At 35.3% G+C, this 286,264-nt stretch overlaps 5 protein-coding genes across 8 annotated transcripts; 3 read left to right on the top strand and 2 right to left on the bottom strand.

Moving 5' to 3' along the window:
* The first annotated feature begins 2,095 nt into the window (after nucleotides 1-2,095).
* LOC149785809 (FGFR1 oncogene partner 2 homolog) lies at nucleotides 2,096-10,729 on the top strand. Of its 3 annotated transcripts, none has more exons than XM_089979749.1 (4): nucleotides 2,096-2,130; nucleotides 4,805-4,940; nucleotides 5,589-5,840; nucleotides 8,107-10,729. In XM_089979749.1, exons 2-4 carry the CDS (start codon nucleotides 4,806-4,808, stop codon nucleotides 8,410-8,412), a joined length of 693 nt encoding a protein of 230 aa, XP_089835875.1. In that variant the 5' UTR covers nucleotides 2,096-2,130; nucleotide 4,805; the 3' UTR covers nucleotides 8,413-10,729. The 3 variants fall into 3 exon arrangements, with proteins under 3 accessions (XP_089835875.1, XP_089835874.1, XP_089835876.1); XM_089979748.1 differs by having other exon boundaries at nucleotides 2,108-2,158; XM_089979750.1 differs by lacking the exon at nucleotides 2,096-2,130 and adding an exon at nucleotides 2,236-2,365.
* Nucleotides 10,730-20,497: 9,768 nt separating this feature from the next.
* Nucleotides 20,498-82,102, bottom strand: LOC149785808 (transmembrane 7 superfamily member 3-like). Of its 2 annotated transcripts, XM_089979746.1 has the most exons (10): nucleotides 81,909-82,102; nucleotides 73,823-74,152; nucleotides 71,351-71,637; nucleotides 66,283-66,481; nucleotides 56,919-57,002; nucleotides 51,641-51,721; nucleotides 44,306-44,458; nucleotides 42,346-42,443; nucleotides 36,276-36,438; nucleotides 20,498-26,726 (listed from the first exon to the last, which is right to left on the bottom strand). In XM_089979746.1, the coding sequence occupies exons 1-10, from the start codon at nucleotides 81,991-81,993 to the stop codon at nucleotides 26,434-26,436; spliced, it is 1,773 nt and encodes a 590-aa protein (XP_089835872.1). In that variant the 5' UTR covers nucleotides 81,994-82,102; the 3' UTR covers nucleotides 20,498-26,433. The 2 variants fall into 2 exon arrangements, with proteins under 2 accessions (XP_089835872.1, XP_089835873.1); XM_089979747.1 differs by lacking the exon at nucleotides 36,276-36,438 and having other exon boundaries at nucleotides 26,528-26,726.
* A 26,624-nt stretch (nucleotides 82,103-108,726) lies between these two features.
* On the top strand, nucleotides 108,727-162,567 carry LOC149785807 (apoptosis inhibitor 5-like). Its single transcript, XM_089979743.1, has 13 exons — nucleotides 108,727-108,888; nucleotides 120,580-120,741; nucleotides 125,895-126,060; nucleotides 129,019-129,170; nucleotides 133,488-133,628; nucleotides 134,366-134,431; nucleotides 135,950-136,144; nucleotides 144,127-144,305; nucleotides 144,674-144,767; nucleotides 145,436-145,555; nucleotides 150,180-150,220; nucleotides 155,774-155,907; nucleotides 160,788-162,567. Exons 1-13 carry the CDS (start codon nucleotides 108,820-108,822, stop codon nucleotides 160,871-160,873), a joined length of 1,605 nt encoding a protein of 534 aa, XP_089835869.1. The 5' UTR covers nucleotides 108,727-108,819; the 3' UTR covers nucleotides 160,874-162,567.
* A 649-nt stretch (nucleotides 162,568-163,216) lies between these two features.
* On the bottom strand, nucleotides 163,217-231,785 carry LOC149785806 (tectonic-3-like). Its single transcript, XM_089979742.1, has 14 exons — nucleotides 231,516-231,785; nucleotides 218,574-218,691; nucleotides 217,213-217,319; nucleotides 215,492-215,637; nucleotides 210,514-210,616; nucleotides 207,713-207,828; nucleotides 206,610-206,844; nucleotides 202,489-202,664; nucleotides 198,586-198,714; nucleotides 183,489-183,600; nucleotides 181,626-181,767; nucleotides 177,655-177,838; nucleotides 176,046-176,177; nucleotides 163,217-168,042 (listed from the first exon to the last, which is right to left on the bottom strand). The coding sequence occupies exons 1-14, from the start codon at nucleotides 231,775-231,777 to the stop codon at nucleotides 167,779-167,781; spliced, it is 2,226 nt and encodes a 741-aa protein (XP_089835868.1). The 5' UTR covers nucleotides 231,778-231,785; the 3' UTR covers nucleotides 163,217-167,778.
* A 6,881-nt stretch (nucleotides 231,786-238,666) lies between these two features.
* LOC149785805 (uncharacterized) lies at nucleotides 238,667-275,446 on the top strand. Its single transcript, XM_089979741.1, has 6 exons — nucleotides 238,667-239,060; nucleotides 239,305-239,442; nucleotides 243,619-243,717; nucleotides 246,229-246,408; nucleotides 254,245-254,402; nucleotides 265,208-275,446. The coding sequence occupies exons 2-6, from the start codon at nucleotides 239,329-239,331 to the stop codon at nucleotides 265,308-265,310; spliced, it is 654 nt and encodes a 217-aa protein (XP_089835867.1). The 5' UTR covers nucleotides 238,667-239,060; nucleotides 239,305-239,328; the 3' UTR covers nucleotides 265,311-275,446.
* Nucleotides 275,447-286,264: the final 10,818 nt, after the last annotated feature.

Raw genomic sequence — 286,264 nt, 5'->3', positions numbered from 1 at the left:
TCAGCAAATATGAACATTACATTTCTCCAAACAGCTCTAAAAATTTGCAACAAGAAACCGGTTTATAGCTACCCCCGAGTTAACATAGGGTTTTCCATCTAGCTCTCAATCGCCATCCACGTTTTAAAACCTATGAACAATTTTAGCATAAAAATTCCCGTTCGTCTCTTAATCACCATATTTTGAGGTCGACTCGAAAAGTGTAACCATGTAAACCCGTCCTATGGACAATTTTAACATTTCACGTTTGGATCTCAAGTGTCATCTTAATGTAAACCTATGGCGTAATGTTAATCCCCGTTTGGCTTTAAATCATCACATTCAACTACTTATATATGCTTCCAGTGCCACCCACCCCCAATAATCACCCGAAAAACAACAAACAAAAATAGACAACACCACCACCCAAAAAAAAACACAAAAAACAAACAAACATAAACACTAATCATGTGTGTGTGTGTGTGTGTGTGTAATCTGTACGTGTGCGCATAGTTTTGTCTCGATCTTTGTCTTTCTTGATGCATGTACACCAGTATTATACGTGTGTATTTGTTAGCCACTACATATGTATATTTTTAAGCTGCATTACATTTTAGGGGTAATCTATAAGCTTAAAATTACTTTTTTTATGTATTGAATCGGTAAGTATAACTGGGGATAGGGATTTTTAGCATATAAGCGAGACTTTTTAAATAACAAGATACACAGTTTAAATATGTATGTATGTATGCATGTATGTATGTATGTATGTATGTATGTATGTATGTATGTATGTATGTATGCATGTATGCATGCATGTATGTATGTATGTATGTATGTATGTATGTATGTATGTATGTATGTATGTATGTACGTACCTACGTACGTGCGTAAGTAGGCAGGCAGGCTGGCAGGTAAGTAGGTAGGTAGGTTGGTAATTCATACTGTATTGTTTATAGTGGGTTAAATAGCACTAATAAGTGTTTCTTATTTTTGTAATTGTAATCCGACGCTTTCAAAAACTGTATATGCAAGGAAACTGCTTAAGCTCAGTATAGCGTGGGACTTGTAACCCAAGGGTCACGAGTTCGATACACGCACTGACCACCCGGATTCGACTCCTTCGGCGTGTCATTGTGAAAGGCACTGATGCATGATCTAGCCAGTTATGTGATGAAAGTGCAATTAAAACCAACAAAATAAACTAAGTCTCTGTCTTTTGACGAATGTAAAAGTTGTATAGGTCATTAAAGCTTTCAGAAGCGACTATTTCAGTTTTGGGTGTCACAATTTAGAATTTGATTATAATATCTTTAACTGGCAACTGTTTACTTCATTTGCAACCTCATACATCCATATTCTTTTTGGAAGGTCATTATTTACACACCCCGAGAAATACATATGGAAAAATGAATGTTAAATTATGTGGACATTTTTGGACTAGAGTCAACATAAAGGTGTCATCCATCGCGAACCGGACTGAATGTCGCGCGCTGTGTTGTCACGATGAAAGCAGAGCGTGTTGAAAACAAATTCGTTCTTCCCTGTTATTTATTGCGATAGACCCGATATCCTCTTTTCTTGGCACAATTTAGTACCTGACCACCATTGTGAATGTCCAGAGCAATCAATAATTTTCTTCTGGAAGTTGTTGATCTCATTTTCAATTAAGGTCCAACTAGAAGAACTAATGATTGAATCGGTTTTGGTTAAAATATTTTATTTTTCGTTCCACACAGAATCGCGAATTTTATCCCATCTGTAACTCAGTAAATTTTCACGTCAGGGTCAATAAATGTAGCTAAAAGTGTCCAATTCGTTTTAAATATTTAATGTGAAAATAATTAGATACGTTTAGCAACATTTAAGGACGCTGTCCTAAAATGTACAGAATTACAGACAGGATAAAATTCGCGATGCTGTGTATGATGAACTATACTATAAGATTTTAGGACAATCAACATTCAATTTAATTTGAGTCAATGCACCTGCATGAACATATTCATATGCACTTTAGCAGTCATTATTAAGTTTTCAGTGTGTGATTCCCATAACCGTATCGTCCGAATTTACAGCCGTGATTAGCATCGGGTGTACAATTGTTCTCGAGAATTTAGTTTTGTAATGACGACGAAGCTCTTCACAAAAGAGGTACGTAGCGGAGATATCTTTCGCAAAGGTATACATTGTTATTAATAAATGTAATAGTTCATTAATTATAAGGACATAAAGAATATTTTATAAAAATTATTTATTAATCCCATTTGCAGAAAATATTACAGCATTTGATTTAAATCCAGCTGAATATCAGAAACTTCTATTAGTAATCATCACTTGCTTCCTGTTTTTCATAACTTGGGTGAAGTAATAGCCATACTGAGTACGGGTAAGCGCATTTACTGATATAAATGTACAAATTAATTTTAGTTTTAAAATTTAATTCAGACATATTTCTACCTGGACTGTTTTATTTTTATTTTTAAGTGATCTGCACAATAAATATCAGTGGTCAAAGAAAGAAAAAAAAATTCACAGCTGGTGACTTAAACAAAATCACGAGACCCGACAAAAAATTCCACAAGCCCGGGCTCCAATTTCCATGTACCCAAAATTTCCCCTTTTTCAATATTATTTGTCACACAACGTTGCAATTGTAATAATTCAAATATAAATTCAATAGTGGGTTTGAAGGAATTATTCATTACACTCACTAGAGACTGGATTGTCCTGTGTTCAAACTTCTCTGCTGGATCCTTCGAGCCAATCATGGTCAGAACCAAGTTGACCTAAGTAGTCAATATGTTGTTTGCAGTATGTGCAAAGTATTCACTGCCTCTACCCCACCTTATTTATTTTTTTTTTTGGGGGGGAAGAAGCAGGTTTGTTCGCTGGCATGTTTCACGAAGTAAAACTCCGTTGACCAGTTCTGAAATATATTTATGTTGGGCTTCGATGATATTATTGATAGCTAATTGCTTCCAAAATCAGATTCAGATTAAAAAATGATCACTCTTGAAAGTGAATTGCATCTCATTGATTTTCATTTTTGGTATACAAGTTATATAACACTATTATAAATTAGTACAATACACAGTGTAATGATAGATTATACATAAATCTAATAAAGGCACTGATATATCCAAACTGGTATATGTAGAAAAAAAAATGTAAGAAAAGCATTATTAAATTAACAGAATTAACAGACACCAAGGATCGGCTAGCGTGGGTACGTGGGAAAGCCTGTCATTAGCTTCTCGTGGGTCGGTGGTTCTTCCCTGGGTTTTCCAGGGTTCTTCCTCCACCAGTTATACTGGCTGCCATGTGTAGCCTATCTTGTGCTGAAAAATGGCGTTAAACCCTAGAACAACAACAACAACAACAACATCCCAGTTTAGTTACAGTATTTAGATGACAACTTATACAACAATTAACATGCATTTAGCAGATTCATCTACTGTAGGGTACTGACAATTTAATTTGTGGAGGAGGGGACTGTGATTTTCTTTTAAGCCAAGGTATTTTATCTTTTATCTCAAGATAATTATTTAAAAAAAAAAAGAATAATGGATATAGTGTGTAGCAAAATTTGCTGTAAATTAGAGCAAGATCTTTTTTCCAGCTTGTTTAGAGCCAGAAATGTAAAAAAAAAAATCCCAGACCCCTGCCACAGAAAATGAAATTGTGGGTCCCCAATATAATTTCATAGTACTGTGGTATATATCATAGTATGTAAACAAATACCATGGTATACCACAATATTTGGCTCAACAATATACTGTTTAAAACAACCTCACAAATTTTAAACAAGAATTAGAGCTCATCTGTACAAGGCAGTATTGGTAATGGCCAGAAAGTTACAACTTTTGCCCAAAGACACACTACTGTATGTAACCCAGGCTGATTGTTGTGCTGAGGCAGTTAGAAGAAAGGGCCTTACCCAAAGACACACTACTGTAGGTAACCCAGGCTGATTGTTGTGCTGAGACAGTTAGAGGAAAGGGCCTTGCCCAAGGACACAATATGGTAAGTAACCCAGGCTGATTGTTGTACTGAGACTGTTAGAGGAAAGGGCCTTGCCCAAGGACACACTACTGTAGGTAACCCAGGCTAATTGTTGTGCTGAGACAGTTAGAAACTTAGAGGAAAGGGCCTTGCCCAAGGACACACTACTGTAGGTTTAACCCAGGCTGATTGTCGTTCTGAGACAGTTAGAGGAAAGGGCCTTGCCCAAGGACACACTACTGTAGGTAACCCAGGCTGATTGTTGTGCTGAGGCCGTTAGAGGAAAGGGCCTTGCCCAAGGACACACTACCGTAGGTAATCCAGGCTGATTGTTGTGTTGAGACAGTCAGAGGAAAGGGCCTTGCCCAAGGACACACTACTGTATGTAACCCAGGCTGATTGTTGTGCTGAGGCAGTTAGAGGAAAGGGCCTTGCCCAAGGACACACTACTGTAGGTAACCCAGACTGATTGTTGTGCTGAGGCAGTTAGAGGAAAGGGCCTTGCCCAAGGACACACTATGTAGGTAACCCAGGCTGATTGTTGTGCTGAGACAGTTAGAGGAAAGGACCTTGCCCAGGGACACACTACTGTATGTAACCCAGGCTGATTCTAGGATTCGATCCTGCAACATTTACTCTTAAGTCAGCGATGGCCTAACTGTTACACAGCTCCTACCCATGGGAGACGACCTGTCTTGAAAGTCCATATTAATGCAGGGATTAATTTGCAATATAGTTTGATAACCTCTGAATTTTAAAACTAAAGCAATATTCAACATATAGATTCAGTCATGTTTAAAACTCTAAGCATTTTACTTTTCAGTATGGCTTGTAATTTGAAGAAGATATTGGAGGATGCTTACATTTTAGTTGCACACCTAAAGGAACATGAGAAAACGGCCGATATGGTGATATCTCATTCCCAATCTCTTTATAAGAGAATTGAAGGGATGAAACAGGTAGTTTAGTACACTATGTATACAGCATATAGACTTGTTTTTAAATCAGTTTGCTTGTAAAATGACAACATCTTATTCAAGTCTCCAAAAGATGGCAATTTCACTGTGAGCCTTTTGGCTTAATTAAATATACCTGGAAAATGTACTGCATGTTATTGTGGTCAACTATCATCAGCCAGATGCAATTTTAAACACTTATGCATATACTGACATTCTTTTCCATATTGTGTTTAGGTAAAAAAATCATGTGGCTAACTGCAACATACTACTCACAAATATCTATGTTCAGACAGCAAAAGCCTAGTTTCCTTCGTTGCTTTTATATATATATATATATATATATATATATATATATATATATATATATATATATACATAGAGAGAGAGAGAGAGAGAGAGAGATTTACACATACTTGTATAATGTGCATTTTTTATGGTGAAAGCAAGAAATATCTTGAAGTTTTACCTCTCCCAGTTGTGGAGCATAAATAAATAAACTATTTCCTATAGCCAGAATAGGAGTGAGTAGACTGATTTACCTATCAAAGTTCTAGTCAAATCTGTAAGTAAACTGTGTTATAATTACTGGTACGTAAAGTACTTTCTCTTTGTGCATGCTTAATTCCTTTATTGTTTGGCCCACTTTAGTACCAAGAATCCATAACAGAATTAAATGAGATTGCCAAACATCGTCCACGGTCAACCCTGGTCATTGGTATTGCACAGGAGAATCGACAGATCCGTGAGCTTCAGCAGGAAAATCGGGAACTGCGGCTTGCATTGGAAGAGCATCAGTCAGCTTTGGAATTGATCATGCAGAAATATCGGGAACAAATAAACAAATTGATAGAGAGTAATGTATGGGAAAAAGCTATTGCAGGAAACAGTGACCACTCTAAGGTAAGAATATTAGCATGAAATGGCAAATATATATTTAGCTTAGCTGTGAAGATAATTCATTTGAAAGTATAAATTCATTAGTAGTTGATACCTCAATATAAAAAGCAACTGTACATAAAAGTCAAAATATACTATGGGCTTTTTTCTCATCTTTCCATGCAGCTTAATATTGAGACACCTGTTAACAAAAGATAAATGTTTATGGTGCATTGATATTTACTTTTTACTGATGGGTTCCATGATACATGCTGATTATATTAAGTTCATGACATTATAATGTCAGTAATAGCTTACCTGTCACTATTATGATTAAGCTTGATGCACCAACCCTCTGTTATAGAACACGTGCATGGACCCAGTCATGCTCTATACATGCATACCAACCATTATGTTTTTGGCTTAATCACTGCACTTTTTAACCAAATTACGTTTTACACTTGCCTGTATATGGATTATGCTTTTTTTTGGTTAATTAAAAATGAAATTAAAAAAAGCAATAAGTTTTTTTTGGTCATTTTTTTATCATCTCTTTAATTCCATTCAAATAAATTTCAGAAAATTCTTTAAAAGATGACTGCTGCTTAAGAATAGCATAAGAGTACTTTCCTTAGTTGATATATTTATAGCAACTGTATATGACCCATTTACAAAAAAAAAACAGACGGGTTTCTTCGAGTATGAACATTTCCTCACAGATTCATTATATTGATAAGCTAATTAGTTAGTGGACTAGTATGTACTTTTAAACAAAATGGCACCAGATATTAAGCAAAACACTTTATAGTGTGGGTTGTGGATATAATATTATGGAAAATGTTAGAACAGATGGATCTTTTCAAACTTCAAAACCTGTCAGATAATAAAAATGGAAAAATCAACACTGCTTTACAAACTATAAAAGAAGAATAAAAGAGTAATATAATTTAGCACTTTGAGCACATGATCATGTTCGTGGCAGAATTCCAGTTAACAATCATTCAGTGAAGGTTACACATGTAGAAACACATGTAGACTAGTTAAAGTGAGTGTTGAATGTAAATAATTTTTCAATATATTTTGTGTTTGTACTTTATCTTTTCACATACCAAAGACTTAACAAAAATGATACTAACAGGAAGGTAGAGGTGCAAAGTGAGTACATCAATAGGGTGCCATCCAGGTCCCAAACAGTGTATTTGTTACAAGCTAAATTGTCATATAAATACACTGTCCTCCCTAAGGTAAACCTATGTGTTTTGTTCTTGTGATTGAAAGGCATCTTCTAGAAATCTTAAATGCACAGCAAGATACATTTTGAAAGTGAGTTAGACTACCTCATGCTGGACTAACATTTTAGGATGAAGTGACCTCTCTTCTCCACCCCAAACCACCTCCTCCCTTCCACACCAGAATAGGGCCAAACGATGTGAAAATGGGAAGAAGTGAGCTTAGATATGTTAACATTTATAATGTAAAAAACGGTCTTTTAAAATGGTGCCATGTTTATTAACCTTTGAATTAGTAAAAAATGAAAACAAAAGAAATTCTTGTTGAACTGTATGAAAATATTAAGATTTTACTTAGTTTCAGTCAGTAAAATTGTTGTATGACTTTGATAAATTAATAACATAAAATCAGTTTCTATTGAAATGGGCAAAATCTCAAAAGGTAAAGCCATTCTTACTACTTTTACATAATATAATATGAAATAAACTTGTTTGCCTTTACTTGCAACCTAGACAGTAATAATTTGCTTGATTTGGGTAGAAATGCATGAAATTTCACTCACTTCATCACAAGTTTCATGTATGAATTTTGAGTGGAAATGTAGATTGAAATGTCCATTAAATTGACACAAAAGTTGGTCAGGAAGCCTGAAAACATTATGTTTAAACTGTTTTACATTGCTTTTTAAACAAAAAAAATTAATATTCACATGGGATACTTTATCTTTTCACATACCAAAGACTTAACAAAAATGATACTAATAGCTGCCTCACTTAGTGCTCAGCATTAAGAAGTTAGTGTTAGGACTGGTCGGCTTGGTGTCAGGATAATGTAACTGGGTGGGACTTCATGCTACATGTCTGTGGTATGATGCCCCAGTGCTAGACATCACCATAAACTCACACTGCAGACATCTTGGCGTTATGACTGAAAAATTGTTAAAGCTACATTAAAAATCAAAATCACACACACACACACACATGCACATATCTTTTCACATTCTTTGTACAAACTTCAAATCAGTAAAATTAGGAAGTAGTAATATATTTTTGTTTTGTAGGAACTGGAGACATTAATGGATAAGATCTGTGAGATGGGCGCTGTTATGCACAAGTCCATTACAGCAGATGAGACAGAAAGTTTCAAAGAAAAAGAAAGATTACAACAACTTGAAGTTGAAAACAAAGGTTTACGAGAGCTACTAGAGATTTGTTCTACATCCAAGTTTAGAATTCTTGAAGATATTGTAAGGGAAGACAGGAGCTGTCAAACAGACTCAAATGAAAGTGTTGAGAAACAGGAAGTTGAATCTCGAGAAAAAGACCAGGAACAAAGTGCTAAAACAGCAGCATCAGCACAAAAATAGTCTTCATGGCAACTTGGAACAAAATGCTAAAATAGCAGAGAAGCAGGAATAACTTGCAACCAGGCCACATTGCTTGTAACTTCTCACAGGTTTGATTCTAGAATTGGACAAAACTGGACCCTTGAAAAGAAAGTCTTGTTGCCTTGCACAGACATTTGGTTTTGTCCACTATTTATTATTCTGTACATATTCTTAGTGTATTAATCATATAGGTCATTTTGAAATCCTAACAGAAATATGTCTTATTAATGGCCAGTTTATCACAGGGCTTTTAAAAGTTTTAAATTAGTACTTGTCCTGCTGGACACAAAACCATAATGTGACTGTAATTTTTGGCTGACCTGGCCATAAGGCCAAGTGAGTTTATGGCATGGTCCTTCATCCATTGTGCATTGTGCATCATCTATTACAATTGCAATTTACAACATTAAAAGAAAAAAACACTCAAAAGAATTTTATCAATCTGACAAAACATCCTGGCTAAAGCAATTTAACATTTATTCTGATGATGCTGATCCTCCTTGACATGTGGCCACTGTGCTTACAACTCTAAAACCTTTCAGCTACATCTTCTCAAAAACACTCAGCAGATCTTGACCAACTTTGACAAAAAATATTCTGGCATGAATGGCTTTCAGCTTTGTATATCACCAATCTGCCATCAAATATGGCTACCGTGACTAAATTAGAAGGACAAAAATACTAAAGACAAGTTTTTCTCAAAAATCACTCAAAACAATTGGCCTAATTTGACAAAAAGCATCCTAGCAAGAAAGTCTTTCAGGTTTTTACAAATTATGCCAATCTGCTCTTAAATATGTCACCAGTCACGCTAAGAATAAAATGAAGAAGAAAAAAAAAAACATAAAATAACTTCTCAGAAACTGCTCTTCAAAATCTGACAAAAACATTCTGCCATGAAGGATTATTTAATTATGCAAATCATGCTGATTAAATATGATAACCCAATTTTATTAAAACCAGAAAATTCTTTTATTGACTTCAATTTAACAGAAAGTATCTTAGTGTGAATGGCTTTTAAGTTCATACAAATGATGCCATCTGCTATCAAATTTGGCTGCTGCTACAAAAAAAAAAAGAAAAACTTGTAACACTTTATTTAAAAAAGTTGCTTAACAGAATTTAACGAAATTCACAGGAAGTATACTAAATTGAAGCTCATTCACATTTATAGAAATGATGCAAACCCAGATTTGAAGGCTATTACTAAAAACAGAAAATATTTATACAACTTAATATAAAAATACTTAAAAACAGAAACTAACTCTGACAAAAAGCATCTGGCATAGAGGCTTTTCAATATGTGGCAATTGAAGTTGATGTGCCATCAAACAAATTGGAGAAAAAAAACCATTGAAACAATTGTTTCCATAACATGCAACCAGAGCATTGGGAGAAATATCTACAGGAAGCATCCAGTTTCAGACTTTTTGGCAGACTGCTCTTGAATTAGGCTATTAGGCAGATATCAGCCAGGTGAACTATCTTATATGGGAACAATATATTATTGTACATTTCAACAACATGTGTGATAAATAACTTTAAGTGAGTTGTTTGTCTTCCTTATTGGGAGAATGATATAATGTTGTCATTTGCAGTAGAACTGCATGAGACATTACCATTGTATACCGAAAACAGCATGTCCAGTTGTACAACTTTGCCTAGTGGAGTTGGTAAAATGCTTTTATTAATTACTTTTGCTAGATAATCATAGTCAGATTGCTGAGTTGCACAAAGTCATTTAGTAATTGCTTGGCTATTGCAGCCAATCTAGAAGTCAGGTACTTGCATGATCAGATTGAGTTTTGTTAATATTAATGAATGTTGCAAGTTTCATTATGCTCACAGCAATTCAACTGCACAATTTTCACATGCTTGCTCATGTATAAGGAAGAATTCATTTAGCTGTGCCTGCTGGAGAAAACATAGGGCTATACAAGTTCTAGCAGATTCCACTTTATTAGTTCAATCTTTTCAAAGCTAGGAATTTCCATGCTATGCATCATCCATATTCCTTCTACCGGATTTAGTTATATTAAATATTTTTATGTTATAAAGGATGACAAAGCATAAATGCCATACCATATATGTTTGCATATAAGTAGAGTCTGACTGCAGATTGCATCGACCCATATCTGCCATTGCATAATGCACCAGCAGAATTGGGTCAATGCTATTTGTTAGGAGTAAATCAATAGACCCTGGTCTGCTAGAGCATTATGGGATCAGATCTATGTTGTTTGTATATATGATACATATTATTATTAACCTTCCTTATAAAGAACTGGAATTTACACTTCGTTTTCATTTGTGTTTAAGCCCAATGTAAAATTGGCATAAATTGCACATGCTAAGAATTGTTAACAAAATAGTCATCTTCTCTTTCTGCAATTTTGTAACATTATGGGAATATACTGATGTAGTAAACAAATATTTACTATTACTAAAACCAGCATGTCCATTTCTTGTATTTTGAAACAATTGGTTACTAAGTAGAACATTGGTTAAAAGTGGAATGATGACTAAGTGAGTACAGTAAGAAGGATCTTAGGGCTGTTCTATCTAAACATACATGGTACCCAGGGAAGGCAGTTTTTAAAAAATATATGCCAGGATATTTTGATTTTACATAGTTCATATTAAAATGATAAAAAAAATTGAATTGCATCTATTGTAGAGTGCCCCACTTTAAAAGTACATTCCCTGGGTTCCATGTATTTTTTAATAGATCAGCCCTTACTGGGTATCTTAATTAATGGAACAGCCCTTACTGGGTATGCTAATTAATAGTTGTCAGAATGTCTGTAGTTACCAGATAATATAATGATCATCGTTCTCATTAATAAGACATCACAAAATTAATCTACAAAGCTAAAACTTGGCTGGAACAGTAAGATGATATACTTGTACAAACACACATACAAAAATTACATATTTATGCCTATAAATAGAGGATCGCAAATGGGTAAATTGGCTCGCAAAAGCTGGACATTATTCAATGAGTTTCAAAAATTTAATATTAAATCATTACCCATTCGAGATTCTTTTTATCACATAGTTTTTATTTCAGTGGAAATTATTTTAGATAGAAAGAACAATGAATAATTTTGTTCATTCTGACAGATGGTGCACCTTTCATTTGTTGTGCATAAAATATAGTCCCAAAAAAGGTTGAACTAGTAAAAGTAGATTATACTTTTTTACAAGCTATAAATGAAAGAAAAAGCTTCCAAATTAATTTTATAATGACAAAATCATTTTTCAAAACCTAATGATCACTGCGATGTGATGCCACATTGCTTGATATGGTAAACAGTAGGCCTAGAGTACATGTTTACCCTAAAATGTCACTTTCAGAACTAAACATTACATTGTTGCAATTTTTATGTGAAAAAGGATTACTGGATGCAGAAATTCCCACATTTACTGCAATGTTTTTATGACCAGATATATGCTAGGCTGGTTAGTGTCTTATATAATAACAATAATAATGAGGACTTTGTATAGTGCCTAATCTTTAGAAGCTCTAAGCGCTTTACAAAATTAGACAACACGTATAACATAAAAAAACATATAATGATACGATTAAAAAAACACCATGAAATTAGAAAAACATAAAATACATGCTGAAAATATTTAAGGTAGGAAACATTATTAGGTCTTTAAGTTTGTTCTTGCAGTCAAAATAAGTGAGTTTTAAGAGCACTCTTGAATGGGATCACCGTGTCTTTGTGTCTAAGTTCAATAGGCAATTCATTCATAGCTGGACAGATGTAAAGGTAAGGGAGGTGGCATGGAATGATCAAGGTATATGAGCCTCTTATTAACCAGCCTAGCTGGTCCAGACCTATTAGTGTGCCTGACTGAGGTAGATGAACCAGGTTCCATTCCAAAATAATAACAATAAAATTTAACATACAGACCAGTTATACTGATGGACCTTGAATGAATTTAAATTCAAGCACTCACAATACAATTTAACATACAGACCAGCTATACTAATTATACCTTGAATGAATTTAAATTCAAGCATTCACAATAAAATTTAACATACAGACCAGCTATACTGATTAGACCTTGAATGAATTTAAATTAAAGCACTCACAATAAAATTTAACATACAGACCAGCTATACTGATTAGACCTTGAATGAGTTTGATTTCCAGCATTCCACAGCATCATTGATGAAGTTATGGCTGTTTGATTACCTATTCTTTTGTTTCCACAGCATATTTTTTTAAAAATTGGGATTTCAATCATATTTGTTAGGCTGCTTGTACTCATTAGACCTTGAGTGAGTTTGATTTCTAGTGTCCCATGACATCACTTTCAGAGTTACAGCTCTTGAGGGCCATTCTCCAGACTTTGGTTTAGTTTTCTTTTCGAAATGTTTGTAGTTAAGTTTTATTTTTTATTGTTTTAAAAGCATTATTAGATTTAAACCAAATCTGACATGCAGCTTTTATACTGAAGTGACTTTCAATGAGTTGAATTTTCTGCTTTCCATATTGTTTACAATAACTAAGATCCTCAACTACCCAACCTCCTAACTTCATGACTTTCTAAGTTTGCTTTTCAGCATGGCTTATGTTAGAAATTTTGAATTTCATCCAAATTTGGTGTGCATCTTTTTACTGATGAGAGAGTTGGATTTCCAGCATTATCACTTAAAAGAGTTATGTCTTCCTCTATGTCCATCCAAATACTGTAATTTTACAAGAAGTTTTTTTTTCTGTTTAAAGCCCTGTCATGCAAATTGTAAGGAGCAGGGCACTTTGTGATGTCGCTATCATTTCATTTGGCCTTTTTATTTATGGTTTAAGTGTACCCTCATGAATAGAAGTTAATGAGGATTGGGAAAGAGGACCTACCAGGGTAGTTATTTCCACAGACATATTCCTGTTTACAGGAATTAATTTTCTGGAATGATAAAACAGGGCAGTGGAACAGTGTGGTAGTGTAATGTTCAATGGACTATAAACAGTCTCAGACAGAATAAATGTCCAACAACAGTACACACACAAACACACACTGTATATTTATATGCAATTATGTATGTATATGATTTAAAGGTATATCAGTACATTGCAGGCTATACAGTAATGATGTGCTTGCTTATTTGCATAGTGCCATAAAGCCACATTTAATCATCTAACCATGAAATATCAATTCTACCATTACTGCAGAAATTTAAAAAATCCAGAGAGTTAAAATATGTGATGAAGCTATCTAAAATCAGTGAAATGGCAAACGTGATCAGATCATCCCACTATGCAAATAAGCATTGATTCCATAGCAAACTTGTGATCAGATCATACCAGTATGCAAATAAGCATTCATTCCATAGCAAAATTGTGATCAGATCATCCCAGTATGCAAATAAGCATTCATTCCATGGTAGACATGTGATCAGATCATCCCAGTATGCAAATAAGCATTCATTCCATGGCAAACATGTGATCAGATCATCCCAGTATGCAAATAAGCATTCATTCCATGACAAACATGTGATAAGATCATCCCAGTATGCAAATAAGCATTCATTCCAGAAGTTTAGTAACTGCCATTATTCTGAAAAGAAAAACAACAGATTTTTAAAAATGTCAAAAGTCAAAGAAACGTTTAAATAACAAAAAATAACATCATCCAAACAGCTTTAAAATCGAATGTCATGATGTACTACCCAAGAAACTCTTCAATATTTTTTAAAGAAATGTGTTTAACAGACCACATTTGGATCCAGTATTTAATGGATTTGATTTGTTACTTTATACCTTCACCTTTTCTCTCTGTATACATTGTACAGAATTGTAACGTCTTTGCCTATTCTTTTTTAAAGTACTTTGTGTTTGCATTTATTTGGAAAGGTTATCTTCCTGTAGTTATTTTGTCCAGTTCTTTTTTTTTACATTTTGTAAGCTTTAATTTTTATTAAGCATCAGAGTAATAATTGTGTTTACATGCCATTGAATACACACACATGCACAAGTACCGTATATACTCGCGTATAAGCCCATTCACATATAAGCCGATCCCCAAACTGAACAGGTATAAACACTAAAAAGTGCATGACCCACATGTAAGCCGACATACAACTCCGAGGAATCTCAAGATGCATGAGGTAAGTTCTAAATGCATTTATTTAGGCAAACTTGTATTTAAACAAATTACATATATACTTATATTGAGGTTGGCATGCATGATTATTAAAAAGAAATGATGTAAACTTGTTTGAAAAGTAATTAATTTAATTTTCTGTTTTCTTATTGTTTCTGCCTAATTTAGATTTGTGTATAATTTGATCGAACAATGACAAGAATTTAGCAATTGCGAGTTCCTGTAACACTACCTCTGCCATTTGACTTGATTATTGTTTTTTGTTTATGCATATGCATTATTGCATTGGACATGTTATATCATTGCACTGGTAATTACGTTTTTACTTTACTTTGAAAATTGTAAATACCTAACCTCATTAAAATGTAATCCCAGTATGACAACACAATGAACAAAAAATACAGTTCGATTCAATGCTCAAAATTAGGCTACCAAACATATTTACATAATGGCGCCACCGCATGTACATTATAGGTTTGATTATATGCTGAATTAAGTACATCCCTTGAAGTCGAATCATGGGCACCATTGTGTTCAACTTTTATATCTCCAAAATACAATAATAAAGTTTCAGAAATAATACTTTGAAAATTATGTTAATACCGTAAAATCTGAGTTGTAGTTTGCTTTTGATGTAAGTGACCTTACACTATACTTGTCAACTTTCATGCAGGAAGGGAGAAAAAAACCTACCAATTTTTGGGGTCGCTTCATTCCTACCTCCCGATTTCATAATATCTTCCAATTTTTGCAGAGAACTCCTGATTATTACATTATGTCTTTGATTTTCATTTCTGCTAAACAAAAAAAGTCCCACCTGTGAATTACTGTTGTGACGAAATAATTATTTTAGTATAAAGAATTTGCTTCTTCACTAAATAGAATGTTAAGTTTAAACATTATTCATGTAAATTAATGTTTTTTTTTACCTCTACAATAATACAAAAATAAAAAAAATAAACCACAACAAAAAAATAAACCACAACAATAAAATCGTTCACAATTAATTTCAATCCCAAGAATGATCACTATGAATGCTGTAACTCCATATGCTATAGCTCCATTCCCACGAAAGAAACTTCCATGAGTGAACACCTGGCATTTTTATATCGTGCATACCAGTGTTAAACTGGTATAGTTACCGGTCAGAATTCCCTTTTACCACAAGCCAGTTTCAAGGTTTTAATGATTAACTGGCCTGTATTGCTGTCGCAAAACGAAAGAAAAATTCGCCGACTATCAATGTAGGAGACACCGAAATAGCAAGCTTTCTGTTGTGTGGAAAGTTATGTTTGTTCAGCTAAAACACAAAACTAAAATTAATTTATGTTGATCTTAGTTGATCTCTATGAGAATTTTAGCCTTTATTATTACGACTCTTTGTGAACATGTAAATTATGATGGTTATGTGCCTTGTACAAATAAACATGCGTACCTTTTTTAATTTGTATGATCGCTTATATCATTGAAAATGAGTAACTTGTGAGTGTGTGATTCAACATAAATGAAACAGCTATTAAGGACTAGCTGAAATGTTATCTGGAAGAATGCAATTTGGTCGAAACAATGAATACAGCAAAATCTGCATCTATGTTTGGGAATAAGTAAGGATTTAAGTGACACTATGCACTCTTTGCACTGTGTAAGTACTGTACATTATAGTTCAGCATGGTCTCCCTGGTAAACTCAACTGGCCCACAAATTATAAAGTCTGTATTTACCTTTATTTAACTTCATGTTGGAGAAATCAGAAAATATGCACATGCAAAATAATAACAAAAATCAATCATAGTACTTTATAACAGTTTAATAATTGTCAGGTCACCGAAAGTTACTTTTTTTTACATGCCAATGTCTTAGGACACTGAAAAAATTATTTTTTCATGTCCCAATATTTACAGCCATTCCAGTAGTCAACAAAAAGACCTAAAAACTGTCAAGTTTACACAATGACCTGCAGATAAGCCGACCCCCACCTTTCTTACAGGCCTTTTTTTTCCCCTAAATTATTCGGCTTATATGTGAGTATATATGGTAGATAAAAACATGACTACTGAATTTAATTTGTTTTGGTCAAGTGCTTTTGTTTGGCATAATTATACTATGAAAGCTTTGCACTGAAAAGAACGAGTAAAATCAATATAACACTATATGCTGTCAGGCCCCATGTTTTAATATGCACTATGTATGCACTAATAAGGCCTGGCTGATGTCATGGAGGTTATTCACCAAAGGATCTCAATGACCTGGACCTTTTTTCAAGGTATAAAGTCATGAACTAAAAATCAAGTGCAGAAACCAATTTTTTTTTTATTAGACTTACTATCACCATGACCTCTGGCCTTTTGACCACAGAATCTAAATGTTTCTTGATTAAACAAAGTTTGGTTTGCTTTTGTGGGGTTTAATCTAATTTTTCAGCACATGATGGCCTTGACATGGTGGCCAGTATATTTTGGCAGAGGAAAACCAATGAAGACTCCAGGGAGAACCACTGATCCACAGGAAGCTACTGGAAAACCTTCTCACATGTTCCAGCATAAACTCAAACTCACACAGATTGAAGTGAGATGTTAGAATGATTAGTAAAGGGGAGTGCCTTAGACTACTCTGCCACCCACCTTAAACTAAAAGATACACAAAACTTGATCAGGGAACTTTTAATAAAGTTATCTTGCACAACAATTCTTTGAGGCACAATGACTTCTTCCATACCTTCAGTACAAGCCAACCACAAACTTTGGTCATGAAATAAAGTTAATTTTCTTCTTAAAGGAGACCAGAAACCAATGGAAATATAGAATAATAATAAAAGTACTATAGCAGAAAACCTTATTCTGAAGTATCATCTGCGACCGTAATGCCAATATTTAAATATTGGTCTATCTTCTAGGAGCTGAATTTCCGTGACCTCGTATGCAAAATTTCCGTGCCTATTCGGTTACTTTCGGGATCTGACGTCATAGTAGCGACTCCAGCAGCCCAAGTGGGAGTTGCCAGAGTAAAAGACAATACCGTTTTGCGTTGCTTACGGGTGTAATAGAACATTAAGAAAAGCCTGTGGACATAATATTTTTTTCTTTTCCGAAAGATAAAGGCATCATGAAAGAATGGGTACATTATTACAAACGAGTTGATTTCAAAGCAACACCATAGAGCACTATGTGCTCGTTACATTTCTCAAAGGAATGTTACAAGAGGGATCATGAAAAAATAGCAGCTCAAAGATACGCAAATGCTAGGCCTAGACTAAAAGTTGGCGCTGTTCCAGACATACCTTTGGACATTTTAAATCCTGGGAAAAGAGTTAAACGTGTGAGTTACGAAAATAGGCAGAAGGACGAGTAAGTGACCACAAAATGCAACAATCAATCCACATATCTTTTATCTAAAACAGCAGTGCTAAAAACAAATCTGATAGCCCGACACCCTGGGCCCCTTCTGGTTTTAGTTCCGGCCCATCCTGTATTCAAAGTGAGGTGCCCGTCAGGCTTGTCGAAACAAAAATTGTTTGCCTGAGGAAACTTTGATTGCGCTGGTGAAATGAGTAAATGTATTTTCAAGATGTTGACATACATGCCTTAACACGGCACAATCTAAATCAAATCACCACTGTCCTAGGTGAAATTTAGATTCGATTTTAATCAAATGGAAGCTTTGCTAAAAATAAGATTCTAAACCTGTCGTGTTTCAAGAAAACACAATTTTCAGTAATCTTATAAAAATTAATTTTTAAAAAAAAAATGCATTGTATACATGTATTATGCATAAACGGTAATCTGTATTAATTGGAACTGATATAAAACTATTCCTTGGGCAGTTTAAAAAGCAGCTATTAAAAGAAAGGTCAAAGTTTCACATTAACTGTCTGACAATAGAACGGGGGGGGGTGCTATTGACCCCCCCCACCTTGCCCCAATGTGCAACCGCCCATTTGACGTGCCTTTTCTCCCTGTGATACGCCTTAGTATTCCCCCATGACAAGCCTCTTTTGCATATTCTGGTCAGTTCTGCCTAAATTGCAAAATAGCTAAAGTTTTGATTTAAGTACGCAAATGATAAAGCCGGTGTGACTAATGAACATAATCCTTATCCTTGCATTGATCTTGTGAAAAGGACTGCCCTTCGGACATACTTCAAAGAAACCATGTTCGACAGTGTGTGTATGTGTAAGCACCAGCAATTGATTACCAAATAAACGATGCCTATTTTGTTGTTACTTACGATGCCATGGACTTCATTTTAACAGTTCAAATCTGCAGTCACAAGTTACCGTACATGTGGCAACTGTTTTTCTCAAGTTTTATGCCCCACCTTATTTCCTTGGGTTTAAGTCTTAATGCATGTAACACTGTTTGCTGATTAAAATATTTATTCAGAATTAGTTCTTTAGGGCCACATATATTGCATGGTATATTTTGTTTTATTCCTTGTAATTTAATCATGGTAATTAAACTTTTCATATATGGTAGAGGATTGTCAGGTGTTAACTGGCCGAATTTCTTTGGCGGAAATGGAGATGCGATTTTGTTTGCAGAGAAAATTTCAACGTGATCATTCATTTCAGCTAATTGGTGACAATTTTATTCTTTTAATTATTTTTTTTTTTTACTATAGTACTGTTGTAGTTGTTTAAAAAATCTGAAATTTACTTGAATAATGTTTAATCTTCACGTTCTATTTACTGAAGAAGAAAAAAAGAAGAAAAAAACTGTTGTATGATATTAATTATTTCGTCCAGTGCCGGGTTTAGACGTGTGTGCGTGTGATTTGAATTTTTAACTTAGCTTTAACAATTTTTCAGTCATATAGCTACGATGTCAGTAGTGTGGCAGTTTAGACTGTGGATTGCATACGTTATATTTAAAAATGGTTTGGGGTTGGGGTTTTTTCTTCTGACAAATGAAAATTGACAGACATATGTAATAATCGGGACTTCGCTGCGCAAAATTGAGAGATATTACCAAAATGTGGTCTCCTGTCTGCCTCGCTCGCCAATGTTTATGTTTGTATTCGGGGACTGGCTAGTATTGCGTCACGGTACCACGTGATCTGTCGTCTCATTAAAGCTCGGAAAAACTCGGCAATTTACGGAATCGTGGTATCTTCCACACAATATAATCACTACCCGCTTACGATATTTAATTTATAAACATTGCAGTCGAATTACAATCTGTAGAGAATTACATACGTAAAAGGAAAATTTTGATTTCTAGTCTCCTTTAAGTTAAAATGACCTTGACCTTTGACCTTAATCAACTGGCTTACATAATGAGCAGGTCATCCACAAACTTTGGTGAAAGTGTAATATTGTGCACAAATCATTTTTCTTCTTTCAGTTATAGTGACCTCCAATTTATATGTTTCTTCCTTGCCCCAACTGTAAACCATCCACTAAATTTGGTGTATTTATTTTTAATGACACACTGTCATAATTGTAGCTATGCAAACTAGAGCAAGTTTAGGTATCTTCAAAACATGTACAAAACAAAGATGGTAAAATCATCAAAATACATTACAATATTTATGTAAATCATACTCTAAAAAAATCCAAGATCTGCTCAGTTGGAACATTATAAAGAGACACATCCAAGAACAAAATGACTGCCTCCATTAACTGCCTCTTGTGAGTTGTAGGCAGGAGCATTGGGCCTAATTTACATCCCCGAGTCAACAGGGACCCAAAAGACTGGTCCAGGTCTTTGTTGCAAAACTAATGATATTGTGCATAAACCAATTTCTTCTTTTGGTCAGTCAGTGACCTTGAGATTTGATATTTTGACCCCTAAATCAGTAGCCTTTTGCCTTACAATTAAAAATCTACCACAAAGATTAGTCCAGGTATGTGATGTGAAACTAATGGTCCTATGCAGAAACCACATTTCTTTAGTCATTTACCTTGACCTTCTGACCCCAAAATTAATAATAATAATAACAATAATAATAATAATAATAATAATTCTTTATTTAATGAGGGTAGTTCAGTTATAATACAGATGTATCTAGTTCCTCCCTTGAGGCCCTCTACTACTTTCTAACAGTCTACATGCATGAATCTTACTAGCAATATGTGTAGGATAAGTAAAGAGTCACAACATTTTAAAACAGAAGAAATGATCAGATGATACAACTTAACATTACTTTGGACAGTTTGTTATGGTTCTTCATTACCCCAAGTGCAATCCATCAACAAAGCATGGAAATTGTAGACGGTGAAGAACAAAACTGGTTACAGATGAACACATGGATGGCTGGACAACATTATAACACTATGCTCAGAATCACGTTAAAAATTTTTTTTTAAACAAAAGCACATAAATCCAACCATGTATCTATATATGGAAGGACATAAGCATACCAAATTTCATTTCTTTATTTCATGTTTTGTGTAAATGAGGGGCACAAGGACCAAAATAACTGCATTTTCAATAGAAGAGCAGTATTTTTTTCCAATTCTACCATGTTACGTAAAGCCTTGACAGTCAAATGAATTTTGATTGTAAATGTCTTGTTATTATGAAAGAAAAACACAGTTGTAAAAATATATGTAATTTATTGGCTAGAATACAAAACTGATGTCAAAAGTTGTGCAGCATTAAGCTCATTATTTTATAATGCAATGTCAACAGATTTTATACATAAATTTTACACATAAAAAAAAATGCATGGATTTAACATAACATTATAAGAACATTCAATATAAACAAAATGCACATTAACTTTTATAACTTCCTTGACCATATCTGACAGTTACATTTTAACAATGGTATTAATCTCAATTTCTATACACAATGCGAACAGTTAAGGCATCCCCTACAAACAGGGATCAGACCCAGTTTTCACTATGGGCATCAACCTGGTACACTTTACTGCATTTCTGAGAATTTTCAGAATTTAACAAAACTCTTCAATAAATTGCAACTGTTAAACTCTAATAATACATAGATTATTCATTATGAATATTCTATTTAGAAAATGAGTTTTAGTGCACACTCAAATTATATTTAAGAAATTAAAATATGGTCTAAATTTTTGAGCTGACAAAAATATTATATTTTATAAAATAGGAAGCAGGTAGTAAACTCTTAACAAAGATGTGAATAATTTGATTTTTAAACAAAAATTTGCAGTGAACATGGCATCTGTCCATCAAATTACTATTAGAGGGAGCCGAGTACATTATGAAAATTTACTACCATGCCAATCATAGGCAGTAACACATTAAAATGTCACAATCTTCCTTGCAATTGGTATCATCCAAGACCTTGCTAATATGAAGAGTGATATATATGAAAAATAAATGTGAAGTTTTCATGATCCATTTTAAGTTCATCATGGGATAGAACTACTTCAAATTAATGTTTACAAGTCCAACTCCAAACTGCACAGACCCAGATCTGCTTTATCATAATATACCAACTGATCTGCATCAATGTAGTCTGTTAGGAATAATCAGAAGAACAAACAACACAGACCCAGATGTTCCTGTGTTTATGTGATAGCAAATCAGGGTGTAATGTTATTTGCAGTTGGACTTGTAAGTATACATGGTATGTAAAATAAGGTAAAAATCTGCTGATCATCCAACTCATCTCAATTCTTCAAGATAAAGCTTTTCAGGAAATTTGGTTGAAAAAATTTGAAAATGTGTGTTCACAAGCCAGTCAATGTCTATTCTAAATCAAGGGCTATAACTATATAAAATGTCATTAAGTTTAATCATCATTGTGCTAATCTAAGACTTTGTTAAGTTGAATCTCCATGGTGAATTTGGTTTAAATCAGGGGAAAAAATTGAGGCTTGAATTTTCAAATGCCACTGGGATGCCTATTCCAAGTTTACAAGGGCCATAACTCTGCAAAATATGGTCAAAATCAGATCATCATCAAACTCATCAAAGAGTTAAAGCCTGACACCCAACTTGATTGGAATGGGACTCCTAGAGTGTGCACATGCCATATCAATGCCTTGATCAAGAGCCATAACTCTGTAAGTAACAATAAAAATCTACTTGTCAATTAAATCATCTGAGAACTTTAAGTGAAGCATAACATTAAATATGTATTCTGAAGTCAATCGTGATGCCTATTCTAAGTGGATCAATGACCATACATTTGTAAAATGTGGATAAAATCTAGTCATCACCGAACTTGTGGGCTTTTGTTATGATGAAGCTTAACACTGAATTTCAATCAAATCAAATAAATGTGAATACTGAACTAGTGTTCAAAAGCTGTTGGGATGCCATTTTCAGTTGATCAAGGCCATAAACACTCAGTAATTCAGCCCAGATGTGCCAGTCATCAATCTTAAAAGGGCTCTTGTTTAAAAATTTCACAGCAAATCATGCTGAAATCCAGTTGAAATTGGCCTAATGAATCTTGGTCCCATTAGAAACAAAAAAAGTTTGATCAGCAATTTTCACTTAATTTGTGGTACCATATTAATGTGATTTGAACATCAGACAAAAATGACTAAAATTAAAAATATAAAAAATGAACATTTCCTTTGAGTGTAATAACATTAAACGTTTTTTAGAGTGCATCAGCAACAATAGAAAAAATAACATATTTTGATAAATCGATATATTTGGCACATGTAAGTTAGTAAGTATGATGTGTCAACTTCTAAGACCACAATGGCTAAAGTATCTTCTCTCCAAATCTCCTTTTAGGTACTTTCCAGTTCTCCAATCATTGATGTAATCCAATCAATACAAAAAAACAAGAAGAATCACTCAGACTCTGAAAACTAAACATAGCTTGTGGTTATGTCATATTCATAACAAAAATAATACAGTACAATATTGTGGAGCACTGCAGAGTCAAGTGGAACAGAACCTACAAGGTATCTTGTGTGTAAAATGTTACAAATAAATGATGTAAATCTGGTTTTTTGAAATGAATTGTTTACTGCATATACCTAAATCAAAAGTATATTTATAAATAGAGGGTGGACATTTATTGAGGCAAGTGTAATTCTTAGGCAGAATACAATATTAATATTAATAAACAATTTTACAAGCAATAATTAAGTGCAAAAAGTATGAAATAAAATTGTTATATGAATAAACATATTCAAATACTGGAGGTTCCAGACCCAGTAATTATATGGTGTAATACCTTTGAGTTTATATTTAATTTAACTGTAATTATATGGTGTAATACATGTGAGTACATTTAACATTATAGATGTGGTGTAATACCTCTGAGTTTACATTTAACTGTAATTATATGGTGTAATACATGTGAGTACATTTAACATTATAGATGTGGTGTAATACATGTGAGTACATTTAACTGTACACATATGGTTTAATACCTTTTTTATTTTGTTTGCCTTCCGGTTCAAAATTTGAAATCTTTGTACCAAACATGATCATCCATCATGAATCTGTGTTGATGGAGTTCATCTTATGAGAAAGATTAAACATACCCCTTATTCCCCTGGGCTGTATCCAGATTCTGAAACCTTTTGCTGTCACCTACTCAAAAACTGGTCATTCTCTCTAAATCGGTCTAAATGAAGTTCAGGTTACAGATAGACAAACAAAACAGATATAATTATTCACAATACAAATAACTATTTTAATAATAAAAGCAGTACTATTGCACATATTATGTCCTGTAATTGAAACACAACATACAACACTGACCCCTTTACATGATAATAACTCTGTATTTCATGAACACTGACCCCTATACCTGATAATAACTCTGCATTTCATGAAAATATGGCTGTAATCCAATCTTCGAAAAGCTACATGTAAAGACTCCAATATTTCACCAATAAGCATCCACTGTCTGCCAATGCACATTTATTTTGAATAATTTAGTTTTAAAAAGGAGAACTCTGCTGCAAACTTAGTGACTTTCAACAGAACAATATAGTGTCCTCTTTATACTGACTTTAATGGGAACAGTGACCTTTGTTATCGGTGACAACACCTTGCACCCTTATATGCAGTTTTTAAAAAAACAAAGTTGTGTCATAATGATGAATAAAATATATGGCATATAATGATGTCAAATTATATTATAAATAGCTATCATTAGCAAAGGATTAAAGTGAAAAATTATCCTGAAGTCAGCACTTTCTGTGGGTATCAATTTCTCTGGATATTCTTTCCTGCGGCTATCAGTTTCTATGGATTCTGTGGCTGTGAAAAAAATCACAAACTTGAAAACCTACGCTTTAAACTTGTTTTTCAAGTTGAGTCAAACTGCAAACAACATAGTCCCTAATCTGCCTTTGTTTAATGTACCAGCAGACCTGGGTCTTTGCATTTTTGTTTGGGAGAAATCAGCAGAACAAGCAACACAAACCTTGATATACTGCCACATTATGCAACAGCAGACCTGGAACTATTTTATTTACAGTTGGACTTACAAGGGAGAATAAATGGTAATAAAACATCATCCTTCTGTGAAAACAATTTTCCCCCAATCCCAAATTTAAATACCAACAAAACTAAATTTTCAGAAAAACACAAAAAGTGACACCTACAAATAATTTAAAAAAAAAAAAATAAGTAGAAAAGATAAAATGTTACCAGATTCATGGGATCCATGAAGAAAGCTAAAACTACTGGCATTATGATAATGTGCTATTACAGAAGAAAGGGGAAGAACTTTCCAAGCATTCCAGGATGTAAATAATTAAAAATTTGTGTGCAATCAGATTTTAGTTGGGACATTTTTCTGGTCAAGATAATGTTATGACTTTGCCTTAATTCAAAAAGACTACACCAGTTACACAACCAGAAGTGAAATTTCATTAGGACAACTCTGTCTTAAGCTTTCTGCTGCATCTTATCACAGATAGGTATGAAAATGAGAGTAAGATAGTTGCAAGATCTAACAAGATTTTTTTACACCTAGATGCCAACTCCACCTGGGCAGAATCTTTGAGAGGATTGCCAAACTTTCTAAGAAAGAAATGAAAAAACCCACTTTGGCCAGAAGCCTGCTTAGTGGTCTGGTCAAATGTAGGTTAGTGAAATCAGGCCAAGGTAAGTGATATCAGGTGCACTAGGGCCTCTTGTTTTCAATGTATCTATGAGTTGTTAGTGAATCATTTTTTAATTTTGTCAAGACTAAGAAAAGAATTTATTTTACATTATCTTCTTGCATCATGCTGAGCTTTAAATGTGCTTGTTCTCCCTTAAAAAATTGGAAATTAAACATGTTCTTGTCTGGGCAAAGTCAGCAACTACATGCTAAAATATCTTGATGGATCTTGTTATGACACATTACTTTTCACCTGTCTGTGATTACAATTTCTTGATTGGTCCTATTGTGACATACTTAATTTTTCATCGGTTTGTCATTAAAATGTCTTGATGGGTTGTACTGTGACATATTTAATTTTTCACCTGTCTGATTAAAAGGTCTTCATGGGTCTCATTATGACATACTAAATTTTTCACCTATCTGCAATTAAATGCAACTAAACATTAATAAGACTATCCTAACTAGACAATTTTTATTCCCATGTGTCCTTAAATTTAGTGATAAACATTGAAAATTTCATGAAAATATTTGATAAATATGATTACTGGCTAATGACTGCTCCTGAATTAAAGATATCTGGGATGAAGATGGGTGTATAAAAGGTGTTTCAAAGTCTCCATTATCCATCACATTTTAATTATACTTGTAAACATAAAAAAAATCACAGCAGTCCCAGTAACCCCCATCTACCCAGATTATATTCAGTGCCTCCCTTCTCCCATTTTAATTCAAAATGGACATCTTTAATTTTTTGGTAACAATTTGATCCATCCAAGGTCTTGTAAATACAATATTACAGTTGAATTAGTATAAATTTCAGTCACAATAACAGGACTGAATTCCATGTAAAAATCTACAATAGTGATCCCTATTACACAGGAGCTGGTCTCTCTGGGTCACTTAATTGATTAATCGTTTCATCCTCTTCTGGATCATCCGCAGTGTAAGGAATCTGATGACTTGTTCCATACTGCCTGGAGTTACTTGTTTTTAATAATGGCTCCCTCTCCCCTGAACTCTGATACCTCTGAAGTCGGGGAAATGTAAACCTTTGGTGGCTTTGTCTTGGGGAGGGGGGGAAGGGTGCCCTCTTTCTTTCTCGTACTAATTGGAATACAGTGCCACATATAAACAGGGCAAACCAAACAACCACCAGAATAATCTCTGAAATTAGAAATGATAGAACACTGAACATTTGAAAATGACTTCCATGCATAAACATTTTACTGTAAAAGCAATATACAAATTTAAATGAGAAGAATTTCTATCATTTTATACATCTCCCTCCATATCTTGTGCACAAATGGGTCCAAAAACACAGACCACAGTAAAAGCAAGGGTGTGAGTTGCTGAAGAACTGGTTCCAGAAACAGACTGCAATATAAGCAAGTGCATGAGTTACTGAACAAATGGGTTCAAAGTCACAGACTGCAGCATAAGGAAGGTTGTGAGTTACTGAAATGGATGGTATAAGCAAGGGCATGAGTTACTGAACAAATAGGTCCAACAAACTGACCGTAGTAAGAGCAAGAGCATGAGTTACTGAACAAGTGGGTCCAAAAAGTTGGACAGATTTAAAAGCAAGAGTGTGAGTTACTGAACAAATGGGTCCAAAAACAGACTGCAGTATAAGCAAGGGCATGAGTTACTGAACAGATGGGTCCAAAATCATAGACAGCAGCATAAAAAGAGTGTGAGCTACTGAACAAACAAGTCCAAAGACATAGAAGCATAAACATGGGTGTGCATTACTAAACAAATAGGTCCAAAACCACAGACTGAAGCACAATGGGTGTGAGTTATGGAATAACTGGGTCCAAAAACATAGAGTACAGTATAAGCAAGGGTGTGAGTTGCTGAACAACTGAGTCAGAAACAGACTGCAGTATAAGCAAGTTCATGAGTTATTGAATAATCTTAGAAAAATTATGAAACAAATGGACAATGATAGTAAGAGAGGGTGGGGTGGGTGGGGCATTGTAAATGGTTGAATACTCATTTCATAATTTCATTGGGAATAAACGTCAATAATAATGTTTTTTCTTCTAATGAAGTTGTTCACTTTTCTGTATAAATTACTGTTATATATAATTATTTTGTATTACTTGTTAGCTTTACTTAATGATTATATGTTATATACATCAGTATTTTGTATATGACCTTGTCCAAAATTAAGTTCATAATGTACCTGACCTGTAACATTTATTTTGTTGTTGTTGTTGTTCTAGGGTTTAACACCATTTTTCAGCACAAGATAGGCTATACATGGCGGCCTATATAACTGGTGGAGGAAGAACCATGGAAAACCCAAGAAAGAACCACCGACCCACAAGAAGCTACTGGCAGGCTTTCCCATGTCCCCACGCTAGCTGAACCTTGGACTCACGCAGAAAGAGGTGAGATGGCAGTTATCCGGAATGGTGAGCACTTTAAATTTTCAATTTTGTATTCTTGGGAATTTATTTGTTGAATTTTACAAAACTTGTTGGTTTTTGCTTGTTTCTGTACTTAGTTAAAGACCATAAAGTCATAATAATTACCATTACTTTAAGCCACACAAAGATTGCTAAAAACATTACTCAAAGAGGATTCAACACACATCTCATGTATAGCAGAAGAAACACTGTATTATGCCACTGCTTTTGCATGTGAATATCAATACATGCTAGTGTAATTCTTGATTTCGTTTTTGAAATGATGGACATTTATTTTTAGAAAAAACTGACAAAACTAAATTTTTCTTTTGTTCTATTTTAGTAAAATAATGATGATGTGATTTTCACTGCAAATAATGATGAAGGCAAATTTTTGAGTATATTATGTTTCTCCAAAAATAATTACTTAATCACATTACATTAGGAATATTAGCCTGTTTACCTCACCAAATCCAGCCCTACTAAAAGATTAAAATCTTCTTTCCCGGTCTATAGACAAAGAGCAATAACTCTTGCCCATTACCTCCCTTGGCACTGCCAGTTTTTAGCTGAGTGAGATACTAACAACGATGCCCACATGATGGGGTGGTTGGGAGAGTTTTAAAGTAATCCAATTGTTTAAGTATTCTTGGAGAAACGTAACTGACTTAAAAATTTGCTTTCTCCTTCAAAAATGTTACCAAATCACATTACGTTAGGAGAATAATAGGAGATGGGGATGCGGAGCATACGACCTCTACCTCGGGTATTCTTCAAGAGAAGAACAGGCAAAGTCCTCCATGTGAACGATAACCTGTTCACCTAATTATGTAAGCAACACAGCCTGGGGTCACTTGACCTGGGATCCTAACAATCATATGGGTTAAGAAGATGAATAATGAAATCTTATTATTTACACAGTTTAACAGACAAATCCAACGATGATAACAGTCTGTGTTGATTGATCTAGTTAGGTCTGGTAGCCAGTGTGCTGCCGCCACTGGACCTACCAGATTCAAGGTTTGCCTCTGCAATGCTAAATCTCTGAGATGAAGTCTCCAGAAGGTTGACTCTGCTTGCCAGCCAACAGCTTCCATTATATCTAGGACTGAAATGTTGTGTTTGAATGCGAGGCTTGCAGAGATGACTCAAGCAGTAATCTTTGTAAGGCAACTCTGATCTGTTGTGACATCAGAGTAAACCAAGTGTACAACCCACTTTGGCCATGAAGAAAGAGCTTGAAGAGTGATTTCCTGTGTTTCAGCTCACACCGGAAGAAAAAAAAGAGGCATTTGCACGTGCCACAAATTGTCTTGGTGTGCTTCACATAATGATTGAGAGTACAAACAGGATCTTGCATAGCTGCTGTTCTCCACCTGTCTATGAAAATTAGTAAGTGAGTGACAACTCTTTGGCTACCAACAGACAGTGGCCTATTTTGGGCTACAAAGCTTGGTTGTGTAAAGAGAACCATCAAACCTTCTGATCGGAACTGAAGAGTATTTGGGTCGACATAAAGGATTTACCCTGCATGCAGAAGCTACAGCTATTAGGAAACATATTGTAAGATAGTGACTGGATGAAGTGTAGGCTAGAGGTTCAAATGGATTTGAATCAAGTCATTTTAAAACCCAGGATTGGTTCCATTTGGAGACAGAATGAGGGATTCTGATCAATTGAGCCAAAATTATCTAAAAGATTTGATAGGGCTATATCCTGCACAAAATCATGTCTGCCATGATGCTGGAATGTGTCCAGTATCATGGGTAGTAGTTTGTGACACAGGATGGATAGGGATCTGAAAATATACACTGGTCAGATCAAGACTGAAGCATATTCATCCCATCAATCAGAGAGGATGATAGAACTTGCCATCACCATTTTGAATTGGTTGAGGCAATTCCTGTCGATGATGGGTCTCAACTTGTTGTTTGCTTTCCAAAAAAGAAACAGCCTTGAATACAACTCTGGGAATTGTGGTCTTTGCACAAGTTCCACAACCTGTTTTGTTTATTGTTGATGGGTGACTGTATTTCCTGTTGTAGAAAGGGATACTTCTCCGAATCTGATTGTGCATCCATGAAGAGGAAAAGGGAGGGCGTTGGATGAATAAAACTCAAACTCCCGTTGAAATAAACTGGATCCCCCCCTCTCTCAGTCTGAGGGAAGGGGAGATCCATTGAGCCCAAAAATGCAGGAGTTGGCTGCCCACAGGTAAACTGCCTGCAAGCAGTGGGGAGGGTATGTCAAAACTTATGGTTTGGGGTCTTGAAAGCAGAGCAATTCTATTTCTACCTGCCTCTGTACAATCACTGTCCTATGTTGGTTAGGCTGTGGTCTCCTGGCATTGGGCTATTAGGATCAGTACTGGTGAATATCTGACTGAGGAAATTGAGTCTCAGAGCTGCAGAGCATCCCTTCGCACTGGCATGGGCTGAGAGTCTCCAAACACTTGTGCAGAAGGAGTGACGAGTTGGAGGGGCAGTTCCTAAGCTGCCTGCTACTGAACCGCTTTGATTCGTCCTCCAAAAAGTGGTGGAGACCCAAATGTGGCCATCAGTAAAGCGACATTGGCTGCAGCCATGAGTCCTGTCAGATTGGGTATAAATTAGCAGAAGCTGTCAAGGCATTGGCCAGTGCGAGCCAGAAAATTGTTTATGAGGCCAAATGTAACATAAGATGATGTCACCATGATGTTCTGAAGCAGCTTACACATTGCATGGAACATGTTCTTATCCTATTTGTAGTACTATGGAACTGATGTGGATGGCTGCCAAATTTCTGTCAAGAGCTGGAAGATCCATCGTACTGAAGGCATTGAAGTGCATCTGACACCAGCAAGAGGAGGAAGTTGCTGAAACCTGGCTTTCTGAGAAAAACGCACATGTCGTCAATCTGACCTGAAAGCCAGTCATTAAGCTCTTTAGCCAATTAGGGAAGGAGCCAGAAAGACAGTCTCTGCTTCCTTCCTCAAAATCAAATGACGCCTTGACTTTATACCCCTGGGTAGTGGTAGGGGTCATTCCAAAATGACCAATACCAGATAGATTTCCTCAGTGACAGCACGAAAGCTGATCAAATCTGAATAAGATGGGTTTTAGTGGTATCTCATCGCACTCATTGTGTGCAGGATCCTTGTTGGGTTGGCTTGTAACTGAGCACAAGTCCTGCCAGGTGGCACTGACGACTCCGACCAGTCCTATTTGGAAATGTCATTAGATCTCCCTTGAGGGTAGGTAGTGAGTGATCAAAACTCCAACATAGCTGGCACTGCCAGCTGGTGTGAACAGTGTGTGGTTGGCCCAGGTGCTGGTGGTATATAAGATGGTCCGGCAATCATCGGTACCAGCTGCTCTGACAAGTTAGGATGGCTAAGATCCTCATGTAATCTCTCTGGCTGGACCATTCAATGAAAAGGTCCTCATTTTGGGAAGAATGGACTACTGGTGTCAGCTAGAAGGCTTGTGATGACTGGACAGTATGGCAGTATTAAAAGTTGGATCCAATGGATCTGGCTAAGCCCCATGCACCCTGACTAAAGGCCATGCTGGGCTGCCTTAAACTGGGGAATACTCCCCCAATGAATCAGGATCACCAACAATGAACTGTAGGTTGTCTTCCTTGATTTATTCAGTCTTTCCTTCTCTTCAGTGCTGAACGGACTATTGCTTTGAACATGCACTTTATGCATTAGAAAACGATTCTGATGAAACAACACAAGAAGAGAAAACAAAGCATAGATTAGCAAATGAGTATGTGACTAACTAGCTAATAGCAAATGAGTATAATAATAATAATACTAATAGTGAGAGATATTGTGGTTCAGTTCATTATACCCATACTTTGGTGGGGAATATTGGGTTTAAGTTCATTATACTCATGCTTTAGTGGGGAATATTGTGGTTCAGTTCATTATACCCATACTTTGGTGGGGAATATTGCGATAAGTTCATTATACCCATGCTTTAGTGGGGAATATTGTGGTTCAGTTCATTATACCCATGCTTTAGTGGGGAATATTGGGATAAGTTCATTATACCCATGCTTTAGTGGGGAATATTGTGGTTCAGTTCATTATACCCATGCTTTAGTGGGGAATACTGTGGTTCGGTTCATTATGCCTGTGTTTTAGTGGGAGATATTGTGGTTCAGTTCATTATACCCATGTTTTAGTGGGGAATATTGTGGTTCAGTTCATTATACTCATGTTTTAGTGGGGAATATTGTGGTTCAGTTCATTATACCCATGCTTTAGTGGGGAATATTGGGATACAGTTCTTTATAATAATAATAATAATAATGAGGACTTTGTATAGCACCTAATCTTTAGAAGCTCTAAGTGCTTTACAACATTTGACAACACTTATAACAAGAAAAACATATATAATGGTATGATTACAAAAAACAAACACCATGAAATTAGAAAACAGAAAAACATGCTGAAAATATTTAAGATAGGAAACATTATTAGGTCTTTAAGTTTGTTTTTGCAGTCGAAATAAATTTGTTTTAAAAGCACTCTTGAATGGGATCAATGTGTCGATGTGTCTAAGTTCAGTAGGCAATTCATTCCATGTTGCTGGGCAGCCAGTGTAGGGTACAGAGCAGTGGAGTGGTGTGCTCTGATCGTGGTACTCTAAGTATGATCCGAGCAGCTGTGTTTTGAACTTTTTGAAGTTTCTGGAGTACATATTGATATGAACCAGATATAATTGAATTACAATAGTCCAGTCTTGAAAGTACTAATGAACACAAGTGTTTAAGTGGCATCAACTGAAAGATATTTGCAAATGGAGCTGATGCGTCTCAGCTCAAGATATGCAGCCTTGCATATGTTCATGACATGTTGGTGCAATGTGAGAGTACTGTCCAGAGTAACACCTAGGTTTCGTACCAACTGTGTGAATTTAATGTTGGTATTGCTGATATTTATTGTTTGAGGTAAAGGATGTGAATGAGAAAGTCGTTGTGTTGTGATCAGAATGGCCTCAGTTTCACCATCATTCATCTGCAGCTTGTTACATGTCATCCATGATTTCACATCAGAAATGCACCTCTCTACACTCTGGATGGTAGCATCAACTTCAGCTGGGTGGCTAGATTTGTATATTTGGGTGTCATCAGCGTACAGTTGGTGAGACACTGGATGATGATCTATGACACTTGAGAGTGGCTGAGTGTATAGAATGAAGAGAACAGGTCCAAGAACAGACCCCTGTGCAACACCACAACATAGATCAACTGGAATGGAGTGTATTCCATTTGCAGACAAAATTTGTGTCCTGTTGACCAAGTAGGACTTGAACCACAGTAAGGCTGTATCATGAATGCCAAATACATGTTGGAAACAGTGAAATAATATATCATTATATCATGGTCTACTGTGTCAAATGCTGCAGACAAATCAAGGAGGGTGAGGACTGTAATCTTTCCACTATCCAAAGCAGACAGAATGTCATTAACTACTTTTAGAAGAGTAGTTTCAGTACTGTGGCAAGGGCGATATGCAGATTGTACATTGCTAAAAAGACTGGTTGAATTCAGATGAGATACAAGCTGGGATAGAACAACCTTTTCTAAGATTTTTTATATGAAGATTACAAACTGGGTGGTAGTTCTTTAAATTGTTATGGTCTAGTGTTGGTTTCTTCAGCAGAGGCTTTACAATGGCAGTTCTGAAAAGTGATGGAAATTTCCCGGATGAGAGGGAGGTATTAATAACATCAGTCAGTGAAGGCAATACTGGATCTAAGCACTCAAGCAGCAGTGATGTTGGAATATGATCAAGTTCACATGACTTTGGTGCACTCTTCATCAGGATTGTATGTACGAAATCCATAGAGACAGGTTCAAATGCTGCTAATGGTTACCGCTCAAATTCTGTATCTCAACTGTATGGCGATGTAGAGTCAATTGAAATTGTGGTGTCAAGCTATCTCTAATGGTTTGTACTTTGTCACGGAAGAAATTTGCAAACATGTACAGAAGGTCGACTGGAGAGAAGTTAGTTGGAGGTGGTGTGCATTTGTTCCTTGACCATTATCTTGTTAGTAATCTTGAAGAGCTCTTTGCAGCTGGAACTTTCCATGATCTTAGTAGTGTAGTGGGCTGATTTCGCTGCATGGACTATATTGTGACATTCTTCTTAGCGGCTTCATAGATTTGCTTATGAATAGTGAGTCTGGTGGAAAGCCAAAGCCTCTCAGCTTTACGGCGGTCTCTTTTAGGAGTGCAGAACTGGTCCCTAACACTGCTATACCATGGAAAACACTTTTGAATTTATACTCTGCACTTGGTAGCTGGGGCATGTTTGTTGAGCAATGAACGCAGGCAGTTATTGAGTTGTTCTGCTGTAGGAGGTAAGCAAGTTGTTAGGTTTGCTTGGATGGCATGCATTAGTTTGGTTCTATTTATCATATGGAGGTTTCTCTTAGTAGCAGATAAAGGTGGAGGGTTAGGCACTGATATGTCAAGATGGCATATAATGCAGAGGTGATCTGATGCAAGTTTGTGGGATACCATGGAGGACTGTAGAATGTTATTATCAGCTTATGAAGAATCCAGTCTAAAATGTGACCATGTTTATGGGTGGGTTGGTTAACTGACTGTTTGAGGTTGAAAACATTAATGGAATCTAGGAGTTTTGATGTGTTTGGGTTTCTGGGACAGTCATAGTGAAAGTCGAAATCTCCAAGAATAATCAGGTTGCCACCTATCGAATTTCCATACTCCAGGAGATTCGGAAACTGCTCCAAAAAGTGAGATTCAGTCAGCTTGTTTTTTCTACCAGGAGGAGGGCAGTATAGGCAGAAAAAATGGACTGACCTTTGCTCCAGTGTGAGTGTGGTTTGGACTAGTTCAAATGATGTGTGGTCGAAACTGAATGTTGTGGTGTGGTTAAGATATTTGATCATGGAGTTCTTTGTGATGATAGCGATTCCACCTCTGCGAGGGTGGCGGGGGACCGACTTGATGGAGTAACCAGTGGGTGTTAGATCTGTGCACTTGGGCTCAGTGCCTGATGTTTTAGCCTTTTTTCTGTCAGGAAGAAAAACGTCGATATTTTGGTCACTGATAAAATGAACTAATTCTGTTCGCTTTTCCGGTGGCCCTACTGATTGGGCATTGAATAATGCAGCACACTGAGGTATCTCTTGGATAGTTGACACAAAGGTAGATGATTTAATGTGGATTTGAATTAGGTTATCTAAATTAATGGTCAAATTTTTAAATTGTTGAGCCAGAAATGGCATAAGGGAGATAACTGGAATTCTTCTTCTGTTCTATGCCGTCCAGCTTTGAAACGTTTCTTTTTTCACTTCCGTTTACATTTAGGTAATGATGAATGTATTCCCAGTTCGTTTAGTCTAGAGCACAATGTAGTGTGGAGAGCCAAGGAGTGGTCATTTAAAACACTTAATGAGGGTCCATCATAGCATAAATGGGTTTTCTGGTGAGTATCACGTTATGGCGGTTTGTTAAAAAACAAAGGAAGTTGTAGCAGTGGAGCAAGACAGCTGATGAAAAGTATAATTGTTCTCGTTTCCAAAACAAAGAGATGAAGAAACACATATGAACTGAACAGCCAATACATGATGAACACAATAACGTAGACAAAGACAGGCAACAAGCACATATATCAGGAAAACAGTACAAAAAACGGAACAGCTGCTTCAAGTCGGTTAAGCGATAGTGGCCATCTTGAAAATCCAAGTATGGGACTAACTAGCTAATAGCAAATCAGTATTTGACTAAGTAGCTAATAGCAAATCAGTATGTGACTAACTAGCAAAAATGGGATTCATGCCTGACTCCATGTTATAAGCAGGTTTGTGAGTTATCAAGGGAGTGGTATGTTGACATTGCTCTTTCATTAAGAAGCTTGCTGTGTGCTATTCCCATTAGGTGGAAAATTGCAATTAATGACACAGGCATCCACCTCACCTATACCTTATAAATAATTTTCAAATAAACTTAGTGTGTTGGTACATGCCCATCTTTATCATCACTGCAAAAGAATTATGCAAAACATCAAGTGATTTTCTGTCAGTAAAAATCAAATTATTTGGCAATGAGTGTTCTTTTCAAATTCCTGGTAGCACAAATTTTCAACAGAATTTTTCACCAGTTAGCAAAATAATGAAACAATGACAATCTGCTAGCTGCTACTGTATTTCTATTCTGAGTTCTGGACAGTATGATAAAGCTGAAAACCAGAATGACCATGGATAAATTATTCCCAATTTGGAGACAGAGTAAATTGATTCACTCATATTTTCTAAGACTAACCAAAACTCACCATTTGTTGAGAATGGGCCAGTGATGACAACTTTGAGGTAGTATTGATGGATAGCATGGCGGAGAGAATTGACGATGATAAACTTTATACCACCATTAATGTAAACATCTACTGCAAGAATGACTCCATAAGATCCCACAAATGTACAGCTTAAAATGTTGAGCTGTAGAAGAAGTACAGAAAATGAAAATACATCATCAGAATAAAGCCTATTATAATATTATGGTAAGAATATATATATTTATATTAACTCAGAAGCAGATTTATATTCAAGTACAAATTCACTACAATATAAACGTTACCATAAATACTTGTTATAAAGCAAATCCAACTGCAAACTGCAGGCACATTATGCGAGGCAGATCTCGATCTTTGTTGTTTGCAGTCTGACTTATAAACAAGTACATATGGTAGACACAATAAATGGTAAATGTTAGTGATAAAGTGCAGGATTAGACTCATTGATTTGTTCTGCAAGACCTTATCTTTATCAGATTATTGAATATTATCTGTGTAAATTAAAATTTTGTAGAAACGTATGCAGATTAAGTTATAAAGAGAAACATGATGATATATGACTGAATCTTTATTGGTTTTCTCAGGGTTCACTGATTTCATCAACCTCTAAGATCACATCACTAGGACAGTAACAGATCCAAAATATAGGACTCTAGTGCTTGAACTGGCAGACTTGACTTTTTATAAGGCAAGTCAAACTGCAAACTGCACAGACCCAGATCTGCTTCTGCATTATGCACCAGCAGCTATGGGTCTGTACAGTTTTTGTTAGGAGTAATCAGTAGAACAAACAATACAGACCTTGATCTGCTGGCACAATATGTGAGGCAGATCACTATCTTTGTTGTTTGAAGTTTGACTTATAAATAAGTACATACAGTAGATACATAAAAATAAACAGTAAATATTAGTGATGAAATGCATTATCATTGATTTGTTCTGCAAGAACTTATCTTTATCAGATTATTGAATATTACCTTTGCAAAAATGATCTTGTACAAACATATGTAGATGTAGGTTATAAAGAAAAACAAGATGATATATGACTGAATCATTATTGGTTTTCTCAGGGTTCACTGATTTCATCAACCTCTAAGACCACATGTAACTGACTAGAACAATAACAATACCACAATACAGAACTCTAGTACTTAAACTGGCAGTCTTGACTCAGCCTTGAATACTCTATATTGTGCTTGCCAAAAGTACTATTTTTGTTGTGGATGCTAACAACCCCACCCTGGAAAACTTAAATATAAAATAAGAAATGCAAATTTTGCTCATATATTTAGTATATGCACATAATAAAAACCAATTTTTTCTAGTAAAATATATTTCTTTAATAAAACTTAACTGATTATAACACACATAATACCTTAAAAGAATTGTGTATTATGATCGAAAAAGTATTATTGAAAAAACATATTTTACTTGAAAAATTGCTTTCTTCTTCACATATGTTACCTGATCATAATACCTTAGGAGAATAGGTAAAAGCTAGAGGGATATGCATCCCTTTACCCCAGACTGGCCATGTGACCTCCAGTCTCCAAATGTGTATAAGGGAGTTTCAAGATAGATAACCCAGTTTGAGGATAGACTCCATAAGCTGGAGACATGACTTCTGCAAGGGAAAATTTCCATCATGCAAATATTGCAGAAGTAGGCTCCATTATATCTAGCCGAGTCTTTTGGGGATGAAAGATTTTGTAGGCAAAATCTGGAAAACATTAATTCTGACCAAATTTTGTTGTCGAGACGTGTAACAAGTTCATTTGATTTGGGGTTAATTCCTGATATGCAAGGGTGATAACTCATTTTATCCATGATGAGAGTGCCTGTGCTGAAATATCATCTTTGCCATCCTAGAGAGATAAAAAGAGGTGGGATCTCCCGTAACACAATGACTCAAATCTTTTCAGGTAACACTTCTGAGCTCTCACTGGGTAGTGTATATCACCTTGAGATGAAGTGTCCTGACTAGACTGGGGTTGCACCACAAATGGGAGCCTGTTCTTGGCAATGAATGCAGGGACCATCAGGAATAACACTGACCCATCCTGCTGTGATTGCTTGCAAGTAATTGAGGTAATTTGATAAGGCATGTATCTGGCTGATTCTGCCTGCCATCACTAGTGCAAGTAGCAAGCCGCTCTTATATGAGGTGTGAGCCAATGAAACTTTGCTGAGAGAACTGTTTGTTCTTAAGGGGTTGTTTAATATGATCCAGATGTGCAGGTTCAACAACTCTGGGCTGGGATGGAATGCCTGCTGTCATGGTTGCTAAAGTAGATGAGAAAGCCCACTATTTTCCTGGCAATTTCCACTGCTAGAATGATGAGGTCGTTTATCCATGATTTTCCCCACTTGAGCAGAAAAATAAGGATGAGGCATCACTCTAATTATCTTGTCTTCTGTATCAACTGCAGGATCAGAGGTGTTGGGGGCTAAGAGTATGCATCCAGACCATTCCAATCCATGGAAAGAGCATTGACTGTCTGGGCCTTTGGATCCAGGACTGACGAGACAAAGGTCTGGACTTTGTTGCAAATAGATCCACCACTGGTCAGTCCCAGAGGGCACACATCAGAGTAAAAACCCAGGGATGAAACAACCATTCTTTTGTATTATTTGGTTCTTCCAGGACAGTGAGTCTTATCATACAGATGGAATGGAATATGACAAACTTTTATGTGTATTTGTCATGGAAGACACCACCATAGAAAATCCCAAACAAAATCGCAAAGGTCTGGTTGACTTGGTTCTCCTTGCTGTCTGATATAATTCACGATAGTGGAGGTGTTGGACAGAATGAGGATGCCCTGCCCATGTAGCTCCTGCTGCCACCAATGAAATGCTTTCAGTATGGCTTTCATCTCAAGATGTTGACAGCCAAATGACGATCCTGAGTGGACCACACTCTAACGGCTTCCTGGAATGATGGGAGATTTGCATCCCAACCCTCTGTACTCATATCCACACAAAAAATTATATCTGGAGGGAATGACTAATCAGCTGATGTAAGCCAGCTGAGTTTGTCCCATCTCCCGAGATGGAATCTCATATCCATGGAGACAGTATAGGTATGTCTATGGTGCAAAGTCTCAGCCTCCATTGGACAAGAGAATCATCTGTAATGGTCTCATTCAAAGGCAATCTTGGATGACGAAGTCTTCTGCCATATTGAGCATACCCAGCAGTAGGCAATGGAATTTTTGGGCTGAGAGAGTGTCCTGTGTAAGCAATAAAGCCACCATTGAGTTGATTTTCAATGGCAGTTCTTGAGAGATATATACTCTGTTTATCTGTGTTGTGAACACCATGCAAAGGTGCTAAGGTGTATAAAATGTTGAGATGGTACAAGGTCAGATTTGTCCTTGTTCAGAAGGAATCCAAGGCTGAGAAGGAGGGTAACAAGAGATCTCATGCCTTGCTCCAAGATGTAACTAACCTAATGGTTTTCAAGAATGTAGTCTAGGTAGTTGATGTTACTGCCTAAGGAGTGATGTTCAGTACTCACAGGAATGCACTGAACTGGTAAACAATGCCTTGATAGGCAAAGTGTAGGAACTTCCTGGATGCTTTGTAAATGGGGATGAAGTCCACACTGATTGTGAAGTCTCCCTCTTTAACAGTTTTTTTGAACCTTAGTGTTTCCATCTGAAATCATGGGGTGATTGAGGGCACTCAAGTCTATAACAGGTCAGAGAGTGATGTTAATCTTTGGAACCTGTCTAAAATAAAACCATGGGGAATTTACATTGTGAGCTATATCAACCACCCTTTTCTGGTGAAGACTGTTGATTTCCTGCTGCACAGTAGTTGCTTTTAATGGGCCACTGGGGACTTTAGTAGCTAAAGGACCCTTGGACAATGGAGGGTGTGTGCTGAAGGTGATACAGAGTCCCTTGGAAACCACTTGCTGGGTCCATTGTCTTTGTGGAATATAGTTTCACTGGCAGTAAAGAAAAGAAGCCTTCCCCCTACGGGGATGTCTGACATGGGCAGCATGAAGGTATTGGTTGTTATAGGGAGGTTGGTGTGGAGAGAAACATGAGTGGAAATGACTGCCTTTACCGTGCCTCTTGTCCACTTTTGTTTTCAAGAACTGTGGTCATCTCCAATTAAATAAAGATTAGATGACAATGGCTACTTGTGTAATTTGGCTTTATAACAATCTTTAAGAAAGATGGAGGTAGAGAGTTGTGCATCTCATTCCACCAGCTGTAAGTAGGTAGCAGCTGTTACAGCAATGACCACCAAGTTTTTTATAGTTATGTTCAAGACGTGGGCAATTCAAAAAAACTGACTCCCATGCATGTGCTGTGGGATTTGGGGTGGGAGATGTTAAATTGGAATAAAGCCATTAATACCAAATCCAGCACAGAAACCACTGCCACAACATTCAACTCCAGCTGTTATGTATTGCTGAATGCCTTCCAGGCCTTGCGTAAAGGTTATGGTTTCGACATCCTCAATGCTTCAATGTCTTGGTCAACTCCATGTGAAAAACTGGAGTGCTGGTCATACGGAACAAGTTCATAATTTGAAGGAAGACATCACTATGAGAGGAAGAGTCAATTGATACTCGAGTCCTGTAATTGTCAATGCAGGCATCCCAAAAAGCCAGCAACTCTATCAGACTGTAATTGCAATCTAAATGCTGGTGAGTCATAATTTTTAACAGTAAGTCAGCAGTTACCAGAACTTTAGACCAGGCTGTTCATGGAATTGGTGGCAGATACAACTCTTGTGGTACCATTTGGAAGACCTCTTTGAGTGAAGCCCAAAAGGCATAGTCTTCTCTCGATAGAGTGAGATTTAACGAAGACGATGGAACTTTAGAGCAGGTTTTATTATCTCTGTGTGAAGGTGGAAATGCCAATACCTCCTATGATATCTGCAAAGAAACTGGTGAAAATTTCAAGTGGGCATCTCACCATGCTCGCAGAACATCCTGTTTAGAAGTAACAGCATCTCAAAGCAATTGCTCCCTTTGAATGGCAAAGGCTTGAAGAATGATGTGATCTGACGTCCTGTGTACAGTGAGGCATGAAGCTGGGCATCAGGTGCATTGAGGGACTAGTGGCACTATGCAGGTTAGGCTGATCAATGAGTGTTTGGTGTGATGTGGATGCAGCAAACATGGATAGTGTCTTTTCTCTTACAATGGAGAACTGACCATGGTGGTGACCAATTGCTATCAGTGCCATACAGCAGAGTCCAGCCTTGATGGAACAGGGCCATCTTAGTTGACAGTGTCCAGTTCATTAAGATGGGATGGGGTATGGGATATTTTATCTATGCAACAGGTCCATATATCTGAAGTATGAGACACGCTGGCAATAAAGGTGACTGGGTGTTGAATTTGAGTGGTAACCTGCCTACTGGTTCTGCCAAGAAAAGGGTTATCAAGATGGGGCAGACCTTGATAACACAATTCTGATGTATAAAAGAAAGCAGACTATGTTGTGTAGGAAATACAATTCAATATTTAAATTAAACATCAAAAAAGCCTTAATTAGGCAACACATACTATAGCTTCCAAAAGCAGTTCAATCAAAATGTTGTGTTTCAAAAACCACATTCTATACATATCTCACATTTACATTATATATACCTTAAGGCAACCACATGAGCACATATAAATTCTTGTATATAATGTATATGTGCTCATATGGTTGCTTAAAGGTTAATTTAACATTAATAACAAGATAACGGTAAGTGACACACCTTTCAAATTGTCAGTAGGAGTTTTCTCCTCTTTTCTGTTGAGTACTGAAAACAAACTTTTGTTTCATGCATAAATATGTTTCACTTGCCATCGGATCAGACAGGTCTTTGGCACTTGCTTTATTTGCAAGTAAACACTAGAGAATCTACAATCACTGAAAGCTCAGTAGCTGTAGTACAAGTATTCAGAAAGAGAAAGATTATGACATGGTTGCAGAGTTAAAATCCTCTATGACAATTCCACTGAAAAAAGTAATATCTACAACTTGATTTATGTCATTGAGGAAGTGAGAAAATAAGACAAAGAAAAATATGTTACCACTCTTGTGAAGCAAAGAATTATCACAGGAACTATCAGTAAACCACAGGTGAATGTCATACCATAATTAAAAGGTGTGTCCCAGTAGGATAAATTGCCTGAAATGAAAAAGTATCAAGTGCAGAAAATGATATTTATCCTTTATGTCCTATAAAATATAGAAATAAAATAACGGCTGGCTTCCCTTGATGGAATTTAGCTATTACAAATGGAAAATTAACATAATTTTATCTCAAATGACCTTGACCTTTAATGTCTGATCTCATCTTTTTACACATAAACTGTGGTCTGAATGTGTGTGTGTGTGTGTGTGTGTGTGTGTGTGTGTGTTAATTTTGTGTTTTGTGAGAACATGATGCAGTTTCATTCACAAGTTAATATATGGAAATTAAAAGGGAAACTCACAAATTAATAAAGGTACAACTTCTTGTTTAATGAATAATTTTGTCTGAGACATAACATCAAAGTTACAACTTATGCCTAACAGTATGTAAATTTCTGCTTGTTATATGCTAACAGGTACATGTACATGAGATGTACAATGTAACATGGCAATTTTTATTATTATGTAGGCTCTGTTATGAACAGGAGTGGGAAGGTATTCAAGAAATGTAATACCTGTTATTTTTTCAATATTATTCATATTCATCTGCATATACCCCTACCTAGGTCACCACAGGTAATATTAATACTGTACAGTTTGTGTTTGTTAAGGTATGAAATTGATATCTGTCATGGTCAGGTGTATGGTGTCAGGGTCTCTCTCGTCCATTTGTTTAGTGTGTTGACAAGCAAGGTGCATGCAAGAGAATGAGTGTGGATGCCATAAAACCCACTATACACTGAAATCAGTGGCAGAATTCCACTAGATTGAAACAATGTCCAATAGGCTTAGTGGACATCCACCATCCATAGTGGACACTTAATCCATTGCCTTGTATCCACGTCTACCATAATGAAGGAGCAATTGGTAATACATGACTGTATATGACTCTGTTTATGTGAATTAGTGACAAGATTTTCAAGATGGCAGCCATGGTGGCCATACTGGATGTCATATCAGCATAACTTTCATTTAGGACCAAATAGATATCATAAACTGTGTACAAGTGATAACCCCATGTTGAAATCACCATTTATTCAAGGGGAATGATAACATGATTGTCACTGATGGCCACTGTGGTGGCCATATTGGATGTCCAAACCGCACCATTTTCATTTAGGTACAGCTAGATATCACAATAAGTCTTATGGTCTCCAAGTCAATATGAATTCCATTCAGAAAGAGCAGTGAAAACAAGATTTTCAAGATGTCTGCTTTGGCAGTTGTTTTAGATATCCAAGCAGCACCATTTTGATACAAGGCCAACAAGAAATCACATGAAATCTTGCAGTGAAAAAACCAAGCCAATATAATTATCCAGTCAGGACTAGTTGTGATAATCTGAGCATTATTTTCATGTAGGACCATGATTTAGACCACCATAAAAGTGTATGTAAAGTTTCATGTCAATCCAAAAATTAGATTAGGATTAGTTATAACAAATTTGTGCTTACAGCTGGATTATGGTCAACAGAAGAACATCTGGTCTATGACTACAGTCAGAATATATTCATAGAGGAAATGTAAATTATGGTCAACAGAAGAACATCTGGTCTATGACTACAGTCAGAATATATTCATAGAGGAAATGTAAATTATGGTAGAAAATTAGTTGTTGTTTTTTTAAAACAGAACTGGAGCTTATTATGATAAAATTTAAATTGAGGTAAGGTTTAATAGCCAGCTTGAATGGATATCTTGTAACTATCAGTCATAATGGTGGCAGGAGCTTTGATAAATTAGAGAAAGACTCTGCAAAACAATTCCACAAATTCTCTAAACTTGTATTTTACTTCCTTACACATGACGGCTACATGTTCAGAGGTTAGGCTGAGAGGGATGGATAAGTGAGCTTACCAAATGGAGTATAAAAGATGATGCTGGAGATAAGATAGCCGGCAACAAGTCCAATCATAAGAACAGACAACACAGGAAATCCCAGGTACCACCAACACAGCAAGAATAAACATCCTCCGATTATTCCAAACAATGCCGCCACACTCAAATTACCTGAAATATGTAATAGTTCAAACAAGGGTTCAAAATAAAACTGTCTAGCCTGTGATCTACACAGTAACAGTGAGTGATGCTTGTACCTGCTGAACTACACTATAACAGTGAGTGTTGCTTGTACTTGCTGAACTACACTATAACAGTGAGTGATGCTTGTACCTGCTGAACTACACTATACCAGTGAGTGATGCTTGTAACTATACCAGTGAGTGATCTTGTAACTGCTGCACTACACTATACCAGTGAGAGATGCTTGTACCTGCTGAACTACACTATAACAATGAGTGATGCTTGTACCTGCTGAACTACACTATAACAATGAGTGATGCTTGTACCTGCTGAACTACACTATAACAATGAATGATGCTTATACCTGCTGCTAAAATACACTATAACAGTGAGTGATGCTTGTACTTGCTGAACTACACTATAACAGTGAGTGTTGCTTGTACTTGCTGAACTACACTATAACAGTGAGTGATGCTTGTACCTGCTGAACTACACTATACCAGTGAGTGATGCTTGTAACTATACCAGTGAGTGATCTTGTAACTGCTGCACTACACTACGAGTGATGCTTGTACCTTCTGAACTGCACTATAACAGTGAGTGATGCTTGTACCTGCTGAACTACACTATAACAGTGAGTGATGCTTGTACCTGCTGAACTACACTATAACAGTGAGTGATGCTTGTACCTGCTGAACTACACTACAACAATGAGTGATGCTTGTACCTTCTGAACTGCACTCTAACAGTGAGTGATGCTTGTACCTGCTGAACTACACTATAACAATGAGTGATGCTTGTACCTGCTGAACTACACTATAACAGTGAGTGATGCTTGTACCTGCTGAACTACACTATAACAGAGAGTGATGCTTGCACTTGCTGAACTACACTATAACAATGAGTGATGCTTGTACCTGCTGAACTACACTATAACAATGAATGATGCTTATACCTGCTGCTAAAATACACTATAACAGTGAGTGATGCTTGTACTTGGCTGAACTACACTATAACAATGAGTGATGCTTGTACCTGCTGAACTACACTATAACAGTGAGTGATGCTTGTACCTGCTGAACTACACTATAACAGAGAGTGATGCTTGTACCTGCTGAACTACACTATAACAGTGAGTGATGCTTGTACCTGCTGAACTACACTATAACAGTGAGTGATGCTTGTACCTGCTGAACTACACTACGAGTGATGCTTGTACCTTCTGAACTGCACTATAACAGTGAGTGATGCTTGTACCTGCTGAACTACACTATAACAGTGAGTGATGCTTGTACCTGCTGAACTACACTATAACAGTGAGTGATGCTTGTACCTGCTGAACTACACTACAACAATGAGTGATGCTTGTACCTTCTGAACTGCACTCTAACAGTGAGTGATGCTTGTACCTGCTGAACTACACTATAACAATGAGTGATGCTTGTACCTGCTGAACTACACTATAATAGTGAGTGATGCTTGTACCTGCTCATATGATAATGCATATCTTCTGGATTATGGTCCAAATGAAAAACCTTTGCTTGCAGCTTTATATTTCCCATTTCTCTCACAATTACTCCATACAAGTATTTCAGTACAGTACTCAAAGAAATTGTTTTTACACAGCCCTAGAGCTAGTGACTTTTAAAAAAATCTGAAAACCCTGACTCAAATTCCACAAGCCCAGACTCTAATTTCCATATGCCCAAAATTGACCCATTTTTATTACTACTATTTGTCACACAAAGCTGCAACTGCTGCATTTCAAGAATGAAAAGATAACTTGTGTGTTTATCTGAATCTCAAAATATTTGACATAAAGAAACATTTTCAACCATGTCTTGAGGTCCGACACTGTCTAATTGTTCTATCTACATCCTCCTAACTCGGAGGATCGACAGTGTTTATGTTACCATCTGAAGCATGTTTTGACTTATGTAGCTTCTCCTTACACCTTCGATGTTGATGACAGGTACCATTTAATATGTTTAACCAGTGTTGTATTTGAACTGTACAGAGGATACTAATGACCAATACAGATATGTATAAAATGTCAGATCAGTAACTATATGGCAAGTATTAACAGGCAACTATTGCCATAATCCATATCCTTGGTCCAGTGCCAAGATTTTTCAATGAAATACAAGGTAGGCAGCAGTGCCAACTTAAATATCAAAAGAGTCAGATCAGGAAAGAGTGAATTCGTCATCTCAGAACTGAACCAAAAAAAAAGACAACAATACTTCCCTGAATTAGAAAGCTCTTCAGAATCGCTACAAACATGAGAAGGCATATATATATATATATATATGTTACTGCATTTGTATGGGAAAATATGAAAGAGTTTTTCGGATGTAAATACTGCATGGCCTTGGGAGTGCAGTATATCCATCCAACGAGTTAATTTTTTCCCATACAAATGCAGTAACCTTTTGATTATATGCTCATTTTCTTATTCTACCCAACGCTTCATTATATTAACAAAATACATTACAAGAAACAAAGTAAATGAATGTATGCCGTATTCCAAACTAAATACACAAACGCAAATTCATCACTACACAACATTATTACTGTGCACATAACTCCGCCCAGTTAAATTTGAACTTAGTTGCACTCGACATAACTTTCAAAAGAAAATGGCATGTCTAGTTAAATTGAAATTTGGAGTCATATTGTGAATGAATGCGCATTGCAACAACTTTTCCATTTGATCTGGAATTAATAGATTTTTGTATTTTTGTCGATTCTACGAAATTTCGTGATTATGGACTGGATTTATGTGACGATTCCACATGAAATACATCAGATTTAAGAAGCGAGGGAGAAGCATGTTGACATCTGCAAATGTGTTTCTGTTTCTGTCACTGAATGTTTGAAATCATAATGTGGGAAAAATATGAAGTCTTTCAATTGCAATTATCAAAAACACGCTATGGAATTTAATGCTTATTTCATTTTGAGTGCAGTAAAGAGGAAATAATTGCACTTTTATTCGAAATTACAGTACAATTTCGAAATGTGTAATCAAAACTGCGAACCTATGACATGGCTCATGTCATTCAGATTTGCAGAACTAAGAACGTACATTTTGAGGAAATTCAGGATGTAAAACTGTAAGTATATTTTTTTGCCATTTTTATTGCCAGCTAAAGAATACAGTGTATGCCTTATCACTTGTATGTTATTTGTAAGGACCCTTTCTGGCATCTACTGTATAGCTAGACTAAATCCGAAACATTGTATCAAAAAAGTTAACACGGAAAATGCCAAAGCAGCTGGTATGTAGCAGTCCACGAAACATCTGCTTTACTTCATTCAGAAACAAATTTAATCAATCAAAATGTAACGCGCCTACTATGCGAGTATACATGATTTGCTTACAAATCAAAAGTACTGGCATCTGTGTCCATTGTTTGTTTACAATAGAAAGTAATTCCTTTATGCATGTCAATGCAATATGAAGTTGTGCAATATTGTAAGACACTGAACGATTTTGACAAGGTAAAGTTAATGGAGAAATAAATGAGCATATATATATATATATATATATATATATATATATATATATATATATATATATATATATATATATATATTGTTATGTGTATAGGCTCATGAACAGTAACAAGAAGAAAGTGAAGACAACAAGCTTTGTATAATTTAACAAACAATTTATTTCCCTAGAAAAACAAGGTAAAAATGAGGAAAAAACTTATGGTTTTAAGAATCAAATCCAAAAATAATCCAAGAATTAAAAATCAGAAGTCCTAGAAATAAAAATGTTCTAATGCATTTGAGTTCAAGTCCCAGTGAAAATCCAAAATGGAAGGCAATGTAGTCAATATAGTACTGAAGTGTCAACAGTTCTTTGTTGAACCACAGCAAATAATATTCCGGTGTTTGAATTCCAAATAAAATTTCAATAAATGTCTTTGCCCAAGAATTCTGTATGAGCGCTTCAATATTTCAGGATAAAGAATTAATAATTCCAAAAAACAGACTTTCAACTCAAACTGGTCTCAACAAAAAAAACAACAACACATTGACAGTGAAGTGTTTAAAAGCCAGACTCATTAAATTCTATTTAGAAAAAGGTTATACCCTAATTTAAGATGCAAAACAGATTCCCGTATGAGGGTCACATGATCAATTTCTAGAACAAAATAGAAGCTTTACATTCTTAACATCACATGCTCCCATTACAGCCTTGATTTCACTCTATAAATCCCACACTAAGAATGAATGTAAAAATTTTTTTAAATAGTTGTTTACTGATTCTGAATCAAGGTCAGAAACTAGGTCAGCATTTGATCAAAGTTCTAATATTAGGTTTTCGAAAAACTGAACTGAATTTCTGGTAAATATCAAATCCAGTAAATAAAATTACATTGCAATAGCATGTAATGGAATTAAAATTTTTTAAAACTAACAAACAATTAAATTAAATCAAATATACACAAATATATATATATTTTACCATGCATGCATGCATGTATGTTTGTATAAAAATCCGGTACTGATATTCCGATGGCTCAATAGTCTTTGCCATAAATTAACATAGTGGCTAGATATTTGTGAAAATGTTAAAATTATTATAAAGACTTAGGATTCTATTGAATCTGTATTTGAAAATTAAAAAGCACTATGAGGAGGTAAAAAAATATAAGTTGCAACAAAACAGAAAATGTAGATACAGTAAAACCTGTCATGAGCGACCTCTGCTATGAGCGACCACCTGTCATTTCCGACCACAATCGTAATGCACGGATCGATTTTACTATATAAACGCTCTGTTATGAACGACCACCTGCTGAACGCGACCAGCGACCGCGATTTCTTGGCAAAATATGCATTTTGACACTGCTATGAACGACCGCATCGCCAAAAAATCAAAACAGATTGACACCACTGACCTTAACTTAATCCTTTGTAAACACTAGAGCTCGGGATAAATGTAGTATGCAAACAAAGTGCACATTAAATAACACTATAGTTGAACAACCATATATCGGGATAAACACCTCTAACCATCATTTAATCCTTTGTAACAAAGACTGCATAAATAGCAAAGATTGCTCTAATAAAGTATTTAAAAATAATTTGTCTTGCTACAGTACCAGTTTTGTGAAATTTACAACTCCAGCGTACGGTGTCATTTGTAAACTGCAGTAAACCAGACTAAAGTACATGTCACTAACCGCCATTGTAGTGCCGAAGTCATGTGAATAGCCAGTAAGAGTAACATCAAAGGGAGTAATGATGGATATACGCAGTCAATTTAGAGGTTTGTATTTTTTCTTTATCAGTATGAAAACTAACAAAACGCCGGTAGTCCTTATGTCCAAGTGAGAAATCGTTTGAAAGGGCTTCGGTGTTGGTTTGAGTAAGTCGTTTGCTTTCCAGTTAATCCATAATGCCTAGAGGGTGAATGAGCTCATTGTCTTTAATACTAGTAAGTGAGAATCATTTCCGGATTTTTTTAAAATTATTTTTTATTTCTTTTGTTAGTGTTTCACCAAGCCACAATCTGTTTACGTGGGTGCAGATGGTCGGAACATTTGTTTATCGAGCTATAACGCTGTTGATTTAAACTTCGTCTCAGAATAAATGTACAGTATTGTTTCCTGATGAGTTAATTATGTCTTTTGGTTTCATTCATTGGTACATAATATATATTTATTCCACAATTCCCCAAAACCTGATCAAAACCGATAGTCTTTATAACGTCAACACTAATAACAACGGCAGAATCTCTGCTGAAAAAAAGAAAAATTTTAACACTGGAAGAAAGGATTAATGTCATTGAAAGAAATGAAAAAGGCGAGACCACTCGCAAAATAGCAGTCAGCTTAAGCGTCGGTAAAACGCAAGTTCAAAATGTAATCAAAGACAAGAAGTCCATTAGAAACGAATGGCGGAAAGGTGCACAAGCACAGAGGAAATATGCCACGGCACGACGGACAGTTTACGGAGATCTGAACGAGCGAGTATGGGAGTGGTTTTGTGTCGCAAGGAGTAAAAACATACCAGTAAGTGGGAAGTTGATTCATGAAAGGGCAATAATTGAGATACGTGTTCAGACCAAATAGCTGAGTAAAACATGTCAACAAAGAAGTATAATGGATTTCTTTAAAAAAAACAAGTGAATAAGTGTATAAAATAAGATATATACATCATATCTAACTGTTAATTTTTTGTATATATTAATTTGATGTTGAAATATAAATTTTATTCTCGTTTGATAGATGTATATCTTTATTATATAAAGATATTTTGAGAGGAATGCATGCATAATTTAACAAGATTCATGAATAAAGGATATGATACATGTACAGTGAGTATGGGTATTATTTATTTTTCAACAATGCTAACTATTGACCCTGAAAACCAGTCCATTTTCACACACCTCTTATGAGAGACCACCTGTCTTGAGAGACCGCTTTTGGTTGGCAGAAGGGGCGGTCTCTCATAACAGGTTTTACTGTATACTTAATTATTATTGTCAAATGTACCAGAAAATGTGCCAATATCAGTTCCATATTTTCTGCTGCTTTAGTACTATTACCCTTCCATGACCATTGGTTTCCTCCAAAAGTAAATATTTATAGAACAAAAATAATTTAAATATTATTTGACATTAATCAGATTTCCAGTCTCAAAATTTCAAAAATATATATATATATATATATATATATATATATATATATATATATATATATATATATATCTATCTATCTATCTATGTATGTATGTATGGCCTGGAATATTGATTAGTTGCAGTTTCCAATGTCATTAGTGAATCTCATGGTTGAAAGCTTTCCCTAAAGGTTAAACTGCACATACTGAATGAAGGATTTGACATACTAGGTAAGGAGCATGAAGGTAAGTTCAAATTGTGTAATTTAACAAATGTATGACTTTGCGTCTTTTGAAAACTGCATACAAGTATATGTAGAATAAGGGAATTGGACCATGAAGATGCGGCTAATGAAAAGCCTATGCTGGTCAACAAATATCATCAAGAGGAAATACATATTTATTTAAAGCATATTCCTTGTTTGTACTTGTGATATGTTTACTGAAATCTACTTACAGCTTATTCTATGTATGTACTTGTTTATATATTTATTGAAAACATGCTCTTGTAAACATATGAAATGATCTTACCTATTTCTGGCATAGAAGTGGAAATGGCCATCACTTGGTAGAAAATGAGACCAAACCCCAGAAACCCAAATAGAAAATTTTCTGGAAACAAAACAATAACATAAAAGATATGTGTAGGCTCCGAGTAGTTTCATAAATCCTGAAACACAAATGTCACTTTAAGTTATGACTTAGAAATGCTATGTCTTATAAGAAGACAACTACTTCTTACTGCTGAATGTATTAAATGCTCTCATCATATTACAGTCTTTTGTCCATTAAAACAAGCGGCCATGGTGGTCCTGATATCACACACCCGACATTCATTGGCCTAAAAGGCAAATGTGCAATAAGGCAGGTACTTCAGGTTGGAAGACACGTGTCAGGATCATTTACACCTATTGGATAGAAATTGGTGGAATTTGACATGTTATTTAACTGAGTTTATTTTCTGAGTAACTTTAGCTGGATTAGATGGTTCACTGACTTCTTCTTAATGAATGTGAAAGGTGTCCTCCATGCTAGGACTCAACCTATCATACTTGGTCGGATAAGATTAGACAATATTTAAGAGAAAGTCATCTTTTTAACATTTTTATATACCTGCCACATGCCAGAGCATATTATCATGTTACCCATTCATCCATCTGTTACCAATCACATTTGCAAGCCATAACCAAAATGTACACCATATAAAGTTAAAAGGTTTGTGCACATGGGAGTAAGGACATAACCTATTGATTTCAAACTTAAATGACTAAAGGTCTGGGTCGGTGTAACCTGCAAAATGACTCCACTATGTATGTGGTGGCTTGCACACTTGTGGTAAGGAAGAAGCCTTTGATTTGAGGGTCAAAAGGTCAAATGTCAAACATCAAGGTCACTGCTACCAAACGAAGAAAAATAGTTTCTGCATAAGAACAGGAGTTCAATACCATCAAGAGTTACCAGAATTGGTGCATGGCTTTCACCTGGAGCAATAAAGAACCCTTATGATTTCAGGGTCAAAAGTCAAATTCACTATGCCTGAAATACGAAAAATAGTTTCTCCATAGTAACTTGAGCGCACCATCTACTGTTCACAAATTCTGTGACTCATCCGCACTTAGGGTAAGGAAGAACCATATTGTTTTTGAGGTCAAAAGAACATAGGTTGAGGTCACTGACTGAAACAATAAAAATGGTTTAGAACATTTACATTAACTCACATACCTGGACCAAACTTTATGGTGAATTGCACATAGGGCAAGAAAAAAGCCTGTTGATTTTGGGGTCAAAAGGCCAAAGGTGAAGGCTACTGCTACTGAAATACAAAAAATAGTTTCTGCATACAATTTTTGTTCTTGACCAGGTCCCTTGACAAAAGTTTGTGGAGAGCTTACACTTAATGTATGAAAAAGGTTTATGACTCTGTGGTCAAAAGGACCAACAGTCAAGTTTATTGTTCAAAGAAAAACTGATTTTGCAGAATGTCTGTTCCAGAGCAAGTTCACTGACTAAACTTTGTGAATGGCTTGCACTTAAGAATACTAAAGAAACATGGATTCTGAGTCTAATGGTCCAAGGCCATTGTCAAGGTAAGCCTAATAAGAAAATAATGGTTTCTGCACATTAAGTTACATCCAAAACTTAACACCTTGACTAAAGGTTGCAGTCACTAAAACCCACCGGTTAATACTTTTCAGTCAACCATACCTTATACAGCCAACAAAGATGACTATTAAACTGTGTGGGTATATAATGTCATTCATAATACTCTTGTTATGTATTAGTAACAATAGCCATATTTGATAGGACAAGAAAATAATGCATAGGCTTTATACCTGGTTGCCATGGAAACCATACCCTTGCCAGGTAAGTCACCTAAAATACAACATCTTGCACAACATATCCTATGGTACATTCCAACCAAACTTGATCAAATTTGACTCTGCTGCATTGGAGACAGTTTACTTGAGAAGTTGAAAACAGGTTTTCTACCGGTTTGCTATGGATGTTACAACCATTGCTTGGAGTGCCAACTGGCAAAATAAATTCTAAAATAGCAATTTTCCTAAGAATTGTATCTACCAAGTTTAATAAAATTGGCTCAGTTGTTCTGGAGATGATGTGGAAAATAGGTTTTCCATCACTCTGCAAAGGAAACCACACTGTTGTTAAGAGAACTTATACACAAAGTTTAGTATAACAAGTCCAAAGAAACACAAAGTCTAGTGTAAAAAGTCCAAAGAAACACAAAGACTAGTGTAAAAAGTCCAAACAAACACATAGTCAAGTGTAAAAAGTAAAAAGAAACAATCTTACCAAGGTTGATCAAAATTGATTTTCCATGTGCTTGCCATGTCATACACAATACTTTTAAGAATATAAATGCAAACACAATTCTGCCATAGCATGTACTGTACTAATTTCCAATCATCAATGCAAACACAATTCTGCCATAGCATGTCCTGTACTAATTTCCAATCATCAATGCAAACACAATTCTGCCATAGCATGTACTGTACTAATTTCCAATCATCAATGCAAACACAATTCTGCCATAGCATGTACTGTACTAATTTCCAATCATCAATGCAAACACAATTCTGCCATAGCATGTACTGTACTAATTTCCAATCATCAATGCAAACACAATTCTGCCATAGCATGTACTGTACTAATTTCCAATCATCAATGCAAACACAATTCTGCCATAGCATGTCCTGTACTAATTTCCAATCATCAATGCAAACACAATTCTGCCATAGCATGTCCTGTACTAATTTCCAATCATCAATGCAAACACAATTCTGCCATAGCATGTACTGTACTAATTTCCAATCATCAATGCAAACACAATTCTGCCATAGCATGTCCTGTACTAATTTCCAACCATCAATGCAAACACAATTCTGCCATAGCATGTCCTGTACTAATTTCCAATCATCAATGCAAACACAATTCTGCCATAGCATGTACTGTACTAATTTCCAATCATCAATGCAAACACAATTCTGCCATAGCATGTACTGTACTAATTTCCAATCATCAATGCAAACACAATTCTGCCATAGCATGTACTGTACTAATTTCCAATCATCAATGCAAACACAATTCTGCCATAGCATGTCCTGTACTAATTTCCAACCATCAATGCAAACACAATTCTGCCATAGCATGTCCTGTACTAATTTCCAATCATCAATGCAAACACAATTATGCCATAGCATGTACTGTACTAATTTCCAATCATCAATGCAAACACAATTCTGCCATAGCATGTCCTGTACTAATTTCCAATCATCAATGCAAACACAATTCTGCCATAGCATGTACTGTACTAATTTCCAATCATCAATGCAAACACAATTCTGCCATAGCATGTCCTGTACTAATTTCCAATCATCAATGCAAACACAATTCTGCCATAGCATGTACTGTACTAATTTCCAATCATCAATGCAAACACAATTTTGCCATAGCATGTCCTGTACTAATTTCCAATCATCAATGCAAACACAATTCTGCCATAGCATGTCCTGTACTAATTTCCAATCATCAATGCAAACACAATTCTGCCATAGCATGTCCTGTACTAATTTCCAACCATCAATGCAAACACAATTCTGCCATAGCATGTACTGTACTAATTTCCAATCATCAATGCAAACACAATTCTGCCATAGCATGTCCTGTACTAATTTCCAACCATCAATGCAAACACAATTCTGCCATAGCATGTCCTGTACTAATTTCCAATCATCAATGCAAACACAATTCTGCCATAGCATGTCCTGTACTAATTTCCAACCATCAATGCAAACACAATTCTGCCATAGCATGTCCTGTACTAATTTCCAATCATCAATGCAAACACAATTCTGCCATAGCATGTCCTGTACTAATTTCCAATCATCAATGCAAACACAATTCTGCCATAGCATGTCCTGTATTAATTTCCAATCATCAATGCAAACACAATTCTGCCATAGCATGTCCTGTATTAATTTCCAATCATCAATGCAAACACAATTCTGCCATAGCATGTCCTGTACTAATTTCCAATCATCAATGCAAACACAATTCTGCCATAGCATGTCCTATACTAATTTCCAATCATCAATGCAAACACAATTCTGCCATAGCATGTCCTGTACTAATTTCCAATCATCAATGCAAACACAATTCTGCCATAGCATGTCCTGTACTAATTTCCAATCATCAATGCAAACACAATTCTGCCATAGCATGTCCTGTACTAATTTCCAAACATCAATGCAAACACATTTCTGCCATAGCATGTCCTGTACTAATTTCCAACCATCAATGCAAACACAATTCTGCCATAGCATGTCCTGTACTAATTTCCAATCATTAATGCAAACACATTTCTGCCATAGCATGTCCTGTACTAATTTCCAACCAAGTTTCATCAATACTGACTCAGCTGTTATGGAGCAGCTGAAAAAATATTTTCTTCCTAGTTCCTAAGGAAGATACAACACAGTGAAGGAAGTCATTGTCCACTAAATTCATGTACAGTATGTCCTGCAAATCTTTTGAACCAAATTTAAGCAAAATTGGCTCATGAGCCATGGAAACAATGTCAACTTGGTTTTCCATATGATTACAATGACAACCACAATGTTTCTAGGTTAACTAACATTTCTACCAAGACTGATCAAAACTGGCTCAGCTGTTATGGAGAAGAAGCTTCAAATAGGTTTTCGCTTGGTTGTTATGAAAGCCACATCATTACTAGGAGAACCAATCCAAATAAAACATGTCCTAACATGTCTGATTGAAATTAGCAGTCGTTCTAGAGACGAAGTCAACAACAGTTTTATCCACTTACTGCTAAGAAAACCACTAAACACAATTTTGATAGGCCATATCCAAAGAAACATTTTTATCAGGACTGATCAATAGTGACTCAGCAAATTTGGAGAATATTACCATAGCTTTTCCATTTTTCTTCATACAGAATCCACACTTGTTAGAAAAGCCTGTCAGAACATAATTTTGGTAGACCATGTCATACAAAAAATATTCCTATCAAGTCTATCTGGATTAAACCTGCAATTTTTATAAGAGGTTTAAAACAAACATTTTGATGCATGACAAATATAATACGATGCAAATGTATGCAGGGTAATGCCATAAGTTCACATGGCCTAAAAGACAGGTGAATTAATCAGGCAGTATTTACATTTTAAAAGCATTTCTAAAAACAGATATGACTAAAACAATCTTTTTTTTAAAAATCAATGAATGAACATTATTCAGACTGCATTTCTGTCATATGAAAACAAGTTACCAATTTTAAAGAAGCGGTGACCCATGAAGCACAAGAAAACACCAATAATTCCTCCTAATGTGGCAAGAATCACAGCTGCAACACCTGCATAAAAATCAAAAAGTTAAGAATTAAATACAAACATTAACACTTCAAGAAGTCTCCAAATCCATGTTTAAAAAATGTAGATTTTTCACATACATTTAATTCATAACAGAAATCATGATTATACTTGGGATATTTTTGGTATGGAAACATTTTGATGAAATTCAATCACAGACAGTGTGAATTTATTTTAACACAGTTGCCTTGTACAAAATGCACTGTGCCTTCCAAACAGTGAAACCCTACTGCACCTATAATGAAACTGCCCCTTTACATCATGACATTTTGCTTTAAAAAATTCATACTTTTGTAAACTGTTAAATAGCAGAAAAACAAGAAATACTAACAACAGTTTGTTGCCCTTTAAAAGTGAGTTTATCCTGCTTCAAAATGTCCTTGTAGGGAAACTGCATATTTGATGGTCAGGGGATAACAATCTGTTTTGACTTTATATTTTGATACAAGACTGCTAAGAAGCATGTCCCAAAGCTTTATTGTTAAAGGGAAGAAACATTTTGAAACTCCAAGGCTGTCCCTGATCAACCTGCTTGAAAAACTGGTTGCCCAGCAGATTTTTCTGGTTGCCTGGTAACTCAGTGCATCTGCCTCCAAGATTGCAAAACACCATCAATCTTGCCAGTGGAAAGTGTGATATATGATATATGTTAACACTTATTTAATCTGTTTTAATCAAACATTTTTTATTTTGTTATGGTGTTTTGTAATTTGATAAATCAAACCTATCATGGTATTGATGTGTTACTACATCTGGTGGCTTGTTGTCTGTCAGCTTTCTAGTACATGTATTTGGCCACCCTTGACCACAAACTTAACCATGTTTAACAGACTTCACATCATTATGGTTTACATTATTGTTAATCCAATACTAGTACTATTTTGTCTAAACTGTCTGAGAAATTAAACTTTCTACATGAGATTTTTGCTTAATAATTACCCTACAAATCAATATACATGTAGTATGCAACAAGAATAGCAACTGGTTTGATTCTTTACACTTGCCATATTTTTTTTATTGTTAGCCAACAGAAACAACTGCCAAATGTACTACAACAAACCCATTTCTTCCTCAGACCAATGGGAAACTAGATCACAGGCATTCAGAGTGTCAAGTGTCACATGCTCTACAACAAGCCCATTTCTTTCAATGACCAATGGGAATGCATAAAACAAGATCACAATCACAGGGATTCATTTTGTCAAGTGAAAGATGAATGAAAGATGCTGCTACCATATGTTGGTGTGTTGACAAAAGATGAGCAACATTATATGAATTATGGTTGTGAAATTGATCTTATTACAAATTTATTTAGTACAACTGTTACCATATGCTGCTAATTTGGAAAACCACAATTTACTGTCAATGAACAAATCTTAAATCGTGCACACTGTCCAGGAAAATGAAAGAAAGTAATCACTGACATGTTACAAGCACTAGTGGATGATAGTGCTTTAGAAATATGCATCTCTTTTCTCAATTTTGCTCTGAGAGAATACTCTCACTTTTCCAAATTCTCCACACCAGGAAAATTTAAAATATTTAAAATATCTCTTAATTACAGGGATCTTTGTATTTCTTACTGTTTCTACCCACTTATGCCCTATCTGACTCATTATTAAATGTTCAACCACACAAACATTAAATAGTGTTGAACATATTCATTTTATTTTCCTGACTGGTTTGTGTAATTTCTCTCAATCTCCAATATGCCTTCATTATAAAGTAATTCCAGATATAATGCAGTATCACTATGGAGTCCATGGCCAACATCATAACTAATGTGTATAAAATATGGGTTGTAAGAAAGCAAGGTGAAATTTTGTGTTATTTCTTTTTACCTTTTCAAAACAGCATTTTTTATATATATATATAAAAAAAACCTTTTTTTATTGTTCCCACTCCAATGTGATTCATTACATTGGGCTATTCTTGCTGTATTGCTATTCCATACACACTGCATGTCTCCCAGTAATGTGGTTTGGTACTTAACATGGTTGACAGTTACAATCCTGAACTAGAGATTTTTAATGAGGGACTGCTCAAGACCTAGTGTTGGTTTGCCAGCAACTTTTTCTGCCATGTGCTTTCAAGTCCATGTTTTTGTTAATAACTTTTATCAACTGCACTATTTTGTTTCAGTAATAACATCCATTAATAATGTTAGTTATACCATTAATAATGTTAGTTATATCACAGGCCTTAGAAACTTTATCAATGGTGTAAGAAAAAATTAGAATATTTGAGAAAAACACAGAAAATTAAAAAGCCCAAGTGGAGGTAGAAAATCCATTGGTGAAGAATCTAACAAAAACTAAGAGAAGTACACAGATAGTGAGCCTGTCATTGCTCATTTTGGTAGCTGATATTCAGATTGTGAATGCAATTTGCATACATATTGAATCTGTAATGGGAAAGAAAATCTTGTAACACATCAATTATGCAACCAGCATTGTCCCCTTGCTTTCCCCAACCCCTGGGGAGAATGGCCCTAATTCATAACTCAGAATCTTTTCTCAGAAATGTTTGAATACACATACTTATATGACATTAGAAGGAGTGGAGTAAACAAAGATTTCTGAGCCTGTCCTTACTACCTCTCCTGGGTCATAACTTCAATGCCATTGAGACCTTCACCTAAGGAAGCTGTAGTGAACAATTGCTAAGGCAGTTGGTGGTTTGAATCCCACCATTTGAATATCCTGGATTATTACCAATTATTTTAAGGTCATGGATTTCTTTGCTGTTTGTAATTAAATATGGATATGTTTCAAAGGGAAAGCACATTGGATTATTATATTTTAAATTATATTCCTGGTACTTTAATATGGTAATACTAACAGTTGTCAAACTCTATGCTGAAATAAAAATTATGACACTGCCTTTAAAATTTTCAAAAATTACAAATGTGGTCAAGTTTTTATCAATAATTCTCGGCAAATAACTTTATAAATTTGGACATGGCTTTAAAAAGAAATATTTTCTTCTTAAATCAAAATATTTTTCTTGAATATAATTAACTCTGTAAAGAAACTCTGATGCACATTTATTGTTGCATTATTGCTGTGTTTATTATTATTTTTATTTCTTTAGCCGAGAGACTTCATTGCATTATGAGTAAATTCTCACACGGCTTTTTTCCTTAGTATGGTGTGCATTGGTTTAATCAGGCTCGGCTCACTAGTAGCCTTAGTTTTTGTTGGGCAATGAGATAGAAAATGTCATGCTCAAGGACAATAAAATGCATAGGAGTCCAGCATGCTAACCAATTTATCTGCATAGGAGTCCAGCATGCTGACCACTTAATTTGTGTAGGAGTCCAGCATACTGACCATTTATCTGTGTAGGAGTCCAGCATGCTGACCATTTATCTGTGTAGGAGTCCACCATGCTAACTATTTTATCTGCACAGAAGTCCAGCATGCTAACCACTTAATTTGTGTAGGAGTACAGCATGCTGACCATTTATCTGTGTAGGAGTCCAGCATGCTAACCATTAGTACTTTAAACTTAAGCCGTATAGAGATAATTAAATTTTCAAATAATAATCAGCTTTGAGTGTTACTTTTATAGCTTTTTTTAAATATTTAATTCATTAATCATTTATTATAATCCGCAATGTGTATTTTTAGCTTATTTATTGTATGCATCCTCCATTCTGAAAATAATTTGGTTTTAAACTTTTAAACGTTTACTGCAAAAAGAAGAACTCTGTATAGCCCCAAACCTGTGATTCTAAATAATCATCTTGGATAACTTAACTTACTTTACTCTAAGAAGAAATCTGAGATTGGAAGATGCTTTAGAATAAAAAAATTCCAGTGCTGTTGATTGCATATGATATGAAAACAAATATTTCAAGGTTTCTCAAGTCTGTGTGCCTACATTCATATTCAATGGCACATCAGCATCATTTACCCAATAATGAAAGGCCCATATGTAGGATACTTTGTGTCAAAGTTGGTCTATTCTGTTTTGGGTGTTAAATGTTAGGTAAATATTTTTCTACCTTTACTACTGGCAGCCATGTTTGATATTGGAACAGTCGCATTTGTATAAATCTGAAAAGCATTCAAGATAGGACACTTCTGATCAAAGTATGTTAAGTTGTGTTTTATAAAAGATGTTAAATATTTTTCCATGTTTAGTAACAGCAGTCATATTTGGCATCATTTGTAAAACTTAAAAACCCTTCATGCCACAATGCTTTCAATAAAATTTCATCAACTTTTCTTTAGTTTTGGAAAATAAGTCAAACAATTTTGTTAACAGTGCTAGCCATATATGATGATGAATTGGCAAGTGACAAGTGCTAAAATGTCATCTGCCTACCTAAGTGGAATTCAGACATGAGTGAACACCTTAGGACTGAAAAGGGATTGGCACCAAATCTCATCCATACCTCAGTTGCTAGTGGAATGGCTGTACATGCTCTATATGGTTTGAATAATTTACTCCAAAATTTGGTTTCTTCTTCAAAAACATTACCCACTGATAATATGTTAAGTGAATAGGAAAGTGGAGTGAGTACATCCCCTTACCCTAGAGAAGTCACAATCTCTGGTTCCCTAATGTACATTAGCTACGAATAAGACGAGAGATAAGGTTTTGGTAAGCATACTGATATGGACTATTTGGAAAATTTCTCTTCTATAAATCCTGCAGAAGTAGAGTTACTGCATCTATGCGAAGCTGTTGAATGATCCAGGAAGGCAGCCAAGTGTATCTTATAGGTCAAACAAAAACCTTTGGGATGAAAGGTCTCCGAGGTAACATCTAGAGAAAATTGTCTCCGTTGATTGTACCAAGCCCAGATAAAGTCAGTTAAAGGCAATTATGCTCAAATGTTATATTAGTGCTAAGGCCAGATAAAGTTAGAAGGCAATTATGTTCAAATGCTGCCTCAGTGCCCAAGGCCAGATAAAGTCAGTTAGAAAGCAATTATGCTCAAATGCTATGCTAATGTCTACTATCCTAACCTCCAAAGCTGATACATGCAAGAATGCATTGGTTCTGGGCTGTTCCTCATAAGCAGACAGGTAACTCATTATATCCAGGACAGCAGAAAATCTTCTCTGCCTGAGTGGTAAGAACAAAATCTCCCACTTCTGATCAGCTCAGTTAACTTGAGTCACACTTCAGAATCCTTATAAGGACCTAAATATGACCTTGGGATAAAGGGTCAGACGAAGATAGATTACAATACAAAGGCTGATTAAGCATGAAGAGACACCTGTTCTTGTTGGTGAAAGCAAAAGACATTTTGAATGAATATGAACTGCTGTGGTAAAACTGTTGAGAGTTCAGATCAATTGACAAGGTGTTTATTTCCCGCAGACTCCCTGTCATAACTAAAATGACTAGTAAGCAAGATTGTACTATAGGTGAATAAGGCCAAAGCCTCTGGTCAAGAATATAGATCTCCCTCACTTCCCAAAAAAAAGGGCTGTAGCTGGGCACCCCAGCATGTTAGTTATGCTGGCATCAGAGTAGATTGTAATTTACAGCAAGATAACCACCATAAACAATGTACAGTCCTCCCTTTTAATGAGATGGGATTGCATATAGGCATTGATTACATCATCAGATGAGAAAGCAATGATCTGTTATTACTAGATGAAACAGCTGCAGAGTTCTCACTAAACAGAGGCCAAAACAAGGAACCCAGTGTCATACTGAGGAGACAAAAGAGGCACAGAAATTCCCAGCATGAAATCTGATACCGGTACTCTGAGTGAAAGGAGGACACCATAAAGATGATTCCAAGACTGTTTACCAAGAGTGGCAGACTCAGTTCAGGAGGAATGAGAACTCCCAAATGACTTAAATGCTTTGACGGAATGAGCAGATCTGTCCTTGTTGTCAAGGAATCCATGACAATAGCAATGAAATAAACAACTACATGTCTTGGTACAACATTTACTGACATGGTGCTTGCAATCAGTCAGCTTGATGTCATGAATGCAGAGCAACACAACTCCCATAAAGCTCAAGAGAATGATACTCAGTCTGAAAGAGAGTGTCCTAAATTAGTAGCTGTTGTCCCGTACATGAAATTTAAGAACAAGGAAAACCTGTGAATGGGTATGTCTTCATGAACTGCATTAAGATCCACTCTTAGTATCCCCATTCATAATGTGGTTCCAAGTATCAATAATGCTAATATCTAAATAAGGTTTTTCCTTTCTCTACATGCTCTTTTAATACTTGGGTGGTGTCCTTGGGCAGCGAGCTTTTAGAAAAGCTGGTAGCCCAACAGATTATTCTTGTTGCCCAGTAAATTAAAGTACTTGTTCCCAAGGTTGCTGCACTTAAAATTATTCATCAGCTTCAAAAGTGTGTGTGTTCTGTAAAAAACTGTCCTATACAATGTGTGTGTGTGTGTGTGTGTGTGAAAAAGCAACTGTTTCTGTAAGATGTCAACAAGTTAATCAAAAGACAAAGAACAGATCTGATGGAATTGATTTTTTTTTTACTGAATAAGAAAAAAGCTGATGTAGTTAAAATTATAAAATTAATCAATATCTAGGCTTTTTTTTCAAACACTATAACTGAGAGTGAACTCATTATACTTGATTCACTCTTTCTCAATGGATTTTTTTTAAAACTGCATGGGTACAGCTAACCTGCAGTCAGGCTGTGCATCTTGCTTTTCTAAACTTAATTGAATACTTTTGTTTTGGTTTAAATAATATGCATCCTTTATTCAAATCTTTGGAAAGAAATCATCTCTGTGTCAAACCGAAAATCCCCACTATAATGCAAATTCAGATATAACGCAGTCATGGCGTTGCTCCCGAAATTCTGTATACTCATTCACACATGAAAAAATATTTTTTGTTCAAAGTACATAAAATAGTGTATAAAAAATGTATTATCATTATGGGGAAGACATCGTGTATGAATTCAAATTTAATATGATCGTGGCGTGGTTCCTGAAATTTTAAATACATGTAGGTGCATTTTTCTCGTACCGGGAAAGAATATTATTTTTATGTACGAGAAAAAGTGTGTAAAACGTTTGTTATCATTTTGGGGAAGCATTCGCGTATGAATTTTAATATAATACGATCGTGGCGAAGCTTCTGAAATTTAACAATTTCACCAGGTTCTTGAAGTGTTATGCCAAAATAAACATTATCGGATATGTTACTTATTACTGGTCCATGAGTAAAGTCAGTAAGTTGTCTTTGTGATTGTCTTCAATTAATTCTGAATACAATCGTTGCTCAAACAATAGTCAACATGTGTTTCTTCTTTAACTGCATACACAACCAAGCAGCATGCAATGCAGTGGTTGATAAAAGATTCTCACAGTTTAATAAACATCAAAATACAAAAGCCGCCAACATGTTTGCTGGGCTTGGCGGTGTTATTAGATGCAATCAGTCGACCAGTAAATAATGTCCACTTTAGTAGCTGGAAATTGAAAGGGTATGAAATTGTACATGCATTCAACTTTTAAAAAATTATAAAAATGACTCGTGACCATTGTAGGCATACTGCACTTAGTTCTCAGGTTTTACATGTGTATGGGATTTGCTTATGAACTCATTATTAATTTCCTATTTTTTTTAATATAAAATATTAAATATTTTACCACTATGGAAAAGCAAGTTCACAAACGCAATTCGTTCTCTGCACTTTGCGCAAAAAAAAATGTATTATCATTCTGGGGAAGAGATCATGTATGAACTCGAATATAATACTATGTATAATACAATCGTGGCATGGTTCTTGAAATTTTCAACACATGTATGTGTATTTTTCTTGTACCAGGAAAAATACTTTTTTTAAAATTATGAGAAATAGTGTGTAAAATGTTTACTATCATTTTGGGGAAGAGTTTGCATATAAATTCGATTCTAATATGATCATGGCATGGCTCTTGAAATTTAACAATATCACCAGGTTCTTGAAGTGTTATGCCAAAATAAACGTTATCACAAACTTATTACTGATCCATGAGTAAAGCCAGTAAGTTGTCTTTGTGATTGTCTTCAATTAATTCTGTATAAAATCGTTGCTCAAATAATAGCCGACATATGTTTCTACTTTAAATGCATACACAACCAAGCAGCAGACAATGCGGTGGTTGATAAAAGATTCTCACAATTTAATAAACATTAAAAAACGAAAGCCACCAACATGTTTGCTGGGCTTGTCAGTGTTATTAGATGCAATCAATTGACCAGTAAATAATGTCCTCTTTATTAGCTGGAAACTGAAAGGGTATGAAATTGTACATGCGTTCAGCTTAAATTTTTTGATAAAAGTGACTCATGACCATTGCAGGCCTACTGCACTTAGTTCTCTGGTTTTACATGGGTATGGTGTTTTTTATGAACTCGTTATTAATTTCCTATTTTTTTATAAAAATATTTTACCATTATGGAAAAGCAAGTTCACAAACGCAAGTTGTTCTCTGCACTTTTTGCAATGATTAGTATAGTAGTTTTCACATTTCTTTCGATATTCACAAAATCTGAAGTAAAAGTTATATGACGATGAAAGCATGTGTTGATTGTTAATTATTCTTGCTGTAGTTGTTCAAACAAATAGGCATTGAAGCGTTAATTATTGGAAATTTGCAATGGATAAATGTACACGGAAATGCATATGAGAAAATTTTAGCAGTATGAAATTTGTACAGACAGCATTCATAGACCCTGGAACGTAATGAACCGTACACCTGCTTCATCTTTCTGAACCTAATTTTGCTGTTATATTTTCCCATTGAATTCAGACACATAATGATGTGTGACAAAATTATTCAATAGTTTAAATTTGTATGCAATTTTTGCAATGGAATTACATATATTATGGATTAATTACAAGCCCTGATGGTACGATATCAGACGGCAAGTAAATGGTGTTGATACTCAGTTCATGCTGTATATATATTAGACACTGAATTCAGATACAATGATCTGGAGAAAAAATTATTGAATATTGTAAATCTGTGTGCAATTTTTCAATGGAATCACATGCATTATAGATGAACTGCATGCCACAACGGCAAGATAATAAACGGTGTTGATACCCTATTCATCATATATATTAGAAATGAATACATGTATATGTGCCAATGAGTTTTTCTCTGAAAAAAGTAAAATACTGTAAAACCCCACATTAACGCGACCCCAATATTAACGCAATCCAATTTTTTGGACCCCAATTATCACATTATAGTGGGGTTCCACAGTATCAAAGTATAAGAATAAGCATAGACATTTTACAGTCATTCGCACTTGAACATAATACCTGTTTTGCCACATTTATCATTCCCAGTGCTCTGTAAATCACAGGTGTAAAAGACACGAGGAATGTATGCAGCAGCTGTTTTTCTTCCTGTTGTCTTATTGGTCTGTATCACTATCACATTGTAAATCGCTCCCTGATTATCATACGATGCTGTTGTAAGAAGAGACTTAGAAGCGATGTTAAAGTCCACTGTCTGTAACTAAAATAAATGTTACAGTAAAAATTAACATCGTGTCTGACCAAAATGGATAAGTAAGGCAATAAAAATTATGCTGAAATATTTATCAGTAAAACCCATCTGTGCGAAATCAATTTGGACTTTTAACTTTTTGCTGTCAAAGAAAGTACTGAACAAGCACAATACAAGTTTTAAGAATTTACTGGGATTTCCAGGGTTCTTCCTCAAACACTTATACTGGCAACCATGTATAACCTATCTAGTACTGAAAAATGGCATCCCAAAACCCCAAAACAATAACAATACTGGCCTCTTTAATACAGCAAAAGCTGTCAGTCTCTTCAGTGTCCAGTTCTGGGAGGCTTACTATATCCTGACAACACCTCACTGTTGCCCCATCATGATACAATACACCTTGCTACTGCCAAACACTTCCTTTCTATCTCACCATGATACAATACACCTAGTTTCCACCCAAAACTAGACCACTCCAGTTGCCTAATAGAGTATCTGCCTCAGATGTAGGAGGTTGTGGGTTCAATCCCCAGCCGAGCCATACCAAAGACTTATAAAAATGGTACTAACTGCTGCCTCGCTTGGTATTCAGCATTAAGAGGTTAGTGTTAGGACTAGTCTGCCTGGTGTCAGGACAATATGACTGGGTGGGATATCATGCTACATGTCTGTGGCTTGATGCCCCAGTGCTAGATATCACTATAAACTGCCACAATGAAGACATCATAGCAATGTGACTGAAAAACTGTTAAAGCTACATTAAAAATCCAAATCACACACACATACACATACTGCCCAACACGTCATTTCTATCTCATCATGATACAATATGCATAATTACTTAACACTTCATTGCTGCCTCATAATGATACAATACACATATTTACTTTACACTGCTTCATCTGTGTCTCAGCATGCTACAATAGACCTATTTACTTTACACTGCTTCATTTGTGTCTCAGCATACTTCAATAGACCTATTTACTTTACACTGCTTCATTTGTGTCTCAGCATACTTCAATAGACGCATTTACTTTACACTACTTCATTTGTGTCTCAGCATACTTCAACAGACCTATTTACTTTACACTGCTTCATTTGTGTCTCAGCATACTTCAATAGACCTTTTTACTTTACACTGCTTCATTTGTGTCTCAGCATGCTACAACAGACCTATCTACTTTACACTGCTTCATTTGTGTCTCAGCATGCTGCAATAGACCTATTTACTTTACACTGCTTCATTTGTGTCTCAGCATGCTGCAATAGACCTATTTACTTTACACTGCTTCATTTGTGTCTCAGCATGCTGCAATAGACCTATTTACTTTACACTGCTTCATTTGTGTCTCAGCATGCTACAATAGACCTATTTACTTAACACATGTCTGACTCAGCATGATACAATACACCCAGTTATTTCACAAGACTTCATTTCTATCGCATCATGATACAATACACCTAGTTATGTATATTTTAAGGTATCTCAATTTTATTAATAAATATATTATAATAATTTAAACTGTTATGAATCAACCAAATTTTCTGCAATCTGATTAATTATAGATGATTATGTGATCAAAATCTTTTTATACATTGACACATTCTGCAGATTACTTTTGGTTCACAGTTTTCAGGTTATTTTATGCGAAGCTTTATCTATACCATCACCTTACACCATAATAACAAGCCCCATCCACCCTCCATGATTTCTGACCAAAACTGGCAGCCCCCTGATTAAAATTGACCATGAGAAGTTAAACAATGTAAATGCAATGTCACTCCTGCACTCCAGCACTCACCCGTTTTGCCAAAGAAAGCAAACAGATGTTTTAAAAGCCAGTCTTTAAAAAGTATTGTATTTTGCTTCAACAATATGTTCCATCAGCTGTTATTAAAGGTCAGGGTCATAACAGCAAGGGATCTCACTAAAAATGGACACAATATTGCTTTTGAAAGATTGAAATGCATAGAAAGCAAAAACAATGAATGCTTTAACACAGGCTGTATGTAAGCATAATGTTAAAAAAAGGAATAGCCTAGTTTAAAAAGCATCAACTACTTTTTTATTATAAACAAGTTATTAGCTCACTGGCATGACACACTCTGACAATGGAATTACAAGGATATAAAATATAAACGACAATAATCCTCATGTTTATTATTCAATATTTTCTCAAGTAAATGTGATCATGGTTTAATATTTATCAATGTGTAAATTGTTACCAAATCACTCACAATGTTAACATAAAGTCCCTGGACTTTATTTACTTTTTCAGTGATTCATTTTAAGCACTGATAAATTACCCAACCATGATCATTTTATCTTATATGTTTTTACTTAGTGTACCTACCACTGCATCTGACTTGCAAAAACATAACCACAGAATCTTATTGACATGGATACTACTGTTACAACTCTAGGTCTTAAACAATGTAACAGAAAGAAGCAAAACCAACAAGTTACGTAAAATCAACAATTTATTTCCCTAGAACACAATGTGAAAATTCAAAAGCCACAGTATGTAAATTAAATCCTAAATGGTCTGTCTTAAGTCCAAAAGTATAAAATGTTCCAAATGAATTCCAACAATCTTAAATATCCTGATGTACCAAGAGTCTTGAATGTCCTGATGTACCACAATAATATAATACAGAATGTCTCTGAATGAGTTTTATATAATCCCAAAGCTGTGTTTTAGTCCAAAAGGTCAATGAACACTTTGTAATTCCAATTAATAATTTAGATAAATAATTCCTCTCATATTATATCAAAATACAGCTACAAATGATTCCAGAGACTGATCATAAAACAGGAATTAAAAATTTGTTTACCAAATCCTTTATATACATATTTCAATTGACCAATGTCACAACAGAGTTTCTGAAACACTAATGGAAAATTCCACTAAATTGTAAACAAGTTCTTGTCCATAACATTTCAAGTTCATAAAGATGGTTAGGCCTTGAGCTAATATTTTAGTAAATATTTTAAAATACATGACAAAAGTTCAGTTGGCAAAAATTCTACCCTCAATCACGGACAAAAGTCAAGCACATGATGTATATTAAACATGCGTAACTACCACCACCCCGGGAAAAATAATACTTATGTCTTGCCAGCGTTAGTGAACTGGGCTGTTTACTGACTGAATCCTCATTTTACAATCATGCCGATAATAATTTTTAATAATGTGCTTTTTCTAATGAAGTTGTTCGTTATTCTGTTTGTGTGTGTGACTTGGATTTTTAACGTAGCTTTAACAATTTTTCAGTCATATCGCTACGATGTCTGCAGTGTGGCAGTTTATAGTGATGTCTAGCACTGGGGCATCATGCCACAGACATGAAGCATTATGTCCCACCCAGTCACATTATCCCGACACCAGGCCGACCAGTCCTAACACTAACCTCTTAATGCTGAGTGCCAAGCAAGGCAGCTGTAAGTACCATTTTTGTATGTCTTTGGTATGACTTGGCGGGAGATCGAACCCATGACCTCCTGCATCCGAGGCAGATGTTAGTCTGTTTAAAAAATATTTATTTTCAAACTGTCCAATGTATGAAAGATCGTTCCAACTGGTTTCAATATCCATCACGTGCATGTGTAAAAAATCTGAGTATTAGGTCACTGCTTTTTGTTTTCTTGATGAGTCTGGTTCCCGTAGTGGTGTTTAATATTATCCTGCCAAATCGGGAGTCCATAGAGCACGGAATCAGACTAACTGTTGACACACCACCAAACAACAACATTCCTTTTTTTTCTCAAAAACACGCAACATTTATTTTGTGAGACAATCGTCTACGTTGAAGCTCAATTTTTGTATTGCTCAATTAGTGCAATACTGATGTCGTGAATTAATTAACTGGAATTAATAATTAAATTTCTTATCATCCTTGATGATATCTCTAAGTGCCAGTTCAAGAATTCTCTGAAACTCGCTTGCCAACAATGGTCCGTATTTGTGAAATCAAACTCTTTATTTTATGAAGTATTAATTTCGCTTGGCTGCCTTGTTATCTTTTTCATAACTGTGATCAGAGTCAGTTAATTTAAGGTAGTTTATGTTACAGATACAATAACATTTATAAGTGTTCGATTGATCAAATGAAGTGAGTTCACCCAACATATGACCAGACCGCTAGATTTTAAGTTTGTAGAACATAAATAACGTGATAATACAAAGGAGGCCAGCATTTAATTCAGTGCAACAATGCAACAAATACTTCTGAAAGTCAATTATCAAAACACGGTCAGCACTTAATTAGGTTCTCAGAGAAGCACTCATGGACATAGCTGTTACAGTAGATTGACGCATTTTACGTTTAATTACAAAAGGACACTTTGCATTTATGATAACTACACTTAAAAGAACTAAAAGTTAGAACTAGAACACAAATTTCAATTGATAAAAAAATTATTTAATTTGTATTAATTTATTAAAGTACTGCCTCCACTCGGTGTGAGTTCCATTTTCATTGATCAAAATTTCCTTACATATCGTTAATTGCAGTGTACTAGGAATGTCATTTGGAAAGAAAATGTAAAAAATTGTATGACCTAGTTTTAAATTATATATTTCATAGTGGTGATTAAAATTTCGGGGTCCTATCTACCGACGATAAAATGAGTGAACATCAAATTTCCGTTACCAATTTTGATCACGATTTTCATCAAGTTCAAGAAATAGGGATCAATTTTGGGGTATTTTCTGGTTAAAAAATGGGATCACGCCTGACCCCACATTATAAGCAGGTTCGTGAGTTATCAGAGTGTGAGTTATCAAGGGAGTGGTGTACAGGACATATTCACTCTTAATAATAACATAATGACAGTTTCTAAATCATGTGCCCAAGAACATGGAGAATACTTACATAAAATCCATGGTCATTCAAGTCCCCAACTGTTATCATAGACTGTACTGCATCAAAATAAGCATCTTCACTGAAATCATTTCCACTGTTGTATCTCACATAGACACTATACTCAAGTGTAATCTGTGGCACACTATACTCACAGTTCGGAGGTGAATCTGACCTAGAGAACCCCACATTAGCCCACTGGAAGAGGACAGTTGAAGTCAAGGGCATAATACTCTGAACATGAAGTTCTGGATCATTCTCAAGGTTATATTCAACATTACATCCTCCTGGAAGGGGATCTAAAACAAGATTGTCACCATTATCAAACACAATTAAACATTCCTTAGTAAATGCCTCAATATACCAGATATCTGCCCATAAAAGACAGCAATTAAGAGACCTTTTCTTAAATCCACTTACATATTTTAATTTTGAAAAAAGGACATTAAAGGAGGGTGTTTTCTTGGCAAATGGACCCTTGAGTGTCCATTTTAGAACAGTATTATAATACATTCTGCCTTATGTTGTACATATAAAGAACATATACTTCTTTATTAATGGCTCAGACAGCACATATAGGACAGTGAGGCATAGTGTAGCCAAGTGGTCCAAGGCACTCACCTTAACAGATCACTCACGTATCTCAACTTTGTCCATGTCGGTATGTGGTAAGGTTTGCCAGTAGCTTCCCTTGGGTTAGTGGTTCTTACTGGGCTTTACATACATGTAGTTTGTTGTAGTTGTAGTTGTTGTAGGGTTTAACGCCATTTTTCAGCACATGATAGGCTATACATGGCAACCAGTATTAATGGTGGAGGAAGAACCCGGGAAAATCCCTGAAAGAACCACCAACCCACAAGAAGCTACTGGCAAGCTTTCTCACATACCCACATTGGCTGAATCTGAGACTCAAACCCACGCAGACAGAGGTGAGATGGCAGTGATCCTTAACGGACAGCGGGGCCCCTCCTTTACATAGGTTATTCCTCTACCAAATATACTGGCTGCCATTTACAGCCTATCATTAAACCCATAAAAACCAAACCCAACCACAGATAGGTCAGCACCTACACTTGCATGTATTGGCTGAACCCAAAATCTGACAAAAAGACTTTAAGTGCAGCCTTTAGCTGATATTATCATTCTGCTGTAAGTCTTTAGTGTGCTACACGATGAACATGTTTCTATGATAAATTTACTAATTTCCAATATTATCTTTCTACTGTAAGTCTTTAGTGTGCTACATGATGAACATGCTTCTGTGATAAGTTTACTAATTTCCAATGATACTATCTTTCTACTGTAAGTCTTCAGTGTGCTACACGATGAACATGCTTCTGTTATAATTCTATTAATTTCCAATGATATTATCTTTCTACTGTAAGTCTTTAGTGTGCTACATGATGAACATGCTTCTGTGATAAATTTACTAATCTCCAATGATATTATCTTTCTACTGTAAGTCTTTAGTGTGCTACATGATGAACATGCTTCTGTGATAAATTTACTAATTTCCAATGATATTATCATTCTACTGTAAGTCTTTAGTGTGCTACACGATGAACATGCTTCTATGATAAATTTACTAATTTCCAATGATATTATCATTCTGCTGTAAGTCTTTAGTGTGCTACACGATGAACATGCTTCTATGATAAATTTACTAATTTCCAATGATATTATCATTCTGCTGTAAGTCTTTAGTGTGCTACACGATGAACATGCTTCTATGATAAATTTACTAATTTCCAATGATATTATCATTCTGCTGTAAGTCTTTAGTGTGCTACACGATGAACATGCTTCTATGATAAATTTACTAATTTCCAATGATATTATCATTCTGCTGTAAGTCTTTAGTGTGCTACATGATGAACATGCTTCTGTGATAAATTTACTAATTTCCAATGATATTATCTTTCTACTGTAAGTCTTCAGTGTGCTACACGATGAACATACTTCTGTTATAATTCTATTAATTTCCAATGATATTATCTTTCTACTGTAAGTCTTTAGTGTGCTACACGATGAACATGCTTCTGTTATAAATTTACTAATTTCCAATGATATTATCTTTCTACTTTAAGTCTTCAGTGTGCTACATGACGAACATGCTTCTGTGATAAATTTACTAATTTCCAATGATATTATCTTTCTACTGTAAGCCTTTAGTGTGCTACATGATGAACATACTTCTGTTATAAATTTACTAATTTCCAATATTTGATGATTTGCATGTTAAAATATAAACGACATTAATCCTCGCATTTATTATTCAATATTTTCTCAAGTAAATGTGTCATGTTTACATGACATTAAATGCGTTTATTTAATTTATCCATAATTTAATTATTTATAAATTAACACAGACATAGGTTGAATAGACAAGAGCCTCACAGAAATGCTGAAGACATGCTGAAATGCAATTCCAGAGAGTAAGAAGGAAGGGAAGGATAAGTAAGAGTACTGAAAAACTGAATTTACCATCAGCAGTTAGAGGGGTGACATAAACTAAAGCTCGGACACTGTTGCTCTGGTTGGAGAAAAGATGCCAGGTCACTTCCATCTGGCCTGGTGTAAGCAATGTAACCACACCAATACCTCCATAACCTGTGACATATTGTGACTGATTGTGGTAAGGGGTCAAGGACAGGGTCAGGTTCTGGAACTGTGTATGAATCTGGCAAATGAGGTAAGCAGTGGAGCTGCTAACATTTCTCAGTAACAGAAAAATGTGGCTTTTGGCTGATATGTTAATAATAGTGGCTTTACTTGGCTGAAGTGACACCGTCACATTTGTTTCTGTAACTGCTTCTGAAATCAAAACGATAACATTAGCAATAAAAAAATGTTTAGATTTTCAACCTCCAGAGAAACACAAACACTATGAAATGAAATTACTGCAAAATTAAAAACATGTTTAATTTAAAGGCTCTTTACCTTGTATACAGTTTAAAATATGTGTTATTTAAAATAATAGGTCTGAAAATGGATAAGAATAAAGCTTGTCTTCATTAAACATAACTGATTTAATATAATAATTATTGTTTCAAAGAACAAATTAGCTCATTCTTTGTATTAGAAATCAGTCAACATGTTATTCTTGATCAGAGGCAATATCAAACCTAGGTTTTAAAATGGTAAACCATTGCTACCACCATTACATGTACTAATACAACAAGCAAAATAAGATCAATACTGCTGATATCATAGCCACTGCCACAACCTCCATCACATTCAATCATTAATACCACCACTGTTATTAAAGTCACCAACTCCACTATAATCATCATCATTACTACCACTATCATCATTACTACTACTGCCACCACCAGCACCATCAGGGCTAAAAACTTAAACTCATCTGCTTGTATTTCTTTAGTGGTGTCTAAGGAAGGGTAAGTAACATTTGCAAGATGCTCAATCGATGGGACAAGTAACATTGTAAGTTGATTCAGTAACATATACAGTGTACGACTCATAAAACTGATGAAGAACAAATAAAATTCCAAGACATCTACCCTGCAGAACAAGTAGCTACAACCACTGCCACCAGAAACATCAGCACTACCACCATCATTATAACCACTGCCACCAGAAGCAACAGCACTACCACCACCATTATCACAACAACTACCACCACCACAACCACCAGTAACATCATTGTTACCAATCTACCACTAACGAGCACCACCATCACCATCATTACTACCACCATGATTAATACAAAAACTGCCACCACCAACACCATCACCTGTAAAATTGAGCTATCAACAATAAATAAGCAGCTGGGACAATCTAATTATGGTTGTATTCTTGTAATTAAAAGCTGCCATTTTTTTTTATATAAAAGCCCTGCAACAATTATGCTGAGGACTAATGAGGACTAATGCATTTATAGCAAATACAAAGGAAAAAAGGGCAAAAAATTTAAGTACTGCAACCAGACACTTGTACTTAACTAGAGAATAATTCATTACATAGCCGTACATTACCAGTTCAAGAACAGAAATACTTCCTGAATAATTTAGTGTTGTAACAATTCTAAGCAGACCAAGATTACTGACATTTAGAGTCCAGCTGGGCGAAAGCAAATATTTTGGAATACACTAAACAAATGACAGAGTGAGATCCTGTATACAGCCAATGCAAAATCCGACAGAAAAGTTGCTGTCATTGTGGACCCCAAACTCTCAACAGGGTTTCTGGATAAGTAGTCCTGGACCCATGGAACTCATGAGTCCCCATCCTATTTCTAAGAGTTCCTGGCATAAAATTGGGAGTTAAAAAGAACACAAAGGAAATACTACTACATATCTGGATTAGCCTCCTCATAAATATGACATTAAAGAAAAAACTACTTATAGTATTGTAAAAGAGAACTTTTGATCATACTCAACTCTGCCATCTGAAAACTAGTTTTTTCAAATGAGTTAGTCTTTTTTACTTAGCACTAATTTCAAGATCAATCTCAAAATCATATTGGATTGCCTGTTAGTGTTTTGTTTTCGTTCATAGCGTGGCAACATACAACAACACTTAAATTATCTGGTTTAAATTCTTTAAAGCTAAAGCCTGATAGCTCAAGTTAATATTTCCATTTCCTCTGAAACGATATCATGTTCCAGCAGTCTTACAACCACTCACAATTTGCATTTAATGTACCATCTAATTTCAGATTTTTGTAAACCATGAGAACTGTTTTTCCCACTCAGGTCACTAACTTCTCACATTTTTATAGTCCTGCCAACATTTTCATCAGCATTATTCAACATAGTCAAGACAGAATTAGATATTGTTATGACTATATGGTCTTAAACTATGTAACAACAAAGTAAAACCAACAAGTTTAGTAATAACAACAAATAATTTATTTTCCTAAAATAAAAAGTGAAAATTCAAAAGACACATTATTGTGAATTAAATCTAAATAATCCTAAATGATCTATCTCAGGTCCAAAAGAATAGAAAGTTCTGAAAGAATTCCAATAGTCTTGAATGTCATGATGTAGCACAAAGATGTAATCAAGAATATCTTTGAATGAATTCTCAATAATTCCAAAGTAGTGTTTTGATCTAAAAAGTCAATGAACACTCTTAATACCAATCAATAATTTAAATAATTCCTCTCAAATTATATTGAATTCCAGTGGTATTCCAAATATATTCCAATACTGAATGCATTGATGTGATTTGATGTGTTGATATGTTAATGTACCAATACCCTAGAGTGGATGATGCATTAACAGTCTTTTGATATATCATAATAAAATAGTCCCAAAATGTCCTTGTCTGAATTCACTATTATTCCAAATTAATGTTTCTGTACAAGAATATTACTGAGCACTTTGTAATTCCAGTAAATAATCTGAATAAATAAATACACCCAGATGAAACATGGAACACAACAATAAGACTGATTCTGCTTCAGGATGTTAAGGGAAGAATAAGTAATCCTTAGTAAACAAGATTATATAGCCTCTCCAATCAACCTAGGTCGAAAATACCATTTTCTGAAAATACTTTGTCACTTAATGGAAACTTCCATTCAAGAAGTTTCTAGTGTCAGAATCAAGACTACAAATATGTCTAACATTAATAATGATTTGAATATTTAATCCACAATCATAGGAAAATATCAAGTTAGGTATTTTGTTGTTTGTTTGTAAAATAAACATCATTGGTCTGGAAGAACATGAACTTGATTTTGGACAAGATCAAGTAAAAAATACAGATATACATAACATAGATTCATCAAGAAAAACCAATAAATAATAAAAAGCAAATATACATAACAATAAACATTCCAAGTTCAAGGTAGAAAGGTGTGATTTCTTTCATGGTTTACATGTACTTCAATACCAATTTAAACACTATTAAAACAACAAATGGCATTTATCTGCTAAACCATTGCAGGTGTATACACATTCAATAGAGAAGGATTACTGTTAATTAGTCACAGTGGTTTCATGTCTGTTTACCGAAGTCTAAATATTATGTAATCAGCAGGTCAAATAGAAAAGAGCAGAACCCAACAAGTTTTGAAAAATTCAATAAATAATGTATCTGCCTAGAATACAAAGTGACAAATTTAATAAGAAAAATTACAGTACATGTGTAATGCAAAATAAATCCCAAAATAGTCCAAGATGTCTATCGCCTATATTAATGAATAAAGTTAAAATTAAATTGACCTTATGCCAGAAGAGAGATCGCTCCACCTACCAAATCATATGACATGACAATCAGTTAACCTCTGACAAACACAGCTTTTGGCAAAGAAATTTGCTTCAATTTCATTCATAAGTTTACTAAAAATGACTGCTGTTATTCTTAAAAATGTACAATTACCAAGTTGCATAAAATATATCACAGCAGACAATATTTATATTTGCATTTCAAGTTTGTATTATAATTAATACGTGTTTTATTTCAGTAAATCACAAAAATCAATTTTAAAGTTGCTTAGGAAATAATTGCTGTAAAGGAAATTCACTCCAAATATGTTAATGTATTTAGTATTCAGTCATATCCTCACTAAGTTTAGCTGCTTCCTTTGAGGTAAATGAATTAAAAATATATAACAAACCCATAAATAGTTAGTGTTTAGACGTAAATTGTTGTAGGTAATAATTATAAAGTTCTGTTCTGATCGTGAGATGGAATTTTGATCAATGATGAATGTAAATACATGCTTAATATATTAGAATAAAAAATACCTGAAGCCATTGTATTTGTATATTATATTAATTACACTTTTCATCCCACCTCTCCATGGCTGAAGGTAAAGAACCACTAAAGTACCTGAATAACTGAGATGATGAAACATTACTCTTGGGACAAACCAACATTGAAGACTAAATTTTAAAACCATAAAATATTGCAAGCTGAAGTTAGGTGTTTCCAAATGATGAAAAAGTACACACATTAAAGTCTTAAATTTTCTAATTTATCATTTTTTTTGTCTTCAAATTATAGATGGGACTTGTTTTTCTAATACTTTTTTGCAAAAGAATGTGATAAATGCCATTGTTTTCTTGTTCAGCTGATCATGTGTTCAAGCATAAGTTTTTATCCTTCCAAGTTTCATCCAAGACTAAATCTAATAATTCCTCCATTTAAACAATCTAGATATCAACTATTACAATTACAAACCCCCTGTGACTCCTTTTTACCATTATCGATCAGAAAATTGACTAATCATTGCAAGAAATTTAAATATATACAATATCCAATTTATTATCATGACAGTCAACTTGTTGGAGGAAAATGGTGTATGTAAGTGATGTATGGAGGTGTGTCAAATTTATGATTGCTGATTGGTTAATAGAATAGCGTGATTGACAAGTGGCGATAGCTCAATTCCAGTGGTGTTCAAAATAAGATTCAGCACTGACGGTGTTGATGTGCCTGTAGTGGCAACAGTCTTTTAATGCATCACAGGAGTATAATCCAAAATGCCATTGGCTGAATTCACTATAATTCCAAGTTAATTGTCTTTCCAAAATATTATTGAGCATTTAGTAATTTCAGAGAATAAAAATTTGAATAAATAATTCTAGCCCAATTCAAATAATGAACACAACAATAAGACTGATTCTTCCTAAAGACATTAAAGCAAGAATGAATACTTTTTAGATAAACAAGATTATCAAGCCCTGTACTTGAAATAGACCACAATTAGCATTTTCTGGAAATATTACGACTTAATGGAATTTTCCATATAGAACAATCTATTACTAAAATTATAATACAGAATGTGGTAAACATCAGGTAGACAAAATAAAAACATCATCAGTGTCTCCAGTCAGGAACACAGTGAACAAGGTCAAGTACAAAATACAATTATCCAAAGAATAAAACAAATTTAAAAAACAACAAACTAACAAATTAATTACACAAAACACTAAGATTTAATCAGGGTCTATTTTAGATCTGAAAATTCATGGGGTAAATTTTCTACTATTTTGTTTTATTTGAAGAATAAGGGAACTTTCTTAGTGCAGAGTGAATTTTATGAATAAGCAAGGTAGGGCTTGAAATATAATGCATATTTTTTGCAATTACAGATGAGTTACTGGGGCAATGCTGTAGAAATAAGTGTAATTCCCACAATCAAGTGACCTAAAACTGACTGTTGAGAATATAAAAAAAAATGAATAATATAATCTGAAATCATGTTATGTCCATAAATTATTTTAAAACAGGTACTTATCCTTGCTGTTTGATCAACCAAATTACACATTATATGGTTGAAAATTTTGATTGTCATAATTTGATGGATGCAAAAAATTCTTCACAGACAGACAGACAGACAGACAGAGACAGACAGACAGACAGATAGATAGATAGATAGATAGATAGATAACCAGATAGATAGATAGATAGAAAGGAAAACGATAGAAGAATTTTAAAAAATTACAGTTACTGTCAGACACAATATGGGATAGGATCAGTATCACAAGATACTTTATGCTAAACACCAACACTATGAAATAATAAATATCAGTTAAATTGAATTTAGTCTCACAACAAAAGACTTTGATAAAATTCATACTGCCACAATCACACACAGTTACAGAGGTTCCATTGTGCCATTATATGCTGTTATTTTTACTGATAAATTTTGCCACTGTACTGGAAAAAGACGAGGCTGTCTGTATCATGTACTGACAAACTTTATAACATGTTTTAAGTCTTGAAAGTTAACTGTCTCAACAGCAAGTCTGTAACAAGCCAACTTATTCTTTTCATACATTTGCAGTCCTTAACCCCTGCCAACTTCAATCGGTGATTGTCTGCAACAACATAGCACCAGAAAGAGAGTCGGCTCATCTCTTCAATGGATTGCAAGGGTTTGATATTTCATTCAAGATGAAATTATACAAATTAAATCACTCCTCCTTTTGTTCCATAGATATTAATCCAAGCAATCACTTTTTGCTTCATTCCATTTAGGTTGAAGAATCTTTAAGTATGGCACGGTGATCTATAAGGTCATTTTTTTAAAGTAATAACGATAAATCTATGCCAGTTACCAGTACAGTGATAAATCTATGCCAGTTCCCAGTACAATGATAAATCTATGCCAGTTCCCAGTACAATGATAAATCTATGCCAGTTCTCAGTACAATGATAAATCTATGCCAGTTCCCAGTACAAGTGCCTCAGATGAAGATGAACATACCATTCCAATTTCAAAGGATTAATTGTCAAAGGCTCTTTTTAAACCTTCAATGGAACACATTTCAAATTCAAGAATGGAAGAATCAAGAACTACTGCAAAGAAATTAAGAAACAAGGAGTTTTCCTTTCAACAGGCAATAACATATTTCAATTTCAAACAACATCATTGTCACTGCACTGGCACTTCAAAACCATCACCGATATTCCCTAAGTTGTGAAATAAATGCTACCATATTAAGATTTTTCTTTGTTATATAATTTGTATTATACCACTAGTGCTTTGATTTACTATGTTCAAAACAAATTAATAACCACATGTTTGTTTGCTGTGGGACCAGCTCGGTTTAGATTTTTTCGGTTCCTATTTATAGATGACTGTAGGTCATGTGATTTAGCCATGCTGAATTTAAAGGCTTTCACTCGCAGCAAGCTAAAAAAAAAAAAACAGTTTATGCAGTGCATAGAAGCATTTTAACTATGTTCAGGTCCGAGTCATTAAATGTAGCAAAAAGCCCCTAATTCGTTTTACAAGGTAGGTACTTTTAGCTATATTTAGTGATGCTGATTTACAGATAGGATGAAATTCATGATGCTGAGTGGAATGAACTATAGTGTCATGGTGTTGACATGTAATGCTGTCCATTACATATGCATCTCCTGTAAAGATCAGAAACTCTTTCACTTCATTTTCTTACTCTAAAGTGTTGTTTTTCTTGACTCTATGCAAATTATAAACCATGTATTGACATAACTGGTTGTCAAGCATTTGTACTGGAAAAATTCAGTCTAGTACAGACATTTTTCATCTTTGCCAGTGTGAGATAATGGAACATTACAATTGTGGGGGTTGATTTTTCAGGTTGACAGCTACTGTACAAAATATGCAAGGGGCCGACTGTTTAATATTTTTGGGGCAAGTCCTCTTTGTTTTGCTAATCAGAACAATACTATTTGTTTTTTCTTCAAGATATTTGCAAGCCAGATATGTTTTAAACAAAGTTCCAGCCCAAGTTGATTAATCAACTGATATAAGCCAAACTACACTCAACAAATGCATTGGACTTAGTTCGTTTATAATTTAAAAAAAAAAGAAAGAAAAAAGATGCATCTATACTCAGTATAGCCTTGCGATTATCGCGAACAGAGCAATAACTTTCGTTCGTTTACGAACTGACATCGCTACCATTATTTAAAAAAAACAAAAACACGATGTATATGATGCGAAACACAGAGGCTTGTATTGCTTACAATTTACCTAAAATTAATACATGCACTATATATAGTAAATACAGTACACGACTTAAAGGAAATTGAAAGATGCGATAAGAGTCCCGCTTAATGCCAAAATGGATGATGCTGTTCTCATTGGCAATTAATGAATTACCTGCTGCATCCAGGTGATAATGGTGTTGTATACTGGAAAGACAAAATAACACAAAGATAATTACTACACTTGTTTTACGAGGCATCTCAGTTTCATCTTTTGAGAGTGTATTGGGCACTGCTCGTTTAACGAGCAAAAATATGATTATAATGATGTTAGTATAATTACGATGCAGAACATAAAAGCAAAAACACAACACGGAAGTTTGTAGATACATGTACACTATACCGGTAATATCGATGGCGCGGACTCGAAGTGTAACCCGTACAAACTATCCCGGTACCTAAAATAAGTTGTCTCTGATAAGACTTGCAATTAATCATAAAAATATATTATATTTTTTAGAGTTACCGTTAAATATCAAATATTTAAGAAAAGGTATACCTTTTAATTTAAATTTTCGTTTTAATATTTGCCTGGAACCCAAACAAGTCAAATTTAGAACTAGTGTCCTAATCAAGATATTTGATAAGTTCGCTTTATTTCGATCAACATATTCAATTACACACAGTACATGTTATGTGGTCAGTTTAATTGCCATTGTTTTGAATCATGGAAATAAATACTGTACTGAAATTTTATCTTTTCTATTATATTTTTGGGACTGTTCGAGTATTTGCAAATTTTTCGTATATGAAACTAACAAAGACCACACAGAAAGCATGTTTTTATTTTATTTAAAAAATTTAAATAACAAACTGTTTCAACAAACAAGTCACTCGCATCTGTTACAAATAATATAATGGTCGCCAGAAGAAGAAAAAAACTTTTGTTTTGTGTAACATTTCCTGCGGTGGCTGCTATGCCTAGTGCCACCAGGTTTTTCAATTGCCGCAACAAGCTATATTCTTAAGCTTTGGGAATGGAGTAGCTGAGGTCTCATGGCATTCTTAACAAAATTTACATCTCCAACATATCCATTATAACTAAATTCTGCCATGTTAGCTCTGACATTAATGTGCGATAAATCAGTCCCATACCTATAATGATATTATTGACGTTTTGGGGATGATAGCGCCTATTCACTAAATCTCTATGCACTTATGCGATATCTACATAATATTTCCGGATCAAATCCTGCCTGGCGACTTTTAAATCCACGTGGAATAGCGCAACTATCTGTTCTGTAGGCATTTCAATTTTGCGCTAGATATGGCTATTAACATATACAGGAAAGTATCTCAGCTGTACGCAAGTTTTGTTCCGGAAAGATTTGCACGTAGCAAAACTGTACATTTTAATAAATAGGTGACATCATGCCCACATTTCATCATCAGCATCAACACAGATTTGGGATGTTAATTTATCGGACTATGGCATAAAGTTCTCAGTCAACACCATTCGACTGCTTTTGGATTTGCAGAATTTTTATATCTAAACCGCTATTCCCATTAAAGCAAATGCGTGATAAGTGGATATGTGTAGAAGAACTGAAACTTTTAATTGTATTTTTGACTGTCCAAAATGTAAGTATTTTTGTTTTGTCTTTTACTTAAGTGCCCCGGCGGTCATGACTTGTATGATGGATCTGTACATTTGGCGACTGTGTGGGTTTAAATTGTAGCAAATATTCCCATTTGTTGTTCACTAAAATTGGTGCGTCTCCAGTATACTAAAACTCGTTGATGTTAGGAAACTGGAGCTTTAACATGAGCAAAATTGATAATTTGGCGTCAAAGTTTTTGATCAAGTAAAATGTCATCATTTACCACCTCAGGCCGATCAATGTCAGCCGTCGATATTCAGCCATAATCTTGCGTACTTTTGTGAAACTCAGGACATGTGAATGCAATGTCAAAATTTCAGGATGACGAGTGGGGAATCGAGCATATTTACACAGCCAAGGATGTAAGAAACACACACATCAATGCATTTGATTTGTTCTCCTTTATATTCGTAGGCGTCGTATAGCAAGCACATGTAACACATGTCAGTCCGCCCACACAAATTGTCGTGTGGATTCAAAGGGTCGATTTCGGCCGCGTCGTAATCTTCGACTATTAGTCGAAAGTAACTTCGATCTTAGTGTTATTAACCCATTTCCACGAAGCGGTTAAGTGTTGTCTTACAAGTCTTCCATGGGGGACACTGAGAAAGGATTTTTCAGGTCTCGTTGAATAAAACAGTTGTAGCATCTCTGAAACAAACATTAATGAAATTTGTATATGATCCCTGGATTTTCTAATCCCATCCATAAACGGACAAAGATTCAATCGTGTATTCTGGACCATTTGTAGCATGTTGCATTCACGTGTCTTGAGTTTCACAAAAGTACGCAAGAATATGGATGAATATTGACGGCTGACATTGATCGGACTGAGGTGGTATGTGAAATCTAGCTCGATCTTGTTTCCGTATACTAATCCACACACGTTAGCAATCGTAAACGTATCATTCAATGGATGGATAATCCGTGATCCAGAAATAAGTGCCTAAATGTTCCATAACTACGTTGCAACATGTCAAACTCAGATCGACAATATGTCAACATTTCTTCTTGAAAATCAAAAGTGTTTGCAGAGTGTGTTTGTTGCCAGCGTAGAAATCTTCTAGAACTTACGTTCGCATGCCGTCCGGGTCGTAGTAATGGAGGCCAGGCAAATACGGGAACACTAAGTGTTCGTTTGCTTTGGTACCGAATCAGTGTGAAAATTAGCCTTTAGGCATTTTTATTCTTCCATACGTTTTAGGCATTCTACTCAAAGAGACAGATAACTCATGTTATCCTTAAGTTGCAATATAGACCGTTCCGGTGGCCTAGTGGTTAGAGCGTCCGCCTCGGATGCGGGAGGTCGCGGGTTCGAAACCCGGGTGAGCCATACCAAAGACTTTTAAAAATAGTACTGGCAGCTGCTTCGTTAGGCGCTCAGCATTAAGAGGTTAGTTTTAGACTGGTCGGCCTGGTGTTAGGATAATGTGACTGGGTTGGACATCATGCTTCATGTCTGGGGCATGATTTCCCAGTAGTAGTGAAAGGGGCCACCCTAGGGACAATGGGAATTAGCATTACAGACCCCCCCCCCCGGCCACTATGGGGACTATGTAAATTTAACATGGGGAAAATTGCTGGGCCACTCTAGGGACAATGGGAATTGAACATGGGGAATAGAGTTTGGGCTTGTCTAGGGACAAGGGGAATTGAACATGGGGGAAAAAAATGGGCTAGGCAATTGAAAGTCAAGATCTTTTCGAGACCTATAAGTGGCCCTGAAAAGGGCCTTTGGTTTCATCATCATCTTCTTCTTTTATTTCCTCCACTTCTGTAGCCATCTTCTAACTTTTTCCATTATTCCTGTCTTCTTCTTCTTTATTTCTGACTCAGGCATCCAGTCAGGATGACCTATCGCTCGGAATTTCTCCTGTATTCGTATCCAGTTATTGTTGAGTTTCTCAAAGCTTTCTTTTCTCTTTCTATTTTCTTCTTCTTTTCTTTCCTTAGTCCACTTTTCTTTGATGTTCTTTACCTCTTCCGTCATCACTTTCCTCATTACTTCTTCCGTTTTTGTCAGCTGGTCCAACCCCCATTTTTTACGTATCGCCACTCCGTCCAATTCAATATCTTTTCTAAGAAGCACCTGACTTCGATAACATTTTCAAGTGCTTCCTTTAAACTTCCCACTCTTACATAAGACGGGTCAATCAATCCTCTCAATCTCTTTTTCTCTTCCTCCATCATTCCTGTTACTATCTCCTTTGTTTCCTTCAAATTATTAAAACAGTCAAGACACTTTTCTAATTTGAATTCTTTCTCTATCTTTTCCATGACAAACGTAACATCTACTATCCAATAATAAATACCTATCAAATGATTTAGTAACGCTGTTGCTACCACCATTTTCTTTGTCTTTATTCCGTGGAATCGGTTCTAATGTTAGTTAGTTAGTTGGATTATAGTGGTTTTCGTTCTTTTGAACATGTACCACTTGTTTATTCACGCACTGCTTGATTTTTAATTACTCCTGGGGGAAGGAAAAGGAGCCTCATCCCCCAGGCTTTTATGTACTCAAAGAGTACTTTTTAATTTAGCCACTCAGGTGTAGGACTAACTAGTCCTTAACAACCTGACTGAAAGACTAATAAACATGAGTGGGAATAGTCACACCACACACTCGTGTTTCTTAGTAGGATTGAAATGCCCCAGGTGTCAAACCAAGCAGTATGTGACTCCCGCTACGATTGGTCGGCAGCGATGACGTCACATTAGGACACCTGGTCTTGTGGCATTGACGAAGTGGCCCGCTTTTTTGATATCATCAATTGCCTTTCTCAGTCCCATATTCCGGTAGACAGAGCCTTCCTTTTTTCCACTCTGTTTAGGTGGTGCAGGTTCATCAGCTTCATCGCCGCTGGATGATGATACTTACAGGGCCGCTGCCAGCGTGGAAGTTTCAAATTCTTCAGGGTCGTCTGCCAACATTGCCTGGATTTGGCTGAGTATGTTAGTAGAAATAGCTATGGAAGCTTGATTTAAAAGTTCAGCCAGATGTTGTTTTAGAGACAAGGAGACGGTTAGGAGTATATTTTTTTTTCTTTTTCTTTTTTTTTCTTCATGAATTCCTTATTTATTTTGATTCCTTATCTTATTGGTTTGGAATGAAAACTTGTTTTATGGTTGTTTGTATGTTATTATGGAGTCCTGTTTTAATTAATTCCTATTTTCCTATTTTAATTTTTTGTGGCCTTAATTGGTTTTTATTATTCGGGCTATGAACGGCTGTGTCAGTTTATGAACCTACGAGACCTAGCAGGCCGTCATAATTCCCAAACAGTGATTTTGTAATATTCGTCCTTAACTGGTTTTTATTATTCGGGCTATGAACGGCTGTGTCAGTCTGTGAACCCACGAGACCAAGCCGGCCGTCATAATTCCCAAACAGTGATTTGTAATATTTTTAACTGGTCTTTGATTTACTTTCTTAGATTTTTTGATTAGATTGGATTCGTGTATAAAACTTATGATATTTTTGAATGTTAGATTAATATTGGGGTTTGTGTTCATCAAGAATTCTGGGTATGTTGCAGGGGATCCAATATTATGCTGTTTAACTTTAAACTTAGCCCTTTCTTTTTCAAGTGTATGGCAGTTGTTAAAAATATGCTCTATGTCTTCTGGGACCCTGCACTGGTAGCAGTTAGGGTTATGTGGTTGTGGTCCTATGTACTGTCCGAAGCTGTTAGCCAGCTTGGTTTTGCCCGTGAATGGCTAACACTGTTAGCTTCATAGTTAAAGCGCGGACGTGATGGAAAACATCCCCCTAAAACAAAATTGATATTACCTAGATCATCACTTAAAATGCGCGGACGTGAAGGAAAACATCCCCAACTTTTCTCATTTCATATGATCTACTATCCACATACCTGAAGCAACAATAAACAAACCCAAAATCTGCTATCCACACACGCAAAGCATTAAAATGAAACCCCAAATCTACTATCCACACAAACATACGTGATCACTTACAAAGCCCAATAATCTACTATCCACACAAACGTACGTGAGCACTTACAAACACACAATCATATACATAAACTCATACACTCACAGTAGGAAAAAAAGAGTCAGTGTTTATATTCACACTACTCTACATACACACATTGGCAAATGGATTACTATTTCTTTTCTAGAGATTTGGGTAGCCCTGAAAAGGGCTGTTTGTTTTTGAACTCCAGTGACACCTGCTTAATGATGGCACCTTCCAGGCCTGGCACCACACACACATCTTCTTCCCCAGTCTCCTTTTACCTTTTTCTTGAGAGTGCAGAGGCGGGATAAGTGGCTTCAGAATCCCAATTTTCTGTCTCTGGGATTCTGAAATTTCCTCTCTCCTTTTCCTTCTTTTTTTCTTCTTTCCTCCTCCTCTTTCATCCTTCCCTCTTCGACAATGGCCTCCGCGGCCAGTTCATTTAGTATGCGCCTGGCATATTCCAGGTGCATCTGGAGTTCTAGAAGCTTTACAATTCTGGTATTCATTGTCTTGTTAACGAATGAACAGGGTAGCTAGACTGCCCAGCGAGTTTCAATTTATACTAAAAGCGCGGACGTGAAGGAAAACATCCCCCTAAAACAAAATTGATATTACTTAGATCATGACCAAACAACGCGCTGACCTAAAAGAAACACTCACTCACTTTTTTATACTACCCATTACTAATTTAAAAATTTTCATTAATCACTTCAATATACTATCCACATGCGCTGAGCAGCAATAAACAAACCCCAAATCTACTCTCCCCACACGTCAAACAGCAAAAAAAACATGATCATGATCTACTATCCACACAAACGTACGTGAGCACTTACAAACACACAATCATATACACAAACACATACACTCACACTATAATAAAAGAGTCAGTGTTTATATTCACACTACTCTATCTACACACATTGGCAAATGGATTGTTATTTATTTTCTAGAGTATTGGGTCGCCCTGAAAAGGGCTGTTTGTTTTTGTTTTTTGTTTTTTTTTTTGTTTGCTATGGCAATCTTTTAGTTTCTAAGAATGCGACGTCCTCTGAGGATAGACTTTCTGACGATAGGTCTGCTTCTTCGGAAAGAGAAGAAGAACTCTTTGGTGTCGATACGACAATCGACAAAGCCTCTGTCAGGTTCAGGTTGCTGCTGCTGCTGCTGCTGTTGTTGTTGCTGTTGCTGCTGTCTCTGAAGTCTGTACTTCTCTGTCCATTCTTCTTTCTCCCTGTTCACTTCTTCTCTGAAGAGCTCTTCTATCAGGTCTTCAGTGACTTTTAACATTCTCACATTCTCTGTCTCTTCTGGCTTCGGTATCAGACTGTGTCTGACCCTATGCAAATTCACGTAGGCTTCGTTTAGCTTAGCTAGTTTGGAGCACATCTTCGTAGGAGGATGAGTCGACAATGGATGGTTAGACTGGAAACTACCCCGGTTCTTAAAGTCAAAGCGCGGACGTGAAGGAAAACATCCCTCCACGGTTTTCGAGCCGGAACGTTCAATGAGTGTCATGAGAGGGATAGTAAGAAGTCAAAGAGCATGAATCAAGATTCCTATAGCCAAACAAAAGACAAAGGCATTTTTTTCAAAACACAACATTTTTTATTCAAAATCACTTAACACTAACAAACAACTCTAACATTTTTAACAATAATCCAACAATATAACATCAAACATTTTTTTTCAATTAACACTTTACTTTAAACAGGGTTGACAACGTTGTGAATGAAATTGTGATTTCCACTGTTGGAAGTCATTAGGCCATTGATGGACACTACGTTTCCTAGCTTGAGACAAAAGATAAGCATAATGGTCACAAAACCATTGATTTACTTTCACATCGTTTCTAGAAGAAGAACGAGGATCAAAATGAGTCACTAAATGGTCTAAGGAATAGCCCGGGCTGCGATGATGCAGAAAATACACACAATATTGTCCACACACCAAGGAATCTGTGCCTTGTAATTTCACATTATTGAATCGAGTGGTCTGAGCATTTCTTCTCATAAAGTCGATGATATCGTCTTCCAAAGGAGGCAGTCCATACGAATCGAAATATTCCACACATCTTTCTTGAGGAAAGTAGACGGCTACCCAGTGGGTTCCTGGAAGATGACTGTCGTCCGTGTTGATCACATAAGCTAGATGGTCTTGAGGTTTGCGATGAGGGAGTTCATCTTTAGCACAGACGACAGGATTCCAAGAAGCCGTGTACGAACTGTGGTTCAAAAGGTAATAAAGTTCCCAGGTATCCATTTGTGTGTTGTTTTTTTCTTCACAGGTAATGATAAGTCATCAATTCGATCCTGACTTTTTGCTTGAAAATGTCTGATAAGTAAAAGGCGTTTAGATCCGACTTCTTACTCTGGTCCAAGAGAGATTCGATGCGACGGCACTCCAGAGACGTTAATGGAGGAGAAGAATGTTTATCCAAGCCTTTATACCACTCGTTCAACACGAATTCTATCTCGATGTGACCACAAGCTTTGTCCAGATATTCGTCCAACTTTTCTTCTTGGCTCAACATCAGACATTTGTCGTGTTGAATTTGACTGGGATGATCGTTGTGACATCCATAGCACTCTTTCTTGATCAATTCTTTCATTATATCTGCCAGGACTGTAGCAAAACAGGAAACTAAATGGGCTTCTTGTTCTGGCCATCTTGACTTCATCATATAACTTCTTCGTCTTTGTCTTGGGATTCTTCTTCCACAGTCTCCTCACATTCCATCTTCAAAGTTTCTCCACTAGGTAAAGTGGGATAACAGTCTTCCATAGCTTCTAATAACCTAGAATGACTTCTCTCAAACTGTTGATTTCTATGGTATTGTCAAATTCGGCATACAGGATGACGTTGACTGTGTTCTCTGGGGGTAGTGCACTCGCAAACTGAATTTCCACACGAATCTGGCCGGATTTTATAGGGTGGAAATGTCCCTCGTCGCTGCCTTGGTCTGGAGTGAAATCGAAAGCCCACAAAGCATAGCCTCCTGCGTAATCGTCGTACGTAATGCCATGACTGGTGTTGGTTCCTAACTGTCCGGTGGCTTCGTACAGGGACAAGTACGACCTCAAATAATTCTTCGCGACACCAAAGTTAGGATCAAAGGGTCGGGTACACAAGTCTTGCCATCGCGACTGACTTCAATCTTGGACACATTGTAATGTTGAAACTCAGAAGGTTTTTCGTTGTAGGCTCCGTTGAAGGCTGAATTCTTGACGATACCAACAATCAAACGCTTGGGTAACTGTCCTTGGAATAGATGATCTTCGATCATGGATCGCTGTCCAGCAGGAATGGTGAAGGTTTTCACTTCCACGCGACGTATCGGATACTTGGCGGTCGTTCTGCTCAACGTCTGACTGACGTCGTTTCCCACTTTAGGTAACACTTCCACGCGACGCACGTAGAGTCTGGCTTCTTGGATGATGGTTTTGTAAGTGGAATTTTCTGCAGCCATCAAATGGAAAGCGGCACTGCTGCGATTCAGTCTCAAGCGGATATCCACCCCGTTCAGCAAATACTTTTCTTGTAACCACATGTCTAGATGCAAGCGATCCGTCAGTTCTAAACTACGACTTAGATGAATTTTCGTTCGTCGTTCTACAAATCCCGTTGCATTTTGAGTATCCCCAGCAAGTGTAAGGCTGTTGAACTTAGTCGCTTTGTCAGGTTTCCATACCACGCAAGCATCCAGATGAGTGTTCTTGGCTTCTTTTCCGTACGTCAAGAGATTTTCCAGGTACGCTCGGTAAGGGTAAGTATCCATGCTGCTGCTGACCAGTTTGTTATTCAAGTACAAGTCCACTTCACTAAACTAGGAATGCATGAAATTATTGACGGGAGCTACTACATCCTAAGCGTCTAGGTCAGCTTTGGGTGGTTCGATCACTTTCACTTTCAAGTACAAGTAACCGCTATTCAGATCGATGTAATCTTCGGGTTGTCCTTTGATTTCAAACTCGATGGGAGCGGAATCCGTCAAAGAGGAGACGGGATGAAATTCCACCCATTGGGATTCTTGCATGGTCATCATGGTGGGTGGCATGGCAAACAGATCCAGTTCCGACTTGGAACAAGCGCAAGACTCTGGGTGCATCATTTTGTTCTGTTTTTTCAATAATCGAAAACGTCTAAGTCTCGAACGGTTCTTCTTTTCTTTGCCTTTCTAGCTTTAGAAGTGTGAAGTCTGGTGAAAGGGTGTTTTCTTCGTCGTCTCTTTCTGCCTTGTCCTTGCTGAATGCCTGACTCGGTAGCGTGCAGGGCATTTATAGGTGTTTCTCGTCGGCCCAAAAGGTCTTTGCCCGTTTGCAGCAAGGCATTTTTGCCAGCCCTCATGAAGGCTTCTTTAGGGTTTTGTTTGTCGATGATGACATTTTGGAGAAAGTCTTTGCCTTGCGTCAGTGCCGCATCTTTCAAGGCGTGCAATCCGCGTGTCACCATCGGTTTCAACACCGGGGCCACCGAACGAAAGGCCGATTTTAACATATCTCCTAAACCGTGTCCTCGCTGTCGAGCAACCCCTCGGTACACTGGATACATGACTTACGAATCGTGAGAGAACCGTTTTCGAAAATGGAGTTTCACCGTGACCTTTCCTTTGGTGAATGGAATATTTTGTCCCAGATCTCCTTTTATAGCAAAGTTGACCGTGTCCAAATACGACTTGCTGACCGGCAAATAGTGAGGATGTACAAATTCGCGGTGAACGTGGTAAATGTTTCCACCTTTCTCGTCAGTGACCGTGGCAGAATCCACTTTGAAAGGAATGACACGCAGTAACGGCACAGAGGTGTGTCCCACCACGTTGTACTCCACCACATCGGAGTACACAAACATCAAATTCAGTCCTTGGTTCAGTTCTACCGGGGCACGAAATAACTTGCTAAAAGACTCGTTGTCGTAAACGACTGGCAATTCGTTTTTCTTGAGCATGGCCATTCTCATGTTCATGTCCCCACCCAACATGGCAAACAATTCAGGACAAAATAAAATGGACACGATTTTACTCCCGTCAAATTTCATCAAGAAGCGACGAGCTGCTTTGTGGTATTCCAGGGTGACACTTTTATTGACACTTTCCAAAGCTTTCAGAAACACGACATTAAACCTGGAGGCCATGGTGCTGACCAAATGTTGACCACTAAAATAATAGCCTGCGGGAATGAACAAGTGATAGGTGGTGTACTTTTCATTTTTTGTGCCAGGGGTTTTCTTGTCATATTTGCTATGGGTATCCAAGTACTGTTGCATTTGCTCGTCATAAACTTCCACATCAAAAGAATTTTGATTGGGAAGGACACTGAGGACTTGGGTCGGGTGAATCATTTCTACTAAAGCCACTTCCCAATGGGCTTCGTGATCTAATGGGATGGCCTGAGGTAATTTGGCCATGTAACAGCACAACGTGTTGTTGGGAAACACCTCCATGGAACTGTCACTGGGTAAGGTTAAGTAAAATTGGTTTTGGTGACTCATAATTCCAGAGTTCTGTGGCTGTCCGAGGGGTTACTGGACGTCAGAAGCGTGTCTCCGTCCACAATGGGGTTCTGATTGTGGTTGTTTTTGGAGTGGTGACTGACACTGGCACTGGACACAAGGTTCCCCTGGTTCCCGTTGGAAGAGAATTTCAGGGAGGGATTGGGAAGCAGGTAACCGATGCAACTGCTCAATAAAATGGTCCACAATTGTTTGTCTCCTTGTTGCTGCCCCGATGACACAATACACCACGAAGATTTGGCAGAAAAAGACGATTTGCGTTTTAGGCACACGTTCTCCACACCACACCCACAAAGGTTGTTTTTGTAAATCTTGCAGAGAAGAACTGGGTGAAGGAGTGATCGACGTAGCTGAGTCTGTGTGAAAGGGCATGATGGTCGATTCTTTTTATAGTCGATGACTTGCGAAGCGTCGATCCAAGAATCAAAACTGGGTGGATATCCTTTCCAACGTACTTTGACTTCTTTGACACGTCGTTTGCCCACTTTACGGGTTCTGCGTTCGAGAATGCTTTCGATGTCGTACACGTCGTCTTCTTTTTTGGTGACACGTTGTAACTCGGGCAAATAAAACGTTCCTTTGAGCACTTCTCCGTTCATGTCTTCCAATTTATAGACGGCAGGATGACGGCCATGCACTCGTCCAGTGACACGAAACAATTCGGTCGTCCAGTTAGGTAAGTAACCTTTGTCGAAAGTGCGTTTGGTTTTGCCAATGCGCATCCAATCTCCTACGTCCAACACTCCACTTTTCTTGGGGACAGCCCTCGTCGGGGACGTACCAAACAGGCGCTCAAACACCAGTACTTCATTCTCCGGAGTCACTTCTTGCGGCGCACGTCCGATGCTTCGATGGTAAGATTGGTTGTACGCTTGCACCAGGTGTGGTAAGATGTCGACGTACTTCAGAGTGTGGTGATGCGTAAAATATTTCCACATGCGTTCTTTCAAAGTGCGTTGAAAACGTTCCACGATGCTGGCTTTGGTTTCGGGATTCTCGGTGGTAAAAAAATGAATGTCACGTTTCTTTAATTCTTTTTGGAAAGCTTGGTTCAGAAATTCGGTACCTTTGTCCGTTTGCCATCGAAGAGGGTGACGACCACTTTGTTTCAACACTCGTTGCAGAGCTCGCACTAACTCGCTGCTCGATTTGGAAGTCAAGGGTACGACCCAGGCAAATTTGGAAAAGACGTCGATGACACAAAACAAATATTTGTAGCCGCGATTGTAGCTGGCCAAATGAGAGACATCGGCTAAATCGGCTTGCCATTGATGATCGATGACTTCCACTCGGGTGCGACTTCTGGAAAACTTGCGTCGAATGGGTTTGTGTAAAGTGTAGGTAGCTTGTTCTTGTAACCATCGTTGCACTTGAGGTAAACGGAGACCTTTCAGTCGAGTTTTGGCAGCACGATACAATTTTTGAACTCCTGCGTAACCTGCAGGATGCGAGGGATCGTAGTAAATGCTCGCTAACACCTTTTCCATTTTTTTATGTGTTAATAAGTCACCCACTCTTCGGTGATGCTACTTTGGGTGGGACGAAAGGGTGGTTTGGAAACGGATTTACGTGTCCGATGGGCTACGGGAGTAGAAGTCGAAGGTAGTGGTGGAGGTGGCAATGGAATGGCTTTGGTCTTCTTTTCTTTTTTCACTTCTGGTTTCCCTTCTTTCTTTTTCACTTCTGTCGAAGGAGGAGTGGACATCATCTTTTTAACCCAAGCTTTCATTTCTTCTCGTTGGGGTGTGGGGGACGGGGTCAACAAGAATGCTGCAATCTTACTTGAAATGGGAGCTGCTGACGGTGTTTGAAACACTTCTCGCATCTCTTCTTTCTCAGGTCTTCGTGGGGTAGCATCTCTGGTGACCCCTGGACATGGTAGTAGTGGTCGTGGTAGTGATGATGGTGCTGGACTTTTCATCAAGGTCTTAAAATCTTTCAGAGTGGGTAGAGCTGTTTCGTCTAAAGCTTTCTGGTGAAAGAGTTGCAATCGTTGCAAGAGTTGTCCGTACTTTTGTGATTTTTCTGTTTCGGACAAATCTTCGCGATCCATCAAGGACTGCAGTTCGTGTTGTAACTGGGGCATCTCGCTCAAATGGGGATTGGGAGGTAAATGCGGGGTGCGTTGTTCTTGCCAACGATGGTATTCCATCCATCGTTTGTAAGGCACTAAAGCTAGTTTTCGTCCTTCCATGGGGTTGTCAGGGGTTGATTTTGAGATCTTGGGACTTCCGAGGGCCTTTTTATCTTGCTCCCACCAGTCCTCCCAACATGGTTCCCAAGACTCCTTTCAGCAATGGACCTAACAAGAGGGGTAAAATGCCTCCACGTTGGACCAACATCTTCTTCTTTTGACGAATGGGAATTTTCTTTTGAACCATTTGGCGAAGAATGTGACGATGTTTGCCTAAGCATTGTTTCTGGTGTTTGGACAAAGGGATCGTGCCTTTCAAGACGTTCAAACAATATTCGCACACGGTATCGATGACCTCTTTGGAGGCCGATTGAATGAGTTTTTTTCGTAGGGGTGGAGAAGCTTTGGACAGGACAGATAACATGTCCCCAAGTTTGACTAAACGAGGAGGCAGTCCTTTCCTTTTCTTTCCTTGGGGTTGTTTAGAAGAGGGATGTTTTCTGGAGGGTGACATCTTCAGGAGCACCAAAACACTGATACCCCGACTTGGTCACACACCTTTTTTATACTGGAACGCGTCGCCACTGATTGTCTTTACGTTGTATCAACTTCAGGACAGGCATGACACGTCGTGCAGGGGTAAGCAACGGACTAAATCGAGCCAGTTCTTGCTTGGACAAATCCAGTAAACTTTGTAACATGCCCTATCTTTCTTGAACTTTGATTTTGGGAGCAGGTACTTTGTGAGCAGCGGCCACTGTCACTAAATTGGAGGGTCCTGCCACTGGGGAAGTTCTTGGGGTCATCAACGGAGAAGTTCTTGGTGTGATCAACGTCTCCAAGTACTCTTCAGTTCTTGGTGTCATCAACGGGGAAGTGGATGAACGTGAGGCTGCCGCAGACGCGGTCACCGCCGTGGCAGGTCGTGGTTTGCGAGTGTAAGGTTGCGTCCTGACCGAAGTGCCTCTCTTGCGACTAGTTTTCTTCTGTGGACTTTTCTTTTTCTGGGGACTTTTTCTCTGTTTCTTTTTCTGGGGGCTTCTTTTCTTTTTCCGGGGTGGTGTCTGGTAAGAGGAGGGTCCCGCCACTGGAGAAGTTCTCCTTGGGGACCTGGTCTTTTTCTTCTTCTTGGAGCTTCGTTTGACTTTTTTCTTGGGGAGAACTTTGGGGGCATTAGGATCCCATCTTAAGAGAGAGCGAATGATGACCCCTCCTAGAGTACCGCTCCCTCCAGGTTTCAAAATGATTTGTTTTTTGGTTTGAGTGTCGATGCGGGGATCGGCCAGTTGGGTCAAAGCGACTTTGTTTCGATCAAAAAAGCGTTTTGTTTGATGAGGAATCTGAATGATCCCTTGGAGTAATTGACGTGCCGTCACCGTGAACCATCGTAAGACTTCTTTGAGACTAGCTTCTAAGACACGAGCTCGTGTTTGTGGACTTCTTTCTCGACTGATGCCATACAAGGCACGAATCAATTTGACGGGAAGATGCGACTGAAGGGACGTCATGTTGACGTTGTGTGAGACAGACGAAAAGGGTCTGAGGTTTTTATAGATTTTTTGTGAAGTGAAGTTAAGTCGAGGACGGAGACGTGTACAGGACAGGCCCTCCGTCTTGGCACCAGTGGTGAAACAAGTGGGTACGAAATCGCAAATCATCGGGGGTCGTAGGTTTCAAATCGACGAGTAAATAGGCGTGTGGAGTTTGAGTGGCATCGTCGTACGCCTGAGTCAGCCAAGGCGTTCCTAACTGTTTGGCTAAGACTTGCACTTGCGATTTATCTCGAGGGCTTTTAAACAAGACCACGTAATGCGCATTGAGACTGATGGTGCGATGGGCTTTACTTTGTTGAAACAAATTTTGAGTGATATAAAAGACACTGGCATTACGGTGATGCCCTTTGCGCGTGAACCACAGTTTAATTTCTTATTCGTCTTCTCCTAACATGTCGTCGAAAATGACCAAATGGGTTTGACGGGAGTCAGAGACGATGCCGTCGTCTTCTTTAGGAATGCCTTCCACAAACACGATGGAATCGCCTTGACACTCTTTGTAACACCACACGATGCGCTGAGGTGGTCGATCGATCAAATGATGTTTATGTTCGATCAAGCGTTTGACGAATTCGGTTTTGCCTGAACCGCTAGGTCCAGCAATGAACATGTTAAAGGGATGGCGAAGATACAAAGCCTCCCAATTGGCACGATCTAAGTGTTCGTCGATGACTTTGACAGTAGAGGAAGAGGGAGCAGAGACAGCAGAGATAGCCATAGTGTTAGGAATGTCACTTGTGACACGAAAACAGACCAGACAAGAGTTTATATACTTTTTTCAGGACACGTTTATTGAATGTTTTAAACATGAACACGAAAGACAAAAATACATAAAAGCCAAAGGCTTAAGTACAACGATAAAAGGCACATGATAACCATCAACGTGGAATAAACACAAATGTCCGTACAACATGTTTTGGGTAACGTTCTGACCAGTTCTATAGGGGGTAAGGTCACACAAGTGTCCTCCCGAAATGGTCTTTCAGGCCTGTCCACGACAGTCCTGTCCTGGGTGACGGGTTCTTCTGGCACTGTCACTAACAGGTTGAAAAGTAACTTTTTTCTTTGGACGTTGAAAGGAAGGATCACAACTCTCGAGCATACTGGGCCACTTCTTGGGTCCAAGCCTCAAAACCCCCTTTTTTCCAGGCACGGACATCTGTCCAATGGGGGTGTAAGTCACAAGCTACACACACATCGTCATACACGTCATGGGTAGCTAAAAGTTGACGAATCTTTTTTTCACGTAGAGGTCGAGAAGTATCCAGATGAAAACGTAAGGCTTTGAGCAAAAGGAGTCTCTCGTGAACATTTAAAGGCACCACTTTCATTTGAATGGGGTGGTAAATATTGTTTGTAAAGAGTCCACAAGGAATCGGCTGGTAAACGAAATCCCAGAAAACAAGTCACTAAGACACACACTATGCGTCGTCCCAAATTGAACGGATACAGTTCTCGTAATAATTGATGGTAATGATCCACGGTTTGAATATGGTCATTGAGTTCCTTCCACGGAATCTGTTCAATCACATGTGATAAAAACCTCAGCTTGACAGCCTGTTTTTATATTCTCTTTTTATCGGATGCAATACACGTACTTTCTAGCCAGACATCTTCGTTCTCCAGTAGGAAATTTAAATGCTCCAAACTGTAACCTAAACTTCAAACTTCGTTTAGGTGTTTACTCTTCCTCTAAGTAGATTCCACGTAAAATATGTTGGTAATCCTTTAACTTGTCTTCCTCAATGCGTTGCACTAGGTGAATCTCAAAGTAACCAAAATTATGAACATGTCGATCATTGGCGACCTCAAAATTTTGAACAACGTCTGACCACTGAAACAATTTCTGACGAATCAGTTCTTTTATACCATTCAGGTACCAGTGGTTAAAGATCTGGTGACGTAACGGATGCAGCTGTTCTTTACGTTTGACTTGTATTTTGACGAGCTCTCGGTAAATGCGTTCTCTTAACTCCACAGGCAAAGCACGAATGTTCTCTTGTAAAGTATCCATGAATAGGTCAGTCCGTACAATTCACAATCTTCTCCTAGAGCAAAAGTAATCCACATAGTAAGTAATTTCTGACCACTGCCATTCAGGGTAACGTCCAAGAATCTCACTGAACTCTTTTGATGTAAACGGTCTAGAGTGATATAATAGGACGAATGCACACTTGACCCAGAGAAATCTAACACACTGGTTGACTTTTTTCACTTTCCTCTTGTGAATTTCTCGGCACAAAAGTTCTACAGTTACCCATTGAGATTTCACTCTGGCAAACCCCTGCCAAACTTCCTTGTAAATCTTCTCTTGCAGTTCTTTAGGTAATGATTCAATATCGTTTTTGAAATGAAGTTTAAACACTGGTCTCGGTGATGTCCAACATTTGACTCCTAACCAATCTGGTTTCTTCTTCGTCAACGACATGGTAAGTTACTTCAATGTCAATGTCCCACTAAGGGTAAGTAATGACAATTCGGTGACCAACGAGCATGTTCTAGGTAGGCCGAATCTTGCGGTTCGCAGTGGTGAAGTGACACACCGCAACTGAAGCACTTGACTTTATCCCCTTCGCCCAGGTAGAAAAATCCGGCTCTGGCTAATTCTTCGGAGGTCGGTCCTCCCAGATACTTAGGCCATTTTCCTTTGAACGATTGAAGACGATTTTCAAAGTCACAGTATTCCGACAAACGCACAGGGAACGAATATTCGTCTTTCACAGGTTCGTTTCGATGAGGGTAGGGTGACATGGACAGGAGTTTGCTCAGGGCTGGATGACATCCGTAGGGAGGTAGACGTGAAGGTGGACATTCACCTTTAAAACGAAACCCAGTAAAGTGTCCAAGAGGACGAGTGGCATCGCTTTCGCATCCCTCAGGTTTGACACGCACAGCATCACTTTCCATGATAGGGGCAGTGAGAACAAAGTTCCCATGATGCTTTACGGCATGGCTAAGGTCACAGCGTACAGCATCGTTCCCATTGCAAGGCTCACAATCGCATTCCACTTCAGAAGCCCCACACTTGAATTGTACCTTTCTAAACTTGTTTTGTGTTTCTCTGAAAGTATTCATCTTGTTCGCTTGGTCTTGGTAGTCACAATGAACTATCGATCTTGCCTAGGGTTCCTTTTTATATACAGACCAATACCGACGTGTCCATACGGTAAGGTGAAATGATTGGGAAGTCGCACTCGCTTCTGGTACACGATTTGATAGACTTTTTCCAAGGGTCGACTGACGATGTGGTGAGTGGGTAAACGTACAATCTTGTTGGGTTGATAGGTGGTTCATCTTCTCCAGATTGCAAGGTTTCTTTCAATACCCCAAAGTTGACCACACGACTGGTACGATAATTCAGAGTCAATCCTTTCACTTTACACTTCGTGTGCACTTCTCCTTGTGGGTCCCGGTATTCGTAGCCGTAATTTTTTGGACCGCCACTGACGAAACTTAGAATCTTGTCGTCGGGATGCTCGTCTGTCCAGGCTCCTAAACGGTCTCCTTCGATGTCAGGGTGCTGTTGAATCGGGTGATGGATGTAAATGCAACTGTCCGTGTCAAAGTACAGGACGCGTTCCCCTAACAGTTCTAAAGCTTCGTACAATTTTAAGCGAGCATGAGCTGTCACGTAAGCCGCAATGATGACATTTCCAAAAGGGTCGTCTTGTACAAAGTCCAGATCTTCTTCGTAATTGACCAAGATCAAATCCTCGCGAACGACGTCCACGTGTTTGATGAATTTGGTTTTGTCGTGAATCATCTGAAAGTAGCGAGAAGGTTCTGTCAAATACTCCGTCTTGGGTAAACACGGACGTTGTGCCATTTTACCCCACAAGCAATTTAACATCACTTTGGCAAACGATCGCCTGCCTTCGTTTTTCTCGATGTAAATGATCCAAAGTAATGCCTTCTTGTGCCCAGTATTTCTCTTTGAATGTCTTTTGGTCTTCGGGAGTGTGACACCAGGAAGGATAGCCACTGGCTTTTTGTTTCAGTTTCAAAAAGGCATCCACGTAGTCTGCGAAAATGCCTTTCTGCGTGGGGTCACCCTTGTGGTATTGTTGTGTCTTGGGAAAGTGACAAATTTCGTACACTTCTAACAGTTGATATCCCATGTCCAAAGCTTTGAACAATTCTACGCTGACCCACGTCCCCGTCAAGGCGCGTTCTTCCTGGGTGTGCTGGCAAGGTTGATCTTGGTTGCACGTTTCGGCACAAGTACGACACAAAGGAAACATCAGTTTGCCTTGGCAATGGTAAGGTAAGACGGGATGGTACAAGTCCTTGGGAGGCAAAACTTTGCACTTGATCAAGCCTTCGTATTGTCGAATGTTTTTCAGGTCGATGTGTTCCGTGAACAATTGTGGGTGTCCTGCAGGAAAGCGACAATATTTGCATACGTAAGGATACAGCGAACACACGTCCAAGTATTTGATTTCTTCTCCTTTCTCTTCGTCGGCTTGGTACAGCAAACATGTGGCATTGGTCCTTCCTCCGTACAAACTATCCCTCGGATTCAGGGGGTCCATGAAATGGTAACTTTCCACGAGGCGTTTAAACTCGGGATCGGTTTTCAAACGGTGATCGTATTCGTGTTCCCACATTTCCACCACTTGGTATCCTTCCTGTTCTAACTTTAGGCGTCGCTGACAGGTGGCCTGGTACAAGTCTTCCATGGTCCGTTGTAAAAACTGATTTTTAGTGCTACGATCAGGGTAACAGACGGGACATCCGTGAAATAAGCAACCGTTAAACTCGTACACGATCTTGGGGTTTTCTAAGTCCCAGCCATCTACCGAATGCGTTCCGATGGTCTTTTCGCCCCCTCCGTTGCGGGCATGCTGAATCCACTTGTCTTCCTTGTCGCACAAGTAATGTAACCAGTGTAGGGCTTTGACCGAGTATTGACGTTTGACATAGTTGGTCGTTTGAGGACTGATGACAGCTACGATGTTTTCAGGCATGAATCGTTGCCGGTACACTAAGGAACACGCTTTGGCAATGGTGCAAGCTTCTTTCAAAGGATCGACCCCTCCGTGTTCCATGAACATTTCTCGAAATTTTCCACAGCAACGTCGTAAAATGTCCACGTCGGAACGACAATACTTTAACATTTCTTCCTGAAAGTCAAAAGGGTCGGAGGCGTGAGCCTGGTACCAAGCGTAGAAAGCTTCTCGTTGTTCGGTACGCATGTTGTCGGAGTCGTAATAGTGAGCCTCAGGTAAATGGGGTAGAACGGCGTGTTGATTGGCTTCCGTATTGAAAAAGTGTGGAAAGTACCCTTTAGCCATTTCTGTCATTCCAAACGTTTTAGGCATTCGGCTCAAAGGCATGGCCAAGTAACTCATCGAATCTTTAAACTGTACTTGTCCCACTTGCATGAAAATGATTTTGGCTCCGTTCAAAGTGACTTTAGGACGCTCGGTGCCTTGTTCCGTATAGCATCTGAAAAGAACTGTCCATCGTATCCGGAGAAATTGTGAGCCATCACCGTGGCATGACGATGACAATCTCCGTAACGTTCGATGTCCTCTTGGCTCCACGTCTTGTCGATGGGGTCTAAGACCCATTTGGCAAAATTGGCTAACTTGTTCGGTCCCCGAAAGATTTTTTCACGCCCTCCGGGAATCTTACTGCAGTGAGGGCAATGACTGAAGATAGGTTCGTGAATGCACTTCTCGCACGCTCGATGAGCCACGCAGAAATTAGGAATGTGAATGCCAGTCTCTTGCATGCATTCGAAATCAAAAAAGATGAAATTGCCTTTCTTCTTGTGACCGTCCTCTTTCTCTGGTGGGGGTAGCATTGGTGTTCCAAGTCCACGATGTGGTGACAAATGTGACATTTTTTCTTTCCTGAACATACGTGTGTCTTGGCATTATTGGTACGTATGCCTTGTCCACACGTAGGGCACAATCTCAGCAGTTGCCAAGCACATTTCTGCTGTGAACCTTGCGTCTTCAAATGTTGTTGGTAACAGGTAGGGCTGACAAACGTGCGCAGACAAGTTGAACAATGCACTGGTCCTTCGCTCAGACAGGGTGGAGAGGCCAAACATCCTGAGCATTTCGATCCACAATGCTTGTGTTGCTCTCGATTGTTATAGCCATAGTCACATTTCTCACAGTAATATCTGTATCCCAGGAATCCGGTGATACTGGTAATGGTATCGAAATGGTCATCGTGATAATAGACATGAATGTATTTTCCGTCCTTAAAGTCTTTCCCTCGAAACAACAGAGGCCCGCGCATTTCTTGAGGGTACACTTTCAAGGTGTATCGTGGAGCTAGGACATCTTGCAATGTTTGCATTTCAGGAATGCCACAGGGTTTGTCTTTGGGCAAGTCAGCTTGTCGTAACAGGAGTTCTGCTTCACTTCGTTGTTTGGCTCGGTCCGATTTTCGAATATTCTCCCAGGCTCTTTTCCATTCTACCGTGTCGTTTTTGTTGGCATAGGTTCGTCCCACCACGATAGCCCTGGCTAAACACATGTGGTCTTGAGGGTTGTGAATTCGGACGAGACTTGTTTTGGTGCTGCGAAGCTCGTCCACCAATAACATCTTTTTGCGTCCAGTCCCTTGTGGAGGAGAGACGTGGGTCATGTCCAGTGTGGCTTTTCCATCGGTGATGTCAAACTGGTCATTGGATTGTTGTACGTGTTGAATTTTGTCCATGTCTTTGGAAGCGGTCAATTCTGCAGGGGTGCTAAACTCGATCCAAACAGGAGATTTCAGACCGTCGTGTTGTATGGAGAGTCTCAAGCGATCGTCTTCTTTGGGTTGACATTGTCGCTTGAGTGTGGTGAGCAAAGAATCCCACACCCCGGTGATGAATCCTTCTGCTTTCTCTAACGGTATTTCAGCCTTGAAATCTTTAAACTTCACCGTGTATTTGTAAGCCGTGGTTCTAAATTTTCTAGAGGAGCGCTTTTCCGTCTCTCGAATGGAATAGTATTTTTCAGGGTTGACTAAGGGTGGCGAACTTTGTTTAGAGGGTTTGGATTCTGGTTCACTCATGTCCTCTTCAAAATCACTGGCATGAATTTGTGCCAATTTCAGCCCTGGTTAGAGGCGATAGATCACGTTTCTGCCTCTTACTTTCTACTTCTTTCTTCTCAAATGAATTGGATCGTTTCATCTTGAGTAAAAAACGTCAAATGACTCAAGTTTAAACACCATAGACTAATTTATAGTCATGGCAGACCAGCGTATATAAAAGGGTGTGTGTCTTGTCCTTTCACTATTCATTTCACTCTCAAACCGAGCACAACGATGGAAGAGACTACCCAGATGGAACGTTTCATCAGAGCTTTGCGAGGGGTCATTAGAAAATTCTCTTCAGACCAGCCGACGGACTACTCTCCTTCTTTTCGAGATAAAAGTGAAGATGCTTGCTATATCTGTCAGAAGAAAGGGCATTGGTCTTCAGAGTGTCCAGACCGTCAAACAAGAAAAACAGGGGTTAAAAGAGACAAAAGTCAAGATACCTGTTATTATTGTCAAGAAAAAGGACATTGGTCTCCAGATTGGCCAAAAAAGAAACAAGAGGAGTCAGAAGAAGAGAGGGATTCTTCAGAGGAAGAAGAGGAGGAAGATAGCAGACAGGTGAAGAAAAAGAAACAGGAGAAGAAAAGAAGGGAAGAAAGTGAGGAGGAAGAGGAGGAAAAGACTGTGACGGTGAAGAAATTTAAAAAACAGAGACACTAAACAGTGAGACAGAAGAAGTGTATGAACTTTTAAAAGTGCTCTGTTGTGAATTGTGAATTGGATTGTAACTATTTATAAAAGAATAAATTAGGTATAAAAAGGTAAGAGTCTTTGAGTTTTGATTCTTAATAAGAATCTACACTCACGCACTCATATACACGTACTATAGGGGTAAAATGGGTTGTTTTTTTTTTTGTAGTTTAAATGGATGTTGGCAATTGAAAGTCTATCTCTTTTCGAGACAAGTGGGTGGCCCTGAAAGGGCTTTATTTGGTGTAGGGGTGAGTTTAAGCAATCAACTTTAATTGCCTTAAGCCTTTGCCACGGCCAAGACCTACTTCTGGACTGCGTACTGTTGATGATGATGATGATTTGGTTGAAATCACTAAGGGTGGCACGGCAGGCTTAGCCACAGGGTTGGAGTGTTTAGCTCGGGAAGGTCGTATTCTCTTCGGTCATAATAAAGAAGTCTGATACATTTGTTTCAGACTTCTTAACTCCGCTAAAATGTCTAACAGTACCGTGACCGTTTGATTTTCACACCCTTGTTTCTTTGCTGCTGCTGCTTCTTCTTGTTGCTGTTTTTTTTCTTACCTCTTCTTCTTGCTGTTGTTGCTGTAGGAGAAAAGCTTGTTCCGCTTCCTTTTGCTGTTGTATAAATTTCTCCAATTCTTTTTTCTGTCTCTGTCTAAAATTCTCCACGTGCGGTAATGAAGGAGACGAAGGTTCCGGAACAAATTCTTGCGAGGTAAGAAAATCCACAAAATCCCAATTCACCTCTTCTGAAAGTAAGTCCGGGTTCCCTTGGGCGGTCTCCACTGCTGGTGCACCCCAATGGATCGTTTTCTGAGTTTCCGTCATGTTGAAAAAGTGTCACATGGATTGACTACACACAGGCGCTTGCGAATCTATATAGACCACTTGACGTCACAGACTGCTCTCTTCCGATTGGACCTGGGCTGACTGAATTTTGTAACGCGTGTTTGGATTGGTCAATGAATTCAATCCGTTTCAATCCTTCCTCTACCTATAAATAAGCGCAGTTCACTGCATTGATTCACCTGTTCTCGGCGCCTCAACATGTGGACCGACGTTCAATCTTCTACGCTTGTGTCTTCAATGATGTTCAGGACGGACATACCGATGTATGTCCGATCCAAGTGGACAGTTGTCCATAGGACCGACACCAGCCTATGGATACGTAGGATTTACGTGGAGAGGCAAGGATGCCTCAAAAGAGTTTTAGTCTATGGACCTACCATCAGACGAAGCCTAAGACGAAGAAGATGTTGCAGATGCCCTTTATGTTAAGGGCATATTAACATAAACCCAAAGGCCCTTTTCAGGGCCACTCATAGGTCTCGAAAAGATCTTGACTTTCAATTGCCTAGCCCATTTGTTTTAAAAAAAATTTTTAAAAAAAATCCCATGTTAAATTCCCCTTGTCCCTAAAGTAGTTTTTTTTTCTCCCATGTTAAATTCCCCTTGTTCCTAGACAAGCCCAAACTCTATTCCCATGTTCAATTCCCCTTGTCCCTAGACAAGCCCAAACTCTATTCCCCATGTTCAATTCCCATTGTCCCTAGAGTGGCCCAGCAATTTTCCCCATGTTAAATTTACATAGTCCCCAGAGTGGCCTGGGGGGGGGGGGTCTGTAATGCTAATTCCCATTGTCCCTAGGGTGGCCCCTTTCACTACTCCCAGTGCATCACTATAAACTGACACACTGCAGACATCATAGCGATATGACTGCAGATTTGTTAAAGCTACCTTAAGAATCACACACACACACACACACACACACACACACACACACACTTATATTGTAGTTTTTCCACTTTCAGATAAAATGATATTTTATCTCTATTCTCGGCGACGTGTAAATTCAATTGCTGGTACTGAATAATATTTCAAAAGAAACTGTCTGTCAATCTCCGAGAATTCATGAGCTTAGGCTGTAACGTCTTTATAACAGTCCTAGTAACGAAACACCCTCTTCGCTCCCGGTGTCGTAGAATGGTTCTAAAATCCATCCAGCAACATCGGAAATAATATGAAAGCCACGAAAAATCTGTTCACGTTTCCATGGAATCACGCTACAATTCCGACAGTAATGAAATAAACGTTCCTAAAAACTGTCATTGCACGCGCGATGAGCCACACAAAATTTAGGAATGTGAATTCCAATCTGTTGAGAAAATCTTCAGCACAATGAGATAAAATCCATACGATTGTCCTGTTTCTTTTTCATGTTCTGGTCTTCATTTAGTAATTCACTGATATATTTTTAAATATAACAATGATGATCCAATTTGGCCGCATAAAAAGACGTCGTTTTTTAAATGCACAAACGTGTACCTTTTTGGAATTGGTACGAACGTGATGTCCACATGCGGGGCTCACTTTCAGTAATTCGCAATCACTTTTCTGTTGTTGAAATTGTTTCATTTGATGTCGCTTGCAATACGCTGGACTTACGAACGTTCGCTTGTAAGTACCTCATTTAACCCTTTCTTGTCCTCAGGAACACAAAGCCTGAACGCTAAACAGCTTTGACGCCTCTCTCCGTAATTAAAATGTTGTTCCCATTGTTAAACATTTGGTCACATTTGTCACAATAGTATCTGTATTCAAGAAATCCTAAGATATTAGTAATAGCATTTAAAATTAGTCACCCTCCAAATATGAAATATCCATGAAAGACTTGAGGGTACACTTTTAGTGCATAGGGAGGGGCGAGCACGTCTTGAAGTTTCTAAGTTTCAGGAGCTATGCACGCTGTTTATTTCGAAATGCACGCTTGTTTTAAAAGGCCTTCGGCTTCTTTCCGTAGTTTGGCTACGTCCGATTTTCTAATGGTTGGCAATAATCGTTTCCATGATGGTGCAGTTTTTCTCTGTCTAAGCCACTACAATGGTACGAATTTGATGGCTGTCAATTTGGACCATACTTCGTTTGTGATGTGATACGTTTAGCGATAAAAATTTTCGTCAGCAGCATCCTGAAAGAGGTGAAACGCGTGTCTTATAAAGAGTTACCATTCCATCAGCCGTGCCAGACTCATAATTCGATTGTTGAATATGTCGAATTTTGTCTAAAATTTTTTAAGTAATTCCGCAGGTGTACTAAACTCGATCCGAACAGGATTTTTCAAACGTTTGTGGTTGATGGATAGTCTCAAACAGTTTTCGTCTTTAGCTCATCGATGTCGATTCAGTTCCGATGTGGTAGATGTTTAATTTATTTTGCATTGCAGGGAAACTATTGCTTGTTGATTTGACTTTAATTTTCTTGGTCTCACCTTCTTTCTGTTACATATTTTAAGTCCTGGAGTCGGAAGACCTCTAATACAGACACAATGTTGTATACATCGCTTTAGGGTTTTATAATACAGTTTTAGTTTCCGTTGCTCTGTCTGGCGTAAGAAAAATGGTTTCCAGTGTTTTGTAGCAATTATTTGTTTTTCATCTTTAATACTTTCTTTCTGGTGATCAATGTTTGATTGATAAACTCGACCATCAGAAAGTTATTTTTCATCGAGATAAACCCCCCAAAATTACAATTAATGTAATCGATGCAATTTTTGTTACAGTAAGTGTCAGGACTTTTTACCTATCCAGTGTTATTTCGACACTTATATGTCCACTGCCATTTTTGGCGCAAAATATCGAAATTTGGCATGCAAAAGCGCGCGAAACAGTTCAAACATATGTGTATGATCGGAGAAACGGTGTATATGCTTATGGTCCTATATATATTTCATGACACATGACATGAATCAGATCACAAGTAAATTTACTATATATTCATTTGTTTCTCGGAACTGAACTTTCCAAATGATATTAAATCATATCTTATTCTAAAGTACCTTGAAATATGAACTCATTGTGAAGTTTTTGTCATAGGATATGCGTCATTTTCGTCTTTTTTGTGGAGGGACACGCTGGACTATATATATAAAGCACAGTACCTTGGGTCACAGATTTCACTACCGGATCATCATCAATGCCTCATTACTCGCTGTGCCCTTTCGCCAGAATACACACAGACAATCACACCATAATACTCAAATTCTAAAAAAAATAAACAATGACCTTTAAATCAACACCAAGAATGCCTAAATTTAGCTCTTGTATCGCCACAAAAAGAAGACTGGAAAAAAATGTTCTAAACATAGAATGGGACTTCATTCGTGGGTACGGAACTAATACTTTTTATCTGATTCCATATATTTGTCTGAAAGAATGCCATCAGTTCTGCGTAGATGATGTGTTTACAGTACATTATATTTTTCCACACAAAAAACAAAGTAGTTTACAGTCAAAATATGAATATGAAATTATACACGAATTTCCTTGTGCATTATGCAAATAAATTACACAGCACTCAGACTGTTCTGCAGAATTTTGTTTTAGCATTTACCGGAAACAGCATGTGCGCAGAGGAAGTTGACATTTCTGCATACGGTGCGCAGTTTTCCGTTGTTTTGTATCGCGAAGTTGCAATTGTAAATATTGGCTACATATTGACAAGTTTGCATCATGGTGACTGTCGAGCAACTGTACAAAAATTTTGGAAATCTGGCGGATGCTAAAGATAAAGCAGGAGAGGTGAATAACATGTCAAATTACATATATAAGCGTCCGGCGTTTCGCAAAGGTTTTAGCTTGGGGGGGGGGGTGGGAGTCTACACTGTACAGTTGTAACATTCAAGTAAAGAAAAGTGCAGGAGTTTTGCTATTTGAGCTTTGGCTTATTCTGATCATGTATTTATATGGAGCTGATATTTTTAGCACAATTAAGGTTTGTATTCACACTTTTGCCCCCAAATAGATCTCAAGAAAGCGATCGATCAGTGGAGAGAGAAAGTCGTTCAGTAGCCATGCAGAAGTTTACCCGGTAGGTAGTCCTACAGTGTAAGACTTATCACATGTTTATTTTTTAGTGCTACGTCTTAATACCCAAATAGCAGCCTTGTATAGTGTGTTCCGATGTCGGTTGACATCGGAACGAGGAGTCAAAGTTCCAGGAATATCTCTCACTCTTGGCGGCCCATACCAACAATCTTCCACAAATTGATATGTACTTAATATACTTACTGTGCTGATTTTATCGTGGTTGAATCAAAATCTGACATTTGCAAATGGACACAATTTCATGTTCTGTTGACAAACATTTAAATTTGTTGAAATACGATGGTAGTCGAGGTATGCCAAAATAGGTTCATGTGGGGGATATGTTTCTTGAATGAAATGAAACATTGCTTACAGTTCCAATAGGTATGATATATTTTTGTTGTTTTGTTAAAGAATATTTCAACATAACCCAATTTTGGCATTCCTGGCTTTCATCGCTTTCCAGCCAACTGAAATGTAGGCCAACAAAATTTGAAAACGGGTCCATTTCTTTTGTGAGAATTTGAATTTATTTCAGAAAAGACACCATAGTAAGTAAAGTCTCACTAAAACATTATGACTTTACTTTGTAGAAAAGCATCATTATTGATTGCCACTCGTGTGATATGATCCTGAAAATTTGACTTTTGTTACAATGTTAGTCGACATCAAAACACACTACACAGCACCATTAGTTAGGCAGTAACACTCAGATGCCCAAAGCGTTGAAGTCGTACATATAGGACTAACCTGGTAGGGTGAATAACTGTCAACACAATGGACTAGGTTTCCAATAGTTCTTTTTTTGCATGATTGTTTGTACTCAACAGTTTGCGTCATGCATGTAATTAGTGTCATTTATAAACAGCAAGTATCCCAAATCTTGTGTATCTGGCTGTATTATAATTTTTGACTGAATAACAGAAAGTTGGATAGTCTGAGTTCCTCTTACCAGTCCCACCTCATTTTTGATACTGGTCAAAATTTATATTGGGATGGGGGCCAAAGCCAATTGCTTATAAAAAAAGTTGGAATTTACCATTTATTAGTGGGTCTGGCAAATGTTAACAACCTTACATTGAGTTAGACCTGCATGAAAGTGATAGGAAGATGATTTATTTTGTGATAAATTGTAAGTATATTATTTTTTATGTCTTTACTCTGTTGACCTACAAGACAAAACTATGCCAGGAACTCTAAGAAAAAGGCTGGGGACTCTGGAGTTCCATGAGTACTCATCCAGAAACTGGTTAATTCACATCATAGTCCCTCTTTGATTTTGAGACCTGCTGTTCTTACATTAAGTAACCATCTTCTTACATGCCTTGCCTGAATTACAACCATATTAAAATTACGTGTTGAATACATATGTGCTGTCAGCCTCATTTAATGGAACCAGTTCAGAAACTGACACACGTGGAAAAAAAAGGAAAATTTTATTCTGCACTAAAATGAGTATTAGTCCAAGTATCTGAAATGTATTTACTTTTTTGTGTAAATTTAATTATTCATAAACCAAGGTTAGGAATGGCGAGCATTTTTACAATACGTGTTTCATTGATGAAAATAGTAAACAGTGGCACAGAGTTCAGAGTGATATTTGATGATTGTAAGAGCCAAATCAAAGAGTTTCTTTTTAATCTAAAAGTACTGAGCAAGCGGAGGAAAGATACAGTGCAGCTCACATGTAGTATTTCTGGAACCCCAAACACAGTGGTACAGGTCTTAATCCCATCCAATATTACTGTGGGATGAAGCAACAAAATACATCAACTCACTGCGCCTTGGCTTGCACACCAATGACATCTCCACCACAGAGCTGATCATTGGCATTACTGATTGACATTTGAACAGCCAATCAAAAAAGACCACTCATGGAAAGACGAGTGATGTCATGATTGATTTACAGTTAAATACCATTTCAGCAATCAGTGATCTTTATTTTGATCATATATATGGAATAATAGAAATTAACTTTAAAGAAGTCTAGCATATTTCATACATTTAGAAAACATGCATGCTAACTTGACAAGAGGCACACCTTGTTGAGCTTCTCTTCAACAGTGTAAATTTATCCTACTGCTTAAGCATGAAAGGTAATCCTCTGAGGTATGGACAGTTAAATTCCAGATAATAGCAGCTTCTGTTTAAAAACACAACAAAAATGAAAACACTGAATTTACACTTAAATGTGAACCACTTCGTTCAATTTTGGATGCATGTGTACTGTAAGAGACTGGCCTTTTTTTAATTTCATGTTGCTAAATTATTATTTCTGACTGTAGTTTTCATTTTATTCTTTCATCACAAGATATGCTTGTTTCAAGTAAAGCTAGGAATGGCATAGTGTCCTTTTTTATGCTACAGATCGGAATAAGACAACAGTTTTTGAGCATCCCCCACTACCAGTTTAGGAACTTGAATGGTCTCTTGCTATTAAAGACTTGGCTTAGCAGATGTTTAGCAGAAATCAAGGCAGTGACCATTGTAAACACTATAAAATGTTTGTGTCAGAGATGCATCTGTATCACACAAATGACTTGGCACATTGCACTTAATGTCAGGGCAGATTGGGGGTTGGGGTTTAACACCCTCCCCAGCTTTAAGGGTACACACACAAATTGTCAGTTACTTGTCCCTTGAAGTTTGACCATTGTTTTATTCTTGCACACATTTTTGTGTATTATGCACACTTTGAGTAAATAGTCACATAGAATTTTGTTTTGGTGCCATTTCAAGGAAACTCTGTGATCTTTTGAAATTTTGGAAACACCCCACGCCACCCCAACACTTGACCTGGTCTTTCCCTTTCATGGGGCTTAAATTATGGTCCAGTCATTAACAATGGAAGTTTTATTGATTGACATTTGAACAGCCAATGAATGAAGACCACCCACGGAAAGATCGAGATATCATCAGAGGTCTCAGTAGGATTTTACAATTTGGTGTCCAGGAATCCTATTTTGGTACAAATATTAATACCATCAGCAAAGGTTGCAGTCCCCTCCCATAAGCATATTGGCATAATGTCTTACACTTGACTACTGTCCCATCTAAACTATCAGTTCTTGCCGCTTTAGCACTCTTCTGAATCCCATTACAATCTTTGTTAATTTGCCCTTAACTCCAAAATAGTTATCCAGATTTGCAAATGACATTTTGTCAAAGTCTTGACTTGTCACAATTTCGATGTCATGTGCACTACTCATTTGGCTACATTAGGAAATGAAAAAGATCATGAAAGCTAAAGTTGTGCTCTTGATGTACTCTTATAATGTCCACATGTACATCTCTGGGTCTTTCTGCCTCATTTGGTCAATGTAAATATCAGCACATTTTCCACAACTCAGTGCTAGTATAATTTTTTGAACATGCCACCCAACTATTGGGTCATGTTCTTTTGATGTACTCTAATAATGACAGCATGTAAATCTGGGGGCCTTTCATCCACTGAATTCTGGCATTGTAAATATCAGCACATCTAAAATGATCACTTGATCAACACATTTTACCCACTCAAGTGGTTGAAGCAGGACTGACAAGCCTCTGAATTTGCCACCCTGCTATGGCATCCAAATATGCTTGATTAAGCATTTCCAAGCTCTCTGGTCATGCATGATTTACAACCAGATGCCATTTCAAGAATCAAGTGATCTTAATTTCTATGAAATATATAAAAGAATAAAATAAAAAATCTTGTATATTTCTGTACATTTAGAGAAGGTTGATAGACTTTTCCAATGTTTCCATTTTTACTTTATTCAAAGAAATCTGAACAAACTTGATGTAACGACCTGACAAGAGGCACACTGTATTGATCTCCTTGATCAGTGTAAATTTATCTTGCTGTTTAAACATATAAAGTAATCCTCATAGGCTTGGACAATTAAATTCCAGTTGATAGTCCCCTTTTTTTTAAAACTCCCAAAACAAGAGAAAATTTTGCATTTATAAACCACATAAAAACTCATTAAAAAAGGCTGAATATACATACTAGTTCAATGTTAACATACACATTTGCTGCAAAGGACTGGCCATTTTTATTTATGGTGCTCGATTGTTGTGTCTGACAGGTTGATTTTTGTTCTTTAATTCATCACAAGATGAATTTATTTCAAATACGAAAAGGAATGACATGTCCTTTTTTACAATACAAATCTCAAGTTCAGCTCATCGACTGCTCTGGTGGCCTAGTGGTTAGAGCGTCCACCTCGGATGCAGGAGGTCATGGGTATGATCCCCAGCTGAGTCATACTAAAGACGTATAAAAATGGTACTAATAGCTGCCTTGTTTGGTGTTCAGCATTAAGAGGTTAGTGTTATGACTGGTCAGCCTGGTGTCAGGATAATGTGACTGGGTGGGACATCATGCTACATGTTTGCGGCATGATGCCCTAGTGCTGGACATCACTAAACTGCCACACTGCAAACATCGTAGCGATATGATTGAAAAATTGTTAAAGCTACGTTAAAGATCCAAATCACATCACACACACAATTCAGATCATCCCTCTATAATCCTGTTTTGGATCTCAGAAGAAATAGTACAATATATTACTAAGAACTTTTGCATGGGGTAACTATTGGAACTTGTGCAATGTTGTTTCACTTCAGTCAAGTATGAATGCGATTTTGTTGTAAAATGTTTGATGTCTTTCATCATCATTTTGTTCACTGCAGTGAGTGCAATATTACTGAATTTCGTGTGATACTTAATAAATAAAGTATATTGCAGGAACTGCAACATAAATAAGGAAATATATGTGTCTGTCCATTCCTATAACATAGTATTTAGAAATTTTTAAATAAAATTCATTGTGCTAAATGTACTTAAAATAGAGCCATTAGCATAGCTGCCAACCCTCAAGAATTTGGCATGAATTTCACGACTTTTTCAGCGATTCACGCCACAAGCCAAAAGTTCACAAATTCTCCAATTCTCAATTATTTTAAATCTTTAATAAAATGACCGATTTCCTGTTAAGCGCTTGTCGTGATATTGGCATTTGCCAGGACGGTTCGGTCCTGCTGGTCACGATATTAGTAGAGCTACAGCCCATTAGTATAGTTGGCCCGGTAGCAAGCATTTTAGCCTATTTTAGTCTATATGTATAAGAGTAGTTTAACAAATGCTTTTGAGAGAAACTGGGGCCTAACTGGAATTTTGTTCCACGCATGTTTCACCAACACTGATTTGAGTTGGACATAGAACACAATTAATTTTACTATATGTTCTCTACATTTGTTTCGTAGTACTGACCTTTCCACTGTGAAAATCAATGCAAATCATGTTAATCTAAAATACCTTCAAAGATGACTTCACGGTGAAGTTCTTGTCAAAGGTTGTCCTGCTTTTTTTTGAGATGCTGGACTGTCAACAGAGCAGCATGTAAACAGAACACAGATTTCACTTCCGGATCATCACCAAGGCCTTATTACTCACTGTGCACTGTCGCTGAAATACATACAGACAACAGCACCCTGAGCTCATATTATCAAGAATAAACAATTACCTTTAAATCCCTACCAAAAATGCATAAATAAAAACTCTATCACAACCAAAATGAGAGAGGAAAAATTGTTCTAAAAATGAAAACTACATTCGTGGGTACTGAACTGGAAGTACTAATTATGACCCGATTCCAGCTACCGTTCGGCATCGCATGTAAGATCTTGAAAATGTCTTCACCACCAAGGAAAAAGAAATATATTGCTCAAAAAGTGAAGTTTAATTTGGAATATATCAAAAATTGGCTGTGCATTCTGCCATTAAACGTAAATATACATCATGCTTTTTGCACGCAGTGTGCCACAAATTTTAGCATTGGGCATGGTGGCAGAGACAATGTGAGGAAGCACATTGGTTGCAAAAAACACATAGAATTTGTGAAAATTAAGAATTCGCAGATTTCAGCTCTGGAATATTTTATGCCATCGGCGGAAGACCTGCAAGCTACCAACGCAGAAGCATTATTTGAGAATTTTCTTGTTGAACACAATCTACCTTTATCAGCTGGAGACCATGCTAAACATTTGTTCAGACAAATGTTCCCAGACTCAGAAATCGCTTCCGAATTTTCATGTGGAAGAACCTAAAGTGCTGCAGCTCCTGTGCATTCCTCACAGCAACAGTGACAACTAAAGAGTATTTTGTCTATTGAGGAAAAATAGGACAGACATTAGGGCCTCCTTAGTTGCAGAAAATTTGTCAGCAATTTTAGTCACCAAGATCAACCAGCAGGCAAGAAGTCTGAACTGTTTAGAAAACAAGTTTACGATCATGCAGTTGAGGAATTTCAAGTCTGCCATAGTATCATGTCTTGATAAATAACCACAAAAACAAGTGAAGTTTATGAATACCATAACAAATAGAAATGCAGATATATTTCTGCATATATGTAGTGTTTTAGTTTTATATTGCGATCTTGATATAGTGTAGTATTGACTGAGTGGATGGAGTTATTGTCATGGTATTTTTCACTAATTCATGTCCAAATTCACTACTTTTTATCCCTGTTTTCACTAATTAAGAGCCTGGAAGGTTGGCAGCTATGCATTAGCACTTTCCTAAGATTTTGTTGTTTTAAGTAGAGGATTCTGCAGTATGCAGTAGAAAGCACTAAACCAATTTGAGATGAATGTAAAGACTAAACTTGGTAATAGGTCTTTTATTTGCCTAAGTCATTACATAATGTTAGGGAAATTTAAATTTAACATTCTTCATTTTATCATGAGAGAGATATTTGAAATCAATCCCATATCTTCCACCTGATCCATTTTAGCTGCAGTGCAGGATAAAAAGTACTGAAATCAGCTAAATTATATTAAAATTTGGTTTTCATGATTTATTTTGTTTCAGTAGCCAAACAATCCAGTAGTCACAAACAGGAATCTGTATTGAAATAATTAAATTTCTTTGATTTAAATTACTTTTAGACATCATTTCCATGTGACTTTAGTTTTTTTCTAGCATGTTAAAAATTTTGTTATATTTTTCCTTACAAGAATGAATAAATAATAGGACACATGGATACAACCATGCAGAATATTTTAAATTATCGAACACTTAAGACTTGATAATTTTGCACATTGTTATTCACTTCAACATGTTGAGGTCAGATTAATTAGGAACAATTACCAAACTTCCACTGCTAATGATAGGACTGTAATTTGAACTGTACAGTACAACCCTCCAAGTCAGAGTGTTATAAATGCTTCTTTTCCATACTGAAATTGACATTGTCTTCTGAAGCTAACAGTTTATAACAGTTTTTACAATGGTCATTTCCTTTATTTCTGAGGAACATCCGCTCAAGCCAAGTCTTATTAGGGAGAGACCATTTAAGATTCTAAAGGGTTATTTTATTTGAAACAAATTTATCTTGTGATGATTGAAAGGATTAAAAAAATTCTGACAGAATAATATAGTCATGTAAATTAAATGACCAACCCCTTACAGTACAAATGCAGTCAGAATTGAAATAAAGTTTTCAGCCATGTATATGCATATTCAACCTATGATTGGGTCATTACTTTTTAAGGATTAAACACCTAGGTAAGTGTAAATATAGTTCAGCACCTGTCATCAGGAATTTAAAAATACATGACTCAGATGATTACTTTTAATGTTTAAACAGTAGGATAACTACACTGTTCAGGAGAAGCTCATCAAGGTCTCTTCAAGTCATCCTCTAGGTTATTTTGTATGAGTGCTTTGGATTTTTAACGTAGCTTTAAAAAAAATTTAGTCATATCACTATGAGGTCTGCAGTGTGGCTGTTCATAGTGATGTCAGACAGTGGGTCATCCTTCCATAGAGATGTAACATCATGTCCCACCCAATCACTTTACTGACACCAGGCAGACCAGTCATACCTTGAACCTCTTAATGCTGAGTGCCTAGCATGGCAGCTGTTTTGTACCATTTTTATAAGGATTTGGTATGACTTGGCCAGGGTTTAACAGGGATGGTCCTGGCTTTTAAAAAGCTGTCGCCAAAAAAATCGCCAACCTCAATATTTTGTCGCCAATTTTCAAAAAGTGTCGCCAGAACAAGTAGTGTACATTTTTCCTTGTGTTAATTTAGTCTATTAATGTAACAGGCAATGAAAATTACAAAAGATGGGTTACTTAATTCTTTAATTACAACAAGCATTAACAAAATGTTACAAAGTGTTACATGAAGATCCGTCGCAATTTTAGGGCTGCCCACTTGTTGAATGCAGTTTCAAAGTCTAATTTTTCACATCTGTACATGCTGATTCTCATGAAATTCTCGAGAGATGAGATGCAGAGTTTATTTCTGATGTCAGTTTTTATGAGGTTCATCTTACTGAATCCATGTTCACAGTCCACAGCACTGACAGGTGACACCAGTAGTCTATCAGCAGCCCCCCCCCCCCCCCATGGCTAGCTTAACAAAGCTTGTAGTGAATTGCTTCCTAAATCCCAAGAATGATCACTGAATGCTGTATAAATTTTCTCAACAAACAAAATAGGATCTACATTCCCACGAATGAAACTTACACGAATCAACACCTGGCCATATTGGACCGTATATATAAGCATAAATTCACACCCAATTTAGAGATTCTTTCACTCTTGTATTTTGAGAAATAAATAATTATTATTAATTATGCAAAACTGGTTGTTGTTTTTGTTTTGTGCTATTTCTTGTTTCGGAGTTTAAGTCTCAGCAGCCGTAACACGGATTGATGGCAAAAGGAAAAGATCAATGAGTAAAATGCTGCACTGGTGACAGACATAATTGTGATTGAGATTTTTCCATTTGCTTTGTATTTGTACACAGTAGTCGGTACTTCAAAGGTTATCAGTTTTCTATGAAGGTTCAGCAAAACTATTGTACTGGTATATGTAAAAAAAAAACAAAAAAAAAACAGAAGATTTAGCCATTCAATTAATTGTATCTGTTATATTCGCGTCTTCAGAAGTCGGTCAGTTGTAGGTATAGTTCGGTAGCATGATTGACTGTATCACAGCATACTTGGCCCAGATGTCAGCATAAGCAGATTATGATGTAACAATGCACTGTAAAGATGGGGTTGTCAATACGAACAAAGGATTGTTTGTGTAACAGATTGATTCCAATGCATTGCTTAGTCAAGTTTGTGGCTTCCTTTCATTCTCCCTTTTAATTTATCCAGTCCAAATCTATGATTGTATGTACAAATTAAATAACCAAAAAGTCTGTTGCCAAAAAAATCACCAGATGGGATATTTTTGTCGCCAATAAGGAAAAAAAATCGCAATTTGCGACATTGGCGAAGCCCAGGACGATCCCTGTTTAAACAAGTGAGCTTCTGCATGCAATGTCAATGCTCTAACTATTTAATCCGCTGGAGTGCTCAAGTTTGTGTCGATTTCTCTGACTAAAGTAAAAGCATAAATTTCCTGCAAAAGGTGATCAGCTTTTTCTAAACGAACTAAGTACAGTGGTATTAGTACAATTTTTTAAGTCACTGACACTGTGTTCATATTATCTCAGATTTGATTGACATTATATCTTTTACATTATCTTCGTTAGAACTAGGAAATGTGTATAATCATATGATATTGATGTAGATAAATTTTACCACTCTAATTCCATGAATGTCTAAATAGCACACATGGTTGTATACAATCAACCATGCTTATTTGAAAAAAGACCATGCCCACTCTTGTGTTAGTCATCCTTGCCTCAGCGAGAAAGCAATGTGTGTCAGAGTAATTCTCTGTGAGCTGCTGTGACACCTCTGTCAGGACCTGCATAGAGATGTGGAGGTTTTTTTTATCCTTTCCAACCCATTGTGATGTATGGGGTCCCAAAAAAAAAAAATGCATATGAGCTGTACTGTATGTTTAGCAGTTGGATATTTTATGAGATTTAGACTTGAACATCAAAGTTTCTGAGACTGAATCATTAATCTAAAAATGATGCACTTATTTCTGTAAATAATGTATAAATATTAGAAGATTTGGACAAGAACACAAAAAAATACATGGCTGTTTAGACAAATTTATTTGGAACAGTTGGTGAAAATTTCATGGAATTTCGTTGGATATGAGAAGATAAATTAATGTTAAGAATGATTGCATGCACATCATGATGTGATGTTTGCAAATTTTCTAATTAGTTAAAAAAATCTTGGGAGTACAAGCAGCTAGACACAGGTTAGTGATGCTGGGGTATAGCAGCAGTACTACTGATAACAGTGCCAGTGCTGGGGCTGAATGGATAAGGATATGGTCCATACATTGGGTGAATCAAGCAAAATATTTTCCCTTGAGTTGGTCATTTCACCTAAATACAAATGATGTGAATTTCATCTTGCTGTGATTTCAGGCCATTCTCCCAAACCATTTTTTACAATACAGCACATTAATAAAAGTCACATTTTGTGTAAAAAAAAATTCTCCATCAGAGGGGAATGTGTAAGTTTGAAAAAAAAAACTATTGTGCTCTGCATACAAATTGAGTACTAATTTGATGGTCATAACTCCAGTAAATTTTATATTGCTGTCAGTGAATCCAGGCATTGGTCCTTGAAAAAATCAGTGACAGATTGAATTTTCATTGTCCAGTCAGAAGTGAATTATAGCATGGTCTAATTGTATACGTCTATTGCTGATAAAAGTATTAATTTTAACCAGTAGTTCATCAATAAATGTATGAAAAAAGGACTTGTGTAATGGAAATATTTGCTGTTTTTCAAGTAACCTATTTTCAAGGTCACTGGTTTAAACCTTGATATGAATTTAAAATTAGATTCCATAGTCCTGTTTGGAGATCTAACAGACACTGATAAAAGTTAATGTTTTGTTGATCTTTGGAATGCCCTACTTGTTTTTATGAAAGGTTATCAGATAAAGTGCTGCATTTCATGTTAGGGAGTTATCATTAATAACAGTTTACCAAACAACACGAGTCACTTTCCAAAATTTGAAACTTGTGATTTGAATATTGAACAAGTCAGCAGAACATAGCATATTATCAGTGTCCATCAGATCGCAACATATGAGTGAAAGTCTGAGTTTAATCAGTGACTTATAATTTCTGATGACATCAACAAAATTTGTTAACAAATATTAAATGTTCAGATGCTTCTGGCAAGGGAATTGCCTTATTGGTTTTAGTCACATTATATAACTAATATTTTTATTGTGTATTTAGACCATATAATTTTTTTTTAAAAAAAACTACTTAAGACTGATCATCAGCTTGAATATGATTCTTAGGCTTGGATTTTGACTCACTGTTTTTTGTCTTGATGAGTCAAATGACTTCCATGAAGCCATTTGTAGATAAAACACTGCATTATGATTAGTTAGTTTTATATGCAGATTAAAGAGAACATGCAAAGTATTTAAAGTGTTTTGATTTAATTTCATTTCAAATTTTCCTTTCAGCATGAGGTAGATTTTTTGTCCATCTTGAGTGCTGTCAAGGGTGGTCCTGGTGAAAAGAGACTAGCCTCACAATTCATTGCCAGATTCTTCAAGTATTTCCCTAAACTCTCACATCAAGCCATCAATGCTTTGTTTGATCTCTGTGAGGATGAGGATGTAAATGTAAGTATCCTTACAAGTTTGCACTCTTTATCTTTACCACTAGGAATGTGATCAGGCATATATTACTACTGTGGTCCATGTATCAAAATCCAGGAAAGGTTTCTCTTAAATGCTGATATAAACAGTAATTAAGAGTAATGGCATTTGTGGTGTTGTCTTTCAAGTAATTAGGCCATAAATTGCGTGTTTACAAAGTAGCTGTCTCAAGCGCATATTTTCAGAAATTAGTTTTGTTTTTGTATTCTGAGGTTACCCTTGTGATGTCATGTTGCCCCCAACCCATCCTCAGAGGCACTGCCTTCACACATCACCGTGTTCACTGTATTTTATGGATGCTTTACTTTTTTATTTTTAATATATGATGTTTGTAGATTTAATGAATAGGTTTACTGTCTCTTATGGCTGCCCAAAAAGAGGGCAGAAGAATGGGAAATGTGTTTCTTTTCATTTGTGATGTACCCAGTGATACATGTACAGTACACATAATGTACTATGGAAAATCCCTGTTCCCACAGTGGACCTTAATTCTTTTCATGCTTTTTCCATCATGGAGAGGACTTAGTGGTCATTGTAGACTTTCCAATTTATGGCTCACAGTGGATGGGTTAAGTTTTGTTATCCCAATTTTAAGTCACATCAATATAATTATGTAATCATAGACATAATTGCAAAAAATGATGATGATATATTGGATGTACGGAAGAAATTCAGTGCTATTGTAACATGGGAAAAATTATTTCTCCACAATCACACAATCTAACTGGCCTGGTCCGTTTTATCTTTGCTTATTATTGTACTAGGTCAAAATTTGTTTGTGACTCAATGCTTGGTTTTGCTTCCCAATGATTCAGAGCCATTTGCATGATTATGGGCATAGTTTTAGTAATTTCAAATTGTTTGCCTCATTGTCTTTGGCAACAAAATGTTTTATCTGTATTCACATCAACTTATTAATATAGATAATTGGGTCAAAATGTAACAAAGTAGTAACTAAACTGATAAACAGTATTCAGTTGACATTCAGGTGCAGCTATACCTAATGAAAATCTTATTGCCACTCCTTCAGAATAGATCATTATATTGATGTAGGGTTTTCACCAACCGATTTCTTGTGACATCTAGCTGGTCCTTGATGAAACTTGTTCCCCAGAGACGTCCAGTACGGTTATTAATAATTCTGAATGGATGGTCATGTTGGCATGGGATTTTCACGAAAACTCTTCTAATGGTGTCTAGTTTGTTCTAAATGGAAATGGTACTGATTTTTTTATCCAGTATGGCTGTAACAACAGCTAATTTGAAAATCTGATCACTCTGGTCTCAGAGATGGTTTCAGCACTCTCATTTAAAAAAGAGAAATAGTCTCATCTTTAATTGCTGGAAATTCTTTTTATACAGTAGATTATCAAGCCAATGGATGGACTCTTGTTAGAGTTATTGTAATTTTTGTTTTGTATAGCTTAATGCATTGGATGACACACTCACATTAGTGCAATTTCCCCGTACCCTCTTTTTGATGGATTGTCATGAATCATAGTAAAGTAATTATTTTGTTCATTATCTGAAGATGTGTAGATCAACAAAATCACTGTTATCTTGGATTTTTGTTAGAGTCTTTGCTTGTTTTCTCTAATAGCAGGGATCATTCTGGGCTTCAGCAGTGTTGCAAATTGCAATTTTTTTTCTTCCTTATTGGCGACAAAATATACCAACCGGGACTTTTTTATGGTGACAGCCGATTTGGCTGCTTAACTTGAACATACAGTTACGGATTTGGAGTGGAGAAATTCAAAGGGACCACAAAAGGAAGCCACAAACTTGAGATACACAATTCACTGTAATCTATCTGTTACATAAACAAATCCTTTATTCATATTGACAAAGACATCTTTATAGTGCATTGTTACATCATAATCCGCTTATGTTGACATCTGGCCTGAGTACTGTATGCTGTAATACACTCAGTCATGCTCCCGGACTATACCTACAATCGACCAACCTCTGAAGATGCAAACAGAAACAATTGAATGACAGCTAATCCTTAGGTTGTTTTTTTTTAAATGTACCAATAAAATAGTTTTGCTGAAACTTCAGAGAAAACTGATTATTTTTTAAGTACTAATTGCTGTGTATAAATACAGAGCAAATGGAAAAAATCTCAATCAGAATTATATCTGTCAACAGTGCAACTTTATCATGTTTAAACGAAAGTTTACTGTTGAGTGTTCATCGTCTCATCCAAAGAGTAAGTTAACAAAATTAACAGCATTTGGATTTAGTGCAAATTCATCAGACAACAGTCTCTGAACCTGATGTTATACCTGACAGACCAACATCACCTACATGTAGTGATGGTAGTAATGCTTCAAGTGCAACACCACATCATGATGAACAGGTCAAAAGTTCCCAAACATTTATTGATAGCTGGTAACTTGGGTGTCCATGGCTGCGATATGATACAAAGTTAAAGCAGATGTTCTGTGATATATGTATCAAGGCACAAGTTGTCAATTCATTTATAACTGGCTGTACTATTTTGAAGAAGGAGTGTGTCTCCAAATATGAATCCATGTGGGGTAATTTTGCTCATTGATCTTTTAGTTTTGCCATCAATCCTGTGTTACGACTCCCGAGACTTAAACTATGCAGCAAGAAATAGCAAAACAAACAAGTTTTGTGCAGTTGAAAACAATTCATTTCTCAAAATACAGGAGGGAAATAATTAAATTAACTTACAGCATGGTGAATGAATTCCTATTTCCTAAAAGTCCTTTCAATTCCAATAGTTCCAAGAAATCTGAATATGTTCGAATGAAAATTGCCTCTTTTGTGTTGAGGTTTCAAATGTACCGAAAGACTTCCAAAGAATTAAAAAAAATAAATTTAGTTAATATGGTACAGTTATTCCAGAGCGTCATGCAAAAATTAAAGCTTTTCAAAAACCAAGTGTTGGGAAACTGAATCTGAAAACATGCAGATTGGGACATACCATCGGGAAATTTTTGCGGTATATTTAAGAATCATTTTCACTAAATATTCACAGGTTTTTCGGGACCAATACATGTGAAATTATCGCCATTTATCCCTGTGGAGTGTGTTATTACTACACCCCCACCCGATGCCCCCATTTCATATTTTGGTCAGCTGTGCCCAAACTGCATACTAGCTAAAGGTTAGACTCAAGCCTCATTGACAAAGTAACCGCTTGTTCTACAGTGATTGAAAGCACTAGCAATTGATTGACAAATAAACAATGCCCTTTTTTGTTATAACTAACAATGCCTAAAATGTGTGTGAATTTATGTTAACAGTTCAAATGTGGCCTCAAGCTACCATACATGTGATAACTATTTCCCACCTTTTATATATGATCTTATTTCCTTATTGTTAACTCATATATGCATATAACACTGCTTACTAAATAACATATTTATTCCGAACGAGTTTTGGGGGTCACATATGCTCTGTGATGTTTCTTCGTTCCTTCTTTTAATTTAATGATGGTAATTAATGCTTATATATATGGTACATTAATGCCAGGTGTTGACTCGTGTAAGTTTCATTGGTGGGAATGGCGATCCTAGTTTGCTTGTCAAGAAAAATTCTAGAGCATTCAGTGATCATTCTTGAGATTTAGGAAGCAATTCACTACAAGCAAAGCATGTAAAGCGTGGCAAAAATAAATTTCTGAACTCCTGGTTGACAGAGATGTACTTTGTGAAGCAAGCTATAAGTAGGAGGGCATCTAATTCCTGAATGCATGAAATCGATGGTTGCATTATATGTCACCTATCTTACATTGCAAAGTACGAGCATAGCCTAGGGTTTTAGTATTAAAATGTCATTAACTAAAGTTCATTACAAAACTATTGTTTGGAAAATAATACACATAATATCGATTTGCTGAATGCATGATGTTTCTATTTTCAAAAAATGAGAGAGAGAGAGAGATTTGTCAGGAAAGTAGATATTTTAGATTTGATAATGCATTTATTTCAGGTGACAACAGTCATACCTATGCACTAACTGTGATGTTGGATGCAAAGACCATGGAAGTAGTGCAAAACAGTCATGTAATGATTTGTTTTGTAATATTATGGCTGTATTGCTTGTTGTCAGTAAAGTAATAACTATCCCATCTTTTTCAATTTGCATTTCCTATTACATTAGTAGACTTGGAAAAATATTCACTACTTGTTCAGGCGACAATTTTTGAAAATTGGCGACAAAATATTGATGTTGGCGATTTTTTGGGCGACAGCTTTTTAAAAGCCAGGACTATTGCTGAATAGCTTAATGAAGTTTATGACATACTCTTGTTTGCAAGTTGTTAAAATTACTGTGAAATTTGGTACATATTATGGTCATTATCTAAATGTGTTCATCTTGACAAATTTTTGTCAACTGATGAGTTTTATAGGAGTTATTGCCCTTTTTACTTTCAGAAGGATGCAATATATTTAGTACATGTACATACACTGGTAGTTATTAGAAGTTGTGCATTTTACTAGATCACTTGATTCATTTTTAGAATAGTTATGTGCTGTTGGTTTAATGTAGATTCATCTCCATCATGGGGTAGGGGTGGGATATTGGAGGGGCTGTGGTATATTGACATGAGCAAATTGTACACCATTAATTCCTGTACTTTTAATACAAACTTGATATATGCAGTAAAAGCAAGAAGATAACAGGTTTTGGGCTGTTACTTGATCACAGTTTACTTGATCACAGTTGGGATGGATTTTGGAGAGTATTGCATAATGTGAAACTTTTAATTTAGGCATTGACTGAAAATTGTGTGAATCCACAGTTGTTTACTCAGCAAACTTGGTCTTGTTTAGTTATTAATTCATCTTGTCATTCATTCATGAAAGCTTAAACATGGTTTGCAATTGTATTTCTCACATGATTTTGAGCAAGGTAAATTTACCAGTAATTTGGGGTATTGTCAAAACTGCTGATAGCTGTTTATGTCATTGTTTACATGTAAGGACATAAAATACGTAGAACAATATTTCATTGGCTTATTTCATATTTACCATCATTGTTTTATTAATGATTATTGGTATTTTCAGGATGGAGAAAACAAATAAGCAGTACTATAACTTTTGTATATCATAAAATTACTAATGTCCATTTTATCTTGTCAGATCCGTAAGCAGGCCATTAAAGACCTTCCCAGTCTGTGTAAGATTAATATAGAGCATGTACCAAAGATTGCAGAGGCACTGACCCAGTTACTGCAGTGTGATGACCCTACAGAACTGAGTTTGGTCCAGTCGTCACTGTTACAGCTCTTCACTCTAAATGCCAAAGGTATACATTGTAAACATTCCTTAATTAATCCTGCATCCTAAACTATAGTATTTCATGTATTTTTCATAATATAAAAAAAAACAATTATTCTTTTCAGTATGGAAATTATTTGTAACAAAATATTATTATTTTGGAGTACTGACTGTACAAAAAATAAAGGGTTTAGACTTAAACAAGGTTTATGTGACACATGATGCTTATCAACCTAACAGCACTGATGTAAAAAAAAATAAACATAACATTGCTTTGTCTAATGTTGCTTTCTACCAAAGTATTTTTTGTTTGTTCTCAAATACATTATAAATTAATATGTGTGTGTGGGGGGCAATAATGTGTCACTGTGAAAAATTATGTCTCTTCCGAGTGTATCTTTTTAAAATATTTGTTGAAGTGGGCAAATTTATGAAGATGATCCAGGTCAGATCAGCTCATAACATTACTTGCAATTTTAGATATTTGTTTCAATGAGTGTCTACATACAAGAGATGGAGAGAGAGAAAGAGGGAGAGGGTTACATGGTGGTTGTAATCTTTATTGTTCATTTACCAAATTATTGTGATATTCCTTTCATAAACAGTACATGTGTAGTAATATATTCCATGGCTAATTAAAACCTGAATAAATAAATCGTTCTTATTGTAATTATGAGATCCCTTGTCACATGGTTATGCTGACGTATTATACAGGATAATTAAATATGCTTTGGTCTTTAGCTTGGTCTTTTCTAGTAAATACTGGATTGAAGACCAGATTCTCCACGGCAGATCAGATTAGTGAGGCTCTATGTAGGGAAATGAGGCTCCCCATGAGGTATTGGAAATGTGTCAGACAAACCCATTAGTTCAGGGTCCCGAGTGGCCAAGTGGTCTAAAGCGCTCTCCATTACGGATCACTGCCATCTCACCTCTGTATGTGTGGGTTCGAGTCTAGGATTCGGCCGATGTGGGTATGTGAGAAAGCTTGCCGGTAGCTTCTCATGGGTCAGTGGTTCTTCCCGGGTTCATCCTCCACCATTAATACTGGCCGCCATACATAGCCTACTATGTGCTGAAAAATGGCATTAAACCCCACAACAGCAACAAACCCATTAGTTAAGTTAAACATTTGCACAAAGTTAGCAGATAAATATTTATATTTTTCACATGTAACTATACCAAACATACTCAGGGCCCTGAGTGGCCGAGTGGTCTAAAGTGCTCTTCGTTACGGATGACTGCCATCTCACCTCTGTCTGCGGCGGTTCGAGTCTAAGATTCAGCCAATGTGGGCATGTGAGAAAGCTTGCCAGTAGCTTCTTGTGGGTCGATGGTTCTTTCAGGGGTTTTCTGGGTTCTTCCTCCACCATTAATACTGGCCGCCATGTATAGCCTATCGTGCTGAAAAATGGCGTTAAACCCCACAACAACAACAACAACAACAACAACCAAACATACTCATATTGGTCATTTTGCGTATCTCAGTGATACATCAATATTTTTTGGAAGCCATTTAAAATGTGAACTTTTGCTTCTTGATGCAAATAAAAAAACATAAAAATATTTAGTGAAATACAATAATAAAAGAAAGAACTGATCAATGATTATAAATGACAGCTATTATATTTTGTTGATCTTCTGTCTCACTATTCATTGCCTGAGATAAGAACTTGATAAGAGTTAATCCCTCTTCATAACTTGCTTAGCAAAACAATATCCTGGCCATTGGAGGTACCTAAATCATACTTTGGTATATTTTTGAAGCCATCTGAAATGGGAACCTGTCTTCAATTTTAGCCTCAAAAAGTCTAATAAAAATAATAGATAAATAAAAATACAACAAAAACAATGATTTTAATTTCTTATTCTTTGTTGTAAAACTAAAATGGCAATATTTTTTATCACTTTGGCAAACATAAATCTTCAGTCGAACATTATTAAAAATAATAAGATTTGACTCCAAAAAAAGTTTTGTCTATGAAAAAATATGATACATTTAATTAATTATTATTGTTATAGCTTGATGGTGCACAAAAAAATTAAAGGGTATGAAGAAAAAAACTTATGAAATATTGTAAATCCTAATATTAGGCGTCATTATTTATGGAATTGTTTTCAAGAGTAATTTGACAAACAAGGTTCCCCATGTGTCATGTTTACATGCCATTGAGGTGGTACCCTACTTCTGATCTCTATAAAGTTTACTTCATTTATGATACACCAACGCAGGTTATATTACAGAAAAAGAGAAAGATGTAGTTCTGCAATGACACCAAATGATTTAGAATTTAAACTTATGAAAAATACAGCATGAAAAGTATGATTTTTGGGGTCTGGTTATTTTTGGCCCAAAATGACTGGTTTTGGAACTGGAGTTTAGACTCTTTGGCCTTAGATCTAAAGCCAACCAATCTGAACTGCACATGGACAGCTAAACCTTTGCAAGATTTTGAGTAAATAGGGGGCCAGGACACAAAAACATAGGTCCAATCAAGAAAAATAAAAATCAGATTTTCACCCTTTTGCATATACACAGGTAAAATAGCCAGTTTGAAACATTGCTTACACAACTGAACATATGGGCCAAATGAAAATCTATTGGAAAAGGATGTGTTTGGGTGCAATCAGAAGTAAACCCATAAGTATATTTCCTACCCTCATTTCAGGCAGAAAATCTCCAGGGGACAATAAATTATTGACTTTTTTGCAGTAGTCAAATTCATTAGCTGTACTAACACAAAATCGTTCCTAAACCAGACAGTAAGGTAAGAAATACTTTGACCATTTTTATGGACGTGGCTAGTATTTAGAACTGTCTTATTGGAACAAAAATGTTCAGAAAGTTTAATGATGGTCTATTTGGGGTAATGTTACCATTGTTTTATACATATGGGTTATAGTATTCTTGTTACTTTGAAGGTATGGAAGTGCTTTACAGGTTTATTGTGGAAACATTACAAGAATGAAGTATTTTTCTTTGCAGGCGCTGCCCAGGGTATTTTCTCCCAGCTGCTGGGAGAGGATGAAGCCATCCGTGAGAAGGCCCTTAAGTTCCTGGCTACCAAGCTAAAATCTGTCCCAGAAGAGGCTTTTAATAAAGACACTCAAGATCTCATCATAACTGAGTGCAAAAAGGTCAGGCTATTTTAGTTTTACTCTTCATTTGGCAGAAAGAAAGTCATATGTGTTAATTTTCTGGTGATAAGAGCAGCAGTACCAGCGTAGTCAGTGGGAAAAAGGTTTACATTAGGTTTTTCAATGTCATATAACATACATGATAACTCTGTTTGCATGCTGTTCCTATTCCCCAGTACTTTGAAGGATGCAAGATAGGCTGGAATTGTGGCGAAGAGGATACATGTTCAGAATTGTATCCGATCAGCCCAGAAGTGTCTTTAACAAGGCTGTTTAACATCAAACCAAATCAGATCTGTTTGGAGCAAAGACGTTGTTTTGTGGAGTCTGTTTTTTCAATAATTAAGAACACATCACTCTGGTGGCCTAAGTGGTTAGAGTGTCTGACTTGGATATGGGAGGTCACAGGTCATGTGATTGTTGACAACAGAACAGGAACAATGTTTATTTTTTTAATGCCACTTGGGGTAAGCCTTTAGCTCCATGTATGAGGTGTGACAATTGTTATGTATATTTTATTAAATTAAAATTCCATTACATGTTATTGTAATGTAACTTTGTTTACTGGATCTGACATTGTCCAGAAATTCAGTTCAGTTCTGTTTGACCTGACTGTTATTGATAAACACCTCATAATAGAAACACTGTATCTAGTTTCTGACCTTGATTCTGAACCAGTGATAGTTTTGGTAAACAACTTTTTTTATTATTATTCTATCTGAGAGTAACAATTATTAAGTCAAGGCCATACCTGGATGATGTGATAATGAAATTTATATGAAATTCAAAACTGGGATAATATTTTCTGTAATTCAACAAGAAACTGTTGACATAACGGCACTTTGCAGGTTACAGGAGACGTCATCAGGATTCAGACTTCTATTTTTTGATTCTTGTATTATTTTTGGATTTGATTCGTAAAACCTATGTTCTTTTTTTCTTCTCCATTTTTCACATGATATTCTAGGGAAATAAATTATTTGTTAAATTTACAAAGCTTGTTGTCTTCACTCTTTTCTGCTACTTTTTGTGAGAGCCTAGACTCGTAACACAGTAAGTAAAATTCTCTTTGCCTTCAGGAGAAGGAAGTTCAGAGTCATACCTAGCACTGCCTGTGAGGCATGAATATACAATATCCTGTATTTCATCTGTGCTTTCTTGCCGTATGTGATGGTGTATTATTTGATTCATGTACTGCTGGCTTAACTGAATAAGCAGAGAGTGTACTATTGTAGGTATGGATATACAGCCAGGTGTACCACCGACTATCATGGCATTTATCATCACTGTCTTCTGTTCTTAAATTCTGCCAAGTGGTCAGCTGTATGAATGTGCGATATATGACTACAGTGGTCATATGTCTGTTATCTTGGACTGGTGAGCTGGCCATGTATTCTGATAGCTACATTATCTTAATGCTGAACATTCCACACATTGAAACAGACCAGCTGGAATGAACATGACTATGCTTATTCATAGATAAAACGCTTTATTCATTAAGATTTCAAGCAGAGTCAAACTGTTATTTTAGAAGGCCCTCAGCTCTGAAGGTGTACGAAGGGAAATAGTGGGTTTTTAATGACTGGTGTCATATCAATGACATCACACCAATCTCTGCCTCCATTCATCAGCCAGCCCACTTTGTTTCTTTCTCTTTGAGGACAAGAAGTTAACCCCATCACTACAGAAGGATACCATTCCATACTTCATCATCATGGACATGATGATATTTGACACAACCATGACTTTTTTGATTATGCAGACCATGCTCACTCAAGTTGTTCCTAAATAGAATCTCTCATGGTTGTTGTCAAGGCTTGACTTATCCAAGTTTGAACCCCTGTCATCCATGTGTATCAGTCAGCCAGACCTGCAAATTAATACAATTTGACCTTAATTTCTTAGGACACGACCCTTAAAATACAGAGATGATTTCTGTCACCACATGAATTTTTTTAATTAAAAAGCAAGGATTATGTCATGTTGAGAAAATATGGTCTTCAGTTAAACTAACATTGGGAGGATTTCAGCCAATAATAGAGCAATCATGCTTCTACTGGATGACACAGGTAGAGGTAGGTTTTCTGTTTGATCTGCAGTTATTAATTATTCCACATCAGGTAGCAGATATTGGTGAACAGTGACATTATGGAGTTAGTAAAGAAATTCAGTGAACATAATGAGTTGCTTACCAGGAAGGGCCATCCCTCAAAAGGTGGTTATTGAATGGTTGTGCATTGAGACTTTTCTGGTTTTCAAACAGGGAAGAAAGTTTTTCACTTGTAATGGTTGTTCCAGAGCTGTAAATCCTTCAAAGAACCATTATAAAATGGTAATGGTTTATAGTTGCATTGGGTTCTTATTTTAAAAATGAGATGGGCTTAACATATTTAGACTTTGACACTTACATTTTAATGTGTCGGAAAGAACAGATGAAAACATCTTCATTGTTAGTGAACTTTAATGTGATAAATACTTGTAAGCCATGTGAACAGCAGTAATGCATTTGATCTTATAGTTAAATTGTGGTTAATATAAGCCCAACATTTTCTGTTCAGTCTGGGTAGGCTGTGATTGGCAATCAATTAAACAAGTATTTCCGGTTTGAAAAGCATTCAAAACAACCAATTTCACTAATGATGCATCTAGAAAATAAGTGTCTATAAAGTCACTAATTGTACTGAGTGGCACACGGAAGGGAGAAGATGAGTCATGTGCTGAAGGTGGCAGAAGGGCACATAGTAGGGGCAGAGAGGTACTTCAATTTGTATATATAGAGATGTGTGGAGTTACACCACTTAGCGTGAAAAAAACATTGTTTGCTTTGGAAGCAGGTGGCTGATAACTGCAGGAAGCAGGTGGCTGTTTAAAACATGTCATTAGTACAAAATTATTTCTTTAGATATGATTAATCCATTTGTTGGAGATGACAGTTTGTGGCAGATTTGTTTTCATTTAATTGATAGGAAGAGTACAGTCTTATTAAGTCTGAAAACAAGTATTTTTCACAATAATTCAGTTTTCTTGACTGTACCTGTTTGCTTGGTTTCAGCTATAGTCTGACTACATCCCCGTTTGTTTGTACCCCCCCCCACCGATTTAAAAAACGAGAACATTTAATTTGATAAAAGGTGCACAGAACTAAGTCAATTGAATCATTGATTTATAATTTCTAACATGACTGACCAGAATGGCACTAATACTTTCCATACTAACATGGCGCCATATTGCGTACACTATATGCTAGTTTATTTCCATCAGACAACATAATGACGTAGTTCATCCTGTTTGGCAACTGCTGAATAATTGCGTAAATTACATAACGTTGAGAGTTTGGAATTATATCCCTTTGCATATATGAACATAGAAATTAAACTGCTTGTTAAATCCACATGAAAAGCAAATTTGTAGTTGTCATTATTTTCCTTTGCTTGATTTGACATTGTAAATATCAGAAGCAGACGACTTATGTATGTACATCTGTAGTCGTGATACACCCATTTGCTGAAAATGGACTTCTCCAGAAACTGGAAATGGATCCGAGCATGTCCGTCTATTACACTGAAAACTTCTGTTAAGCATGAAACGCGCATAAGGTGACGGTGTTAGGGCCACTCTACTCACAGTCAGGTTAGAAACGATAAATCAATTAATTAATTGACTAAGTTCCTTGCACTTTTTATCATATTAAAGGTTTCCATTATTTAAATCGGTAGGGGGTACAAACGGGTTTGTATTGTCAAACTATAGACTTTGACAGAATAATGACTGCTACATGTATGTAGAAACTTAAATAAGATGAGGTAATGATCTTATAGTGTCTGACATAAACTCACAATTAGGTGTTTAATCTGAGTTGAATGTGCATTGTTTGGAACCTGACTATTGACTGCAAAAAGCAGGTGGCTGTTAAAACATGACTTTCATACAGGAAATTCTGTATGTGTGGGGTAAATGAGAATGGTGTCCTGTTGAAGTGACTCAAATATAGATGAAGTTAAATCAAGTTTGACTGTATTGTTGATTTAAACTGTTGGTGTCATCCAAATCTCATCTCTGTACATACTCCTTCCTAGGTTGGAATTTTAATATAACCCAAAACTTGTTAATCCAAACTCCTTTGTGCCAAACCCTTGTCCTGTCTCTTGAGGAATTCAGGTTTTGTGGTTTTGCCATAAATACATGCAAGTTTAGCACCAAAAATTAATTACTTACCCAAGTAATGATGATATCAAGTCAACCAAATCTGATACTTTTAGTAATGAAAACTTTATTTACCTGAACTTCATAAGCATGCTAATTTTACTTTTTATTCAGGTTTTGCAAGATGTGACAAAAGATGAATTTATTGCTATAATGAATATTCTGAGATTTTTGCCAGCAATGGGTACTGTTCAAGGGAGACAACAAATGGTGGATATTGTTACAGAACAGGCTGAGCTGGATCAGGCATTTGAGGTGGAAATTTTTTTAATGATTTTTATGTTTGCAAAGCAGTTGTTGAAGTCATAAGTGAGATACATCTTGTGAATATAAAGTAATATTTTTTGCCGTTTTGACAACTGTAGCCCAAGAAATGTTGCTTTCTGAGGATCATAAAACTGCGGTTGAATCATCATTGAAACATTTTGACTGTATGTGTCTGTTTATAACTGGATTTGAGTATGCAGTTTATGTGTTTTGGATCTGTACATTTATTAGAAATACAGTTATCAAGTAAAAAATGAAAACAGTTGCAATTCAGATTAACATTATTAAAAAATTATTACATCTTATTTGTTAAACTGTCTTTAAAAATTAAAATTATATAAGAATGATTTTTTAAAAAGGTGTTTACAAGTGAAGAATTTTCTGATACCTGAAAAAAATTATTGTGCCAAATACAAGCAATTTATTTTAAAGATTCTATTTTATATGCAACAAGCAATATTCACTACAGCTGCATTTTTATCACAAAACTTTAAAAATTTACTAATGTCTTGACAACAAATTGTCAATATATTAGGTCACATTGAAACATAACATATAGCATTATCATATGGTAATCTTGACTGATTATATAGATTAATTAATGTAAATTTATAAATGTGTAATAGCAGATGAATAGTTAGATACATACGCACACTCACACACCTTGACTATAATGAAAAATGTATTTTACCAGTTAATGCATTTGCTTGTTCATTACATTGCAGGCTTCTGATGCAGATTGTGTGGACAGGTTCATTTCCTGTGTCAGACATGTTGTATCATTGTTCTCAGTAAGTAGAAAGCTAAGATCTTAAAATCTGAGTATGTTTACGAATACACAAAATTTTGTGTGTGTAGAAACATGAGAAATATGAATACTTTTTCTAGTAAGAAATAATGTTCAGAATCAACATTCTTTGGAAAATAAGCAAAATCAGAAGATATCTGTACCTAAAACATTTCTGTTAAGATCTCCATTTGAGCTTGGACAGAATGGATTGAATTAGAAAGAAGTCAGATTTCAGAGGATAAGTTTGCAGTTTTCATATTGTTTGGAAGTGTTGAAAGATTGTGGTATTTATGGGTTTCTTATTAGCTTGCCAAGTTGATGGATGCATGACCTTGTGTTCATCATGTCTGTCTGCTGATCCACATTTGCTTTTTGTTTACTTCTCAAAACCACTCAGTTTGGATTTAACTCGTAAGGAATGATGTTAGGACTTGCTGCACCAAAATTATGTTTTTGGTGTTTTCCTAACAACGGTGGTGCTTCAATAGCAACTTCCAGAATGGCTGAGTAAATTCTTTCTGTCAAAATTAGTAGTCATGTTTATTAGATTATGATCTATCAAACTTGTGTTCATGGTGGCTTCTCTAGCAGTCAGGTGGAAAACTTCTTTTAGAGTTTTAAAAAGTGGCTGAGCCAGTTTTGATCAAGCTAAACAGGAATATTAGGATATACTTTTTCAAAATTCTGTGTTGGTTGGCTCCCCCAGCATTAGTGTGGCTTTAATAGCATCCATGTGGAAAACCTATTTTGAATTTCCTTCTCTACAATGGCTGAACCTGTTTTGATCAAACTAGCCAGGAGAGTTTATTATAACTTGTGCTGTCTAGATTATGTTTGTAGTGGCTCCCCATGCAGTGGTCTAACTTCCACAGAAATGAGGTAGAAAACCTCTCTCCAGAGCCGCTGAACCAGTTTTGATCAGAATTGGTGGGACTGTTTCCAAGACCATGCTTTATTATAATTGTAACAAGTGTAGCTTCCATACATCCAGGTAACCAGTTTTCAGATTCTAGAATGACTGAGCCACTTTGGATTAAACCTGGTAGGACCAATTGACCTATGTCCCTATGAGGTCATCAACAGATTTACATTTTTGATTACACTTACATCATTGTCACTGTTTCTCTTGAGTATGATATTTGGATTTTATTTGGGGGTTTTCCCTTTGCAAATTCTAGATGTACATTATTTTAATTATCTGAGTTGCTTTTTTTAGTAAACAGACCAGATCCAGATTATAACTTGTTCAGTATTAAGGATACAAGTTATTGTTTTAAACTTTATTTTTGTTGGAAATAACTGTTTCCTTTAGCTTTGCAATGAGTAAACCTAGTATTAAGGTTTATTTCGGTAAACTTTTAATTGGAAAGTACATTTTGTATTTGTGTGATGTTTTTGTCACTTGTCTTTGAAAGAGTCCTTAAATAAATGTTTTTAAGTTAAATCTGTTTATGCACATAGCATCCATGTAAATAACTACCTTGATCTTTACGTTTAATGTTCATGTTATTGTTTTCAGAAAAATGTTCATTCCAAGACATTTGTTGGTTATATGTGTGACCATGTGTTGCCTTCACTGCACAGTCTTGTAACAGATGAAGAAGGTACAGACATTCAGCTGGAAGTCCTTAAACTATTTGCTGAAATCGTAGAGTTTTGTGGTGACATGGAAAACATTGAAGAAAGACTGCAAAATGTTTTTAATGTCTTATTGGTAAGTATATATTCAATAGTGGCTGCATGAAGTATGTTTGTTCCTATGGGTGTTGGCGAAATAGGTTTGAGAAACTGTTCAGCACAATTTTTTAACTTCTAACACCAGGATAATTAAGGCAATCATGATTTGATTGTAGTAACTATCGGACTGTCTGACTACCACAATGTTGCTTTAGTCTATCATTATCACAATTATTAGTTTATAACACTTATCAGAAAATGTATATGGCCTTTAATGGAACAAGATACTAGTTAATTCTTTTCTCCACCAAGTGTATTTTATAAGCAGTTACATAGCATCAGCTACAGGACTGAAAGAGGTGATCAGTTTGCAAGGGATGCTGGATTATGTAGTGCTCAGTTTAGGGAAGTTTTACTGCAGTTTGTCATTTAACAGTAGACTAGCAGCAGTGTAGTTATCAGCAGCACCCTTAAAGTGTTGTATTAAAGTTTTGAAAGGTCATGTATTTAACGTCATTTGCTGTATTTACAACTCGGATAAGAATTGAACAAATGGGTATTTTACTTCCTGGCTTGGAACTAATTGTACTTTTCAAAATTTTAAATTGGTATTTTGTGAACACTACAAAACAAAAAACTACAAGACTGAGTCTTAAAAATCAAGATGTTAATTTATCATGCTTTTCTGAATGGATTAAATAGCTCAGTGGCTATGTCATCTTCAGAATGAGTTTGATTATATGGCTCTACTTGAGGGCTGTTCCAGTAACACATACTTGTGACCCATTGAAGGCACTTATAATTTGGAGTAGATACAATTTAGAACTTTGTATCATTTTTGTATAAAGTCTCTGAGTAACCGAGTATCCTGACAAGTGTTTTTTTAAAGTGCCTTCCCTGGGTACTATGGGTGTTTAAATGGATTATATACTCCATAGCTGCCAAGTGTCCCGTTTTTTCCGTATTTTGGACCTGAATACAGGTGTACGTTTTTTGGCCAAAAAATATGTTGTTTTTTTTTTAAAAATATTTTTAAAATTCCTTGCAATTTTCAGTTTAGAACGGGCATTAGGTTCCATTCTGATAGAAATGTATCGCATGTATATAGGAATACAGTTCTACAATATGATTGGTTCATTCGAAATCGAGGCTTCAATGCCTGTCTTTATCCGCCATATTGGATTTCACAAACAGTTACCGCTGTCACTGTATCTCTTTTTCGTAATAATCAGCTTCTAATCATGTTGAATAGGAAAGCAGATTATTCAGAATTTTCTCCAGGAAAGACAAGAAAACAGAACTAGAAGGACAATTGTGCCGTTTTGTTTAGATTTGTGAAACCATCTAGTAAAGGAGAAAACTGTACGTTTTGCAAATTGTGTAACGTGATTTCGCTATTGGGCGCCTGTGAAATAAAGAGCATGAAAAAGCTAATAAACATCAGCTTGCTGCTTCATCATACACAACTCAACCTGAACTTACGATGTACATAAATACCAGAGAGAACCTTGATGTAATTTGATCGAAATTCGGTTTATTAAATTTCTTTTGGAAATTAACCTTCCTCTTTCTTACTAGTGTTGCTGGCAATTTATTTCGCACATGTTTTCCAGACAGTAAAATTGCAAAGGATTACTTATATGCTAGAACGAAAACAGTTCAATAAGAAAATCACACAGAATTGAGATCATCAATGAAAGTTGATATATTCAAATTGATAATTATTGGAAAAAATAAGGTGTGGAAAAGGCTACTATAAAAAGTGTGTGTCTGAGTCTCTTGCACCTTCTGAATGGGCACCCGTATGGAACATGGTACAACACATGCATCTTTGACATTAGATAATTATGTAAAGCACTGTCCTACTTTACTGATTGTTGTATATGTTGTAAATAGCTACATATGCATTACAATTTTAAAAATCAGTATTTGTTCCTGAAAATCAGTATTTTTGTCATAAGAAGTCAGTATTTTTTTATTCAGGGGTTGGCAGCTATGTATACTATCATTTCATACATTCATGGAAAATCTAAAACTTGAATTAATAACATTTTTATATTGATCAAATGCAGCATGGACTATGCTTACAGCAGGAGAAGATATTCTGTCAGCTCTGGACTAAAAGTTTACAAATTAAATTGTTTCATTTTCAAATTCAATACCCAATCGAAATAACATTAGGAGGAATAATCTCTGCTATCTTTGAATCTTGTCCTTCTTGAAAGATGAAAAATGTTTTTATATATATATATATATATATATATATATATATATATTGTAATAACCTGCATTTAGGGGTTGAGCTATGCTTGCTTGTATGTGGTAAATGCTTCATACAAGCTGCCCAATTCAGTATTGATTTTTTTAAAAATCAGTGCGTTGCCAGTGAATTGCTCAAAGGAGCTGACATTAATTTTCTAGCATCCTCTGTTTTATTTACTTCATCAGTTAATAGTTAGTTATAATATTCTACATGTTTTGAGTTAGCAAAGATAGGGAGTATCATGCCGGTGGCTGGCATCCTTGATAATTGATTAATGACTATTTCTAGTTAACCGTTTAAGACTGTACGATACATACTCAGTTTGTTTATAGCCCCTGATGTTTCATTTATATACATCATCACATTTAAGTTTGGTTTTTCTCTTCTTTATTTCTTTGGTACATACACATGTTGACTGCCCTGTCATGCGATCTACCTCAGTAATACTGTAAGAGTGCATAACACGGTTTCTGAACCATTGCTATGAGCAACAGCATAACTTGGTATGTGCTGTGAAATACAAAACTATTTTATTTCTTTCTTTTTTTCTTGGGGCATTTCAGTTGCAATGTAGCAATGTATAAAATATCCAGCTGGTAATTTCTATAAATAATCATTGTGAAAATTGACTAAATATACACATGCAATACTAGCTTATGCTTGTTTGAATATTCCAACAAAAATTGTGGGTTTTGTGGTCTGCTGGTTGTATGTTTTGTTAGAACTATGGGTTTTGTCAGGAGTATATAAGGCTTTATGGGCTGCTTGTGGGGTTCAGCCAGCTAGCTGCAGTCAAACCAGGTACATCACAGTTATTTTGAGTTTTATTTTTTTAATTTTGTTTTGTTTAGTTTATTATAGTTATGTAACTTTAGGCAATATTTTGGACAGTAAATTTATGTTAAAGTTTAAGTACAAATCAATTCTTTTTATTTAAGTTATTTATTTTTTTATTTTTAATTCCTTTCCCTCTTCCAAATTGTATGCTTTCTAGTCATTTCTAATTAATTTTTACAAGCAAACTAGATATTGTTAAATCATTTATTATTTGAAACTCAGTTATATGGTCAAGTGGGTGTTGTCCTCACAGACCAGTACTTTTATTTATTTCTTTATTTATTTTATTTATTTAGTTTTATGAAACTAAAGACATACAGAGAAATTTCTCTACATTACAAATATATAATTCCTTTTCTTAAATGATAGGTTCAACAACGTTCTTAGGGAAATAAAATGTCTATGTCATTGTGAGTGTTTTCCTCACTGACTTGATATTCTAAATTCAATTCAACAGTTCTTGATTATTCTGGCAATCTATAAAACATAAGTTTTGTTTCTATTTTGTAATTTTTTAGTTGTTTAAGTCATTGTGAGTGTTTTCCTCACCGACTTGACAGCTAATTTACTTCCATCTATATCAGTTTACTTCAAATAAGTATTATGCTATTGTTGAACAGAGGTCTCACTAGGATTTTAAAATTAGGATTCCAGGACTCCTATCTTGGTAAAAATCAGTGTCCCACCAGCAAAAGTTGCAATCCCCTCCCAGAAACATGTTTAAGTGGCTAAATGTCCATTAAAATGCAAGAAATAAACAGACACAAAACTTTGCCAGTTTTATTTATTTGCAATCATTTATTATTCTATACACAAAAAAATTATGTATTAAAATTGTTTTTATGTACAAATATCATATTCTTTAACTACTATATAGTTCATTTTTGTCTATGTTGCATTTCAAAAAATTTTCTGATGCTTGGCTTTGGATCGTATTCTTCTGCACTTGGTCCCTCTTCTTTGAATCGCATCATTTGTGTTAAGGTCTCATGTTTTATTCAGGACCTTCCCTTGCTCTTGAGATATTTCTGCACATTGAGGCCTCTCTTGTATGCCATGGATGTCACTGGTGACACCAACACAGTCACAGCTAGGACTGCAAAGTCTGGAAATCTCTATACTCTTCAAGTAAAGTTGTACAGGCTTCTGTCAGTGTGCAGTTAAATGATTTTATGACTTCCTAGCAAGTAGGTGTTCTCAGGATGTCTCATGCCTAGAAAATGTGGAACTTTGCAGATTAGAAGAACCAGTTGTTGCCATTGAGTTTAATTTTCCACATTCTTTACACCACTGGCATATAGCTCTTGTTTGTCAATCAGAATGAATTTTGTAAATCCAAGGAAAGTTTTTATATCGAGCACTAAACCAGGCATCATGCACTTTCTTACACTTGGCTACTGTCCCATCTGAACTATCAGTTTTAGCAACTTTAGCAGAGTTCTGAATTTCGTTAAAATCTTCATCAGTTTTCCGTTTAATCCCATAATACTTATCCAAATTTGCACACTCCAAGTTTCGACATGCCTTGTTTTCCAAGTCGCATGCAATATTTATATGGTTACAGTCAGAAATGAACACAGTAACAGGTCTCACATTGAGTTTCACCAATGTCGCAAATTGTGATTTTTTTTCCTAATTAGCAACAATATACCATCTGGAGATAGTTTTGGTGGCAACATTTTTGGCTGATAAAAACTGTATATATAGTCTTGGCTTTGGAGTGAAGAAATTCAAAGGCACCATGACAGGTCCCTGCAAACTTGGATATAAAAATGCACTGGAATCTATTGTTACATAAACAAATCCTTGTTTCATATTGACAAACTACCCCAACAAGTTCATTGTTATATCATAATCCGCTTACGCTGGTGTCTGGCCTTGGTTGTTGGTATAGGGTATAACGCCATTTTTTAGCACAAGATAGGCTATACATGGCGGCCAGTATTAATGGTGGAGGAAGAACCTGGGAAAACCCCGGAAAGAACCACCGACCCACGAGAAGCTACCGGCAAGCTTTCTCACATATCCACATTGGCCGAGCTCGAGACTCGAACCCACGCAGACAGAGGTGAGATGGCAGTGATCCGTGACGGAGAGCTTTTTAGACCACTCGGGGCCCCCTCTGGCCTTGGTACTGTATGCTGTAATGCAACCAAAATAGCCATGCAACTGACTAGCTACAATCGACCACCTCTGAATGCGAGAACAGGAAATGACTACAGTCAACCTGAGGACAGCAATTTTAAAAAAATGTAACAGAAAAAATAGTTTTCCAGCAACTTCAAAGAAAATCGATTACCTTTGAAGCACCGATAAATTCCAAGCAAATAAAAAAAATCTGGTTCAGTATTCTTACAATTATTTGATGTTGCCGCAGCAATAACAAATGGGTATTTATTTGGTCCTTCAAAGAGAGCTTTTAGCAGTGCCTTAAATAACACATGCACTTTCATCAAAGCAAGCCAATGACCTTTGATAAAAGGAAGTCAGCAACAAACTTAAATAAAATTATTGTTTCTTTTTTATGGTGATTAGTATATATTTATTGTGCCTCGAAACTTTCCTGTTTGCAACAAAAAAGTGCATACAGAGGAATCCTGTGTGGGTGATTTTCTGAGTCCCAAATAAAAAATTTGCATCCAAATATGTGTAATTAAGTGTTTTCGAGATCTCTGGTTGAAGTGTAAAGTTAAACAAGTGTTTTCCTTGCAGATTTTTACATTTCACAATTAAAATCAAGTCATATTTTCTCTTCTTAAATAAATTTTATTGCAACTAAATCCAGATATGGTAAATCTTATTAATTTTCAATCATCTAAAGGAGTAATAATATAATGAACTAATAGTATAGTGCTAATGTGTACCCTAACCTTGTGTGAAATTATCATATATCATACTGTACCTCAAGACAATGATAGTATTCTGACTTAGTACAAAAAACAACAAGACTGTCATGGTTATGAACTGACTTTATTCACTGTTTCTTAATAATAGAATCATCTTGTGTTATGGTTGAAAAGAAATCAAGAGTTTGACTTTACTCATCTCCCTCCTTAGTCAGCTGATAAGAAGCATACTTATCCCTGGTGCCATACTCCAAGGTAGTATTATCAGGACCTAGCTCGGCCTTTACATTAGTAAGCCAAAAGATTGATATACCCGGTGTATACAGTACTTGTGTCATTTCTGGTGAATTGGTTCATATTTATTGCTGGTCATTATTGTCCATGTGATACCATTCAGCAACAGTCACATTTAGTTTTCATTGATGGACTTGTATTGCTCTGTTAAATTCAGTTTATAGTTCATTTCATTTAGTTCGTTTCACTGTTACTCTTGAGTATGATATTAGTTTTCCCCATCAGAACAGATTATAGTCTATGGGTTATACAATACTAACTAGTCACCCCCTCTCATCAGTGGACTCATCAAGTGAGATGAAGCTGCAGACTTCTATGCACTCTCAGATGCTATATGAGACACATGGAGAACAACCTTGGTAGCCATCATATGCTTTTCCTACCAGCTAAGGTGGTGAAAACAAGACATAACCCACAAGTGCTTGCTAATTAACTAAAGTTGGTTATTAGAGCAGCATACTCTGAACTTTCACAGAATTTCAGCTCGTGAGATACGAGTAATATTAAAAGCTGGGCCTTTGAATGTAATGACTTAATTAGATAAATAATAGAGTCAGTTGACTAGCATGTTTAATCTACTTTCTCAAGCTTCTTTTTACATGAACGAACCGCTCCTGTGGCCTGGTGGTTAGAGTGTCTGCCTCAGAAGCGGGAGGTCATGGGTTCGATCCCTGGCCGAGTCATATCAAAGACTTACAAAAATGGTACTAACAGCTGCCTCATTAGGCGCTCAGCATTAAGAGGTTTGTGTTAGGACTGGTCGGCCTGGTGTCAGGATAATGTGGCTGGGTGGGACATATGCTACATGTCTGCGGCATGATGTCCCAGTGATAGACATCACTATAAATCTGCCCAGACATTTACGATGCCCTGTTCATGTTAATATAACTGCAGTCACAGGCATGACCTTACAACATTTGTTGGATTCACATGGTAAACTTCTGCACCTAAGGCAGTAGCCAGGTGTGAGATCCTATAGGACCACCCTCATGCAAGTATAAACGCATAGTCATTGGTTGTGCTGCCTACACATTAGAAGTTTATCTTTATTGTAGAACAATCATTGTGCTCCTTGAGGGCAACATGGATAGATGTTGGATGCTCAAGCATTTCCTCCTCTTACCTGTTCTCCTAGCGTTAATGTTGTCAGATAATGTATTTAGCAGAGAAAGGAAAGTTTTTAGAAAATCTTACTTTTCTGTCATATTACTTTAAAATTTTTTAACCCTTCCCCACTAATGCAAGGATACTGATAAATTCTTTTCAATCAGATTTGAACTTCGACCTGTCTTAAAAATTTCTGGGTAGTGCCAAACCTGGGAGGCGGGGTACTCATCAGTCCCATATATATATATATGGAAGATGTTTTTAAATCTTTGAAGGTGGGCTGGATTCAGAGGTAGAAAAGGTTATTAACTAATTTTAATGTGACTTAGTAAGACTTGTTGGAGAAGTATAATTTACTAATGTCTATTTGCCTAATTTTAATGCATTCAGTATTATTTGTTTTTAGTTGAATTGTTTGTGTTAAAAACAAAGCAAATACCCTGTTTGTATAGAGCTCTGGTATTCAGATGAAACTTTGTTAAAATATTACAGTTTTTAAGTTTATAGACATCTAATGTTTGAAGGTTCTGTAAAAGCTACCTCATAATAATGTCATTCACAGGGAAAATAAAGTTCTTTGGAACACTTGTTGCATTCTGTCTGGTTGATGATATCTGTTTCATGGAGTTTCATTCATAAACAGCATTAGAAATGTGCTTCATTATTTTTCAGGAATATATGCCCTTGCCTCCATCAGAAGAAAATCAAGAAACTGTTGAAAATGAAGAACCTAAACTTTGTTTTTCATATGTGGAGTGTTTAATGTATGGATTCCATCAGCTTGGAAGGAAGAGTCCAGAATTTTTGACAGATGAAAAAAATGCAGAAAGGTTAAAAGATTTTAGAATCAGGTAAAAGTGCATTATTTTCTTTGTCTGTTAGTTTTCTATAGCCATTTTGGATGTGTGGGAAAGATATCTTACGAAAAGAATTTTTTGCATATTATTTGAGTGATCCTTACTGTATAACACTCATATTGTCAGTATTCTGAGTGGTGAGAGATTATGGAACTTTAAAAAGAAGCTTGATTTAATAAGAAAAAACCCTCAACATTTTATGAATGAATCACCGACATAGTATAGAAGGAAATGTGTACAATATTGAGATGTAACATTGATTTTAATGCATACTTGTGGAACAGATTAATTTCCATACCTTGGATCTCACTTAAGATTTATCTTTTTTGTAATTTTTATTTTATTTCATTATATTTGGACAGATTACAGTACTTTGCACGAGGTGTACAGATTTATATTAAGCAGCTGAGACAAGACTTGCAAGGCAAAACAGGGGATGCCCTAAAATTAGAAGAGGTTGGTGCATTTTTTTCCTGTTTTTATGTATTTACAAACAGTAGGTCTCTTAAGTTATAGATATCTGCTTCAGTATTTTGTACAAGTGCCAACTAAATAGCTAAATGTTGTAATTATTCAAGCAGTTTCATAGATTATACAAGCTAAAGAATTGCAACTGTGAGATTCTGGACAGCATATAAGAAAATATTCAGACTTTGTCCAAAATATGAGAAGGTTTAGAGCTAATGTCATGAGCAGTTCAACAGGAGTTCTTGAGAAGCATTGTCAGAATTTCTTAATATTTCTCAGATGTGTGAGAGGATTAAGATTTGATGCTGTTTTACAGTACTTAGTATTAGTTGTGAAATCATACATATAACCAGCTTTTGTTATAAGCAATGGCCATCTGTATAGTCAGTCTGATTTTCATGTTACCTTAAGTTGTCCTTCTGCTGTTTGAATCCTGAATCATTGGATGTAACTGCTTAAAGGTAATTGAACTTGTGCTGTGCAAAGTTTGGATTTAAACTAAAAGTTAGTTTTGTGCATCACATCCTGCTTTCTGATTAGGACAGCAAATTTTGAATTATAAGTGACAGATTGTTTTTTATAGAATATGATCAACATATTGTTAGTACATGTTAATATTTTCTAGTTACTTTGAATGTTGCCTGTCCTTATTTCAGAACAAGATCAAGGTTGTTGCTTTGAAGATAACATCCAACATCAATTCCTTGATCAAAGATTTGTTCCACAATCCACCAGCCTATAAATGTGTTGTCAACTTGTCATGGAAACCACTTCAGGTAATTTGTCAATTCTAATTAGTTTTGTGATTTTAATATATCACAATTATTTAGATACTCCTTTTAAAAGGAAAAATTACCAATTGTTTGTATTTTCCTAATGTTTAAACCTTATAACATTTTTATACTCCTGACAAAAAGGCAAAGTGCATATTATTGTGACATTGTATGTACATGGCACACATCTGGCCATCTGTTACCTTTTTGTTTTCAAGTTTTGTGGATGGCTTGCACTTGGTGTAAGAAAGAATCCCATTAGTTCAATTTGGTACATGACCTTGTTTTTAAATTCTGTCAAGTAATTGATTTATTACATGGTGTAAAGTAATACATGTACATTCCTCTGGCATTTTGATTTAAAGCATTCCCATTTCAGTACTTGAACATGATGCAAGACTAATTTCGTTTTGTTTGCACTTAGGGTAAGTAAGAACCCTTTTGATGTTGGGATAAAAAAGTCAAGGTCACTGACTGAAGAAAACTAGTTTCTGCACAGTAAAATCAGTTGTAATATCTGTGATACATGCCTGCTACTAATGCATTACTTTCCTTTTTTGGGATACTAGGTCCCCAGTCCCCTTGAATTAAAATGAAACATGATCCCAGTCTGATTTCTTAGTCATAGCCAAAATGTATGGAATGTCTTCTGCTTTTTCCTTGAACTATTGCACATGTACATGTGTGTTAGGGCACACAATCAATTTCACCAATGCTGCTATCAAACAAATTTTGTTGTTTGAGTCCCCCACCCAGTCCATGCATCAAGTGTGTGTTTTGTTGCCATTTTGCTAAATGTGAAGGGCTTTTTCAGCTTGTTCAGCATAGTGGTGCTTCTGTTGATTGTAATCCCTTAGTACTGATATCAGGGTAAGTATCACCTGCACTTTTTTGATTCCCAGTTACATTGTTTTTTTAACAAATATTTAGTTCAGCTGTCATAAACCCAAGTAGCAACTGGGAAGATGCAGTGTGGGACTTGATATAAAGTTGCATCACTTACCAAGGGAGGAAGAAAGGTCCCTCTCTCTTCTCTTCATCTTAAGACAACCCTCTCCATTCCTAGGAGTGGTCTGAATTACTACTGGTCATATGGAAGCCTACACTTTCAGTTGGACATGGATAAGGAGCAAATTCCATGGTTTGGAGATCATGAAAGGACCTTGGATCCCTGATGCTTATTTCATTGGTGTCAGTGCCTGTTAGATATAGATTTTTGCTCCATCTCAGGTGAGGAAAATTGCCAATGTTTTCCCATCAGGGATAAGCAGCACCTTCCCAATGGAGGTGAAGTGCCAGTAAATAGTAAATGATAAAAGCAAGGTTGTGCCTTCGTACTGAAAGGAAAGAGCATCAGTCTCACTCTGATAGATTTGAAGTGGATGAGCAGTTTTATATGTCATCATCTTCATCAGACTAGTTTTTGACCAGTCACTGATCACCAGTCACAAGGTAACACTCCTTAAGGAACCAGACACTGGGTTTTGATTAATTATCAGGGACATGGATCTGGTTGATACCCTCCTCCACTTCTTTTTGTTCAGTCCCTATTGAGATAGCAAGTCAGGTTTTGTTTTCCCACCTAGGGAAGGGGATCAGATTGGCATCACCTTTTCATAAAATCATGCATTGATGCAGACAGTTCGGACTGCAACATATCAGTTTACATTTTAGACACTACTGGTATTTCTTGTAGCTCTCAAGTTTGGGTTGATTTAAGGTGCTTTTGGGTAATATGTGCAGAATATTTCTGGATCATATCCTATGTTTGAGTTTATAAATCCACTAGGAATAACACAACTGTTTTTCCTGTCACCATTTTTAATTCATGGCTCTAGCCAGCTTTTGTGACTTGAACATAGAGAAGTCATATTTCATCCCATCTTATGACTTTGTTTATATGGGGATTAACTTCCTCCCTTATCAAAAGGGGCCCCGAGTGGCCGAGTGGTCTAAAGCGCTTTCCGTTACGGATCACTGCCATCTCACCTCTGTCTGCGTAGGTTCGAGTCTCGGATTCGGCCAATGTGGTTATGTGAGAAAGCTTGCCAGTAGCTTCTCGAGGGTCGGTGGTTCTTTCCGGGGATTTCCTGGGTTCTTCCTCCACCATTAAAACTGGCCGCCATGTATAGTCTATCTTGTGCTGAAAAATGGCGTTAAACCCTACAACAACAACAACAACACTTATTAAAAGATATGTGTTTTCCACCAGAAAGGATCATATTCTGTCTCTCATAGCAGATTTATGACTTTGTTTTCATCTGTGGGAGGACTGAACATGAGACTCCTTTATGTCTCTCCAGTATCAGATCAGAAGTCTGGGTGACGAATACTTTCAGTCAGAAATGGGTTGTCTTATGCTTATGCCTTCCCACAGGTTCTCCACCAAGCCAGGATCTCCAGGTCTCAACCTTTCCTGATAGTCCTTCTGTGACCTAAATGGTCACGTTCGTCAATCTACTTGACCTGTTGGTAGATGAGCCAAGGAGATTACCACAATGAGAAGTTATTGCAGCACTAAAGACCTATACAACTGTCCACAGATTCTCCAGATTCATATTTGTTCATCTCAAATGATTGATCCACTAAGAGCAGTTTTCAAGCAAGGTTGCCAGCTGCATCACTCAAAGTAGTGATCTACTTCCAAGTTTACAATTCAAAGTGGAGGATCAGTAATTAATACTGTAGGAAATGCATTATGTCTGTCCTTAAACTGCAGTTGCAGACTATAGGACAGCCATGTCTCATTGTCTCGAGTTCTTTATAGGTTCAGCAGTTGGGAATGATCTGCACCATTCACGTTTCATCAGGTACTTCGAGCTTCAGAGCCCAATTTCTTGCTCATTAATGCTTACTTGGAACCTTTCATGTTTTCTTTGGGTATTATCTAAAACCCCCTTGTGAACTTTTGAGTGAAATGTACTTTGAGAAATTTACCTGTAATACATTTTCCTGCATTCCTTAGTGACAGCAAGGAATGAAATCCATTACCTGTCAGTAGAAAAGAGTTGTTTATGGTTCGGTGGTTACTATCATTTGGTTTAGTTCTATACCAACATGGATTGCTAGCTAAAAAGTCAACTACCGTCAGTGGCCCCTATTCATATTGAGATTTTCAGTTATAATTGTATCTGTGCTGGGGATAATCAAGATAATCTTGTTTGCACAATTCAGGCATTATGATTTATTTACCTTCCACAAAAAGGAAAAATTACCATTTGAATCATCTCTTCTCCCTATTTATAAGCCACCACTATTCCAGGTGTATTCTCTTCACTATCAAAAAAGCTTATCAGTCCCTCACCATGAGAAATAAAGAAGATAAGGTTAGGGTGTTCAGGCTTGCTTAATGACTCTCCACTGATGTTATGTGAGCCACCTTCTGGCAATCTTGCTCAGCCTTTTCATCCTTCTACCTTCATTCCTTTTCTCACAAGTGTGAAGGCATGTATTACTTTGGGTGGGTCTAGTAGTGACAGTGCAACATGTAGCAAAGTCATCTACTATCTTACAGTAGGAAAAACTACCACAGTAAAGTTTTCTTCTTACACCAATATTTGCTTTTAAGGCCATCAGCCTCCCTCCTTACATCTGCTGAAAATCAACAATGCATTAGTAGATAGTAATATATTACTGCACTTAACATTTAGTCTTTTGTGGGGTAAAACTAATATTAATTATGTAATACTTAACCTGCTACTTTTGCTATGAAACCTTCCACCATTGCTCAGAGTTCCTGTAGTCACAAGTCCATTTGTTGGATTGTCTTAGGAATCAAACTGAATCACATTCTCTTCAGTTCTTAGCCTCCAATTATAAACTGAAAGAGGGAACTTTATGCTTAGACTGGGGACTTAGCATTCCAGAAAAGGAAATCAGTGCAGTAGTAGCAGATAAGTATTACATAATTAAATTAGCATTGCCACCCACCCACCCCAGCATTTATTTTGTTTCAAAGCCTGGACCAGACTTTGTGGATGTATTGCACTTACACAAGAAAGAAGCCTATCATTTTGAGGTCAAACATCACATTCACTATTCCAACTAAAAGTTCCATTGTACAAGGCCATGCCAAATAAATTGTTGTAAGCAGGACCCTCTCCAGTGCACTTTGGCACAAATATAGTTCTCTTGATTTTCAGGTCTTATATCTTGAGAACCCAATGATAAAGTGCAATTTTTTTGCATTTTGTGTACTATTAGGACACAATCTAGTTGAAATTAACATTGTGTAAAATGGCATATGATAATACAGTTAGGTTTTATGGCTCCTAAGAAAGGGTTTTAAAGAGGAGCAATGTTTTGAGCTAAAATGTGTACCCTGACATGTCTTGTTTTTGTAAGCAGAAAGCTACACTACTGTAGTGCCATTCACGTGCAAGACTTAACATTCAGTGGAACCCTTGTTAGGTACTGCAGTTATCTTTTATGCAAAAGACAGCCAAATACTGAATTGATAGCTTGTGATAACTTAGAGGCATTGTACCAGCTTACAGATGCATTCACTTTAAGGATTTTTTTATAATGTTGGCCTGGTATTGACTTTCTTAAGCTAGGAACTAGAGTTTTTTATATTACTTCTGTTTCATAATTCCTGTAAATATTGATATCCTTCTACTTGTTCCAGCCTAAATCAACTGCCAGACAGGATTCCAAACCAGTCGGAGGGTAAGTCGCAAAACACTGATTTTAAATAAATATGGTAGTAGTCACCAGTAGATTTTTTTTATATATTGATTGCTTTTTACAATTTTCTTGTTCTCATTGCATAGTTATTGTATGTAATTTTTAATATGTATTGTTGACATTTTATACTTTGCTTAAGAAACACTTCTGTAACTGCAGAGGAGTGCTTTTAATTTCCACTTTTTAAAAAAGTCTGAGGTCTGATGGACTTGTGACAAGTTTATATCTTGGATCCTTTGGGAAAATTGCAGGTCCCAGACCTTGGACAACTGCTATTTTCATGCCTTGACTTTGTTCATAAATGGTTCCAGCACAATAACATTAGTTCTAAGTCACAGAGCTGGACTAGAGATTGTTGTTTATGTGCACTTAAAGTAAGGAAGAAGCCTATCCATTTTTGGAGTCAAAGGCCAAGGTCACTATGACTGAAAGATGAAAATTGTTTCAGCACAAATGTATTCTTGACTATTTATGTTCCACAAAGTTTGTTGATGACTTACACATTGTTAAAACTATTATGTTAAACCAGCTGTTAGCTTTAGGAATATCAGCTAAATGCAGATGGCTAAAATTATGGACAGAACTTTGCCAAACTACTTTTAGTGTAAATAGGTCTGATACTGGACTATTAAACATGGGGTACATCATCTTCGCTAGCCAAGGTTCCGATATGTTAACCCTGTCTACACCGTGGTGGATCTCTCTGTTATTTCATTGCTTTGCCCTAGCTATATCTGTTGGATTTCTTGATTTGCCTCCCTTAGTATGAAATGCCAGCTAACCAATAATGTGTAACAGTGGTGCATTGTACTTCAGCCAAAAATGGTGGAGCAATTGACTTCAAACTGATACTTTGTAAGTTTAACATTGGAAGCATGACCATGAATCAGAGAGAAGCCATTACAGATGTATTTGAGAGACAAAGGATATTTGTACAAACACAGACTGGCAGTAGAAAATTGCTTATTTATGAGTCCATTCCATTTGTGTGCTACCCATGTCTCATTCTTCATGGAGTAGTGTTCAGATGTATGGGCATACCTTGTCATTCAACCTTGCTGATCATTAGATGTAACATTGTCCTGCCCACCAATGCAGTTTCATAGGTGATGAAAGAAATACCAACTTTTTTCTAGCATGTTTATTTCTTCAGTCAAGTGGCCCACAGGTGGTGCAAATGGTTTAATTGATTATTTTAGTCCATGATGTATGCATGTTAGACTTTGCTTAGTTGTTTTGTAATGAATACTTCTACCACATACTTCTTTAATACATTTTTTAGAAAACTGAGTTAGATTTACTTATCTGCATTGACTTAAGTTAAAAATTTGAATAGTGGGGGCTCTGCATCCTTTCCGTTAGTTAGGTAATTGTTTAGCATTTTATGGTCTATTTGAAGGACAATCAAAGTATCATGTTTTCTCAGAGAGAAAGCACAGAGAACAATCAGTTCAACCAAAATAATTTGTACAAAGGACAAAATGTCTGCAAAATTGCTGAATCCACCAGAATTTTGCAAACTCAAATGAAGCATGCATAGTTTGCAGAAAAATCTGAGGTATGGTCATCTGAACATTTTGCAAAATATATTATATTCCCATGTTGCAGACAGCATCAACTAGTAAAGTCAACAATATATTGAGATATCTTACTCCGTCAAATATAAGCAAAATTACAAATTCTTCTGATGATGCAGGATATTTCCATGGTGTACAAGACAAGTAATTTGTGCTAAGTTACTGACCCATACCCATACCCATTCTTTCTTGGTTACAGAAGTGACTTAAATGTAGCATTGAATGGAATTAATAACAGAAGTTTTAAAATTACTTTTGCAACATAATAATGATATCAGTTCAAAAAAGACAAGTTTATTTTGTTTTATTTTATTTAATTTTTAGAGATTAGGCTTTATCATAGGTAGCATAATTGAAAACCGTGGCAGTAACAGATTTTTGACCATAAATGTATACATAAAGATGTTGCAAAATTATCCAGCTTTAAAGCAGGGTGACTGAAGATTGCAAACTAGACACTTAATTCAGCCTACAGATCAAAATAGTTCTTTATTGTTTATCACAAGAATATTTTCCCCCACCCATCTTTGTGGATAGGAAATGATTAGACTGAAAGGAGTTCAGCAGTGATGTTCATGAATTTGAATATTAACATTAATAATTATATCATAATATCTTTTTTGGTTTTAATAACTGCAGGAAAGTTAGTTGTATAAATTTGCACTGTCATTTCATAGAACTTTGTGAATGCATGCCCACCCTCCCACCTTCTATGTCTTTCTTGCTCTCTGTATCTTCCCCTTCCCAACCCAATTTGTTAAATTTATGCAGATATAACAGGAAAGTCTTCTGTGACTCTTTATCAGTTGTATAGATATGATTAGACTAGTATCAGTTTTTGTTACTAAGCAACTAAGCAGAGGTTATGACATGTATTTACTGGCTTCAAAAATTAATCCATGCAAAAAGACTTTGGGGGAATGGGGGTCAGTTTTCTCTTCTACCATGGTACATAGATTTTGCAAATTATTTACAATTAGTGAGCTAGAAATTATGTTTATGTGCTTTAAGTCCAACTAATAAAGGGAATCAGTCAGAATTCCATAATCGATAATTGGATCCACTTAACCAACTGATAGTCGATTTTAATCAGTTACTAAGAGAAAATTTTAATTTTTGTTTTTTATACAGTTATATCATTGCCCAAGAGTTCATAATGTTAATAAATACACAGAAGTAATCTTTTTTAATGACATGTATACTTTAACCTGCTAAAGATTACATTTTGTCTTCAACTTTGTTAAATGAAAGCAATTTTTTTATGGCTGATCTGTCTTATATAACTGAAATACTGTTGCAAACCCCCCCAAAACCCATTGATCCATATGTGATGTGTCTATAATTTAAAGTATAGAAGGACATAGTTTTCTTGTTTGTCATTATTTACAAATACTACAAATAATTATACTTTGAAACTGAAACAAATATACCAAAATTTGTTTAAATTTGTTATGTCCACAATTTAACAGCTTAATCATGTAATCATGGCTATATGTTCCTAATTATAAAAGTTTGCACCTACAGAATATGTCATGGTTTTAAATTTGAAGTTGTGAAGGGAATAAAAAGTTTAGATCAACTTTATTGGATTGGAAGCATTATTTAGCTTACCATTTATGCAGGAGTTATAAGAACAATTGTGTTTTGCATGCACCAAAAAAGTAGTTTCAATTTACACACAATTGATTATTTAGTTTCACAATAGATTATCTTATTGTTTTGCTCAACCAACTGATGCTCGATTATAATCAATATTCAGAACAACATTAGTACATTTAGAAATAAAATTTTACATTCTTAGTTTTCTCTTGCTTTCTTACTCATAGAAGCATTTTAACCTTCTGTAATTTAAAGAAAAAATTTAATAGACCTTATTTTTTAAAAATTTCATTTTCTTTTTGGAATCAATTAAATATATTTTGTATTTGATGAAATAATTGTATTAAATAAAATGTATATAATGTTAAACAAAAACTGAACCGTTTACAGCCTGGCTGTATCACACTAATTGCAGCAAGAATTTTCAGAGAGTAGAAATATGTTTTCTTTAAGTATGATTGAAGCTGATAAATTCGTAAAAGTATTTATGAAAAGGAAGGCAGCGCTTTTTAAGTCATTAGTGGAAAATAGCTTTTCATCTCTGGGAGAAAACTCCAAGGCTATTTTGATGTTACAGTAAGGTCATTTAACATAAATTTTCTCCAATTAAGTAGTGGAATGGTCTCATTTAGGTTTTGATCTCTGTTGTATAAATAAGTTGTCCAGAAATTTATTTTTTCAAACTAAGGAATCTAACTTTGTGAGTTCTGCAGTCTTCATACTGCAGATCTAGTGATGGATATCATTATGTAACTTTCTTTATCATAATCTCTGCAAGTAAAGAAAATCAGTAATTCATAGTTAGTCTAGTGACTGTTTTGTCACTGGTCTAATCACAACACATTGCCATGAGATGCAATCTGCAAACCTGTGTATTTTATGTATAAGGCTGCAATGTTTACAGAAATTTTCAATGTTGACATAGTAGACAGTAACCAGATGTATGCCATTTAATGAAACCAATTCTAAATTTACCCTTTCTCCTGATATGTACATTAGGCCTAAAGCTGACAGCCAGGTATATGTAAGCCTTTGACAATATGCTTATTCTACCTTTCACATCTTATTGTTTCATTTTCTTTACATCTTTTTATCTTTTTGTGGCAGGATTCAGTTGCAAGTCATGTCTTTGTTGAATATACCTGCCAATTTAGGTAAAACATCATTAGTGTCAAATTCTTAATGACTCTGCTCCTCATATAATTGATGAGTGAATTTGTGAATTGGCTAATACCAAACATACAACCTACATGTTTGTTTACGTGGCTACTGATTTTGTAAACCTGTAGAAGCAGTAAGCTAAATTAACTATTTACATGTGTAAAAAAAATGCAGACTTAGTCATATACACCGACGACATTGCTTGGTGGAGTGACAGTGGAGCTAACATCTCTTGTACATTCCATTCCCTTATTTGTGATTGGTATAAATAGTTTTCCTCAGACCTTTAATGATTTGGAGATTCAACGCTGTTTTGCATACAATAGGGGACTGGAGACAAGGGGATGTAACACCTACATCTTACCTATTCTTGCCTAAGGTATTATGATTTGGTAACATATCTGAGGTAAAATCTGTTTCTTTGATGACAGTTGTCTGATCATAGTAGGGGCATTCACTCCTTGCCCTCTCTGCAGTAACATCTCTGGTAGAGCATGCACATCCACTCTAATAGTGACTTGTGAATGGAGAGGATTTAGTACGAGTCCACCTCAACCCCCCATCCAAGGGGAAACTCTCTTCTGACTTTCTCCTTAGTAAGATGACTTTACCTTTGTTGCACAAAACAAGCTTGGGAGAGCTTGAATTTTGACATTGTGAATGTACTTCTAATGTATTAAGATCAAGTAAGTATTATTGAAGAAACGGTTTTCTCCAGCTTTTAACTTGAGATATTGCAAATTCATTATGTCTTTGTTAGGATACTAATTTGCATGGAGTTTTGTTGCTGCACACCAAAAATTTAAAGACACAGCAAACTGATTCTTCTGTGAAAATAATAGGGCTTCTCTCTTACTCCATGAAATTAAGCACCAGTAAAAATATACATTTTTCAAAATCATGAAAATTGATACCTGCCAGAATAAATAAACAGTACCTTCCAACTAAAGTTGTGGCATAAGAAAAAAATTGTTTTTACCTCTAGGATTTTTAAAAGGGAAGTTCAGTCACATCATTTAAAAACAGAGTCTATCATAAAGAAATCTGCAGACCTAACTTTGAAAAAAAAATATTACAGGATCACAAAGTAGAGGTCCTGTAGACACTAATGGTCCTTGGTGCAGGAATTCTTACTAAAGAGAACTCGGCTTGAAGTTAAATATTGTTTTTTTTTTGGCAAAGTATTGATCTATTTTAGTGAGAAGAGGTTCACACCTGTAACATTTGAGGCTAACGGAGTATCACAGGCTAAGAAATTAAACAGACAGGATCGAGAAATCTACCATCCACCCAGTGGCAAGTTCAGTGAAAAGGCAGGAACATTTCAAACCGGTAGGTCACAAGTGGAATCTAGAGATGGGCATATTAAAATGCTTTTGTTTTATGCATCTTTCTCTTGTTTGTCTTTTCTTCTTGTTAGCTGATAGGTTAACATAATGTTGAGAATTAAGAAATGTACAACACTAAAAAACTAATACAGGAACATACAAAATACACATGATTATTGCTTTCACTAGCCAAGGTTCAGTGTGTTAACCCTATCTACACCTTGGCAATTGATCAGATAATAGAGTGCTTTTCATAGCGACATCTATTGGATTGCATGAGTTGTTGCCATTACTGTGTAATGCCAACTAACCAATATCATGTAACAGCAGTGCATTGTTACTTTGTACATCAGTTGAAAATGGTGTAGGCAATTGACTTCAAAAGGATGCTGTGTAAGTTTAACATTGAATTTATGACTACATACCAGAGAGAAGCCATTACAGGTGTGAAAGGATGTATTTATACAAACACAGACTGGCTGTGGAAAATTGTTTTTTTTTATCAGTCCATTCCAATAGTGTGTTCCTCTTGTATTGATCATGTAGGAACAGTGTTCAAATTTGAACAACCTGAGTTTGATTAGATGCAGTGGCTTGCCGCTGACACATCCAGTGAAATTAACAGACCCAAAGCACTGAATTTTTTCTTATCAGTCTGCCAGTGTGTAGATAGGGTTAACACGTTGGAACCTTGGCTAGCAAAGATGTATTCTTATAGACAAAAATAAAAGTACAAATGGAAACTGTTATAGACCTGATTATATGTACATGGAACTCGATTGAGAAAATTGTGTCATAAACCACCACATCATTACTGATGATCAGAGTTTGGTTTTGAGGAATTATATTTAAGAGAAAGAATTTCCATCTTGTATATACTTTTTGGGGGCAAAATGCCACGTGTAATCCTCGTGTCAAGATTAGGAATTACTAACTTGATACAAACGGTAAGTATTCACTACACTTGATTATGTCACTTGGTTCCATATCAGGTTACTTTGAATTTTGTTTTCCTTGATCACCAATATGTCTAGTTGACATATGACAGCTTTACCATATATTTAAAATCAAGGAAAAAACAAACACCATCTCCATTAATTATGCTCAGTAAGGTAATTAATCATTTTAATTACTGCAGTATAACTCAACCTGTTTGGTTGATTGCATGAGGAACTGGATGTTGCTTTTATGTTTGATCAATAAGTCTTCATTGGAACTTGATTTTTTTTCTCCTTTGTCAACATAGTTGGGAACAGGCACATGTATAGCAATTTTACCATTTATTAGTGTGTTTGTTCATTCGTTTCTTCATTACATTATTCCGAGTGGTCTAAAGTGCTCTCTGTTACGGATCACTGCCATCTCACCTCTGCGGCGGTTCGAGTCTAGGATTCAGCCAATGTGGGTATGTGAGAAAGCTTGCCAGTAGCTTCTCGTGGGTCGGTGGTTCTTTCCGGGGTTTTCCCTCCACCATTAATACTGGCCGCCATGTATAGCCTATCGTGTGCTGAAAAATGGCGTTAAGCCCCAAAACAACAACAACAACAACATCATTACATTATTACTATTTCTGATCTGCTGGAAAGGATGGGCATATCAACATAAACTTCTTATGATGTCTGGTTGGTCTTGAATTGGTGCTGATCTGATGTCTGATATGGCCACCATAGCAGCCGTCTTAAAATATCTTGTTATTGCTAGTTTGCAAGAATAGAAAGTCATAGTGACATGGGTTTTCACCAGATTTAGTATGATGTCTCAATTGTCCTAATGTATAATGGTGCTGATCTATTATCCAGTATGGCCACCATAGAAGTCATCTTGAAAATCTTGTTGCTTCTCCCACTGAAGGGAAACCGTATTGACATGGGGTTTTAAGGGCTTCTTATGGTGTCTAGTTGGACCTAAATGAAAACAGTTTCACTCAGACATCCAGTATGGCTGCCACAGTGGCCATCTTGAAAATATTGTTTATATTACTACCCCTGAATTTGTTGTTATATCAACAAGGGGTTTTTGCAGAAATAATGTTTAAAATGGCTACTTGGTCCTAAATGAAAATGGTGCTGTTCTGACATCAAATATGCCAGCCATCTTGAAAATCTTGTTATAGCCACTCATCCCGAATGGAAAATTATATCAGCATGGGGTTTTACTAGAGGACTTCTTAAGATGTCTGGTTAGTGCTATGTGACATCTATCTAGTTGACATCCATTATGGCCACCATGGCATTCATCTTGAAAATCTTGTTATTGCTACTCTTAAATGGAAAGTTGTATCAACATGGGGCTTTAATCATGACACTAATTATGACAAGATTTTCAAATTGGCTACCGAGTCAGCCATATTAGATATAAAATCTGCACCATTTTCATTTAGGACAATCTAGTCACCCTTAGAAGCCTTTTGATGAAAATTCCATGTTGATATGATCATTCATTTAGGAGAATAGTGATAAGATTTTCAATATGATCATTGTGGCAGCCATATTTGAGGTCAGATCAGCACCATTTTCATCCAAGATCAACTAGATTTCATAATTAGTCTTTTTTCATAAACAGCATGATATATATTTCTCAGGACCATAAATACCATTTGCATTAAAGCAAACAAAGAAGTGATGCTATTGGATATGGGGATAGCACTTTAAATATCATCTTGGTCCATTCATCACTGTAACTTTAAATTGATGGTCTATCTTACTGACAAATATTACAGAAATTGGTACTCCACAAATAATAATGAAATCACAGTATTTATCAAAGGTGCATGTTACATCATTGTTTTTAATGCTACAAGATCTGATTATCAAATGTATGAAAGAATAAAACAAAAAACTTGGTGGTATAACTTTCCTTTTAAAACATTTTATTATTGCACAGATGCTATAAAGTGAAATTTAAGTAACTTTTACTTTACATTTGACTAGTAAATTTGTTCATCTAAATCTCTTTTACCCCAAACCCCACATATAAACAGATACATGCATTCATTCAATTTTCAATATTTCTGGCTATGTGGCAGTTATTTACGGACCCAACTATGCATGCAAATATTATTAATTTGCCAAAATGAGGACTTGAAAGGGGTCAGTTGAGCAGCAGCAGATTTTATGAAGGGAGAGGCAACCTTAGTACATGTTTAAGAAAGAAAAAATTCATAACCAGATCACATTTGGGACATTTTTTTAAAAGTGGAAGAAATAATAGATGATAAATAAATAAACATAATAAGGATATATTTTGCTATTCATATTTTAAAGTGATTTTATATGAGGTAAAGAAATGCACACAAAAAATGGATAATATTTTGAAAAGATACTTTAATATGCTTTCACTGATCATAAATTTCTACTGCATATTGAAAATTGCTGTTTAATACATTTTTGGGGGATTAACAAAATTTTGCCATTGGGACAAAATACAAATTTTGAGGCAGTTGATATGTGAATGCATTTCAAAAAGAGTAACCAGATAGACATACCATAATTAGGTTACTGTGACCTATTTTTCATGCTCAATTGCCATGTGTATTTGAGCTATCAGTTCATTGCACCTATATTGGAGGGTGCTTACCAGTTATTATGTACTTTTGAGAGAGTGACAAATGTAAGGTGAAGTTCTTTGCGTTCAAAACATGCACAATGGAGAGAATGTTGGCATACCTCTATGCAACATTAATGTAATGTGGATGATATTTCTTTGGATATTGGACTTTTGGAAATTGTACATGATCTAAGCACACTGCTAACTAAAATAACTGCTCCCTTGTGCTAAAAAAATAAGCCTAAATTAGTCTAAAGTACACTGTCCTTAGCAGTTATTAAAATAGGGAAAATGAATTTTGCCAGACTAGACAATACCAGCTACTGAAGGTGCAGTGAATGAATTACCAAACATATAAAATGTAAAAAAAAAGTTATCGGTACTTTTTTTTAATACAATTTACCTCTGAAGTTCAGGAAGTGAAAATGACGACGTGGAGCTAGCACTTTTTTGAAAGGTGCACATCTGGAGTAAGGCCAAGCTGCATACTCTATAACCCATATTACACCCATCAATCATACACCAAGATAAAGGGAATTAAAGGTTCTTTCAACTATACTTGAGATATACAAGTTCTTTTTTAAATGGCCAGTATGACCAGTGAGGAAAGCCGGTGAAACTTTTTATTTAAAATTCTAACCCTATGCAAAATACGAAACTGTAGAGCGCTAACTTACCTTTAATCCTATTGCCTCTACACATGAAAATTATTAATATGTGGATACATTTCTGTGAAAATCATTCACACTATAGATGTCACTGAGACCTATTTTTCATGCTTAAAAGAACATTTCCAGCCATTTGTTCCTTATACCCTCAATATTTTGAACCATTTTACTGATACTAATGAAATCTGGTATGTTGATGTATAACAAGGAGTGTTGCTCAACCATAAAAAAAACTATGCATCATTTTGACCTAAATTATGCTCAAGTGCATTTTGTGTTTTCAAACTTTCCTGAATTAGGTGCAGACCAGTGTTTGTCGGCTGTTGTAGCATATTTTCTAACAAGGCACTTAATTCCCATTTCCTTGGCATCAGAACTATTTGTAAAATTGTTGGCTACTCTAGATGTGCTTGTTAGGCAATGGATTTATATTTACATTTATGCATCTCAATTCAATAATGAATAACCCATGAAAATTCTTTTTCAAGAAAACCATGAAAGTTTATGCTCAAAAATATTGACTTAAGTAGCATAATAAATTTGTATGTATCTTTTATGCAGATTACACACTTGTCACACACACACACAAACACACTTTCTTCTCAAGGATAACATGTAGCAGCAAGCCTTCATTCAGTATCTTGTCATTGAACTTGACTTTTCATTATAGGTGGTGTTGGAAGAGGAAGAAGTGGTGGTGGAGGATTTAATCGTAACCGTGGAAGAGGAAGAGGGAATTTTCGTGGCCGCTACTAACATAAACTTTGAGATTTTTGTAGCCAGAAAAACTGCATGTTAATTTATACAGCAGTGTTTTCTCCAGGATGCATAATGGCACAAAACCATACTAAATTGATCATATCCTCCCTTCAAAGCAAGTGCATAAAAATTGTGTACTAATGATTTGACAAGATCCTAATGAAACCCTGTAACATGTGTTACTTACATTAATATTAATATCTCATACTGAAGTGCATCATTTCTAGATCATGTGTCATAATCAGACTGTTATTAGTGACACATTGCATTTAAGCAATGATGCTTTCATGGATGATCTAGTTTTTAAAAGTATTCACCAACTGCACATGGCAAAGTTGTAAAATGGTGAAAATCTTGTTTTTAGTAATTGTAATTTTTTTTGCATGTAGTTCAGTGTCACATGATATGATACTATTGTCATTTTGCCAATATTGGGGATACACAGTTGCGAGTTTTATCTTTATTCTTTAATTTTACTGATCACACACTAGTTTTTGTTGAAATGTACCATTCTTATCATACATATGTTGGTACTGTTCTATAAAACTGCTCCCTGCTTCCTAAATCTCCCCTCCCATTTAGAAAAATGCCATCAGGATTCCCTAGCTCATTGTGAAAATTCTGGAACTTTACCAAGGATCAGGATGGAAGTATGTGCACAACTGTCATTCAGAATGGAATTAACATGAAAACTGTTTTTGAAACACTTGGAAGGACATTTAAAAGGAGGAAGTTGATCTTAGTAATAGAAAAAAAGAACATAATCATTTGGATCCAGATTAGTATCTTCTTGTGGCAACAGTGTGACAAGCAGAGTTGTATACCAGGATAAAGTGGTACTATATTTTTGGACTTTTAAAAATAATATATATTTTCTTGACATGCAGCAGATTTCAGCTTGGTTATTCAAAGTGTGAACCCATAGCAGGGGAATATGTCTATCTCACCTACTCTCTAGAGACTGTGTTTGTTAGTATTAATGGGCAGATCATCACAAATGTCCCCATTGAAGTTGTTCATAAATTCAAATTTGTTGCAATGACTGAATGACATTGCTCATATAGTCCCAGATTTTATTCATGAAATGATACTATAGTTGGTAATGTAGTTGAGAGAACTTTGACGATGTAAGTATGGATCGACTGCATGGGCACTTTGGTATAACAGTTGCTTAGTGAGACATATAATTTCTACAGTAACAACAACATAGCCAATCTTGTAAATGATGCATAGAAAGTTGTTGCATTACAAAATCTGAGTGGGCACAAATTCACTGTGGAAAAAATATATGAAATGAAGCATGAAGGGAGAGGGTGAGTATTTTGATTTAACTGTTTTACTTTTTTTAACATTTTAGTTAAATTACAGGTAGGTATATCTCTGTCTTGTCTAGTATTTAACAAGTCGCTCAATAAGAAATGCCCTGCAAGTGACTAGATAGAAAGTATGTACATGATAAACATGTTTTTTTTAAAACATATTTTTTTAGTTATATGAACAGTTTGATAAGATGAATGGAAGGCCATATTGTTGAAATTTTATGTTTGTACAGTGATTGTACAGAAGATGAATGCTATTCTAACAAAAGATCCATCTACATCATTATGCATCATTTTTTAAAAATAAAATGCGTTCATAATAGAAAAAGCATTGATGATCGGTGTTTTGTTGTAATAAATGACCAAATTTTATTTGATCTTAATTTGTTTAATCATCCACCATCCAAAATGAGAATGATTTGTGTGCAGTATATTTTTAGAAAAATTAGCCTGTATATTGGTCACCTAAAATTTACCCATTCCTTATTGTAATAGTAAACATTCAGTCTTTTGTTTATGGAAACTTTTACTATTCTTACACTTATTAAGAATATAATTAGGGATTGTTTTCTCGTTGTAATCATTTATAATCATGGTTACACTATGTGATTACACTGCCAAGGAAGGACAATTATGATTAGAATTATAGAGCTTCTGAACTCAGTGATAACTATTACAGCTCGCACTGTAATCAATTACAATCATAATCAGCCCCATGCCTGCTGAAAGTTGAGAAGAAATTATTATTGGCTTGTTCAAAACTGCAATGTTGAACACTATAAATAGTTATATCATCCAGAGAATATGAAACTTATGTGCCTCTCCCTAAGACACAAAATCCGCCAAGCTGGTCTGGGCTGGATAGGTATCAAAACATGACATTTGAACTGCAGATCCAATACTCCTAACTAGTTAGTCCTGGGCTAGCACAGCTTCCAGAGAAGAAATGAAGAAAATAATGCAATAAAAAAAGAGCAATGTTGGGCAGATTAGTGTATTATGAAAAACAAACTCACAAAAATTACACATGAACCAGTTTTTATACTTTATAAAAGTACAGAATGTACATTAAATATTTGAAATATATTCACAATTTATTAAATAAAGTATATCTATATACACATGTAATTCAATTAAAATACATCTGTTCACGATTTTGTGACTGTGTGTGTGGACGGAAAGAGTATAAGGAAAATGTGCTCAATATTTCACATTCATCCATTACAGGGCATACATTTCCATCATGTAGATTTAAAGGTGTTCCATATGAAAATAAACTTAAGAATGGAAGTTGTTAAAAATATGTACTCTTGATAATCTAAGGAAATCCATCACATTAAAGAAGACACATTAAAGAAGAGGTATAACTGAACCTGATCTAGATCAACTGGCTTATGTGAAAGTTGACCATTTCAGTAAGCTGGCTTATGGACCATTGTGCAAACACAACACTCCCAACCAATAGATCATGTTGCTTTTATTTGTTATTTTCAAAGACATTAATATTTGCTGTTATTCATAATTAAACTCATCCAAGATTATGATGGTACAAAACATATCTTTCATAATAAAACTTGATCAGCGTCTTTATGATTTTATCCCTTTTATCTAGTTTGGTCAAAGTGAGTCCGAAATAGTCCCCTGAGTGGTAATAAGGTCAGTCGATCAGATACAAGAGCAATTAATTAATGTCTAAATTTGACATACAATAAGAATCATATCTTGTTGTAAGCCTTTTTACTATTTGATAAAATTTGAATAGAAATACAGTCTAGACTGGTAACAAGCTAAAATGCACAATCACCTCATTAATAAATATAGCACTAGCTCATTACAGAACTGTTCTAAAATTGTGAGGATATAAGCTTGTATTCCAAGTTTGAGCAATCAACCAGAAATAGTGGTAATCAGATACAAGACCACCTCATTATTATACACTGATCATGCTCATGTATTTTGTCCAAGATCATCGTGATACAAACCTATATTCCAAGTCAGATCAAAACTGGATAAAAATATATGGATTCCAGCTAGTCCAAGAACATCATGATCATACAAACCTATATTACAATTCAGATCAAAATGGGATAAAAATATATGGATTCCATCTTGTACATGATCTTTATGATAGAAACCTACATTAAGAGTTCCCCCACTTTTTGAAACAAACATGTTTAGGTCTTTTCTATATTTTGTCCAGAATGAAATTGGGTTAATTTATGATGCTTACTAAATAAAATCAACAACATTTTGGCATCAAAAACACACACTATAAGTTAATTCTGCTTTACACATACACTGGTAAGAAGAAAGTTTTAAATGAAGGACAGTATTATTTTTTTAATCCAGCATGTCTTGTTGGTGTCCTAACATTTACTTTAAATGTAATTTGACTATGGACTTTATGTTTATTGCAATTATTTTCCCTACAACTTCTACCCCCCCCCCCCCAACCCACCTTTCCAGTGAATTTTACTATCAGACCTTGCTCAACAATAGCAATGGTTACGGTTCTGATGATACATCAGTGAAAAGGGTTAAAATTCAAGTGTCCACAAACATTTATACTAATATCATTTATCATCAATGTCCAGATATCTTCAGCACAATTGCAAAATAGAAATGTTTCATTGGACAATCACTTTCATTAGACAAAGCAGCAAGAATTCAGATTTTTACTATCATAATCTATTGTATTGATTTCATATTACAGAGAAATGTGGTAAAATGGGTACATTCACTCAGATATACATGATACAACATGACTGGAATGCAAATACTAGCAAAAAGTATGGATTATAACAAAAACTTTTTAAATATAATCAAATACACAAGAAATAGCTGTATACTTATGTCACTGATATCCAACACAAAATTATTTAACAGCTACATGGGCCTGTTTAAAGAAATATACCTCCACTGCTTTGCAATCTGAGTAAAGGTAGTTGGCCCCACATGTAATTGAGGATGTTGAAATTCTTGAGATTCAATTGCAAATATTGTTTACACAATTTCTGTAATTAGACAAATTAAACATGTATGGTACCCAAGGAAGGTAGGTTTTTAAAAAAGGCTTGGGTACTAAACTAATCTTAAATTTCAATAAAAATCGTTTTTAAAAATGTGAATGGTATCTATGGTTGACAATCCAAATTTCAACGTGCCTTCCCTGGATCTTGTGTATGTTTTACTGGAACATCCACAAGTCACAGATGTAAGAAAAACATTTTCAAGGTGATTTTAAATAGGTGGAAGTTTTGAATAGGTACATGCAAATGTACTTTTGATAGGACCAAAACTGCACGTGTTGATTACTTAGGATACCTTGAAATGTAGAATATTTACTCCTTTACAAGACCAGATGGCCAACCCAATAAATTGGTAAAAAAAAAAGTATGAGACAGATTATCAGTTGCAAGTATTTGCCACAATTTTTCAAAATGGCAAAGGGCTAATTGAACAAGCACAGGGTTATCTATGTTTAAATAAGGTAATTATCTTTACCATTTGTTTGCATGGTAGGGGTGTAAAATTTGAATTATCTATAATAGGTCAGTAGAATTTAGAGTGACAAAAAAAAACCCAGTAGATTTTGTGTTAACAACTTCCTTTCACATGTACCTTGTATGTTTAAAATGTAGCCTTGCTAATGCATTACAAACATAGAATCTTACAGGTCATAGTTTTTCTAAATACACTGAATGAACTCATTTTCGATGGTGTAATAATTTTCATGGATTATGTGGCTGCCTTATTGGGCAGGGATGGTGTTGAAGAACAGACCCATGAAACTGTGCTGACTACATAGTATATTATGAACTGCAGCATTATAGACTGAAGCTGCAATAGATTGAGGATAGAATGATGGCTGTATAAAGGACTGTTCTTTTTTATGACCAGAATGTGATCCCATGTATAGGATCTAGGAAAGGAGATCAATGATGCCTACCTACATCAATAGAGAAAGTAGCAACTATACGAGTCATGCTTTTCATCCTTCCCCTCTACAGCATCAATGTGTGTGAAAATCTGCATTCACAAGCTGACTTGTAACCAAGCTTGTGTGGTATAAGGTGCACTTTGCTATCTGGTTCTAAAAGTGGAGAGTGTGCTTATTATAAAAGAAATTTTTAAATAAAATTTGGCAAAATTGTGTAAAAGAGGAGACTGACAAATTATGGGAATAATACAATGATCTACTGTACGATTTTTATCTTATAGTAATTTTTCTAAACATAATGGAAGATTGTTTGTGAAATGCTGAAGTATTTAACTTTTTGACAAATTTATATTTTTATATAATTAAGGGTCCAAACAAACAAATCACTAAAAATGTATGGTTTGTTCTTCTTTTAGATGACTATCTATCCCCAAGTAAGGGTCATTACTTATAAATGTATGGGAAAAAGTATGCTGTCACTAATTGTCATTACATTAAAGAGTAAGCTGTCACTAATTGTTATTAAAGAAAAGAATACATGTTAAAGTAAGCTGTCTCTAATTGTCCATAAACTAATAGCTGAAGTAGTTTAAATTTGATATTATTGACAGACTCCTCTTACCAAATACACACAAAGGGGGTACTTGTTGAATTTGTTCAGTATGCCAACTATTGAGATCACACGTCTTCCACTAAACAAAGCCAGCATGGCTTGACTATATTGCAGTTGTTAGAACTGTATAAACCTTTATTATTTAATAAGAGACAGTAGTTGCAACCACATCGTTTTACATCCAGTCTCTTCTAAAATTTATAGTGTTACAATACAAAGGTAATGAATGATCTCATACATCAATGTAATGTAATAATGAATAACTTGTATCGATGTTACCAAAGCAGGGAATTGTGAAACCTGTATTAAACAGCTCTTTCAGCTCAAAGACAAAGGACTACTTTAAAAATGTTTTTATTAGGAGATTTAAGGTATGTATAATTTTACATAATGATCAATAAGATAGATGCTTCAACAGTCCATTAATAAAATTACCAACTGCCAGCTGGTTGGACCTTCTCTTATTTATGTGCCACAGGAAATTAGTTCCTTTTGAAGCCTATAACCTGCAGTAATATATATTTACATTACATTCAATCAATGATAAATCCATTTCTCCAATTCCAGAACCTTCAGTACCTTAAACATTTTTGGTCATAACAATAACCATAAACATTAGTCCTTGAAAATACTCTTCAACACTGATGTGATTATTCACCTAATTACAGTCTGACTGACTGGTTCCTTTTCATACACTGTTTTTTAAACTGACAAACTACATTCTATGGACTGTCTATTATTCTGGTGTTTGAGTAATTTTGTCCACGTAGAGAACTCGTCTTCAATCTTTTATCCTATATAAATCTGTTTTTCTGGAATTTTGTCAGTATAATTAAGAAGTAAGAATTTTCACTAAAAATCAAAATAATTCTTAAAAAGTTGTTGATAATTAAAATACTTGTGCTGCCTTCAATGTATACACTTACCATCTCTTTAATCCATTCACTTACATATCACATTGTACTTATTTTTCCTAACATGTAATTCATGAATCATTCTTGTTTCTACAGAGTTAAAATTGATGAGATAATCAAGAGAAAGTAAATGCAAAAATTGCCATTACTGTCATCAAGAAATTTATTATCCTAAATACACCTATGACAGGAGAGCTTGCAGCACTAGAGTAAAACACAAATGGGTAGAAGAAATCATTGGGAATCCTTGTAATAAAAATTGGAGGTTCTCCAACATATTTGATCGCTGGTTGTGAGACATCAACAAAAGAGACGGTCTGGCTGATTTCAAAAGACTGTGTCAGGCCTTGATTTCCAGATTGACAGAAGGCCCCAACACACTGGAAAGAGAAAACAGCATTGAATATTTGTATCTTTATGTAGAAAATCCTGTCGGTGAAATTCTTCCATGAAACAAAAAAAAACCACTAATATTGTCAAAGCACATACATACACACACACACACACACATACACACATATATATGTACGCCGTATCAATGATATATGGCAAGATGGATACATTTTTCATTAAAAGTAACAAGGCTTGCCAAGTTTCCTTTTAACGACAAATTTATACATCTTGCAGTTTATCATTGATACAACATATATACTGTACATATATTTTATTTATATCACAAATTTATATACTAACCCTTTGAACGGAGTTAAGATTTACTACAGACAGCTGTGTATGGACCTAGTGAATGAACTCACATCCCCAAGTGTGTCTGCTAAAAATATAGTTCTATGCCTTTTGTGGCTGTTCACAATCACCTTTGCATATTGATAAATTGATTGTTTTCTTTTCTTAGTTTCTATTTTTCTTCACATTGATTAAATCAATATAATACACACTTATGATTTAAACAAAGACGGTTTTAATAATAGAAGTAGATCACTACAAACACATGGTTAGCTATGCCATTCACATGAACGCTAAGCCATTCACCTACCGACTCATGGAAATTAATGTGGAATAGAATATAAGTGAAATGACGAACCAATAAGAGGTAATTAAATTATTTTAATATGTTTACAGTTGATCTAAGTTATTATTCTGCTTTAGTAACAGCACCATCGACCATAAACTCTCTCTCTCTCTGGTCGGTTTGAATTAAGACTTTAAAACTCTCTCAGGGAGGTTTGACTTTAACAGTACCACCAACACAAAACTATCTCTCTCTCTCTGATCTGTTTGACTTTAAATCTCTCTCTCTCTCTCTCATCCTTTGGTCAGTTTGACTTAACTTTTACCATCATTCATAAGTCCAGAGATATCGTGGAATGACACAAACTAAAATCCCCTATGTTTGTCATTTCATAGATTTTAGCCTGTATCTTGCTGTGATGGTTGAGAGAGAGAGAAAGGCATTTGGACATTTTCATATTTAATTAATAATAATCAATTTTTAGAACATTATAGTATGTTTAAGAAAAAACAAAACCAAAACATTAAATACATCACAGTCTGTGTACCGCGTAACCGAGGAATTTACTGTATAATATCAACATGGTTTGCAACTTTGTGTCATTGATAAACTCTGTAGATCAATCCCAAGGAAAGTGCATGTGTATCGTTACGACGAACCATATTCTTGTAGGTTACTTTGTGTAATTTCTATTTCAAGGTTTAAATCCAGCCCAAATTCCTTTTCTCTCTCACTCCTCATTTCTGCGTAATTTGTCCTTTATGTATGAGAGGGGAGGGGGGAAAAGAAATCAGAAAGGATTGTGATGAAAATCTGTACCATATTAAATTCATTTAGAAAACGAGGATTATTAATACTTTTTATCGTTATTTTGATATGTCACTGATGATTAATGTGTGAAAATTCACAATGATCTAGAATCAGCTGCAGATGTTCGCTAGAATATTTATATATGTGTATTGTGCCTTGGGCGGATCACAATTTGATATACCAATAGTATTGGTATATCAAATTGCTTTATACCAATACTTTAAATGACATGGGTTTTTTTAATGTACGTGGTATAGTGGTATATATATATATATATATATATATATATATATATATATATATATATAATTTGATCTTCTGATTGTACTATTTATAGCTGAGAGATATGATCAACTTATTACCCATGTAACCTGTTACCATTCTAGCTTTACATTTTTTTCTATCTTTCTTTCTTGCATGAAACTTCCTTACAAAGTTTGCTATTAAAGGAGACCAGAAACCAATGGAAATATAGAATAATAATAAAAGTACTATAGCAGAAAACCTTATTCTGAAGTATCATCTGCGACCGTAATGCCAATATTTAAATATTGGCCTATCTTCTAGGAGCTGAATTTCCGTGACCTCGTATGCAAAATTTCCGCGCCTATTCGGTTACTTTCGGAATGTGACGTCATAGTAGCGACTCCAGCAACCCAAGTGGGAGTTGCCAGAGTAAAAGACAATACCATTTTGCGTTGCTTACGGGTGTAATAGAACATTAAGAAAAGCCTGTGGACATATTTTTTTTTTCTTTTTCGAAAGATAAAGGCATCATGAAAGAATGGGTACATTATTACAAACGAGTCGAGTTCAAAGCAACACCATATAGCACTATGTGCTCGTTACATTTCTCAAAGGAATGTTACGAGAGGGATCATGAAAAAATAGCAGCTCAAAGATACGCAAATGCTAGGCCTAGACTAAAAGTTGGCGCTGTTCCAGACATACCTTTGGACATTTTAAATCCTGGGAAAAGAGTTAAACGTGTGAGTTACGAAAATAAGCAGAAGGACGAGTAAGTGACCACAAAATGCAACAATCAATCCACATACCTTTTATCTAAAACAGCAGTGCTAAAAACAAATCTGATAGCCCGACACCCTGGACCCTTCTGGTTTTAGTTCCGGCCCATCCTGTATTCAAAGTGAGGTGCCCGTCAGGCTTGTCGAAACAAAAATTGTTTGCCTGAGGAAACTTTGATCGCGCTGGTGAAAGGAGTAAATGTATTTTCAAGATGTTGATATACATGCCTTAACATGGCACAATCTAAATCAAATCACCACTGTCCTAGGTGAAATTTAGATTTGATTTTAATCAAATGGAAGCTTTGCTAAAAATAAGAATCTAAACCTGTCGTGTTTCGAGAAAACGCAATTTTCAGTAATCTTATAAAAATTAATTTTTTTAAAAAAAAATGCATTGTTTACATGTAGTATGCATAAACGGTAATCTGTATTAATTGGAACTGAAATAAAACTATTCCTTGGGCAGTTTAAAAAGCAGCGATTAAAAAAAGGTCAAAGTTTCACATTAACTGTCTGACAATGGGGGGGGGGACTATTGACACCCCACCCCCCTTGCCCCAATGTGCGACCGCCCATTTGACATGCCTTTTCTCGCTGTGATATGCCTTATTATTCCCCCATGACAAGCCCCTTTTGCATATTCTGGTCAGTTCTGGCTAAATTGCAAAATAGCTGAAGTTTTGATTCAAGTACGCAAACAATAAAGCCGGTGTGACTAATGAACAGAATCCTTATCCTTGCCTTGATCTTGTGAAAACGACTGCCCTTCGGACATACTTCAAAGAAACCATGTTCGACAGTGTGTGTATGTGTAAGCACCAGCAATTGATTACTAAATAAACGATGCCTATTTTGTTGTTACTTACGATGCCATGGACTTCATTTTAACAGTTCAAATCTGCAGTCACAAGTTACCGTACATGTGGCAACTGTTTTTCTCAAGTTTTATGCCCCACCTTATTTCCTTTGGTTTAAGTCTTAATGCATGTAACACTGTTTGCTGAATAAAATATTTATTCAGAATTAGTGCTTTAGGGCCACATATACTGCATGGTATATTTTGTTTTATTCCTTGAAATTTAATCGTGGTAATTAAACTTTTCATATACGGTAGAGGAATGTCAGGTGTTAACTGGCCGAGTTTCCTTGGCGGAAATGGAGATGCGATTTTGTTTGCAGAGAAAATTTCAACGTGATCATTCATTTAAGCTAATTGGTGACAATTTTATTCTTTTAATTATTTTTTTTTACTATAGTACTGCTGTAGTTGTTTAAAAAATCTGAAATTTACTTGAATAATGTTTAATCTTCACGTTCTATTTACTGATAAGAAAAAAAGAAAGAAAAAAAACTGTTGTATGATATTAATTATTTCGTCCAGTGCCGGGTTTAGACGTGTGTGCGTGTGATTTGAATTTTTAACGTAGCTTTAACAATTTTTCATTCATATCGCTACGATGTCAGCAGTGTGGCAGTTTAGACTGTGGATTGCATACGTTATATTTAAAAATGGTTTGGGTTGGGTTTTTTTTCTTCTGACAAATGAAAATTGACTGACATAATGTAATAATCGGGACTTCGCTGCGCAAAATTGAGAGATATTACGAGATCAGGATGTAGATGAGGAAATACTCCCAAAATCGGGAGGTTTTTCTCCCGGCTTGAGAGTTGACAGGTATGAACTGTCCGGGCTTGTGGAATTTCATTCAGGACTTTAGTTTATTTAAGTCACCAGCCCGGGGCCTGTGCCTAACAAATTTCTTTCAGCACTTACCAGTACAGTACATAAACTATTATATCAAACTGCAGATTCAACTTTTGAATGTGCATCCCAAATGTGGTCTCCTGTCTGCCTCGCTCGCCAATGTTTATGTTTGTATTCGAGGACTGGCTAGTATAGCGTCACGGTACCACGTGATCTGTCGTCTCATCAAAACTCGGAAAAACTCGGCAATTTACGGAATCGTGGTATCTTCCACGCAATATAATCACTACCCGCTTACGATATTTAATTTATAAACATTGCAGTCGAATTAAAATCTGTAGAGAATTACATACGTAAAAGGAAAATTTTGATTTCTAGTCTCCTTTAAATGTGATTGGTAAGTGTACATACTAAATTCTAGCAAATAGTTTTCATGATGTATCTCACTTTGCCTTGATATATTTCACTATCAATATACTGCATATAGAAAACGATGTGTATATAAAATTGTTTGGCTTTCAGGAATTGATCCATCTCAAGCCTACATCATGTTGTCAACTCTGTTAATATAAAGAGTTTGTATATTTAATAATAGTCACTATATATACGGTTTTGTTGGCCTTTTAACCTTGAAAAGTGAGTCTAGCTATGTGAAGAGACCTCAGATTTTATTTCTAAGTGAATGAGAGCAATTGGCTACCTTATTTGAGTGATTAGCTCCCTAGAGATAGATGCCATTGGTGTAAGTCAGTATAACAGAATCAATTAAATTGAAGATTTTCATAAAAGGTAACTACTTAAATACTTTCAATAAAATTGTCTTATAAAATTTAAAATTAATTCTGTGTTACAAGGTAAATTGAAAAAAAGACCTAAAACCTGTAAAATTCAATTACAAGTTTTTAGAAGTATGTTGGTAGTTGCTAGTGATCATGAAATTAATATTATCATTTTCTTGCAACTTATTTTAATCTTTTTTTTAATGTGTGTGTTACCCTAAACACTATATGACATAAATCTGTACACTGACTGTGAATTAACTGTTTATCATGTGGTTCCAATTTTAATGTATTGCTGTATAGAATAACCTCCTTCCTCAAGCCATAAATTTTGGTGACAAGAATTTTTTTTCTCCGAACAACAATCAAAATTGATATCTATTGCTCCAGCTTGAACTGCAAAATTAGCATTTTTATAAACACTATGCCCCTTCATCAGTTTGCAAAACTGCTGCCATCACTCTGGTTTAATGCCAGATAATTTCAGGGTGGACAGGGGCAAAAAGAGAGTAGCCAGTCCATCTGGCCAGGCGTGTTTCAGGCATATCAAATAAATGGAATCCACAAATTAGACATTTATGATATTTAAAAAAATAATAGAAAAATAGTGAATTATAAATAACAATGTCTTGTTTCTGATGACCACTTGCATATTTGGGTGAAATAATTAACAATTTGTCTGTTTTCAGTAGATGCTTGTAACTCCAGTCAATAACTATCCTGCTTTCTGCATCTATGCGATGTCTGATGACACATACTATTTACGACTCCCAAAGTCAACTTGTGAAATCACTTGGATGCCTTTAGAACTACTACAAATGAACAAGACACTATCAAATATAAACAAGGTTATAAAAATAACTAGGTTACAGAATTCACTTCAAATATAGAAACAGAATGCCAGCTAAGACCATGACAATGCTGTTAGCTGATTCTACTGATGTGGATGTATTTGATCCAATTCCAGCATTCCACCACTGGATCTTGTTCTTTTGCAGACATAATTTCATGGGTGGCCGTTCTTTGGATACCAGAGCATCATCTTTAGAGGTTGGTTAAGATCTCATACTGTCACTGATGATAACATATGGATGACAGTCCTGATTTTTACTGATTCTTATTTAGACTGGTCATCAATGACAGCAACAGATTTTGATGCTTAGCCTATAAGTGAGTTATGTATTGATCTGAATCGGCTGGACAGTAAGAATCATTGTACTGGTCAGTAAACAGTGGCCATTTTGTGCTGAACTTTTTATTTTTTTAATTCTTTTTACACATTATATCAATATTTTATTTTTAAAAAAATATATTTACATGTTTCATTATATAAATAACCCTGCTAGACACTCATATTCATATCTACACATTTACTACAACTGACTAAATTTTGTCTTGTATAATGAGATGTTGGTTATGGCTTGCTCTTCATTACACCAGTCAGCCTTTTTGAAAGGCCAAATTTACATTTGTGTAAACTCTTGTCCTTTTCTGCATGCTTTGCCAGCTAAAAAGTAGTTTAATTGTTTTACAAACTTAAATCACTTGCCTAACTTATCATGAACTGCAGTCTAATCAGATTAACACAAGTGACAGGTCATTTCACACCTGTTCTTATCTATAAGATCGATAGCACTACCGTGATTTACCATAAATATTACAAATAATATTAAATTAACATAATTTTGCAATATGCAATTTGCAATTAGATGTCAGTGGCTTTGACCTTGATCTATTGATCACTGACTTGATATGATGCTGCACTTTCTTCATATTTAATGTAACAGTAAAGCTGATAAAATATTGGCATGGGAAACTTGATGCAAGCAGACTTGTCATGTGGAACCCAAAATGACTATTTTAGCTCCTGTGTACTTGACCACTGACCTCTGGGCTCAAGTATTAAATGGAAGATGCTTCTGACAACTGCAGACTACCAGTGAAATTTGAAGAAAATTGGATCCAGGAAACCATCAAAGATGCCATATCAGCTACACTGACCATGACCTTTCACCTCTGGGCCTCAAAATCAATAAGAAGCTGTACCTGCCAAAGTGTAGTCTACCTATGAAGTCTGATGAAAATCAGGCCAAGGAAACTTGACTTGTCACACATGAAAGAAAAATCACATTTTTAGTCCCAATGACCTTGACAATGGACCTACAATTCCAAAAATCAATAGGTTTCTGCCTTTACCCATGAGTATGATGCACACGAGATTTGAGAAAAAATAACACAGTAAATTAGAGCTATGTTGTGGAAACCACCATATCTATAGATGGATGGACAATACTACTGGCATATCCCTTTACATCTTAGTCAGGAAGATAACAAAATCACCAGTGACCTTTCAATTAAGATCATCAAAACTCAAAAACATTGGAATCTTTGTACAATCTATATACAGTTTGGACAGAAATGTGCCAAGACTTTAGCAATATTTATCAAACAAGATTTGTGTTTGGAAAACATGTATGCCCCAACTGACCCACTGCAGACCAAATGGTCTGAGTTCAAAAAGCCTAAAAATAATTAAAGATTTGAAAATTTATGCTATAATAGCATAAAAACCTATTCAGATCATCTACATGAGCATGCAATCATCCCTAACAAATTTACATTTGTCTGCAATAAAAAATTGTGTTACTTAAGCATGCTAACATGTTTTTATCTTTTGCTACAAAAGTTAAAGTTTAAAAAAAAATGAAAAACTGTTGTAATGGCCTGAAAATGTAATCAGGTCATTTACATATAAATACAAATATGTCCATCAAATTTCATTTGTCTATCTCATGTGGTTTTGCTTAATTTTGCTAAAAAGAATTTGAAGTCCAATATATTTAAAAAATGTGTGCCAAAAACTTGGCTGCAATGGACTAAAAATCTTTTCATGTCATCTACATATATACGAAGATGCTAGCAAAATTTCAGCTGACTAGGAGATGTAGCTTTTGCACAATCTTGCCAGCAAATTTCTTGGGCAGGATCAAGGGAATGAGGGATATGACCAAATCAAGATGCATGGAAAGATGTGTGAAATAACAATATATAATGACAATCTCACAACTAAAAAGAATAATATTGCACGAACTGTGTAGGTCAGGTCCCTGCTGGAGTCATAGATGAAGGCAACACCAAGAATCTTGGCTTGTGGGTTGGCAAGGGATCCTACATTTGCATACAAAACCTGCACGTTCATCCCCATCACCAGCCTGCAAGTGGTCTGGAAGAAAGAATGCAGATAATTTATGAAAAGCCGCATTATATTATTACTTTGATGGAAAAGAAATAGAATATACTTCCCCTATGATTAAGTTGAAAGTCCCCACCCAGTAAATGTTGTGAAAAGAAAGGGGTAGGGTGGGGGTAGTAATATCATTGATTACAAAGCCTCCTAAAATTAAATTTGCTAAAATAATCTACAAGGAAATTTATACTGAGCATGGGCTCATATCATGGAAAATTTATATTTGAAAACAAATCACAAATTCTTGTTCTTACAGATCAATCTTGTGTTAACCCTTTACCTCATGCAAGCACCTTTGGACACCTCTACTCCATTCGCATTGGATAGAAGCGCCTTTTGACGTCTCTACTCCATTCGCATGGAAACGCCTTTTGACGTCTGCTGTAAACATCAGCCATTTTAAGCAGGTTTTCGTAGCACCACCTTCAGGGAAAACCCCTATTAAATACTACATTCGTTTCTGCAAATGACAATTACGTCAGATCACGTGGTCACTGTTTATGCTCTGGTCGATATCTGCTATTTAAAGTAAGTGGTTTGTAATCTCCACTCTCCAAAATGGAGGTCGCGGATTTCATTCAGTACTTATGAAGTTTTCACGATTAGAATCAAAACTATGAAAGATTTAATAACTACGTAAAGGCTCTGATATTGATGTAGGCAGCAATTAGTTTTTATAAATTATCAAATTCGGATGACGAAGTGATGTAGACGCAGAAAAAAACTTGTAAATTTCAAGTATGAGAAATGCCAGCTACAGCTGGTCATGCAGTCTCACTGACTTGACGATGAATGAGTTCTCTCAAGATTTTAAAGCACATAAAACCTTCTTCTGTGAAAAATAATTACACAGCTATAACAATCGGACTTTACTCTTAAATTTTTCCACACATAAAGGATGTGTACCAAAAATGTAAAATGGTTAAAATTGCTGTTAAACGTAAAATACACTACATTGCTTAACAGTTAACAGGCAGGCCTATGCATATGGAGTCAAATAGGTAACAGGTGTTCTATCTATAGCGTGCTGCACATGGTAACTATGCTCTATGAGGTAAAGGGTTAAATAGATGAAATAATGACCATTAAGTTTTGCTTTATCAGAATTAATTACCAGTGATGACTATTGTGGTAAATTAATTTTGTCTTTATTGTGTTCAACTGGTCAATTAAAACCAGTTGACCAGACACTATTCTGACCCATAACTCTCATGTGAGTAGGATTTGGATGTCTTTTATTGTTTTTATTTCACCAATTTGATTTGATTAAGAAACTATACACGATAATACTTTTAATTTATTGTAACAATACAATAATACTTTTCTGCAAATCATAGATCAAAACAGTCTGCACTTGTAATTAGTTTCTTAAAGTAACACTCAAGAAAACAGCTGTTATAGTAGACTGACACTTTTGATGTACAAATTGTTAATTTATGCTTTACTGACTTACTCCACCAACACTCTGTTGACTGGGACGGTTGTTGATAATTTGTACCCAATCTCCAACCTTGAAAACATCCACATTACCAAACACTGGCACATACATGGATAGTTGGTTCGCCTCCAGGATATCAAAGATTAGTTGCTGAATTGAAGAACAGATGGCAGTACTGTTCACAGTGGTATAGTTGAGTCTGTGAAGATAAATTCACAAATTATCCTGTACTTTTTGTAATAAGTTATGGTAGTATGTACAAAATATACAATGCTTTGTGAATTGAGTATACTGCAATGAGATGTCTTTGCAACAGATTAAAACGTGTCCACACTGAATGGTTTTATTAAGGCCTTTTTTTTCCCCTACTGCAAAAGGTCTCTGTTTGTTTTAACGTCCACATATTTTATCAATTCTGTATCGAAAGCATCCAATTTTAGATTCCTGGTCTTCTAAAACTTCCATAGCTTTAAATATACAATCATTCCCAATAAATTTCGGCATAATTATTTTCATTCTGATTCAGTGGGCTAAAAATTCACTTCCTATTTTTCTGCCACATCTGCATACTTTGCAGGTAAGCCATATTGTTTTAAACTTCAATAACTCAAACACCTGAAATTAATCTAATGAATGCCTTGGTCCTGTTGTTAAGACTGTTAACACCTGTAACTTCAATAACACTTCGAGTTTTTTTAAAATATATGTTAGCACTTTGCCTTGACCCTCGAACTTCCCTGCGATTTCTTGTTTTCTGCAGCATTTTTTAATTACACCACAATCTGTTTATGCATAAACATGACAGGATTTCAAAATTTTATAACAAATACTGTAACGACATGATGTTTTGTTTTGTTTTTGTTGGTTTTAACAGTACTTTTAACATATTATTGAATGTATCATGCCAATGTAGTAGAAGCTACAATATATACTTGCTTAAAAGTGAACCTTTTCTATTGAAAATTTGATTCATACAAAATAAGAGCTGTCTTCAAGCACAACATTAAAAGAATGTGATAAATCTAGGGGTAATGTTGGAAAACCTTGAGTTCTGCAGTTATACTGTCAATTCAAATAGTTTTATGTTTTCATGCCTCTGTTCCCATATTATATGGTAGGCACTGTATTTATCCATTTTATTATGACAGTATTCATTAAACAATACTTGTATCTATTTATTTAATAATTTGAAACTATTATGGGGTAAATTAAATTACTACCCACAACAAAATAAAGCGTTCATCAACACTGTTTACCATGAATGTTTATTCACGAGTATATTGATTCTTTTTTCATGCAACAATTGTAATTGTATTAATATTTGTTCTGCTGTACAACCAATGTCAGTGTCTGATGCAATACAAGTTTTGATTGAAGTCATATTTTCCTTTCCATAAGTTAGGTTTAATAGCAAAGTGATATTTCCCAAGTTTTCTGCCTATGCACATCGCCTGATAAGCCTTTGGCATGCAAAGACTGTGCTCACTTTTGTTTTCAAGTTGACAATCCTTTTGATTAAGCCACGAATATAGTGCATGTATCTGTTCAGTACCAATCAGAATTCTACAACTTTCACTGACTGTTTGATCTTAATCCCTTAGCATGTTTTCCCACATGACAACCCTTTGATCAAGTCTCAAGTTTAATACCTGCTCCATGGCAAGTAACAGAGGATGGTTATTTGAACTCCTTGTGATGTTGCCACAAAATTGACACATGTTCAGTTGCAGCCTTTAATCGATTTCACATAATGTATGTTCAAAGTGTTACTTACAAAACCCAAGCTCTTTCTGTACATAAGCACCTGCATATGACAGTGAAGCCAAGGAAATGGAGTCAGATAATAATTATGATGACTAGATGACATTTTACAATGACAACATGAGAATGGAGGATTTCAGAACATTATCAGATGAGGATGAATTCTTGGACTTTCTGGCAGAAGACATTAGATTTGGTATTGGTTAATGTGAATCACAAAAATGTGGACTCAACATCATCATTTATTTGTAGGGTGAGTAGAATTAACATATTAAGTATATTGGGGATCAGATCATTCTATTTATAGAACGGTGTGATCTATAAATAAATTCACAGATTTATCATATAAATAAATTTAAAATGTCAATCATTAATTGAATTTCAACAAACTGTCTTTGTAACATTTCCACTCAATAATACAAGTATATTTTAAACTGTTTTGTCATTATTATTCCTACCTATCCAGTTGTTCTTGTTTATTTTTCAAAAGTGCAATTCTGATTCACTGATGACATATCACCCATCAGATGGATCTGATTGCAAAATACACCCTGACTTATAAGGTCATAGATAAATAAGCTTTTTGAAGCTATACAATGTTTTTTTTTTTTTAAAAAGTTATAGTCGAGTTGGCTTACAATTCTTTTGTAAACAGGTGAGATTATTTACTTCTATAAGTTAACATTTAAAGCACATTTGTATATAAGATGGACCCCATGTTACAAGTATACCCCCCCCATGCCTGTTTACAGAAGGATGTGGACATAAACTGGTCTCCCAAGTGACAGAACTTTTTCCAGCCACAACATTTTTACACAATAAAAAAACTCAAAAGAGCTAATGTTTCTTATGTGTTGCAATTCCGACTCTAAATAAAAATTTGTCTATGTCTACTGTAGTCTATTATTCCAAATCAAATAATATGAATATCTGGCCACAAATACAATAAATCTGAAATCATTGTTTTACATGAATATCCCCACAATGGAATGTTTAGCAGCAAAACTTACATACTTTAGTGTTAACATGGGTCATCTACTATTAAACTATGTGACATCACATGCACTGGACATTCTGTACATTCTGTGATGTACAATGTCTGTGTAAAATGTTCTATTTATTGGAAAAACCTTTGCTCTTTGATTTATAATTTGAAAACTAAAATCTACTTTTAAATGTTAATGGTTGTAGAAGTACAAGTGTATCTGGGATTATTTTTTATGTGCAACTACTGAAAAGTGCATCATCTGTGTCAGAATGAACAGAATTATTCCTTCTTCTTTCTCTCTAAACTATTTCATTAAAATAACAAATATGTCGTAAACAGAATGTCAAATGGGTATTAATTTAATATTAAATTTATGAAACTATTGGAACAATATCCAGATTTTGCTCACCATGACTCACAAAAGCTGGACATTATTCAATTCATTTCATAAATTATTAAATCATTACCCATTTGAGATTCTCTACATAAAAACCCCTCAAAAAGACTCTTTATAGAGAGAAGGGCATATGTTTGGTACTAGAGTGATGAGAAATGGGTCCCACAGTGGAATGCAAAGATCCAAACAACCACCCCATGTTAAGGTGTCATATTTTTTGGGGGCTTGTTTACTGCAAAGATGCAGGTATTTTGTCACCACAAATGGCAATATAAACTCAAAAAATATATTTGGCTGTTCTTTAAGAAAACTTGTGGACAAGGCGTTATTCACAGAAAGACCTCATCAATGTTGCTTGTGACATCTGAACACCTTTCACACAGGCTTACATTACAGGTCTTGTATGCCTCTCTGCCTACACAAATTAGACATCTACATAGACATAATGCATGCATCAACAAGTTCTGAGAGAACTAAAGTAAGGAATATATTTAGTCTTAAGTAAGGTGTTTTAACTCAAGGCACCACCTGTGACATCAATTTTGTGGAAATACTTTTAACCAAACAAAGTAGGAACCAACATCTTATACTTGAGACATTCATTATACTAATAGAATTCAACAATTGCTCACAATACCAGTATAACAGTCCTTTTCTAATGCTGAAAATGCTCACAGATCCCATTTTATTTAATAATAATACTATTATTTATAATATACTTCAGTATATGATTATCTCAGTATAAAGTGGTACACTTTTATAGCTCCTGTGGCAATATTATAGAGGGAGTACCGTACTTGGTTTTTACATGGCAAATAACGAAACGTGTGTTGAACATACTTTAGTAGACATCCAGATCTCATGTCCTCACGGAATCTGACTAAAACACGCTGATTTGAGTCATTAACACATTCTCCGTTCATAGAGGGTTTGACAATTGTCAGCCATTGATTGTTATTTGCACCCAACTCAATTTTCTGAGTAACTAGAGTCAAGGATCATAACTGTCTACTTTGACCTGTTGAAGAGTTACAAGCAGTGTGATATAAGCAAACAAGGATGAAACTCTGCTTGTGCATACTTGGATCTTTCAACTATTTCTGCTTTGATATAGCCCACCATATTTGGCTTTAACTTTTAGCAAAAGACTTTAAAGTAAAGCTGCATTACCTCACTAAAAATAGTCATAAATTAAGATAAAGCATCACATGATTCTGTGTTCTTCCTAATGAGTGTGTGTGTGATTTGGATTTTTAACATAGCTTTAACAATTTTTCAGTCATATCGCTATGTCTGCAGCGTGACAGTTTATAGTGACGTCTAGCAATGGAGCATCATGCCACAGACATGCAGCATGATGTCCCACCCAGTCACATTATCCTGACACCAGGCCGACCAGTCCTAACACCAACCTCTTAATGCTGAGTGCCAAGCAATGCAGCTGTTAGTACCATTTTTGTAAGACTTGGTATGACTCGACCGGGGAACTCCTAATGAAGAATGAGAAATATTTTGTAAATACCAAAGCCAAACAGAAGGGGCAATTATATGTGTACTCTGTATGGCAGATGAGATCACAAGTAGATAGAATAGGTGATTTGCAGTATTTTGCATAAACAACATTATGAAAAAGTCTGAGTGATACAGACAGCAATCATTAATAAATCGCAGCGTTGGCAAAACCAAGTGTAGCGCCTATACTGACCCAATGCCACTACAAGATTTGCACTGCACTTAAAACATGTTCTACCTCAAGAAGTGCATTAATCCCAATTAAGAAACTATAAGATTCATCTGAACACAATGAACATTTACAACATAAAGAAAGCTGGTCTCGTTTTTTATATATTATTAAATCATCTTTCACTGTAATCAATGCCATTTCCTGTGTTAAACATTCTTTAAAATGAAACAAGCAAAACTAGAAAAAGATTTAGATTTTAGTGGTAAGACTAGCTAAACTGGACAGTATGGGTGGATTATGGTGGCAAGACTAGCTAAACTGGACAGTATGGGTGGATTCTGGTGGTAAGACTAGCTAAACTGGACAGTATGGGTGGATTATGGTGGCAAGACTAGCTAAACTGGACAGTATGGGTGGATTTTGGTGGCAAGACTAGCTAAACTGGACAGTATGGGTGGATTTTGGTGGCAAGACTAGCTAAACTGGACAGTATGGATGGATTTTGGTGGCAAGACTAGCTAAACTGGACAGTATGGGTGGATTTTGGTGGCAAGACTAGCGAAACTGGACAGTATGGGTGGATTTTGGTGGCAAGACTAGCTAAACTGGACAGTATGGGTGGATTTTGGTGGCAAGACTAGCTAAACTGGACAGTATGGATGGATTTTGGTGGCAAGACTAGCTAAACTGGACAGTATGGGTGGATTTTGGTGGCAAGACTAGCTAAACTGGACAGTATGGGTGGATTTTGGTGGCAAGACTAGCTAAACTGGACAGTATGGGTGGATTTTGGTGGCAAGACTAGCTAAACTGGACAGTATGGGTGGATTTTGGTGGTGTTTTTTGTTTTACATAGTTATGACCTACATAAAAATGTACTCATCATTATAAAATTTGGTTTTGGGAGGGAATTTAGTTTTGACAATGAGTTTTAATTATGTCAATGATATTTCTATTGCTACTGGGAAAAAGACACCCATATTTAACCACGCCAATGTAAGTATGGCAAAAAGGATATGATGTCACTCCATTTGTAGTATTTGTCACAAATGTTCCTGCAAGTATTGGCTTTCCTGCTACATAGCCTGGGTTTCCACTTCTGCTAGATGTCTCATTTGTTTGGACATTGGCCTGAAAGTTATATATAAAATAATCAGCTGAATTGTAACATAATTATACTATGCAGTATTGCACATAATATCTGTAAAGCACTCTTCCATTGGTCAAAAATTGTATGCACTAAAAGTATCCACATAATATGTCACTGTCAATAAGCTATGGAGGCTAGTATTACAGTGGAACCCTGCTATAACGCGATAAATGGGGTCCAAAAAATTGGATCACTTTAATATTGTGGTTGCATTAATGCATGGTTTTACAGTATTTTACTTTTTTCAGAGAACATACAGCATGAACAACTCATTGGCACATATATCTAATGTACATGATGAATAGGGTATCAACACCGTTTACTATCATGCCATCATGGCATGCAGTTCATTTATAATGCATGTAATTCCATGAAAAATTGCACACAGATTTACAATATTCAATAATTTTTTCCCCAGATCATTGTGTCTAAGTTCAACATCTAATATACAGCATGAACAGAGTATCAACTCTGTTTACTTGCCGTCTGATATCATACTGTCAGGGTTTGCAATTAATCCATAATATATGTAATTCCACTGCAAAAATTGCATACATATTTAAACTATTCAATAATTTTGTCACACATCATTATGTTTTTAAATTCAATGGGAAAAATTAACAGCAAAATTATGTTAAGAAAGACAAAGCACATGTACGGTTCATTACGTTCCAGGGTCTATGAACAGTGTCTGTACAAATTTCATATTGCTAACATTTTCTCATATGCGTTTCCGTGTACATATATCCACTGCACATTTCCAATATGGTAAAATATATTTATATAAAAAAAGGAAATTAATAACGAGTTCATAAACAAACACCATATCCATGTAAAACCAGAGAACTAAGTGCAGTAGGCATGCAATGGTCACGAGTCACTTCTGTAATTTTTTTTAAGCTGAACACATTTACAATATCATACACTTTCAATATCCAGCTAATAAAGTGTTCATTATTTACTGGTCAACTGGTTGCGTCTAATAACACCGCCAAGCCCAAAAAACATCTTGGTGGCTTTTATTTTTTGATGTTTTTAAACTGAGAATCTTTTATCAACAACCGCATTGTCTGCTGCTTAGCTGTGTATGCAGTTAAAGAAGAAACACATGTTGGCTATCGTTTGAGCAATGATATCTACAGAATTAATTGAAGACAATCACAAAGACGATTTACTGGCTTTACTGATGGACCAGTAATAAGTAACATTTCCAATAATGTTTATTTTGGCATAACACTTCAAGAACCTGGTGATATTGTTAAATTTCAGAAGCTTCACCATGATCATACTATATTAAAATTCATATGCAAACTCTTGCCCAAAATGATAATAAATGTTTTACATACTATTTCTTGTACTTAAAAAAATATTCTTTCCCCGTATGAGAAAAATACACCTACTTGTACTTAAAATTTCAGGAACCACGCCACGATTACATTAAATTTGAATTCATATGTGATCTCTTCCCCATAATGATAATAAATTTTTTATACAATATTTCATGAACTTAGAACAAAAAATATTTTTTCATGTGCAAATGAATATATGAAATTTCGGGAGCCATGCCACGACTACGTTATATCCGAATTCACATGAGAGCGGGGTTGCACTGTACTAAAAAAATACAGAAAGAAACATTTTTATTTGTCAATCATCAAAAATACAATATCTATGATGCCACTGCTGCTAACGCTCTTCTGATTTGTGATTTTGTCCAACAATTATGTGATGGTGATAAAATGTCAAGAAACAATTGAACCTCAAATGACTCTTGTACTGATTTACATGATAAATTATGGTTATCTTGTTTGAATTGGCTTTATCTTTTCTGGTCCTGATTCAATGAAATGGTCTTGACTGTGATGATATCGTATGGTATGTTGACTGTTATCTTTTAGCGTCCTGCTTCAATGAAATGGTCTTGACTGTGATGATGTTATATGGTGTGTTGACTGTTATCTTTTAGCGTCCTGCTTCAATGAAATAGTCTTGACTGTGATGATGTCATATGGTATGTTGACTGTTATCTTTTCAGGTCCTGCTTCAATGAAATGGTCTTGACTGTGATGATGTTATATGGTGTGTTGACTGTTATCTTTTCAGGTCCTGCTTCAATGAAATGGTCTTGACTGTGATGATGTCATATGGTATGTTGACTGTTATCTTTTCAGGTCCTGCTTCAATGAAATGGTCTTGACTGTGATGATGTCATATGGTATGTTGACTGTTATCTTTTCAGGTCCTGCTTCAATGAAATAGTCTTGACTGTGATGATGTTATATGGTGTGTTGACTGTTATCTTTTAGCGTCCTGCTTCAATGAAATGGTCTTGACTGTGATGATGTTATATGGTGTGTTGACTGTTATCTTTTAGCGTCCTGCTTCAATGAAATAGTCTTGACTGTGATGATGTTATATGGTGTGTTGACTGTTATCTTTTAGCGTCCTGCTTCAATGAAATAGTCTTGACTGTGATGATGTTATATGGTGTGTTGACTGTTATCTTTTCAGGTCCTGCTTCAATGAAATGGTCTTGACTGTGATGATGTTATATGGTGTGTTGACTGTTATCTTTTAGCGTCCTGCTTCAATGAAATGGTCTTGACTGTGATGATGTTATATGGTGTGTTGACTGTTATCTTTTCAGGTCCTGCTTCAATGAAATGGTCTTGACCGTGATGATGTTATATGGTGTGTTGACTGTTATGTTCAGACGCTGATTCAATGGAATGGTATCAAATGTGATGATGTCATATGGTGTTTTGGCTGCTATCTTTTCAGGTTGTGCTTTACTGAATAGTCATAGGTTGTCCTGACTGTTATCTTTCAGACCCAGCTTCAATGAATGGTATAGTCTGTGATGATATCGTATGATGTTTTGAATGTTATGTCATCACACAATTCAAATATCATGACTCATTGCATCAGAGCCATGGCTCAGCGATCTCTTTTGATGGTTTACTCAGTATAATAAAATTACAAGCACCTTGTTTGAGGGCTTCTATGGATAATAGTTGCTTTTGGCATCTGGTTCTGAAACAACAACTTGGCTTCGATAATGCACAGAAACCCTCAAAAATTCTAATATTATAACTATCATTATGCAACCTGAATATAACATTGTATTTCACACACACATCATAGTTATGAGTGGAATGTGTGATAAGCTTTTGCAAAATCACAAGAAACAAAACATTTTTTTCATTAATATTACTTAGATCATGCTTGTTATATACTGCTAACTAATATTCTACAATTACAAAAGTCAGCATCAATGTATAAAAGGCACAATAATGACACACACACACACAAATTAAACTTCAAATAATTACTCATCTGTTTCTGAGTCAGTTACATAATGATTAATGATTTGAAGTACATCAAGCTTTATTTAACCAGTCCATATTTTGTTTACTTTATCAATTTTATTGAAACACATTGCTCTTCAATTATTGTATATTTGAGAAACTGCATAAAACATTTAAATGAGGTAATAAAAGACAGAGGCAACCTAATCTGAATCAAAATCGGGTATTGAAAGACAGAGGCAACCCAATCTGAATCAAAATCAGGTAATAAAAGACATAGACAACCCAATCTGAATCAAAATCAGGTAATAAAAGACAGAGACAACCCAATCTGAATCAAAATCAGGTAATAAAAGACAGAGACAACCCAATCTGAATCAAAATCAGGTAAAAAAAAGACAGAGGCAACCCAATCTGAATCAAAATCCGGTAATAAAAGACAGAGACAACCCAATGTAAATCAAAATCAGGTAATAAAAGACAAAGACAACCCAATCTGAATCAAAATCAGGTAATAAAAGACAGAAGCAACCCAATCTGAATCAAAATCAGGTAATAAAAGACATAGACAACCCAATCTGAATCAAAATCAGGTAATAAAAGACAGAGGCAACCCAATCTGAATCAAAATCAGGTAATGAAAGAAAGAGACATCCCAATCTGAATCAAAATCAGGTAATAAAAGACAGAGGCAACCCAATCTGAATCAAAATCAGGTAATAAAAGACAGAGACAACCCAATCTGAATCAAAATCAGGTAATGAAAGAAAGAGACATCCCAATCTGAATCAAAATCAGGTAATAAAAGACAGAGGCAACCCAAGCTGAATCAAAATCATGTAATAAAAGACAGAGGCAATCCAATCTGAATCAAAATCAGGTAATAAAAGACAGAGACAACCCAATTTGAATCAAAATCAGATAATAAAAGACAGAGAAAACCGAATCTGAATCAAAATCAGGTAATGAAAGACAGAGACAACCCAATCTGAATCAAAATCAGGTAATAAAAGACAGAGGCAACCCAATCTGAATCAAAATCAGGTAATAAAAGACAGAGACAACCCAATGTAAATCAAAATCAGGTAATAAAAGACAGAGACAACCCAATCTGAATCAAAATCAGGTAATAAAAGACAGAAGCAACCCAATCTGAATCAAAATCAGGTAATAAAAGACAGAAGCAACCCAATCTGAATCAATATCAGGTAATAAAAGACAGAGGCAACCCAATCTGAATCAAAATCAGGTAATAAAAGACAGAGGCAACCCAATCTGAATCAAAATCAGGTAATGAAAGAAAGAGACATCTCAATCTGAATCAAAATCAGGTAATAAAAGACAGAGGCAACCCAATCTGAATCAAAATCAGGTAATAAAAGACAGAGGCAACCCAATCTGAATCAAAATCAGGTAATAAAAGACAGAAGCAACCCAATCTGAATCAAAATCAGGTAATAAAAGACAGAAACAACCCAATCTGAATCAAAATCAGGTAATAAAAGACAGAGACAACCCAATCTGAATCAAAATCAGGTAACAAAAGACAGAGACAACCCAATCTGAATCAAAATCAGATAATAAAAGACAGAGGCAACCCAATCTGAATCAAAATCAGGTAATGAAAGACAGAGGCAACCCAATCTGACTCAAAATGAGATAATGAAAGACAGAGACAACCCAATCTAATCAAAATCAGGTAATAAAAGACAGAGGCAACCCAATCTGAATCAGAATCAGGTAATAAAAGACAAAGACAACCCAATCTGAATCAAAATCAGGTACTAAAAGACAGAGGCAACCCAATCTGAATCAAAATCAGGTAATAAAAGACAGAGACAACCCAATCTGAATCAAAATCAGGTAATAAAAGACAGAGGCAACCCAATCTGAATCAAAATCAAGTAATAAAAGACAGAAGCAACCCAATCTGAATCAAAATCAGGTAATAAAAGACACAGACAACCCAATATGAATCAAAATCAGGTAATACAAGACACAGACAACCCAATCTGAATCAAAATCAGGTAATAAAAGACAGAGACAACGCAATCTGAATCAAAATCAGGTAATGAAAGACAGAGGCAACCCAATCTGACTCAAAATGAGATAATGAAAGACAGAGACAACCCAATCTAATCAAAATCAGGTAATAAAAGACAGAGGCAACCCAATCTGAATCAAAATCAGGTAATAAAAGACAAAGACAACCCAATCTGAATCAAAATCAGGTAATAAAAGACAGAAGCAACCCAATCTGAATCAAAATCAGGTAATAAAAGACACAGACAATCCAATGTAAATCAAAATCAGGTAATAAAAGACAAAGACAACCCAATCTGAATCAAAATCAGGTAATAAAAGACAGAGACAACCCAATCTGAATCAAAATCAGGTAATAAAAGACAAAGACAACCCAATCTGAATCAAAATCAGGTAATAAAAGACAGAGGCAACTCAATCTGAATCAAAATCAGGTAATAAAAGACAGAGACAACCCAATGTAAATCAAAATCAGGTAATAAAAGACAGAGACAACCCAATCTGAATCAAAATCAGGTAATAAAAGACAGAAGCAACCCAATCTGAATCAAAATCAGGTAATAAAAGACAGAAGCAACCCAATCTGAATCAATATCAGGTAATAAAAGACAGAGGCAACCCAATCTGAATCAAAATCAGGTAATAAAAGACAGAGGCAACCCAATCTGAATCAAAATCAGGTAATGAAAGAAAGAGACATCCCAATCTGAATCAAAATCAGGTAATAAAAGACAGAGGCAACCCAATCTGAATCAAAATCAGGTAATAAAAGACAGAGGCAACCCAATCTGAATCAAAATCAGGTAATAAAAGACAGAAGCAACCCAATCTGAATCAAAATGAGGTAATAAAAGACAGAGACAACCCAATCTGAATCAAAATCAGGTAATAAAAGACAGAGGCCACCCAATCTGAATCAAAATCAGGTAATAAAAGACAGAGACAACCCAATCTGAATCAAAATCAGGTAATAAAGGACAGAGGCAACCCAATCTGAATCAAAATCAGGTAATAAAAGACAGAGGCAACCCAATCTGAATCAAAATCAGGTAATAAAAGACAGAGGCAACCCAATCTGAATCAAAATCAGGTAATAAAAGACAAAGACAACCCAATCTGAATCAAAATCAGGTAATGAAAGACAGAGGCAACCCAATCTGACTCAAAATGAGATAATGAAAGACAGAGACAACCCAATCTAATCAAAATCAGGTAATAAAAGACAGAGGCAACCCAATCTGAATCAGAATCAGGTAATAAAAGACAAAGACAACCCAATCTGAATCAAAATCAGGTACTAAAAGACAGAGGCAACCCAATCTGAATCAAAATCAGGTAATAAAAGACAGAGACAACCCAATCTGAATCAAAATCAGGTAATAAAAGACAGAAGCAACCCAATCTGAATCAAAATCAGGTAATAAAAGACAGAAGCAACCCAATCTGAATCAAAATTAGGTAATAAAAGACACAGACAACCCAATATGAATCAAAATCAGGTAATGAAAGACAGAGACAACCCAATCTGAATCAAAATCAGGTAATAAAAGACAGAGACAACCCAATCTGAATCAAAATCAGGTAATGAAAGACAGAGGCAACCCAATCTGACTCAAAATGAGATAATGAAAGACAGAGACAACCCAATCTAATCAAAATCAGGTAATAAAAGACAGAGGCAACCCAATCTGAATCAAAATCAGGTAATAAACGACAAAGACAACCCAATCTGAATCAAAATCAGGTAATAAAAGACAGAGGCAACCCAATCTGAATCAAAATCAGGTAATAAAAGACAGAGACAACCCAATCTGAATCAAAATCAGGTAATAAAAGACAGAAGCAACCCAATCTGAATCAAAATCAGGTAATAAAAGACAGAAGCAACCCAATCTGAATCAATATCAGGTAATAAAAGACAGAGGCAACCCAATCTGAATCAAAATCAGGTAATAAAAGACAAAGGCAACTCAATCTGAATCAAAATCAGGTAATGAAAGAAAGAGACATCCCAATCTGAATCAAAATCAGGTAATAAAAGACAGAGACAACTCAATCTGAATCAAAATCAGGTAATAAAAGACAGAGGCAACCCAATCTGAATCAAAATCAGGTAATAAAAGACAGAAGCAACCCAATCTGAATCAAAATCAGGTAATAAAAGACAGAAGCAACCCAATCTGAATCAAATTCAGGTAATAAAAGACAGAGACAACCCAATCTGAATCAAAATCAGGTAATAAAAGACAGAGACAACCCAATTTGAATCAAAATCAGATAATAAAAGACAGAGACAACCCAATGTGAATCAAAATCAGGTAATGAAAGACAGAGACAACCCAATCTGAATCAAAATCAGGTAATAAAAGACAGAAGCAACCCAATCTGAATCAAAATCAGGTAATAAAAGACACAGACAATCCAATGTAAATCAAAATCAGGTAATAAAAGACAAAGACAACCCAATCTGAATCAAAATCAGGTAATAAAAGACAGAGACAACCCAATTTGAATCAAAATCAGGTAATAAAAGACAAAGACAACCCAATCTGAATCAAAATCAGGTAATAAAAGACAGAGGCAACCCAATCTGAATCAAAATCAGGTAATAAAAGATAGAGACAACCCAATGTAAATCAAAATCAGGTAATAAAAGACAGAGACAACCCAATCTGAATCAAAATCAGGTAATAAAAGACAGAAGCAACCCAATCTGAATCAAAATCAGGTAATAAAAGACAGAAGCAACCCAATCTGAATCAATATCAGGTAATAAAAGACAGAGGCAACTCAATCTGAATCAAAATCAGGTAATAAAAGACAGAGGCAACTCAATCTGAATCAAAATCAGGTAATAAAAGACAAAGACAACCCAATCTGAATCAAAATCAGGTAATAAAAGACAGAGGCAACTCAATCTGAATCAAAATCAGGTAATAAAAGACAGAGACAACCCAATGTAAATCAAAATCAGGTAATAAAAGACAGAGACAACCCAATCTGAATCAAAATCAGGTAATAAAAGACAGAAGCAACCCAATCTGAATCAAAATCAGGTAATAAAAGACAGAAGCAACCCAATCTGAATCAATATCAGGTAATAAAAGACAGAGGCAACCCAATCTGAATCAAAATCAGGTAATAAAAGACAGAGGCAACCCAATCTGAATCAAAATCAGGTAATGAAAGAAAGAGACATCCCAATCTGAATCAAAATCAGGTAATAAAAGACAGAGGCAACCCAATCTGAATCAAAATCAGGTAATAAAAGACAGAGGCAACCCAATCTGAATCAAAATCAGGTAATAAAAGACAGAAGCAACCCAATCTGAATCAAAATGAGGTAATAAAAGACAGAGACAACCCAATCTGAATCAAAATCAGGTAATAAAAGACAGAGGCCACCCAATCTGAATCAAAATCAGGTAATAAAAGACAGAGACAACCCAATCTGAATCAAAATCAGGTAATAAAGGACAGAGGCAACCCAATCTGAATCAAAATCAGGTAATAAAAGACAGAGGCAACCCAATCTGAATCAAAATCAGGTAATAAAAGACAGAGGCAACCCAATCTGAATCAAAATCAGGTAATAAAAGACAAAGACAACCCAATCTGAATCAAAATCAGGTAATGAAAGACAGAGGCAACCCAATCTGACTCAAAATGAGATAATGAAAGACAGAGACAACCCAATCTAATCAAAATCAGGTAATAAAAGACAGAGGCAACCCAATCTGAATCAGAATCAGGTAATAAAAGACAAAGACAACCCAATCTGAATCAAAATCAGGTACTAAAAGACAGAGGCAACCCAATCTGAATCAAAATCAGGTAATAAAAGACAGAGACAACCCAATCTGAATCAAAATCAGGTAATAAAAGACAGAAGCAACCCAATCTGAATCAAAATCAGGTAATAAAAGACAGAAGCAACCCAATCTGAATCAAAATTAGGTAATAAAAGACACAGACAACCCAATATGAATCAAAATCAGGTAATGAAAGACAGAGACAACCCAATCTGAATCAAAATCAGGTAATAAAAGACAGAGACAACCCAATCTGAATCAAAATCAGGTAATGAAAGACAGAGGCAACCCAATCTGACTCAAAATGAGATAATGAAAGACAGAGACAACCCAATCTAATCAAAATCAGGTAATAAAAGACAGAGGCAACCCAATCTGAATCAAAATCAGGTAATAAACGACAAAGACAACCCAATCTGAATCAAAATCAGGTAATAAAAGACAGAGGCAACCCAATCTGAATCAAAATCAGGTAATAAAAGACAGAGACAACCCAATCTGAATCAAAATCAGGTAATAAAAGACAGAAGCAACCCAATCTGAATCAAAATCAGGTAATAAAAGACAGAAGCAACCCAATCTGAATCAATATCAGGTAATAAAAGACAGAGGCAACCCAATCTGAATCAAAATCAGGTAATAAAAGACAAAGGCAACTCAATCTGAATCAAAATCAGGTAATGAAAGAAAGAGACATCCCAATCTGAATCAAAATCAGGTAATAAAAGACAGAGACAACTCAATCTGAATCAAAATCAGGTAATAAAAGACAGAGGCAACCCAATCTGAATCAAAATCAGGTAATAAAAGACAGAAGCAACCCAATCTGAATCAAAATCAGGTAATAAAAGACAGAAGCAACCCAATCTGAATCAAAATCAGGTAATAAAAGACAGAGACAACCCAATCTGAATCAAAATCAGGTAATAAAAGACAGAGACAACCCAATTTGAATCAAAATCAGATAATAAAAGACAGAGACAACCCAATGTGAATCAAAATCAGGTAATGAAAGACAGAGACAACCCAATCTGAATCAAAATCAGGTAATAAAAGACAGAAGCAACCCAATCTGAATCAAAATCAGGTAATAAAAGACACAGACAATCCAATGTAAATCAAAATCAGGTAATAAAAGACAAAGACAACCCAATCTGAATCAAAATCAGGTAATAAAAGACAGAGACAACCCAATTTGAATCAAAATCAGGTAATAAAAGACAAAGACAACCCAATCTGAATCAAAATCAGGTAATAAAAGACAGAGGCAACCCAATCTGAATCAAAATCAGGTAATAAAAGATAGAGACAACCCAATGTAAATCAAAATCAGGTAATAAAAGACAGAGACAACCCAATCTGAATCAAAATCAGGTAATAAAAGACAGAAGCAACCCAATCTGAATCAAAATCAGGTAATAAAAGACAGAAGCAACCCAATCTGAATCAATATCAGGTAATAAAAGACAGAGGCAACCCAATCTGAATCAAAATCAGGTAATAAAAGACAGAGGCAACCCAATCTGAATCAAAATCAGGTAATGAAAGAAAGAGACATCCCAATCTGAATCAAAATCAGGTAATAAAAGACAGAGGCAACCCAATCTGAATCAAAATCAGGTAATAAAAGACAGAGGCAACCCAATCTGAATCAAAATCAGGTAATAAAAGACAGAAGCAACCCAATCTGAATCAAAATCAGGTAATAAAAGACAGAAGCAACCCAATCTGAATCAAAATCAGGTAATAAAAGACACAGACAACCCAATCTGAATCAAAATCAGGTAATAAAAGACAGAGGCAACCCAATCTGAATCAAAATCAGGTAATAAAAGACAGAGACAACCCAATCTGAATCAAAATCAGGTAATAAAAGACAGAGGCAACCCAATCTGAATCAAAATCAGGTAATAAAAGACAGAGACAACCCAATCTGAATCAAAATCAGGTAATAAAAGACAGAGGCAACCCAATCTGAATCAAAATCAGGTAATAAAAGACAGAAGCAACCCAATCTGAATCAAAATCAGGTAATAAAAGACAGAAGCAACCCAATCTGAATCAAAATCAGGTAATAAAAGACAGAGACAACCCAATCTGAATCAAAATCAGGTAATAAAAGACAGAAGCAACCCAATCTGAATCAAAATCAGGTAATGAAAGACAGAGGCAACCCAATCTGACTCAAAATGAGATAATGAAAGACAGAGACAACCCAATCTAATCAAAATCAGGTAATAAAAGACAGAGGCAACCCAATCTGAATCAGAATCAGGTAATAAAAGACAAAGACAACCCAATCTGAATCAAAATCAGGTAATAAAAGACAGAGGCAACCCAATCTGAATCAAAATCAGGTAATAAAAGACAGAGACAACCCAATCTGAATCAAAATCAGGTAATAAAAGACAGAGGCAACCCAATCTGAATCAAAATCAGGTAATAAAAGACAGAAGCAACCCAATCTGAATCAAAATCAGGTAATAAAAGACAGAGACAACCCAATCTGAATCAAAATCAGGTAATGAAAGACAGAGGCAACCCAATCTGACTCAAAATGAGATAATGAAAGACAGAGACAACCCAATCTAATCAAAATCAGGTAATAAAAGACAGAGGCAACCCAATCTGAATCAAAATCAGGTAATAAAAGACAGAGGCAACCCAATCTGAATCAAAATCAGGTAATAAAAGACAGAGACAACCCAATCTGAATCAAAATCAGGTAATAAAAGACAGAGGCAACCCAATCTGAATCAAAATCAGGTAATGAAAGAAAGAGACATCCCAATCTGAATCAAAATCAGGTAATAAAAGACAGAGGCAACCCAATCTGAATCAAAATCAGGTAATAAAAGACAGAGGCAACCCAATCTGAATCAAAATCAGGTAATAAAAGACAGAAGCAACCCAATCTGAATCAAAATCAGGTAATAAAAGACAGAAGCAACCCAATCTGAATCAAAATCAGGTAATAAAAGACAGAGACAACCCAATCTGAATCAAAATCAGGTAATAAAAGACAGAGGCAACCCAATCTGAATCAAAATCAGGTAATAAAAGACAGAGACAACCCAATCTGAATCAAAATCAGGTAATAAAAGACAGAGGCAACCCAATCTGAATCAAAATCAGGTAATAAAAGACAGAGACAACCCAATCTGAATCAAAATCAGGTAATAAAAGACAGAGGCAACCCAATCTGAATCAAAATCAGGTAATAAAAGACAGAAGCAACCCAATCTGAATCAAAATCAGGTAATAAAAGACAGAAGCAACCCAATCTGAATCAAAATGAGGTAATAAAAGACAGAGACAACCCAATCTGAATCAAAATCAGGTAATAAAAGACAGAAGCAACCCAATCTGAATCAAAATCAGGTAATGAAAGACAGAGGCAACCCAATCTGACTCAAAATGAGATAATGAAAGACAGAGACAACCCAATCTAATCAAAATCAGGTAATAAAAGACAGAGGCAACCCAATCTGAATCAGAATCAGGTAATAAAAGACAAAGACAACCCAATCTGAATCAAAATCAGGTAATAAAAGACAGAGGCAACCCAATCTGAATCAAAATCAGGTAATAAAAGACAGAGACAACCCAATCTGAATCAAAATCAGGTAATAAAAGACAGAGGCAACCCAATCTGAATCAAAATCAGGTAATAAAAGACAGAAGCAACCCAATCTGAATCAAAATCAGGTAATAAAAGACAGAGACAACCCAATCTGAATCAAAATCAGGTAATGAAAGACAGAGGCAACCCAATCTGACTCAAAATGAGATAATGAAAGACAGAGACAACCCAATCTAATCAAAATCAGGTAATAAAAGACAGAGGCAACCCAATCTGAATCAAAATCAGGTAATAAAAGACAGAGGCAACCCAATCTGAATCAAAATCAGGTAATAAAAGACAGAGACAACCCAATCTGAATCAAAATCAGGTAATAAAAGACAGAGGCAACCCAATCTGAATCAAAATCAGGTAATAAAAGACACAGACAACCCAATCTGAATCAAAATCAGATAATCAGATAATAATCATAATAAAAGACAGAGACAACCCAATCTGAATCAAAATCAGGTAATAAAAGACAGAGGCAACCCAATCTGAATCAAAATCAGGTAATAAAAGACAAAGACAACCCAATCTGAATCAAAATCATTTAATACAAGACAGAGACAACCCAATCTGAATCAAAATCAGGTAATAAAAGACAGAGGCAACCCAATCTGAATCAAAATCTGGTAATAAAAGACAGATGCAACCCAATCTGAATCAAAATCAGGTAATAAAAGACAGAGACAACCCAATCTGACTCAAAATGAGGTAATGAAAGACAAAGTCAACCCAATCTGGCTCAAAATCAGGTAATAAAAGACAGAGACAACCCAATCTGAATCAAAATCAGGTAATAAAAGACAGAGACAACCCAATCTGACTCAAAATCAGGTAATGAAAGACAGAGACAAACTAATCTGACTCAAAATCAGGTAATAAAATACAGAGACAACCCAATCTGACTCAAAATCAGGTAATAAAAGACAGAGACAATCGAATCTGAATCAAAATAAGATAATAAAAGACAGAGACAACCCAATCTGAATCAAAATGAGGTAATAAAAAACAGACAACCCAATCTGAAATGAACTGAGATCTGTGACAAAAATGAGATCTGCTGGATGCAAATATAGGTCATGTTCTACTGAGCTTTCGTTTTACAGATCACTTTAAACAACCTTCATCTCTGCGCAAGTGAAAAATTTATTTCAAAACATTTAATATCTAATGGCAACATTCCCTAACATGAAATATAATGCTTCTTTTGATAGGTTACTAAATATAAGTGGACCAGAATTACATAAGTTGGAAGAATATGATCCTTTATTGATTCCTGTCAGATATACTTAGTAAAATTACATTTCAATCAGACTGATGACAACGTGTATATTTTCATTGTTTGCTTTGATTAGAATAATTCTTTCCCTTGTACACTGCTCCCGTGATAACTTGTGAACCCACATGTAATGTGGGGGCAGGTGTTGATCACATTTTTTCTAGAAAATGCCAAAAGAATTTTGGCCATTATTTGTTTCATGTGAAGAAAATTATCATCCAAATTTGTAAACAAAACTCTGATACATTGCTAGTTTATTGTCAAAAATGGCAGTTGCTGTCCAGAAATTTGAATAAACATGAAATTCTCAACTTATAATAAAAGGTCCTATATTCTGTAAAAAAAAATATTTTTTTCAATTCCCAGTTGGTGAGTGAAGATCCTGAACTTCTCTTATCAAACAAAGAAAAGTCTATATTGGTGAGTGAATTTTTTCAGCATGATAATTATTGAGATCAAATAAGATTTATCTAACAGAAAGTCTGCACAGGAGATTTATGGCAGGTCATAAAGCTTTCAAAAGATTTCTATGGGTCTCTTACACTTTTCACTGACTTTATATCTTGGAGAGGCAAATGCATAGTGCTAGGATGCTGTCATATTGTAAAGAATACATTATTTGGAACTGTACAGTAAAATATTTCCTGTACAAAAGTGGAAAACCTTAAGTTTACCTACATATTTTTAATTCTATATAAAGGAAAAATGTCCATAAACTATCAAGTTTTATGGTCCCTCTAATGTCCTTTGTAAACATGCCTTGCTCCACATTTTTCATGAACACATGGATAATAATGTAAGTTACAAAGCAATATTTATGTTTCCCTGAACTCAAGCATTCTTAGTTAAAGATAAATGATGAGGAAATTTGAATGCAGAATGGAATGAATACTGACTGCTCTGAATGTTATGTTGGTCTTCTGAATATGTCCTTTGGTGTTCATGCTGGTGATATTGGTCAGGACAAACTGAACTGTGACTGATACAATACCATATGTACCATTTGTTAGTACTGTGTACCTCACCTACAAGTTCAAAAATAAGACATATCAGTTATGTACAGGTTTACATGAGATATTCTGTCAGCTCAGTACATATGTAAACTATGAAATTCAAACTGAATTTAATGATATTTGCTTTGCAAGCCTTGGCAAGCAAAAGGTTAAATTATTTAGCCAGTTTCAGAAATTTGAGATGAAATGAACAATGCATGGTTCTATGTATGATATGACAAAAATTACTAAACAAACTGAGAAATTAATTTAAATGCTATGAACAACATGCTTTTGCCCTATCTAGTGTCAAACTGTTAATTATGACACCGTGATATAATATACAATATAATTAGCAACCCAGTTTAGCACAGACAAGATGACAGTTTATCTGGAAATCTGATGAAAACTGCTGACCAAGTGTAGAATTTTCATTGCAACATCAATCGATGTCATCTGATTGCAACACATTTTTTATATTGTAAAAGCTAATAAAATTGTCTATAATGAGCATGTTTATATTTGACATTATATTAATTGAATTATTACTTTATAATCATCTAAAGTAACAGATTTCACACGTCACTGGAAATAAGCACTGATCGTACTGTGGTCGCGTGACACATCTCTTCTTTGTTACAAAATGCAGATTATTAAAACTTCATGAATATTCATGAAATTTTCAATCCAATCAGAGGAGATGTAAACAATTTGGTCAGTGGTTGTAGCACATTCCTATGATATCCCTACACAAAGAAATAATCCCTCAAACTCAAAGCAGATTTGACCAAAACTTTGGCAATTTAAATAAATGCATCATATATCATCAAAATCGGCATATTCCAAGCTTTATTTTGCTACCAAATTTATATATCAGAAACATTTATAAACCAACCGTAACGAGCAGTGAATTTGTAAAACATTTGAATCTCCCCATGTCGACATTGTCCGCCATATTTGAATTTTTTAACAGCTGATAATGATGTTAACTTTAAAACAACTGATGTTCCAGAACTAAACTTATTAATTTTGTAAAAATTGGTGTGCCAGAAGAACAGGCTAAGATGATTTTTTTTTAGTTTTTATCGTATTAACATTTGTTGTATGGTTTAGATAGTATACAGTCACAAGATGAACATGCAAAGCATAGATTTTTGTCCACTGTAAATAGGCTCAAGTTGTCGATGCTATAAATATCTGAACTGACAAATGGTCATTGGTTTTGAAATATGTTCAACCTTATATTCATTATGTTACTGCATTTGTTTAAATTTTGTAATGGGACATTGTCTGATGAAATAACGATTAAAAAAACTGCACCACTATCAGACAAATGCAAAGTTTGGTATGACAATTTTTTTAATTTCTTTTTTTCATGAGTGTAGCAAAGTAACTACATGCACACTTAAAGTGGGTTCTTAAATTCCCAATGCATTGATAACATTTGACAGGATCAATAATGTTTTCAGAATACAAAAAAAAAAATACAAAGTCTGAAAGTGATAAATTATTTTGCAGGTATATGATATTGAAATATTAGTTCTAAATGAAAGATGGCAGTATTGCCTGGTTCATTCTGCAAGAAGCTAAATATAACATCACAGGATTTAGAAGATGAAACCAACTTGAATCCTGTTCATGAAATTAGGTCTTGCAACATTGTTTCAATGACAATTATGAATAAACATTGCATTTTTATTTGTTTTTGAAGTTGTTTTACATACATATGAACTATTGTTAACGTGATATATTTGTATTAAATTAAATGTCATAAAAGTTATGAAATGTTTATATGCTTTTCATTTATAAATAAAAATAGTGAAGTTGGACATCAGATTTAATGAGAGCAATGAATTCAGCAGGAAAAATGCAATCAGAATATTAAATTTCATAATATCTCAACAAAAAAGAAAGTTTTTTATGCAAAGAACATTTAACATCGGTTTTATGACTGCCACATAATCTGAATACGTTAATATAATGCATAAATTCTATAAATTTGTAAATATTTTTTAATTTAAAAGTTGCATAACTTTTTTCTAATAGAGATATTTAAAAAAATTAAACTGTTTTATAATGTTGTTAAACAGATCTATATGATGAAATCAAGTGTCTGCAGCTATTTCAATATCAGAAAAATGACTGGGGTTGCTAATATAGTATGGGTGTATGAAACAATATTTATAACAACATGTGGCGATAAATGTTTTCATTTTCTAATAAGAATACTGAAAATGGCACATTATACTCCTGCTCCATGTGTAATAGTCCTCTATGTGGCACTATTAGGAAATGATCGACTTGGGTGATTACTGCTCAATCGGTCTCAATGACCTAAACTTTTGGTCAATGGTATGCAGTCTTTAACTAAACCTAATATACAGAAACCACTACTTTTTCTTATTCCATTTACAATGACAATGACCTCAAGAACCCCAAATCTATAGTTTTCTTTATTAACTTAAGTGCAAATTATCAAGACAGATTGGTCAAAGAACTTGCTTAAGAACAAAATTCATTCTGCAAAAATCATTTTTCTGTATGCCTGTGACCTTGACCTTTGACCCCAATCAATAGGCTTCTTCCATGCCTTAAGTGAAAGCCCTCCACAAACTTAAGTCAAAGAATGTGGTCGGAAACTAAAGCAAAGAGCATTTTTCTTTTAGGGGCCCTGACCTTTGACACCAAAATCAACAAGGTTCTTTGTTACTCAATGTGCAAGTTATCCACAAATACTGGTGAAGCTTCAGGATAGAGAACCGAAATTTTTGTGCAGAAACCATTTTTTCTTCTTTAAGTCATAGTAACCTTGATGTTTGTAACCCAAAACTGACCCGCTTCTTCTTTATCTTAAGTGCTAGTAATCCACAAGTTTGGTCAAAGTCTATAGACATACAACTAAACCACTGTTGTCTTCTTTCAGTCAGAGTCACTTTGCCCTATGATCTGATGTCCTCAAAACTGACGATTGTTCAGGTGCTTCCTTAATCTAAGGGCAAGCACAAAGTTTGGCAACTATAGATGGTGAAAAGCTAGAGTCAGTGTGTGGACATCATATTTATTCTTCAGTCAGTGACTTTGACCATTGATCTTTAGACCCCAAAATCAACAAGGTTCCTAATACTTCAAATGCATGCCATGCACAAAGTTTGGTAACTGTAGATGATCAACAACTCAGGTTTGGTGTGGAAACCAATTTTCTTCTTCCAGTCATGCTTACACTAACCTTTGATATTTTGACACTGAAATCAGTAGGCTTTACATTACCCTGAGTAAGAAATCCATGAAACTGGTAACAAATGATGATGGAGAACTTGAGTTATTGTGCAGAAATGAAATCAACATCTCAACACATTATGCACCATCTCAAGGAAGGTGTATAAAACTAGTAGAAATGCAACATTATATGATATAAATTTAGAATAAAATCCCATATTTGATGGCTTGAGAAAACTTTTTAAGATTTTACTATCCATAAAAATCTTTTACAGGTGATAAGTTAATCAAAAGTTTAGTGAAACAAGTAAAAGACATTTCAGTCAGTAAACAAGCTTTTCGATGTCCTGAGAATGGTACAAAAGTGATCTCCTATATGATGTAATTTCAAAAATTATTTACAGATATTTACTATTTGTGCTCATGTACACTACACACCTAACTTTGAACACCACAGGACTAAATCTGCAATGGCATACCACACCTGGAAATTTGAGATGATACTGATTATTGGACACATAAAAAGATAGATACAGTCAATTACAGTCTGAAAGTAATCTTGCTTCTTCCATACTAAGATAAAACTCTCACCTCCTCTACTGCATTAGAACAAGTTCCAGTCGTATTACTGTAAGATGTACTGTTCTGAAATGGACATTCTGTCACACTTCCATCCTCCAGACGACACAGCTGAACAGGATCAAGGCTTATATCAGTGGTGTAGGTGTTGTTGTACAAGGTGTAGATAACACTAGGGTTCACTATGGCTGCCAGGAAATAATGATAGTTAAGAGAAAAAGGAGTAAGGATGGGGGGGGATGGGGCTTTTTGAAAACACCGTCTCATTTGTGAATAGTATTATTATGATACAGGCACCTAGGCCTAATTTTACTGACAAAAGTCTTAAAGTTACTTGAAGATTGACGATAATCTGATTGGTCAACTTTAAGTAAGACATAAATTTCAGCCAATCAGATCACTGAAATCAAAACTTAAGTTTTATTTGTGTCTTAAATTTGATAACATATACACAAAAAATATTTCAGGCATTTTATAAAGACATTAATGCAACTGTGATACTCTATTTAATGAAATGATTTCAAACTTGCTTCAAACAATTTTGAAATATGGTCAACATTTTAGTAATGATTCTAGGCAAATAAATTACAAGATCTAGACATGTTTTTTCCAAGAAATATTTCTTCTTAAAGCAAAATCTTTTTAATTAAATATATAATGAAAATGTCATACAATCATAACTTGATTGATGCGTATCAGTGACACCATTAGGTGTTCAACATGGAGGCTACACAACATAATTTAATTCCCATACTGCTTAAAAACATCTTAATAAACAAGATTGTATTAATTCATTGGTATTTTACAAGCAATCTTGCAAACATAATTATATCAAACTATTATCTAGATTGTTACTTGTAATATTCATAATTTATATTTTTCTTCTGTTCAAATGACAAATCATACTTTATAATCCATAAAATGAATTTTTTATCTTGTTCTATGCATCCTGTAATATAAATAAAATTTTTAATCTGTTTCATTTTTTATGCTTGAGGAAGAAATTTTCATAAACCCAGAACATTGATTGTAGATAGTAATAATAACTGCTTACTTCATTGCTTTCTTATAAAAAGTGGCAAGTAACTGTATGCGCTGTACTATATGTATAAATGAGTTCAATAAGAAATTACTAAATCTCTGGACAATCAACAAGTGCAACAAACAATAATCCTAAGTACCAAATCTGATAAGAATCTGATCAGAAGCTAATTAGATAAAATATCACCTAACTAATATGCATGTATATACTGCTCACAATTTAAATCATCTAAGACCTTGATCCTACAGGATGAAGGATCAAACTTTGTACAGATATAATATGGAAGCTATGGAATGTTCACAAGCTCAGCCAATCAGATGCTATATCACCTCATTAATATGCATAGATATTGCTCATGAACAAACTCATCCATGAACTGCATGATAAAAGCTTACATACCAGATCTGATTAAAATCTGATGAGTATTCACAAGCATAGCAAATCAGATGCAAGATCGCCTCATTAATATACATCAATATTGCTCATAATTGAAATCATCCAAAATCTTGATGATATAGGCTGACATATCAACTCTTGTCAAAATCTGATTGGAAATAAGTTCAACCAATCAGATGTATGATGATGTTATTAACATCAGTGGATCTTCCTCATAGTTGAACTCATCCAAGACCTTGATGATATAAGATTATATACCAAATCTGATCAGAAATGAAGCCTCTAAAGTGTTTTCAAGCAACTGTTGATAGACTGACGGAACATGGGTGCTGGATCATGCCTTTCTTAGGACTTTGGTCAGGCTAGTTAAAAATGTTGACTTCAGTGAACTTGACTTTTCACCTCTCACCCTCATAATCTAAAGGAAACAACCCATGACCAAGGGTAGTCTACCTATGCAATTTTATGAAACTGAGGCCAAAATGACTTGTCATGCAGAACTGAAAATTACATTCTCTGTTCCAGTGATACTGTCCTTGGACCTAGCTGCTTCAACATATACAAGATTCAACTTCTATCCATGGGTGGAGCATGTATGAAGTTTAAGAAAAAAGATTATAACTAATGTAATGTTGCCCAAATGACTTAGTCTGTATACAGTGATATAGGCAATGCTATCACAATATTCTCCTAAACAGGGAGGTAACAGTAAAATGACCCAAAAAGTTGACCTGTTGTAAGTTAGATGATGTTTTTAAATATAGGTGTTCAAAGTGAACTGAATATAAATTAAATAAAATGGTAAAATAAGAATAATGAAAACTTAATAAAGTCTTGAAATAAACTATAGTAGAAGTAATGAAATGTTAAAGCAGCACAAAGTTCAAAGTAAAATTTAAATAAAACATGTTCCACGGAACCAAGTGTCTCATCTAATGCCTGACAGTACAACCACTGTATCCAACTTTCATTAACTTCTACATAAAACATTTTTAACCATGATGGTTAAATAAGCAAGACAGACAAGCCATAAACTTCATGCATATCAACATATTAGACCTACAGTAATAAAATCCTCTAGTTTGAGTTAAATACAGTAACTGATGTTGAAGATGCATGACTTTCAAAGATTTTAACACAAAACTTGGAATTTCTAACACTCAAAACAGATCCTGGTCAAGCAGGCAGGCCACATAAGACAGTAATTTCCTGCATATTAGCATGCAAACGTAAGACCCATTTTAATATTTTGTCAAACTTGTAGCTGAATGCAGCAACATATTTAGAAGATACTTACCGTTATGACTCTATCGTCTTAAACTAAGTAACAGTAAGAAGCGAAACCATCAAGTTTTGTAAAATTCAACAAACAATTTATTTCCCTGGAATATAATGTGAAAATTTAAATGGAACTTAAAATATTGTGAATTAAATTACAAACAATCCCAAATGTTCTATCACAAGTCTAAAATATTCTGAATCAATTACAAGTCTTGAATGTGCTGATGTACCAAGTCTTGAAATAGTGAATGTGCCAACTGTCTTGATGTACCACAATGATAAAATAAATAATATCTTTGAATGAATTCACAATAATCTCTAAATACTGTGCAAGTCCCAAATATCAATGAGCACTTTGTAATTCCAATGAATCATTTAAATAAATGATTCCTCTCAAATTATGTCTAAATGCAACAGAAAATACTTCCACAAACTGAGTTTAAGATAGGAACTGGAATGAATAATATCGTTTTACCTCAACCTTATATAAAAATCTAAGTCACAATAAAATTACCATGACATGGGTCACAAGTTTGTTTCTAGAACATTCTAAGTTGTAAATAAGGCAAAACCGTGAACTCAGATATCAGTAAACAACATTTTTAAAAATAACATTAGTCAGGAAGGCCAAAATTCTACCATCAGTCATGAACAAAGGACAAGCACAAAATATCTATTATATATAGATATAACACTTACCAAAAAATTAAATACAAAATTTTTGACAATGAAAATCTTTCTGTTTACAGTGGTGAGAAAAACAAGACAAGAACTAGCATTTTAGCATATAAGCTTCATACCCCCATAGTAATATAACCAAAAGTTTCAGCTGAATGCAAAAGCTCTATGACTTTAAAAACTTAGAAGTAAAACATTGTTCACCATACTGTTTGAGCAGTTTTGACAGGCAAGACAAAAACAATCATGTTAGAGCTTAAACTGCCAGTGATATTATTGAAGAGTTACACTTGAATGCAGCAGCAGATGTAGAAGACCTGTGGCTTTCAAAAACTTTAATATTGCTAATGATGACTACACCATTGAAAAAGTGACTACTATATCTCACAAAGTTTACACAGGTGAGACAAAAATATGACTTCATTTTGATGCAACAACTGCACTACACAAAATGTTGACATTTAATAACATAGATACAAGAATTCATAAACCTCATGTCTCAGTAAGACTTTTCTCAAGTTAATAAATCCTTGAATTTATCAAGTAAAACATCTGTGATCATCTTAGACTATGACTTCAAAAGCTGAAATGTCCTTTTGTCTTAAAACTGTTAAAGACACTAGATAATACATAATATTATTTGCCCCAAGAAGTGAAACAACACAGATGGCTTGTCTGCATCAAAATGAGGTCAAAAACTCAATAAACTAAAGAAAAAAAGTGAAACAAAACCAACTAGGAGTAGTGGTAGGGCGAGCAGTAGTTGTTGCTGTTGCTGTTGATGTTGATGTTGAAGTTGTTGCTGTTGACACTGAAGTTGTTGCTGTTGAGGTTGTATTGGTGTCATTACCCGGGGTTGGGGCTGGGGTAGGTGCTGGAGTGGTGGTAGTAGTGGTCGTTGTAGTGGTAGTGGTGGTTGTAGTGACATCCACAAAAGTTCCATTTACAACTCGGCCAAATAAGCCAGGCGTCTGAAATATGACAGAAAATGATATAAACCATATTAATTTCATGATGAATGACATGTAAACCATCTTTAAGCTTGTATTTCAGGTATTATTTGTGACAAACTTAAAACAAAAGTATTTTTTGCTCAAAGTTTAAAATCATGCCCAATACCAGTAAACACCATAAATATGTAAAATATATGGAAGGAAACTGGAAAACTTAACGGGTTTACTATCATGCCAGCAGACGAATATTGCCTTCTGTAATCATGACCTTTATCTTACACCCTTGGGTCATTAGGCACCTTCACTTTGGGTTGGTCAACTTATGACTTCAGTCTGTAAAAATATCTAAGAAACACAGCAAAAAAGGAGTAAAAGAGCAACTATGATTGCTTGCCCTCCCCAATGTTGTCACTTTCCACATCCTTGACTTTATACCTGAAAATGAGATACCAGGTATTCTTAGTGTCCAAACACCTGTCTTCTGGAAAAAAAGTATTGCAACCAAAAATAGCAAGGGATTAAAATATCAATTTAGCAAAACACTTATGAAGTTTGTAAACAAACAGAGTCCAAAATCATACAGAAAATATGATACAATCAACAAAACTTTAATTCAAACATGTGGAGAGGTAGGTGGACAACCAACAAAGTCAGAACTTTCTTCTGGGCTTGTAATGTCCTCTATATCAAAGGCCAACTCAAACACCTGGGCTACAGAGAATACTTTGCATAAATTGGAGAAACTGGTTACATTCAATTTTCAAAGCTAGTATTCTGAAGTTATCTATTAGTCTACCCAACAGGTCAGAATAAAAGTGTTTTTGTAACAATGACTTTCCTGTAATATGATGAAATTTCAGAATTAATGAAGGATCAGCCATTTCACCTTGACAACTCTAAATCCCATGTAGTAAGTTCGAGCACTCAGGGCAGGTGTCAAGCAATCTGTGAAAAGATTTGTTATCTGTCTCAAACACTCAAGGTTCTGGTCCTTAAGGTAAGCTGAAATAAAGACAGGAAAAGGAGTAAGTATAAATTTTAATACAAGTGTTTGTGTTATATATGAAAGTTACAAGTGCAAATCTTGGTGAATGAAGAAGAGGGAAATTACATAAAAGGTTGCACAGAAAATCAACACAATTATAGGAAATGCAGGAGAATGCTACTAATATAACCTCATAGCTTAACATCATGAAATTACATATTTGAATTGCTTGTTGTTATGATTTGGTATGGAAGCTGATAAATATCATGGATCAATGAAAACCTGATATTGATCCAATTCAGCTTACAAGAAAGCCTTGATGGCCAAACATGACCAATCATAATCTATATGCAAAAATGTGTGCTTAACTTCTGTCCATGATTGAAAATTGTAAATAACATGTTGACAGCTTTTGAGTTCAGAACATTCTAAACCCAGACATTTTACAATCTGATTGGTATTTTCCACTGGAATGACACACATTAAGGTCAAGTGAAAATGTGTATAAATAGGGACTTGATAAATAAATAATTAATTCCTATCTTAGATTAGATCAATCTCTGGAATCCATTTGTTATCAGAGAAGAATTATTTTTTAAATTATTCTGTGGAATTACTAAATGCTAATTGACTCTGGATTAACACCTTACTTTACAATTATTGGTAAAATTAATTCCCATGTTAGATTAGATCAATCTCTGGAATCCATTTTATCAGAGAAGAATTATTTTTTAAATTATTCTGTGGAATTACTAAGTGCCAATTGACTCTGGATTAACACCTTACTTTACAATTATTGGTAAAATAATTCCCATCTTAGATCAATCTCTGGAATCCATTTGTTATCAGAGAAGAATTATTTTTTAAATTATTCTGTGGAATTACTAAGTGCTAATTGACTCTGGATTAACACCTTACCTTACAATTACTGGTAACTTATTCAAATACATGCTGGATTGAATCACTGTGGTACATCTTGGCATTCAAGACTACTGGAAATCGTTTGGAACAATCTGTACTTTTGGATTTGTGATAGGACATTTGGGATTTTTTGGAATTTAATTCACAATATTGTGTCTCTTAAATTTTCACTTTGTAATGTAGATAAATAAATAATTTATTGGTTGTACTTATAATTGTTGGTTTCACTTTCTTTCTGTTAATTAATTTAAGACACAGAGTTGCAACAACATCATGTAATAAAACAATGCTACTTTTTTAACCAAATACCAGCAGAGCTCTCAATAGGAATACGAAAATTGAGGCCCAGGGTCACATTTCTCTGCAAACTGAGAATCCTGTATACTGAAAATAGTACAACCAAATTTTATAACAAGCATTCTAGGGCTAGAAGTAGTGACCCTTACTACTGAGGCTCTGAACCAGTCAGAAATATGAGAAAGATAAACAATAAAATTAATGCATTAAAATATAAAACTTCAAAAAAATAATGATGAGTCAAAATGACTGACAAATATATACAAAGCTTAAATTTGAAAAGACTTACTTGCCCCAAATCCCAAACATGACTCCAACCTTTTGTATTAATGATTAACTGAAACCTTCTTATGTTTTATAGTCAATCTATGTGTTCATATTTGTGTCTATGAAATAAAAGAATGTGGGTCTGAATCATACATGTATTTTCAATGACTGTACAATTTACACTCAAACTTAATTCTAATTTCTTAAAAGTTGGATTTTTTTAACATTTGTAAGCATAATGCAGTGATAATACTTGTTCTTACAAATGCATGAATACAGTGAAGTTCTCTCCAAATATGTAGAATTTACAAAATGTGGAAAGATTTTGGGCAATGTTAAAAATAACGTGTTGGCACCAGTGATAACAAAAAAATCACCAATGGTGAACAGCACTTCAAGATTGCATTTCAATAAAACAAACATATCTGGTGATTGAAGATTTAGGGACTTATGATGTTGTCTGCAGAGTTCTGCCTTGAAGTGACTGATATCTGTATGTGTCAGACATTTTTTGAGGTTGCATGAGTGGTGTATAAGGGACTAAGCTTCATATTTAAGTTGTACACTTCTTTCACTTTAAAAATAAAAATTTCATTGAAAAAGGTGAAATATTAAAGAAGATACCAGTCAATAAAAGGTAATGACTAAAGTTGAATGGGACCTGGATCCAAAATGGAAAAATCCACAGTGCAGCTCTTTTCTGTTATATAATAAAATATAACTACAAGGGAAATTCCTGTGACAACCTATAACAATGACTGGCATTTACCAAGATTTAGTTTTGTTTTATGGCACAGCAGCACAAGTAGACTATTTGATGACAAGGCATATGAAGCAAAGTGCTGCACCTAAGGACACACCATGGTAACTGATTCAATGTTAGGATTCAAACCATGACTTTTTCAGACACCAATCAGACAAACTAACCACTAAGTCACTGTGGCTCCAAGATGAATGTTTTGTGAAAAGATTTTCAAGAGTATAAAATTTTGCAAATTTGGGGAGAAAATAAAATTGTCAAGCTTAGAAATATAGGTATACAACAGTGTCATACCAATCAACAAATTTCAAACATTTAATAGCACAAAATTTCTAAATTTACAGTATCTGTGAAAATGTGGGGACAGTGAAAAGTTATGATTAACGGAAATTGGGATAAAATATGTGACCTGATTGAGACAGACAAATAGCTTAAGAAATAAAATCTTTAAACTCACCTGCAGGATTCTGATCATTACAAAATCTGGAGACAGTTGAGGTAGGGACTCCTAGTGTTTGGGTAATGTTGTTCTCATAAATGATGTAAATAGGATCACCAAACTATAGAAGTGTACAAATAATAATAATAATAATAATAATAATAACAACAATAATAATAGAGTCATAATGTACTGTTTATTCTTTATGATGAATAAGCTAATGTGAATATAACAATGCATGCTTAAATACATTAGGTATTGCAAATACTGATACTGTCATTGCAACAGGTTTTACAGTATGATGCTCCTTTCCTGCCCATCTTTCGATTTATGTCTATTAATCTACATGTTTGTCTGTCAATTTGTCTCTGTTCAAGCCCTTGACATGATATTGCCAAAATGACATTTTTTAAAAATGTTATATTAACAAGCTAACACAATATCTGAAATTGATCTTGTGTATCACGTTTGTATTTGACTCCAACTAAGATTACAGATTTTGATTAGCTTCAGCACCAATTAAGAACACACTACACACAACAAAAATACAGAACTATATGAGGAAAGATTTAATAAATGCATTGCAAGAAAGAAAAGGATACATGAATATATGCATTCATTCTCTCTTGCAATCTCTCTTTCACTCCAAGAAGCCACTATTCATTAGTACAAATATTCTACAACATTAAAATGAACAACTACAATAACATCAATACTTAATTAAAAACTCTGGCTCTCTGTGGAGTCTACTCATGGGCTAGACTCTGAATGTACAATAATATTATGATCTCCATTCAGTGCTAGGCTGATCCCAGCATTACAGTTTATTCTGGGCTGATCCCTGCTCAAGTAGAAATGGTGCTAGGTTGATCCCAGGTCAAATAAAATCTGTGCTAGGCTGATCCCAGCATTTAAGTGTATTCTGGGCTATCCCAGCTTAATACACTATGTGCTAGGCTGATCCCAGCATTACAGTTTAGTCTGGGCTGATCCCAGCTCAAGTATAATTGGTGCTAGGATGATCCCAGGATCAAAGTGTATTCTAGGCTAATCCCAGCATTCAAGTGTATTATGGGCTGATTCCAGATTAAAGTAACTAGGCTCTAGGCTGATCCTAACATACTAGTGTATTCTGTGTTGATCCTATCTTAATTAAATCTATGCCAGGCTGATCCCTGCATAAGAGTGTATTCTGGGTTGATCCCAGATTATTGGAATAGATTTAGGCTGATCCCAGCATAAAGAAAGTATTCTTATTTTATCCTATTTTAAACTGTAAAAGAATTCTATAAAACAGGCATGACCTTTACATTATTAGTATAGCATATAATTATCTGATTGGGGGAAAATACCAAAATGAATTTGATATTAAAATATATAAAATGAGAGCCCTCAACACAGTCAATGATCTTCAATATAAAACAAAAAAGAGACGATGACATCTTCTGCAGAAACACTGCTGTATTCATTTCCAAAGTAGCACGCCCACATGTACAAAATAAAACTCCAGAAGGGGGAAGAATACCCAAGCATTAGAACAATTTTCATTTCACAAGACCTGCAGCTGGGAACGCTGATGACAAAACAACTCCCAAACCCATATTTGTGTGTTGGCAGTTTAACCACCAACCAATAAGATTAAAGTCAGATTTCTTTAGTCCTACATGGAGATCTGACAGGCATCAATACAAGTATTTGTTTTGGTGACCCTTGAAATACCCAGTCCACTTATTTTTAGTAGCCTATCAAATCAAGTGTGGCAAATTCATGCTATTGATAGTAGTTATATCTTCCAAATGACATGTGTCACTCTCAGAAATATGAATGTTGTGCCTTGATTAGTGAAATACAAGGTCAACAGAACATGTTTTCTTATTGGTGTTTATCAGATCTCCACAAAGAAACGTGGAGATCTTATTTCAATCAGACTGAATCACCAACATGTCAATATTGGTTTGGAGGATGATTTATCAGACTAAGGCTGAAGTTGTAGTAATTAAAAAAGAAACATGTAAGGATGTTTGTGATCCCTGCTTTTTCAAAATGACCACACTTTTGAATTACCAAAGGGACTCCAGTTTTCATTTCTAGAATGATACTGCTGTGCCACAATAAGGACTAAGGATTTGTTTTCACAGATGAGGCACAATTAATGACTATAAAGCTAAAGGGTATGGTGAAATCAGAGTCTTGGTTGAATCAAATGCAACACAATCACAGACCACACATATTAGAATTTACAGCAATATGCAACAATGCCATGTTTGAGAACAGTTTAAGGTTATTCTAAATGAGCTGAGCAAATAAACAGCCTTGAAAAATGGAATATGTGCTGCATCACACAAGGTATACACTTCAGCTGTCATCAAAGAAGTGGCATCAAATGTGCTCATAGCTTGCAGAAGTGCCAAAACCCATAAGGAGTTCATAAAAATATAACTGGGAATTCATTATAAGTTGTATATTGTCAGTTAAAATAGAAACATTGGAAGTGACAGAACATGCCATGCTTCATAACTTAAGGCCTATTACCAGATCAGCTACTCAATAACATGACCATGCAGCTAATGCTGCCTCAACTTTGAGTCCTTCTAGAGAGCAAAAATTGTTGCATGTTTGCTTTTAGTTGGTGAGAGGGAGAGTCACCCTTTAAGCCCTCTAATATTGTCTGCACTGCTTTCCAGAGAACAAGCTCAGCATGTAGACCCTGTTGTTGAAAACATTGTCAATGTTGTCAAGGACACCCTCTTGCTGCTCACTGGATCAAAACTTGGACACCAATTCAAAAATGGTGTCCAAATATTTTTTTTTCAATACCTGAACATTTTGGTAAATTCTGTTTAATTACTGTGCATTTGAATGTTTCTTATATAGCCTTTATTGATGATACATTAATCTGGTAAAATGTCAATAAGCCCAACTGGGTCTATCATGTTTGCTTTTAAGCCAAGATTACTGTACACTAGAGGTAAAACATTTCTTTAAAATAGTAACTAGTGTTTCCACATTCCAGACAGTTGTTAAATTGAGTAAAATCGATATTTTGCACTAGCCTCAAGGAAACTCTCAGCCTCTTTTTTGTCCCCTGAGGGATATGTGAGCTTGTCAAGTCTACAGCACATGCCAACTGTTGTGGTATTATGAGAAACATACCAGAACAAGGTCTCACTGGCTTCCACTGCCCCTTTGCTCTTCTTGCACCCATTCATGTAAAAATGGAATGGTGGCCTGGGGTTGGCACCAACAGCTTACAGATCTCAAAAACTGTCCAATAATTGCACATTTCTTTTAGCTCAGGTCTATCTTAATCACAAATATTAAACAATCAGCAGATTGTCAAAAAATCCATTGTGTCATACAATGGTCCAACACCTCTGTAAAACAACAGTCCCTTTACTAGCCAGAATTAAGCTTTCAGAAATTTGAGGATAAGACTGTTTCTTCTTTCTAACTGCAGAGTGTTTAAACCAACAATACAATTTTCAAGCTGGCCATCATGGTGGCCATACTGTATGTAGGACTGGTACTATTTTTATTTAGGACCAAATAAATATCATAGGTGTTTTGGTGAAAATCTTGTACCAATTTGATCTATCAATTCATTAGGATCAACTAAATATCATAAGTCTTTTGGTGAAAATCTCATACTAATTTGATCTATCAATTCATTAGGACCAACAAGATTCAAGGATGACTGTGTATGTCAAGTTTTATGGCAACATTCCAAGTAGTTTAGGAGTGACAACAAACTTGTGCTAATGGACAGACAGGTGAAAGACAACAGGCCATCACATAAACTCTTCTGGTCTATGTCCAGTACCAAACTGATCATAAGAAAGGAATACATGTGTTAAATTACACTCATACCAACTATTGTTCAATGGAGAAAATGAGCTTGCATAGATTCCATACATGCCGACCCCTAAAGAGGTATAATCTATATATTACATGCCACATTTACAGGAAACTATGAGAAATGAACATTTATTTTTGCTACAAAACCTGGATCTGCAGATGGTTTAAATTCTTTCACAAATGGGCAAAATCCATGTTGATTAGTACTAGAATACAAACACAAAACATATTGACAAATTATTTAAATAGAACACTCATTTTAACAAATCTACACTGATAACTTCTGCTGAAAGATCATAAAGTCCATAAATTCAGCATGATGATGTGCTCAATCTGAGTGCTGTATTATATCAACCTCATATTCTTCCTTTTAAATTTGTAAAGCATTATTGATTTGTCCTTTTTCTGATCTGATATGTTTTCAAGTTTAAAAAGATATTTCCTCTAACAATTTTTCACTCATATAACAGCCATAAGTCACATTGATAAAACCTGTTTTGCTTAACATTTGGCACCATTTTCTTAAGGTATGGACTGGCCCACTACCTCAATATACAATCACTATATATATATTGATATATATATAACCCTAACCCAACCCACCTTTTATTGGGTACCACACATCTACCTACCACTACCCATCTTCTGACCTCCATGGACTATCATGAGATTCCTCTTTGGTTCATATCATTACATTATAAAACTGATCTAAGTAATTTCCTGGTCAGAGACCATGATATTATTGTGAGGATTATCTTTATGTATAAACTATATTATGAATTTTGCTTAATACAATAGAACTCATGTAATCTGGTCAGGAAGGACTAATCGTTGGTGTGACTGAGTGGGTGGTGAGCTGGAATAGTGCTCAATCCATTATAGAGAGAGTATATGAACTGTGTGTGTGATTTGGATTTTTAATGTAGCTTTAACGATTTTTCAGCCATATCACTATAATGTCTGCAGTGTGGCAGTTTATAGCGACAGTACTGGGGCATCATGCCGCAGACATGTAGCATCATGTCCCACCCAGTCACATTATCCTAGCTAGTAAAAAAAAAGAAAAGTGACTTTCAGATAAATAATAAAAGATCTAGCTCAGTAACCTTATCTTGTACACTAGACATCTTGTTTGAAATACCTTGTAGAAGCTATTATAGGTGAACGTGTCAACTGTATAAGATCTGGCAGTCAGGAAGGAAGGCCCCGCATACTTAGCTATGTAGTCCTCAAATGTCGTAATACTTCGCACAAGGTCGGGCTCTTGATAGTAATTCCTCTGTTTATCTACAACATGAATAATTTGAGCAACAGTAATAGATGGAAATTAATGAATAAACAATAAATAAAACTAAACAAGCAATAAAATGATAATAACTAAATGTCAACAGAACAGATCCAAGTACCTTATGTATGGTTCACATGGCCCCAGAAAGAATTTCAAAAACTTCTCAAAGAGTTTATAAGGACTTCCAAAAGCTTCAAGATGAATTTTTCTCACTAAAGTTGGATTCTTCCATGTGTTACTTTCTTATCACTGCATAAATAGATACAGAAAGTAGAAGAAAAAACACAATTAATGTGCCACTACAACAAAGAGATGTTACTCCATATTGTAAATACCCATGACATATGTCATTTCAAATTCTCAGTGTCTTCCAATTTTTTATTTATTCATTATTTTTGGAAAATACACGAACAACACAAAGTCTGAATTTAAAAAGTTATTTATTTTATTCAGTTTTAACAATATGCATTCCAGATGATAAATTCAAAGAGTTTTGGGGAAAATACAATGAGTTTTCAGCAAAATTCATGTGAGTTAGTTATGACTGAAATGATAAATCAATTGACATTTTTATATTTTTACTCTGTCAGAAACATTGTCATGTTATGGATTTATTAACATTCTCTAGATATTAATCATGCTTTCTGAATAAGTATCTACAAAGTGACCAGGGCCCCAGGTGGTTGAAAGCACTAGCCTTTACTGATCACTGCAATCTCACCTCTGTCTGTTGGGTCCAAGTCCTTGGCTCGGTCAATGTGGGTATGTGACAAAGGTGCCAGGAGCTTCCTGTGGGTCAGTGGTTCTTACAGGGGTTTTCCCCGGTTTTTCCTCCACTAATTATACTGGCCACCATATACAGCCTATCTTGCACTGAGAAATGGCATTAAACCCAAAACAACAACAACTAATTTGACCAAAATAAGATTTATAAAGATGTTCAAGAAATACCCTCTCCAACAATAGATGCATTCCATAATTTTAATCTACATTATTCTATTTTGCCTTCTTATGTTGAGATTGATATTACTGTGGCAGTGTTGAACTAGAGCACTGGATCAATGTTTTGTCCCAAGTCCCCAGATTTTGGTTCCTGAGCATACCCCCCTCCCCAACATCTCCAGGCATACTTTATGTCAGTGCAAAATAAAAAAAATTGCACTAAGTGTTTTTCTTTAGTGCAACTATGTCAACACATAGAAAACATGAGAATTATAATAATAAATGCTGGTAGGTAAGGAGTCAACACTCAAGTGAAATGAGAACAAGATTTAGAATGGAAAACTACATAGTGTGAACAATACATTCAAACATGTGAATGTTTTACTTATACCAATAATACAAGTGTCCAAAGAAATGACGATAGTGCAGTGCAGATGAGTTAAAGTAGCAAAACTATCAAACAATAAGGTTATCTCATTTTTCACAACTACTAGTGCATTAAGTATTACCCAGTATATTTTTGTCCCCTTTTAAATTTTGTGTGTCCTACACCAAGAGGAAACAATGTCCCCTGCCCTTTGGATCCTAGATGCAGCACTGCTGTAGCTATCATTACTAAGAAATTTACTTACAATTGTCAAAGTAGATACAAAACAGATTTTCACTTGTGACATTGGACTTGTACTGTGAATTTTCAAATAGGAAGACTTCCTCTCGGAAACAGAGCCGATCATCAACACTGCAAAGAAAATGTAGATGAAGCTTAAAAACTGTAGCTGAGATGGGTAAAAAAAAAAAAATCAGTAAGAAATCTAAACATCTGTCCTAGCCTAACACATCATCTGTGATCTGTATACAGAGACTGACAGATGAGATGTGATACGTAGATAAGGTGACATATGGAAATTGCTACATAAAGAGTAGACTGCTGCAGTGGCGTAATTAATTGATTATAGCATCCGCCTCAGATGCAGGAGGTGACAAATTTGAACTCTGGCTCTGTCATACCAAAGACTTATAAAACTGATACTAAAAGCTGCCTTGCTTGGCACTCAGCATTAAGAGGTCCATGTTAGGACTGGTCAGCCTGGTGACAGGATTTAATAACTGGGTGGGACATGATGCTACATTTCTGCAGCATGATGCCCCTGTGCTAGACATCACTATAAACTGCCACAATGAAGACATCATAACGATATAACTGAAAAATTGTTAAAGATACATTAAAAATCCAAATCACACACACAAACACACAATCTACAGAGTAATAGATACAGATTGTTCTCCTCCAACAGATGTAAACTTGCCGACTGGTTTAACATATATATTGTAAGCTATACTGAAGCGTCTCAGTATTTCGTTAATGTGCATGTATGCATGTGGGCTGATGAGAGAGAGAGATCATATTTTTCCATTTTCTAAACTCTAGCAAATTGTTTCTGTGTGAGATGAAACATTTTTTTGGTAGAAACTGATGAGGATACCAACATAGCTACAACAAGCAAAGGAGGCATGGTGAATTGGATCAATTTATTATCAAAATGGATATTACTCAATATATTTTCCTTTTCTGATTTGATAAAATCTGATAATAAATTGATCCAATTCACCATGCCTCCTTTGCTTGTTGTAGCTATGTTGGTATCCTCATCAGTTTGTTTGCCACACTGTTCATAGTTTCTATGTGTTATTACGTGTGGGTACAATGAACAGCACATGATTAATAGTCCTTGAAGTGAATAACTGAAATATCTGTGCCGAAACCATTTCTCTTCTTTTAGTCAGTGACCTTGACATAGGCATTTTGAGTCCCAGATCAATAGGATTCTTCCTTACCCTAAGTGCATGCCATCCACAAAGTTCAATAGTCAAGGTCGCTGTGACTAAATTAAAGATGAGTTTTCCACAAAATCTAGTTACCAAACTTTGTGGATGTGTCATACAACCTAGGTTTCATTACATAGATGCAACAGAAATGTCTCCCATGACTTACGTAAGTGATGAGGGCAGACAGACAAATGCCTGCTTGTCCTGTGTAGAGCACTCACTGTCACAACAACAGTTGATGTCACAGGAGTTGGCCGTCAAGTCGCAGTCACATGCACCAATATCTGCAATGAAGAAAAACCACAATATTTTGAAAACATTAGAAACATTTATAATGCAAAAGCTGAATTAAATATGAAATATGAATCAATTATCTGGCATTATATTCACAAAGCTCCTCAACTTCTCTACATATCTGAACCTAAAAATTGCTAATGCAAGCAAAATCAGACATGATATTTTTGTAAAACAGAAGACCTATCTTGAGCAACTCTAAAAATTAATTTCAACCTTGTAATCCTTGTCATTAATTTTAGCATTTTTCTTCCATATTCTAGTTTTAGCATACATTCAAGCTGAGAAGTTTCAACATCGATTCATGGTTCCGACCTGATAATGACTTTAGCCTGAATAAATATTATTCATCTTGATCATTGATAATAATTTACAATATACATGTTTTTTTAAAAACAGATCCCACACTTCTGATGCATTTTCATATAAATTGTCTATAGGAGTACTTTACTCTGCAAGGGAATATCATATCTCACTGACATCTTTGTATCAACTGGGCACAGGTGTACTTTATACACTTATTAATGTTCTTAAATGGGATGCATACCTCACCAACATCTTTGTATCAACTGGGCACAGGTGTACTTTATACACTTATTAATGTTCTTAAATGGGATGCATACCTCACCAACATCTTTGTATCAACTGGGCACAGGTGTACTTTATACACTTATTAATGTTCTTAAATGGGATGCATACCTCACCAACATCTTTGTATCAACTGGGCACAGGTATAATTTATACACTTATAAATGTTCTTAAAGGGGATGCAAACCTCATCAACATCTTTGTATCCACTGGCCACAGGTGTACTTTATACAGTCATAAATGTTTTTAAAGAGGAACACAAACCTCAAAGACATTTGTATCCACTGGCCACAGGTGTACTTTATACAATTATAAATGTTTTTAAAGAGGAACACAAACCTCAAAGACATTTGTATCCACTGGCCACAGGTGTACTTTATACAATTATAAATGTTTTTAAAGAGGAACACAAACCTCAAAGACATATTTGTATCCACTGGCCACAGGTGTACTTTATACAATTATAAATGTTTTTAAAGAGGAACACAAACCTCAAAGACATATTTGTATCCACTGGCCACAGGTGTACTTTATACAGGTATAGATGTTTTTAAAGAGGAACACAAACCTCAAAGACATATTTGTATCCACTGGCCACAGGTGTACTTTATACAATTATAAATGTTTTTAAAGAGGAACACAAACCTCAAAGACATTTGTATCCACTGGCCACAGGTGTACTTTATACAGTTATAAATGTTTTTAAAGAGGAACACAAACCTCAAAGACATATTTGTATCCACTGGCCACAGGTGTACTTTATACAATTATAAATGTTTTTAAAGAGGAACACAAACCTCAAAGACATATTTGTATCCACTGGCCACAGGTGTACTTTATACAGTTATAAATGTTTTTAAAGAGGAATACAAACCTCAAAGACATTTGTATCCACTGGCCACAGGTGTACTTTATACAGTTATAAATGTTTTTAAAGAGGAACACAAACCTCAAAGACATATTTGTATCCACTGGCCACAGGTGTACTTTATACAATTATAAATGTTTTTAAAGAGGAACACAAACCTCAAAGACATTTGTATCCACTGGCCACAGGTGTACTTTATACAGTTATAAATGTTTTTAAAGAGGAACACAAACCTCAAAGACACATTTGTATCCACTGGCCACAGGTGTACTTTATACAATTATAAATGTTTTTAAAGAGGAACACAAACCTCAAAGACATCTTTGTATCCACTGGCCACAGGTGTACTTTATACAATTATAAATGTTTTTAAAGAGGAACACAAACCTCAAAGACATCTTTGTATCCACTGGCCACAGGTGTACTTTATACAATTATAAATGTTTTTAAAGAGGAACACAAACCTCAAAGACATATTTGTATCCACTGGCCACAGGTGTACTTTATACAGTTATAAATGTTTTTAAAGAGGAACACAAACCTCAAAGGCATATTTGTATCCACTGGCCACAGGTGTACTTTATACAATTATAAATGTTTTTAAAGAGGAACACAAACCTCAAAGACATATTTGTATCCACTGGCCACAGGTGTACTTTATAAAATTACAGTTATAAATGTTTTTAAAGAGGAACACAAACCTCAAAGACATATTTGTATCCACTGGCCACAGGTGTACTTTATACAATTATAAATGTTTTTAAAGAGGAACACAAACCTCAAAGACATCTTTGTATCCACTGGCCACAGGTGTACTTTATACAATTATAAATGTTTTTAAAGAGGAACACAAACCTGAAAGACATCTTTGTATCCACTGGCCACAGGTGTACTTTATACAGTTAAAAATGTTTTTAAAGGGGATTGATAACCTCAGATATTTTTGTAATTTGTACTTTATACACTTATGTTCTTCAAGCTTGCTAAAATGGCTAGTATACGATACAATTACAAAAATATCAGGAAACAAGTAAATATGACCAATCAGCACTGTCTAGCAGCTGGTTAAAAAGCTTTATAAATAGGCAGGCTAATGTATTGGAGGCAAGAAAAGCTTACATAATGAGTGTACATGTATTCTCATTGTATAGTATAATCATTTTCAAAAGGATCAATATTGTAATAATTTTTCATTTAATTTTGATCAAAAATAAAGTCATATAATCTAAATATTTAAAAGATTATACAAGTATAAATTCATGACTGCCTATAATGGAAATTCTGTCTAGATTTTAGGTTATATGAAATTAAATGAATCGAAGGATGATTCACATGCCGTGTCAATAAACAAAGAGGCATACCAAATAAATAAATAAATAAATAAATGGAAATGGAAATGATAACATATTTGTTTTTAAAAAAGGATGTGTATTATTAGCAATGAAAAATCCCTGTACCTCCATCGTAACATGAATAGGAAACTTTTCCAACAGTCTTTCTGAGGCAATCAGTGATTTAGTTGAGGCAAAAACTTGGTCATCATTCTATTAGCAATCATCAAGTTTATGAGCTAAATTTATGGTATGGCCTATGTTCGAAAAGGAATATTTTCCAAGGTCCACTGAGAATTTCATGCATATTTTAACTTGAAAGCTCGAGTCCCTGTGAGGTGTGTGTGTGTGATTTTGTTAAGAATTTAGTTCATTATTTGATCAGGTGGTTAATAACCCTTTTTTCTACAACTCAAATAATAATAATAATAATAATAATAATAATAACAACAACAACAATAAATTATTTTCAGACGGTAACTCAATTATTTAAAATTAAGAAACTAATCTACATTGAGGCCCTATGTTATGTACATATAAGATACAAAGCTAATAATAGGTTCACACACATACAGCAAATACACAGTATATGAACAACTAGTCACATAAATGTTACACTGCTGCAGAAATGAAAATGAAGCATAGGAGGTGGGTGGTATAACATATACATTGTACTTTGATAAGTACACCATTTTTTTATGATTTCATCCATCTAATACACCTATTGTGGAATAAGGAGATGCTTGCAGCTGATTTAATACCATGTAGAATGTTATTCCAAACAAGCACACCTAAAAATTAAAAGCTATTTTTAAATAGCTCCTTTTTTGTCTTGCAAACACTGAAATTTATCCCATTTTATGGTCTTAGATTTGGGGTACTAGTAAACAGGTATTTATTCATGTTGAGATACTTTAGGGAACTGGGTTGGCAAGATACTGTTGAAAAGAATAAGGAACATTACCTGTGTTTAATTTTTCCTGATAATATTTTGGCTTAGCAGTGCCAAAGAAAAATTATTTTTGGACAAAGGCTCAGGGCTGGTGACTTGAAAAACTCACAAGCCCTGACTGAAATTGCCATATGCCCAAAATTTCCCATTTTTTAAATATTATCTGTCACACAAGACTGCAATTGCTACAGTTCAAATCTAAATTCAAAGGGGGTTTGAAGGTAATGCAAGTGTCATTAGTATTCATCACTACTCTCACTGAGACTGGGTGGGCCTGGTGTTCAAACTTTTCTACTGGATTCTCTGAGGGAATCCTGGTCAGAACTAAGTTGAAGTACATCGTTATGTTGTTTGCAGTACATATAAAGAACCAACTGCATCTCCTCTAACTTTTTTTCTTTCGCTGGCATGCTTCACAATGAAAAACTCCACTGACCTGTTCTGACATTTGCTTGTTGGGCTTTGCTGATATTATTGATAGCTAACTCAGCTTCAAAAATGAATCACACTTAAATACTATTCTGACAACTGAAGTGCTCATGCTTTGCGTTTTATATTTGCTGTAAAATATGACTTCAAACAAACATTGCCGCTGTTCACAAACTTGTCAGAAACCTATAACACATATGGCTTTAACATTTTCTTTTAAAGCAATGATACATAATAACTTTTGTTCTCCTACACACATCTAGCATCTCTGATTTACCTAATTTGGGTTGTTCCATGTCCTGATTGTACCTATGCAAATCTGCACAATGGGCTCACCCACTGCAGTCTTCAAACACATCTCACTTTCTATTGTCAGCCAATTAAGTTATATGTGAAATGGTGGTTTATATTTAATCTTTGTGCCATATACTTATGGCTATTTAAACTACCCACAAGACAGTTTTACATCAGCTCCGATCATGACTGTTCACCATTCATATATGCTACATGTAACTGGCATATACTGAAAGTGTATTTTTTTCCTTTTATTTTGAATATTACTGAAAATTGGTTTCACGAAATGGTCACATCAGAGGAGTTTTTGAGTATAAATCATGTTTTAGCTTGACCAACAAGTAGGCCTCTGCTTTTTTCTGACATTACTCGCAGCGCTGCCAGTAATGTCAGAAAAAAAGGTGGATATCTACTTGTTGGTCTAGTTTTCAGAATGACATGCTGTGTTACAATTTGATTAAAACCAGATTTCCACTTCATGTAGGACAGTGATCTAAATCCAACTGCTCTGTGTTATGGCAGGCATGTCAACATCTTGAAAATACATTTCCGCATTTCATCTCTGACAAATTTTATTAGTTTTTGGACAAGCCTGATCTCTTTTAGAAAACAGGATGGGCCCAATCTGAAATTAGAGGGGCCCCAGGTGTCTGGCTATCAGATTTCTTGAGTACTGCTCAGCTATCTCACAATTACTATAATTTTACAATTTAGTGCTTAAAATAAAGTCCATCTGTTTTATATCTGCAGTTTGATACATTCAAAATAAACAACAAAAATATCCTATTAGTTGTCTGCATCTGACACCATTATTTTGGAGTTGTCCATCTCTCTCCAGATCTAAAACTAAAACTAGAATTTGTGCCTTAATAGGAACAGAACAAATCCATCCTGTTACAATATTATCTTGCCAACATCCCATTCACTGCAGTATTGCTTTTATATACATGTAAGTGATGTACATGCATCTATGATAGTCATCTAAAGATTCTGAAATGGGTCTACTGCAGATGCAAACATTCTAATTGTATTGCCAAGTTGATTCATGTGTCTCAACACATAACTGCTGATGATTTTTCATATTTGAGAACAGACAAACGGGGCACTGAAATGTAGTTGGGTATCAGGGTTGATCAAATCCCATAGCCCGATGCCCAAAACTATTCATTTTCAAATTCAGACAAGTAAAATTTTCCTAAGTGCTAAGTCTGGGGAAAGTGCTTTTTTTCCTATTTCAAAACAAGTCGAGCAAGGTTTAACTTCCCCACTTTATCTACCTTTATCTGGCTATTCATGCATTCTGTCATTCTGAATTACTGAATCCTCTCTTCATCTATTCATTCACATCCTGTGATACTACAATACCCGGTAAGTGGTCATTGATAATAGTCCAGGGCTCCCAGGGACCCAAGCTTCTGGGTCAAATATTCATGAAATTCTCAAAGGACACAATGTTTCTTCCTGTAATGCATCCCTAGGTTGCTCCACCTTTTACATATTCTGATCAGTCATGGCCAGTCAGCAGAATACATGTAGCTAAAGGTTAGACTTCACTAAACAGGCTTGAAGCCAGTGTGACTAATTAAAATTTAATCCTTGTCATTGTAATTATATTGTAAAAAGGACAGCTCCTCCAAAAGCTACTCTAATGTACTTTAAAGAAACCATGGTCTGCTGAGTGTGTATGTAATCACCTGCAATTGATTGACTGACAAATAAACAATTCCCTATTTTGGTGTAATGTTGTCTAAATTAAACTGGTGATGACACAAATAAAAGTCAGGAAAGTAATCAATGTTTTCCCAAAGTTTGATTTGGGCAATATTGTCAAATCATCAATATACCATAATAATAATAACAGCCAGTGATTTGTACAGGACACTACAGTATCAGCTGAGCCCTTTTAAAAGAAATATGCAATATCTTCTAACAATTAGTCAGGAAATGAGCATCTGATGACAATGACACTAATGCCAACAAAAGGGAAAAAACAGCAACAGTAGACCAAAGTTCCATCTGACCTGCATTGTCAGTACCTAAAGCTTGTGTGAATTCATCATGACAGCAATTCAGAACTAAAGCTACTTGTGTTTAGGTACCATCCATTTACCAAGATTGATTTTTTTTTTATAAAGAGCCCGCTTTATATCCTGTCTTTATTCCTTAGGGTCAACTCTTAAGGCGTTCAACAAGATATTTATTTTGAATTTGTTTATTTTGCACATATGATGCTTGGTATATTGTTTCATTCCTTCTTTAGTTATGGTAATTCACAGTACAGTATAATGCCAGGTGTTTACTCTAGTTTCTTTGGTGGGAACAAAGATGCTTTTATACTTACAGAGAAAACTATAGAGCTATCTAAGTCATTACTCTTGGGTTTGAAATTAATTGTTGCCAATTTTATTTTTGTCATTTTGTTTCTTTAAGTGTTGTTGTAAGTTTAAAAGAAATTATAAATTTACATGTTGTTATGCATTTCTATATTGTATCTTTTATGTTTGGTGCATGACTGTAGATTGCATATGAGATATAAATAGGTGTTTGCAAGTTTTAAAAATCAGTCTTAATAATAAACCTGTTGACAAGTTTGGGGTAACTTCTCAATGGATTCTGTTGCAATATGAGGTATTGTGATGTAGGTCACATGGGCAGAACTATGACAGAGATCAAGTAGTTTGTTGTTGTTCTAGGGTTTAATGCCATTTTTCAGCATAAGATAGGCTATACATAGTGGCCAGTATAACTGGTGGAGGAAGAACCCTGGAAAACCCAGGGAAGAACCACCGACCCATGAGAAGCTACTGGCAGGCTTTCCCACATACCCACGCTAGCTGAGCCTTGGACTTAAACCCACGCAGACAGAGGTGAGATGGCAGTGATCTGTAACGGTGAGCGCTTTAGACCACTCAGCCACTCGGGGCCCCGAGATCAAGTAGGAAAATAGTGGAATGTACAGCGGTAGTGTGTATATAAAGAAGTGGACAATTAATTCATCCCTATTTTCATATGTTCTTGTTTTAATATCAATCTGCAGATGCATTTAATGTTGTGTTTAGATATCATTTGGGAGGAACCATTTATTTGGATTATTTATTGGAATTAAGTTTTCATTATCTGTGGACAAAACTTGTTCTGGGGTTACTGTGAATTCATTCAAAGGAGTTTTTTGTAATGCAGGGATCGTCCTGGGCTTCGCCAATGTCGCAAATTGCGATTTTTTTTCCTTATTGGCGACAAAAATATCCCATCTGGCGATTTTTTTGGCGACATACTTTTTGGTTATTTAATTTGTACATACAATCAATGATTTGGACTGGATAAATTAAAAGGCAGAACGAAAGGAAGCCACAAACTTGACTAAGCAATGCATTGGAATCAATCTATTACACAAACGATCCTTTGTTCTTATTGACAACCCCATCTTTACAGTGCATTGTTACATCATAATCTGCTTATGCTGACATCTGGGCTGAGTACTGTATGCTGTGATACAGTCAATCATGCTACCGCACTATACCTACAACTGACCGACTTCTGAAGACGCGAATAGAACAGATACAATTAATTGTATGGCTAATCCTTCTGGTTTTTTTTATACATATACCAATACAATAGTTTTGCTGAACCTTCATAGAAAACTGATAAGCTTTGAAGTACCGACTACTGTGTATAAATACAAAGCAAATGGAAAAAATCTAAATCACAATTACATCTGTCGCCAGTGCGGCATTTTGCTCATTGATCTTTTCCTTTTGCCATCAGTCCTGATTTACGGCTGCAGAGACTTAAACTCCGCAACAAGAAATAGCAAAAAAGAACAGTTTTGCATAATTAATAATAATTATTTATTTCTCAAAATACAGGAGTGAAAGAATCCCTAAATTGGGTGTGAATTTATGCTTATATATATACGGTCCAATATTGCCAGGTGTAGACTCGTGTAAGTTTCATTCGTGGGAATGGAGATCCTATTTTTCTTGTCGAGAAAATTTATACAGCATTCAGTGATCATTCTTGGGATTTAGGAAGCAATTCGCTACAAGCTTTATGAAGCTAGCCATGGGGGTGGGGGGCTGCTGAGAGACTACTGGTGTCACCTGTCAGCACTGAGGACTGTGAACGTGGATTCAGTAAGATGAACCTCATAAAAACTGACATCAGAAATAAGCTCTGCATCTCATCTCTCGAGAATTTAATGAGAATCAGCATGTACAGATGTGAAAAATTAGACTTTGAAACTGCATTCAACAAGTGGGCAGCCCTAAAATCGCGACGGATCTTCATGTAACACTTTGTAACATTTTGTTAATGCTTGTTGTAATTAAAGTATTAACTAATCCATCTTTTGTAATTTTCATTGCCTGTTACATTAATAGACTAAATTAACACTTGGTAAAATGTACACTACTTTTTTTGGTGACACTTTTTGAAAATTGGCGACAAAATATTGAGGTTGGCGATTTTTTTGGCGACAGCTTTTTAAAAGCCAGGACCATCCCTGGTAATGCCAATGTTATATATCAAGACAATCGGTACTCAAGCACATTCAAGGCTACTTGCATGTCAGCACATTCAGGACCTGGAATTCATTTAGAACACTAGATTCTTTTGGACTTGTGTAAATAATTTCAGGATTATTCTGGCTTTAATACATAATACTGTATGTTCCTCTTAAATTTTTGTTTCTTTATGTTACTTAGTATAAGACCATAACAAAGTATGATGTTTAAACTTATTCTATTTACTGAAAAATGTCTTTTAAGTGTGATGTTATAAATGGCTAACAATTCAATATTGATAATATGTATAATAAGCATGTACTTTTCATTTTTATATCTAACCTTCTGACAGTGACTGTATACCAGGGACTCTCAGAAGTTGGCTGGGGACACCTAAATTCCAAGAGTTTAGAGTCCGTTAATCCTCATCCTGAAATTCAGTTGCGAACTCTGACTTCTATTACTTCTTGACTGCAATTTGGCTAAGCAATCAAATTATTCACTAATCAAAACAAATCCAGTATGATTAATTAACAGTGTTTTAAATAACCTGGTGTTTACTCAAACCAGATACATATCATCGGACCATCCATTGATTTCAATCCACCAGGACAATGCAATGTAATTACTGAAAGGCACTTGAATGACATAAGTGTCCATTTCCTTTATAAACTGGATAAACGATTGAAATGAGTCTTTAATTTTTTTGTGTGGATTATACAGAGGATCAATTTCAAGGTGCAAGTTTGAAGTGATGATGTTAATTAAGGAGTGGTTGGTGTTTGCATGTTCACTTTATTATAAGTAATTGTTACAAGAAGTTATCTTTTCTGTTTTAGATAAAATGAGTTTACTCAATTATTTTCACCAAGATGGTCATAAGGGAAATTGAGAGAAGGAAACTTCAAGTAAAAGTAGAGGGAAACAATTTAAGGCTGTCAAACAGTTAGAGGAAACTTTTTCTCCAAAGAGACATAAGCCAAACTCTGTAACAGGAAATAATATCATATATGACACAGCTAAGAGACATAGAAATTTCAGCCACATTGGGGTGATATGTATCCATGGCTTGATTCTTCACTGACTGAAAGATACATGTTTTGCACACATTGCAAACAATATCCCAAACTGGTATAGGCTGGAAATTCAACCAGTGTATTTGTCAATGTAACTGACACATTCAGCATTTAATCAATCACATCTCATGACAGTTTGGGACCTCATAAACATAGATATGTATGACACTAGCTAGCATGTCAAGTCGTAGTTGCTAACGCTCCACTTAGAAAAGCCATTTTAAAATTAAATGAAAATGAAATGCAAAACAAAATAAAATGAGGGCTCTCTTTAGCAGTCTACATCCCAGCCCAATATGGAAAACCATTTTCTGATTTGGAAATGCAGAATGTACTCCAGGAGAAGAGCAGTGGTAAACTTGATGTATTATAACAGACTCAAGGCTGCAGACTATGCTCTGTCAATTGAACAAAGTCTTGAGAGAACAAGTTTAAGAGAGTCTCCATTTCAGTAAAATAATTTCTGTTGTTGCTGATAGAAGTATGGATGATATCAAAGCAAAAGATAGCCACTTCAATGGTTACTATGCTCAGCCCATTGATATCTGCCACATGAAAACAAAGTTGTATATCTAGCCGAGTTTTATAAGTATTTTTTAATACTAAATGTCTGAAATGGAATGATTAAAACAGATAAACATATATTTTAAGTACCAGATATATTATTTGTACTGTTTACAGCAATGTATACATTAAACATGCAAAAAAATGGATAAAGTTAATTTTGGGGAATTTAACTTGTCTTCGAGAATCATGGAAAAACCACATGTTTAAAAAAACATCAGAAAAAAAATCAGAAGGAAATCTTGGAACAAGGCAATCAATCATTACTTCTAAGGCTACCAAGGGCAAGTACATTAAACATTACTCTAAAATCATATTTTAAATACATTTAATGAGTTTTAATAAGAACAAACTTTCATGCTCCATTTGTGTACAACAGAGCTTAAAAGAACATTTTTGAAGTAAATTCAATTATTTATCTGCATGTATAATCTATTCTATTTTGATCAAAATTCTGCAATTTTCTGTGAACAATATGTCCCATTCAAATCTCCTCAAAAGTTATCACCGAATTATGTCTATTAACAACTCTATTCTACTTCCAGTACTTGTCTTGCCAGATAAACAACATAGATATATTGCTTTAAATGTCTAAGACCAAATATTTATCAAATAATGAAGTCAGTGATAATATAATCTTTTCAAAACTACCATAATAGCATTTGGTAAATTACTAATGAATATTATTAGAAAAAAGAAGTACTAGTACTGTCATTAATGTATGCAATTACTAACTTTTTCTTTTAAAATATAGTTACAATTAAATCTAAACATGTAAAATGATTTTAGATGCAACACTGTTTATATCCACTTGACTAACTTATGGTATTGTCAGTTTATTGAAACAGTTTGAATTTAATTTATTGTGAGTGTATAGTTCTTCTTGGAATTAGGTTTTCTTCAGCTATAGACTATTAAACTGTACTAAAAATAATTTGCATTAAAAAGCAAGTTTTATGATAATCCATGGATATTCTACTAATGAGAAGAAAATTATTTATCTTTTATCTTTATCTCAGGTTTTTGGCTACAAGCAGGACACAGTGAGATTTATTCATAAAAATGTTTGGAAGAGTATAATAAGAGGGGATTTGAAGATTGCTGATTTATTACAATAACTTCATAACCATTTTTATAAGATGTTTTGTTCTTTATTGACATTGAAAAGTGAGGTACTTAACCAGATTTTGTGCCATATACATGTTATAACTACCCAAAGTAGTAACCCCCAAAACACATCTCCACAAATGTGCTTAAGTATCTAGGCAAACAGTTGATACACTTTGATATTGAAAGGAGAAAATTATATGTACACGTATGTCTATCTCAGGTTCCTGGCTACAAGCAGGACACAGTGAGATTTATTCCTATAAAATTTTGGAAGAGTATAAAAAGAGAGGATTTAAAGATTGCTGATTGCTTATTTTCAATGAAATTTGAATGTTGTTTACAATTTCATTGCTTTCCTTTGAAATTTTCATTCATGCAAATTGAATTTTCACCCAATGCACCCATGAGTCTACATTTTGGCAGACACCTTTTCTTCATGATTAAACTTTAAAAATTCATGAAAAAGTTAAACATTTTAATATATTTTAAAGTATTTCAGTTATTCTGACTTCTTAAGTCATGATCTTTTCAAAAATGTATGACTTATAAGCATTTTATAACACTGTGAAAATTGCGTTTATCTAGGTAATATAAGATACCTGATAATAAATAGTTTAAGACCTTTCAAAAAATAAATTTCTTAACTTAGTTTTTTCTTTGGGTAAAACTGCATATATCTCACCCAAATCTAGACAAGAGGGTGAAATTTTGGGACAGGTGAAAATAAAGGTGGGACAAGTGAATTTTCTACAACCATTTGTTGTTGTTTGGAAAATGTGTGATCAGCCTGTGTATGATTGTTTATATTCTCTGTCATTACTTATTTTTATGTATTATATAGTATATAACCTAATATTTTCCCTTACCAGAACCAGGCGCCATGCCTGTTATAGCGCGTATGTCGAAATAATCAAGTTGAGGATTGTAATGTCAGCGCATGGGTCTGGTGACTAAACTTCAAGGTCCTGTTCTTGTCGAAAATTGGGTGAACCTTTCATACACTCCTAGCAACCACACATTATATAAATCTCCCAAAGGTACAAATAAGGATGAATCTAATGGTGAGTTATTTGTGTTTTATGCTTTTTTTCTATATTTACCAGTGTTGATAGGGACCCTGGACGGACTCTGCAGCGGCCCCACCGTTGTTGGCGGCAGCGTAGTCGTAGTTGTCGGGGCTTGCGTTGAACTTATAGTAGAGTTGGTTGGCGCTATTGTCGTATTGTTATCCGTTGTTATATTTGGTGCAGGAGCAATTGTTGTTGTCTGAGCGTAACATGGTCGGTTCAGGACGGACATAAAGAAAATTATGCAGAAGATTTGTAAAAGACGAGTTTGCTCGTCTCTGATATGCGCCATCATGTACACAAACTATGAAACCCGGACTGGATTACGTATTGTAGAAGATAATGTCTTCGACGCTGAAAATGTGTCTTGGAACAGTCAAATATGGTATAAATATTGGAAAGAATATATGACGAAGTCCTTGCCACGGACACAAATTTTCGTACCTCATAATTCCGCAAAAGTGATTTTGTCATTTTCAGTAGTATCTGATACGGGACTCAAGAGAAACTTTTTGCATATTTTGTCATGGATTCTGAGATGATAAGGTATTTAGGTTATTTTAATCACGAATATATATATATATATATATATATATATATATATATATATATATATATATATATATATATATATATATATATATATATATGTTACAAAATGAAGAAATTACTATAATAAAATTATACATGTATTTTTCATAACTGATCATGTAGACCGATTATTCTTTACTGATCGACGAATAAGTCTAAACATTATAAAATATTTCAATAAATATATGTGTGTGTGTGTGTGCGATATTATGTCATATGTAAAACTGACAAATATTAAAACTAATAATTATTTCATACATTTGTTATCACTGCCACTTTTTTTACCTTTGGGGGAAGAAAGAAAAACAACCATATGAAAAGAATTTTTCCATGAAATAATGGACAGTGGGTAGAAAAGTTATGTAGGACAACATAATGAGTGTTTGTAACAATGTACGATCGGTTGCACAAACGGTAAAACTGTTGGAAATTTTGTGCTATTTTTACATGGCTTTCAGAGCGAAAATGGTTCAAATTTCATTGTCAATTTATTCTCCACTACATTTCCTTATTCCTTAAACTATACTTATTTTTAAGAAAATTTAAATTTTAAAAGAATAGAAGATGATACAATATAGAAGTTTATCTTTGATGAAATAATCAGTTTTTATGCAACTTCTAGTCCACTGAATCTAACAAATAATTAGAAGGTTTAATTGTGAAAATAAGAAGAATGAGAAATAAATAAATTTCAAAATGTTTTACTAAAGGAAGCTGAAGTAACTTTGTAATTTACTGCAAAATATTTCGGGACCTTTGATTGTAAATTTTTCTGCGAGTTTGTTTCAAATGGTAATTTTTAGCGGGCACATTATCTTGCTTATATAATGAGAAGTAGTCGAAATATTATCTGGCTATTTACATAAACAACTTGTTGTCTAGACCTTTGGGAAAATGTCTACGAAACCATGTTCAAATAAAGTATAAGAGTCATTAACGGCACAGTAATTATATATACAGGGCCGGCGCTACCATATAGGCAAACTAGGCAGCCGCCTAGGGCGCTGATTTCAGGGGGTACATTTTTTTTTTTTTTTATTGTTTATAAATTTTGAAATTTATATTTTCGGGGGGGGGGGGGCGCCAGAATATAACCTTGCCTAGGGTGCCAGATAGTCTGGCCGGGTCTGGCGCCGGCCCTGTATATATATATACAGAGATTTCGGAAATGCAAGGCTCGGCTAGCGTGGGTACGTGGGAAAGCCTGCCAGTAGCTTCTCGTGGGTCGGTGGTTCTTCCCTGGGTTTTCCAGGGTTCTTCCTCCACCAGTTATACTGGCCTCCATGTATAGCCTATCTTGTGCTGAAAAATGGCGTTAAACCCTAGAACAACAACAACAACAAGATCTCGGAAACGCTTAATTACGCGTATTTGGACGCAAATTTTTGATCTGGGACGCAGAAAATCACTGAGGCGTGAGTCCTACGTACGCATGTAATAGGTGTGCGGCAAAATTTGAAGACTTGCCAGTCCTGCTTCACCCACCTGCTTTGTGGGAAAATGTGTTGATCAATTAGCTGTGCTGATATTTACAATCACATAATTCAGTGACTGAAAGACTCATTGATCTACATACATGTTGCCATTATAATAGTACATAAAAAAGAACATGATGCAATAGCTGGGCAGCAATTTCAAAGGCTTTGTCTGGCGCCCGGGTAGGAAAATGTACTGATATTTACAGTTATTGAATTCAGAGTCAGAAAGACCCAGAGATGTACATGTGTTCATTTATAAAAGTACATCAAATAAACAACTTTAGCTTTCGTTATTGTTTTCATTTCCGAATGTATCGGAATAAGTAGTGCACGAGAATCAAGACATGTTGAGACTTAGACAAAATGCCATTCGTAAATTTGGATAAGTATGTTGGGGTTAAACGGCAAACTTAACGAAGATTGTAACGAGATTCAGAAGAGTGCTAAAGCTGCTAGAATTGATAGTTCGGATAGGACACTAGCTACGTGTAAGAAAGTGTGTGATGCCTAGCTTAGTGTTTGGAATAAGTCCTTACTTGGATTCAGGGGCGGATTAAGGCTCACTGGTGCCCTAAGCACTGACAAATCTTGGCGCCCCCCTCCTTTCCACGTACACCTGGGAAGATAACCCTAGGGTGCACCATGATCAAGAAACAGAATATTATGATCAATTTGCACTAGTTTTATAATTTTTTTACAAATCTTCATTCGTTTTTGTTCTTTTCACCCTTTTCTCAACTTTGTGGTGCCCCCTTTGGCCCTGGTGCCCTAAGCACGTGCTTAGTCTGCTTAATGGTTAATACGCCCCTGCTTGGATTGGCAAAATTCAGCTTCACTCTGATGGACGAACACGAGCTATTTAAGTGGTACATTGACTGACCGTTCATTTTTTTTTTTTAATGCCCCTCGCCTTAGGCCGGTTAGTTTTAGTGTTGTAGGGAAATGTATTCATCAATACATCAGTAGTTAGGCCTAGTTGTGATATCAGTTACGTTGACAAACAAACTCTTGCCCATTCACAAGCATATGTTTTGATAGCTGATTGACCATTAACCCTTTTCCGAGTAAGGTAGCAACAATCAATTTCCTGCATGATATCCGTTGATGATAAAACATACAAACATGTGTTTTACGATCAGAATCGGTGATGTGGATATATATTAGCTCCCTCTTGTACATTATTTCGTTATAAAAAATAGTTTGAAACTGTAAGTGAACCAATAGACCTTACGTGAAATAATGGCGGACTTCGTTAAGTCTGGGATGTACCAGTTTATTAGATTGTCGGTTTTCGTAAATCATCGGGCAAACATTTTCAGAAAAATATACAAATCATTGAAAGCAAAGACAATGTATTATTTTATTAAAGAGTTAACTTTAAACTGCAAATTATCTAGGTCAGAAACGTATAGAACAATGCTATGTTGTGAAATTCGCGAGATGCGCTTTAAGGTCTAAGCTATTTTCCGACTTGACACGTATTTGCGAAAAAACGGGGGAAAAAAACAACAAATCAGATACTATTTAACCATTGCCTAAAATGACTACAAGGACGTAGACAAATAAATAAACCATACATTTGCAATCCTGTCAATGGACTGTTATAATGAAGCTATATTAAAGTGAGTGATTACGTTACGAAAACCTCTCCATCTAAACATAGATACACTCATGTCTGTGTTGATTCTGTAAGAAAGAAGGGACTGCAACTTGTGATGGTGGGACTCTTATTCTTACCGAAATGGGAGTCCTGGACTCCTAGTTTTAAAATCCTAGCAAGACCTATGTGTATATATATATATATATATATATATATATATATATATATATATATATATATATAATTTAATTAATTGTTGAAACCTTTAGTGTATTAAGTGTAAACTGTTTTTTTTTTTTGGGGGGGTGTGCATTTCATATGTAATGAAATATATATTTGAGGAACACTTTAGTATGGTTCTTCATGCACATCAAATTCTCCCTCGTTAGAATCAGATGATGATGGTGTCTCATAAAATACGACAAACCTCGAAGAACGTGCAATACGATTCCTTCATAATGTGAAAAAAATAGAAATCCCTAGCACAAAGAATTCAACAGTGAGAAGGAAGTCATTAACAGTGAATCTGACAAAGTATTCACTGAACAGAGTATTGTAAAATCATCGTGGAAACTTGTATCAGAAAACGCTGCTGTCTCTGAGAAATTTGTATTGCCAGTAAAATTAATTTTCCATTTATGACCATATCTTAAAAAGGTGGGGGATTCTAAAGGATGGGAGAGAAGCAGAACTATATCGTCGAGCGATGGAGATAATACGTAACAATGGAGAGACTAGAAGGAATAGTTTGCCCAATTCATAATGCCTCTGCAAGACATACAGTACTCTGTTTATACAATTTTATGTCATCTTGTACATTAACACAATGTACCATAACGCCTTACGTCCAATAGATAACTGATATTATTCACCATGAAGGATCATAAAAGCTGTTTAATTATTATCAAGCGAATGCTACTGGGCAGAATAAAGGTTTATATTATTTTCCTACGCTTTCATGCAAAAGTTTCTTAGGTTTATTGCTTTAATTTGTCCTCCACGATTAAAAAAATATCTACATATGAAACGTGACATTAGTACATAGCGATACACTCTGTGTGTGTGTGTGTGTGTGTGTGTGTGTGTGACATTAGTATGTAATCTCTGTCTCTCTCTCTGAGGGTCTTGGGACAGACGTTTGAGACTGACTAGCGCTCAGACCTGAAACAGAGTACAGGGTTGAGTAGACATCATCAAGAGTATTTGTTTAAGAATGTGACAGGTTTTGTCAGTCCTTGCTCTCAGGACATGGCATGTCCAGGTGCCTCAGCGGAGTCAGTAGCTTCATGCTGTTCTCTGGCATACTTTTTGTGAGACTATCATATAATAATGAAATATAACGTTGGCATCGCCATATATATTTTGATCATCATTTGATTATGTTAATTTTAAAAAGATTCGTTGCATTAAAGAATATGCCATAACTCCAATATTATATCCCATAACACAATTAAAAGATATACGTGATGATAATAAAAGCTACATCATAAATATTGATGCATGTTTTGTAACAGAGTGAATTTTGAAGAAAAATATTACTGCAAGGTAACTGAAGTCAATTTTGTTGCAGTCAGCGTGACAGGAAACAATTAATTTTTATGTATAAGCTAGGCCCGCAATCAAAATCGCTAGCCTGCTATGGATGCTTTGGGGCATAATTAATCTTTTAATTAGAATTCGCTATGATATTGGTCACACAGATATGTTAACTTGGGGTCAAAGTGTTCTCCCGTATAAATTGTCCAAGGGATGGGTGTCTGGATGTCGAGGGACATGGAACTTGAAGGAAAGAGAGATTCGGTCTCATATACAGAGAGCAAGTCTTAGAAGGCCAAAGGGGAAAAATAACTCCATATGTGCAATACGCAATGTGGAGAAGAAGAAAAAAAAAACAACAACAGACAACCTAGCTACAGCTGATGTCTCGAAGAGGCTACTGAGACAGAAAGAGGAGGAAAAGGAATACAGCTACACTTACCTGTCACCAACATTTAATTTGGAAGCATTGGAAGCAACCAGGTTATGAAGGCATGCTGAACAAATGTGTTCAGTCATTCACTCGATTATGTGATGAACTTTGCTTTATCGATATAACAAAATGACTAATTGCGTCTCTTTTAAATTTGTAAAATTGTATTTCTATGAGAAAATGTATCATTCAAATGTTATGTTCTATTTCATTTTATTTATATAACTGATTCAATGGTTATATTTTACATACGGGTGTTCTATTTGATATCTTTGCTCAAATCTCTGTTATTCCATCCATTACTTTTATACTTTATTTAATTGTTTACTCAATCCAGTCGATCATCTCAAAGATAAATAACGATAACCAAACCAAAGCGCCACATAGCAAGTGGACACCCTAACAGTAATAACCTAACGTCATTTCACGCCATGAAATGGTTTTAATAAGAAATTTCAGATGGCTCTTTTGATGTAACAATTCAACTATTACGTTACAGTTTGCGCAACAGTACATTAACGTCATGACGTTGCACTCTGACAAACGTATGCATTCCCACTTAATCTCCTGGATAAAATAACTGACACACTATGGTGCTAAAATTTATATTATTACGGTTGAAAACCATTACGCTATAAAAAAAACAAAACTTAAAAATATCCGAATTCTTTGCCATAATGCCAGTTTTCCTTTGAACCGGCTCACACATCTCCCCCCCCCATATATATATATATATATATATATATATATATATATATATATATATATATATATATCCAGAAATAAAACTTGTGTGAAACTGCACAGCACTTGTAATTTGTGCATTATATCTATTTTTTAATTTAAAATGGTGTACCTTCTTAAAGTAGTTGATAATAACTCATACTGACAATTAATAAATTTTCAAGCCCTGTACTGTTGTGATATTTATGTCATTGATTACACACACGCGCGCACGCTATATATATATATATATATATATATATATATATATATATATATATATATATATATATATATATAATACCATTTATTTGGGTGTATGATTAACCGATGACCGATGTAATTTGGCTATAGAGTAAACACGTTGGCCTTAGTTTAGAAGTGCATTTCTTAAATGATACCTATAGCTCGACTTCGACATTGTCACTACCTGGACTTCATAAATTGTAAAAAGAAACTAGCTGATGTTTGTAATTTTTCTTTATTTTATGCTTACCACACTTTCGACAATTATCGTTATTTATACTTCTTGGACTTTACTGGAATTGGAAAAATAAAGTAATCTGTTACACTTTAACTTTTTCTTTATTTTATGATTCACTTACTGCAAGTTCATTAGTTACTAATGGTTATGAAGTAACATTCATTTTCCGTATTTTAAGAACTTAAAAAAGTATTGTACTTTCGAATACTGTAGAGTTCATGTTCATTTCTCATGTACATGCGATTCGCCGATCAGCTGTCCGTGTTGGCAGCGTGTTCTTTCCCAAATATCCCATATAAAGAAATCGTCACAGTCCAGGAAATTAACTCAGATATGCAAACATCCTTTCGATTGTGCTTGTTTCGAATTCACGCAACTTCACTTTATATTTGTCTCTCTTCCAAAAAATACTCATAACCGAAGTCCTACAATGTAAGGCGTCTAACTCTGATATTTGTTTTGGTGTCGACCTAAGCAATAGAGAAGACATCTTACATTGTTGGTCTATTACAACTGTAGTCCTACAATTTAAGACGTCTACCCTGATATTTATGTTGTTTGGATCGACCCAAACCACATAAATTTCAGGGTCTTACATTGAAGGACTATTATAACTGTAAAGCTGAACCGTTATCGATGTAATATATGTAATCGTCTAGACGACACAGATCAATTTAATCAGCGGCGGTTCTTTGTTTTGTTTCATACTGCAGATTTGGAAGGGCACTTGCCGGTAAAATAAATCGGTTGAATTACTTGGTATTGTTTTATTGGCATCGTATTATTAAACTGAGATTGCGTTCTGTGTTAATTGACCCAACATAAATTGTCGACTGCTCTTTTTATGGAATCGTGTCTTCAAAAAATGTAACACTTAAATTTGAATTTTTCCCTCAGCCATTGCGTATCATCACAGTTTAACAGAATAATATGAACTTATCTTTAAGTAAAGCTACGGTTATCGTCTTTATTTTCAGAAAGTTGGACAGAAATAAATCAACATGCCAGCAACTAACTTGGGATGGCTATTGGATCAAAATCCACCTGTGTTTCAGGTGTATGGAACGAAGAGAAAGAGCTCATGTCTTGGACCACCAGCTTTGGAAATGGAAGAGGTTGCTTGTTTTGACGATCTGAGATTTTCCTTGCTTTATTCAGAACCTGTAATTGTTGAATAATCTGAATTGTATTGATTGGGATAGCTTGTTTAACGTCGTGACGCACGATTTTCACGTTACTTAAAAAAAAATAAAGTAGAATGATAGCAACAGTTGTTGCATATAACCGGTTACCACATGATTGTTTATTTACAAGTGAATCTGGTAAGTCTGCACAACTGGAAAGTCTGCACACTATCTGGCGTAGCAGTGAATCTGACATCTTTTTTTTATAGTTTTTAATGACTGCAGCATTGTCTGCATCAGGGTATTCTTTGAGAAATAGTTGATACTTTTTCTCCTGTAAGAAATATTACTATCTCTGAATATACAAGAACTTAAATCCATTTGAGAATCTAATTTCAGCCTAAATTTAGCATTAAATAAAGGTCGTGAGTTTATTTTTTGTTTACTGCAGATATCAAGGCACATGTTCATTGTTTACACCCAGTTAATATTGATGCCCTATGGTGTATCCAGATAATCCTTAATTTGAACTTTTATTTCTTCAAATTTTGAATTATGTTGAAATGTTGTGAGAAGCATAAAAGAATGTGATCAAACAAAGGTTCTGAATAATCTACCCAACAGATGTTCCTGAATCAACACAGCAAGGTTGAGTTGAGGTATATCGATGTAAAACTGGGTGCTTCTGCAAAATTTAGGAGAGCTCAAGAGAAACAATTAGCATGGTATGGTGTTAAATTGGCCCACCATAGATATGGCATTGCAAGATGGCAAGTGATTGACATGGCCAAGAACATATCTTGATCCTTGAGGAAGAATAAGTCCCCAACAAAACATTGGTTTTGTTGGGTTTTGTCTCACTTTACTTAACTGGCCATGAAACCTAAGAAAAGAGGAAGGAATTAAGAAATCACTAATGTTTGCTTTTCACAACTTAAAGAGATCATGGAAATATGACATGAACAAGCCAGCAAACATTTGGATTGTTGTCATTTGTCTGGATTACAATTCAGAGCATGAACAAAATGAGATTGGTCAGGAAGTAACCCTCATGCTGTTACTGTTAGATAGTCATCAACCACCAGTAATAGCAGCTGTTAGTGCCTACATTACCTTATATAATTTAAAATGGAGACCATTTGAGCAAGGAATTAGCCATGAAGGATTAAAAGGTACAGAGTACAGATCCTATCCAAGAGGATAGTCAGATTCCCAGAACTTTTTGGATTTCATCAAGAATATTTTTTATCCTCATGTCCTAGTTAGACCTTGCCTTCTCTTCTGTGATGGCCACTCTATTCGTGTCACAGTGGATACAGGCAGCCACTGCCTCCTGCCTCCTTATGTCTGTTTAGTCCTTTAATAAGATGCTTGAACTGTAAATGTCACAAATTCATGCACAACAATACTAATATCGTAATTACTTTATTGTCACATATCATTGCTGTTGCATACAACAGCTCAATGACAGCAGCATGTTTGGCTTTAGGAAAATACATTTTTTCTGCTGGATTCAGCTGGAGTATTGTCAGATTTATCAATTAATATACATCCAAATGACAAGCAGCTTGAAAAAAGAAGAAAAGGAAAGACAAAAGAAGAAAGATTCTTTTCCTTGGACAAGTTAAAAGAATTAAATCTACTTAGGTCAACTACTCATCCAAAAAATGATCTCAGAATGATTGTTCCTCAGTATGGAGCAATCATCATAGAAAATTAATTTTTTAAGGAAAAAGTACAAGATGATATTACACCCAAGCCAGCAAAACAACCAGGAAAAAATGCTCCAATTATGTATCAGGAACCTTCTTACATGGACCCTTTATTAATCTATTCCAGGAGTACAGTGAAGACCAGTGAAAACAGCATACAACCCAGATAATATAATAGATGCTTGTTTAATGAAAGTAAAACAGGGCCCATTAAAGGACCAAAGCCAAAGTTAGAAAAAAGAATGGAGCCAATGACGATTTTTTTAAAAAAATGTTGGAAACTGTTGTGCATGGAATCTGGCAATCAAAAGATCTCCAACTCCATTTGGGAATGAAATTTGTGGAATGTATCCAGTTTGCAAGGTGTTGCAAATGGGTTCACATAATTTTTGCCACTGGCTTTCAGGAAGGCTGTGATTATGACTATATGTAGGTCCCCACTGTAAACATGAACAGTTAGAAAAGAAATCAGTATGGTGTAAATAGTGTTCTTGTTGGTTCTTTTCAATAGATATCTCTTACAAGTAGATTTTTAAACATTGGCAAGAACAATACTAAGTGATGGAAACATAATACATTTAATTAAAAAAAAATTCTTAAATTTAAAACAAAAATGATTGAGGAATTAATCTACTTAATTGAGACAATTAAAATTTAATATGCTTTTCATTTGGTGCCTCTACAAGGAGGGAAACATTTGGAGACCACCATAGATCATAGGCTTTCAGTACCCTCTATTTCAGTAATGGGTGTCATTTGATGGAGTTTCACTCTGTTTGGATCCTTATATGTTCACATTCATTTAGAAGGTCAATATTTATGGATCCAGAGAAAGATATATGGCAAAAATCAATGCAAAAGTAAATCAACGTTTTTGGACAATGTGAAGCTTAGGTTGAAAAAAAATTGCATTATCCTAATATTTTTTTATGATAGACTTGACATCCTCTTTGCTTGAACCAGTTTAATACCTGGTCATCATTGTAAAAGTCCATATTGATCAATAATTTTCATCTGGAGTTTTTTTAAATTACATTTAAGGTGCAGAGCTTTCAGAAGTTTGGATTCAATAGACTTTGCTTAAACTATACTAGTAATAAATTTTAGAACAATTAATATTTAATTTAAAATGAGTAAATGCACTTACATGACCATTTTGACAGACACTTGAGTAGTCATCAGAAATGATTATTCAGTCGAATGTGCAGATATAACTAATATTTACACATCTCATCATAACAACGGTAAGTGCTAAGTTTTATTGATAAGATTTTATTTGTATCCATATTTCACCAAAACTGTTTTGTACACAAAGAAGAAAGTTCTATAATTTTATTGAATGGTTGAGCATAAGTACAGTATATTTGATACTGAATGCATGTCAGTGGACTTACTGGACAGCATCATATTTTTCACTTTGGTGCAATATTTATTAACCCTGCAGAGGAATAAATATAAAGTTTTAACTGCAAGTAACAAAAATTAGCAGGAAAAAAAGAATACATGTAATTGTGTGGTAACTGTTCTAATAGGAAACTGGTTGAAACCATTTATGAGATTTTAAAAGTAACAGAAGACATTGGGTCAACTGTACAGTTGTCATGTTAGCAGCAGGTTACAAGAAAATCACTTTAAAGATTTTATATGTGCTACCTTTATCTTTTATTTTACATACATTTAAAGAAATTAAATTATATGATTTACCTTTGAAAAACATGTTTGTTGATGGAATCTTTGATTAGTAAATTTTTATATAAAAGACACCAATCCACTGTTTAGTTTCTTACTAATTTTAGATTCTACAAAATAATTCCATGCACATGTCCACACAGTACATCATGTTGCATTGTCTATTTGTTTCATCATTATACATGTATGTTTTAATAGGAATATAGTGATATATTCAACAAAGACATATTTATATCCTGAATCCTGTCATAAAAGACAACAAATGCGGCATGCCTGTTAAGTTTCTAAACATTTTGATGGAACAGAATTGTTTTGGTTATTGTAAATGGGGTACATGTTGAGAAAGTTTTCAAAACATTGCAGCATCACTGTCAACACATTGTCATCCTTACCATGGAGATCACCTGCCTTATAACGATGTACATACTTTCTAAACTTCAAAAGACTAATCTACATACCCAACTTACATCTGCCTCTTGGGCATTCTTTACCATCTGGGACCTATTTTAGAGGCTCAGACTTCAGTATGGATGTCAGACTTGGAAAGTACATGATTACATTTTACAAAGACAGTTCTGTTCAAATTTTAACTATGTATGTGCTGGTAAAGTAGGAGTACGCCATGTTCTGCCAAACTATAATGATTTTCCACTCTCTGTGTCTCCATTCGAGTCTCGATGATCATAATATCTGAACACACTGCCAAATCGCACAGATGAGTATTAAGTATTTAACCCACATTAATGTGACTTTTTTTCCTTTGCAGGTTCAGTTAGCTGCCAAAAGAAAATGTGCCAGATCAGAACCATTGTTGCAGAATGAAATGAATCAGTATATGGATTTTACAAGTGACAACCAAATTTCTGTACGTAATTCTCTGCCTGAATGCAATTTTATGTGTCAGAAACTACAGGTACTGTCACTTTTTAAATTCAAGATTTTCATTAGTTACATATTTGCCCAAAATAAATGGAAAATGTAATAAAATTGTTTGGATCAAATGACGGATGGAGTAGTATCTCTTTGCTAGTGGGATGCTATTCATAATTACAAATAAATGGCTAATTATAATAACTGTGACCTGACTAGAAACGAGTTGTTTTTGCATTAAGAATAAAGTGAGAGCATGACCCACTTTTCATAAGATCAATGCTTCTTGAAAACTTTTTGAAGACCTTGAAAAATTATTGAAATGTCTTAGAAAAATAAACTTCCCAGGGCTGTTTGAATCATGGAAAATTATTGGCAAAGTGAAAATTACAGAATATTAATTGTAGTCCTTAGATTTTACGTAAGTATAAATCTATTGTAAAACATGAAAAAATTTGCATAGGAAGTGGAAAATTATTTGTTATTATTTTGAAATCTGAGATAGAAAATGATGGGTTTTTATTGTTTACTACAGTAAGCAAGATTTTTGGAGATATTTAAATCAAGTACTTGTTAAGTCATGCTTTAACAAAATGTTAAGTTTTCCTGAAAATGTAAATTTTGAAAGTATGAAATGAGGATCCTAGTGTACTGTCAGATGTTGAAGAGGCCAGAGAAACTCGTTCATAATTTCTAAACTACATGGCTGTTTTATTTCATTATTAACATCACAAATAAAGTTGTCTTTTCTTTGGCACATGATCTGAGAGTGCATTGGTATAATTTATATAATTTATTTTGAAATTTAAGCATTTTTCTCCATTTGTGGTTTTAAAAAACCAAGGTGTAAAATTAATTTTGAATTTGCTAAGAAAATGTTGGCAATGGTTTTATGTGAACCAATTTTCAAACTTTGCATGGTACATGATTAAAATACAGATTTTTGTATTCACAGTACCTTAAAAAACCATATTGCTAATACACTTAAAAACCATATTGCTAATACACTTAAAAAACCATATTGCTAATACACTTAAAAAACCATATTGCTAATACAGTTAATTCAAGGTAATTAATGCAGCAATAAACTACTATCTTGTATCTCAAAGTATAGACTGACTATCAATAAAAGACAACCGTTGAATGAAACATGAGCTGAATGAATAGAAACTGTCAAAAAATGATCAGTTTTTCCTCTTTCTATCCTTTTTATTGAGGTACATAACAATGTCTAACTTTATTTTAGTTCATTCCAGTAATTCAGCCTGTTCAGTTATACATGGATACAAGCAATGTTTTATAAACACGGACTTGTGGCTTTTATAACTCACCTTGACCACATTGCCATTTTATCATGCTATATGGCAAATTATTTGGTAGCAGTGATGAATATAGCTAAATGTTTTAAATATTCAGCAAAACTTTAATGAAATTGCCCATTAAGGATGTTTTAACTTTATTGAAATTGCCCATTAAGGATGTTTTAACTTTATTGAAATTGCCCATTAAGGATGTTTTAACTTTATTGAAATTGCCCATTAAGGATGTTTTAACTTTATTGAAATTGCCCATTATGGATGTTTTAACTTTATTGAAATTGCCCATTATGGATGTTTTAACTTTATTGAAATTGCCCATTCAGGATGTTTTAACTTTATTGAAATTGCCCATTAAGGATGTTTTAACTTTCAGCTCATTAGATAGTTGGAAACGATTAATTTTATTACATTCAAGAAATTATTTCTTATTTTACACTGAGTCTCTGTATTTTTGCCATCCAGACGTTTCTGATTGAATGATCATGTGACCATGTTATGTTGTTTAAAAGAACTTATATTTTGGAGTGTATGTATTCGGTACTATGATGATACATATAGCATCTAAGACAGTTATTTTGAATATGCATCATGGTACAATATGATTTGTGATATTAGCTCTAATGGCTTGTGATTTTAAGTACTTTTTTTTTTTTTAATACCATTTTGATACAGTAGGATTTAAAATGAAGTTTGACTTAAGCGTATCATATGTAAATCTTTTTTCTCCAATTTTATTTTTGTCACTATCAGAAGATTACAATGAAATATCTCAGAATTGAGGGTGAAAATTTGTGTTTGTTTGGTTCTGATGCTGGTAAAAGATATTGCTCATCCAGTCAACAAAATTTCATAACAACGAAAATAAAGGAATATACTGTATTTAGTTCCTATCATCTAGGAAAATGTTAGTAAAGAGCTATGGCATACAGATTAAAGCTTGTATCGTGTTTACCTATTAGTTTAATCATTTAAAAAGAAACTTCAAGAAGACATGGCATCCTTCATTTTATTGATCTCATTGGAAAAAAAAACTTCACTTAGACATCTGTATTTTGACTTAAATCTTTGGCATTTAGATACAGTCAAAGATGTATGGAGTCTCTTGGTAAACATTACACACGGAACTTTTACAGGCCAGGGTTTGATGAAAAGTAATGAATACCACTCATTTATTTATTTTTTTGCAGCCTGGTAATCTTACTCAGTGTCCAGTCGCAGCACCCATATTTGATGCTGGCATGAATACACTGCCATCTGTGTCTGTACCAGAACAAGAACAGCAGGAACTAATAGAGAACAACAATAGTGACACTAATAATAATAGCAATGGTCATCTGATGTCACAGTTTCAACACGCAGTAGAACAGGTGTGAAGACTTTAAGAGTGTGTGTGCATGTGTATGTGTGTTTTGTTCCCATAAAAGTTATGTCAGCCAAGCATTGTTTTATGGCACAATAGTATTGATATTGTTTAATTAATATAACTCTTTAATTTTAAAAAATATAAGTACCAGTTTCTCAACTGTATAGTGTTCTATGATTACACTATGTTTATTTGATATTCCATGTCAGGTAAGTTAATGCAGGCTTGCTTTATGTACAATTTATCTTTGGAGAAAATATATTAATTACAGAAGAATGGGTATTTTATGGGGGGGGGTATATGTTTTTTCAGGGGAGAGAATGTATTTTATTACAGGAAACAAGGTATTTTATTAGAGGAGACAGGTATTTCTCAATAGGTGACAGATGATTTATTCCATTATACTATATATTATTTCACAGGAGTCATGATATTTTATCAGAGGAGACCATGTATTTTAACAGGGGAAACAAGGTATTGTATAAGGGAAAACACGGCTTTTTACAAAATAATCATGGAAGATATTGATTGGCCTCTTATTCCTGACAGATTGTTAAACAGATTTATGTTTATATATATATATATATATATATATATATATATATATATATATATATATATATATATATATATATATATATGTATGTATGTATGTATATTATTTTCATGAATTCTTACATCCACTCCACAAAATAATAATCTTAAATTGAATTGCTCAGTTCATAACTGCAGTAAGACTTCCCATTTAAGACCAATAATTTAGTCTAAATTGGAACATGGTCTGATTTCAGATCATTTTAATGTTATAAAAAATAATGCAACTGGCCAGGTGTATCTCCCATTGAAATCAATTGATTATCCCACGATTTGACACAAAGGTTAACTTTAAGACATCAGATGATAGTCAAACCCAAAGTCAAATGTCAGAGGGAGAGAGGGGGAGGACAATGTAAGTCATATTTCTTGAACACAAATTTATATTTTCCAGCAGGTTTTATATGCCCACCATTGAGCAGAGCATTTTGAGTTACAGTGTCCATCCATCTGTCCATCAGTTTCCAATTTTGTTTCCACAAAATAACTTGAGTTCTCCATCCTCTACGATTACCAGGCTTTGTAAATAGCTTGTACATGGTGTAACAAAGAAGCCTATTGATTTGGGGTGCCAAAAGGTCAAAGGTCAGGATACCTGGGATAGTTGCTTGGTATTTAACTTTCAGCATATTATTGACTATATCATGCTGATGAAATGGGAGCTAAGTGCCTTTCCCAGGGACATACCAGGACAGCCAACATGGGCTGGTCTGGATGAATATCAAATCTAAAACCCTTTGTTTACGAGCCCAGTGATCTGCTAACTGAGACACTGCAGCTTGCGTTCTATGTGAAAGAAGAACGATGGTTTTCTAAGGTAACGGTTCAGTATCACAGAACTGGACCAAATTTTGCATTTGGCTTTCACTATGAACATTGAAAAAGTCTTATTAATTTTGAGGTTTCAAAAGGTCAGGTTGAGGACACTGTGTTTGAATCATGAGAAATAGCTTTTTGCACAAAATTTCAACCCTGGACCATGTACATACATGCCAACCATTACGCTTTTGGCGTAATCATTATGCTTTTTTCCACAAAATTATGCCTTGCACGTGAATGTATTCAGATTATGCATTTTTGTTATATCCACCTCCAAAAAAAATTAATAATTTGTTTTCTCATTCTTATTAACATCCCATTAATCTCACAGACTGTATTCTAGAAAAGATGGCTTCTATGTAACTATGACATAAGAGTGCGCTATTCCGTTGACTTACATGCACTTTCCTAACAGTATTATGTTCTATTTATAGTAGTTGCCCTATTTCCAAGAAATAGGCTGGTTCTCCTTTCAAACTTTTGACCTCGGTTTCTATTTATAGCAGCTGCATGGCTTTGTTAGGGGAGAACGGACTGGTTTTCTAACTTGTTATCTTTGCTCACAGATTCTTTGTTCAAATTGATATCTGGTACAGAACCAGTCTGTAGGTATTTGGCATTAAAAGTCAAGTCGGATTTATTCTAGTCAATGCGTGTGTTAGAGCAAAAATGTTTTTCAAATAATTTCACACGTGGATTAGAAAAGATGAAAAATTGATTCAGAGATGAATACATGAACAACATATTACAGCATTCCATTCTATGGCAGCTTCACGCCCCTTGCAGGCTGTGTGGAAAATATTTTAATATTGGTCATGGTGGTAAAACAAAGAAACCTTGAATTACTTCATTTTACTAACTCTAGTACTAAGGTAACTTCTCTTTTTACAGCAGAACTAAATTGTGGACATGATTTTTATAAATGCAGATGCGTTATGTACCGAGTTCTTAAAGGAACATGGACTACCCCTAGCGGTAGAAGACTACATTGGTCATTTGTTCAGATGGATGTTTCCTGATTCCAAAGTTGCAGAAATATGCATGTGCAAGAACAAAATCATCTAAAATTGTTAGGTGTTTAGCAGAATATACTTCACTTAAAATTGCAGAAGTTATGAAAATTGGGCTGTTTAGTATTGCAAAATACAGGAGTACTGATTATGATGACAAAAAGTTGTACCCAGTCTGTGTAAGAGACTTTGACAACGAAAAGGGCAAAGTCAGAGTGCTCTTCTTTCATTACCAAAATTAACAGTAGATTTCACTTGAAAAACAATTTTTTATTTGCTTCATAATTGTTTGAATAAATATAAGTTGGCAGAACTGTATGGGGCTTACATCTGATGCTGCATCAGTGGTGACTTGAATTCATAGAGGAGTTGCATACTATATTTTGAAAAATGTCTCCATCATTGTTAGGTTGTCTCTGTCATATGATGCACCATGTTGCAGGAAAGGCTGCCGATAAATTTAGAAGGAGAACTCCTGAATTATCAAGTTGGCACTCTACCTGACAATGTACTTCATGGGGACAGAGTTTTTTTAATCTTATTTGCCAGCTAAAAGACCCAATAACTGGAAGATATAAATTTTCTCTTCTTTGTCAGGTTATGAAAGGAATATTGGTTCTTTACCTTCTAATGCTGACTGTGAGAGATTGTTTAGCAAAACTGAACTCGGATCCAGGCTCTGTAATAACCCAGCACTTAATTTTCTACTGGTGTGCAAAACATTTATAGTCTCAGCTGGTACAAAGTGTTTTTAAATGCAGTATGAGAGTCTGTTGGTTTTGAAGCTCAAATTGTTATATATGAAAACTTGAAGCAGTAATTGATGTTAAGAGTCCAGAGGGATAAATAAATCATTTTGTACATATGCTCATTGAATTTTTATTATATGTGGATTACTCTTTTTCTCCACTTGGATTACTCTTTTTGTCCACTTGGATTATACTTTTTCCTCGCCAGGGGTTGGCATGTATGCATGTACATTGACAAAAAGTTTGTGGATCGATTATACATTGAGGAAGAAAGAAGCTTGCTAATTTTTGGGATCGAATGGTCATGGTCAGTTACTGATAGGAGAAAAATTTGCACAATAACTTTTCTTTGGCCAAAGTTTGTGTTGTTTGCACATAAGGTATGGAGCAGACCTATTGGTTTGGGCTCCAAACTGTCACAGGCCTTGTTCTTCAAAGAAAAATGGGTTTCAACCAGTAAGTTTTGTTCTAGAATAAGTTTATTGACAATTTTTTAGACTGTTTGTAGTTAGGGTCATAAAGAATCAATAGATTTTGATTTTAAAGTCAGAGGTCATGATCCTGGTAAGTTTAAAAAGAAAATAATGGCTTTTGCACATTAAGTTTACTTGAAGCCTGCATAACCATATGCTACTAGTGATTAGATCAGTGACTGTTATGCATGAGGTGGGCATATAATGTACTCTTCATGGTATTGTTGTTGTTAGTGGGGAGGTTTCCTCCAACCAAAGAGGTCAGTGCATACTTATGCAGTAATAGATAATAAAGTTGTTTTTAAGCAAAGGGTCTGAAAAGTTAAAATATAACAACCACTGAAAGGACAACACATGGATGTGTAATATTACCAAAAGACAAACTTGTTGATGCAACACCTTGCTAAATGACAAACTTGCCAACTCAACTCATCAAAACACAGGAATTAAATTTGTTAGAAATTGATAGAAACTCCTAATAAATAAATGAAAAAGACGTCCAAATTTATTGCTACAAATTCTGTATTCATGCTAATCTTACGATCATTTGATCAATATCCAGATTTTAAAAAAATCAAACATTTTAAGTCAAGAATGATAATATCCAGCAATACAGAATGGCTCTGTTCAAAGGTCATCTCTGTGATGCTTTTACACCCCCCCACAAAAAAAAGAGAAGACAGTAGGATATACGTATGTTTTATTTACCCCATTAAACATCATTAAGGGGCAAAGGACAACTGAGGAGAAAACATTGCAATGAAATCCCTCTATAACAATGGTTATATTCCACTGTTATGCAATACTTCATGCTTTAGCATGACAATTCAATTAACTCAAAAAATGATCCATGTGTATGCCCTTGGCTCCATGCATGGGGGGGGGGGGGCTCATGTCCATGGTACATATTAAATAGGAAATTGTGAAAATACAGTGATTGCATGTTTAATATTTTATTGTGAGCAGGGAAACATGCATTGGTACATGAATGTATAAAATGTCATGCCATACATATATTTACCAACACATATTTCTCTGTGGCATTTTGACAGCATGCTAAAGGTTTTGTTGGGCAGATTAGATAACATTTTAGCTCTGTTGATCATTGACCAGAAGAACTTATGGGATGGTCCTTTGTCCATCTGTCTGTTACCACCTAAACTACATGGAGGATTGCCACAAAACTTAGGGGATGGTCTGTTTTGCTTTGTCCATCTGTCTGTTACCACCTAAACTACATGGCGGATTGCCACGAAACTTATGGGATGGTCTGTTTTGCTTTGTCCATCTGTCTGTTACCACCTAAACTACATGGCAGATTGCCACGAAACTTATGGGATGGTCTGTTTTGCTTTGTCCATCTGTCTGTTACCACCTAAACTACATGGAGGATTGCCATGAAACTTCATACACATTCATCCAATTGTTTAGTTGGTCCTAAATGAAAATGGTGCTGTTTGGACATACAAGATGGCCTCCATCTTATTATAACTGTTTCTTCTGAAAGGATGGTCCTATCAAAATTAGGTTCTCTCTAAAAGATTTCTTTTGGTGTCTTGTTGATCCTCAATGAAAATGTTGCCAATCTGATATCCGATATAGGTGCTGTAGCAGTCATGTTAACAATCTTGTTACTGTATTCATCCAGAATGGATGGTCATATCAGAATGGATTTTTTCACTAAAAGACTTCTTATGATATCTAGTTGGTCTGAAATGAAAATGGTGACTTTTTTCTAGCCAGTAGTGTCACCACAGCAGCTATCTTGAAAATCTTGGTAGTGCCTAAATGGATGGTCTTATCATGATGGGGTTTTCTATGAAAGACTTCTTATGGTGTTGAGTTAGTTGTAAATGAAATTGGTGCTGATCTGACTTCAACTATGGGTGCCACAGTGACCAGCTGGAAAAATCTTGATCCCGATACTTCTAGTAAATAGTCATATCGAAATTATGCTTTCACCAAAACACTTCTTATGATCACTCATTAAGTCTAAATGGAAATTGTCTCAATCAGATATCCAATATGGCCACCATTGCAGCCATCGTGAAAATCTTATCTTTATTCCTCCAAAACTGAAAGTCATATCAACATGGGGTTTCCATCAGAAGACGTCTTATGGTGTCTTGTCAGGCCTAAATAAAAATAGTGTCATCAGAAGATTTCTTGTGATGTCTTGTCAGGCCTAAATAAAAATAGTGTCATCAGAAGACTTCTTGTGATGTTTTGTCAGGCCTAAATAAAAATAGTATCATCAGAAGACTTCTTGTGATGTTTTGTCAGGCCTAAATAAAAAATAGTGTCATAAGAAGACTTCTTGTGATGTAGACCTAAACAAAAATAGTCATCAGAAGACTTCTTGTGATGTATGTTTTGTCAGGCCTAAATAAAAATAGTGTCATCAGAAGACTTCTTGTGATGTATGTTTTGTCAGGCCTAAATAAAAATAGTGTCATCAGAAGACTTCTTGTGATGTATGTTTTGTCAGGCCTAAATAAAAATAGTGTTATCAGAAGACTTCTTGTGATGTATGTTTTGTCAGGCCTAAATAAAAATAGTGTTATCAGAAGACTTCTTGTGATGTTTTATCAGGCCTAAATAAAAAGTGTCAATCTGACATCCAGTATTTACCCCAAAGCAGCTAAAATCTTCTTATTCCTGAAGAATATCAGAGATGGTTTCAATGCTTAGCAGTTAAAGGAAGAAACTGACTGATCTTGAATTCCTGGAATATCTTTTTTGGCCAGTAGAGCATCAGTCACTTTGAAGGACTCTTGTTTTAGTTTCACAGGCCCTATGGAAAACTCACTTAGAATACAGGAGGGGTACAATCTAGATTTAGATCGGGTTTTAGGTTGTCAATTTTTTAGCACTGCATGAATAGTTAATGTATCGATACATGTACTCTCCAGCTTATCTCATTACATCTATCACTGTTAATAATTTTAAAAAATATTTGCACAAAGAAGCATTTATATTACTCATTTCAGCATGGATAATGATGTGTGTCTGAATTCAGTAACAAAATTTAATCCAAATATAACATAGGGAAAGATAAGAAATATTTGTGGTAAGTCATGTATGCACATGTATGTATTGAGGTAATTTAGTGAAATTCTTTTGCTAGATTCATTACGAGTCAGAATACTGTACATATTTCTTCAGACTACTGCATGAATAAACACAAGTAATTGTTAACAAACAATTTGAGCTTTTCTGTTTAGGAATGGATGGTGGAGGATTCATTATTTGGTTGATTTTATGATCTGTGTATGACATCATGTTAAGCATTGACAGTTTAGTTTTTTTTAAAGCAGTGCCCAGTAATTTCAACAATCATAAGCTGTGAGATTGATGCTGATAATTAGTAATTATTTAATTATGTAGGTAAATTAATTGTTATATAAATTAGGTGAGAAACCTTTATTGGACACTGCATTGTTTGGTTCTTAGTTGTGTATGCTGCTTGACTGAGCAAACATCATTTGGCTGTTGTTCACCCATCACTGAGCAATTCTTTTACATAGGGTCATTAAGACCAACATGGAGAAAACTGAATGGCTTTATTGATGATGGTTTCATAATACATGTAATTAAATATGAACTGAACATTCACTGAAAAGAAGCTTTTAACATCTTGATTCATAAATGCAGTGTTGAGACATTTTTTCTTCAGGAATACAACTGATCTTGCCAAATTGTGAAATCAAATTATTTTGGCACTAAAACTTTGATGTACTTCAGGAAATTGGTGAACTTACTGTAAAATTTTGGGAGCTATGCCATGATCTTGTTATCTCTGAATGTGTGTTCTTGAGGGGTTTCACTGTACAGTGTGACATGCAGTGGGTAACTATTTGATGATTTCATCAGATGTATCATACTTACCTGATCTACATATGAAATTTTGTTCTTGCTTCTTAATAATAGAATATTGGGCAGAGGCAAACACCAGTTTATAAATCTTGTTTAAAATCAAGCTAAAATAGCCTTCATTGAGATTGCTTTCTGGCAAGATATCGTCTTCACTTTGTACTGAATCAACATTTGATGATTTTTGTCGCTTAACAAAGTGTCTCTTAAACAAGTTTGTCATTTATGAGATGTTGATTCTGTGAGTTATCCATATGGCTAGTTGTCATGGGTCACAAGCAGTGGTTATGAAACATTTTGAGATAAATAAATTGTATTTCAGAATGATATGGTTATGAACTTGGACCATGAGACATACACCTTTATTCCTGTCCAGGTTGGGGATGTCAGACAAAATGATGAGGCATGCAGCTCAATGGAATCTGAGGGAGCAACTGATCCAAGTCAATACAGCACAGCCTATTGTGATAACTTTTGTGTGTAAGTATATCATTCTGAAATCATTCATTTCCACAGGGCCTCAAAGTTGACTGATTCTATCACAGAACATGCCATGTTTAACAAGATCATTAGGCCTCCATGACAGTCCACTGAGATGTACTGACTTGGCAACTTGTTTTGCTCAGCTGCATATTTTCAGACTGCATTTAGAATAGAACAAGAATAGTATAAAAGTATATTAGAATAGAACAAGAACAGTATAAAAACATATTTAGAATAGAAAAAGAATTGTATAAAAGTATATTTAGAAGAGAATAAGAATAGTATAAAACTATATTTAGAATAGAACAATAATAGTATAAAACTACATTTAGAATAGAACAAAAGTTGTAGAAAAGTATATTTAGAATATAACAGGAATAGTAGAAAAGTATATTTAGAATAGAATGAGAATAATAGAAAAATACATTAGAATAAAACAAGAAAAGTAGAAAGGTATATTTAGAATAGAATGAGAATAATAGAAAAGAACATTAGCAGGGATGGTCCTGGCTTTTAAAAAGCTGTCGCCAAAAAAATCGCCAATCTCAATATTTTGTCGCCAATTTTCAAAAAGTGTCACCAGAACAAGTAGTGTACATTTTTCCAAGTGTTAATTTAGTCTATTAATGTAACAGGCAATGAAAATTACAAAAGATGGGTTAGTTAATTCTTTAATTACAACAAGGATTAACATAATGTTACATGAAGATCCGTCACAATTTTAGGGCTGCCCACTTGTTGAATGCAGTTTCAAAGTCTAATTTTTCACATTTGTACATGCTGATTCTCATGAAATTCTCAAGAGATGAGATGCAGAGTTTATTTCTGATGTCAGTTTTTATGAGGTTCATCTTACTGAATCCACGTTCACAGTCCACAGCACTGACAGGTGACACTAGTAGTCTATCAGCAGCCCCCCTCCCTTATGGCTAGCTTCACAAAGCTTGTAGTGAATTGCTTCCTAAATCCCAAGAATGATCACTGAATGCTGTATAAATTTTCTCGACAAACAAAATAGGATCTCCATTCCCATGAATGAAACTTACACAAGTCAACACCTGGCAATATTGGACCGTATATATAAGCATAAATTCACACCCAATTTAGATTCTTTCACTCTTGTATTTTGAGAAATAAATAATTATTATTAATTATGCAAAACTGGTTGTTGTTTTTTTTGGTGCTATTTCTTGTTTCGGAGTTTAAGTCTCAGCAGCCGTAACACGGATTGATGGCAAAAGGAAAAGATCAATGAGTAAAATGCTGCACTGGCGACAGGCATAATTGTGATTGAGATTGTTTCCATTTGCTTTGTATTTATACACAGTAGTCGGTACTTCAAAGGTTATCAGTTTTCTATGAAGGTTCAGCAAAACTATTGTACTGGTATATGTAAAGAAAAGAAAACAAAAAAACAACAGAAGATTTAGCCATTCAATTAATTGTATCTGTTCTGTTCGGGTCTTCAGAAGTCGGTCAGTTGTAGGTATAGTTCGGTAGCATGATTGACTGTATCACAGTATACAGTACTTAGCCCAGATGTCAGTATAAGCAGATTATGATGTAACAATGCACTGTAAAGATGGGGTTGTCAATACGAACAAAGGATTGTTTGTGTAACAGATTGATTCCAATGCATTGCTTAGTCAAGTTTGTGGCTTCCTTTCGTTCTCCCTTTTAATTTATCCAGTCCAAATCTATCATTGTATGTACAAATTAAATAACCAAAAAGTCTGTCGCCAAAAAAATCGCCAGATGGGATATTTTTGTCGCCAATAAGGAAAAAAAATCGCAATTTGCGACATTGGCGAAGCCCAGGACGATCCCAGCATTAGAACTAGAAAAGTATATATGCCTAAGATACATATTCATAATTATGGTATATAAAATGGATACCTTGAGATATTGTGGATACACACTCCAAGTTGAGAGTAAAATGGGTGCATGTGCAACTAAAAATTCCAAATTAGTAAATGAAATGTATCCACATGGGCAACTAGACATTGACAATGGTCTCACAGATCTAGATATACTATTTAAAATAACATGATATGCTTTTTAGAATTAATCTTTTGATTTTTTGGGGCCTAATTAAAACCTGTTTATGTTGTCACCTTAAAAGCTATTAATTCCCCATCTAAATTGAATCTGATCTCAGTGACTATAGTAACCTAATTTTTTAAATGGCCACATAAATTTTCAAGTATGTCACCAGATGGCTGCTAAAGTTTCAGATGTACTTGACATACTTTGGGCTTTTTAAGAGGATTGATGTATATTTGATTTGATTATCTGGAGATATAACTTGAACTTTACTTGTAGCAATGTTTATGTATATTTACAATTCTTTTTGAAATTAAGTATATGTTATGTCATTAAACTGAATTTGTGAATATTTCAGTGTTCATTGAATTTTTTTAATTAAACACAGGCTTTAAAAAGATCACTTGCACTGACTCAATATCCACTTGCCTGATTGGCCATAATGATATTTTTTAATATTATTTTAACACAATGTTGAAACTTATATTCAAATAAACAAATAATAAAAAATGCTTTAAATTTACTTATTTGCTGTGTATTTGCTTCTCATATTGGTATCCTTCAGCAAAATATTGTGACCCTGTCTACAAAAATTAGGGTTTTATTTCTTTATGAGCATTGTCTTCACCATGTACTGATGTAAACACTACTCGATAGTTTCCATTTCTGAATGCTCTAAAAAATCTCCTTGTTTCTATATCAAAGTTGAAAATAGAAATGAAGTCAGACAGGCATTTTGTCTGGGTTTTTTTTATATCGGTACAAAATGGTAGGTTGTGTGGTTAGTTTATGTCATAGTATTACATAATTACTTAAAACTCACATTGTATAACCATGCTGCTACCAGCTCTTTGAACTAAATGGATTGTAATACAGTGTAATATATCTCTTTTTCTTTAAGGTGAAAAACAGTATATTGGTGGCGTTTATAAGTCACTAATCATATAGGTGCTGCTAAATATATTTAACCAGTGATAAATTAGCAAGTCAGCATAAGCAAGGGACAGCTCATTATTATTCATGCAGGACAAGTGAGTTTTGATTATAGATAACCAATAAAATACAGAGAACAAGATTAGTACTGTTATCCATTCATCAGTCATGTGCTTTATATGTAGATAAAGCTTATAGCTTTTGATACAGTTAAGCAGACAATCTTCATGCGACTGAGGGACATACAAATGGATCCACAGCAGAGGTCTTAATATCGATACATTACCAGTGTCTTTCAAGAACTTCATATTTTAAAATGATGCATTTCATCTTCTTGGTCAGTATTTTTTTCCAGCAAATTCAGTAGCAGTATTTTTTGTGTAGCTAGATGGACAACTCAGTTAGAATATAGGAGGAGCCTGATTTAGATTTAGATAGGCCCCAGGGTGTTGAGCTAGATCTGTATTTTGAAAGATTCATATATGAAGGCCCTTCACGAATGTGAAATGTAATTCCTTAGGAAAAATCCACCATTCTGTCTGCATTTCATTGGAAGTACTGTAACTTTTCTATCTCTGGTACTTTCCTTATTTGTTTAAAAACATAATTTTTTGGGCAGCCTGTGTATGAAATTCATTGCAGAAAATATTGTTGGAGAAATTCATTACAGAAAATATTGTTGGAAAAACTTCTGATAGAGTGAGAGTGCAGTTTCTATTGAATCTTTGAGTTATGATCAAAAGAATGTGAAATAAAAATGAAAACTAAAGATACATCATCTCCTGTACTGCAATTTTAAAACATGTTTAAGTTTTAAAGAATCTGGCTTATTTAGTTGCTTTTTATGAATACTAAAGGCTATACAGACAATATACCAGGGTTGCAAGGCCGATGTTATTTAGGTGCACAACCAACACACACGATTTTACCTTTATATGAGTATTTTCTACATAAACAAAATGAATCCGTACACGTCATTGTGGCCTACTTTTGGCCCTGGTTCATCCATTTTAAATGGAATAGCCATCACAAGATTTTGTTCCTTATTTTTTTGTCAACACAAACTAATCTATTTCTTCAGTTAATCTCTTTGAATATTTTCCTTGGCTTGCTAGGAGCAGCAGATTGTCAGATATGGTAAGTTAAGATAATAACATATACTTTGCTAAAGCATTGGTTATGTTTCTTGGTATGGAGTAAAAGAAAAGTCCTTTTGTTACTGTTTAACCTAAAAGTGAATGACTGTCATGTTAATAATTGTCTAGATTGGTATAGTGATTGGCCTCAGATTGTCATTTTTGTATGCATGTGATGTTGGCCCTATGGGGTTGGGAGTATTCAGCAAGTGAGATTTCAGTCCCCAATTTAGGTAGAATAAAGTAGAAGCTGAGAATCTGGAACCAAAGTCCAGTTATTGGAGGAACAGATTTTTACACTGGGACCACAAATAATTTAAGTTAAATTTTCCTTTCGGATAAAAATGATACTGCGACTCTCATTTTTTGCAGCTATATATACCTGCTTATAAGTGTGTTCCAACTGCAGACTACTAATCCAACGGATAAGCAGACAGTCACAGGTGGATTTTTGTTAATCTAAGACTCCAAAAAATTTGGGCTGTAACTTTGTAAAAAAAATTAAACAAATTTCTTGAGATCACTGCAAGGTTCAATATTGGTCCTTTTCTTGTAAACCTGAATTCTTTTAGACAATGCATGTACATAATTTATAAATAAAATAAAATAGTAATGCCTATTATTCTCCAATTCCTACAACTTAAGAAAAGAATATGATGGTATAAATACTCCTAGAGTTTTCATTAACAGCAAGTTGGTGGCAAAATACCTGCCTTCTTTTTCATTTTATGCTATTTCTGCAATGTATACTATCATTTACTGTATAGGGTCTGAGTTAATGGATCATAATTAACTGTTACAAGGAATGACCCAACATTAGAAGGAAAAGAGAGAGAAAATCCAGTATACTTGTTATTGTGTGCAAAAGAAACAAAATTCTGTTATTATTGTTGTTCTTATTATTATTTATATTATTATTATTATTATTATTATTATTATTATTTACCATATGCATATAAAAGATATTTCTGTTATTGATAGAAGATACCTTACTGTCGTGTGTTAAGAAATATTAATCTATAATCTTGGCCAACTACATGATCCTATGTCAAAGAATACCAGTTTAAAAGAATTTTCTGTTCTTTGATGCCAAACAACCCCACTGTTCCAGTTGGAGTTCACTAACTCATATTTCTACTCAATTTTTACTGCTTAGCAAGTTGCAAGTTGACATTTTCTGATCTTAAGTTGGAATGGGAAGAAATTTTCTTGTATGCTTATTTTTCTCTAAACGTTGATTTTGGTTAAAGTTCTTTCATTTGCCTATATTTCCTAAACCCCATAGAGTCCGATCACATTTGGCTTGAATCGTTATGAAATTGAGACAAATCATTCTAAGACATGCTTGCTTTAGTCTTTTTCCATTGGGTCAAGGTTATGATAGAAATATGCATCATGGTTTTTGTTATATTTTCTTAATACTTGGCTTGAGTCATTCTGAAGCAAAGACAATTCATTCCAAGACATATGCTCACCTTTTGACAATAGGATCAAGGATATAGTCATGGAAATTTTGCATTATGGTTTTAGTGTAAGTTTTTCATTTGCATATACAGGTATTTTCAAAACCCCATAATGGATTTAATCGTTCTTTGGATGAGCCATTATAATGATAAAACAATAATGTGATATAAATATCCTTTTGACCTTGGTGGTAAGGTCGAACACTTTACAGAAATGATATGATCATGGGCTCAACATGTAGACCCAGACCTTGCTGATTTTTATGCATCTGCTGGTTGTCAATCTAGAGACTTTTGCACATTGGTCGTGTGTCATGTGAGTTCTTCAGTAGTTTTTTGTGGTATTTTTTATATATTCTAATAAGTGAACCTTTTGTATTTTCATGCATTGGCACATATTTATAATGGAATAGAAATGAATCCACAAAGAAGTAAGTAGTGTTTTATCCCAATTTACAACATGGCTATTTATGTTTCATAGTTTTATATAATCTTTCCACTAAAGAGCAGCTACTTTCAACCAAGTCAACCCAAGCCTTACTGCATAATTCTGGAAAATACAGAGTTCAGGGATTATGGGTGTAAAATAGGGTTAGATGGAGAAGATATTTTACATACAGGCTGTATATACATGTCTGCATGGCAGGTTTATTTGGTAGAGTTATTGACAAAGATTTCCATATTTTGTTTGTCAAAATATTGCACTGTGTGTACTAATAACATATCATGTGTGCTGAAGAGTGTTTTAAAAACAATTCCAGTTACTTTTTCAAATAAATTAATCAATCAGATAAATGGAATAAATGTGCATTGTTACCTTAAAAGTATGAGTGAATCTACAACAGTAGAAGATGAGGATTAATTTATTGCTTAAATGAATGATGAATGAAAGTTTTGATGCTGCAGTAGTCCCCCTCTTATAAGGCCACCCCTAATGCAGCAGGGAAGTGGCCTTATAATGAGGGTGGCCTTTCTAGAGGGGGATGACAAATGCGAATAGTAAATACATATGAAGAAAGTCTCATGTACATTTAATTCTAAAACATTTAATATTTTCATCAAAAAATCACATGCATGTTGTGAAATAAATGTAAAACAAACTGTCATCATTTTCAAAAGAATGCTATGAATAACCATTGATATAGTTTTAAAACTGTCTTTATAATTATGTTACATATCACATCGTCTGTCACTTTGTTGGTAACAGTCTAAAAAACAAACCAGTCTCGTCGCAATTAAAAAATCCTTGCTGTCATATACCCTGCATATATCGTTTAGTCTTTTGTTCAAATCTTCGACAACATCATTATTAACTTCAGCTGATTCTCCACTAAGGACAGAACACTTAATAATGTGTTGCACTTGAAATCTGTGCAACCATCCGTACTTGCGGTAAAGTCGTCATATCCCAATTCAACTGACAAAATTGTTGCTTTTTCTTGTCATTCAAATCAGGATACAAATGTCTCCTGGCTCAAACAATCTTTCTTTCTCCGTCCATTTCACCTTCCCACTTCTGCAGAATTGTTTCATTATCTTTCATGATATTGTTTATCTGAGTCTTCCCGACATTAGTTTTCTGCAAGGATTCTCGACACACACACCCACGTCAGTTGAATTACTTTCACTTTCTCTTCTAAACTGAGAATTTTTATTTTCCTCGATGACCTGTTGATCTATTTGCAGTAACTTATTCATGTTGCCAACTAAAATACTGATAAAACAATTTTGTATGCATCTAAACAAATTGCCGTGTTTTTTTAAAGGAAGTGATCTGTCATGTGATTTGTTAGTCGCAGTCTGGTACCCTATTGTTTTTATACATTTCTTTACACTAAGTGAGAGAAGCCAAAACGGCTTCGATATGTACCATTAACATCACGCAGATTTGACCTCGCAGCCGTTAGGATTTGTAATTTTGACAATTATTGTCAGTAGTAATAGCCACTAATTATCAAAGTGAACAAGCTCAACATCTTACTAAGGGAAGCCATAAAGGCTATCAAACCATTTTCCTGCTGACTTGTGTATTGTACATCGATACTGCCACTTATAAGCTGTTACTACTGTTCAGTAATTGTAATCTTAACAATTATCAGTGACTAAACCGGACATCTTATGATAACACAGCAGTAAGGCTAAGTGGATTACATGTACTTACCCTTTTGTATGGATTAAAATTTGAGTCTTTCTCGGTTTTTATGGAATAAGTTTGGCTTCTTGTGAGGCGTAAATGATATATTAACCTTAGTGGTACATGTACTTTACTCAACACTTCTTTCAGTAACGAAAACCTGACATCGGGAAACAGAAATCGGATTACTTAACACATGTTATGAATAAAATACTGGTTCTGGATACATATTCAAATAAAATGCGGCCACTTGTGAGGGGTAAATTTTATATTATTGCACTAATATGCTGGTTGCGTTAATCGGGTGGCCTTTCTTGAGGGGTACTTTTGAACACAAACGTGTCGGTGCCAACGGATTCTGGCCATAAGGAGTGGGTGGCTGCTGGTCAGGGGGGCCGTTCAAGAGGGGGACTGCTGTATATATTAATGGAGACACACCTTGATTTTGGCATTGTGATTCTTTAAAGCCACTTGCAATGTTTTTTTTAAAGGAATTTTTATTTGATTATTGTCCCTATGAGCATGATAAGAATGGGTGTAAGAGTATTGTGCCACGCATTATATTTTTTTTTAAAAACCAAGATTTATTTTCAGTTTTTTGTAGGCACAATTCATTAACTTAACCATGTCGAATCTTATGAAATGCAAATCTTAAACACTTATTTTGTTAATTATTATTTAAAATGGAAATTTGTGTATCACTGAATTTTCAGTTCAGTTTGGCAGGATTGTTTCCTTTCCCAGATCCCGACACTACAGTGTCTTGATAAGATATATGTACCAAAGTGAGACATGGTTGGTTGGCATTCATTAGTCTCGATGATGGAAGTGCACCAATGAGAGATGTCCTGGTTGGTGGTTGTGCAGCATCTGCTGTGGCTATAGACCCCAACACGGGAGTGGCATTCCTTGCTACACTTGAAGGTTGAGTCTCGTGTGGGTTGGAGTTGCTTCTTCTTTCTTTGAGATCGCTTTTCATCTGCTAGCAAGCGTAGCTTGTCCTCACCTGCTTTCAGACCAGTGATCAGAGTGTGTTGCCAGCTGGACCTGTCTAGAGCAAGCTCTTCCCAGGACTCTCGTGTTGTACTTGCAGACATCCTTGAAGCGGAGATGTGGCCATCCAATCGACCTTTTGCCAGAGGCAAGTTTCGAATAAAGAAGGTCTTTGGGTATTGTCTGTCAGCCATCCAACGAACATGTTCCAGCCATCTGAGTGTGACCATGCCAGGAATCTTGGTACGTTCAAGCACCTCGTTGTTTGTTACTCAGTTGCTCCAGGTGATCCTGAGTATGCATCAGAGTCATTGCATGTGAAAGGCGCTCAGTCTTTACTCTTGTGAGGGATACAGAGTCCAGGTTTCACTGGCATACAGGAGCAGCTTTGGAGGGCATCCAATATTTGCCCGGATTGTGAAGAGTCCGTCTCTGATGACAAGGTTGAATGCCTTGGTGAGGTCTATAAAGGCCAGGAAGAGGGGTCTGTGTTGTTCCCTGCATTTCTCCTGCAGTTGCTCGATGGAGAAGATCATGTCGATTGTGGACCTCTCAGCGTGGAACCCGCACTGCTACTTGGGATACACTCTGTCAGCAAGCATCTGCAGTCTGTTCAGGATGATGCATGCAAAGACTTTACCTTCGATGCTGAGAAGGGATATGCACCAGTAGTTGTTGCAGTCACTTCTGTCGCCCTTGTTCTTGTGCATGGTAACGATGTTGGCATCTTATGTCCTGAGGCACTACACCTTCATCCCAGCACTGGCAGAAGAGGTTTTGCAGGTGTGTGAGCAGCACGCTGCAGCTGCACTTCATGACTTCTGCTGGGATGCCATCCTTCCCTGAGGCTTTACCTAAGGACAGTTTGAATAGGGCATATTGGACAAAACAAAGACTTTTCTGACCATCTCTTTCAGCTTTGATTATACATGGCCAGAAATGTTGGCTTTGTGCCTGAAAGTGGAACCTATCATTGACACTAACCTGGTTGAACAAGACACCATTTGAACCACCTTCAAAGATATCATTGACCCACCTTTCATTCAAGACCTGCTTCCTCATTGCATTAGCAACGGCAGGCAGAATCAGCAAAATACATGCCCTATCAGTGCTTCTGAATTACATGCAGCTCTGACAAGATGGGTCAGTTTCACTCATCACCAAGACAGGCTTCTGTCCTTAAAAAGAAAGAGCCTCTGCACTGAGGGAGATCATGCTTATTTGTACCTCTCAAAAAATAACAGGAAGATATATCAGCACAGACCCTTTTATCCTGGATAAAGTGGGTTATTCACTCTGCATATTGAGAAATAACTCCAGCTTGATGAATTTGTTATGCATATTTGGCTCACAAGGTTAGAGCAGTTGCCACAAGCATGGCATTTGACTGGCACTGTTCTCTGACATTTATTCATGCCATGGGATGGAGATCTGAATCCACATTTGCCAGCTTTTATCTAAGAGATCTTTCATTCCCAAATGGATCAACCTGATCTGGTGGGACCTGTATCCATATCTGTACAGGTAATCTTTCCATTAGTAATAAATAGTCATGGGATTTGCCCTCAGTTCCTATAACAAGGGTAGATTACTCTGCCTGATCATCACCTAGGTGGGCTGATAAGCTTCTTTTTAGCTAAAAGTGTTATCCAGGAGAGCTGGCTTTGTGAAGTAGTAGAAGTAGTTTTACTATGGTATTATGATTGGATAAGTGTTCTTGAGGAAACTCGTTTTACTAGAATTGATTTTTTCCAAATAAATGCTACATGAGAAGCTTTTTTCTTAAACAGGAAGGAAAGACAGTCATAAATTGGTCTCTGATGACCAGTAGGCTTAAATATTTTTCAAAAGCTGTATTGTCTAAAATTTTCAGTTTGATTCTATGTTATTATTTCTTTAGAGTTTTATTAAAATTTCATATTGTCACAGGGTGCATTGAAATGTTAGAAATGAGCAAACATCAAAATGCAGTCATAATATAACAAATGTGTTGAAATTTATTTATGGTGCTGAATTCAAAATAAGGAAATAAGATTCACTTGGCAGTTTATCAACTTATGGATTTTTTCTTATCAAATAAACTAACTTGTTTAATTTCAGAGGAGGCGACTACAGTCCAACATCAGGACAAGTCCGATGCCTCTGCAGGCCATCCTGGGAAGGATTGTTGGATGTGCGGCCTTATGTGTCTGATTATTACTAAAGACTCAACTCTTTTCTATTATCCTCTTACTATTGAATTTGTTGTTTTGGGGTGGGGTTTAGAGCATTTTGCCTGTTTGTTTTTTCGGTCATTCTTTTGTTACACCTTCAATATCTCAGTCCCAATTTCACCTTCTCTTATGAAAATTAGTACAAAGATGTATCTCAGGGAAAGTAACTCAACTATACCAGTGCTAGATCAGTAATTTGCATACTTGAGTGACTTGTAATTTCACCTATTTGTTACATCTGCAGTGTCTTGGACTTCAATTCACCTACACATGCAATTTGGCATGCAAATACCTCTTTGTGGAAGTAACTCAGCAATTCCAAAACTATCTATTTTTATGCTTGAGTAATTGTTCTCTTTTTTGTTATTCATTGCTTCCACATTATCTTAGACCGTTTTGCATGTGTACATATATCAGGTATATCAAAACTAGGTGAATATGACCCAGTTTCCACACGAGTGGGTTTTTTGGTCAGACATCTGTTTATTACACTCTTAGTATCCTTGACTATATTTCACCTATAACTGAAAATTGCAGTTATCAAGCTCATTAATCCAACTATATAAAAATTATATTACACTGACCTAATTTTCATATTTGAATTAAGTTTTGTATTTGCAGCAATTTTTGTGTTACACCATCAATATCTTGCACCCATTTCACCCCCCACTCATGAAACTTGGCATGTAGATGCAGCTCAGTGAGGATAAATCATTGATAAAAAATAGGTTACTATGACCTAATTTTCATGCTAGAATTACTTTTTTAATCTGCGCCTTTTGGCAGAGTATATTTTGCTGCGACCCTCTCTGTCCATATGACTGCCCATCTCTGTAAACTTTTACATGTCAGCATAACAAGTTCAGTTCTACGGCACCTACTTTCACCAAACTTTACAGGTAAGCTCTATTTGACAGAAAAGAAAGAAGCTGTTCTGTTTGGTGGCAAATGTCAGTGTCACTGTGACTAAAATAAGAAATATTGTTTCCACACAGTAATATTAATTGTACATCACAGACCTGGATCAAACTTTGGATGGCTTGTACTTCGGCAGAGGAAAAACCTGTCATGTTAGGGGTCAAAATGTCAAACATCAAGTTCACTGACTGTAAAAATGGTTTTAACCATGTATCTTCTCCAACATTTGTGGAGAACTTGTTCAGAAAGAAAGAAACCTATTGATTCTTTGGGATTCAGAGATCAAGATCACCAACTTAAAGAAAACATATGGGTTTCGCATAATAACGTTAGTTGTAAACCATACACCATGACCAGACTTTGTTGATATTTTGCACTTAAGGTTTCCCAGAAGCATTTGATTTGGGAATCAAAATGTCAGTGTAGCTACAAGAGAAATTGGTTTCACAGAATGACTTTTGTTTTAGTGTAAAACAATTCAATGACCAAACTTTGTGGATGGCTTGCACTTGGGTAATAGAGGAACCTATAGATTCTATGGGCACAGTCATTGCTAGTTTAATAAGAAAATAATGGTTTCTAGTTTAGTTCAGGACCATGTACCCTAATCAAAGGTCCAGGTCATTGAGGCTCACTGAGTTAACCTCCTCAGTAAGTCATGTTTATATAATACACATTAAAACAAGGGCAGCTTTGCTTTTGTTACACACTTAATATTTCTTAACCCAACACCTACACATGAATTTTTTTTATATGAATGCATCTCAGTGAGAGTAATTCATTGACACCAAAACTAGGTGGCTGTCACCAATTTTGGGTGCAAGATTGACTCGTGTATTTTCTCCATACCATTCTTTTTGTTGTCAGCTGCAGCAAATCTGCTGCTGCTGGCAAGGGGATTTGTTTTTACAAGTCAACATCTTCATTCATTTAATTTGGTTAACTGCATTTTTTCATTAGAATGTAAATCCTTGCAGGAGTTTTAGTAACACACAAATTACAAGTTAAAATTGATAACCTGTATGTATAAAGTACAAATTCCTGTGCTTTTGGCTTTTAAGAAAGAACAAAAGAAATTTAAGAAATAAAAGGGATGCAAATAAATAAATCTGTATTTTCTAAAATATGCATGCCTCCACTGCAGACCCCAAAAAGTAAAGTAAAAAAAATATTCATTTATTTTAGAAATGTGAAAATTTGCTATAATGACAAGAAAATCTAATTGGGGAACATGCATAAAAACATACATACTTAATTTCATTTGTCCATCTTCTTTGACATTTTTCCTAATCTTACTTACAACGTTGTCAGAAAAAAAGATTGCCAACAGATCAAAATGCATTTAAATCAGTTGACCTTACATGGATACAAATATGCTTATGAAATTTTAATTTGACTACAATGATCAGGTTTTGCCCATTCTTGCCAAGTTTTCTTTTGACAGACAGATAAATGGATGGATAGAAATGACCTAATTTTTGTATGTCCCTGCTGCAGTTGGGGCATGTATAAAAAATTATCTCTCAGGTAAATACAATTTTCTAGATGTGTAAGGCTCATATACTTCTGGAAAAATATAAATCAGGATTTTGTATCAAGTGTTTCCTCGTTTGACAGGAAACCTCATTTCACAGAGTATTTATAAGGTAACAAAACAAGGGAATCTTTACCCGAGAAGGTTAAAAAAAATGTAACATCTTGAACAGTAACCATATTTACTTGACACAACTGCAGACTGCATTGATCTTGATCTGCTGTCACAATGCACTGGCAGATTAGGGTCTATGTAATTTCTTTGGCCTAATCAATAGAACAAACAGTGTAGACCCTAATCTGCTGGTGCACTGTGCAATGGCAGATCACAGTCTATATTGTGTGCAGTTGGACCTGACCTATAAGTGAATATATACGGTCTGTTTACCAACAATAAAGTTACCACCTTCATCCATTTTTCATTTGAGACTGGTCATATATTGGGTATCTTTATTTTGTTTAATGGTTTTAATAGTTTTGTTGAAATTTTTATTTTCTATATGCAATATAATTTTAAACTGAATCTCCAGGATCAAAAACTACATTCACACAAATAGTGTTGCTGACATCTGAAATATCAATATATTGACATTAGTTTAAATTGAATTTTGTTTCATATTCCATTATGAAATGTATATTTATACAGATATTGTATAATTACGAGGATATTATTTCTCAGTTTTACTTCATTTTGTTGTTTTATAAGCCTACAGTCTTAATGAAGAACTTCTTGTCTTCATACTTTGATTTTTTATGCAAAGTCTGCTCCAATTAACAGGGTTGAATCAATGCATGCTTCAGTTTTGTTTTGCTTTTATATAACAAATTTGAGACTTTCTTTAAATTTGAATCAAATGCTCAAGGCAAAGTATCATAATGAATGCTCAAGGCAAAGTATTATAATGAATGCTCAAGGCAAAGTATTGTAATGAGTGCTCAAGGTAAGGGATCATACTAACTGCTTGAGGCAAAGGATCATACTGAGTGCTTGAGGCAAGAATTCATTCTGAATGCTCAGTGCAAGGGATCCTTTTGAATGCTTGGGGCAAGGGATCATACTGAATGTTCAAGGAAGAGGAAAGCATTGAATGCCCAAGGCAGAGAACAATATGAAATAAAAGATATCACATTTTTCTCTGTATGGATATCACACAGTTGTAAGAAAAAGATGGACCCTGATTTGCCTAGACAGTGTGATGATATTATCAGAGACTTACAGTTTAAAATCTTATGTACAACAAACCGTATGAACCCTATTTGATGGTACATTATGTGATGGCAACCTTAATCTGTACTGGTTATCGCAGTTGGAAGGATGTTTTACATCAATAAATATAGTAATCAGATGGGTTTTTTAAACATATCTTTTGATAATCAAAATTTGTAGTGGTCCCACACAGCAGTATAACTCAAACTGCTCCAGTGGCCTGGTGGTTAGAGCATCTGCCTCGGATGCAGGAGGTTGTGGGTTTGAACCCCATGCGAGTTACACCAAAGAATTTTAAAAATGGTACTAACAGCTGCCTCACTAGGCACTCAGCATTTAGAGGTTAGTGTTTGGACTGGTCAGCCTGGTGTCAGGATAATGTGACTGGGTGGGACATCATGCTACATGTCTGCAGCATGATGCCCCAGTGCCAGACATCACTATAAACTGTCACACTGCAGACATCGTAGCGATATGACTGAAAAATTGTTCAAGCTACGTTAAGAATCTAAATCACACACTCAATATGCCTCACTATAACACAGTCCCATAGTTATGGTCATGGCTCATTATGTAGTAATAATGCTGTATATAATATATAAGTCAGTCTCATATAATACTGCCCCTTATATGAAATGGATATGGTGATAGACCCATTATATTAAGTAATAGTAATACTGTTGATAATGTAACTCACTATAAGGTGATCTTGCATGTGACATGGTCCCTTATATAACATCATTGTCATGGATTCCAATATATTATGTAGTAGTAGTAGTAGTAATACCATGTATAAGGCAATCTGATATATAATGCCGTCCATTGGATAAGATGGTCCTGGATCCCATTATATTATGTAGTACTAGTACAGCAATACCATGTAATGTACCCAGTATAAGGTGTTCTCATGTACAACATGGTCCCTTGAGTAAGATGACTATGGTCCTGGATCCCATTATATTATGTAGCACTAGTACAGCAATACCATGTAATGTACCCAGTATAAGGTGTTCTCATGTACAACATAGTCCCTTGAGTAAGATGGCTATGGTCCTGGATCCCATTATATTATGTTGCACTAGTACAGCAATACCATGTAATGTACCCAGTATAGGGGGTTTCATGGTTACAACGGATTACTGATCGTAACGCCTAAAATTACCTCCCTTAGCTCCAATGTGCATGCCCACAAAAAATTTCCAGTTCCAGATAGTTCACCGTTCTACACTTGGTTAGCGAAACATAGTCAACAAAGGAAGGTATCTTAGCTGTACTACAACAGATCATTATGGCTAAACCAGTGAATCATTTATATATGTCAAACATAGTACTTTCATACTAGGAGAATAATTAAAGACATTAAATCAGATAATTAAATTCAGTGTCCATGCTTACATTATATCAGATAATTAAATATTATTTACTTTCCATACTTAAATGATATCAAATAATTAAATTGAATACACTGTCCATACCTGATAATATAAATTCATTATCCATAATTTCAGATTCATCTGTAGGAACATTTCACTCTGCTCTCCGATTTTAAACATTTATTGCACATTTTTGGTTATATAACTTCAACGAAAACAATCTTAACAATTTGCATTTTTCATACGTTGATATATCCTTCTTTTTCAGTTATTTTCGTACGGCTAATAGTTCATTTATAACACGTGTTAAGAAAGTTATAACACATGTTCGATAAGAAAATTATAACATGAATTTGATATGTCAGCTGATTTGCAATGCTGAATATTTTAAACCAGAATTTTTTTTAAAAAAGTTTTAAATGGAACTCAGTATTTTAATGGATCCAGAGGAACTTAACAAAGAAATAATTACATTAGCTATCATAACGATAAACGAGCATTATTAATGCAGACTGAATATTTTTTGATATTTGGGTGTAAATATCGTACAATATTCAGATTAAATAACATGCCCAATGACTTTTTGTGTAGTTCCATTTTCATTTTGACCTTTGAAACATCAAATATCGGATGGTACATGCAATAACTTTCAGCATGATTTTTCTTTGCTGATGCTGACACGTAATAACTCTCAAACTTCCTGGGGTCTTTAGACAACATTTCTGATTGCCACCAGCAAATGCATCTAGAACAGCCTTCTTAAAATTAGTTTAATTCTGTTTAACTTTCCTTGCATCAAATATGTAAGTTTTAAAGATCCAATTATTTCACAGATTCCGTCATATTACTTTGGTTCGAAAGATAATGAAGTTCTGAAATGGGCAGATAATATTTATTTGAAAGCTGGGAGCAGCACAAGTTAGTGATAAAAATAAAAGATGTTAAAAAATTGATAAAATATTGACAGAATTTTTTTTTAAGATAGTGAGATATCGATCCTGCTTGCATAATGTGAGTGGTCTGTCGCATTTTATTGATCTACATCTGCCATCTTAATTGATTGAACTTTCCGGAAGTGAGTTGCACTGATATGCCCTCTGGTGTTTTCAAGGGGAGATACTAACCGTGAAACCCCCTATAAGGTGTTCTCATGTACAACATGGTCCCTTGAGTAAGATGGCTATGGTCCTGGATCCCATTATATTATGTAGTACTAGTACAGCAATACCATGTAATGTACCCAGTATAAGATGTTCTTATGTACAACATGGTCCCTTGAGTAAGGTGGCAATGGTCCTGGATCCCATTATATTATGTAACACTAGTACAGCAATACCATGTAATGTACCCAGTATAAGGTGTTCTCATGTACAGCATGGTCCCTTGAGTAAGATGGCTATGGTCCTGGATCCTATTATATTATGTAGTACTAGTACAGCAATACCATGTAATGTACCCAGTATAAGGTGTTCTCATGTACAACATGGTCCTATCATTAAGGTGGCTATGGTCCTGGATCCCATTATATTATGTAGTACTGGTACAGCAATAGAGCAAGGAATCATTATTTTTCCTTTTACTAGGACACAATGAAATACCTGTGTAACTTGGTTATTACTTTTTCTTTTGTTTTGTGGAATGCAGTCAAGAACTTGAACTGCATTTGGCTTGTCGGAGGGAAGTGCATTTTATATTAATGTGGCTTATATCTCTGGCAAGGCAGGATTTCTTAGTGTCATCTGTTCATTTTAGCATTCAAAGAAATATCATACCTGGAATCAAATTATGGCAAATTATCTAAAGGTTTTCAAAATTAGCAAACAAACATAGCATGCCATATTCATCTGACATTAGGTTGATTCAGGGTTTCATCTTTAGTTATCACAGAGGTTATAGTACGTATAAATCATTTTTATTTATTACATAGGAACTCTGTATGAAGCAGCTTTCTATGCTTTGTCAGATTAAGAGCAGAAATTTTTTTTGTTAAAACAAGTTCACATAGCAATTGTCTAAACATATTTATTTTTATATAGTATATGAGATTTTCCAATCTGTAGAAAATCTGAGAGTAGGTTATTATACCTTTTAGTTTTCGTATTACCCAATATTTGATTAATTAATGTAAAGCTGCAAAATTACATGTGAATACCATACATACTAGTTATGGATAGGTACCAGGCCTGGAACTGGCTGGGTTTTGCACTACCTGAAAATACCCGGTCAGGCCAGACCAGGCCAGGTTTTAAAGATATATATTTTATCTTGCCAGATTGGGTTCTCTACACCCCCCACCCCACCCCCAGGTGAGAAATAAAAGAAAACTTGTTATGGTTTATAAAAATGGGGGATTGAGAGAGGGAATGGGGAAACTGAACATAGTGATAGTGGAGAAACCCAACCCAGTTTGTTTTACCTAATTAGTAGAACAAACAACATAGACCCTGACCTTGTGGCTCATTATGTGATAGCAGATCAGGGTCTATGTTGTTTGCAGTTGTACCTGATTTTCACATGGTTATATTCAGTACAATCTGTTTGAACTGGTTTCTGAGTGTTTTGGATCCCTGATTTTTGAAGCAGAAAATCTTTTTCACATGTTCTGATATGTGTATCACCATGTTTTCCAGTGAAGAACACTGATTTTGGAGTATCAATAACTTTTGTTAAATCATGTTTATCGTACATTACATGACATCTGTATAGCATTTGGACTGATGCATCACCACTCTGAATTCATTTCATCATCAGAACCATGAAAGTTAGTAGCCACAAAATAGATGTAATTTGATGTCAAAACCACAAAATTCTGTACTGGCAGATTAAATTTTTTCTGTATAGAATATTTACTCTTTGGGAAGTATGAAATATTTATCACAACAAATCAAAATCTATGCACCTTCTTCATAAATTGTACATCTTTCATAGGGGATTTAAAAATTCTTTGTGCCATGAAATGAAGTTTTATTTCAACTAAATTAAGTGTACATTTAAATATTTTTACTGTATTGTGTTCATGAATATGAATAGTCAAGGGAAATACAAATGCAGCACTTGGAGTTGTAATACATATATTTGTAGACATTATCTCATTTGCTGTGTACTTGAATCTGTCTCATAGATTGGGAATAATTTTCCATCACGTTACATTGGGTCATTAAATATTTAATTTTTATGAAAAGTAGATTTTAAACTTGACAGCCTTTTCTTAATACTCTAAATCATTGGTTTATACAAATTCTTTGTTTTGTTAGATGAAGGACTTCATATTGGTTATGTTATACATGTATTACATTCTTATCCAGTGATTTGTAAAACAGCTATAGATTTTTGTCTACGTTATATCACCTATATGCGGAAAAAATGGTTTAAAAGATTGTTAATAAACGAAAATACACAAAGACATAAAAAAACAGAATTGGCTTATTACTAAGATGGTAATTTGTCAGTTAGTTGTTTTAAAACTGCATTCCCTCCCAAATCCTACATTAAAGCAATATGAGGATCATGTTTCTTATAACTTGCTACTATCTAACATAATTGTCATGCTGCCAAAATCGGTTTGGCATATTTATTTTTGGGGAAAACCCTGGTTTTGCAGACTACTGATGGTATTAATTACATTCATTGATGTGGAAAGTTTGAAAATGAGACTTGCTTTTTTCCAGACTGTAACTGTAAAGAATGATTAGATGACTCTTCTAGTTTTTGATTGGGTTTATTGTACACTTGAGGTGGAACAGGTTTTAGGTCAGGCATAAATTGTCTTACAACAAATCCAAGAATATCAGAGTACATTCAGTACACCTTGGTTTATCTACTCACAGCTTAATGAGGGATATGCTATGTCCATTTGCAAGTGCCAAACCTACCTTTGTCCCTTAGATGTATGTGGCACATAGCATATTGAAATTCACACAGCTGATTTGTATCACATCTTCTCTGTCCACTGGTATGGGACCCCACTCGGATTCCATTTTTTTTCTTACTCGAGTATAGTTTATTTGAAATTATATTTCATTATCTTAATTAGGAAAGTTACTAAGTCATGTTTGTGCCATTATCTGAAATTTTTATATTATTTTTATATTCTCTTTTGCAAGGGAAAGCAGCTATAAAATCTAAAATCATCATTAAAATTGAATGTAAATGCTTCATGGATTATGTAGAATTCTGATTAGCAGTTGGAATTAATATTGTGCCTTAACTTGCTTGAATACAAGATTTTATTTTAGACTCTCATCCATTCATCTTGGCTCTCTATATCCCATATGCAATACTAGTACTGGCAATAATTTAAGTGTTATTTTATAGAAGAATGATAGATACATTGTTTCTTGAAATAAAATGGTGCTGTGTGAAAAAAGTTTTAAGGTGCGAACATAAACTTTTGTTGAAAACTAAATTGCACTTCATATCAGAAAAATATAAAATAATTATTTTGATGATGAAATTGGATAGTTTAATTTCAAAATACATTTCATGTGTAGATGGACTTAATTTCATTACTGTTCAGAGGTCTGTTTCAGAGATTTAATATTGAATTGAAACAAATTTCATTTATGAGGATTTATCTACATGTTTTCGAAGATTCATATTCCAAACATCAATTTTAAAAAAAAATGTTTTTAGTTGATTCATTAATTGCAGAATATTTATATTTGTTGTCAGATTTATACTTTTTATGAGTTAAGCAAAGAAGATGAATCACGAAAATGAAATATTATTTTATGCCAATACATTTACTTATAATTCTCTATTGCTACAAGTTTTAAAATAAATTGTTTGTAATGTTGTAAATTACTTTTAGGCATGTGTGTTGTTTTGATGTTTTGTTGGTCACTGTTTTTGTTAATTAATTTTAGTAAAGTAGGTGATCATGGTATAGATGTTAAATTAGTATAATTACATCATTACAAGAATGATCTCATTGGTTTAATTTTAATGAGATACAATTTAGAGCTTTTTAAAAATATTCTACATGTTGATATTAGTGAATGTATGTTCAATAGATTTTTGTTTCCACTCTAGAGTTCGTTTTGTATTGAGCTTTTACATTGTCACTTTACATTAAAGTGAATTTTGAATGCAAAAATAGTATTTGTGTTCTTTTATATTCCCATGTATGTCTTGGTAAGGATGCTTTTTTTAAAATCATGTCATCACATGATTTCTTACACATATTGGAACTTCTTGCTGTCACCAAGTCACTTTTCATTAGTTTACAGTAACATATGTAGGGAATAATGTAGCACTGTAACATATGTAAGGGTTATGCCCACCTTACTGCATAAAATTATTATTTTACACTTGTGAATCAAGGGAAATACCATATTACATGTGAGTAACAATACATGTATGTATATAATTCTTGCTCATACACATGTATTTGGTTCATCTGTACATTTCCATATATCTTTGCATTTGCTTCATCATTCTCTAGATGTTGCTTAGATAGTTATTTATTTCCTTTTGACTTTTTTACTGTACACTGATTCAAGCTAATCTTTGCCTATTTGTACATTATTAAAGAGTGTAAGAATGCATCCAGAAATGTAACATGTATGGGTTAATGTTACAGTAAACATATATAGGGGTTAATGTAGTACAGTAACATATGTAGGTGTTAATGTAGTATTGTAACATATATGGGTTAATCATAAAGTATGTACACAGTTTAATCCACCACCTACCATTGCAGAGTATACACTTTTATAACCCCCACCACACCAACATTCATGTTTTGTGCATCACCCCCTCCCTTTGAACAATAGCTGGGACAATGGAACTTTGAAATATGAAGTTTAATACATTCATTAAAAATAAGCAGTTTTAAGTTTTAATGCTATGTAAGAAAACTTAACCAGAATGATTTTTAATGCTTGAAAACAGAAGTGATGAAGTATTAACATCAAGAATAAAACATAGCTTGAATTTTACACAGAACTGCTACCATTGTTTACGGTTAATTTAAAATATTTACAATACAGTGCAGAATGTATATACTTATTAACAGTCCCACTCTCCCCCCTCCCCATATGCATACAAATGTTTTACCAAAACTGCTCCTCCATGCCTACATAATTTATGAATGTCCTCCAATATATAATGTATGGTTAATGTAGTACTGTAATGTATCATTTAGGAGTTAAAACAGTACTGTAAAAGATGGGGTTAATGAAATATTGTGATATATGCAGGGGTCTGTATTATACTGTAGCTTATGTTGGGGATAATGTAGTTCTCGGGTCACACTATCAGGCGAAGTGGGTGACTAAGTTGCCTAAAAAAGGAAAACGTTGCCTTTTTCTGTCAGGAAAGTGAAAATGACTTCACTCTGTGATTTTTTTAGATGTACATTGAGGGTTTGTACATTTTGAGATGCTCCCTCACCATAGTCAGTTTTTTCTAGTGGTATGCTGTACCTCAAAGTGAAATGTGCCGACAAACAAGCTCTTGTTCATCCACATGCGTGTTTTGATAGTTGTTGACCATTAACCACTACCCAAGTAAGTTAATAGCAAAGATTGGTTATATATATCTCTGGTATTAGCAACTATCACTGGCGGATTTCCGCAAGTTACTTTTTTTATGATAAAAGCATACAAATTTGTGTTTTGAAACTTAAGCAATAGTATGTAAATATAAACTTGTGATCTAAGAACAGAATCAATGACCTGAAGATCTTAACTGCATTATTTTCTTCATAAAAACAGATTAAAACCTTACATGAACCTGTCAGGGGGACATCGCTTTGTCTGGCAAGTATCACTTTGTTAGATTGCCTGTGTTTGTAAACATTTGGGCAAGTATATTAAGGAAAATTTTCAACTCAAAGAAAAGGAGAGTCTAAATATTATGTTCAAGATTATGTAGGTCCCAACATGTGGGACAATGCTATATTGTAGGTCCCAACATATGGGACAATGCTATATTGTAGGTCCCAACATATGGGACCATGCTATATTATAGGTCCCAACATATGGGACAATGCTATATTGTAGGTCCCAATATATTGGACCATGCCATATTGTAGAATTTAAGAAGCACTCTAGGGTCAAAGTCATTTCCACTCATTTTTGTGAAAATGGGGGAGGGGGGATAAGAAACAAAGCAAATACAATTAACCAATGCCTGATGTTGCTACATGTACATAGACAAATAATAAAACCATAAATTTGCAATCCTATCAAGCTAGAATGTTTGTGGTTACATTAAAAAAGACTCCTAACTAAAAGTAGATGCATTCCAATGTTGGTTATTTCAATTCAGTTGGATACGTTTTAGTTCATTCATATACCAACTTTAATGCTTCACTGTGTTATCTATGAATAATTAAGATAATGTTTTATCGGCAACAAAGAAATTGAGATCAACAAAATGGTATGAAGATGTGTGCATTTGCTCTCATGTACATGTTACAGGGAGTGTTTCAAACAAGGTTACAAATTTTTTTCCCCTGCCATTTTATTGTGAACTTTCATTAGGTACAAACAAATCTTGTTTTAAGGGTAGTTTATTAAGCACTATTACTAACTTGCAACTACAATACTGTAATGTAGTTACTCCTGTCAGTTAAAATTCAGTACAATGTGTAGCCTCTACAGTGCTTTGAAGACATGTGGCTAAAATACACTGCATATGAACATGATTATTTTTATTTGCATACAAAATATGTTTATAATATACATAAAATTCAGAATGTTTCTACTTGGAAAAAAAAATATTGCTTAAAACCAATGTTAAATGCAGATGTGCATACTGAAAAATAGTGGGCATAATTCAAATAAGAGAATGAAAACACACATGCACTATATATATATACATTGCATATCTTGCTTTGCTTCCACTTCTCTCTTACTTCTCCCCATTCTGTCAATAAAGAGAAATTACATCTCCCTGAAATTCAGGTCTAGCTTGACCCCTGGTACCGTAGCACAGGTTTGGGTTATTATAGTAATGTAACTTATCATGTAAATGTTAATATAGCACTGTAATATATAGGGTTTAATGTAGTACTGTAACATGTAAAATTTGATGTAATATTATAACATTTCTTGGCATTAACATAACGCTATCATCAACAAATGAGGGGTTAATACAATACTAACAAATTGGAGTTTATGTACTGTAAAATGTTGGTTTGGTTTGGTTTGTTTTTATCTGGGTTTAATGCCACTATTCAGCACATAATAGGCTATACAAGGAATGCTAGTATGTTTTGTGGAGGAAGAATCCAGGAAAGCCCTGGGAAGAATCACTGACACACATTAAGCTACTGGCAAGCTTTCTCAAATGCCAGTGTTGGCTCTACCAAGATTTAAACCCATGCAGACAGATGTGAGATATCAGTGATCTGTAAAGATGAGTGCCTGAGCCCACTATGCCTCCTTGGGTCCCGTGTAACATGTTGGGGTTAATATAGTACTGTAACATGTTGGGGTGAATGTAGTAGTATAACATCTTTTGAGGTTAATTTAGTACTGTACTATATGTAGGGGTTAATGTAGTACTGTACTATATGTAGGGGTTCATGTAGTACTGTACTATATGTAGGGGTTCATGTAGTACTGAAATATATGTAGTGGTTAATGTAATACTGTAACATATCTAGCAGTTACTGTAATATATGTAGGGGTTAATATGGTACTGTAATATATATATAGGGGTTAATGTGGTACTGTAATATATGAAGGGGTTAAAGTAATACTGTAACACATGTAGGGTTAATGTAATACTGTAATATATGAAGGGATTAATATAATACTGGAACATGGGGGGGCTGCAGATTTAAAAAAAAGTTAATAATGGGACCTCGTACTGTAAAAGGTTAGGGACCACAGAGAGATATAATAAAATACCCAGCACCAACACTATGAGTGAAACACCCAATGAAGATAACCAAGGGCAAATCAGTTAGATACCTTCAGTAAATAATATATAGAAACATTGGTGGTATTCAGACATATGCATGACAATACGTTTGCTTGCAGTGAGAAAAAGTATCAATCAAAGACAATATTGGGAAGAGCATAGTTTCATTTCTATCAGCAGATATTTCAGTATAAAGACACACATCAGATGGAGTCAATATCCAAACAGTGCAACACATTCAATATATTTGGAAGCAAATGCACAATGGGTGGTAATTTGTGACTTGGTGTAATACTTGGTAGTGGTAAGTAGTGATCTAGCCAAATACCAGCTTGAGGAAAATTTTTATCTGACCAAGAAAAGCTAATCTCTGTTAATCCACAGTTTATGTGCCTGGTTACAGTTTGTTACAAGACACTATATTGATTTTTAGAACTGCTATCATGGGTGAAAGGTATTTTACAGTTAACAGTCTATCCACTACAGCATACTCTGGAACACAAAGTAACACCCAAAATAAAAGAATGCAAGAAATGTTACATAAAGCAACAATTGAAAGGAGATAGGTATATGAGCAAATGTATTGGTTGAGGCTGAAATTCAATTAAAAACAAATATAAAGGGTTAAATTGCTCAGGGACATAATCAATGCAAAGGTGTATGTCTTGGAAAATATTAACTTTGCAGCAGAATGTCATTATGAATACTGTTTATCACACACATTGGTACCAATGCATAACCATGCCTCAAATGCAGTACTGAAGTCAAGTCAATTAATTGACTATAAAGACAATGTGGATCTGTAACAAGTATTAAAGCCACAAGTTGCCGTTGTGAAAAACCTGGAAAAAATCAATGAAGTAAAGGGAATCAGTGAGTTGGTTGAATCTATAAAAACTTATATTGATACAAACACAGAATCAAAAGTAAAAAGATCAATGAAAAAATAGGCTGAAATTTTATCATTAATGGAAATCAAATTTGACAAATGCAATAGCCCATCAATGATGCATCAAAACAATGCATTAATGATGCAAAGAAGCAATACCTCGATGAGCATATTTCCAGCTGAAGGTAATGGTGCTAATAAGGCATATTTCTAGGTGAATGTAACAGTGCTAATCAGGCATATTCCCAGGTGACTGTAACAGTGCTAATCAGGCATGTTCCCAGCTGAATGTAACGGTGCTAATCAGGCATATTCCCAGGTGAATGTAACAGTGCTAATCAGGCATATTCCCAGCTGAAGGCAACAGTGCTAATCAGGCATATTCCCAGCTGAAGGTAACAGTGCTAACCAGGCATATTCCCAACTGAAGGTAACAGTGCTAATCAGGCATATTCCCATATTCTCAGCTGAATGTAATAGTGCTAATCAGGCATATTCCCATATTCCCAGCTGAACATAACAGTGCTAATCGGGCATATTTCCAGGTGAATGTAACAGTGCTAATCAGGCATATTCCCATTTGAAGGTAACAGTGCTAATCATGCATATTCCCAGGTGAAGGTAACAGTGCTAGTCAGGCATATTCCCACCTGAGGGTAACAGTGCTAATCAGGCATATTCCCATTTGAAGGTAACAGTACTAATCAGGCATATTCCCAGCTGAAGGTAACAGTGCTAATCAGGCATATTCCCATCTGAAGGTAACAGTGCTAATCAGGCATATTCCCAGCTGAAGGTAACAGTGCTAGTCAGGCATATTCCCATTTGAAGGTAACAGTACTTATCAGGCATATTCCCAGCTGAAGGTAACAGTGCTAATCAGGCATATTCCCAACTGAAGGTAACAGTGCTAATCAGGCATATTCCCATCTGAAGGTAACAGTGCTAGTCAGGCATATTCCCACCTGAGGGTAACAGTGCTAATCAGGCATATTCCCATTTGAAGGTAACAGTGCTAATCAGGCGTATTCCCAGCTGAAGGTAACAGTGCTAATAAGGCATATTCCCATTTGAAGGTAACAGTGCTAATCAGGCATATTCCCATTTGAAGGTAACAGTGCTAGTCAGGCATATTCCCATATTCCCAGCTGAATGTAATAGTGCTAATCAGTCATATTCCCATATTCCCAGCTGAATGTAATAGTGCCAGCCAGGCATATTCCCATTTGAAGGTAACAGTGCTAATCAGTCATATTCCCAGCTGAATGTAACAGTGCCAGCCAGGCATATTCCCATTTGAAGGTAACAGTGCTAATCAGGCATATTCCCAGCTGAAGGTAACAGTGCTAATCAGGCATATTCCCAGCTGAAGGTAACAGTGCTAATCAGGCATATTCCCAATTGAAGGTAACAGTGCTAATCAGGCATATTCCCAGGTGAATGTAACAGTGCCAACCAGGCATATTCCCAGCTGAAGGCAACAGTGCTAATCAGGTATATTCCCAGCAGAAGTTAACAGTGCTAATCAGGCATATTCCCAACTGAAGGTAACAGTGCTAATCAGGCATATTCCCATTTGAAGGTAACAGTGCTAGTCAGGCATATTCCCACCTGAGGGTAACAGTGCTCATCAGGCATATTCCCATTTGAAGGTAACAGTGCTAATCAGGCATATTCTCAGCTGAATGTAACAGTGCTAATCAGGCATATTCCCAGCTGAAGGTAACAGTGCTAATCAGGCATATTCCCTACTGAATGTAATAGTGCTAATCAGGCATATTCCCATATTCCCAGCTGAACATAACAGCGCTAATCAGTCATATTCCCAGCTGAATGTAACAGTGCCAGCCAGGCAAATTCCCATTTGAAGGTAACAGTGCTAATCAGGCATATTCCCAGCTGAAGGTAACAGTGCTAATCAGGTATATTCCCGGCTGATGGTAACAGTGCCAACCAGGCATATTACCAGCTAAAGGCAACAGTGCTAATCAGGCATATTCCCAGCTGAAGGTAACAGTGCTAATCAGGCATATTCCCAACTGAAGGTAATAGTGCTAGTCAGGCATATTCCCACCTGAGGGTAACAGTGCTAATCAGGCATATTCCCATTTGAAGGTAACTGCTAATTGGGCATATTCCCAGCTGAAGGTAACAGTGCTAATCAGGCATATTCCCATTTGAAGGTAACAGTGCTAATCAGGCATATTCCCATATTCCCAGCTGAACATAACAGTGCTAATCATATTCCCAGGTGAATGTAACAGTGACAGCCAGGCACATTCCCATTTGAAGGTAACAGTGTTAATCAGGCATATTCCCAGCTGAAGGTAACAGTGATAATCAGGCATATTCCCATTTTAAGGTAACAGTGCTAATCAGGCATATTCCCATTTGAGGGTAACAGTACTAATCAGGCATATTCCCAATTGAAGGTAACAGTGCTAATCAGGCATATTCCCAGCTGAGTGTAATAGTGCTAATCAGTCATATTCACATAGTCCCAGCTGAATGTAATAGTGCTAATCAGTCATATTCCCATATTCCCAGCTGAATGTAATAGTGCTAATCAGGCATATTCCCAGCTGAAGGTAACAGTGCTAATCTGGCATATTCCCAGCAGAATGTAATATCGCTAATCAGTCATATTCCCATATTCCCAGCTGAATGTAATAGTGCTAATCAGGCATATTCCCAGCTGAATATAATAGTGCTAATCAGGTATTTTTCCAGCTGAATGTAATAGCGCTAATCAGGTACATTCCCAGCTGAATATAATAGTGCTAATTAGGCATATTCACATCTGAATGTAATAGTGTTTGTCAGGCATATTCCAAGCTGAAGGTAATTGTGCTTAACAGGCACATTCCCAGCTGAAGATAACAGTCTTATACAGGCATAGTCCCAGTTGACTGTAACAGTGTTAATCAGGCATATTCTTTTACTTAGTCACTGTGGAGGGGTAGGGGGGCCATGTCTACACCCCACCCACCCTTTGGGTCTGGTACAGAAAATGATGTCAGAAATATCAAGTGATTATGATGCTCAGCTCCCAAAATGGAACAAATCTTGGATGAAGGATAAGCTCAGTCTTGTGATAGATGTCACAAGGAAGATCCTGTCAAAGACAAACCTGCTCAAACAGTTATGGTTACAGGTTATCTAGTTATCCCTGCCCATGCAGGTTTCTCCATCAAATCTGGATCTAGTCAGGAGATCCTTGTGTTGTAAGGAATTTCAACATTCAATTGTGGAGAGACTCTAATAAACTAGAAAGTCCTTCAGTACAAAGGCTTATGAGGGAAAATGAAAGGTTTTCAGGAACTAGTTGTCCCAGAGAGTGTCTCAATACTGCATTTGGCTAGCTTTTTCTAGCCCCTATTACAATCAAAGACTACTTCTCCATGATCTCCAGCATATTCTGGGATCATGGTGGACCAACAAGTTTTTCTGCTGTATTTTCACTGATATTACATTATCACCAACAGTAATGTCAGAAAAAAGAGGTGGAGAACAATTTGTTGGTCTAATATCATGGTAAAGATAATATTGGGCATGATAAGGATCCATCTGAGCTGCTATCTAATTTTGACCTGTTTCCTAAATGGAAACTGTCCTGGGTGTTAATGTTATATATAGTTTAGCTCAGATCGGTTTGAGCCTTTAGTCAGGATGTACTTCACAGGTCTAGTGGCTGCAACCTAGGCCAATAAATCAGCCCCTCACCTATGATATTGATTTTCGGGTATGGGGCTGACATCACATATTCATTAAAAGTTGCAATTATCTGCAGCCACTTTTGGTTGCACACATCAGTGTACATTTATACACTTACCAGTATTTCTCATGGCTGTGAAGCTAGCATCAGCTGAAGAGTTCATTTGGTGACATGTACCATTATATTTCCGGAGCAAATCCTACATTTGGTGAACTGTAAATCCATGTGGAATAGCACAACCCTCTGTCCTGTGGACATTTTGAATTTCACGCTAAATATGGCTGTTATGAATTACCAGTATGTGTCTAAAGTGCATGCAGGTTTATTACGGAATTATTTACATGCAGTAAAATTGCATATTTTAATGAACAGGTGACATGAGATCCACATATCGTCCATCCAAATCAACACAGATTTTGGGGGTTGATTTATTGGACTAGCTGCAACCCAGATGACGAACAGGCCAGTTTGACATCAGCCCAATCCTATTCATGGGTGTGAATTTAGTGCTTTCATTGGATTCACCTTAACTGTTTGCTCAGTAAGGAAAAGTTGCTAGTTTCCATTATCTGGGCTACATCAGTTGTGTTGCCCTCATTTTAGGATAGTGGTTTGTGCTTTACATCAAGAATCCAGCTGTTTTCCCCTTGAAGGATAGCTCTTTGCAAAGGTGTGATGCATTTCTTTCTCCTGCTACCTATTCTCCTAATGTTCATGTGATCAGGGAATGTATTCGATGGAGAAAGTAATTTTTTATGAAATTATGTTTCTCTCAGACTACTTGCCCAATCATGTTAGGGACAACCATTTAATTCAGAATGGTGGTAGTGTTGGTTCAGGTACTTATATTAAGTAATTTCTTCAAATAATTGTTTTCAATTTATATGGGGGCTGGAATTATTTATCAAATTAATCCTAAGCGCTCTCTTTCTCTCAATTTCTGCTCCCCCACCCCCACACAAAATTTGAATGGTCAGTGCCTAAATATTAAACCGTTCCACCCATCCCTGCAAATGTGATGCAACTGCTCAGATTAAACTTGGGTAGCCACTTAGAATGGTAAGGGGAGGTAATCAGTAAGATTTTCCCCCCTGGATTGCTTATTTGGGAGGTGGCAGAATATTATCCTAACATTAAAGGTCACCGGCCATCCTCCAACATTTTCCTAGTTATATCAGATTTTCATTACATGATTAAAAATATTTATACTCGCACAAAAAGAAATAAAAAATTATCAAGGGTAAAGAAGAAATAATAATTTAATTACTCGAAATATAAGTATACAACGCTGTTACTTCCCCTTAGTTACGATTTCCCACCTATAGAGGACGCAACCGGAAATGACGTACATTTATCCCTACAAGACGAAGTACATGCTTCTTGTTGTTGAAAAATAAAACACTATAAACTACGGATAGGGAATATTTTAGATGAAACTAATGAAAACTAATTTACTGTTCAGCCTTATATTGGTATGCGTGCAAGACGCACTAGATTGTGTCGCTTTCAAAACTGTTCCATGTTTCAAATTATTTTGAAAATTCCTGTTAATACAGGTAAAAAGAATCAATTCTGGCTTCCCTGTGTCGGCAGACTTTATAAAAAAAAAAAAAAAAGATGAAAGAAATCGGCACACTTAAAGAATCCAAAGGAACCAAATTTGACTTCCTTTTGACGGCCAACTTCAGAAGACAAAATCGGCACACTAAAAGATACCAAAGTGATTTTTCCGGGGTTGGTTTGCATTGTAATAAAATAACATGTATTTGATATCCTGTCGGTAAGTTCAAACAATGAGTTTATTGCTCCATGCCAGCTGTGTTTATCACCCGGGCTTCTATTTGTTTGCCATATGTAATCATAATTCATGTTTTGCAGGGCAAATATTATACACAATAATAACTTGCTTTAATGATACTTTATCATTTGCACTCACATTGAATGTATTTTAAAATAATGATTCTTTTTTGGTGGTTTGTTTGCGAGATACGGACTTATAGTTAACCTGGATAGAATACAATCTGGGTCAGTTTGCAATTATTAACTTGTCATGCGTAAATGGCCGGTGCCTTCAAGCAATCGGGTGATACTTTCGTCTCATTTGCGATTTTGTTTTTTGACATACGCAAGCAGGCACCCGCTACAAATACGAAGTTCGAGCACATATATTTTTAAAAAATAATTTTCGCATAATGAAACAGAAGGAATATATGATAACAATGCAATGTTAATTTCTTTCATTTTATTTTCAAACAAGTGTATGTTTATCAATTTATTTTGTACCGTGAGTGTGTATGTGTGTGTGTGGCACAAATTAAACACAGAATTGTTTCCTTTCTAATTTGTACGGAATAATGGAGGAAATATGATTGACAATATTGACAAGTAATGACAAGCTTTCAATTTACTCGCGCAAACACTAAGACACCTTGAAA

Source organism: Sinohyriopsis cumingii, chromosome 13, assembly GCF_028554795.1.
Source record: "Sinohyriopsis cumingii isolate HCF-2022 chromosome 13, ASM2855479v2, whole genome shotgun sequence".
In the NCBI taxonomy this organism is placed as follows: domain Eukaryota; kingdom Metazoa; phylum Mollusca; class Bivalvia; order Unionida; family Unionidae; genus Sinohyriopsis; species Sinohyriopsis cumingii.
Note: the sequence above shows the minus strand (reverse complement) of the source record. Positions and strands in the feature narration are given on the sequence as shown.

Coding starts and splice junctions, on each gene's coding strand:
- LOC149785809 (XM_089979749.1), top strand. CDS start 4,806: ATGGCTTGTAATTTGAAGAAGATATTGGAGGATGCTTACATTTTAGTT. Junction 4,941..5,588: donor GAATTGAAGGGATGAAACAG/GTAGTTTAGTAC, acceptor GGCCCACTTTAG/TACCAAGAATCCATAACAGA. Junction 5,841..8,106: donor GAAACAGTGACCACTCTAAG/GTAAGAATATTA, acceptor TTTGTTTTGTAG/GAACTGGAGACATTAATGGA.
- LOC149785808 (XM_089979746.1), bottom strand. CDS start 81,993: ATGCCTCGTAAAACAAGTGTAGTAATTATCTTTGTGTTATTTTGTCTT. Junction 71,638..73,822: donor CACCCCTCTAACTGCTGATG/GTAAATTCAGTT, acceptor ATCTTGTTTTAG/ATCCCCTTCCAGGAGGATGT. Junction 36,439..42,345: donor TTCTTTGCTTCACAAGAGTG/GTAACATATTTT, acceptor CTTCTTCTACAG/CTCAACATTTTAAGCTGTAC.
- LOC149785807 (XM_089979743.1), top strand. CDS start 108,820: ATGGTGACTGTCGAGCAACTGTACAAAAATTTTGGAAATCTGGCGGAT. Junction 108,889..120,579: donor CTAAAGATAAAGCAGGAGAG/GTGAATAACATG, acceptor TTTTCCTTTCAG/CATGAGGTAGATTTTTTGTC. Junction 134,432..135,949: donor ATGTTGTATCATTGTTCTCA/GTAAGTAGAAAG, acceptor TATTGTTTTCAG/AAAAATGTTCATTCCAAGAC.
- LOC149785806 (XM_089979742.1), bottom strand. CDS start 231,777: ATGATGGCGCATATCAGAGACGAGCAAACTCGTCTTTTACAAATCTTC. Junction 215,638..217,212: donor TTGTATCTACTTTGACAATT/GTAAGTAAATTT, acceptor TTCATGTTGTAG/ATAAACAGAGGAATTACTAT. Junction 206,845..207,712: donor TGGGATTTAGAGTTGTCAAG/GTGAAATGGCTG, acceptor GTCATATTTCAG/ACGCCTGGCTTATTTGGCCG.
- LOC149785805 (XM_089979741.1), top strand. CDS start 239,329: ATGCCAGCAACTAACTTGGGATGGCTATTGGATCAAAATCCACCTGTG. Junction 246,409..254,244: donor TTCAACACGCAGTAGAACAG/GTGTGAAGACTT, acceptor ATTGTATTTCAG/AATGATATGGTTATGAACTT. Junction 254,403..265,207: donor TATTGTGATAACTTTTGTGT/GTAAGTATATCA, acceptor GTTTAATTTCAG/AGGAGGCGACTACAGTCCAA.